The 288,358-nt window shown below is 39.7% G+C and overlaps 4 protein-coding genes and 1 non-coding gene across 11 annotated transcripts; 1 reads left to right on the top strand and 4 right to left on the bottom strand.

Moving 5' to 3' along the window:
* Positions 1–12,480: 12,480 nt before the first annotated feature.
* Positions 12,481–30,473, bottom strand: TMEM19 (transmembrane protein 19). Its single transcript, NM_001101184.1, has 6 exons — positions 30,119–30,473; positions 27,860–27,973; positions 18,727–18,864; positions 18,083–18,337; positions 16,298–16,507; positions 12,481–14,483 (listed from the first exon to the last, which is right to left on the bottom strand). The coding sequence occupies exons 1-6, from the start codon at positions 30,246–30,248 to the stop codon at positions 14,320–14,322; spliced, it is 1,011 nt and encodes a 336-aa protein (NP_001094654.1). The 5' UTR covers positions 30,249–30,473; the 3' UTR covers positions 12,481–14,319.
* An 8,497-nt stretch (positions 30,474–38,970) lies between these two features.
* Positions 38,971–55,335, bottom strand: THAP2 (THAP domain containing 2). The gene is made up of 3 exons (XM_003586032.6): positions 55,031–55,335; positions 47,569–47,764; positions 38,971–42,951 (listed from the first exon to the last, which is right to left on the bottom strand). Exons 1-3 carry the CDS (start codon positions 55,099–55,101, stop codon positions 42,568–42,570), a joined length of 651 nt encoding a protein of 216 aa, XP_003586080.2. The 5' UTR covers positions 55,102–55,335; the 3' UTR covers positions 38,971–42,567.
* A 444-nt stretch (positions 55,336–55,779) lies between these two features.
* Positions 55,780–106,235, top strand: ZFC3H1 (zinc finger C3H1-type containing). Of its 7 annotated transcripts, none has more exons than XM_010804736.4 (35): positions 55,780–56,599; positions 61,348–61,764; positions 71,434–71,498; positions 73,938–74,133; positions 74,358–74,581; positions 75,934–76,057; positions 77,867–77,964; positions 79,302–79,511; positions 79,703–79,867; positions 81,064–81,201; positions 81,803–81,924; positions 82,316–82,465; positions 83,841–84,015; positions 84,250–84,381; positions 84,743–85,285; positions 85,371–85,480; positions 86,374–86,505; positions 86,612–86,733; positions 87,629–87,730; positions 87,926–88,045; positions 88,864–89,047; positions 90,337–90,523; positions 91,803–91,991; positions 92,567–92,804; positions 95,490–95,595; positions 95,677–95,875; positions 96,430–96,524; positions 100,679–100,789; positions 101,051–101,155; positions 101,272–101,437; positions 102,558–102,658; positions 104,222–104,323; positions 104,863–104,902; positions 105,164–105,226; positions 105,356–106,235. In XM_010804736.4, the coding sequence occupies exons 1-35, from the start codon at positions 56,005–56,007 to the stop codon at positions 105,491–105,493; spliced, it is 5,964 nt and encodes a 1,987-aa protein (XP_010803038.1). In that variant the 5' UTR covers positions 55,780–56,004; the 3' UTR covers positions 105,494–106,235. The 7 variants fall into 7 exon arrangements, with proteins under 7 accessions (XP_010803038.1, XP_059742791.1, XP_003586079.1 ...); XM_059886808.1 differs by having other exon boundaries at positions 85,371–85,498; XM_003586031.6 differs by having other exon boundaries at positions 73,935–74,133.
* Positions 106,236–130,180: 23,945 nt separating this feature from the next.
* LGR5 (leucine rich repeat containing G protein-coupled receptor 5) lies at positions 130,181–255,415 on the bottom strand. Its single transcript, NM_001192520.3, has 18 exons — positions 255,204–255,415; positions 200,160–200,231; positions 185,464–185,535; positions 174,760–174,831; positions 158,833–159,048; positions 157,051–157,122; positions 153,911–153,979; positions 152,465–152,536; positions 149,394–149,465; positions 149,177–149,245; positions 148,964–149,035; positions 145,443–145,508; positions 144,226–144,297; positions 136,540–136,611; positions 135,501–135,626; positions 134,305–134,450; positions 132,521–132,604; positions 130,181–131,301 (listed from the first exon to the last, which is right to left on the bottom strand). The coding sequence occupies exons 1-18, from the start codon at positions 255,413–255,415 to the stop codon at positions 130,214–130,216; spliced, it is 2,724 nt and encodes a 907-aa protein (NP_001179449.3). The 3' UTR covers positions 130,181–130,213.
* Positions 175,326–175,432, bottom strand: LOC112446921 (U6 spliceosomal RNA). The gene has a single exon (XR_003034994.1). It is a non-coding gene; the product is annotated as a U6 spliceosomal RNA (small nuclear RNA).
* Positions 255,416–288,358: the final 32,943 nt, after the last annotated feature.

Here is a 288,358-nt window from a genome sequence, read left to right as displayed (position 1 = left end):
TGGCCTTGGGCAAATCATTCACACTCTATGCTTCAATTTCCTTATTTAGCCAATGGGGAAATGGTGAGTATTATTATGGGTTGATTGTGAGAGTTATGAGTCTACTTTTGTGAAGTACTACTTTTTCAAAGTCTACGTTTGTGAGAATGGTGCCTGGCAAACATATGGGCTGTTTAAAAGAAAAAAAAAAAACTCGTGCTGAAATTAGATGCATATGTGGTGAACACAAATTGCTAAAACTGAGCTTTCTAGCTTTCCCTCCAAATTGTTCTTAATTTTGGCTGCACATTAGAATCACAGAGAATCTTTTAGAAACTCTCTTGCTATGTACTTCAGGCTGCTGCTGCTGCTGCTGCTAAGTCACTTCAGTCATGTTTGACTCTGTGTGATCCCATAGACGGCAGCCCACCAGGCTCCCCTATCCCTGGGATTCTCCAGGCAAGAACACTGAAGTGGGTAGCCATTTCCTTCTCCAATGCATGAAAGTGAAAAGTGAAAGTGAATCTGCTCAGTCATGTCCGACTCTCAGCGACCCCATGACTGCTGCTGCTGCTGCTAAGTTGCTTCAGTCGTGTCTGACTCTGTGTGACCCCATAGACGGCAGCCAACCAGGCTCCCCAGTCCCTGGGATTCTCCAGGCAGGAACACTGGAGTGGGTTGCCATTTCCTTCTCTAATGCATGAAAGTGAAAAGTGAAAGTGAAGTTGCTCAGTCGTGTCGGACTCTTAGCAACCCCATGGCTAGTTAGATCAAATTTCCCCCAAGGAGAAACAAAGCAATGGAAATTATCAAAACTTCCCAGGTGATTTCATTCTGCAGCCAACACTGAAAACATTGCCTTAACTCCTTCATACACCAAAGAAAATTGAGCATTTGTAGATTGAGTTTCTTTTCTATTATTCTTTTGATTTGTAGAATGCAGATCTTACAGACAGGAATAGAGTGAGGCTAAATCTCAGATTCAAGGAAATTTGGAAAAACTTGGCAGTTGTTCTCTGTGGCACTGAGATAGAACCCGGAGTCTGAGAAGGCAAAGCTCTGTCAGGGGCTCCGTCCACACTCTTTGAATGACTCTCCCCCTTGTTCACTATGCTCCAGCCTGACAGCCACCTTTGCCTTCCTTTAACAGGCCAAGCTCTTTTCTGCTTCAAGGTTTTTCTGCTGACTGTTTCTTATTCCAGGAATGCTCTCTACTCCCTACCCACCCACCCCCCTTTTTAAAAACAAACAAACAAAACCTGGCCATTGCCTACTATTGTTTCCTCAGAAAAAAAATATTTCTTGACTTTCCAACACAATTAGCCCTTCCAGGTCCCACTATTGTAATCATCCACCAACATTATATTTGCCTTCACAAGTCCTATCATGTCCTTCACAATGTGTCATTATGTGTTTAGTCATGGGATCATTGGCTTAATGCCTAACTCTTGGCTAGAGTATAACATTTATGTTTATTTTGTCTGACTCCCAGTGTTTCATGCCTAATAGTGTATACTACAGATACTCCCTACTTATAGTGGTTTGCCTTATGATTTTTTGACTTTACAATGGTGTGAAAGTGAAACGCATTCAGTAGAAATCATACTTCAGATTTTGAGTTTTGATCCTTTCCCAGCCTAGTGATATTTACTGGGATGCTCTTTCATGTCGCCAGGCAGTAGCAGGGAGCTGGATTTCCCAGGGAGCTACGTGACTGTGAGTGTAAATAACTGATACACATCCTGCACCCAGATAACCATTCTGCTTTCACTTTCAGTATAGTATTCAATAAACTACATGAGCTATTCAACATTTTATTATAATATAGGCTTTGTGTTATATGATTTCGCCCAACTATAGGCAATGTTAGTCTTCTGAGACCTTTTAAGCTAGGCTAGGCTAAGCTATGATATTCAGTAGGTGTATTAAATGCATTTTAACTTAGGATATTTTCAGTTTTCAATGGGTTTATCAGGATGAACACCATCATAAGTCAAAGAAGATCTGTATATCTAATAGATCATAAATAAATATTGAAGAAATGAATAAATTTAGCCCTGAAAGGGGCTTTTGATTGTCTATTTCAAATAGGTTGTGGTTTGGATGAAGAAACTGATACTCAAGTATTACTGTGATTTGCCCAAAATCATTCAGCTAATTAGTGCTAGAATTAGGACTCAGTCTCATTTTTCCCATCTCTCAGTCCAGTGAACTTTCTAGTATAAATGATTTGCTGTACTGATATAAAACAAGAGGATCAAGAAAGTAATTTAGATATATGGAATGAATGAAAGTTTATCACAGTCATTACACACAAAAACAATTTTTACTATACAATAATGTAAAGTGAGTACTAGAAACACAGGAAACTGAACTGAGCTTCAGTTTCCAAGTGAAAGCAGAAGTGAATAAAGGCTTAGTTTAACTTTTTTGAAAGTTAATGTTTAGTTCAGATTGCATTACTATTTGGAACATATCCAGTTCCTTAGAAAGTGTGCCATCAATCAATAATAAACCTACCCGTCATTAAGTTCCCCTACAAGTGATTATTTTGGGCTCCAAAATCACTGCAGATGGTGACTGCAGCCATGAAATTAAAAGACACTTACTCCTTGGAAGGAAAGTTATGACCAACCTAGATAGCATATTCAAAAGCAGAGACATTACTTTGCCAACAAAGGTTTGTCTAGTCAAGGCTATGGTTTTTCCAGAGGTCATATATGGATGTGAGAGTTGGACTGTGAAGAAAGCTGAGCACCAAAGAATTGATGCTTTTGAACTGTGGTGTTGGAGAAGACTCTTGAGAGTCCCTTGGATTGCAAGGAGATCCAACAAGTCCATTCTAAAGGAGATCAGCCTTGGGTGTTCTTTGGAAGGAATGATGCTAAAGCTGAAACTCCAGTACTTTGGCCACCTCATGCGAAGAGTTGACTCATTGGAAAAGACTTTGATGCTGGGAGGGATTGGGAGCAGGAGGAGAAGGGGATGACAGAGAATGAGATGGCTGGATGGCATCACCGACTCGAGGGACATGAGTTTGAGTGAACTCCGGGAGTTGGTGATGGACAGGGAGGCCTGGCGTGCTGCGATTCATGGGGTCGCAAAGAGTTGGACACGACTGAGCGACTGAACTGAAGTGAACTGACAAGTGATTTGCATACATGAACTCCAAATCTCTGTGCAACTTCACAAAGTATATATGACTATTCACTGATAAGAAAAATAGGCTTATTATTGCACAGTTTGTAATCAGTTAACATAAGGATTAAAATCACATTGGTGAATTCAAGTTTCTCACCTGACAACAAGGCAAAAGCTGAACACACAAAGTCAACGACTCTGCTTTCCCAGAGAACTGAGGTCACAGAGCAAACTGCTTCCCCCCAGACTGGAGAGAGACAGATGGATACAGAGAATCACAGCTATTGTAACAGGGAGCAGAAGCCCAGCAGCAAAATCCAGCAGCTGGAACCAGTATGGAGCCAGTATCAGTAGAAAGACTTTAAACTATAATTGAGGAATTGCTGGAAGCTCAGTATAGAACATCTTGAGAGTTAAAAACCACTACAGGACCCCAGATTAGAGAGGTTCCACAATTTCCTGAATTTTACCTCCAAGAGTCATACCACAGAGAAGTCTCCCTCCATGAGAAGAACAAAAATAATCATTTAAAATGTGCCCAGACGGCTTCCCTGTGGGTTCCCTAGGCTCAGTGGTAAAGGATCAACCTGCTAATGCAGGAGACACAGGAAACTCGGGCTCAGTCCTTGGATCATGGAGAAAACGGCAACCCAATCTAGTATTCTTGCATGGAAAATTACATGAACAGAGTCCATGGGTTGCAAAAGTCAGACATGACTAAGCATGCACGCACGCATGCACTCAAGGAGAGGTCATCTTAACAACCCTGATCATAAGTGGGGAAACAAAAATCTGGTGGTGGGAGGTGAGGAAATCTTCCAGGAGCACCCACTAACCTGTCACTATGTAAAAATGGGTGAGACTCATTCAGCTCCTAGGGACAGTGGGACAGTGAGCGTGACACAGAGATGCCTCAAAGACATGTCCTCTCAAGCCAGATGATTTTTCTCTTCTTCCACCAGGCAGAAACCCAGTAGGGACCACGGTGATCGGGATATTTAGATAGTGCTTCCTACTTTTTGTAATGTCTCTTGTTTCTTCCCTCAAAGGCTCTAAAGATAGAGGCTTCTGCGGTAGGAATATGGGGTGGAAATTAAGTAAAAGAGTAAAGGAATTTGGAAAGTGGACACAGAAATTATTTTACTATATTCCTACCAGTCTAGGATCTAATCTATTGTGTGCAAGTACATATGTGTTCTCACAGATGCCAGTCAACTTCCTGCCAGAATAGAAGCAAAAGCCTTCTAGTAAGAATGTGTGGAATAACATGGAGATATCTGAAAGCATAGGAGATACCCTGAGAGTATTAATAGTCCAGATGGCCTGGATATGTGCAGCACGAGTAAGGAAATAACTGTTGATGAGTTTAAAGAGCATAGGGAGCCCTGTGATTACTATTCAGTTCAGTTGGTCAGTTGTGTCTGTTTGTGACCGCATGGATTGCAGCACGCCAGGCTTCCCTGTCCATCACCAACTCCCGAAGCTTGCTCAAACTCATGTCCATTGAGTTGGTGATGCCATCCAACCATCTCATCCTCTGCTGTCCCCTTCAAATCAGTGTTGTTTTAAGCCACTAAGTTTGTGATCATTTTTCCCTTTTTCAGCAGCCACAGAAAACTAATAGACCATGTGGGCTTTGAAAGGCAGCCGGATACAGCACAAGTCCTAGAGCTAGACTGCCTGGGTTCCAAGCCTAGCTCTGCCACTCATGAGCTGCATGACCCTGTTTACTTAGCCTCTCTGGCCTCAGGTTCTTCATCTGTAAAATCGGGCTATTAATAGCACCTAGCTCATGATGTTCCTGTGAGCACCACGTGAGTTCACCCTTCTAACCTACCTAGCACAGTCTCTAGTATTATAACATGCAGATAGTTAATGTTATCGTTGGACTTCCCAGGTGGCTCAGTGGTAAAGAATCTGCCTGCCAGTGTGGGAGACACAGGAGACTCAGATTCAATTTGGGTTGGGAAGATGCCCTGGAGAAGGAAATGGCAACCCACTCCAGTATTCTTGCCTGGAGAATCCCATGGAGAGAGGAGTCTGGAGGGCTACAATCCATGTGGTCACAAAGAGTCAGACACGACTGAGCAAATGAGCATGCACACATACACATGTTATCATTGCTATTTGACACATCCAAAGTGCCATGCAAAAGCAAGTTATTTCTACTTTTTCTGAATTTTTATTGATTTTCAGCAGTGCAAGTTCTCCGGTGCTGCTCTCAGGCTTTCTCTAGTTTCCGCAAGCAGGGCTACTGCTAGTGCAGGCTCTGACGGCGGTGGCTTCCCGTTGCAGGCACGGGCTCTAGGTGCGCAGGCTTCAGTGGCTGTGGCACCCAGGCTTAGCTGCCCCGCATCATGTGGAATCTTCATGGACCTGAGATGGGACCTCAGGGAAGTCACTGTTATATTTGACATTATTGGTATTATTTTGTGAAAAAGATAACCTCCAATGTTACATGAATTAACTAGGTTCATGTAATTTATTTTTCCAGAGGGAAGAAAAATATATATTTTTTATATCAAACTATATTAACTAAGGCCTTCCCAGGTAATACAGCAGTGGCCACAGGACTGGAAAAGGTTAATTTTCATTCCAATCACAAAGAAAGGCACTGCTGAAGAATGTTCAAACTACCATACAATTGCACTCATCTCACACACTAGCAAAGTAACGCTCAAAATTCTCCAAGCCAGGCTTCAACAGTACATGAACCGAGAACTTCCAGATATTCAAGCTGGATTTAGAAATGGCAGAGGAACCAGAGATCAAATTGCAAACATCCGTTAGATCATCAAAAAAGCAAGAGAATTCCAGAAAAACATCTATTTTTGCTTTATTGACTATGCCAAAGGCCTTTGACTGTGTGGATAACAACAAACTGTGGAAAATTCTTTTTTGTGTGTGGAAAATTCTGAAAGAGATGGGAATACCAGACCACCTGACCTGCCTTCTGAGAAATCTGTATGCAGATCAAGAAGCAACAGTTAGAACTGGACATGGAACAACAAACTGGTTCCAAATAGGAAAAGGAGTACGTCAAGGCTGTATATTTTCACCCTGCTTATTTAACTTATATGCAGAGTACATCATGAGAAATGCTGGGCTGGATGAAGCACAAGCTGGAATCAAGACTGCCAGGAGAAACATCAATAACCTCAGATATGCAGATGACACCACCCTTATGGAGGAAAGCAAAGAGGAACTAAAGAGCCTCTTGATGAAAGTGAGAGAGGAGAGTGAAAAAGTTGACTTAAAACTCAACATTCAGAAAACTGAGATCATGGCAGCCAGTCCCATCACTTCATGGCAAATAGATGGGGAAACAGTGGAAGCAGTGACAGACTTTATTTTCTTGGACTCCAAAATCACTGCAATAGCCTTACAGTTCTGCAGGTCAGAAGTCTTGAAGTCAAGGCATCGGTAGGGCTGCATTCTTCTGCAGACCACAGGGAAGAATGCATTTCCTCACTTCACCAGCTTCTAGAAGCTGCCCACATTCCTTGGCTCATGGCCCCCTTCAACCATCTGCAAAACCAGCATCTCTCTGACTCTTCTTCTGTTGTCACATCTCTTTCTTTGATCACAGCCTGGAACAGTTTTCCATTTTAAGGGATGCCTGTGAGGAAGTTGAATTCACCTGGGTAATCCAGGCTAATCTCCCCACCTCAAAGTTCTTAACCTTAATCTTTAAGTCTCCTTTCCCAGGTCTGGTTGTCATGGACTCCAAAGACTGGGACATGGACAGCTTCTGGGGACCATTATTCTGCCTAGAGCACATGGTTTTCCGAGAGGCATTTTACTTATATTGACTGATTTGATACCAACGATATGTTAAACTACGCATATTAACACCATTTTCCTCATAGAAAGACAACGTTTTGCCCCAAGGTCACAGGGTTAGTATTAGGGTCCTTTACAGATTCCAAACTACCAGGGCTTCCCTGATGGCTGAGATGGTAAAGAATCTGTCAGTGTAAGAGACCTGGGTTCCATCCCTGGCTGAGATGGTAAAGAAATCTGTCAATGCAAGAGACCTGGGTTCCATCCCTGGGTCAGAAAGACACCCTGGAGAAGAGAATGGCTACACACTCCAGTATTCTTGTCTGGAGAATCCCAGGGACAGAGGAACATGATAGGCTACACTCCATGGGGTGACAAAGAGTTGGACATGACTGAATGACTAATGCTTTCACTTTCAGTCTTTCGGTTCAGTTCAGCTCAGTTCAGTCGCTCAGTCGTGTCCGACTCTCTGTGATCCCATGAATTGCAGCACGCCAGGCCTCCCTGTCCATAACCAACTCCTAGAGTTCACTCAAATTCATGTCTATCGAGTCAGTGATGCCATTCAGCCATCTCATCCTCTGTCGTCCCCTTCTTCTCATGCCCCCAATCCCTCCCAGCATCAGAGTCTTTTCCAATGAGTCAACTCTTTGCATGAGGTGGCCAAAGTATTGGAGTTTCAGCTTCAGCATCATTCCTTTCAAAGAACACCCAGGACTGATCTCCTTTAGAATGGACTGGTTGGATCTCCTTGCAGTCCAAGGGACTCTCAAGAGTCTTCTCCAACACCACAGTTCAAAAGCATCAATTCTTTGGCGCTCAGGTTTATTCACAGTCCAGCTCTCACATCCATACATGACCACTGGAAAAACCATAGCCTTGACTAGATGGACTTTTGTTGGTAAAGTAATCTCTCTGCTTTTCAATATGCTATCTAGGTTGGTCATAACTTTCCTTCCAAGGAGTAAGTGTCTTTTAATTTCATGGCTGCAGTCAGTATCTGCAGTGATTTTGGAGCCCCCCAAAATAAAGTCTGATACTGTTTCCATTGTTTCCTATCTATTTCCCATAAAGTGATGGGACTTTTTCACTCTCCTCTTTTCTTTCATCAAGAGGCTTTTTAGTTCCTCTTCACTTTCTGCCATAAGGGTGGTGTCATCTTCATATCTGAGGTTATTGATATTTCTCCCGGCAATCTTGATTCCAGCTTGTGCTTCTTCCAGCCCAGCGTTTCTCATGATGTACTCTGCATATAACTTAAATTAGCAGAGTGACAATATACAGCCTTGACATACTCCTTTTCCTGTTTGACAGTGAAGCCAGAGATTGCACTGAGACTGGGTACCACTTCCAGAGGAAGTGCTTCCAGGAAACCTCCAAATAGCCCACAAAAGCACCCCGAAAGGTAATACCAAGTCTAACCTCCTATACGAGACTCATCCAGTAACACCAGCTTTTGCCATCAGCCATGCCTCAGTTTAGTCGCTCAGTCCTGTCCAACTTTTTGCGACCCCATGGACTGCAGCACGCCAGGCCTCCCTGTCCATCACCAACTCCCGGAGTTTACTCAGACTCATGTCCATTGAGTCAGTGATGCCATCCAACCATCTCATCCTCTGTGGTCCCCTTCTCCTCCCGCCTTCAATCTTTCCCAGCATCAGGGTCTTTTCAAATGAGTCTGTTCTTTACATCAGGTGGCCAAAGTATTGGAGTTTCAGCTTCAGCATCAGTCCTTCCAATGAATATTCAGGACTGATTTCTTTTAGATGGACTGGTTGGATCTCCTTGCAGTCCAAGGGACTCTCAAGAGTCTTCTCCAACACCACAGTTCAAAAGCATCAATTTTTTGGTGCTCAGCTTTCTTTCTAGTCCAACTCTCACATCCATACATGACCACTGGAAAAACCATAGCCTTGACTAGATGGACCTTTGTTGGCAAAGTAACGTCTCTACTTTTTAATATGCTGTCGAGGTTGGTCTAACTTTTCTCCCAAGGAGTAAGCGTCTTTTAATTTCATGGCTGCAGTCATCATCTGCCATGCCTAGACAACCAAAACTGTCATTGCAGACTTATTTCTTCCTGCCTCTTATCTCCCTTCCCGCTTCTACACCAGTGTCTCAGTCTGTTCCAATGGCTGTAACAAAAGTACCAGAGACTGGGTGACCTACAAGGAACAGAAATTTACTTTTCACAGTTCTAGAGGCTAGAAGTCCAAGGTCAGGGTGGCAGCAAGGTCGGATTCTGTGAGGGCCCCCTTCTGGGTTGCAGATGGCCATTTTCTCAAGTGTTCTCATGTGGTGGAGAGGACAAGAAAGCTCTCTGGCGTCTGTTTTATAAGGCACTGATCCCATTCAGGAGGATCAATGATCCAATCAACTCCCAAAGCCCCACCTCCTACCACCATCACACTGGAGGTTACAATTTCAACATGTGGGGCCATACAAACATTCAGTCAACCAGATTCAGCAAACTTGAGTTCATCAGCAGTCTCAATTCAGGATTTAGAATAGACACACCTGGGTTAAAAAATAAAAGCCAAACATACAAACAAATCTTCCCCCACCAAATCCCCACTCTCAGCTCGAACCTGCTTCAGCTGGAAGCCTGCAGTGGGGAAGGGGAATGTGTTTTTCTGCTCTCTTAGAGTTCACCCATTCTCCCACCTGTTTCTAGGAACAATTAGGAGTGATCACAGCTCGCTATTCATATGGCAAATGTCCACGTTTCTATATATGGTTATGGGAAGTTTGAAGGGCCAATAGAAGACAAAAAGTGGACTGTGATTAACACAGTCCACGTGTCCCATTTATCCAACATGCTAGTTACACGTCTGTCTTCCCCACTCTTATCAGACCCGGAGGGCACCGTCCTTATCCCAGTCATCTCTGATTCACTGGATCCGGAACACAGTGCCTGAGGCATAAAGACATCAGGTGAACATTGGGCGACTGGATTTATGTTGCTTGAAACCCCATTTTACTTTTCAAATTCATTGCTAATAAGGCTGTTGATAAAAAGAGGGAATACTATTTAAAATAACAATGGGGAAGGGTGGTAGGGAAGAGGGGTTATTCCCAGAGATTATTTTGGTTACTCTGAGCATTTTTTCATTTGCAGAAGAAACTTATTTGATTGCAGACTTTTAGAAAAGTATTTAGGGAATTCCCTGGGGGATTTGGTGCTTTCACTGCTGAGGCCCAGGTTCAATCCCTGGCCAGGGAACTGAAATCCCACAAGAAGCACGGCACAGCCAAAAACAAAAACCTCATAAAGACGTATTTAAAATTATTTTTGTATAAGTATTTTAACAGTAGCTTTATTGGTAAATAATTTATAGATCACAAACTTAAAAATTATCTCAAAAATAAACATAATCTATAACAGACAACACATTAGTATTTTGGTATATATCCTTCTAATCATTTTTCCTAAATAGTTTTTTCTTGGGTTTAAGTACCTGACTTGAAGCAGCAAAATGACAGTGCAAATTATAAGAAAATCTGACTGATTTATATATAATAAAACACATCCAAAACAAGTAATATCTAGAAAATATCTCAAATTTCTAGCAGTTGTTACCTTGAGGAAGGTGGGAGAAAGCTAGATTTGTTGAGGCGATAGTACAGGCAAGGATGTTTTAGTTTGCCTCTAGTGTTACAATTTTTTAAAAAGAAGGATAGATTCAGAGTATCAATTACGCATTAAAAAAATTGAAACATTAAAAAAAGAGTTGCCACATGTGTAAAATAAGTTTTGAAGGATGTGGTTATGATAAATGAATGGGAATTAACATGTATTCTCAGAAAAAATAAATTCAGGAACTTTGCCCTTTTAACCCACCTCAACCCCACCCTTTCTACAATCACTTCCTGATTCATCAGTTCCAAAGCCATTAGAACTGTGTCACACGATTGAGAAACACTGGCATCACGGCAGTCCTGTAAAGTTCAGGTAACCAAACTGGTATTTTAATTTTCTTCCAGAAATATGTTCCTGATCATCAACTTTTTTTTTCCTGCCTTAAATGGGAAAGCTGATTAGGCTCAAACAACTTAACTAACATATACTGAACACTTATTTTTTATATGTTCAGAACCATTTGAAGTTATAGCAATAATGCTCCATGGTGCAGTTGCACATTTGTGCATTCACGCTGAAAGCTCTTGCAAGTCCCCTGGGATCTGCTGGCCAAGCAGTCTCTCTCACTGTGGTGGCATCAGGAACACCAGAGGGTGGGGCTCCAGGACGCCCAGGTGCAGACAGGCAGCAGCTGTCTGCGCTGCAGGCACGTGGCAACGTTTACAACATGTCACCTCACATGATTTTTCTTTATACTAAGTCTATGCCTAATTGGGATGAAGTTGGCATTTCTGGACTCAGCATCCTACAGGTAAAGCAGCTAGAAAAAAGAAAGAGATACTGATTCCTGGGTCAGGAAGATCCCCTGGAGAAGGAAACGGCAACCCGCTCCAGTATTCTTGCCTGGAGAATCCCATGGACAGAGGAGCCTGGCAGGTTACAGTCCATGGGGTCACAAGAGCTGGACATGACTTAGTGACTAAACCACCACCATCCGCACTTGGGCCAAGGCATAGATAAGTTCATGATGAGAAAAGCTACGAATGGAATGCCTTGTCTTATCAGTTCACTGTTCTCTTGATGGTTCCCTTTGATGAGTCTTCAAATACTCCTCCTTGAAGTCTTCAGATCTCCTTTTGGAGCTGCCCTGAGCCACATGTACCTTGCTCTTTTCTACTGTGTGAGAGTATGGCAAGAAACAGAATGCATGCCTTTAGGCTGCCCAGGTAGGCAGCAGTACACGTATTACTTTAGTAAATGCCTCCATGGAGCTCTTCCCATGAAAAGCATTTTTTACATAAACTATTTATTGTTACAGTAAAATATCTAATACATGGAAAATTTTTTTTAAAAAAGCACATTTTTTAAAAGTCTACAATTATCATATCCAAATATGCTCTGCAAACAGAGAGTTTCTTCCTAAATTCTGTGACAAAAACTGATCTGACCTGATCTGAGGCTCTCGGCGTCTTTAGTTATCACATTTATTAGTGGTATTCATATATCCACCACAGAAATATCAATGTATTTGGTAATGGGTGCTCTTCTAGACTCTTTGCACAGTTTTAAGTAAAATATTTTATATTTACCCTATCACTTGTCTAAAATCTGAAAAATTTTGATTCCAAAACACAACTAGCCCTTGGTTTTCAAATAAAGGACTGTAAAGCATATGTCCCCAAACTGTTACCAATGTGGTGATTCCTCCAAACCACAAAATGGTTCCAATGAGTATGTCTGCCCCAAAGAATGTCATGAAGTTAAATCTCCAGGAGAAGAGAGAAGAGGAATGTTAGAACAGCTGTAGGAAAAACACAAGCTGCATATGAAAAAACAACAGAGAAATGATCTGGGAAGTCATGTAAGACTCCGTATTACCAGAAGCTATCCATCCATAAAGACAGTACCCAGTACTATTGCTAATAGCTGTCTACATAAAAATGAAAAGCCCCATTCTTTTGAGACTTTTAGGTATGGGGTATTTTTTTTTTATTTTTATTGAACTATAATTGATATATAACATTAATTTCAGGTATACAACATAATGATTTGACATTTGTATAAAGATATTCTTAATTCGGGGCTTCCCTAGTGGCTCAGTGGTAAAGAATCAGCCTGCCAATGCAGGAGACACAGAAGTGGGTTCGATCCCTGTGTTGGGAAGATCCTCTGGAGCAGGAAATGGCAACCCACTCCAGTATTCTTGCCTGGAAAAATCCCATGGACAGAGGAGGCTGGCAGGCTACAGTCCATCCACAGGGCTGTAAAGAGTCAAGCACCACTGAGTGACTGAGGACAGCATATTCTTATTTCATAGTTCTCAAACTGTTTAAACATTGGACTCTCCTAGGGAGTTTTCTAAAAATAACCCATGCATGGATCTCACTTTCAGACATTCTGATTTACTTGGTCTAAAGAGCGGCCTTGACAACAGTGTTTTTAAAAACTCCCTATTAAAATTGTGTTTAAAAACAATTCTAAGGTGCGGCCAGAGCTTTTAAAAGTCCCAATACTCAGTCTGTGTCCCAGACCACATAAATCAGAATTTTGGGGAGAAGCGCAGACGTATTTCTTTAAAAAGATGTTCAGGTGATGTCAATGTATACACAAAGCAGATAGGTTGAGACCCACTGAGTTGCTTGGCTTAAGGCTTAAGTGTGTCAACTGTTTTTTAAAAAATTCTTCCTGAACCAAGTCATTTCTAGATAATTACTGAAGCAGTCACCAATAAAGAATTCTAAGCTTTCTCTACTCTGATAGTGGCTTATTCATGAATCTCTCCTCAATTTTTCTATGAATGCGCAAGCGGCAGGGGAAGAAAAATATTGAAATCACATGAGATATTTCAAAATACTTTTAGCACAACAATCCATACTATATTAAACTCCTTTAGCACTTCCATCAAACTGAACAACGTAACTGAAAGTGGCATTCACTTTGGTTGAGGCTATAGTAGAGGAGAGCGTACCTTAACAGGAAGTCACAGCATCTTCCAGTGAATTCTAGGACAGCGAATGAAACAATAATTGCACTAATTTTCCAGTGACTCTCACTGGTCAAGATGCTAATGTAAACCACATTCATAGACAAATTTCAAAGAAAGCTACAAAGTACGTTAAAGGTATTAAATTTAAGATAACTTCTGCTCAGAGACCAACTGAAATATATAGAGAGGTGCACATTTTTTAGATCTCAGGTATCTCTTTTGCTTTTACTTAAAAATAATCTTTTTTGTGTGCCTTCTAATGGTCACATGAAAAAGACATTTACTTTTTTTTTCCATCACTAACTCTGAGGAAGGAAGAACAAATGTGGAGAAGACCTTGCAGCTCACCAGGAACCAAGCTCCACACTTCTTACAGTACTAAGTGGCAGGTAACGGGAGAAGTCCAGGATACTAAACTTACACAGGCTTCCGCACACATTCGTTTAAATACAACATCAGGGTAACTGGCAGGGAGGCATTTCTCCATCACAACTCAACCATTTAAAAATGTTATCACTTTTAGTCCCTTTGCTGATTTAAATAAACAAAACAAAATTTATATCTACCATGCAGGAACTTTCAGTTCAATATATTGGGACACTATAACTTCACTGTTCAAGTTCTATTCAGCAGAAGAAAAATAGCTAAATTGAGTCTTGTCTTTCACTGGGAAGATATTAGCTATCAGAAATGCATCACAGAGAGGAAAACTGGCATGCCATCATAATGGACTAGAGGAGGAATTGGCACTTCTGCTTTGTCATTACAGTTATTCTTCTTGGGATAAAACTTGGAATTGCAAGTTTAGCTAAATTCATCATAATTTTAACTTTGGTAAATGAAATAAAGTTCACTGTCTAGGCCAAAAACCCCAAGCAGCTGTTGGGAGCAAGAGGGCTACAAGGACAGAAGTAAACAGATTCACGGCATTGTTGTCGAGGATGGGTTTCCCGGCTATGTACTTCACCTCCTTCCCTGGGCTGTTGACCACCATGCCAGTGCTTTCATCCAAACCTGGAATGAAAAAGAAGCGAATGAAGTGGAAAATCCAAATGACTTGATTTAAAAAAAACAACAGCAAAAACCAAATTAGCTTTCTGCTCTAAAGAAGCTACCCTTGCGAAGATTCTTGGCCATTCAAAGAATGACTTTAGTGGATACCTACATGGTGAGCGACAAGGAACCCACGGTTACAAAAGGCCTCCTTGAAGAAGTGGGTCTCAGTATGCCTCAATACTGGTCTCTCAACAATGCTGGAGTTCTTTCAGAAGGAGAAGGGAGGCCTTGAACAGCAGAGGTGGCAGGAAGGCTCCTGAAAGCAGGGGTCACCTTTGCAACCTCTATGATAGACACTAAGGCCCAGCAAGGTGCTCACACAAAGGAGGCACACAGAGATGAATCCAATTTGCCCCCCAGCCCACATTTTTTTCCCAACCCACTCAACATGATCAGAAATTTCCGAGTCAGAACTCAGTTTAGAATAAAACCTAGGCGCTTTAAAATAAAAAGTGTAATGCGTTGTGTGTATGGTTACTGACCCTTTAGTATAAATTAAAATCCAACTGCTTCCTCCCAGCATCTAGATAAGACTAATGAAGCTGAGAGAGCAGATGTTTTGTTGGTGGAACCAGATTATACGGGGGTGTGAAGACAGACTGGGAGCACTGTGTTTGGGGAACTGTCTGGAGACTTCCAGCCTCTTCACTGTATGAATCAAAGGAGAAGACGTGGTTGGTCAGAGGCTGGAGCAAAGACACACCAAAGAGAACAAGTCGGTACACTGACATGACAGGAGAGCCTTAGGTGCAAAGCACAGAAAATGTTGGAGAAACGCTTATGTATCTTGATGCAGGACTAGCAGACATGACGTCACAGTAGAAAAGTACATCATCCGTGTGGCGTCAGGTTAGCAGAAGAATTATTTCTCAAATGGATTTGGAAAACAAATGGAAAGAGGGGCATAAGACTGGTCTGACTCCCAAATTCTGCTTCCCTGGGATTAAAATCCCATAAGCAAATGCATCTGTCGCCTGCATGGTCATTCCCTGTATAGCTTCTACTCATTGCTCTGCAGGAATAATTCTCTGTCAGTCAGTTTATCACAAAAGAATAAGAAATTCAAAACTGTATTACAGACTTTGCCCTATTATTCTGGCTCCCTGAACAACCTGTGTCTTTGGGATTGTTTTTATTATCTTATCTCTCTTTTTTTCTTTTCCGTATTTCTTCCCCATTTGTTTCTCTCTTTTTTTTAACATATTTATTTTGTTTTTGGCTGCACTGGGTCTCACTGTTTCGCATGGGCTCTCTCTAGCTGTGGAGAGTGGGAGCATCTCTTCGTTTCAGCGTGCGGGCTTCTCATCGTGCCGGCTCCTGTTGCAGAGCTTGGGCTCTAGCTCAGCGGGTTTCATGTGCTGGCACACAGGCCCAGCTGCTCCATGGCATGTGGAATCTTCAGACTCCTATCCACTGCACCACCAAGGAAGCCCCTGTCTCTTTTCTTTTGGTTTTAAGGACACATTTATTCAGTGTCATGATCAGACTACTACCTTTAGCAATCAACCAGCAGCATAGGTGAAAAAAAACCCTTACATTAAATATCTCTGTTGTAATGCTTTCCACTTTCCACAGAAAAGAAACTAAAATAACTTGTTTACAATTAGTCAAAAATACAGTCCTAGAATTTTTTGTCCATAAACATGACATATCTAAGATATGTCTAAAACATATCTTCTCTGAAGTGGCTAGGCACTGCTACCACTGTCTGTGGCTGAGTCCTCATTTCTTTAATACACCAATAAGTTGCAATAATAAGGTTATGTTCTTACCACTAAATTGCATGGTAGCTCCTAAATATGAATCCACAATTGATCCTAGTAATCCAGCCAGACCCCCAAATGCAATAATTGGCCACTGGGGAGCAGAAATGTCTAAATCGTTAACAAAAACCAACTGTGTGAGGAAGTAAGTGATGCCCACAAAGGTTCCACCAAGAAGACTGGAGGCCAGGCCCACCACCGTCACTCCACCGTTGGTCCCTAAAGAGAACGTGACAAAGTCAGCTGGTGAACAATCAGCCAACATATGAAGTCAAAAGAAGCAAAACATCTGGTACCTGTCTAATCAAAACCAACTCAAAGAAAGGGTTCACTCTGGTGCAATCCAAAGACCCTCCTACTTAGAAAGGAGGCTTTTCTCCTCAATAATTCCTGACATTTTCAGCAGTGAGTTTAGGAGAGCCAGGCTGCTTGGTTTCACTTTCAGTTCTGTCATTTCCAAACTTGGTGACTGTGATGAAGTTATGTAACTTCTCTATGCCTTAGTTTACTTGTTTGTGAGATATAAACAATAAAAGGACCAATTCACATGATTATTAAGACTGCTGCTGAGTTGCTTCAGTTGTGTCCGACTCTGCGCGACCCCATAGACGGCAGCCCGCCAGGCTCCCCCGTCCCTGGGATTCTCCAGGCAAGAACACTGGAGTGGGTTGCCATTTCCTTCTCCAATGCATGAAAGTGAAAAGTGAAAGTGAAGTTGCTCAGTGCTGTCCGACTCAGCAACCCCATGGACTGCAGCCCACCAGGCTCCTCCGTCCATGGGATTTTCCAGGCAAGAGTACTGGAGTGGGTCGCCATTGCCTTCTCAGATTATTAAGACTAAACAGTAATAATGGAGAGCAGTCAGAACACTGCTTTGCACATAGCAGGTACTCAAATATATTAATTGTTATGTTGCAGCTGCTGCTGATAATGAAGGGGACAAAAGGAAGGAAAAAGAAGAAGAAAGAGAGGAGGAGATGGTGATAAAGCAGCAGTAGTAGTAGTACTATTAACAGCAGTAGCAATAGTTGATAACAATAATGGGGAAATGAGATACACATCGAAGCACTAACCACGTAACAGGCTCCCAAGAGATACTTTACCATTTCTTTCCTTTTCCCTTCCTACTGATAAGCCTGCAGGTCAATCTCTCTGTTTGCATACAATTTATCTAGGAGTTATTGCTGCTGCTGCTAAGTCACTTCAGTCGTGTCCGACTCTGTGTGATCCCATAGACGGCAGCAACCAGGCTCCCCCATCCCTGGGATTCTCCAGGCAAGAACACAGGAGTGGGTTGCCATTTCCTTCTCCAATCTAGGAGTTACTAACACTTCCTCAAATATTACTTATTATCACCAGTTTAATAGCCTATAGTCATTTTCCAATTAAGGGGGAAAATTGAAATTCTCTCTTTTTAAAAAAATTATTTATTTGGCTGCGCTGGGTTTCAGTTTTGGCATGTGGGGTCCTCACTCTTCCTTGTGGCATGCAGGATCTAATTCCCTGACCAGAAATGGAACTCAGACCTCCTGCACTGGGAGCATGGAGCTTTAGCCACTGGACCACTAGGGGAGACCCCAAACTGAAATTCTTAAGAGGCTTTTAAGTAAGAAATACAATAAATCAAGAGGCTTTTTTTTTGGCCACACTGTGTGTCATAAGGGATCTTACATCCTGATCACGGATGAAACCCGGATCCCCTGCAGTGGAACCTCAGAGTCTTAACTACTGGATTGCCAGGGAAGTCCCTGTTCACTTTTTTTAAAAAAAAAAGAAACTTAAATAAAGACTCACCAACTGGAACTTTCTCCCAGGTTGTTATTAGCCTTGGCGTGCTTTTACTCAGAACAGGGCCAACTTCTGAAGCCCATGTGTCTCCAGCAGAGGAGGCCAGTGCAGCCAAGAGAGACAAACACATCCAGGAAGCAGTGTGCTGTCTGGAAAAATCTATTGGGATTTCCCCAGGGCCACTTTCTATCATGTACAGCAGGGCCAGCTCCGTGGGCACCGCGCCATTACAGAACACCTGAATCCAGTTTCTCTGCCCACCTAGGATCCAACAAGAAAATGAAGAGCACAAGGGTGTTTCCTCCTCAGGAGGAAAATCATGCAGGTACCTGTAACTGCTCCTAATTTACATTGTAGAGTTTAAGAAAAGAAAAATGACTATAATTTTTAAAATGACTACAAGTGGGATGATAACGCTGCCCACATTCTATATTGTTTCAGAATAATTAATGATAGACTTCAGTACTTCTAAAATTCTGCTGTTCTTGCTATCATGGTAAAGTAATAATAAACTATATCAGGCCACTACTTTAAGTAATTCTCATATAAAATTTATGTTTCATGAGTCTAAACAGGTTCTGATTAAAAGCTTATGTTAAGATGAAATAAAAGTTACTAATTTAAGTAACATTAAATATAATTCATTTTACCTTCCTTGTATTCTGAATCTAGATGCTTCTTTGCTTCTCCTTTCCATTTAGTAAGTTTTGAGGAAGAAAGAAAAAACGTCACCAAAGAGGTGAAAAAGCTGAAATTTGCAATGGTTAGGATAAATCCAACCACGAGCCCTGAAAGAAACACATATATACAAAATTACACTTAGTCCATACACTAATACTGTGAAAAAAAAGAATGAATTTTTTCAGTTATTTTCATATTAAAACCGGAAATGTTCATTTCTAATATATTGACATTTTTACCAACTAAGACATTACCAAACAGTATGCAATGGGAACCCACTCCAGTGCTCTTGCCTGGAAAATCCCATGGACAGAGGAGGCTGGTATGCTGCAGTCCATGGGGTAGTTAAGAGTCGGACACGACTGACTTCACTTTCACTTTTCACTCTCATGCATTGGAGAAGGAAATGGCAACCCACTCCAGTGTTCTTGCCTGGAGAATCCCAGGGACGGGGGAGCCTGGTGGGCTGCCATCTACGTGGTCGCCCAGAGTCGGACCTGACTGAAGCAACTTAGCAGCAGCACAGTCTTTCAAGTTTCTATTTTTTACATTTCCCCTCCATACCTGGGATTTTTTTTCCACTTTACAAAAAATTCAGTAAATAGACCATCCAAGAGTGAATCTGGGAGAAAGAGGCACATAGAAAACAAATTCCAACATGACAGAAGTCTCTACTTATTAATAATTATTTTAAATGTAAATGCGTTAAGTGATCCACTCAAAAAAACAGAGACGGCAAAATGGATAAAAATACTGGTCCAACTATATGCTGACTACAAGAGACTTGCTTTAAATCTAAAAACACAATGGGTTGAAAGAACTGAAAAAGATAATCCATGCAAATAAGTGACCAAAAGAGAGCAGGGGTGGGTATACCAAAATCAGACAAAACACACAAAATAGACAAGCTCAAAACTGTATTCATATGACATGATCATCTCTTTCTATATATAAAGCATTTCTTTTCTTTCTGGCATAACAGAATACTTGAGGCTCATCTTAAACCTACTTTTGCCCCAGCCCTGAAAGCAGCCATTTCTCTGAGGAGCTCTGGTTCATTCCAGTGGGGAATGGATATTAGAGGTCAAAATCTAGGCTCACGGTCTGTCCATGTCTACTGAGATATATTTGCTTTTTGTGGACAAAGCAAGTGAATACACACATAGAAATATACACTCATGCATATATATTCATGCACATACATGAGTACTTCCAGCCTGGCATTTTCCAAGAATGTGACGAGCACATCCAGGCACAGCTATCTTCTATGGCCCTATCCAGGCTACCTGCTAGTATAATATTACTAACTACAACCTCTTCCACCCCTAACTGCATGGTGGACAATCTCTGCTCTCTGTAACTCTTAAGATAAATATATTCAGTTTTGCTATATGAAGATTTTTATTAAATAATACAACAAAACACTACTAAGTAACAGAATAGATATTAAACAATTAAGTATGCTACCATGCATTTCATAATTTAAGTATTAAAGAACAGAACAAGGGCCCAGATTCCTATTTCTGAAGTAATTCCTTCCATTGGTTAGCTCAAGCTAGACTGATTCATCAGTCACTGAATTACTTGATTATTGGCATTTTACTTAAGTTCAGTACATTTTAATTGAGAGTGCAAGAAACAGGATAATGCTGTATAAAGTACTAATAAAGTAATAAAGTGCTGTACCTCTGGAGTTGAACATTCTGAAGTTAAAACCTCAACTGCTGCACTTACTATTGAATAACTAGATGTTACCTAACTTTAAGCTTCAGTTTCTCATTAGTGTATTAATAATAATAATAATTCCTACCTCACTGGCTTACTGTGGAAAGTTAAATGAGATAATTTTAATAATATGCTTACTATATAAGTCAGCACATAGGAGGTCCTTAATAAATGTTAACGAGGATCATTGGCAATAACATTAAATAGCAGTTACAGTGGCAAAACCTCAACAATCACATTATTGTTGCAATTATGATTATTATTGTAATAATAATAATAATGATGTTATTATGTTATCCAACCTTTAAGTCTTTTCAATTGTTTTTTTAATATATTACACAAGTAGTACACATGTGGGCCTCCCTGGTGGCTCAGTGATTAAGAATCCACCTGCCAATGTAGGTAACATGGCTTTGATTCCTGAGTCAGGAAGATCCCCTGGAGAAAAGAGAAAGTTGCTCAGTCATGTCCAACCCAGGCTACCCACTCCATGGCATTCTCCAGGCTACAATACTGGAGTGGGTAGTGTTCCCCATCTCCAGGGGATCTCCCCAACCCAGGGATCGAACCCAGGTATCCTGCATTGCAAGTGGATTCTTTACCAATTGAGCTATCAAGGAAGGCCTGCCCACCCCGGAGAAGGAAATAATAACCCACTCCAGTATTCTTGCCTGGAAAATCCCACTGACAGAGAAGCCTGGCGGGCTATAGTCCATGGGGTCGCAAAGAGTTGGGCACAGCTGAGCAAATGTGCACACATGCTCACAGTACACAAGCACTGGAGAGGAAAGCCAAAACATATGGAGGTATATGAAGCAACAGTCAGTGTCTTTCTCCCTCACCACCACCATGCCCCACCCTTCTCCAGGAGGCTGCCCTTTACTTCAGCCACCTCAAAATACCATGTGAAGCAATCAGTGTTTGAGTTGAGGAAAGGTTCAGAATGAGGAATAAATTGAAGGCAATGTGCTTCAAAGGAATGATTTCTTTGATGTAGTCTAAAAATCTTAGAATTTTTTGTATCTCCCAGTTATGTCTGAACTTTTAGATTAGTAACTGCTGTCTCCAGCGCATGTCTATTCCACCTCCTCAACCCACCTCTAACAACTCTAATGGTTCCTCAGTGCTAAGGACTTAATATGTGTAACAGTGGGAGGCTTTCAAAGAATGTGAAGACTCTAAGAATTACGGCTATCTTCTGAGTTTAAAACATGTTAATTCTGTAACTGGTGGATGAGATCTGGGGAAGTGAAACAACGCTGTCTATAAATAGCTCTGATAGAGGGAATCAGTCAGTTCAGTCGCTCAGTTGTGTCCAACTCTTTGCCACCCCATGGACTGCAGCACGCCAGGCCTCCCTGTCCATCACCAACTCCCGGAGTTTACTCAAACCCATGTCCATTGTGTCTGTGATGCCATCCAGCCATCTCATCCTCTGTTGTCCCTTCTCCTCCCACCTTGAATCTTTCCCAGCATCAGGGTCTTTTCAAATGAGTCAGCTCTTCACATCAAGTGGCCAAAGTATTGGAGTTTCAGCTTCAGCATCAGTCCTGCCAATGAATATTCAGGACTGATTTCTTTTAGTATGGACTGGTTGGATCTCCTTGCAGTCCAAGGCACTCTCAAGAGTCTTCTCCAACACCACAGTTCAAAAGCATCAATTCTTTGGTGCTCAGCTTTCTTTATAGTCCAACTCTCACATCCATACATGACTACTGGAAAAACCATACCTTTGACTAGATGAATCTTTGTTGTCAAAGTAATGTCTCTGCTTTTTAATAAGCTGTCTCAGTTGGGCATAACTTTTCTTCCAAGGAGCAAGCATCTTTTAATTTCATGGCTACAGTCACCATCTGCAATGATTTTGGAGCCCCCCAAAATAAAGTCTGTCACTGTTTCCACTGTTTGTTTCCTTATCTATTTGCCATGAAGTGATGGGACCAGATGCCATGATCTTAGTTTTCCGAATGTTGAGCTTTAAGCCAACTTTTTCACTCTCCACTTTCACTTTCATCAAGAGGCTCTTTAGCTCTTCTTTGCTTTCTGCCATAGGCGTAGTGTCATCTGCATACCTGAGGTTATTGATATTTCTCCCGGCAATCTTGATCCTAGCTTGTGTTTCATCCAGCCCGGCATTTCGAATGATGTACTCTGCATATAAGTTAAATAAGCAGGCTGACAATATACAGCCTTGATGTACTCCTTTCCTAATTTGGAACCAGTCTGCTAGTCCATGTCCAGTTCTAACTGATGCTTCTTGACCTGCATACAGATTTCTCAGAAGGCAGGTCAGGTGGTCTGGTATTCCCATCTCTTGAAGAATTTTCCACAGTTTGTTGTGATGCACACAGTCAAAGGCTTTGGCATAGTATTTAATAAAGCAAAAATAGATGTTTTTCTGGAACTCTCTTGCTTTTTGATGATCCAACGGATGTTGGCAATTTGATTTCTGGTTCCTCTGAGATCTAAATCCAGCTTGAACATCTGGAAGTTTTCGGTTCACAAACTGCTGAAGCCTGGCTTGGAGAATTTTGAGCATTACTTTGCTAGCGTGTGAGATGAATGCAACTGTGTGGTTGTTTGAGCATTCTTTGGCATTGCCTTTCTTTGGGATTGGAATGAAAACTGACCTTTTCCAGTCCTGTGGCCACTGCTGAGTTTTCCAAATTTGCTGGCATATTGAGTGCAGCACTTCCACAGCATCACCTTTTAGGATTTGAAATAGCTCAACTGGAATGCCATCCTCTCCACTAGCATCCTCTCCATTTGTTCATAATGATGCTTCCGAAGGCCCAATTGACATTCCAGGATGTCTCGCTCTAGGTGAGTGATCACACCATCGTGATTATCTGGGTCGTGAAGATCTTTTTTGTACAGTTCTTCTGTGTATTCTTGCCACCTCTTCTTAGTATCTTCTGCTTCTGTTAGGTCCATGCCATTTCTGTCCTTCACTGTGCCCATCTTTGCATGAAAAGTTACCTTGGTATCTCCAATTTTCTTGAAGAGATCTCTAGGCTGAAAGTTACCTAGAATTGCAACCAAAGGGGCCTGGGAATAATCTCTGGGAGGCAGAAAAGGGAAAGGTATGATTGTAATTTTTTAATCTAATAAACTTAAATCTAATCAATTATGTCATATATACTATTGCCTAGAGAAACACTGTGAGAATCAAAAGAAGGCTGGTTAGCCCAAAATATAGCATATGAAGGCCAAGAGAACCAGAGGTTGGCAGACTTGAATCCTGTATCAAGGCCAGGACTCTCTGAACTATGCATTCGCATCACTGACTGTTTCTCAGGAAGGTGTGTCTATGCCGTTGTGTCCGACTCTTTCCGACCCACGGACCACAGCCTGCCAGGCTCCTCTGTCGGTGGGATTTTTCCTGACAAGAATACTGGAGTGGGTCGCCGTTTCCTCCTCCAGGGGATCTTCCTCATCCAGGGATTGAACCCATGTCTCCCAATTCTCCTGCACTGGCGGGCAGATTCTTATACCACTGAGCCCCCTGAAAAGCAACCTTCTAAATACAAGCTGACTTCTCAGCTGGCCTGACCTGAATAGTGATGTTTGCACCCAGTTGGCCCAGGACTTCTATATTTAATCAGATTAATAAAGTATCACTCTGGCTCACTGATTAGTCCTTTGTGGCAGTAGGCAACATAAACCAGTTTTCCTTGGCTCTGATCAATTCTGGGTACCTGACTGAATGAGATTTCTATTTGAAAAGACTGAAAACTGTACCTGAACTATGATAACCAAAGAGGTAAGGCCACTTTTGTGAGACCACATGAAGCACAACCACTGGCCTTTTCTGACAACACCCCAGTGGCTCTGCACTCCCATCACCTTTACAACATCTTCTTCCTGGGCTTAAATGCCTCAAACACCTCCTGCTTCTCATCTGCTTCCCCTGACTAGAAATGCAAGCTCTTTGACGATGGAATTTTTACCTATTTTCTTCACTTCTTAGTCTTCAGTGCCCCAAACAGTGTCTGGAAAACTAAATATTTATTGCAGGAAAGAATTAAAAAAAGCAAAAATCACTAAACCCGAGAGTCTTGACAAGTGAGATTAAATTTAAACTTGTCAAGAGATTGATGACAAATTATTTACACAGACATGTTCAAAGGAACACACTGAATAACTAGACTGGAGCAGATCACTGGCACAGTGCTTTATAAGCCCTATGTGATCCTCTCCTTATTCTAGAAGTATTCTTTCTCTTGGGGGGACAAGAGCACTCCAAATACCCAGATCCTGAGGATGTTCTGAAACCCTTCTCAGTTCAAAGCACACTAAAGACATACTATGGCAAAACTGAGTAAAATCCCTATGACTATAATAGTAATTGTGGAAGGAAAACAATACTAACATTTATAGATACATATTTTAAGTGCCAGGTTCTATGCTAATCATCTTATATGTATGACTCCTCACGATGAGTCAGTGCTATAGACATTATTATTCCTTCTCATTTTACAGGTGGGTAGTCATTAAGACGAAGTTTAAGTGACTTGCAGTCACACGTTAGGACAGATTTCCCAAGTACGATGATATACTTTGAATCAACAGTACAGTTTTTTTATCCTTAAAGGGAAAAGAAGCTCCAAATAAAAAAGATACCAACTTTCTATAGAATGAGTGATTAGGTAGAGAGTGGAGGTTTTAAAATCCATCCACACGTATTTCCTAAGCACTGCTACAACAGTGCACAGCACCATTCAAACAGCACGGGGCACAGAAGCGTATGGTGCAGTCTGTCTGGGGGGAGTTTACCGTGTAAGACTTCACAGACTAAAGAGATATGGTGTCCCACACATTTTGTTGTTTGAGCCTCACCAAGAAGCCCATAGGGACCTATTTTATGAAGAAAGTGAGGCTCGGAGGAGATAGGTGCCGTGGCCAAGTTCACAGAGAGAGAGGTGGCAATGCCAGGATTCAAATGTTTATCTTCTAATTCTAAATCAAGCCAAGTAGGAGAGGAATAGAGGCCAAAGGGCTAGAAGGCAGAAAAGGAAATGGTAGCAGGAAAGAAAAGAAAGTGGAGATCAGAAAAGTAAGAGGAGAAAACAGGATAATAAACAGCATGGAAGTCAAAGGAAGACAGCACTTCAAGAACTTGATGTTTCTTCCCACAGGTCAAGAATGATAAAACCCAAAGCAAGGCTGCCCAAGAAAAAACATTTTTAGCAAAGCCTAACTCTATATTATTATATTTAATCAGAAATTGTTCAAATTGTTTGGTATAGATGAGTTAGTACTGTCAAAGTGCTAACAATAAATTTCTCAATTTCTCAACAGAACTTGAAGAGTGTATCTCAGTTTTGAAGAACGAGAATGAGCATGATTCCCCGAGGACCTGTGCCTAATAATGGTAATCACCCTATACGTGCCGGCTATGTATCTAGGCACTGAGCCAAAAACTTCACAGAAGTTATTTCATTCCCGCTGCAACTCTAAGAATGAAATGAGGGGTAGATCAGAATTTTGTGGGTCTTGAAGCTTACAAATCGGGAGCCTGCTTTTTTTTTTTTTTTTTTAAATCTTTTACCTCTGAAAAATTTACAAAACAAGAGGACCATGAGAGCACATTGCTAGGGCCCTTCCTAGGACTTTGAAAGGTACTACTGGAAATGAGGTGCCATGGAGTTTAAGCTGTTACTTTCATGGTGTTGTTCTTCTCTAGATTGGATATTTGTAACTCACAGGAAGCACTTATTCATCTTCTGAGTCCTTAAAAAGTTGAAGTATAGTTGATTTACAAAGGCATGTTAATTTCTAGGTTAGATGTTAAAAACCCTCTTCTCTGAAGAGAAAACTGAGGTACAGGGAGGTTAAGTGACTTTCTCGAAGTCCCACGACTTTCCTAGCCTTATTCAGACCCATCTTGCCTGATTCTACTGCTTGTTCTTTTACCTATCAGACTATCTCGCCTCCGTGAAGGCCCACTCTAATTCATAAAAGTTTATAAAATCTCTGCTGTATGTGAACACAGAGGAGAGCACATTTACAATACATTAGGGCTAATGATGAGCAGCCACTTGAAGGCTGGGTAGGTGGCTTTGAGACCTGCCAGTTGTAAATATCAGCATCGTGTAGTGATATCAGCCTACAGGACGTATTTGAGGGGAATCCTCATGTCTTGGGGCTTATACCATTGGCAGAATATGAAAATCCCAAAGTCATATCAGATCCCATCACTCCTCTGGTTTGAGACAGGGGGATTCTAGCTTGGGATAAAATCTTTTTTGTGCCCCACAGCCCTGTATTATCTGGCCATTGCATCTTTCTTTAATGTTTATCTCTCATGACTCTTCCAGTCGAATGAGTCTTATTCTCACTCCCAAATAAATCAGGCTTGAACATGTCAGGGCCTTTCTGCTTGTTTTGTCAAGCCTGGAACATGCTTCTTGCAGTTCTTCTCTTATCTGACTTTTTTAGGTCCCAGTTCAAAACTATCTCTTTAACACAAAAGTTAATCCTGAGCCTATTCACAGAAAAATGTCCCACATTCCCCAATATTCACACTTTATTATCTTTTTCTCATAAACTTTATCATTATATGTAAAGGTTTATGTATTTTATTATCTATCTGTACTAAAGAAAAGAAGTTCCATATAATCTGAAACCTGCCCTTGTTCACAGCTATTCCCCCAGTTTCTAGCAGAGTGGCACACAGTAAATGCTTAATAAGTATCTGCCAGAAGAATAAATCAATGGCCTGTCCTCATCGCAATTCTGAAGACTTGAGAATACTCAGCTGGGACTACTCCGCTTGAGGCTGCTAACAGTAATTTCCAAGTGCTATTCTTCCCAAAATGGGCTTCCCAGGTGGCTCAGTGGAAAATAATCTGCCTGCAGTGCAGGAGATGCAAGAGACGTGGGTTCAGTCCCTGCATAGGGAAGATCTCCTGGAGCAGGAAATGGCAACCGGCTCTAGTATGCTTGGCTGGAGAATCCCATGGACAGAGGAGCCTGGCAGGCTACAGTCCCTGGGGTCCCAAAGAGCTGGACATGACTGAGCACATTCTTCCCAATGGCTCTTCCATTTTACCTTGAGGTAAAATGCTCCAATGTGTCTGCCTGCAGAAAATTTAATCCAACTCAGGAGCTGAGTAATCAAGGTACTGAAAAGTCTATCCCACTAATTTACTTGTTATCAACTACAAAGTTCAATTTGTTAGGAAGGACATGTTAGTATCCGAAATTCTGGCAGAATAGGAATGGCAAACAATGCATAACTTTATCATTGTCTAAGTAATCACACTAAGTAACGTTGTGATTTATAGTTTCATATGTTCAGAATTTAGAAACCACATGTTTAAATTACATAAGCAAGCAATTATTATACGCCAAACGTTCAAAAGAAAAACATACCTCCTAACGCCCCACTGTGATCTAGACTTTTCTTCTTAAAGCCATTAGAGACGATCAAAACAGTAACAACAACAGAAAACAGCCAACGCCAGGGAGAAACAGGCTGAAAGTTACCTGGAAAATTATAGAAGTAGAGCATAAATTGTGTCAGGCCTACACAGGTTAGTCTTGGGTGCAAGCTTTGATAACTGTATTCTGGATTAAAATACTGTTGTAAGCAGAGAAACTGAGATGAAGCCACCAAAGTAAAATATTTACGTTGAAACTTGTTTAAGAGAGACAATCCTACTGGTGAGTGACAAAATAAGTCCTAAGTTTTAAGAACCATTTACAACTATTTATAATAATGGGTATTTGATACATATTTGAAGATGTGAAATGCATTTCTGGTTCTTTCTTTGGAAATCAGGCACGTATTCAACCCCAAGAACTGCACAGAACAAACAGGATCCAATTTTTTTTAACACGATCCAATTATTCCTCTCTCTGCCTTTCACAGAGATTTCTTAAAAAGGTAACATTCCCACAGGCTACATACACACCTCAGGATTCAAAGGTTAGCAACTGATTTTTCCAAAGGTGGCATCCTTTGTTTTGTTTCGGCTAGCATAATTTCTTTTCAGATAATTGAGTCAATAAAGATTAGGAGATTTAGTATAAAAAATCCAGACTCTTGTTTTCTGTTTTAAAACCTGGATGTTCAGGCTCACATGGCAGAACTGACTACAGGGGAAGAGAAACCACCTCCTTTAGACCATTCGTGGCGTTACCATTTAAAGTCCCCCCTTTAATATAAAGTGATTATAAATGTGAACTATTGCTTGTGCCCACATTTCTACCAAAAATTGGAAAATGTTATAGTAACTATAAATGAAGCATAACTTTTAAAAATTATGACTCACTTTATCGCACACCTGTAACATAATATCGTACATCAACTAAAACAACAAAAATTTTAAAAAATGAAGAAAAAAAAAAGGAAAATGGAAGACAAAGAGGGTGAAACATTAAAAAAAAAACTGGGACTGGGAAAATCCTATTTCTAGAAGTGCAAACTGTTCTCATGTGCTTAACATGCAAAGAAAAGCCTTGGACAGCTTCACTTACCTGCATTAGGTGCCTGGTCCCAAGGGGTCACTTACATTTACAAATCCTGGCTTATTCTATTTCGTTCAAGTCATAGTTAACACTGCCCCAAGAAAGGGCAGTGTTACTTATTTACCTCCCTCCCCAAGCCCTCATTCCCTACTGGGAACCATGAATGAACAGCCAGAAATCTGTATCTTGGAAAACATTCACTAGATTATTCACACATTTCTTTGCAAAACGACTAAGGTCTAAAATGGCAATCACTTATAACCATTTATTGGAGAGGGCAATGGCACCCCACTCCAGTACTCTTGCCTGGAAAATCCCATGGACAGAGGACCCTGGTGGGCCGCAGTCCATGGGGTCGCTAAGAGTCGGGCAGGACCAAGCAACTTCACTTTCACTTTTCACTTTTATGCATTGGAGAAGGAAATGGCAACCCACTCCAGTGTTCTTGCCTGGAGAATCCCAGGACAGGGGAGCCTGATGGGCTGCCGTCTATGGGGTCGCACAGAGTCGGACACGACTGAAGCGACTTAGCAGCAGCAGACTTAGCAGCATAAGCATTTATAAGTTTACTTTCTCTATTTTTCACTTTTCCTTTCAACTGAACAGTATTCTGTTTTTATAAAGGGGTATCAAGGAATCTGTACAAAAGCATACTTGTGCTCTACAGCAGCTTCAAAAACCTTCAAGTTCTGAGTTCAGAGTACCTCAGGCTTTAAAACAATTTTGCTCTTCGGCAGTGACCAAACAGCAGGCAAATCTTCCAAATCTCCAAATGTGAACACTGTGTCGTTTATTTTCATTTTTTTTTTAAACAGGACACATGAAACTGATGAACTTTATGCATATTCTTATTAAAAGTATCACTGCAAATGCTTTGCAAAATTATGTTTCACTTCACTTGCTTTTCATCAAGATAGATGTAACAATTACATAAAATATAAAACATATTTTAGAACAGGTATAACTAGTATGACAAGCAATATTAAAGCTTTAAAACGTTCAAGGCACTGTATATTTCCATGTTAGTTAAATCCAAGTCAGGCCACAGAAGTTAAATAAACACAACAGTTTATAACCCTTCATAGGACACGAGTTTTGACCTTCAAAATGGGACATTCTAACTTTCACCAATTAAAGACAAATTAGAACATTCATACTCACCATAATAGGTGCTTGCAGTCATAGACATAATCCAGAAAGCTGAAGAAATGCAAATGATCAGGCTCAATATAACTATATTAGTTATCATCTTTATGTATTTTCTGTACGTACTGTCGTCAAGATCTCGCATGAAAAATAAGGATATAAACACCTGGGGAAGAAACTATCTCGCGTTTCGGAGAAAAATAAAGTCAGTTAAGTGGCCAGCAAAATATTCGTATAGAGGCGAACATAAATGCTAACATTTGTCACCAGTCGAGAAAACAGTATAAACCGACACTGTTTCTAGATACTGGGCTGAGCACTGCCGCGGAAGCTTAGGCGAGGAAATCAAGCCGCAACCGTGATGGGCGCCTGCTCGCAGACCTCGGATACTTCACACCTGAACTTCACCGCCGCGAACAGGACAGGGAAGCGGGGGCAGCCAAGCAGAGGCCTGGGGCGGCGAGCTCCGCCTTCCCCGCCCACCCGTGAGAGGGAGGCCGGGCGCCCGCGGCGCGAAGGGGCGGGACGCAGGACTAGGATGCGGGGTGTCCCGGCGGCGAGTCCCGCCAAACCGCGCGTGGTCGCTCCGCACGGCCGCCCGCGCGGTTCTAGAAGCCTGGTCCAGCCGGCCGGGCGCAAGGCCCCCGGATCTCGGCCCGCGCCTGCCCTCTTCTACGCCCGAGACGTGCCTTCTGCGCGCATGCTCCGTGGCCACCGCGGGCGTGGCTTCGCTCACCAGAGCGTTTAAAGGGCGGCTCCAAGGGCAGGTAGGCCTGGAGAATCCCGCAAGCGAGTGCCGACGTTTGTGTCCTGTGCGTTTGTAGTGCTTCTTAGAATCTAGGCAGTTGGAACACCATATAAAGGTCTTGCGTTTGAGGTCATCCCCAAGCGCGGAAAAGTGAAACTGCCACCATGAGAGTAAGAGAAATGAAGGCAAGTGGATTGAGATCCAGTTAAGTCCATGTCAAGCATCAAATTCGGATGAATTGTTCATGCCATACAGTATTAACGGGCTTTTTAGGGGAAGGGGACATATTGGGCTGTAGAAAGGGAATTTTGACTGAGAACATCGTTTAAAAACAATGTCGTTCTGTAAGGTGCTGGACACTGTTGGCCACTGGAGATACACAGATAGCTCCACATAGCTCATGTTATTGAACTCTCAAACAGTTACTGTCTGGAACTGTGGGAAATCTGTTCCCATACCTCTCCAATTTGAGGTCTGAATTCAGTCAGTTCACTTAGAAAGCAGAACAGCTTGTCATCATTAAAAATCTGAATCTTGTGACTTCACATTTTATTTCAAGTTAATTTTTGTTTGCTGAGTTATCAGTAATTGATAATTACATTATATTCTGAACTTTTCCCGCTAATTGCTGACAGTGTAAGCAGCAGCAGCAACTCATTTTCAGACGTAGTACCCAAATGTGTTTTAACCTGTTAAGAGTAATTACTTTTTGAAAAAAGTGTTATATGCAAAGACTATTTAAAACGCTTTCCTTTGGAAAGTAAGTGAAAGTCGCTCAGTCCTCTCCTACTCTTGCGACCCCATGGACTATAGAGTCCATGGAATTCTCCAGGTGGGTAACCCTTCCCTTCTCCAGGGGATCTTCCCGACCCAGGTCTCCCGCATTGCAGGAGGGTTCTTTACCAGCTGAGCCATCAGGGAAGCCCAAGAGTATTGGAGTGGGTAGCCTATCCCTTCTCCAGTGGATGTTCCTGACCCAGGAATCCAAGCAGTCTCCTGAATTGTAGGCGGATTATTTGCCAGCTGAGCCACCAGGGAAGCATTTGATTAATTACCTGAGAACCACATTTGTGAAGTAGGACTAAATAGTAATGGACTTCTTTCACTACATGCATATATAGTCTTTATGCAGAGATGATGTTCCCACTTTAGTCTGGGTCTGTTCAGCACAGGTAAACAATTGGATTACTTCAGAAAGGATATTGGCCAATCATAGTGATACTAGACTACCTGGTAGTTATTATTAATAAGTGACCTTGTTTTTGTCTTTGCATAGACAAAGTTATGAACTGGTATTGCTTATGTATCCCCTTCACATCAGTATGGTTGCAGGGTCTTCTTGCCCGATCCTGTTCTATGAGATTTTTATGTGCAGTAGGAAACCTGTGTCTGACCATCTTTAGACAACACTGAGTCCAGCTGTGTCAGGCTAGTTCCTGACTGTCAGGGATGATTTTCTCTCTCATGAATATGTTAGCTAAATTTGCAGATTAAATAACAGTATCTGTGATTGACTCTTCAAATGAATAGTGCTCTTCCATTTATTCCAGAAGTCCAATTATTGCTGTTGTTCTTCATAAAATAAGTTATTCTCTCTTAAAGCTGAAACAATTTGGGGGAATTGACATAATTAAAATATTCTTTAAAAAGAAACATCATTTTACAATCTGATAATGTTTATAGACTTTGATAATCTGAAAATATTTCAACAAAGTCTTTTTCTATTTGCTTTAAAAGCCATCTCTAGCAGAATTTCTGGGTAAGCATTTTCTAAATTATGCTCAAGATATTATTACATACGCGACCCCCCCACCTTCCCTCCAAAATATTCTTAGTATTAGTTGCTCAGTTGTGTCTGACTCTTTGTGGGACCCCATGGACTGTAGCCTGCCAGGCTTCTCTGTCCATGGAATTCTCCAGGGAAGAATACTGGAGTGGGTAGTCTTTCCCTTCTCTGAAGGAATCTTCTCGACCCAGGGATCGACTGGTCTCCTGCATTGCAGGCAGATTGTTTACTGTCTGAGCCAGGAGGGAAGTCCTCCAAAATACCTCCGATAAAATTTAAGGTTCAGATATGAGGTTTGTTTCCTCAAAGGACTGGGAGAGTGCAGTAAAGGCTCTGAGAAGTTAAGAAACTGAACACTTTTGTTTAAATGTTTCCAATAGAGTTGTTTTACCACAGATTTCCTTCCCTCATAAACCCTCACAGTTTGATAATTGTTATAATAATCAGAGCAACAGCCTGAAAGTTGATTGTTGGACTAATAATCTTTAAATTTCACAATGTAAATACCTACTTATGTGGCTTTTGACATAAACATTTTCTGGGGTAAACATTTGATACATAGTACTCTAGTATTCTTGCCTGGGAAATCCCATGGACTTAGCAACTAAACAGCCACCACCAATTGTAAAAATCATCCTACTGGCAAAAACCACTCAACTGATGCTAGGAAAATATCAGTGTGTTCTGTGTACAATCACTTTGAATCTAAGCCAAAGGAGTGTTTTAGATTTTGTGAAATCTAAATGTGCTAATGGCTAAAATATACATGTCAGGCCTAAACCATCACACACATACACATTTGACTGCAGTGCAGGAGACCTGGGTTCAATCCCTGGGTCTAGAAGATCCTCTGGTGGAGGGAATGGCTACCCACTCCATTATTCTTGCCTGGACAATCCCACAGACAGAGGAGCCTGGCGACATAGTCCATGAGGTTGCAAAGAGTTGGCCAAGACGGCGCAACTAACACTTTCACTTTCACATATACATGTCAGACCCTGAAGCCTAAAACAAAACACACACAGAGCCTTGAAGAAACACAGAAAATGAAAATAGATGTGTAGACAATAATAATGAGATGATGACTTTATCCAAGTTATGCATAAAACAGGACTTAAGGAGAGAAGTGCTTTATGTCACTTTGATATGTTATAGGAAAGTATCAGAGTGGGAGCATCAGAGCTAATACTTAAAAACATGATAGCGAGTTTGCTAAATGACAAAGCTAAAGTACAGGCAATATATAAAGATTTGGTGGTTAAGAGCATGAAAATAAACATTCATGAGAATGGAGGATTTTGAGAACACAAGGTCTGAAATAACTAAAGAGCCTCTTGATGAAAGTGAAAGAGGAGAATGAAAAATTTGGCTTAAAGCTCAACATTCAAAAAACTAAGATCATGGCATCTGGTCCCATCACTTCATGGCAAATAGATGGGGAAACAGCAGAAACAGTGACAGACTTTATTTTTGGGGGCTCAAGAATCACTGCAGATGGTGACTGCAGCCATGAAATTAAAAGACGCTTACTCCTTGGAACAAAAGTTATGACCAAGCTAGATAGCATATTCAAAAGCAGAGACATTACTTTGCCAACAAAGGTCTTTCTAGTCAAAGCTATGGTTTTTCCAGTAGTCATCTATGGATATGAGAGCTAGACTATAAAGAAAGCTGAGCACCAAAGAATTGGTGCTTTTGAACTGTGGTGTTGGAGAGACTCTTGAGTCCCTTGGACTGCAAGAGGATCCAACCAGTCCATCCTAAAGGAAATCTGTCCTGAATATTCATTGGAAAGACTGATGCTGGAAGTCCAATATTTTGACCACCCGATGCGAAGAGCTGACTCATTTGAAAAGACCCTGATGCTGGGAATGATTGAAAGTGGGAGGAGAAGGGGACAACAGAGGATGAGGTAGTTGGATAGAATCACCGACTCAATGGATATGAGTCTGAGTAAACGCCAGGAGTTGGTGATGGACAGGGAGGCCTGGTGTGCTGTAGTCTATGAGGATGCAAAGAGTCGGACACAACTGAGCGACTGAACTGAACTACTTAAATAAACAGAAAAAGACAGGCACCTATCTGCTTTCTTGAAGTTGAACCCAAATTTGTTTTTTTATTTTTTTTTAACTTTTGGAGCACAAATTTTAAAAGCCTAGGCAGCTAAGACTGATATGTTGTTTTAGATTCAACTTATTGTAAAAGGACAATAGGGAGATGGTAGGGGAGAAATAAAAAAATGGAATATTCTTTTCCCTACAGACTTGAGGACAGGAATCATGTTCATTATCGTTTGCTTAATATCTTTAAGTGAATGTTTAAGATAGTGTTTTTAAAATTAAAGTATAAATAATATTTAATAATCAGAAAATTAATAAAATAATCTTATTTCCTTGTTATTCAAATAATGCTGTAGTAAGCATATCAATTGTGATCCACACAGTCAAAGGCTTTGGCACTGTCAATAAAGCAAATAGATGTTTTTCTGGAACTCTCTTCCTTTTTGCATGATCCAGTGGATGTTGACAATTTGATCTCTGGTTCCTCTGCCTTTTCTAAAATGAGCTTGAACATCTGGAAGTTCATGTATTGCTGAAGCCTGGCTTGGAGAATTTTGAGCATTACTTTATTAGTGTGTGAGATGAGTGCCAATTGTGCGGTTTGAGCATTCTTTGGCATTGCCTTTCTTTGGGATTGGAATGAAAACTGACCTTTTCCAGTCCTGTGGCCACTGCTGAGTTTTCCAAATTTGCTGGCATATTGAGTGCAGCACTTTCACAGCATCATCTTTCAGGATTTGAAATAGCTCAACTGGAATTCCATCACCTCCACTAGCTTTGTTCGTAGTGATGCTTTCTAAGGCCCACTTGACTTCACATTCCAGGATGTCTGGCTCTAGGTCAGTGATCACACCATCGTGATTATCTGGGTCATGAAGATCTTTTTTGTACAGTTCTTCTGCGTATTCTTGCCACCTCTTCTTAATATCTTCTGCTTCTATTAGGTCCATACCATTTCTGTCCTTTATCGAGCCCATCTTTGCGTGAAATGTTCCCTTGGTATCTCTAATTTTCTTGAAGAGATCTCTAGTCTTTCCCATTCTGTTGTTTTCCTCTATTTCTTTGCATTGATCGCTGAGGAACGCTTTCTTATCTCTCCTTGCTATTCTTTGGAACTCTGTATTCAGATGCTTATATCTTTCCTTTTCTCCTTTGCTTTTCTCTTCTCTTCTCTTCTTTTCACAGCTATTTGTAAGGCCTCCCCAGACAGCCATTTTGCTTTTTTGCATTTTTTTCCCATGGGGATGGTCTTGATTCCTGTCTCCTCTACAATGTCATGAACCTCTGTCCATAGTTCATCAACTCTATCTATGAGATCTAGTCCCTTAAATCTATTTCTCACTTCCACTGTATAATCATAAGGGATTTGATTTAGGTCATACCTGAATGGTTTAATGGTTTTCCCTACTTTTTTCACTTTAAGTATGAATTTGGCAATAAGGAGTTCATGATCTGAGCCACAGTCAGCTCCCAGTCTTGTTTTTGTTGACTGTATAGAGCTTCACCATCTTTGGCTGCAAAGAATATAATCGGTCTGATTTTGGTGTTGACCATCTGGTGATGTCCATGTGTAGAGTCTTGTGTTGTTGGAAGAGGGTGTTTGCTATGACCAGTGCGTTCTCTTGGAAAAACTATTAGCCTCTGCCCTGCTTCATTCTGTATTCCAAGGCCAAATTTGCCTGTTATCCCAGGTGTTTCTTGACTTCCTATTTTTGCATTGAAGTCCCCTATAATGAGAAGGACATCTTTTTTGGGCGTTAGTTCTAAAAGGTCTTGTAGGTCTTCATAGAACCGTTCAACTTCAGCTTCTTCAGCATTACTGGTTGGGGCACAGGCTTGGATTACCATGATATTGAATGGTTTGCCTTGGAAACAAATAGAGATCATTGTGTCATTTTTGAGATTGCATCCAAGTACTGCATTTCAGACTCTTGTTGACCACGATGGCTACTCCATTTCTTCGAAGGGATTCCTGCCCACAGTAGTAGATATAATGGTCATCTGAGTTAAATTCACCCATTCCAGTCCATTTTAGTTTGCTGATTCCTAGAATGTCAACATTCACTCTTGCCATCTCCTGTTTGACCACTTCCAACTTGCCTTGAATCATGGACCTAACATTCCAGGTTCCAATGCAATATTGCTCTTTACAGCATCAGACCTTGCTTCTATCACCAGTCACATCCACAACTGGGTATTTTTGCTTTGGCTCCATCCCTTCATTCTTTCTGGAGTTATTTCTTCACTGATCTCCAGTAGCATATTGGGCACCTACCGACCTGGGGAGTTCCTCTTTCAGTACCCTATCATTTTGCCTTTTCATACTGTTCATGGGGTTCTCAAGGCAAGAACACTGAAGTGGTTTGCCATTCCCTTCTCCAGTGGACCACATTCTGTCAGACCTCTCCACTGTGACCCGCCCATTTTGGGTGGCCCCACACGGTATGGCTTAGTTTCATTGACTTAGACAAGGCTGTGGTCCGTGTGATTAGACTGACTAGTCTTCTGTGATTATGGTTTCAGTGTGTCTGCCCTCTGATGCCCTCTCGCAACACCTACTGTCTTACTTGGGTTTCTCTTACCTTGGACGTGGGGTATCTCTTCACGGCTGCTCCAGCAAAGGGCAGCCGCTGCTCCTTACCTTGGACGAGGGGTTATGTCTCCTCACGGCTGCCCCTCCTGACCTTGAACGTGGAGTAGCACCTCTTGACCCTCCTGCACCCTCCTGCACAGTTGCAGCCATCGCTCCTTGGACGTGGGGTAGCTCCTCCTGGCTGCTGCCCCTGACCTTGGGTGAGGGGTAGCTCCTCTCCGCCATGCTTCTGCGTGGTCTGTCATAGCCAGCGTGCTTCTGTGGAAAATTCTGAAAGAGATGGGAATACCAGACCACCTGACCTGCCTCTTGAGGAACCTGTATGCAGGTCAGGAAGCAACAGTTAGAACTGGACATGGAACAACAGACTGGTTCCAAATAGGAAAAGGAATACGTCAAGGCTGCATATTGTCACCCTGCTTATTTAACTTATATTCAGAGTACATCATGAGAAACCCTGGGCTGGAAGAAGCACAAGCTGGAATCAAGATTGCTGGGAGAAATATCAATAACCTCAGATATGCAGATGACACCACCCTTATGGCAGAAAGTGAAGAGGAACTAAAAAGCCTCTTGATGAAAGTGAAAGAGGAGAGTGAAAAAGTTGGCTTTAAGCTCAACATTAAAAAAACTGAGATCATGGCATCTGGTCCCATCACTTCATGGGAAATAAATGGGGAAACAGTGGAAACAATGGGTGATTTTATTTTTTTGGGCTCCAGAATCACTGCAGATGGTGACTGCAGCCATGAAAAGACGCTTACTCCTTGGAAGGAAAGGTATGACCAACCTAGATTAACATATTCAAAAGCAGAGGCATTACTTTGCCAACAAAGGTCCATCTACTCAAGGCTATGGTTTTTCCAGTGGTCATGTATGGATGTGAGAGTTGGACTGTGAAGAAAGCTAAGTACCGAAGAATTGATGCTTTTGAACTGTGGTGTTGAAGGACTCTTGAGAGTCCCTTGGACTGCAAGGAGATCCAACCAGTCCATTCTAAAGGAGAGCACCCCTGGGTGTTCTTTGGAAGGACTGATGCTAAAGCTGAAACTCCAGTACTTTGGCCACCTCATGCAAATCGTTGACTCATTGGAAAAGACTCTGATGCTGGGAGGGATTGGGGGGAGGAGGAGAAGGGGACGGCAGAGGATGAGATGGCTGGATGGCATCACTGACTCGATGGACATGAGTTTGAGTGAACTCCGGGAGTTGGTGATGGAGAGGGAGGCCTGGTGTTCTGCAATTCATGGGGTCACAAAGAGTCGGTCACGACAGAGTGACTGAACTGACCTGAAGGATATCTATGGTCTTCCCTGGTTGCTCTGACGGTAAAGAATCTGCCTGCAATGCAGGAGGCTTAGGTTCAATCCCTGGGTTGTGAAGATACCCTGGAGAAGGGAATGGCTACTCACTCCAGTATTCTTGCCTGGAGAATTCCACGGACAGAGGAGCCTGGCAGGCTCCAGTCCATGGGGTCGCAAAGAGTCGGACACGACTGAGCGATTTTCACCTCAAGTGTATCTACAATCTTGAGTGTGTGAGCCTCAAATTATTGTGAGGAGAGACATAAATTTTTATAGCCCTTCATATTTCTGGTGTAGATTGTATAACCAGTATTTAAAACAGTGAAAATAAACTATAATGTATGTTTAGATATAATTTGAGCCATAAAATGAAATGATAATTCCTCTTCTAGGCTTTACATATCTTTATTTTGCTTACAGTTTGCTTCAACTTAAGGAGAGGGACTTCTATTAAAGTATTTCAGGGGTTCAATTTAAGGGAAGGATTTCCACGGAAATGTTTATGTACATATTTTAGAAATAATAGGCATGACAGTAATTTCCTTAGAAAAGTTTTAGAATCAACATACTCAGAATACATTTTTTTGTGTGTGAAAACAATACGCAGCTGTTTAATATATTATAAATTCCTTAATTTTATAGTTTTCAACGTCTAAATGCCAAAAGAATCCCATAATCTGACATAAAGAGGAACCATTTTGTATATTATACCAAAATTACAATTTACCCGTATTCTAAGATTGAGAAGTGAGATTAAAAAAACCCCCAGCATTATAAAGTCTACCTAGAAGAGATCAACAATGATCAGACTGTCGTTACTGTATATCTATGTATCTATATATATTTATACACACAATATTTTTTTAGTTTTTTGAAACACATGACCTGCCCTATTTTAATGATGTAGTTAACAGAGGGTTATAATGTAGAGGTCAGAGAATAGGATTTGGAGGCTGAAGACCAGTGTTCAACCTAGAACTTTCTTGATCACTGCATTTCTTCCCTTTGTGCCAGATACATTATAAATGTCTGAATAATTACATTAACAAAGATTTCTTCATCTATAAATTAGAGATAACACCACCTACCACACAGAATATTTGTAAAGAACAAGAGAACTAATTGTTGCCATAGTGCATTGTTAACTTGAAGACTCTGATTTAAAACTATTTTTTTTTTAAATTTGTGATAGTAGGGCTTGTTGTTTAGTAAAAATATCAAATATCAAATAAACTCCAATTTTGTCTTTGATATAATATTTCACTTAGTTATGTTTCCCTTTTAACAAGATATCATGAACAACAAATTTGTTCAGTGTTCATTTTAATGGGAGGAAAGTTTTACAATTCATTAAATAAACACTAGTAATTCACCTTAACACCCATGTTCTACAAAATCTCCTTTGGTAAGTCATTATAAGAAATCCATTTATTTCAAAAGAAAACTATTATAAAAAGGTCTAAAGTTTACATGTTCTTATTAAATTCCAATTTAATGGCATTTACCAAAGCACTTCACACACACCTCTTTCATAGCATTTATCATATTGTATTATAAATAGTATTTGTTTCTCTCAAAAGACTTTGAGCAACTTAAGGGCAGAAAAATCATGTCATATTCATCTTTATATCAAATTCCTAGCCTTTGGCTGGTTCTCTGTAAAGGTTAGTGCCTACCAGACACAGCATGAATGATGGACATAAAACAGGATATATGTGTACAGCAGAGGACAAAGAGCTACTATAATTTTGATGAGTTTCATGATATACGGGCTAAGTGATAAGTTTATCAACAAACTGAAAACAGGATTTTAAAAGATTCCTTTAATTTTTAAAGTAAAACTAAACTCCTTTGATTTTCTCTATGAATGAAAGTAGTTTTAAGGCAGACAGATACATGTTAACATAACTTGATGCAGACAGAGTTTGTAGCATGTTATCAGAACAGTGACATGAAAATGCCATGGGGAAAAAACAGCAAAAAATGTACTGAGTGGTAGTTTATTCAGTGCTCTCAAATAATAATGAAGTCAAGTTAATGTGCCAAAAGTTTGTTGTATTTTATAATGGTTCATTTTTGTGATTTAAAAAATGTTATATTAAGATATTAAGGTACTATTGTACATGGGAATCAGCCTGCATTGGTGTTTTGTTTTGTACTGGGGAGGGGTGGTGAACCACATGAGAGTTTATGTTTGGAAAACATAGTTTATGTTTAAATGATTATGTACCCAACTTATTTTGAAGTACAGAAATGGTAAGTATTGATGATTATGTTTGAAACCACATAAAGACAGTTGAAAACATGAAAGGACAATTCCAAGAAGTGAAATCCAGTATTAAAGATAACATGACTAACAAGGTTTACACTATACACAAAAGGATTTTCTTAAATATTTACTTCAAGTGCCTGATGTAAACTAAAAGAGATCTTTCCTACCACTGCTTTTGTTAACTCTAGTAGGCACTCCTAACACTCTAGTAGGAGTGCCTCTAGTAGAGTTAAAGGGTGTAAATAATCTAAAAAGACTGTTGCTAGGATTTAAGCAAATGTTATAAAAACTTTTTTATCATCAAGGAGCCATGACCTTATGGGAAAGATTTACAGTAATATGTGATTATATATATGGTACTTTCATATGTTGTTGTCAGAAACTCAAGTTAGGCCTGGTTAACCTGATTGTTCATTAATAAATTTTTATATGATTTGACCAAAGCTGTTTGAAGGGCTCTTACTAAACATTTATCTGGCAAAATAAGGCAAACCCTTTAATTGTTCAAGTGGAAACTATAAGAAGAGTTCTGATAAAATAATTCTGTTGTAAAATAATTAGCACCTGTATAGCTTTATCAGAGACACAAGAATTTTTATAGAGATCTACACTTCATTTCCCTTATGCAGTATGGTTACTCTACTTACTAAAAGAGATAAAAAGCAAACTGATATGTAAGATAAATTAATTCCATTTTAGGTTATAAGCTGTGGAGATACAATCTGGTAAGTACTTTTCCATAATTCAATTCTATTATGGGTTTATAGAAAAAAAAGAAAGCTTAAGAATTTTGGTATCAATACACGTGGTGATAGAGGGAGTATTTCTAACATGAAACTTTATAGCATGTTTGCCTATTAATGCATCAACTTTGAAACTGAAAATGTATTTTTATTTATGAGAAAAATGTGGTATATTTATCTTTGTGTTCAGTTAAAGTAAAAAGCTAGATCTCAATCTCTGTGTTATTTCATAGCATATTTTCTCAGAAGGTGACTATAACCAGCTACCAGTTTTTAGAAGCCTGAGGTACTTGGATAACTCAAAGGTACTTTACATTTGAAAATATTATTTTCAAAATATTTTACCAGATATTGCAAAAGCTAATTTTGTTATGATGGAGGCCATGATTAGCTTATTTTACAGATAAGAAGATATAGAAAGTTTAAATAAAATAATTTGCCCTGTATTTCAGGGGGTTTTTCCCTATAATTTTTCCCAATCACAGTGCCAATAACAATAATTCAATTAATAAAAAACTGAACAATTTTACAGTTATATGTCAGTTAATCCCTACTAGGCAAATTACTTAGAATGTAATATCCCAACTTTGGTACAGGAAAAAATTTTTTTATAATATAAATTAAAAACATTACTTGTAATAGACTGTTCTTTAAAGAGGTTAAAAAAACAAAAACACAAAACATTCTACAAATATTAAGTTTTCTAGCAAAAGTTTTAAGTATGTAATTCTCACGATAAGGCACTTCTATTCTCATTTAAATGTTTCATAGAAAGTTCTCCATTTTTTTGTAATCAAGTCTTCATAAATTATACAGTAATGTTGTTACTTCAAGTAAAACTTTATTAACTACTCAATTTTGGAATAATTTCTTTAATTGTCTTTACTTGTGAATAGAATGGAGTTTAAGTAACAAATCCTAAATGAACGTACTCTTGGTCTGTTTCAGATTTAGAGAACTATGATAATGTTTTACCCTGTTGATCTTGTTCAAGAATCTTGAAATCTTCCAAAGCAAGACTGTTTAAGGCTGCTGGTAAAATGTATTCTGATGTGCCCTTACGTAATGCATTATTTGTTTCCAGATTCTTCACCAAGCACGCGGCTTTAATCCATCTTCGAGTTGCTCTGCGTTCTTTCTGTAGGCAAGTTTTCATTTTCCTTCTTAAGCTTGCTATCTCCTTTTCCAGTTTAATTATCCTTTTTTTTGCTTCCATAGGATTCCTGAAGGCATAACTGTGTTCAAGTAGTACTTGCTGACTACTAATGCTTGATTTTAAATTAGATGGTCCGGTTGGTGTACAACTGTTGTTTTTCTTCAAAAGATTCCTTGACTTGAGTTTCTGAGCCAAATAAAATCAGAGGGTTGAATATAAATTACGGAATATCACAAAAAAGCAAATTCTGTCCAATTTTGGATAACAGTACTTAAACTGCTCTTTTTGGAACCAGACAATGCCCTTCCCAGGTTTCTTTCAAATAACTGAATATGATTCTATAGATTTAAAAATTTTATTTGCAATATTCTCACCAAGACCAATATAGAATGCATTTAGACATTTGTGATACTGATTTGATCTCTTTTTAAATACTATTCTCTCAATTTGATTAATATTTCAGACCTGTGATCCTACTTAATAAAGACATACCTAAGAATCAAGCTCCTGAATAGGTTTACTTATTAATTATGCACAGTTATATCATACTATCAAGGATTTAAGATCTGGCTAGAAAACTTCTGTCCAGATAAGAAACCCGAGGACCCTTTTTTCCCTTTAATTTCTTTCATTCAGGTAGTCATCAAGTCCTATTAATTCTACCTAAATATCTCATCAGGATGTTTAGAATCTTCCCATCATTCTTAATGCTACTACCCACATCAGGCCCATATCATTCATGTCTAGCTTGAATATATTAAAAACTTTATTGATCTCTGGGCTCATTTTAATCCTCACTAATCTATTTCCCTGACCAGTAATGCTGAAGAGCTGAAGTTGAACGGTTCTATGAAGACCTACAAGACCTTTTAGAACTAACACTGCAAAAAGATGTCCTTTTCATTATAGGGGGCTGCAATGCAAAAGTAGGAAGTAAAGAAACACCTAGAGTAACAGGCAAATTTGGCCTTGGAGTACAGAATGAACCAGTGCAAAGGCTAATAGTTTTGCCAAGAGAACACACTGGTCATAGCAAACACCCTCTTCCAACAACACAAGAGAAGACTCTACACATGGACATCACCAGATGGTCAACACCGACATCAGATCTATTATATTCTTTGCAGCCAAAGATGGTGAAGCTCTATACAGTCAGCAAAAACAAGACCAGGAGCTGACTGTGGCTCAGATCATGAACTCCTTATTGCCAAATTCAGACTTAAAGTGACGAAAGTAGGGAAAACCACTAGACCATTCAGGTTATGACCTAAATCAAATCCCTTATGATTATACAGTGAAAGTGAGAAATAGATTTAAGGGACTAAATCTCATAGACAGAGTGCCTGATGAACTATGGATGGAGGTTCGTGACATTGTACAGGAGGCAGGGATCAAGACCATCCCCAAGAAATGCAAAAAAGCAAAATGGCTGTCTGAGGAGGCCTTACAAATAGCTGTGAAAAGAAGAGAAGCAAAGAGCTAAGGAGAAAAGGAAAGCTATACCCATTTGAATGAAGAGTTCCAAAGAATAGCAAGGAGAGATAAGAAAGCCTTCCTCAGCAATCAATGCAAAGAAATAGAGGGAAACAGTAGAATGGGAAAGACGAGAGAGCTCTCAAGAAAATTAGAGATACCAAGGGAACATTTCGTGCAAAGATGGGCTTGATAAAGGACAGAAATGGTATGGACCTAACAGAAGCAGAAGATATTAAGAAGAGGTGGCAAGAATACACAGAAGAACTGTACAAAAAAGAGCTTCACAACCAAGATAATCAGGAATATGGTGTGATCACTCACCTAGAGCCAGGCATCCTGGAATGTGAAGTCAAGTGGGCTTTAGGAAGCATCATTACGAACAAAGCTAGTGGAGGTGATGGAATTCCAGTTTAGCTATTTCAAATCCTAAAAGATGATGCTGTGAAAGTGCTGCACTCAGTATGTCAGCAAATTTGGAAAACTCAGCAGTGGCCACAGGACTGGAAAAGGTCAGTTTTCATTCCAATCCCAAAGAAAGGCAATGCCAAAGAATGCTCAAACTACCACACAATTGCATTCATGTCACACGCTAGTAAAGTAATGCTCAAAATTCTCCAAGCCAGGCTTCAGCAATACGTGATCCGTGAACTTCTAGATGTTTAAGCTGGTTTTAGAAAAGTTAGAGGAACCAGAAATCAAATTGCCAACATCTGCTGGATCATTGAAAAAGCAAGAGAGTTCCAGAAAAACATCTATTTCTGCTTTATTGACTACGCCAAAGCCTTTGACTGTGTGGATCACAACAAACTGTGGAAAATTCTTCAAGAGATGGGAATACCAGACCACCTGACCTGCCTCTTGAGAAACCTGTATGCAGGTCAGGAAGCAACAGTTAGAACTGGACATGGAACAACAGACAGGTTCCAAATAGGAAAAGGAGTTCGTCAAGGCTGTATATTGTCACCCTGCTCATTTAACTTATATGCAGAGTACATCATGAAAAGGCCTGGGCTGGAAGAAGCACAAGTTGGAATCAAGATTACCAGGAGAAATATTAATAACCTCAGGTACGCAGATGACATCACCCTTATGGCACAAAGTGAAGAGGAACTAAAGAGCCTCTTAATGAAAGTGAAAGAGGAGAATGAAAAACTTGACTTAAAGCTCAATATTCAGAAAACTAAGATCACGGCATCCGGTCCCATCACTTCATGGGAAATAGATGGGGAAACTGTGCAAACAGTGGGTGACTTTATTTTTGGGGGCTCCAAAAGCACTGCAGATGGTGACTGCAGCCATGAAATTAAAAGACGCTTACTCCTTGGAAGGAAAGTTATGACCAACCTAGACAGCATATTAAAAAGTAAAAACGTTACTTTGTCAACAAAGGTCCGTCTAGGCAAGGCTATGGTTTTTCCAGTAGTCATATATGGATATGAGAGCTAGACTATAAAGAATGCTGAGCGTAGAAGAATTGATGCTTTTGCACTGTGGTGTTGGAGAAGACTCTTGAGAGTCCCTTGGACTGCAAGGAGATCCAACCAGTCCATCATAAGGGATATCAGTTCTGCGTGTTCATTGGAAGGACTGAGGTTGAAGCTGAAACTCCAATACTTTGGCCACCTCATGAGAAGAGCTGACTCATTTGAAAAGACCCTGATGCTGGGAAAGATTGGGGGCAGGAAGAGAAGGGGACGACAGAGGATGAGATGGCTGGATGGCATCACCGACTCGATGGACATGAGTTTGAGTGAACTCTGGGAGTTGGTGATGGACAGGGAGGCCTGGTGTGCTACGGTTCATGGGGTCACAAAGTGTCGGACACGACTAAACTGAACTGAATCTATTTTCTGCCACTAGCATAATTTTGTAACAGATTTGATGTTTTAATACTGGCTACATTCTTCTTTGCCTATTTTCTAAAGAACAAAAAAATCTTTACATGGCATACTATACCATTTAGGATCTCACCCCATTCTGCCATTCACCATCCTAATTTTTATTCCAAAAATATTAAAACACTTTTAGTTCCCACATTATGTCATCAATTTCATAACTTTGTGTCTTTCATTCATTCAACAAACATTTATTGAAACAACACAACAGTGAACAAGTAAGATAAATATGGTTCCTGTCCTCATGAAACCTAAAAACTGGCATTCTTTCTGCCTAAAACAACTGGCAGGAGCTCCATTTTCATCTTTATATTCCCAGCATCTAACTTGGATTTCGACATATGTAAAGCTTAGTAAATATCTGTTGAAAGAATAAATGATCAAAGTGTCAAAACCAAGGTATACTTCAAATTCAACAAACATCTGAGTGTGTACTATGTACCAGGCACTATTTGAGGTTGAGGATTCAGAAGTGAAATGCTTGCCATCCTGGAGCTTTTCTAATATCTGTGATGTTAACATTAATAATTAGTTTACCACAATCTCCTCTCTCTTCTCTCCCATTCAGATATTAACCATGTAGATTTACAAATTTACCCATCAAAAATAACTCAAGAAAAGCAGTTTTTTTTTTTTCCTCTTTCAGAGGAAAAGATATCTGTCCTTTTTTTCAAAGCTAAATTTTTTACATTTTTTTTGTTCATTCTACCCCTTAACATTTCAGTGACCCTGTCTTTCGCAGCTAGCTTTTCTCTTTTCTGATCAGATCTTCCTTGAGTAGATAAAACATTGTTTTAATCCATTCATACTATACCTTAAATTTCTCCTTCAAATAAATTTCCCCTTCAAATAAGATACAAATAAGTATCACTTGCTCATACTTATTTTCCACTCATCCCTCAACTCATTAGTTTTTGTTCTGTTTGTACTACTGCAGCTGCCCTGTGCAAGGTCAAGAACTCTCTCCTAAGTTCCAAACTCCAAGCTCAAACCCAATCTAAATGCTGGAGTTCTACAAAGTTTTCTGTTACGCCTCCCTCTGACCTTATATTCTTTGGTCTGACTCTGGTATTCTTTGGGTGTGCTGCCATGAAAGCACTTATCACACATTATTTGTATGTCATCCTAAAACCAGGGCAGAATGATGCTAGAGGTTTCATTAAGATTTTTCAGTTTAACCAATGGGTCAGTTATTGATAAGAATTAACAATAATGTAGAATTCCGATATGATAAAACAGTTTGGATTGGGGAAAGAATAATAGAATCAGGAGATCTGAGCACTAATTCTAGCCTGCATCTTTACTGCAATTTTCCAACTTCCTTGAGCTACAGTATTATATTTGAATTTCAATATATTCTGAATCATTCCATTTTACAAACAAAAAAGGATGGATTCTAAAAATGGAGTTAAAGAAAAGCAGCATTACCTACCATGGACTTTATATGGGTACAAAAATCAAAAATGGTTGGAACAGCATCCATTTTAAGTCGTCTAGTTTGTCCTGTTAGGTCAAAACAGGAAGCTTCAAAGTGCTTTGAACAAAGAAAAGTATGTTTTCCTGGCACAAAATTTTTGCGCCTAACCAGGCGGACCCATTCTTTTCTTCTTTTAGGATCCAAAGGAAACCTTAAAAAAAAAAAAAAAAAGAAAAAAAGGGCAACTCAAATTCCAACTATCACACACTTCTGGTTGCACTAAATAGTCAAAAGAAATTTTGAAAAATGAACAATTTAAAATGTCTTCCATTTATATAACAAATTAAAAATTTCTAATATCCAAACACTGGAACAGAAACCAATTCATGTTCATTTTTATAAGTTCTTAAAACTTAATAAAAAACTAACTTAAGTAGATCAGTTTTTCAAGGTCTTAAAAAGAGACATTTCTTCCCAAACTAGTCCTTAACAAGGGAGAAAAAATAAGTAAAACAATTCAAATTTATGTGAAACCATTGTAAGCAGGAATCATTTCACAATGATTTGATCTGCTGTTGATATACATGGTCAAGACAACTCAGATAATCCACAGATTAAATTTTATCAAGACAGATTCTGGTATTCCTCCCTCTGTGTTCATTATGATACTTACCACATGCTTTGTAATTTTTCATTTTAAAAAATTTCCAGTGAAATGAAAGATGATCAGTTTCTTGAGGACACGGATCATTATATCTTTTTATCTATCTTTACCACTTAGGTATTGCCTTGCAAATAGTTGGGACTCAACAAAAATGTGCTTAGTTACTATAAATATAGAATATATAAATTAATACTATACTATACTACTTTCATGAAGTTAAACTGCATATATTTTTGAAAAATGAACTCTTAAGCTATGTAGTACAGTTGAAAGCACAATTACTACAAGAAGTAAAACACTAATGACAAGCCAGTTGGAATGTTTTTCCTATTTATTTCAAACATAAAATACAGTGATATCACCCAGTGTACAGCTGTTAAGGAAGAGAAAAATATAAGGGACTTCTAAAAATTCTGAAGGCAGCTGTGCTGTGAAGTGAAAGTTGCTTGGTTGTGTCCCACTCTTTGTGACCCCATCGACTACAGAGTCCACGGAATTCTCCAGGCCAGAATACTGGAGTGGGTAGCTGTTCCCTTCTCCAGTGGATCTTCCCAACCCAGGGGTTCTGAACCCAGGTCTCCTGCACTGCAGGTGGATTCTTTACCAGCTGAGCCACCAGGGAAGCCCAAAAATACTGGCGTGGGTGGCCTATCCCTTCTCCAACACATCTTCCCAATCCAGGAATTGAACCAGGGTCTCCTGCATAGCAGCAGATTCCTTACCAGCTGAGCTATCAGGGAAGCCCCTGTGTTGACGGACTTGGAAATAGAAGAATCAACATTCACATGCAATAAGTTTGAACTGAACCCTTTAGTTTGACTACCTTATCCTTTAAGTATTAATTATGAACTCACTAGTGCCTAAAAAGAACCATTAAATTTATGTTAGAAGATCCTGTGGCTCCAAAGCCCCCAGCTGAAGATTCACTAGAACAGCTTTGGCTATATTAGATATACTAGGGTTGCTCAAATTACCAGCAGGGAGGGGCACAGTGATGAAAGCCCAGGTTTACCTATACACCCTGCCATCTCATGTCCCCATTCCCCACAACCTCAAATACACCCTGATCTGAAGGCAGCATTTGTATGTCACTCTACAGTTCCTGTATTGTCGTAAGGTACTTTTATTCTATTTCATTAGACACTTCTGATGGAGAAGTAATCTACTCTGTTAGCTCTCATTTCTTAACAATAATGTATTCTCACTTCAAAGCTCTGTTCCAATATTTAATGATTTGAAAATCCTCCTGAGGACTGAGCTAAAAATTAAGCTATTAATTCATTAGCACACTTCTTGCTGGGACCTCAATAAAGGCTCAGAATAAATAAGTACTATCGGAGAAGGCAATGGCACCCCACTCCAGTACTCTTGCCTGGAAAATCCCGTGGACGGAGGAGCCTGGTAGGCTGCAGTCCATGGGGTCGCTAGGAGTCAGACACAACTGAGCGACTTCACTTTGACTTTTCACTTTCATGCATTGGAGAAGGAAATGGCAACCCACTCCAGTGTTCTTGCCTGGAGAATCCCAGGGACGGGGGAGCCTGGTGGGCTGCCGTCTGTGGGGTCGCACAGAGTCGGACACGACTGAAGCGACTTAGCAGCAGCATCAGTACTATTTTTTTTTTTTTTTTATAGTAAGGGTGTTTACTGTCACTTTTTTATCACCAGTAATATTAAATACTTTACACCTTCATTCTTTTTTTTTTATTCCTTTATTTCTCATGTGTTCCCCATCCTGAACCCTCCTCCCTCTAGTACTATTGTATTAGCGTTTGTATGAGACTCTTCAGATATATGAAGACTGTCAGATATTATTTTTCATACCCACCTTTAGCTCTTTTTTAAATAATGAAATCAATGCCTCCAACTGGACCTTAACTTCATCAAATTCTACTTCGTTTAATACTCAGTTTAATAGTACTGAGTACTATTAAATAATAGTACTTACATAATAGTATTAAATAATACTCATTTTCCTAACAAGTTTTTCATGATCAGAAGACTTGGTTAGATGTTCCTGTATCATATAGTACAAATATAACTGAATTCCAACTGTTTACTATCTCCACCACTAGATCACAGGTTTCTCCTGGTTAGAAGCTGTTTATTTCACTACTTTATCCTGTTAAGTAAGCATTCAATAAACTTTTCTGAGTGAATCAATGAATACACAAGCTAGTGGAGTTTGGCATTACTAAATAATCTTCAGATTATCTGTGTTGAAATAAAATAAGAATAATCAACAATTTTATATTTTAGTTTGGATAATGTTTTATAAAGATTAACCTGAATTATGTTTTTCACATGTTGTTTGGATTTTTTCCCAGCAAACCCAAAGGGTGAGTGAAACAGCCTGTAAGCTGAATTTAAGTAATAATAAATCCTGTAAATATTAGTTTTAAATAAGTGAAGTAGTGTTAATAGATGGATATATTCTTTGCTACACAAAAATAGAAGCAGGCTTTCAGAAGCATTAGATGTTTTGGAAAATCACTCAGTATTTTAAACAGTGCTACTTTGCTAGGGTCTTTAATAAATAACTGAATGTCTCTAACATTCCAAGCACTGTCCTAGGCACTGAAGACATGGTGCTAAATAAAACTGACCTACCTTTATGATATCCCCCTTTTTTGAGGGTATACTGTAATGAGGAAGGTACAGAATCAAACAGCTTGAGGTAGCAGAAAAGAGTGGCCAAGAACAGTTTCTCTGGAATCAAACCAGGTATCAATCCTGGATCCTTCATATAATAGCTGGGTGACTTTAAGGATGTTGTTTAACCTTTTTAGGCCTCAGTTTTATCACCCATAAAGTTGAGTAATAATGAACCTAGTGGGGTTCTAGGAATTAAATGAGACAATGTGAGTAAATGCTTAGCTCAGTGCGTGTGTGTGTGTTAGTTGCTCAGTCCTACCCGACTCTGTGACCTCATGGACTACAGCTTTCCAGGCTCCTCTGTCCATGGGATTCTCCAGGCAAGAATACGGGAGTAGGTTGCCATTCCCTTCTCCAGGGAATCTTCCTAACCAAGGGATCGAACCCAAGCTTCTTGCACTGCGGGCAGTCTCTTTACCATCTGGGCCACCAGAGAAGCCCAGCCCAGTGTATAGTACATGGTAAATATTAAATAAATAGTTTTTATTATTGGGTTGGCCCAAAAAGTTCATTTGGGCTTTTCCATAGCGTCTTATGGAAAAACCTGAATGAACTTTTTGGCCAACCCAATATTACAAATGTAATTACAAGCGTAATTATATGAACTTAGAAAAGGGTAAGTACAGGATTGCATGGAACCATAATAGGAAGAGCTAATTTCACCAAGAAGCCTTAAGAGAGTATGGGAATTAGCTAGGGAAATGGTAGTAGTGAAAAAAAGAGTATCTTGGGTACAGGGAAGTGTTATGACATGAAATGATGATGGAGGGCCTGCTAAGATAAAGAGTGATTTTGAATTTTATCCAAAATGGTATTGGTAAGTCATCAAGAACCTAATTTAGAGGTGACTGTTAACAGAAAATGTTTTAACTGGTTGTTAAACACAGCCATGATTAAAAATTATGTAAGTTTGCATTTAAGTAGATTAAAAACAAAGGTAATACATATTAAAAACCCAGCACCTAGTTATTTTACTATTATCTACACTCTTAGGTTACTTATATGTATGAAACCTGTATGAAATAAATGATACAGAATAGGGTAATATTGTACATTTCTTCCCAACTCCACTATCAGTGATGTCATGTTGGTAGCTTAAAACCAGTTATGGTTGGGAGTATTTATATCCTGCAAATTGGACAAACACTACAAATCAGGGCTTTTGCCCTTCCCCGGAGATCCTGTTGTTAAACATTTAGCAACACACCATTTACTATAAAAGAGCAGTTAGAAGGACATGAATGGAAGCAGTGAACCACTTAAGAAGTTGTTTTAATACTCAATTGAGAGGGAATGGTAAGAAGTCAAGGGAGGATAACCTCTCAGCTTCTGGGTGGCTGGTGTTTCCTTTTATGAGAAAGGGAATATGGGAAATGTAGTTTTTGGGGAAGGACAAGTTCAAGAGTACAGTTTTAGTGTGCTGAATGTGAGGAACTGAAGAGATGGGGGAAATAATTGAGACACTTCATCTAAAGGTCTAAAACCCATTGGAGATTTGGACTGGAAGTACAAATTTAGGAGGCATTTAGGAGGCATCAACAAGTAAATATTAACCAAGACCATAGGAACAGCTGCAATCCTTTTGATGAGAATGGGCTAGGCGATAGAGTGGTAGAGGAGACTGAACTTAGGCCAAGGAAGTAAGATGAAAATCACAAAATTAGTGTCAAATAATTCAAAGTAGAGAGTATTTCAGGGAGGAAATGATCACATGCCATGAAAAAAGATGTAGGAGTGACAATTCATGTTAGCAAGAACAGTTTCCAAAGATTACTGGGGAGACTCAGTCTGGAATGGGCTGAGGAAGAGAGAAGAAAAATGGGGACAATAAGTTTAGGCAATGTAAGTTGTATACGGGGATAGAGTCTACCAATGGCCTAGGAAAGGAGTGAATTAAATGTTAATTATGAAATAGGAATTAATTTCATTATGAATAATGCTATTTTAAGGCCTAAACTTCTGAGGTGACACATGAATATGTTAATTTCATAGCAAGCAAATGGTCAAACGTGGAAAGGAGGTGTGTTAGTGTACCACATCTCCTAAACATTCCTTGCTGGTGCCGTGACTCCACCCTCTTCCTCATTTTCCAAATCAAATTACCATATACAATAATTTCTCCTCAAACATTTCTCAAATCTGTCCACTTCTTCCCATCCCTACTCTCAGTACTACTCTAGTCTAGGCCACTGAGTCTCCCTTATTTTATTACAGGGTCCTAACTTTTTTCTCTATCAATCTAGGGCTGATTGTGTCAGCATCAGAAGTACATTGTTTAGTTCCACTGAGCTGCATCAGGATTTCCCTGTGAAATAGTAGGTATGCTAACATTCTGTAATAAGCTCCTTTCTCATCAAATTCATCTCATGATGATGCTTAACCAGCACTTTAGGTAACACTGTAATTTGCTACACTGCAGCCTGAGGGCTTTTTAATATGGAAATCTAATCACTCCATTCTTTGTAAGCCTTCCATAGCTACTCAAGAACTCACTGGATAAAACAGAAAATCCTTAAAAGTATTGTACAGGACCAGATATATGTCATCTTTTGCTCTCATTTGAAATTTCACATCCTTTGAGAAGTGTTATTTGACTTTCCAAAGCTAAATTAGGACTCCCTGAAAGTCTCTTCTGTGGCATTTAACCATAATTATTTATGTCTGTCTTTCTTATTCCAAGTCCAGGAAGGTTAAGAATTTTCTGGATCCTTAGCACCGTGTCAGGTGCTAAGAGCTTGGCACATATTCAGTTCAGTTCAGTCACTTAGTTGTGTCCGACTCTTTGCAGCCCCATGATGCCACCATGGACTGCAGCATGCTGGGCTTCCCTGTGCATGACCAACTCCCCAAGCTTGCTCAAACTCATATCCATGAGTTGGTAACGCCATCCAACCATCTCATTCTCTGTCCTCCCCTTCTTCTCCTGCCTTCAGTCTTTCCCAGCATCAGGGTGCTTCGCATCAGGTGACCAAAGTATTGGAGCTTCATCTTCAGGGTTAGTCCTTCCAATGAATATTCAGAACTGATTTCCTTTAGAATTGATTGGTTTGATCTTGCAGTCCAAGGAACTCTCAAGTCTTCTCCAACGCACTGATGCTCCAACAGTTCAAAAGCATCAATTCTTCAGCGCTCAGTTTTCTTTATAGTCCCACTGTCACATCCATACATGACTACTGAAAAAACCATCGCTTTGACTACAGGGACTTTCGTTGGCAAAGTAATATCTTTGCTTTTTAATACATTAGATAGATCAATGAATAAAGCACTACATTTTCATGACATACATGAAAAACATAAACACCACAAGGATTTTGTTTTTTAAGTGGTAACTTTTAATAGGGGGTACATTTAGTCATAATGAGGTGGGAAGAAAGGTCAAGGATATCATTTTCTGAATTCTAAGATCTTATTAAGTTGCAAAGTATATAAATGCAGAACTGTTTGTACTTAACTTTTTGAATGCTTCTTTTCTTCAAGCATATGGCACGCACTTGCAGAGAAGGCAAATGTTCACCGAGTCATTATTTCATGTAGTATTCAACGTGCTTTCCAGTGTTCTGATTTGACAGAATTAAAGAATTTTGACTGCTTTTCAGCAAACGAACGAAGAACGTAACCTGGGTTCTTTGTATACTACTCTGTTCTAGTAAGAATAGAAATCTTATCTTTTCCATTTTCATTCACATAGCTTAATTCTACTGCTATTAATGACAATTTCTCCGCAGTTACCGTATGTGACTATCAGAAATCTTAAACGCTTCCCATGTCAATATAGCTAGTGAGAACTGACTAATTATAACGGGAACGTAGTCCGCTTTTTAGGTGATTGCTGACTTGAAAAGGAAGATCTCGCTTCCTCTTATGGCGTCATTAACATCAAGACGTGGTCGAATACATAAGAAATAAAAAAGCAGAAAATTAAGATATCCTCCTGTCGCTTTCTAGAGAAGGACTAATCACTGTACAGAACTTGAGTAAACCTTCCCCGAAGGGAGAGAAAAACTGGACAGATTTGAGAAACACAAAAGCCAAAAATGATGCGTCCCTGCTACTTAATAGCTAAGTTAGAACTAGTAGAATCCTCTTGTTCTTCTCACACAAGTGATACCCAGTGTAGGAACTCCCGTTTCCGTCAGCCCCACTCCCTGCCCAGGTTACCTGTGGAAGCTGATGTTAATGTGCTTGTTGTAGGTAGTAGCACAGCCCGCCGCGGCGCAATTGGTCGGCATTTCCCTTTACACCTCATTCGGCGCTGTCTTAAGCCTGATTTGAGGCACGGGATGCTACGCTTCCTTCGGGCGGACCCTAGGCAAAAGAAGCTGGGGAAGGGCCCACCGAGCTGAGTTGCCAGAGATGGCTGGGAAGAAGGGGTATGTGTGTGTATGCGTGTGCGTGTGTGTGTGTAGCTGGTGGGGAGCGGGAGGGGTCAACCTGCCCTTTCTCTTTATTAATATGGCGGACTTGAGCCGGCAAAGCCGACGAGCCTGGCGCTCCAGTCGCTCCCGTTTGCCTTCACCAACATGGCGGACGCAACCCGCCCTCTCCCCGGCTCCCGAAAGGGAGTGGGACTATATAGCGTCTGTTTAGCTGCAGGCCACCGAGCAATTAGACGAGGTGTGCCCCCCTATCACTATGAAACTCTCTCGAGGCCAAGATTAAAAACAGGCCCGCCTACCCCGCCACGCACCCTAAACCCCCAAAGGCCAGTCAATAATAGGTACGAGCCTCAGACTGGAAGGATAAGCTCAAAGCGAGCGGCAATAAAAAGAAAGACTACAACTCCCAGGGAGCATCGCGCTGTCCTAATTATTATCGCGTGGACTGGGAGTCTTGTTTCCGGCGTGCGGCAGGAAGTGACGGCCGAGCAGCCCAGAGCCACTTTCTCGCGAGGCGGAAGAGCCCCGATCGCGGAGGAGCAAGGGGGCGCTAGGGTAGGGAAGTGGGTTGCGACGGTCCGGCGAGAAAGAGCTGGGGTGCGGGGAAGTTGGGGAGCAGAGCCCGCTAGGTCTCCAAACAGGATAAGGCCGCACCGACCGGGTCCGTTAGGGAAGAAGGAAACCGAAGAGGAAGGCAGTAGTCGGGCGGATCCCCGGATAGAGGGCTAAGGTTGTGTGGAAAGCGCTGCTCCCGGGATGGCGACCGCAGATACTCCGGCCCTGGCTTCCAGTGGCCTCTCGCCTAAGGAAGAAGGGGAGCTTGAAGATGGGGAAATCAGCGACGACGACAATAACAGTCAGATACGGAGCCGGAGCAGCAGCAGCAGCAGTGGCGGCGGGCTGTTACCGTACCCGCGGCGAAGGCCTCTTCACCCGGCCCGGGGCGGTGGATCCGGCGGAGGCGGTGGCTCCTCCTCGTCGTCGTCCTCTTCTCAGCTGCAGCTGAGGAATTTCTCACGCTCGCGGCACGCGTCAGAGCGGGGCCACCTCAGGGGACACAGCAGCTACCGACCCAAAGAGCCGTTCCGGTCTCACCCGCCCTCTGTGAGGATGCCTTCCAGCTCACTGTCCGAAAGCAGCCCCCGGCCGTCGTTTTGGGAACGGAGCCACATCGCCTTGGACCGTTTCCGTTTTCGAGGCAGGCCTTACCGGGGTGGGAGTCGCTGGAGTCGGGGACGAGGAGGGGGTGATCGAGGAGGCAAGCCGGGGGGCAGACCTCTGGGAGGAGGAGCGGGATCCGGATTCGGCAGCAGTCAGAGCTGGCGAGAGCCCTCTCCACCTCGGAAGAGTTGTATCCTTAACGTGGCGGTCTGCCCTGGGTGTGTCACTAAAGTTCCCTTTAGCGTCATTACTAGGTATGAGATGAGTAACTTTTCTGAACCGTCAGAACCGCTTATTTGTCATTGTGTCAGAATACTTAACGTAGGTGGTTCGTTGGTAAACCTCGTGTGTCAAACTGTCGCGTTGTTTCTTAAAATTGCTTGACTGGGTATATTGCTTTTTTAATAGTAACTTGTTTTGGACGGGGGCCAAACTAGTGGAATCTAAGTGTAAAATCAGATTTGAAATACTACATCACAAGCCCAGGTTTCATTAGCCTTTGTTGTTGTTAGTAAACTTTGTTATGTGAAGTTGCCTTAGATTGTTAGAGGAAGAAAAAAGTATTAGCCATAAAAAGTCTGAGGAATACTGTTGCTTATATCGTATTGCACTGTCACTTTGAAGATTATGAAGTTTCGTTACGCCGAATCCTACTGTTTTTATTTGTGATTCTGTTTTTTTTTTGTTTTTTGTTTTTTTAACCTTTCTTGATTTATTCTTATACATTGCTGCGTTTTAAAGTTGGGGGGGAAAAATCCTGGTGTCACCAACTATTAATTCGGAGGTTTGAAATTCATGTATCTTTGGCAGAAGCTTTACCTCCTTAACTTCTCTATTTCTTATGTTCATATTTTGGGCATTTTATAACTCTTGGTGCTGACAGTTGTGGACTAGAGAGAGAATGAAACTTACCAGAATTTTAATGCATTGGAAACCATGGGTTTATGGGGAGGTGGAGCTAATGGAGAGGTTAAGGAGGAAAATAGCAAATATCTGATTCTTGTCCCCTCTAATCTTATTCTTAGTTATCTTAAACATTCCTGAGTTTATTCATCTGAGAATTTGCTATTTTAAGATGTGTTTATAGAACTATCCTTTAAAAAAAATTTTTTTAAGTTATACATATGTGTTTCAAGATACAGCAAAGTGATGCAGATGTATATATTATGGTAATTATATTAATATTCTCTTGCAGATTATTTGTAGAACTATGTCTTGACATACTCCATGATAACTGCCTAAAAATAGTTTATTGAGAATACTTATTGCTGATTGTAATTTCCATGCTGTGATGAGTTTTTAATATATTCATTATATATGAAACCTACATGTAATGACATTTGTTGGGGAGACACTCAACGTTATTTTCACAGAATACTTAAGACCAAATGGTCTTTGCCAGATATCAGGATAGAAAGAGGACCAGAAATGTAGTTTAGATAAGGAGGAGGAGCTTCTGATGCTAGTGCTCTGAAAAAACTTATGCAACCACAAGTTGGGTCAGGAGCACGCAGGACTGTTTCAGAAAAAATATCACTTAGGTGTTTAACTTTTAAAAAGAAAATGTTCTTTGAATAAAGATAGAAAACCTTAGCCCAAGATATTTTTTTTAACCAAGGATTTATTAGTTGTCAGTTCTGAGCCTAAGAACAGAAGGGCTGTTTAATTACAGACACGTAAATTATTTAAGAATACAAAAATGAGGTTTGACAGAAAACAACGAAATTCTGTAAAACAATTATCCTTCAATAAAAAATTTTAAAACATAAAAAAGGAATACAAACATGAATGAAACTTGTGTGTTGAAGAGACAAATGTTAATTATATTCAGTGTAAAAAGTTCAAATTGAGGTATGTAAAAAGTACTATGGGAGCTTAAAGTTTTTTCTTAGTTTATTTTATGTTAGAAAAGGAGGTGATGCCATGGACTTGCCTACTTCCTGCTTTTGCCTTCTTTTTGTCCATGCATTCGATATCAATTTGGCTTCTACCATATATATACCTTTGGAGCCTAGTAGGCTGCAGTCCATGGGGTCGCTGGGAGTCGGACATGACTGAGCGATTTCACTTTCACTTTTCACTTTTATGCATTGGAGAAGGAAATGGCAACCCACTCCAGTGTTCTTGCCTGGAGAATCCCAGGGACGGGGGAGCCTGGTGGCTGCTGTCTGTGGGGTCGCATAGAGTCGAACATGACTGAAGCGACTTAGCAGCAGCATATACCTTTATAACCTTAGATGTTTTTATTAATGAACAGGCATATGGTGTTGTGAAACAAGTATGGAAAGTATCCAGTCTGATTTCTGTAGTAACTTATCAGAAATGAGCTGTCTTGCTGTTTTTCTTTTCACACATCCTGCACAAGGATGATTGTTTTGATTCTCTGCTCATTGTTTTCTTTGAGGTGTATCAGTAATCCATCCTAGAGGTGGAATTCTTTATAAGAATTTATGAAGAAAAACATAGTTCCCAGCCACTTTTATGTAACGTGAGCAAATAAATTTTGTAATAAAAAAAAATTGTAATAAAAGATTTTGTTACTTTAAATTCCTTTAATACCATGATTATACTAAGTTTAATTTTTATTTCCACTGTGTGATTGTAACATTTTTATGTACAAGAATTGCATTAAGAAAGAGTAAGAGTTATTCTGTGACTTATTTCCATAATGTAGAAGTGAAGTAGCATGAGTACAGGTAGGTATTTTTTAAAACTTTTTCAGTAATAATTAAAATATGCTAGATGCAGCTTTAAAGAAATAGAATAAACCAGATTCTGTTGGAGGTAGTTATTTTCATTCTTGTTCATTTTTAATTTTCCGTATTGATAGGCACTTTGTCAGTCAGTCTTAGCATATGTCTCCTTTGGATGGCTGCTGCTTAAACTTTCAAATCTGGTCATAGCTAACATAAACCAGGTTTCAGTTAGAAACTCCATGTTGACCAATTTTATATTAAATCATTTAAGTGTTGGTTTCATTCTAACTGTTCTGTGTAGGTAGAAGTAGAACACTTCATTTAGCCTTGAAGGAGATTAATTAGTCATAGTTCAATTGATTTTCCTTTTTTTCTGTCCTTTAGTTATTTTATTTTTTGTTAGTGTATTGAATCTTTTCTCTTTCTGAATATATCCAAGGACTCTAGTCTTATTTTTTTAGTTGTTGTGACTCCTCTGAAAAAGTGAGATTTAAATGTAGATAATTACCCAAGTTTATGTACAAAGAGTATGTAATGGTGGGGTCGGGGAGCAAGTAATTATCTAGCTTCATATAGCGAGGGGGCCTTTGAATTGGGGTAAATTTGAAGACCAGAAAAACCTAGACACAAAGCTATGCATAAATTGTGATAAACCTGGATGAGATGAGATTGGAAGGGAATCATGAAAGCATTATATGCCATTGTAAGGATTTTGGACTCTATTCTTAGTGAGATTAAAACAAGGGATAAGATCTGATTTGTGTTCTAGAAAGATTAACAATAGGATGGAAGATGGCTTGTGGGAGATAGAACCCCAAATATCACCAGGCAGAACTATGGGAGTGCATTAGAATGCTCAAAATGAAAAGAGAGAGACTAAGTAGGACTCACTGGAGAGCACTGTTGTTGCAGCAGTTGGGAGACAGAGGTGTCATTAAAGACCAAAAAAAAAAAACAAACCCCAAAACCTAGAGAAACAAACGAAGAGTGGAGTTACGGAATGCTGCAGAGAAATCAGATAGAATAAGGTTTGAAAACATGATGGATAAACTCAGCCAGCAGAAGCCAGATTCCATTTGGTTGAGAAACACAGGTAATGAGAAACTAGTATTATTTCAAGAAACCCAGCTGTAAAAGGAGATCAGAAAACCAAAGACTTGCTAGAACAGTTTTGCTGCAGAACTTTTAAAGATTTTCAGTTGTAGTGATTATTTAGTTTCTAAAATACTTGGTGATAATTCCCATTCTTAAATTGGTCATTAGAGAAGTTTAAAAATCTTTGCAGATTGTCTAGTAAGTTGTTACACAGAAGAAACTATATATAGGGAAATGTGATGTTATATACTAGCCAATTTAATGATCTATTAATGCCTTATTGTGTTAAAACCAAATAAAATACTTGTCTTTTATTAATTTCTAGACTGGAGAAGTGAGGTGGAACGGTTTTTACATGTGTGAATTATTTTGAATAAAAATTTTAGTTTGGAACTTTGTAGCCACTTTCAACCATGAAGTTGTTTTATGTAGTACTATGTTAAAGAAAAAGACCAAAAATAACAGGTTTTGATATCCTTATCTTCAAGGAAAAATTAGAAGGTACATCTTGAATACAACTTAAGGTTTTTGTTTTTTTTAAACTGGTTTCATTGTCTTAGTTGTACCTATTTTGGATGTTAGTATACTTGATGAGTTCTAAGATTGCTGTGTTAGGTTTTCAATACAGTGTTTCTTATTCATAACTTAGCCTTAAATATTAATTATCAGTGTTCATTTTTTATCTCTTTTTAAAAATTTGAGACACAAGAAGAAACTAATTAAAAAAAGGAACATCTTATTATTTGAAGTGTAAATTATCAACATCTGTGACAAACCATTCAGTTTCTCCCCTCTTCCTTCAGAAACAAATCTTTAACAACCAGCTTATGGGCTTTCCTGATACCTGCAGAAACATGCTGTAAACTAACCAGGTGCTGTATCTGTGGATACTGTGGGTAATAAGTGACATTGGTGATCTTGTAAGTAGACTGTTTATATTAATACTTGTTAAATTTGAAATACGGGTACATAATGAAAGTGCTTAACACATAACAGCACATGTATTAAATGGAATTTAGTAATTTTAAAATATCAATTCATCTTTGAAAAACACAAAAAAGGGTGACAATTCATCTATAACTTAATGTGTTTTTGTTAAATTAACTGGAAAATTTTTGGCAACTGGTTTCCTTAATATGCTGTTCAGCCAAAAGTTTTGGAAGATCTCCATCAAGAAAACAGAATTATTCATCAAAAAGTGAAAACTGTGGGGAAGAAACTTTTGAAGATTTACTTTTGAAGTATAAGCAAATACAGTTGGAACTAGAGTGTATCAATAAGGATGAAAAACTGGCTTTGAGTAGCAAAGAGGAGAATGTGCAAGAAGATCCTAAAACGTTGAACTTTGAGGACCAAACAAGCACTGATAATGTCAGTATTATAAAAGACTCAAGTAAAGAAGTAGCTCCTGAGGAGAAAACACAGGTCAAAACTTTTCAGGCATTTGAGTTAAAACCACTCAGGCAAAAATTGACTTTACCAGGAGATAAGAACCGATTGAAAAAAGTTAAAGATGGAACAAAACAGCTTTCCCTGAAATCTGACGCTACTGAATCTAGTCCAGGTAATGGAATTTCACATTTCAGTTAGTGATGAGATTTCCTTTGAAGGGGTAACTGGTTATTTTGGTAGTGTACTTCATTGAAATCATTCTGATATTTTGTCTGAATTCTTTTTGCACTGTCTACGTAGACAGTCATGTTGTTGGATAATGACAAATTCTGTTTCATTTTGGCTTTAAGTGTTGATCAGGGCTAATAATACAATTTTAACATAAGTGGTAATGGGCACTTTTGTTCCCTAACTTACAGGGGATACTTTTGCCATTTACTTTTTTTTTTTATTGGAGTTTAGTTGCTTTACAGTGTTGCATTTCTGCTGTACAGCTGAGTGAGTCCGCCATACATACACGTATATCCCTTCTTTGCTGTTTACTTTTAAACATAGTGTTGGTTAAGTTTATTGTAGGAGTTCAGACCTCACCACCATTCCTTGTTTGAAATTTTCAGCATGAATGGATGTTGAAGTTTATCAGATATTTTTTCTTCATTGTGGAGAAGAGCATCTAATTTTTCTTGTTTATTAATGTAATGGATTATATTAACTGATTTTTTTTAGAGTTAAACCACTCTTGTATGATTGGGATAAACCCAGCTAGTTATGATACATTATTTTTATACATCATGGATTCAGTTTGTTAATTTTTCTTTTTCTTTTATGTGAGTGTATATTTAGATACAGTAAAAATTTATCCATTTAACTGTGTAGTTCTTTGAGTTTTGACAGATGGAAGGAGTTGGTAATCATTGCCAGCCATCACTATTCAGATACAGAACAGTTCCATTAACTCCTGCCTTTAACATGGTGCCCTCATGCCACCAACCCTACTTGGTAACCACTGGTCTGTTTTTCTGACCCTATACTTTTGCCATTTCCAGAATGTCATATAAATAGAGTCATGTAGAACATTGTTTTTTAATCCTAGCTTCTTTGATTAGTGTGTTTGAAATTGATCTATGTGGTTACATGTATCAGTAGTTCATTCTGTTTTACTGCTGAATGTCCCATTATATGGCTTTGCTGCAGTTTTTTAATTAATTTCCCACTTGAGGGACATTTGGTTCTTTCAGTTTTGGGCAGTTATAAAACCTTCATAAATAAAGGTTTGCTAATATTTGTTTAGAAATTTTCATCTATGTTCATAGCCTGTAGCTTTGTTCCTTGTTTTTCCTTACAAGTTTTAGTATAAGGTTGGTAGTGTGTCCAACTCTTTGTGACTCTATGAATTGTAGCCCGCCAGGCTCCTCTGTCTATGGGATTTTTCAGGCAACAATACTGGAGTGGGTTGCCATTTTTTCCTCCCAGGAATCTTTGCAATGCAGGGATTGAACCTGCCCCTCCTTTATTTCCTGCATTGCAGGCTGATTCTCTACTGGGTGGGGGGAGGGGAGCCTAGTATAAAATTATGATGCTCATAATGAGTTAAGGAGTGGTTTTTGCTCTTTCGAATAGGTTTAAGGTTGTACTCATTCCTGGGATATTTGGTAGATCTTGCAGGTAAAATTATCTGGGGCAGGATGGAGTTTTCCTGGGGAGGTTTTAAACTACTGACTGTTCATGTTTTCTATTTCTGGGTAAAGCAGTTTAGGGAAACTATTTTTCTAGTAATGTGTTAATTTCCCGTAAGTTGAACAGTTTATACTAAGTTATTCTTAAATGTCTTACCTTTTTATTAACTGTGGCATTTATAAATTTTATCTCCCCATACCTTTTAAAATTTCCTCAGAAATAAGTTCCCTGCTTGTTAACTCATTAATTCTTAGCCTCTCTACTATTGACATCATTTTGTGATATAAAATTCTATTAACCTTATTTTGGGCTATAAATTTTGCTTCCCTGATAGCTCAGTTGGTAAAGAATCCACCTGCAATGCAGGAGACCCCACTTCCATTCCTGTTTGGGAAGATCCCCTGGAGAAGGGAATGGCTACCCACTCCAGTATTCTGGCCTGGAGAATTCCATGGATTGTACAGTCCATGGGGTTGCAAAGAATCAGACACGACTGAGCAACTTTCACTTGGGCTATAAAATTTCTATTTTAGTTGCATCTCAGCTTATGATATGTAAATTCTTTTCATTCAGTTCTAAGTATTTTCTAATTTTTGTTGTTCTTTGGCCTGTAGGCTATTTGGAACTATTTCTTAACTTCCAAGCATGTAGGTTTTTTTAGCTGTTTTTCTGTTATCCACTTGTAAGGCAGTCACATTATCAGAGACCTATGTGGTACCAATCCTGTGAAATATTTCTAGACACTTACATTATTGTCTAGCATGTGATTTTTGTAACTTGTGTTTTTGAAAGGAATGTTTGGGTTGTTAGATCAGGCTTTTATGTTCACATCTTAGAAGGAAGATGTAAACAGTTTTTTGACCTGCTTGATCTATCAGTTAGTGAGAGGCTTGCTAAAATCTGCCAGTATGGTGGTGGATTTCTGGTTTTCAGTTTTTACTTTAAATACATTGAGGCTAGGGAATTATTATTATGTGGTGACCTCTATGTCTAGTAGTAATTTTGCCTAAAAGATTATTTTGTTTCATATTAAATAGCCAGCCACACCATCTTTCTCTTCATAGAAGTGTATGTTTTTTGTATGTCAGTACCTATCCTTTTCAGAGAGGGCAGTGGCACCCCACTCCAGTACTCCTGCCTGGAAAGTCCCATGGACGGGGGAGCCTGGTAGGCTGCAGACTGAGCGACTTCACTTTCACTTTTCACTTTCATGCATTGGAGAAGGAAATGACAACCCACTCCAGTGTTCTTGCCTGAAGAATCCCAGGGATGGGGGAGCCTGGTGGGCTGTCGTCTATGGGGTCACACAGAGTCGGACACGACTGAAGTGACTTAGCAGCTTAGCAGCAGCAGCCTATCCTTTTAATCTTTCTGTATCTTCTTGTTCCAAAGGTTATTTGCACATTGTATGGAGCCTATTTCATTTGTAATTTAACCTGATAATCTTTGTCTTTTAACAAGAACATGTAATTTGTTCACACTTTTTCATGATTACTGATCTTTGTATTTCCTTTTTTTCTTTCTTGCCTCTTTTGTTTTTTTTGTTTAAAAAATTTTTTTTTCTTAAAAACAATTTTTTTTTCTTTTACTGGTTTGAAAGTTAGATATTAAGTTTTGAGTCTCATTTTGATTCCTTTAAGAACTGTAACATGAATTCTTACCAATGTTTAAAGCTAATCAAGTTATTTACCCTCTCCCTGATACACAAGGACGGTTTTTTCCTACCTTTGGCCGTGTATTTAACTCTTTCTTGACTTACTCTTCTGTGTCTAGAATCACTTATGCTTAAAATACGTTTTTAAGAATCTCCATGTAGTAGTTAGTGTCTACCATATGAAAAAGTTATTTCTGTTTATCCCCCTTCAAAGACAGTTTTCCCAGGTTTAGAATTCTAGATTAGTAAATTAAGTATCAATATGCTGAAGATATTTTCTGGCTTCCATTGTTAACTTTGAAAAGTCATCTTAACAGTTTTATCCATCTTAACAGTTTCTCATTTGAAGGTAATCTATCATTTTTCTCTAGTTGCTTTAAAGACCCTGTTTTTGTCTTAAAACTCTACAGTTTAACTGTGATAATTATATTTTTTATTTTTATCCAGCTTGGGACCTGTTTTGCTCCTAGTTTTCATTGATTCTGAAACTTGTCATTATCTCTTATATTGTCCCATTCTCTTGTTTTGAACTCTATATTGTATCAGTATGTTTTATTAAATCATCTCACTTTATTTTCATTTCTCTTAAATTTCCATCTGTAACTGTGATACATTCTGGAAAATTTCCTCTGATGTATCTTTCAGTCCACCTAGTTCTCAAATTCTTTATCTCTTGTCTGATTGGCCTTAAGCCCACTTATTGAATTTTAAATTTCAGTTACAGTTTTTGTTTTAGTGTTTCATTTTTATTTTGTTCTTTGGTCATTTTTTAAATTTTTTCTTCTGTTTTTCAAATTTATCTTTATGTCTTTAAACATTTTAATTATGAGCTTGTTTTGATTTTCCTCTTTGCCTGCTAGTTTCTGATATCTGAGTCTAATTTCTAATTTTTACTATCCCTGCTGGTTCTCATTTTTTGGTACCTTCTTTTCTTGCATGTTTAATTTTTTTTTTTTTTTTTTTTAAGTAAGGTGTTCATTTTCCTCTGAATTATTTTGGTGGGGAGTTTTGGTAGCCTGTACAAAGGTGAATTTCCTAGAGAGGATTTGCTTTTGCTGCTGCCAAGGAGCTAAGTAGACTTTTGATTTGGGCTATGTTATATTTGACGTCTTCAGGCAACTCATGTGATGTACATTTGATTGCAAACCTGAATGGTGACTGATTCTGGTTATGCGTTTTTAGGGACATGTTTTTTCCTCCTCAGTTTAGCACCATGATTCCAGACAGGCAGTTTCAAAGATTATATATACCCCAGTGGGATAGAGAAGACACATAGATAAATATGGAATATAATGAGTTATGTATGAAAGCCTGCAGTAATGCAAAGTGAAAGTGAAGTTGCTCAGTCGTGTCGGACTCTATGCGACCCTATGGACTGCAGCCTACCAGGCTCCTCCATCCATGGGGTTTTCCAGGCAAGAGTGCTGGAGTGGATTGCCATTTCCTTCTCCAGGGGATCTTCCCAACCCAAGAATCGAACCCGGGTCTCCCGCATTGCAGGCAGATGCTTTACCGTCTGAGCCACCAGGGAAGCCCAGTAATGCAAAGGAAGGATCAAATACCTTCATTTGGATTTAGAAAGTTTTCATTGTGATGGTAATGTGTGATGGCAATGTCTTGGAGAATGTATCTTTTCCACTTGGGAATTCCCATCAGAAGGAACCAAATGAACAGTTGAAAGCATAAAGAACTTTTAAAGGATATTGAGATTGATCTAATACAGGTGCAATGTGAAATATATGTATGTTTGTTGAGTGGTTGGATATAAATTTTTAAAAGTACAGGTTGAGATGAGAATGCAAAGGGCACTGAATATCTTGCTTAAGGGATTTAGATTTTCTTTAAATCTCAGGTAAGCCATCAAATATGTTTAAACAGAAAAATGACGTGATCAGATGTCTGCTTTAGAAAAGTAACAGGCAGCAGTGTAAAAAGAGGGATTGGAAGAAAACCAAAAAAGCTAAAATTTATCTGAATCAAGAAATTCTATTGATTAGTGTTAAAACACATGTACCCCTTCTCAAGTCTTCAGCAAAACTCGGTGCTCTGCCATTAAACCTTTTGACTGCTATGGGTCAGCTTCCTCCCCGCCACCCCCATTTCTCTTTTTTTCAGGCCATTTACTCAACCTTCATCCCTATTGTCAGCCTGTGAGCTTGCCTCCTATTTCAGGTGATCTCACTCAACTTCTAACTTTTCACTTCCTAGTTGTAAGTTTATATGTATATCAATTTTCATTTCAGTTCTCTACTCTGAGAAAGTGGTGACCCTCTTTTTGTTTATGACCATTTTGTTTTAACCTGATTCCTGGCTCTGATTTCTCCCACTTTCTCTGGGATCTTACTCCAAAGGTTTTTTATTCTGTTTCCTCTTTAACCACTTTTCTCTCTTAAAGAGTACTTACTATAAACACACTGGTGTTTTCCATCCCCAGATCTGAACAATCCCCCCTGCCCCTTCTGCCTTGTTCCTTAACTTCTGTCTTTTCACCCAGACTTCCAGAAAGGCCCTGTGTTGACTCTCTTCACTTTACCTCTCATTCCTTCTTACCTCAGTGCGGTTTGCTTTTCTGCCCCTACCAGAGTACTGAAACTACTCAGGGCAAGATTACTTTAACCTAGTTGCAGATTTTACTGTCCATTTTCTTTCATTTTTTATTTCATTTATTTCATTTTTATTCCATTTATTCAAAAGTTAGTTGAGCTTTGTTCCAGGTTCTTGGGAGTACATCAATGAACAAAATAGTCATTTATTCCTTCATGGGCTTGCATTTTAAGAAGAGGAAACAATAATTATGATGACTAAATAACAGTTGTAGAGAGAGGAAAAGCATAGCAGTAAGTAAGTTAGAATGGAGGCAGTGGGTACGGGCTGCAGTATTAATGAGTGATCAGGAGAGGCCTGAATTTGAAGGTGAGATTTAAACAAAGGCTTTGAAGATGGTGGGGGAATAGCCAAATGTATACCTGTGGGAAAGAGGTTTCCAAGCAAAGAGAATAGATAGCTTAGAGTATTGGTTTTTTAAACTGTGGTTTTTAGACCTTCTTTACTTGGAAACTTAATAGAAATGCAAATTCTCAGGCCCTCCGCCAGATCTCATTGGAAAAGACCCTGCTGGGAAAGACTGAAGGCAGGAGGAGAAGGGGACGACAAAAGATGAGGTGGCTGGATGGCATTATTGACTCAATGGGCATGAGTTTGAGCAAACTCTGGGAGATAGTGAAGGACAGAGAAGCCTGATACACTGCAGTCCATGGTGTCGCAAAGAGTTGGACACAACTGAGTGACTGAACAACAGCAACCCTAGATCTACTAAAGAGGAAACTCTGCAAATGGGGCCCAGCAGTCTGTATTTAACAAACCCTCCTGTTGATTCTGATACCTGCTAAACTTTGAGACTCACTGAACTAGAGTAATGACCCTTAGGCAGAGGGGTACTGGCACATTTGAGGAATAACAGGGAAGCCAGTTATTCTTTATTCTAAAGAAGAGGGAGTGAGGGGGATAAATAGTGGGAGAGAAGAGGTCAGAAATAAAGGGTGGGACAGATCATGCAGTATCTTACAAGAACGTTAGTTTTTATTCTGAGTGAAACAGGATTTTGAGCAAAAGATTGGCATAATTTGTTTTGTATTCTCTAAGGCTCACCCTGGCTGCAATTTTGAGAGTATTCTATAGGGAGTAGATACATCTGTTACATTCAATGATACTTTTCTCATTAATCTTGAAATTTCAGTGTTTCAATGATACCATACACATCAGTAATTTCTTACAACTTCCTTCTGATTTTCCAGTTTGTTTTTTTATAATACTTTTCCTTTGTAACTCCTTATCTGTTGATATCTTTGGTGTTCTATTCTCCGTGGTGGTTCTCAGTTGTTACAGTTTTTTTTTATTTATTCATTTTTGGCTGTGCAGGCTTTCTCTGGTTGTGGCGAGCAGGGGCTAAGTTTCCAGTTGGCGTGTGGGCTTCTCATTGTGGTGGCTTCTCTTGTCGCGTGCTGTAGGGCATGCGGGCTTCAGCAGTTGTGGCTCACAGACTCTAGAGCTCAGCTCAGTAGTTGTGACGCATGGGTTTAGTTGCTCCCTTGCATGAGGAATCTTCTGGGACCAGGGATCAAACTCGTGTCCTCTGCATTGGCGGGTGGATTTGTAACCACTGAACCACCAGGAAAGTCCAGTTATTGTGGTTTCAGCTACCCCCAAATCCTGATTATCTCTTGCTCAGTTTAAAATTTCAGGTGGTAATTTTAAAAATTCTACATGGCTGCACAAGACCCATTTTCATTTTGGAAGTTTTGAGTAAGAATTGATATAATGATGTTGTAAAGACCGATGACAGTGGTAGGACAAAAGGGCCAACCACGTATTTGGTCAGTTACACCGTACCCTGCTTTTATTATTCTCTGTGTGAAGCTGGGTTTATGGTCTGAAGTTTATGGTCTGTGCTTGTTTTTCAGGTGACGTGCTCGTTAGGTATCCGCCAGCTTCGTAGATGGTTGCTTTTACTTCCCTGACAGGGAGGTGCTGCCAGCTTTTTATAGAGAGCCTCATCAACTAATAGACTTCGCCTAACTTAATGATTTCCTCTCATGTATGAGGAAAGTTCAGTTCTTTTTACATTTATTATGGAAACTCTGTCTTTTTTTTTTTTTAATTTTCCTTGTTAATTTTTATGTAATGGTTATTACTCTTCTGGTATTCTTTAAAGTACAGTCGGTTTTGCTATAAGGTGACATGCATTCCTGAAAATCACTACACTGTGGAATTACACAATAAAAACCATAGGGTTTATGGGCAGATCATGTTAGGGGAAAAAACACTCAAAAACCGTGTCAGTGGCACATAAAAAAAAAGATTGGAGTCTAATAAAAATGGTGGTTCAAGTTTACACATTAAATGGGTAAAAATGCCTGAAATACTATAATGTCACTTTACCTTGAAAAAGACCTAAAATGTGCTTGTGGAAGCAGCCTACAAGTTACAAGTGGAAGCAGCTCCACTTACGAGTTACTGTGAGTAGAGCAAGGGAGGTTATTTGAAACTGGAGAGTAAATTGTAACACCAGATGGGGATGGGTGTACAGTGAACTGAAGAGCTGGTAGATGGCTCAGAGTCTGTGGGGTTTGTACGTTCCTACATGGCTCCTACTAGGATCAGCTGGGTGTGGCTTTCTGCATTCTTGTAGTGTTTCTTGGACGAAAATTGTACGTAAGCAAATGGGAAATTTGTATTGTCCTCAAATTATTTTCTAATATGGCAATCATGTTGCAACAAATTCGTATTTCCAAAACAAGCAATGTGGCAGAACTGACATAACTCAAAGTTTGGTGGTTGCCTTCCATTTACGTTTTTAGGGTAGTTGATTAATTCTATGTATTGAATAAGTTGCCTATTCTTTTACCAGTAGATCTTGAGCAATCAAGTTAAGATATTTGGAATACTGGCAGTGGTATTATGGAAAAAAACCTAGGCTTGGCGTTTAGACTTAGTTTGAATCCTAGCTTTGCAAATCCAGTTGTGTCATCTTGAGAGATATTTTTAGTTTTTAACTTAATCTGTTTTAGTTATGAAAGAGTCTCATAACCGTTGCATAGGTACTATAACTTTATTGTGTGATTTGTAGAGCTGTCATAGAGGAGATATCGTTATTTAGTTGCTAAGTCATGTCTGACTCTTTGCAACCCCAGACTGTAGCCCCCCAGGCTCCTCTGTCTATGGGTTTTCCCAAGTAAGAATAGTGGAGTGGTTTGCCATTTCCTTCTCCAGGGGATCTTCCCAAGCCCTGCGAAGTCAAACCCACATCTCCTGCATTGGCAGGTGGATTCTTTACCACTGAGCCACCAGGGAAGCCTGGGTTAGATAATATTTAGGTAAGATTTTGTAATAACTTAATCAGAAATATGGGTCCAAGGCTAGAATTCTGGAAAATGTGTGGATGGACTTAATTTTGTTGTCATTTAATCTACTTCTGCAAATACTTTTCTGGATAAGTAGAGAACATTTCTTCTCCTTTTTTTTTTTTTTAAGTACATTTTCGCCAGCAGGGAAGTCCTGAGGACATTTCTTTAATAAATCAATACTATCTCTAAATGTTTGAATTCATTTCAGCTTCAAAGGTTTGAATTAATCATCACATATTCTTTTTTATGTGTTATCTATTTAGTAAGGAAGCTTTGTTTTTTGCCTGTCTACTCTAAATTCTGTTCTTATTTGAAATAATTGTTTTTAATTCAGAAGTCATTTTTATCATAGTGCAGTTTTAATTTGTATTTTAATGTTTTGAATTATTTTTGCCTTTCTGACTTTCAGAAATGAAGCTGATATGGAAAGTTTTTTCAGATTTTCATCTGGCAACATTCTTTCCTTTTGGTTGAGAGATTGAGAAAATGAAACCCTTTATTGAGACCTTTAAAAATAATTACTAGTATAAATATCACATAGCATTTTATTTTAAATTGATTGTAGCAGTCTTTTAAAGCATTCAAAGTATGCTGTTTTATTTTAAAGGATTAGAAGATAAGGAACAAAATTTAACCAGAAGAATTAGTGCCTCAGATATTCTATCTGAAAAGGTAAGATAATGCTTTGTGGGATTGGATATCTCTGTAAGACTGATTCTTGTTTTGCTTTACTCTGTTCTCTTGAATGGAAAGTTCTGTCTTGTTTTTTACTTTTTTTTTTTTTTATTCATTGCTATACCTCCATTTTGATATAAGCCTTAAAGATAAAATCTGGAGAGAGATCTTGGAATATCAATATCTCCACTGGATTCAATTAACATATGTAATTGAAATGCTATATGTATCGATAGATGAACTTTCTGCTTGTTTTTTGAAACTTTTAATTTTCTTCCAGACATTTTCTTTTCTTAATTTTGAAGGATTATGCTGTGTGAGGAAGCTTTGAAGTTACACCTTGACCTGGTGTCCACTTCTAGTTCCTCTTAATAGCTGGGTGATCTTGTGTTAGCTGCTTAGGCTTTACTTGCCTCTGTTTTCTTTTCTACAAAATGAGTTTAATGTCATCTGTTCTCTGGATTGTTGTGAGGTTCAGCAGGGTAAAGTGCAAGAGCATCAAGCACTGTGTTTGACGTTTAATAGGTATTCACTGGGCCAAGCCTTTGTTTGCTGAATTAGACAGCTGAAATATCTTCAGTTTCTTCTTTCTATGAGTAAATTGAAATGAAAACAGCTTAGAAGTTTTAGGAAAGAGATGATCTTGAATTTAAGGGTGATAAAATAACAGATATACCCACAGGCATGCATGTATATATGTATATATAGTTTTGAATATCCTAACAATAACTCTATAAGGTAGGTTGACATTATCTCTTACAGAAGAACTAAAGTTCACATGTGTAGATAAACTGACTTGCTTAAAGTTTTATAAGAATTAGATATCAGAGCACGGAGTCTGAATGAGCTTCAGTACTCTTACTGATCAAGTAGCTGCTTTGAGTGACAGAATCAGTGGTCTCTTTCATTCCACAAGGGCAAGTAGCAAAAGATAGTCAAAGACTTTTAAGTCTCTGTGGAACAGTAATGATAGCTTTATTTTAGTTAAACTCTGGATCAGCACTGCCCAATAGAATTTTCTATAATAATGGAACTGTTCTATATCTACACTCCAGTATGGTAGCTTTAACCACATGTGCCTATTAAATATTTGGAATGTGACTACTGTGGCTGTGAAACTAAAGTTTTCATTGAATTTTAGTTAAATAGCCACACATGACTTACTGGTTCCATTTTTTGGATAGCATGACTCTAGATCTTCAGTACCAAGCAGTAGAATTTGATGTTTAAATGATTAAATGCCTTAGAGTAAAAAAGACTAATGATAATTTTTCAGCTCATTTTTTACATATATTTCCCAAGAAAGCAAAGAGTAACTATATCCTGGTTTGGGTAAACTGAACTACCGAAATATGTGATGGTAGTTCAGTTAGGGATTTGTAATAGCCTGTAGAAGGTTAAACCACTAGATAGACTCTACTGTTTTCTCTATGTTTAAGAATTAATTTAATTTGATTTTAAAAGTATAATTACAGTTCACTTACTAAATAAGTGAGCCTTCACTTTTTTGAGTCTTAGCCTCTTTTTAGTTTCCTCTCCTTTTCTATTTATACACATAAGGGACAAACATGCACAACTTTGTGTTGAACTTCAAGGAGTGGGGATGCCAAAGGACCCCCTTATTGCCCTCCCTCCAAAGTCTCATGGACTTCTGTCTAACACTTTTGCTTAGGTTGCCTGACATTTTCTGTTACATTTTAGCTAAAATATACAGAATAGATAATTTTTAAAATTAACCTAAAAAAAAAATACAGTGAAAAAATAAAGGTTATTTCAATTGGAAAAAAGTTCTCAAACATTTATTCCTAACCTGTTTCCCTGTTTTAGCTTCTCTGAAGAAGTCTTGGGTGTTAAAAATACTGTCCGTATCAGATAAATATCTACCTTTAGAACATGGAATGCTCAAATATAAGCAAATCTTGACGTATTTTTTCCTTCAAAACTGATTTGAAGAATTATAAAATATATTTTAAAAGTTTGCGAATTTGAATCTTGACATTTCACTGTACCTGTTCTGTGTAGTACTTGTAAGGCTAGTAAACGCCCATGATTAAGGAACCACTTTGTTCTTTGGTCATTACCCGCCCTGGGTTGATTTCTTCTTGCATTCACTGCCGTCAGATTTCTTCTCTTGTTTGGGAAGCAGTTAAATGCCAGTCTCAAACTTTTTTTTCGTCAGTTGTACCCTCCCCCTCTAACCCTTCTCATGTGTACATAAACCTTCTACAGATTGATCTTCAGTTTGTATTATAGGGCCTGAATTAGAGTATAGGGCTATGGTAACTTATTCAGTTTCCTTATTTTATTTGTATTTACTATTTAAGTATTTGTCTTAAAATTAACTTTAAATTCTGATCTTATAGCAGCTTTGACTTGGTAATATGTCTAAAGTCAAATAGAATTTTTAAATGGCAACTGTTTCTTTTGTTAAAGAAGCTTGGTGAAGATGAAGAGGAGTTATCTGAACTGCAACTTCGTCTTTTGGCTCTTCAGTCAGCCAGTAAAAAATGGCAACAGAAAGAACAGCAGGTGATGAAAGAAAGTAAAGAAAAGTTGACTAAGACGAAAACTGTACAGCAAAAAGTTAAAACCAGTACAAAAACACATTCGGCCAAAAAAGTTAGCACTACAGGTGATCATTTCTATTAAACTCTTTTAATTGATTTCCTATATCAATATAGTTTCTAGATTTTAATTCAGAAAGTTTTGAGTTGGGGAATTATATAGGGCCCTGAATAAAGGACAGTCCTGTATAAATAGAACTTAATAATTAAAATAATTATTAAAGCTTTGTTTTCTCTATCTTCTTGAAAATTCTAACTCTAATAGATGCTGATGTTTCTATATTTTTTAAAGCTAAACAAGCATTGAGGAAGCAGCAGACAAAGGCGTGGAAGAAACTACAACAGCAAAAAGAACAGGAAAGACAGAAAGAAGAGGATCAGCGTAAGCAAGCTGAAGAAGAAGAGAGAAGGAAAAGAGAAGAAGAAATCAGAAAAATTCGAGATCTCTCAAATCAGGAAGAACAGTACAATCGATTTATGAAATTGGTTGGTGGAAAGAGGAGATCAAGGAGTAAAGTAAGGAGTTCAAAAATACAAAATCAAAATATTACTCAAATTTGAGTATCCTTGTATTAGCTGATAAATTCAGTCAACTAGGAAACAGTATTAAGTTCTTTTGTTTGATAGAGCTCATTATATATAAAAAATTCCTTTGGGAAGAAGGGAAGGTAGGTTATAATTGAGAATGAATTGTTTTTATAGTTATAGATGCTAGAAATAGAAGAAATAGACTAAAATTATGATTAGAAAAGCCTCCCTTTGGCTTTTGTGTCCATTTCTATTTAGAAGAAAGAAGCATTCCTGAGTTGCAGTGAGAACTTATTTTTAAAATTACTATTCCCTTTTAATTTTCCATTGTTTAGCAATGTAGAATTAGAAATGTATCATAATTAGTCGATATGGACTATTTATAAGAAAGTTAAATCATCATATCATACTAGCCTTAGTGCATGTGGCTACTTTAGTTATCAAGCATTTGTGACCTTTATTATGTAAGTCATTGATAATGGCTGGACGAGTCATTGCCTTTTATGGCTGGTGTCAGGAAGTAAACTGGAGATTTAATATTGATCTGGTGCTGTTAGCAGTGACAAATTTCAGAATTCTGAGCTTTGAGACTATACTTACAAGTGTATTATTGATATTAAAGAATAGAGGGATGTTAAAGAGTAAGAGCTCTTTAATTGTAGGGAGTCAAGGGTTAGATTTGTTTAAGTAAGGAATTTATTAACTATTCATACTTTGAGCTTCCGAAAAGTACTTTGATGAAATCTCTTTATAGAAAAGTATTGTGCATTATTTGTATCCATTTGGATAGGTTTTGCTAATTTTTAAATTCTTATAAACTGTCTCCAAGTGGAGATTGTAAGAAGTGAAAAAAAAGAAAACAACATACAAGCATATGACCAAGAGTTTCTAGTTTTCAGTTATCATTAATTTATTCGTAACTGAAATGTTAATGGATTATTTGGGCAATATTCTAAATAAAGCTTGATTACATAAAACATGAATTCATTTATCTGATTTCTTAATTTGCAGAGAGGGGCCATTAGTATTTCTGATCTTGGTGTCATCTTACTTTCTAGAGGAATAGCTGATTATTTAGTGGCTCAGCTCACTGGGGGATTTCATCTGTACATGTATTTTCTAGCTTCATTTTCTGTCTGACAGTTATAAAATGTCAGCCACAATGTACCTATCATGTATATTGAGTTTCCCAAATCAGATGTGATAGTTCTAACTGGATCATCATGATTTTTGATACTATTCTATGTAAAAGATAACTATTAATTGTTTTATAATTTCGAGCCTAAGAATAGACTAAGACAGAAAATGTTGTGAAACTAAAAATAAATCTTGTATATTAGTCTTCAGATCCTGACCTGAGACGATCCTTAGATAAGCAAGCTACTGATAGTGGAGGAGGCATTTATCAATATGATAACTATGAAGAAGTTGCTATGGATACAGATAGTGAAACCAATTCTCCAGGTATGAGCTAAAACTTAAAACATTTGTACATTCACAATTATTAAGTAGAAAATGGTCAAGAAGCTACCCAAAACATTGAAAGAAATGTAGAATGAATTTGCTGGTAGGTTGTACAACCAAAGACATTATTTGGTGGTTAAATACTTCAAAAGCAAACCTCAGACTGTAGTATTAACCTTTATTTTCTAGTATTTCTTCCTGTATAGTATTTTAATAAAAAAGGCAGTATTCTGCTGTTAACTGTTTGATCTAAGAAGTGAATATTGTGGGAAAGGTGAGAACGCTGCTTTAAAAAACAAACGAACAAATAAATCTTTCTTTATTTTTAAGTATCTTTATGTCTAAGGCATTCTTCATTTTAGTCAAAAAAAGAAATCTTTCTTTTGTTCAGGCTTCTTTTCTCCTTCTGATGATACTTTGTAGGAATAGGGAGATGGAAAGTGATCCTAGTGGTGCCTTAGGATCAGCTGATACAACTGTTATGGCTATACCTCAGTTAGAGTGCGCAGTTTAGGATGTGGCCATCCTTGAGAGTTAGAGACTTGCTTTAGTTGATTTTCAGGAGTAATGGACTGTGAGGGACCTATCCTCTTACTAATTGAAGCACATAAGAATGGGGCAGACAACAAAATGCCGTTAGCGTTCTAGAAACTAGAATACTTACTTGCAAGGTCATATGATACGTGTTTTTCTTCCAGTGGTTGTATTGTGAGACCAAATGAAACTAGAATTCCACTTTAGTGTGTCTAGAGAGAAGGCAGAATCTATATGATTTGGTAATGTTTAGCAAAAGCTCATTTTCAGGTTATAATGTTTAGCTTCATATTTAATAATCTTGTATTTTCATGTCATAATTCTCTTTGGTCAGCCTTTAATTATTTCTAAGTTCTTGAAAATGATTCTTTGTGGTTCTCAAATATTGACATTATTATTACTCTATAATAATTTTATGATTTACCCTTTAGAAGAATTTTGTAAAAAAAAAATATAAAAAAATATAATCAAATGGCATCATTTGGGTCACAAATCAGCTCCATGTAAGTCATGTGGTTAATACTCATATTGACTTGAAAGACAACAGGGGCAAAGAAGAAATATTAAGTTTCCCTAAAGGTTACATGGTTTAGAGGTAGCAAGAGTAATCTTCAAGTCTGTCAGATTTCAGTGAGTCTAAAGAAACCACTGAAGGTAAAATAAGCAGCTATTTTTATCTGCTACCAAGGAAAAAATGCTAACAATTTAACTGAGATGAATCAGTAACTATTTCAGAATTACTAAATTTGAAAAAAAATGTATACGTTAATGATTAAATGTAATAGGTAATTCTTTTCATTCTAGTCCTCTTTGCTTTCTCTTCAATTTAAATAGTCCATTTCTTCACTTTTCTTCACATTAAGGGAGGAATGGAGTCACCACATCACTGTTTTCCTTTGGTTATGATACTTTGAGAGATTCAGGGGAATTTTTTGTTTTATTATTTCTTAAAAAGTATGTTTTTTTCCAAAAAGCAATAAAAGCCTTTCCTGCTTTATTCCCTTTTACCACAAGTAGGTGAAAAGTAGAACAAGGTAGAAAAGTTTTCGAGGGACTAAATATCAGCTTAAGTGGATGGCTAACTTTATAGTGATATAAGAGCAATTATAAATAGGCAGAGGTAGTCTCATGGAGGTTAAGTATTTTATTGGAGATTAATACAATCTCACTTGTACTTTACTTAGATTTAGTTGTATGTCTTCAAAAATACTATAAATTTAATTTATTCCTGTTGAATATATGTTATTAAATTCCTATAAAAATTTTTTTTAACAGCTCCTTCACCAGTGCAACCACCATTCTTCTCTGAATGTTCATTGGGGTATTTTTCTCCAGCACCATCTATTTCTTTGCCTCCACCACCTCAGGTTTCTGTAAGTGAGGATTGGTATGATTTCTAAGAAAGTTTTGTTGCCTTGTGTCTTCTCTAATTTGTTTTGAAAAGCTGGCATGTAGTTAATAGTTAGGTTTGAGAGCATAAAGTCTGCTTGCCAGAATTAATAGCTATGAAATCTATGGTATATTAGTTACTGGCAGGCTATCGATCTGGTAGATTTTTTCATAGCTAATTTTTAGTCTCATGTTAGACTTTCTTTCAATATTTAGCATGTTTCCTTCTTTATTTTTGCTCCTCAGAAAATATATTCTTAAGCAGAATAAGAATTATCTGTTTGGATTTTTTTAGAGGGTAATTGGGATTTAAGTGTGAGTTTGAGTGAACTCCGGGAGTTGGTGATGGACAGGGAGGCCTGGCGTGCTGCAATTCATGGGGTCGCAAAGAGTCGGACACGACTGAGCGACTGAACTGAACTGAAGCTTCTTCTAGAAGCTTTTTCCTTTTTCGTCTTTTGATTATATAGTTGTTTTTAATTTGAAAATTCAGTAAAGGAAAAACATTGACTAGTTAAAGAAAAGTTCATTTCTTTTCAACCTACTTTTGAAAGAACTGCCAGTCCCCTGTTAAAAAAATAAAAAAGGAAGTGGGGGAATCACTAAGTGATTTGTAAGTTTTCTCTAGATTGAGAGAACCTGGAGCTCACACTGGTTCTCTCTTAATGGGTTAGTAGGAACTTTGCTATTTCACAGGTGCTAGGCAGACACCTGGTGTCCTCCTGGGAAGTTTAAGATGAGGGGAATATTGGAGTAGAGAGTGAGAGAGAAACATTTTTTCTTTCTTCCTTGAATCATTTTAAGTGCCAAGAGAAATATTGGAAGGTCTTTGAAGCAAAAATGTGTGCAAATGCAGGGATTTGGGTAAAATTAACTATCTTTACAGATGCTCTCTAAGAAGCCATTTCACAAGGATTTTATGAGGGTAGTGGTGGTGATTTCTCACATTTAATTCTTATACTCTAGACTGTTCCCATCCAGAATCCCTTTGGTTCCTAATTTTTAATTTTTACTTAAATATCTGTTTTCAGGTAGTCACCTAGAGAGATAGATCCTGTAAAATTTGATTTCTCTATCATGAAGTTCATAAATTAAATTACAGATGATTTTAACTTTTTGTAAAAATTATACTTTTTATTGGCTGAATATTGAATTTGGGTTAGTTTTAAGATTTCCAGTATACTTAGTTCACTTATTCTTACAGTAAAGTAATAACCTGATATTTGCCTTTTTCTAATTTGATATTGCTGTAGCAGTAAACGCTTGGAATGAGTAAAATTTGCATGGTAATTATTATTTCTTCTTTTTTTAAATTAACTAGTCTGTACCACCTTTGAGCCAGCCTTATGTGGAAGGCTTGTGTGTTTCTCTTGAACCTCTACCTCCTCTACCACCTTTACCACCTCTTCCACCTGAAGATCCAGAACAACCTCCAAAACCACCTTTTGCAGATGAGGAAGAAGAGGAGGAAATGCTGCTTCGAGAAGAGCTACTTAAATCTCTAGCGAATAAAAGAGCTTTCAAGCCAGAGGTAATTTAGGTACCTGAACCTCTAGGTGGTGCTGTTGAGCTTAGTTTTAGGTAGGACTACTCTGCTAGTTTGGGATTTATTGGGCTTTTCAGTAAAGTAGGGATAAGTCAGTTAACTAATTTGCTCAGTACCTTTAAAGATGACAGGAATTTCATTTAAAATGGCTTCATATCTGTCTCTTCCTTCTTTAGGAAACATCCAGTAATAGTGACCCACCTTCACCTCCAGTTCTAAACAATTCACAGCCTATGCCAAGAAGCAATCTGTCCATAGTCAGTATTAATACAGTGTCTCAGCCTAGGATACAAAACCCAAAGTTTCACAGAGGACCTCGTCTTCCACGAACTGTGATCTCGGTAAAAACAAAATAATTAGTCCCTACTCTTACTTAAATATCTTGTGAGAAAGTTTATGCAGTTTTGCTGTCCTGTTCCCTGCCTCTAGTTTATTATATACAAACATCAGTTCAGTTCAGTTCAGTTCCGTAGCTCAGTTGTGTCCGACTCTTTGCGACTACATGAATTGCAGCACGCCAGGCCTCCCTGTCCACTTATTTTTATTTATTAATAGTGAAATGGGAGCAGCTTTTTCTCTTGTAAACTGGTGGAATTTATGATAATATTTTGGGGAAGCATTATTTTCATCTGAGGGGTATTCTTTCCCCTGCCATTTCCTCAACTTTTGTCTTATATAAATTGGTCCTTTTAGATTTTTCATCTATTCTAAAGTCAGTTTTAGCAAATTATATACATATATATAGTTTTTTCTATCTTTGCTCATATTTTTTCAGTTAATGACTGTACTATAATGGAAGAATTTATGATTTTTTTCACTGTTTGTTAAGGAGATTGAAATGACAGTTTCTTTCTCCTTTGTTTTCCAATTACTTTGAAATAAATGTGGAGAAGCAAATGTCAACCCACTCCAGTAGTCTTGCCTAGAGAATCCCGTGGACAGAGGAGCCTGGTGGGCTACTGTCCATGGGGTCGCACAGAGTCAGACACGACTGAAACGACTTAGTATGCATGCATGTGTAAAATAAATGAAGCAAAGCCAAGTTGAAATCTTGCCTCTGTTAGGTAAACATATCCTCTGTATATCCTCTGTATACACATGAAAGCCATAAAGTTTTATTAGTAATAATGTGGAATTACTATATTTTCTCTGACTTTAAAAGGTTAGTCTAGATTGCATTATGTTTCTTTATAGAAAGTTGGTTAAAATAAAATTTAATGAAAAAGATGATGATAGTAGTATCTAGAATATTTCATTTTAGTATATAGAATATTTTAAGTTTTTGGTGTATCAGGTAAAATATAGAATCTTTTATGTTTTTGTGTATCTGTGGAGTGGGACAAAGTTGGTCAGTTAATGCAATATAAGCAGAAGGAACCATAGACTGTCTACTTGAAACCTATTATTTTTATGAATTTAAATTCATACAGATAAAGTGACTTGTTCATTGTCATGAAGCTAATTGTGTGTGGTAGAGCTAAGAAAAGGATAGTGATACATTTGTTGTCAAGAATAACAAGTATAATTGGCTTTGCAGCTTCCAAAGCATAAATCAGTGGTCGTAACACTAAATGATTCTGATGATAGTGAATCTGATGGAGAGGCGTCCAAGTCAACTAATAGTGTTTTTGGTGGATTGGAGTCTATGATTAAAGAAGCAAGACGAACTGCTGAGGTAATTAAGTGCAGTAATGAAATATCGAAAGATTTATTGACAACTACTAAAATTTGCTTGTTTTTCCTAAAAACTAGACTTTGGAGGTTTAGATTTTTTAATATATTGAATTTTTGGAAATATTTTTTGTACTTGTATGATTGAGTTTATATAATGAAGTGTGTGTAAGTTTAGATAGATTTAACTATTTAAAAACCCCCTTTGTCTCCAGACTAATCCTTCTTCCAAAATAGTAAAATAGTGTGGATAATTGTCCTCTGTACTAAGGAAATTTATTGGTTTGCAATTGTGTTATATTACCAGAAAATAGTTTTACTCAAGTGTGTGATCTAAGTACAGCTTTTGTCCCTATTTGTAATTGCAGTGTTTGTTTAGATATGAAATAGTTCAGTTATTTTTAAACCATAGGTCTTGACTGCTTAGTGGATTGTACAGTTAATTGGTGGTTGAAGGCCAGCATTGTTTTTTTTTTAAAGTAATAGAAAATAATGATGAAGATATTTATTTCTAAATATACAGATGTATACTGGATAATATAAAATTTAGATCTAAGTTGGAGTTATGAAAGTTTTTGATCTGGTTGACTTCAAACGTTTTCTAGCAAGCTTCAAAACCTAAAGTACCTCCAAAATCTGAAAAAGAGAATGATCCCATGCGAACACCTGAAGCTCTGCCTGAAGAAAAGAAGATTGAGTATCGATTGTTAAAGGAAGAGATTGCCAAGTAAGTAGCATTTTATGTAGTTTGCTTTAAAGGTGTGTGCTGTTTGCAACACTTAATCTGGATAGAGTTTATTGGCATTGGGAAATGAAAATGATGCTTTTATCCAAGATGAAGAATTAATGTTTTTATAAGTTGAACAGAAGGTGGAGCCAGATGATCATCTATAAACTTGAATGCAGTCACTAATGTGCTGAGATACAGACAGCCTAGAAATAGATAAATGCTGTTATAAGGAGAACTACACCATTAGCTTTGCATGCATATTGGTCATCATTGTTATTAGTCAGTGTTAGTCACTTAATATTTTTACATTATTTTATGAAAAAGAATACATCTTTAAAAAATAATTTCAGTTCTTCAGGGAATAATTTATCAACCTTTATTATTTTAGTCGTGAGAAACAGCGTTTAATTAAATCAGATCAACTGAAGACAAGCTCATCATCCCCAGCAAACTCTGATGTAGAAATTGATGGGATTGGCAGGATAGCATTGGTTACTAAGCAGGTTACAGATGCAGAAGCAAAGCTTAAAAAACATAGGTAAGTCTCATTATCTGGTTATACTGCATGTATCAAAATGTTCTATATCAGAAGGATGTATTTTTGTGCTGTGTGTCAATAATAAGTACACTGTATGATTACTAATCCTTTCATACTTGGTAGACCTAGAGAGGCTATCATTTTGTGGAATTGTCCATTTACAGTACATAAAGTAATAGTATTAATATTTAAACAAAAATACCAAGACTTCAAAAGAGTTTTCTTTAGATTTATGTATGGCCTATTCATTGCTAAAATGAAACTCTTTGTTTTGTAATTTTCTTTAAAACCTCTGGCATGTTTTTAGAAACACCTTTATTGGAAGCATATTTTTGTTGTTAAAGGTAGACTTAATTGTTTGGAATAAGTCATTACTTAATGTGTTCAGTAAGACACATGGTCAAATATTGTATTATTATAAAGACTATGATATGCAATAACCTTAAGATGTATCCAGAGTGTTATATGCAGTAACATTAAGACGTATTAAGACTCATAGATGAAATACTGTGGTGACCATGAATCTTTAAGGAAATGGTATGGTATGTATATTTTAAAGGAAATTAAAATAAATTCATTTAGATTCTGTTTCTTTAATAACTTTCATAAATGAAAAGATTTTTTAAAATTGTCTTTCTAGTCATCCTCTTTATCACATATTTATCACATATCCTCTGTCTTTATGATTCATTCTAGATGTCAGTTGTTGTGACTATTTGAAATATGGTGTCTTTCTGGGAAAGATGCTTTTTTTTTTTTTTAGCATAATATTCAGTAGTTGAAAAGATGGAAATCTGTATCCATAAATTTGTCTTTCTGTCCTGATTTATACTGCTTAAGTTCACACTTGTAAGTTAAAATTAAATGTGCTTATTTATGTTTATTAGATGTTTATTTGTGTGTTTATTAGGAACATTATAAATGAAACCAACATAAGGATTTTCTGTCTTAAGTCCTGGTTTTTCAGGAGTTATTTAGGGCTATGTTGAAATTTACTGTTGATAGCTTTTCAGCTATAATTCACATTACTCAGACTTGTAAATTCCCTGGTGGTCCAGTGGTTAGAACTCTGTGCTTTCATTCCTGAGGGTCCAGGTTCAATACCTGCTGTGGATGTGGAACTAAGATCCCATAAACCAAATGGTGGAGCCAGGAAAAGAGTAACCCTTAGTTGCTTTCATAAAATTTAGCAGTGTGTATCTGAATACTTTTGTGATTGATGAATATGAAAATATTTATCCTTTTAAATATTTACCTCTGTATCATGAACATAATTTTAAAAATGAGCTGTTACTTTGTAAATTTTTTATTCTGATGATTAACGTTAGTCCACTAGTTTAGAAAAACATTAATAATTTTGTTATTTCCCAATTAGGATTCTCTTGATGAAAGATGAATCTGTTTTAAAGAATCTAGTACAGCAAGAAGCTAAGAAGAAAGAATCTGTTCGAAATGCTGAAACAAAAATTACAAAACTTACAGAGCAGCTTCAGGCAACAGAGAAAATTCTCAGTGTCAACAGAATGTTTTTGAAGAAGCTTCAGGAACAGGTAGTGTTCTTTTTTAATTCAAATATTGTAGTCTTGTGTTTACTACACATTTTTATGGGCCAAATTTTTAGTAAAACCATAAAGCCATCAAAATATATAACCTATATATTGTTCTTCATTGAGACATAATGTTAACACATTTTAAATTTTCAGTTGAATACCCTAAAGCTATTATGTTTAAGAAGGTATTGCCTCTCCTAAGATTTACATTTTCAGAATTACCCTTTATTTCAGATTCACAGAGTTCAACAACGCATTACAATTAAGAAAGCTTTGACTCTGAAGTATGGAGAAGAACTTGCTCGGGCAAAGGCAGTGGCTAGTAAAGAAATAGGAAAACGTAAACTGGAACAAGATCGCCTTGGAGTAAGTTGTTGGTAGAAATATTTTATGTTTGAAAAGGAGAAGGTTTTAATAATTCTTTTGGGGGTAAAAGATGGATGAAAAATTCAAGGTTTTCCCCTGCGTATTCAAAGAGAGTAAGATTAAAGCTTTGTTTTTAAATGACAGCCACACTTTTGGAAGCTTATTTTTTTATTTTTATTGTTTGTTTTTTATACACCACAAATTAACTAGCAAATCTGTTGGAGGCTTTTGTTAAACTGTTTTATTCTTGTTATTGACTTAGTTTTATAATGTTGGCATTGTTGGGATAGCACAATTATCTTAAGAAAAATTGTTTATAAAATCATAGCAATATAAAATATTGATATCATTTTCCCCCCAGCCAAACAAAATGATGAGACTGGACAATTCTCCAATATCAAGTCCAAGAAGGCATTCAGCAGAACTAATTGCTATGGAAAAAAGACGGTTACAAAAGCTAGAATATGAATATGCCCTGAAAATTCAGAAACTAAAAGAAGCCAGGGCCCTAAAAGCAAAGGAACAACAAAACATTGCTCCACTTGTGGAAGAAGAACCTGAATTTTCTTTACCTCAACCCTCACTTCATGATCTGACTCAAGATAAATTAAGTCTGGACACTGAAGAAAATGATGTTGATGATGAGATTCTGTCTGGTTCAAACAGAGAAAGAAGAAGATCTTTCTTAGAATCCAATTCTTTTACTAAACCTAACCTTAAGCACACTGATACACCTAACAAAGAATGTATAAACAAACCTACTAAGAATACAGTAGAAAAACCAGAACTTTTTCTAGGGTTAAAAATCGGTGAATTGCAGAAATTATATTCAAAAGCTGACAGCTTAAAACAACTGATTTTAAAAACCACCACAGGCATTTCAGACAAGGTTTTGCATGGTCAGGTAACTGAACATTTCATATTCTTAATGAAATCTAGAATTCAGCCTAGCCCTATTTGCCTTTTGAAATTGCTGTTTTCTTTTGCAGGAGATTTCTGTGGATGTGGATTTTGTGACAGCACAGAGTAAAACAACAGAAGTGAAGCCATGTCCATTCAGACCCTACCACAGTCCCCTTCTAGTTTTTAAATCTTACAGGTATAGAAGAAAGATTCAGTAAGCTTGAGTTTCAGGATTGCTCCTTGTTCTTAATAATATCTTAATCTTTAATGTTTGATGACAATGAAAAAAATTGAGTCACAATCACTCAAAAAACAAGCTCGTCATTTTAGGAGATAAAAAATTTAGGTGCTTTGTTGTAGGACTTGAACCAAACAGGAACTAAGAGTTAACTCACACTTGGGTTTATTAATTCTTATCAAATACTAATTTCTGGTTACTGATGGAATTGTGAAGAATTCTGAATTACTATCTGTTAAGGATTTTAAGAAAAGTAACTGAGAGAGATTCTTATGTGAATTTTTAATTTTGCTTTTTAATTATACTATTTAAGGAATACATTAGCTAGCTTTCATAAAATTGATTTGACATTTTCAGATGATTAACTTGGCCAGGTTGTGTGTGTGTGTTTTTTTTTTTTTGAGACTCTTTAGAAGCTGTGTAACCGTTAAATTGATATGATTTTATTAGAATCTGTGAAACTGTTAAATTGGTATGATTTAATCATAAAATTGCAAAGCACCTACCAGGTAGTATAGACTTTTTCTTTGGTTTTTTGGGTGGCTGGTAATATGTAGAAGAAATACCAGTGTTATATAGCATTTTATTATGTGGTAAGAAAACACTACTTTAAAAACACTAGGATATTTTTGTTTTTTGTTTTCTATTTCAGATATTTTATGTCCTGAGTGTAGAAGTAGTTTGTCCTTATGACTTGATATTCTGGTTGTTTTCTAGAGTTAATTTTAGTATTAAGTAATTAAATAGTAAACTCAAAGTATAGACACTTTAATTGAGAAAGAAAAAAATGAAAAAATTTAAAATTTGCTGAGGACTGTTTATGGAGCATCATAATGTGCCTCTCTTCTTAGATTTAGTCCATACTATCGAACCAAGGAAAAACTTCCCCTAAGCTCAGTATCATACAGTAATATGATCGAACCGGATCAGTGTTTCTGCCGTTTTGATTTAACAGGAACATGTAATGATGATGATTGTCAGTGGTGAGTAGTTTTTATTTGTGAATATTTTATAGTTTAAAAGCCAGTCTTGGTCATTTAGCTTTGATATATACATGATTATCTTTTCTGTGTTGTTATTTTATTTTAGGCAGCATACACAAGACTATACACTTAGCCGAAAACAGCTATTCCAGGATGTTCTCTCATATAATCTGTCTTTGATTGGTTGTTCAGAAGGAAGCACTGATGAAGAAATTGCTGCTGCAGCAGGTTTTAAAGACCTCTTGTTTCCCAAATGAAAATTGAATTTAGGCAATTTAAATGTTTTATATTCAGTTGTTGATATCTTTAAATAGCTATAAAAATTCAGTACAGTTATCTGTGACACCTTATCTAGATCTGCTCTGTCGAGTACAGTAGTCACTAAAATAAAAATTCACTTCCTCAGTCACTCTAACCACATTTCAAGTGCTTAGTAGCCACTCTTGAGCTTAGTCGTGGTCAGTAGCTTACCAGTAAGACAGTGCAGATGTGGCACATTTCCATTATTGTAGGAAATTCTTCACAGAGCTCATCTAACTATTTCAGTTTAAAAAGAGTATGTTAACATGGTTGTTAGAACTTTTACTGAGATTTAAAAATAGACTCTTTTTACTCCTTTTAGAAATAGAGGGGATTGGAAGTTGAGATGACTGTAGGTTCAAATTCTACAATGAAGTAAAAAAGAAGTTTATACAGTTTGACATTGTAGAAAACGTAGATTACTGCCAGACATTGTGTGTAAATATTGTTAAGCTTTTCCCCAGATTTAGCGCCAAATAAGTCTTTTGGAAGTAAGGAAATTGATCTTTGTTAAATTCAGTATAATCACAATTCTTAGTGATTGTAACAAAACAATCTGTTTAGTCATTCCTAATTAATGACCTTAATTTTCACTTGTTTAGGTTGCTTACTTTTTTTTCAACCCAAATTGGGGTGCATGATATGGTAGGGTTTGCTGTATTAGTTGAGATAATGTAGGCCTTGCCCTTTAGAAGCCATAGATGTTTTTGACTAGTACCTTTAATTTTTAAACTATTCTTTTGTTCATACTCTTTAATTAGCCTCATCTCCGTAATCTGTGTTTTTTATACTTTTTATGAAGATAACATTGTTCTAATTTCAGAAAAATATGTTGAGAAACTTTTTGGAGTAAACAAAGATCGAATGTCAATGGACCAGATGGCTGTTCTCCTTGTGAGCAATATCAATGAAAGTAAAGGCCATAGTAAGTATATGTATCTGTGTCTCACACAAAAGGACCTTATAGTTTATGAGAACAAATTTTTGGCATTATATAAAAAATATATTTATCGTTTCTGAGTAACATGATAGAATAAATTTAGCTCTTATTGAGCACTGTTTAGTTATTTTTCAGAACTATAAAAGACTAGTTCTGTTAACAGTCTTCTATCTACTTTAGCACCTCCATTTACAACCTACAAAGATAAAAGAAAGTGGAAGCCAAAGTTTTGGAGAAAACCTATTTCAGAGAACAATTTCAGTAGTGATGAGGAACAGTCTACAGGACCAATTAAGTATGGTAAGAAGTAATGTAAGATCCAGAATCATGAAATTGTGGTGTCATTTCTTTGTCTAACACTTTGCTAATCTTTTGATATAATCTGTGAATGCATGCTCAGTTGTTCAGTTGTGTCTCGCTCTTTGCGACCCCATGGACATGGTCCCCATGGACAGAGCCCCTGCCAGGCTTTTCTGTCCATGGAATTCTCCAGGCAAGAATACTGGAGTGGGATGCCATTTCCTCTTCCAGGGGATCTTTCCGACTCAGAGATCGAACCTGTGTTTCCTGCATCTCCTGCATTGGCAGGCGGGTTCTTTACCACTAGCTCCACCTGGGAAGCCCCTTGGTATAATCTACTAGCCTTTAAAATTTTTTCATTTTTAAAAAGCAGTGATGCTGCTTGGTGTTTAAGGCAATTAGTTCTTCCTTATGCAAGACTACCCCTTATATTGCAGGAATGTTGTTCCATGACCCATGTTCAGTAAATGCAAGGATCACCCTTTGGTAAATGTGAAGGCTTTAAATATTGCTAAACCTACTTGAGTGGGGAGACTGCTCCCATTTGAGAACTACTGCCTGGCCTATGTCCTTGAGAACAGGCATCCTATTTTGTTTAATCTTTGATGAGTCTGTGTTTTCTGACATACAGTAGGCTCACAGAATGAATTAATTAAATGAGTGAACAAAGTAATGTATGAATGAGTGCTTTACTGTCAAGCACATCTTACATTATAACCTCAGATTTTCATAATTATGTACTATTTGTAGATTAGAAGATGTGCTCCTTAGATCTGTGGATTAGAGAAATTGTGAGGCTAACTTACTTTTCCTTATAGCCTTCCAGCCAGAGAACCGAATAAATGTTCCAGCTCTGGATACAGTTGTCACTCCGGATGATGTCAGATACTTTACAAATGAGACTGATGACATTGCTAATTTAGAAGCAAGTGTGCTAGAAAATCCTTCTCATGTACAACTTTGGCTCAAGCTTGCATACAAGTACTTGAACCAAAATGAGGGGTAGGTCTCCTTCTAATCTTTGTGTAAGCTGTTGCACTTTTATATTCTTATGTTTGAGGTTTATTTCCTCTCTGGTAATCAGGTTTCCCTCCTAGTATCAGTGGAGCCTTTGTTTTTTGACAAAGCGTAAAGTACTTAATTGTTTAAAAGCTGTTAGAAAAAGTTTAAGATTACATCTTGAGTTATGTGCATGGCTCAGTGTATGGATAATAATTTAGCTACAATCTTTAACTTAAGTAGGCTACTTCAAAGTAGTATCAGTTAAAACAGTAAATTCTGAGCAGTCCAAGAATTAATCATTGCATTTTTTAATAAGTCAGGTAGTCGTGGTCTCTTAATAAAATTTTGGTAAAGTCACAGTGTAACAGGTTAAATTTTAGGTTAATTATCATTTAGAGATTTAAAGGTTGTCTAAGAACCTCTAAATTCTGGTGGACTGACTTTCTGTGTCAGTGTTACATTATGTATATTCACATAAGATAAATATTAATTTATCTCAAAAATGACAACTCCTATTACATAATTATGTTTTCTGACTCCTACTTATTGATAGGATTGCAGAAATAATCTTTTATGACCAGGAGTAATATTTATTGCTATACTTTTGAAATAGGTGTATTTTTTTTAAAGGCTGCTTTATCTAAAAACTTTTTTAAGGTAGCAGTACAAAATGCTAGTATATCACACATACCTGAATATGGTGCTTTTTAACTTGCTTTGTGTGTCATTTTCATGTTAATGGTATAAGTTAAAGTGTTTTCTTTTCTGACTCATTTATTAAATGAAGGTCCAAAAACTGTACATTATTTTATGAATAGGATCATGAGAGACAATTTTCTTCTCCAAGAGACAGCAAGCCCTTGACTGTTGAAAAGAACTATTATATTGAAAGCCTTGATTATTTTGTGCTGGTAGTAGCTGGCCTTGAGAATTGTTTAACTTTTCCCATTCCCAGACCACTGTAAATCATGACATATTGCTAAATATGGACAGAAAGCACATTTGAAGTTGATGATCTAATGGCTTTACACCACCATATTTTTATCTGGTAAATGCACATTGAATATGCACTTAAAAAGAAATTGTTGGCTTTATGGGAAAATTAGGACATTTTTGGACAAATGTGATACAAAATTTTAATCTACTTCTCTTTATCATAGGTAATTCTAGCTTCTTGGTAGGTTCTAATAGAAAATGGAATTTAAAAGTTGACTTATTAGACTAGACTGATTTAAAAAGTATTTTCAGGCATTAAAAAAGATGCTCCTCCTTTTCTTTCAAATATGTAGGCTGTGTTCAGAGTCCTTGGATTCTGCTTTAAATGTTCTGGCTCGAGCTTTGGAAAACAACAAAGACAATCCAGAAATTTGGTGCCATTATCTCAGATTGTTCTCAAAAAGAGGAACCAAGGAGGAGGTACAGGAAATGTGTGAAACAGCTGTTGAATATGCTCCTGATTATCAAAGTTTTTGGACTGTGAGTAGAAACAATAAAGTTGTGTGTGTGTGTGCATTATCATATAATTCTTCAGGCCATCTTAAATATTGATGTGTAACTTCATAGATTATTTGTTTTGTCAGCATACAGATATAATAATAAGCTTACTTTCACTGTCTAGTAACCTTAAAACCACTTCTCTGGGTCCAGATTAATTTAAACTTAAAAAAAGTCAGTATTTAGTGAAGAGGTGTTTTTTTATTGTTGTTGTTTACTTTATTGGTAATGAAAAAAGATAAACATTTTAAAGCATTTCACACTTACCTATTCATAAGCAATTTTATTTGGGACAAATTAAGTAAATTTTTGCTAAGTACCTGAAAATAATTAAAAAAAACTTTTTATGCTTATGTAACATTTTCATGAAGGCCAGAAAACATTTTGGTCTTTTTATTATGTTCTCATTACTTATGAAAATAATCTGTAAATCATACTAATATCGAACCTTGCCAAATTAAAAAGATTTGGTGACAAAGTTTTTCATTCTCTGAGAAAATGGGATGTTGCCTACCTATGCTTAAAATCATAATTAATCCACTTGTAAATATTCATTGATACGTGAAGTTTTACTAGCTGAACTCAGGAATTATTAGACTCAGATAAGCCTTCATATAAGCCTATGGCTGTCAGATCTGTTATTTGCTTGCTAACTGAAGTTCAGAACAGACAGACTTGGATGACATGACACCCTTAGTGAATGAACATGCCACTTTCTTATTCCCCCAACTCAGTGAACGGATTCAGACAGTGAGAAATGCTTGAGTTTAACCTGAAGCTTTATATAAAAATTAATGCTGTTGATCAACTCAGGTTACAGTGTGTAATGTTTTTCCTGAAGTTGTTTGGTCTTTAAAGGACTTCTTAATTCTTGCAGTTATTTTGTCACGTATTTCTTATATGAATGTTATTCTCGAAATTTTTATACAGTCACACACCTGAGCAGTGCAAATTGTATGTGGTCATAAACACATGAGCTTTTGAAGATCCACTGTGGTCTTGCTGCCATCTATTTATTGATTCAATCAAAGGTGAAATGGCTTCAGTGATAATTCTAACAGTATATCTCTGTTGTTTTAGTTGTCATCCGATTCCAGTATCCAACTTAGTACTGGAAGATGGGTTTATACATATTTGTAATTATCCTTTTTGCAGAAATTGAATTTTTAATATATGACAATTTCTTAGTGAAATGTGAAAAATATGTAGTATTAGATATTCTTGTGAAGCAGGACTAATCATATGAAATCCCTTTGGACAGTTTCTGCACCTGGAAAGCACCTTTGAAGAAAAAGATTACGTATGTGAGAGAATGGTGGAGTTTCTCATGGGAGCAGCCAAGAGGGAAGCATCAGATACTCTGTCCTTTCAACTTTTAGAGGCTCTTTTGTTTAGAGTTCAGCTGCACATATTTACTGGAAGATGCCAAAGTGCACTTGCAATTTTACAGGTAAGCATTTATTACAGCATTTAATGACATTCTAAATCTTTGCCACTTTTTAGTAAGTTGTGTGAATTTGGGCAAGTTTGTGACTGTTTCCTCCTTTGCTTATTTAGTAGGGATAAAATCTTTAGAACAGTCTTTAGAATATTTATGAGGTTTAAATGAAAATAATAATTGTTGAGTACCCCCCAGAATAAACTTCAATATTCTGGAGATTCACACCATTAAGGGGATTAGTCCATAATGAAAATCTTCTATATGGGTGTGGTGGGGTTTTTTTGTTTGTCATTTTTATTCTTACTAGATTTTGAATATTAAGACACTTTAAATATATAAATAAATTTAACCTTTTCATTAATTATGTCATAAACCTTAGTATAGTGAAACCTATGTTAATCTGTTACTGATCTCTCTAAAGAGTTTTTTCATTTAAAAAATTGGTGACTATCAAAAATTGGACTTAGCTGTTTAAGAATCATGCCAAAGAAATAAAACACTTCTAATCTTCTTTGCCTTTGCAGTTGAATCTTATTAGGAATATTTTAAAAAACACCTTCAGATTATTTTTCCATTTTACCTAGAATGCATTGAAATTGGCTACTGATGGAAGAGTAGCTGAATACCTTAAAACAAGTGATCGATGTTTGGCATGGCTGGCCTACATACATCTTATTGAATTCAACATCCTTCCTTCAAAATTTTACGATCCATCTAATGCCAATCCTTCAAGAATTGTTAACATAGAACCATTTGTAATGCCGTGGCAAGCAGTTCAAGATGTAAAGACTAATCCTGACATGTTGTTTGCAGTATTTGAAGGTAAGTATAAATGTTTATAAATTATTTAGAACATCAGCTTATTGCTTATTATGATTCTTCATAATAAAGTGAAACAAATTTATGTATTGCAAATTGTAGTTTTATTTCTTTTTTTAAAATATTTACTTTATTTTTGGCTGTGGCAGGTCTTTGTTGCTGCACGCAGGCTTTCTCTAGTCGCAGTGAGTGGGGGCTACTCTTGGTTGAGGTGTGCGGCCTTCAGCAGTTGTGGCACATGGGCTTAGTTGCTCCTGCTGCATGTGGCATCTTCCTGAACCAGGGGTCAAACTGGTGTCCCTTGCATTGCCAGGTAGATTCTTAACTGCAGGACCACCAGCGAAGCCCCTGTAGTTTAATTATATAAATGCTTTAAAGATTAAATCAGATAAGGTGAGCATGGTCATGTGTGAAAACCAGAAACTGTACGACATTACATAGGTTTTCTGATTACGGCAAAGGGTTTCAGCTAAGCATGTAAATAATACAGCATGTTTACATAGGTTTAGTGAGTTGATTGAGTCACAGAACCAGGTAAATTTTGTAAAGCAATCTATCAATGTGAAAGTTAAAAGATAATACCTTATTTTTTCAAGTAGTTAGTATTTTCTCCCTCAATCAGTTGAGTTTGATTCCTCTCTGTACTAACCAAAGTATCTGCTTTGAAATAATAAGATACAAAGTCTGTTCCCTTCTAATAAGAAGTATATAGCCTAGTCAGAAGATAAAATCTATACATATAACATCAATCAACATATGAGAAGTATGACAGTCTCAGCATATAGTCTAAATTCTGTGCTTAGAAAAGAGGCTGAGATCTGTGATTTAGAGAATTACATGGTACAGGCCATAAACCTAAAGGGAAGAGGTTATTGCAGGTTGGCACGATCAAGTATGTCTTCATAGAACAGTTAGGACTTGGACCTGCACTTTGGAGCTTGATTATGATGTGACTGACATAATGAACCTCATTCTCGAAGCTGGGATTCTGTTTTATTTCTGTTTCTCAAGGGCCTGTAATGTCTGGCAGCATATTGAGTGCTTAGTAAATGTTCATTGAATAAACCAGGGAAGAAAAAAGTAAAAGAAGGACACTCCTATTAGGGGAAGTAAGTAAACAAAAAGCAACAAGTAGATAAGAATTGGTGCAATGTATTTAAAGAGAAATTAGAAGATGGAAGAGTCCTTATCAAAATGAGTTGTGATGTTTAATTGCTAAGTCGTGTCTGACTCTTTTGCAATCCCATGGACTTCAGCCTGCCAGGGTCCCTCTGTCCATGGTATTTCCCAGGCAAGAACACTGGAGTGGCTTGCCATTTCCTTCTCCAATCAAAGGGAGACTTTTGTGATAAAGAATAGTAGGAATTAAACTAGATAAGTGGAATGATACTAGGTTTCCAAGAACTTTGTGTGGTAGGTTTGATGGCAATAGAGAATCTTAAAGAAAGAATGTGCTGGAGAGAAATGATACCAAAGGTAGGAAAACCAACCAGAAGCCAATCTCCATAACTGAGGTGTTAAAAGAAAGTAACCTGGAAAAGAGTATTTATTGGAGATATCTAAGAGACAGATTAAATATCAGGGAAGAAGAGAAAAAATAGTCAAAGATGATTTCAGGGTTTTGAGACCAGGAAAAGGAAAGTATGCTGATAGAAAACCGGTGAATTGGAAAGACTGCTAGTAAGAGTGTGAATGATAATCGGTGTCACTGATAATTGGTCACCCAAGTAGAAAGTCTTGTTGCTAGAAGGAGACAAGGAAGTATACCTTACATGGACAGTTATGGAGAGAAATGGATTTAAAAGTTATCAACATAGAAATTATTGTATTATGTAGTATTTTGCAATTTTTAATGTGCTCCCACAGTAAGTTATTCAGTAGTTGAATGAGACCAAGAGAAAATACAATCTTTTAGAAGCAGAAGCAAGCAGAAATTAAGAAGAAGAACATTATCATATACTAATATAAAGATAGATTTGTTTAGATAGGATACTTACAAGCTAACTTCATAAGTGCTATTTCAGAGTGGCTTTCACTTAGCAAATCTGAGTAGTTTAGCTTAGCAAATCTGCTAAGTTTAACCTAGCAAATCTGAGAAGTCATATCACTATTGGGCAAGAAGGAAATGGTGACAGTGGTGCACAGTGAAACAATGGAGGACTATTCTCTAAGAAGCAGATCAAGTAAAGGATTCTTTATAAAGGGAAAAGTGTTCTGAAAGAATAAAGAAGAATTGTATAAATCTTAATTATGCTGAATTGGTTCATAGTGCTTTTCACGTCTTAAAAAAAAGATAAGGAAAGGGTTAACCATGATAGAAAACTGGGGGGAAAATATCAAGTTTAGGGGGATATATTTAAATGACTGTAGATTATCAGAGCAAGGCCTCTTGAAGCAGGTGAGAGAAAGATGAGAAGATAATTGATTCTTTAATTTTCTTGATATAGTTTTTCGAGACTCTAATATAAATGCAAAGATATATATTTAGATGCAAGAGCTAACAATGGATGTTTTATTCTTAACAGGAAAGTGAGGATAAGAGATCAGTTTTAGGAGTCTGGAGATAATCTGAAATATCTCCTTCAGGTGAAAGCCAGGAGCTTAATAAAGGTGAATAAGATATGGTCAAACAAAAGAAGAAAAATTGATTTTGTATTTGATTCATGTTTTTGTGATGTTTTTGGGTAGATGCGGTGAAAGCTTGCACAGATGAGAGCCTTACTGTTGAGGAAAGAGTAGAGACCTGTGTCCCACTTTACACTAACATGATTGTTCTGCACCAGCTTCTTGAGAGGTAAAACTTAATTGACAAGCAGTTAACCTCATATTAAAAATCAGTTTTTCATGTGTTAATATGTGTGTTTTTCTTGTGAAGGTATGAGGCTGCAGTGGAGCTTTGTAAATGTTTATTGGAATCATGTCCCATGAACTGCCAGTTGTTGGAATCCCTTGCTGCTTTATATTTGAAAATGAATCAGCAGGACAAAGCCAGGGCAGTGTGGGTTACTGCATTTGAAAAAAGTCCTCAGAATGCAGAGGTTTTTTATCATACATGCAAATTCTTCATCTTACAGGTAAAGAAAAAAGAAAAAATTCTTTGTTTTTCATAATTCTTAAATATGATGTTTTTGTTTCACATTCATTTGTCCTTTAAGATGTTTCAGGCATCAGGCTCTCCGGGATGTTTTACTGATTGTCTGCTCTTTGCAAACTGTGTTAGGTATTCCTTCTCTTTCTTCCAGTATACTCCATCCATAGTTCAGCCATTGTATCACATTGTGAATTTGCTTACGGCTACTTTATATACTATACTAAGAACTCCTAGAGGGGAAAGAGCTCCCCTACTCCTCACCTAGCACAGAGCCAAACATGTAATAGAGCTTAGTGGGTAATTGGTGAAATTGGTGAATGAAATTTGCTTGTGGTATATTGGATGTTAAGCTGTTTATTGGTTAGTTCAGTTTGGAAATCAAAATACAAAAGTCATCTCTACCTCCACCTACTCAAAAAACTTAATCTACTCATTATTTTGGGGGTGATGTTGATGGTGGGGCTTTTTCTCCCTTGAAAAATTTTAATTAGACATTGTAAGCCTAATGTATATCTCTCCTCCCTCTTTTAAAAATAGAATCGAGGAGATAATCTTCTTCCATTTTTGCGGAAGTTTATTGCATCCTTCTTTAAACCTGGGTTTGAGAAGTATAGTAACTTGGATCTGTTTCGGTAAGTTTGTAGAAGACTGAGAAATGGTGTAGCTTAGTGGAAAGACTACCAGTTTTTGGTGGATTGATTATATTTTAGATTAGATTTTTTTTTTTAAGATACTTGAATACCCTCTTATAGATCTGTTACAAGAGCAATAAAACTTAGTAAAAATGGACACAAAATGTAAAATGCTTTATTCTCTGTATTAAGAACACTTACAAAGGAAGTTTTGTATTAACACTATGGTGATCCATTCTGCTTTTAATTATTGTCATTGTTAACTTTAGCACTTAATACTATATCAACAAACTATCCTGAGATAATCTCAGTGATTTATGGAAAAATAAATTTCAAATTATTGGATTGGTGACTTAAAGTGAATCTAAATAATATGCCTTTTTGAAAAAAAATTCTGAAGACGACTACTTCAACTTCTGAAAGGTTGTTGAGTTAGAGCCTTTAGTGAAGTTTCTTTTCAACCATCACTCTCTCAGTAGCTTATCGAGAATTCTGTATTTACTGCCTTTATTTGCTTCCCTGTGAATTCTTGTTCTAACAACAATAAGAGGCCACAGCACATCATATGGGGTGGGTTTTTTGGAGGCTTTTAAAAAGTTCTCTTTTATTCTTCCTCCTCATCTCTCAGTAGGATCAGCAGACTTTTTTCCTTAAGGGCCAGATACTAAATATTTTAGACTTGCAAGCCATATGGCCTGTCACTACTAGTCAGCCTTGCTTTTATAACAGGAAAGCAGCCATCGACAGTATATAAATGAATGGGCATTGCTATGTTCCAATAAAAGTTTATTTATGAAAATGGATGTAGTTTGCTGAGCATAAGTAAAATAGCATTGAAAGGAAAATATCATGATACAACTTTATTATTTTACGTTAGGAAGAGCTGAGAGAAGGAAGGTCTAAGCTGAGTATCTCCTAAAAAGTATTCCTATAGAAAATACTGAGTAAAGGTAAAGTCTTGGATTTATATGTGCAAGTCTAATGCTTGCATGCAGTTTTCTTTTCTTAGGTACCCCCTTCCCTGCATCCTACCCCTCAGTATCGTAATGTTATATGAAAACATATTTTCAAAAATAACCCACATTTTGTTAAGTCAGTGGTTTATCTGCCGTAGATTTTGAAATTTGACAAAAAAAGTTTGGGGTCACTATTCTTTACCAGACTTGAGTCTTTTCTTCTGTCCTCTGAGAGTTGCCAGTTTATTGACATCATGATTTTAGTACTCTTCCTAAAGGTCTTTCTGCTTTGCTATACCTAGATTGCAATGGCACCCCACTCCAGTACTCTTGCCTGGAAAGTCCCATGAACAGAGGAACCTAGTGGGCTGCAGTCCATGGGGTCGCAAAGAGTCGGACACGACTGAGCGACTTCCCTTTCACTTTTCACTTTCATGCATTGGAGAAGGCAATGGAAACCCACTCCAGTGTTCTTGCCTGTAGAATCCCAGGGACGGGGGAGCCTGGCGGGCTGCCGTCTATGGGGTCACACAGAGTCGGACACAACTGAAGCGACTTAGCAGCAGTAGCAGCGGCATACCTAGATTAACATCTTACAGTTAATTACAAAAGAATAATTTTGTAATAGAGATTACAAAATTACAAAATAGAGATTATTCGGCTTCCCCATGCTGACTTTCTCCCTATTGGAGTTAGATTGCTTTAACATCTCAGAGAATAGGTTAACTTCAAGGCTGAACAAGACTTTTTTAAAACTTGACAATTCTGATTTTCCTTTTGGCATGAAGGTAATTATTTTAGTTTTGAAGAAAATGCTGCCAGTTTGTGCCATGGTCAAAAATGTTGATATCTTCTTGATGTCAGCTTAATAAAGCAGAAATTTATTCTGGGTCAATAAAAATTTGAAAGTGGGCTACCTCCAGATAATCTTCTCATTGTTTACTAAGTCATTTTGCTTAATTAATTTGCTACTGTAAAGGCATAATTCACAGTTCACCAAGAATTATGAGGAAAAAATATCCTGTGCTTAGTTTATGTAGACAATTTGGAGTCCTTCTTTATAGAGTGCATTTCCGTTAACTGAGGAAATCTTTTTTGAGTCAAATATTAAGAGAATGGCAGTAAGTTAGAGAGTGTTCAGCATTGCCATATTTACTGCTGCTGCTAAGTCGGGTCAGTCATGTCTGACTCTGTGTGACCCCATAGACCGCAGCCCAGCAGGCTCCCCCATCCCTGGGATTCTCCAGGCAAGAACACTGGAGTGGGGTGCCATTGCCTTCTCCGGCCATACTTACTAGTATTGATAAAACAAGTTTTTTTGACCACACCACTCGGTATGTGGGAACTTAGCCCCGGACCAGGGATTGAACCCATGCATGCCCTCTGCATTGGAAGCTCAGAGTCTTAACCACTGAACCACCAGGATAGTCCCTGATACAAATATTTTTAATTATTGTAAAAGAGCCAAAGCTTATTAATAGTTGTCAGTGCTCTTAATAGGTTTAAAATATTTTTATTTCATGAGTAGAAATTGTAAAGTACTTAGAACTGTAATATTAGAATTGGAGTCTCATTTCTCTGTGTAACATTTAGTATAAATTTTATGCTGTAAAATGTTGCGTGTCAAATTTAGTATAAAAACAGAGCTAGAAGGAGTAATTTTCATGTGTTTCAAATCATTTTGAAGGTTAGTAGATAACCATAAAAATTAACCTGGGGGTTTCATTCACCTTACTGAAGTTAGTAGGGATTATATTACATACATGAGAGTTGAAGTTATCTTCTCTTACCTCAGTTTTGATGAAAGCTGATACCCTTAGAAGTTAAGTGATTAGCTCATGGTGATACAGGTAGTTATGGCCAAGCTGGGATGATAACTTCTAGATTTACCATTTCTTCCGTGTCTTATGGCTCCCTACTCAATCTTCCCCACCCCAGACCCCATACAGCCTCTCTAATACATTAAAACGTAGCCCCTTGAAATAATTTTTTAAATCCAGTTGGTTGTCCTTGTTGAAATCAGTGTATTTCCTTTAAAAACATTGTTCCTGAAGATGTTGGTAGTGTTATACACACAGATTCAAATATATTGGGGAAAATCTGAATTAGCAAAGTCAAAAAGATAGTTTTTAGTATCCTTTAGTATTGTGGCTTTTTAAGAGCAGACTTTATTTTTCAGTATTTCTCAGTCTTATCTGCAGAAGGCAATGGCAACCCACTCCAGTACTCTTGCCTGGAAAATCCCATGGACAGAGGAGCCTGGTAGGCTGCAGTCCATGGGGTCGAGAAGAGTCGGACACGACTGAGTGACTTTACTTTCACTTTTCACTTTCCTGCATTGGAGAAGGAAATGGCAACCCACTCCAGTGTTCTTGCCTGGAGAATCCCAGGGACAGGAGAGCCTGGCGGGCTGCCGTCTATGGGGTCGCCCAGAGTCGGACACAACTGAAGTGATTTAGCAGCAGCAGCAGCAGCAGTCTGCAGATCATAGACCTCTTTTTGACAAGTGCCTTATAGGCCAATATGTTACAGAAATCACTTTGATATGTCTAAAATTAAGTATAGTGGTATTTGTCTGTATGTATGTTATTTGAGGGAGAAACAGTTTTCAGATAGCAAGTTTTATAACTCGAATTTTGTCTTTACAAGAATGTATAGATTTTGTGGGTAGTCTCATTTGTTCTCTGTTTTTAATTAGATTTCATTAGATGATTATGGTGGTTGTTTAATTTGAGCTAAAGATTTTTAAAAATTTGTTTTAGAAGAGTTAATTAAGTAGGTGGTGGTGGTGGTTTAGTCACTGAGTCATGTTCAACTCTTATTAACCCCATGGACTGTAGCCCACCAGACTCCTCTGTCCATGGGATTTCCCAGGCAAAAATACTGGACCGGGTTGCCATTTTCTTCTCCAGAGAGGTTCTTCCCGACCCAGGAATTGAATTTGGGTCTCCTGCATTGCAGGGAGATTCTTTACCGACTGAGCTACAAGGGAATCCCATTTAAATAGGTAGAAGATAATAAATACATGATGCTAGAGATGTGATCAAAATGATATGATATACACCCCAAAATAAAGTCTCATTACCTTATAAAAATTTTTCAAGGAAATTTTACTTGAAACTGAGGACTTTTTAAAAAGTATTAATAATCCATATATACATAGGCATAATTTTAAAGAGTATGATTTTTTCCCCTCAGATATCTCCTGAATATCCCAGGACCACTTGACATTCCAGCCTGTTTATGTAAAGGAAATTTTGATGATGAAATGTTTAACCACCAAGTTCCTTATTTGTGGCTGATATACTGGTGAGACATCTACTGTGGAGAGAAATGTTGCATACGAGGCTTGCACTTGTTATTTACTACTGAATTACACTATATTAAAATTAACCTGTTGTTAAAATCACTGAAGCAGAATTGAAGGGATGCTAAGGTTTATTCATTATTAAAGAAGATCAAAAGAAGGATTCCATTGTAATAATATCTGTAGTGCTTATACTTTGTCATTCCTTTATCTAATTGAATTGAGCTGTAGACATACAATGTTTTCCTTCATTTTTTAAACAGCCTTTGTCATCCTCTTCAATCAAGTATTAAAGAGACAGTGGAGGCATATGAGGCAGCATTAGGGGTGGCCATGAGATCTGATATAGTGCAGAAGATTTGGATGGAGTAAGTTTAGTTCCTCTTAATAAGAATGGGATTTGAAATAAGGGAAATTGGTTGGGTTTCTTCTTAGAGAATTGCTGACTTAATTATTCTAAATTATAATATTTTTCTTTTGGCAGTTATCTTGTCTTTGCCAATAATAGAGCCGCTGGATCCAGAAACAAAGTCCAAGAATTCAAATTTTTTACTGATTTAGTGAATAGATGTTTGGTTACAGTCCCTGCCCGATACCCCATTCCTTTTAGCAGTGCTGATTACTGGTCCAACTATGAATTTCATAATAGGGTAAGAGCTTAAAACTTTTTTTCTTTAGATATTTGTACAAAAGAAGGGAACTTAAATGATAGCAAAACTCCTGTTTAATATCAGAAGAGCTTTTCTTAGGACCACTTTGCTAGCATTTACTATTATTCTTGACCTTGTTTTCTATTTATCTCTTCAAAGTCTCAAAACAGAGCCCTTTAAAGTTCAGTTAAGATAAATGTGCATATTAATTATGTTCTACTTAAGCAAATTTAACATTGAAGCACAAGTGAAGCAATATTAAGGTTTAATACATATTAAAAAAGAGATCAAAAGAAGTAACTAATAATATCAGTAATATTTTTCTTGAGTAATTGGAAATTTTACTGAATGAAAAATTCTGTAACTTTAAAATGAATAGTAATGTCCTTACATGTTGTAGCTGCCCTTTGTATCAGTATTTTGTCAAGCAAATATAGGCATACATGGGACATAAGAAAACTGAAATCAGATGACGTTTGGAATTTTTAAAATAGAATCTGAATATTGATATATTTATAAGGTCATCATCTTACAGGCAGTGAAGCAAAGTGTTCTTTTAAAATTGTTTTATTTTCAGAGACCCCTATCATTCGGTGCAGTGTAAGCTAAAAGCTCCTGCCTAAAGCTCAGTGTAGACTAAAACATCTCTGTGTTTTATTTATTTTTTTGGTGGGTTGGTTTTGTTGCTAATCAGGATAACCAATTACTATGCTTTGTACTTCTATGCCATTCTTTATCCCAGGATCTCAAACCACTTTATGGACATTAAGTCATTTATACACGGGCATTCCATGAGCAAGATGTGGCAGGTATTATTAGCCCTATGACTTGCCCAGCTATACAGCAAGTAAAGGTAGACTCAGGGATAAAAACCCAGACTCCTGGCTTCTTGTCAGTGTTCTCAGTCCATGGCTGTCATCACTGGATCATATTTCCTAATTCATACTTGGAAAGTCACTAATATAGTTAATGATAGGAACTATAACTCACAGCATCATACATTATTATAATTTATACATTCATGTCTTAAAGACCATTTTATTTTAGTTTTCTCGTTAGAACACATAGGTAATTGGATTTCACATTTTGTCGCATTCCTTTCCCCCCTCAACCTTTACAGGTTATTTTCTTTTATTTGAGCTGTGTTCCAAAGACCCAGCATTCCAAAACCTTGGAACGGTTTTGCTCAATTATGCCAACTAATTCTGGACTTGCACTGAGGTAAGGAAAAATAAAGTTCTCAGTTCAGTTGTATCGGCTCTTCAAAAAAAATGATTCTTGAAGACTTACTAAGAATAGTCTGTTCTTTCACTATTTCCTCATTCCACTTTAATTTCAGAGCTGTTAGCAATAGTTATTCACGTAAAAGTGATTGTAAAAATCTAGTCACTTCAGAAAACTGCAAATTATAAGGGGACAAGAGTGAAAGAGAAAAGCAACCATCCATGTATATTTTAGTTACTATGACTTCATTTAGGTCAGTCATTCTCAAATATTAGCATGTTATCAGAATCTCCTGGGATACTCATTTAAAATGCAGTTTCCTGAGTTAGAGCTCTCTAATGACGTTGGAGAAACACTCATCCAGTGATTTCATACATTCAGTTAGATTTTTTTTTTAGAGCATTTGTTTGTAGTTTTTCTGCTCTGATAGAATAAAATCCATTTTAACTGTGAAGAATTGTGCTTTTTGATTCAAAAAGGTACCCTGTGTACTACTGCTCTGGCTTCTACTTGTGCCATCATTTCCACTGCATCAGTTGTGTCTTATGCTTCTAAGCTTGTTTTACGGATTATAAGGTGCCTAAGGACTTCGCAGGTGGCTCAGTGGTAAAGAATCCATCTGCTGATGCAGGAGACACAGGAGAAGCGGGTTCTATCCCTGGGTTGGGAAGTTCCCCTGGAGGAGGAAATGGCAACTCACTCCAGTATTCTTGCCTGGAAAATCCCATGGACAGAGGAGCCTGGCAGGCTGCATTCCATGGGGTCACAAAGAGTCGGGCACGACTCAGCGACTGAACACGCACTTGCACAAGGTGCCTAAAGTAGTTGGCAGATATTCCTCTATGTTTATACTCCACTTAGTGTGCATGTGGGAAACGGTGTAAGAGACTGAAAACTCAAAAGCCTCAGACTATGCCAAAAATAACAAAGTAGCACTACAGTGTTTTATAATAAAAATTCTCAGTCAGCATGCTAATCTACCGAAGTTAATTACAGAAATTTGTATTATAAATCATCACTTTTGGTAAAACATGTGAAATAGAAAATGTAGTGGTATTTGACTAGTTTCTGTAATGGTGGGTATTTTGGAATATAGGTAGTTTAATTGTTGGTTTTGTTGGTAAAGCTCCACTTTTGATCATTCTTATTTCCTTACAGTCATTCCTGTCGTATTTTTTTTAGAGTAGAGAACTTAATAATTAGTCAATGTACTTATTACATTTTAGCTTAAGGAAATTAAGTATACTCTGTTTAGTAAAGAAAGAAAAATACTAAGAAATCATATTAATATATCAGTTCATTATTTTAGAAGACTTGGGGCTTAAAGGAGGGGCATGTAGAGTGTTAATTTGGAGAGGTGCTTTGCTACCTTTTGCTAGTTTGCATGTTTCTTTCCCAGGGTAATTTTAATAAGAGGCTTTCTACAAATACTTGCTGAATAGCCTTGATGGAATTTAATGGATCAAAAATTATAACTAATCAAACATTCTGCTCATAGAGCACATTTGAGTTCCTCATACTTGGAATGCTTTTGTTCATTTCCCTGAATGTACTTTACAGGCTACTTCAACATGAATGGGAAGAAAGCAATGTTCAGATTCTGAAACTTCAAGCCAAGATGTTTACATATAATATCCCAACATGCCTGGCCACCTGGAAAATGTAATGCAACAATCTTGTACATGTTCTTATAGCAATTGCTTTTATTTATAAGGTTTGCTCCAGACAGGTAAATCTGAAATGATATCTATTTCTCCACGCGGAGAGATCTCTAATTTAGATTAATTTTCCTTGAAGGAGAACATGTGGATAACACTACTGTTATCAAACAGATCTGTTATACACATTTTAAGAGTGTCTCTTTTGAAATGCAGGGTTTTCCCCCTGTTACAATTGGATGTCTTCTTTCTTTTGTAGGTGTTAGTGCTAATTTTTTTTTTATTAGCAATTATGAATATTTTTCATGAACCTTAATTTATGTTCAGAACACTGGTCTGCTTTATTATTGTAAAGTTGATAAAAATTGTTGAATTTTTCTTTTCACTATAGGTTACCCTCCTTGGAAGTTTAGCCTGTTACTTTCAGGAAGTTTTGTTCTCAGATTCCCACAGTCAGTATTCTGCGAGTGGTAGTATTTCATTTTGTTCAAAGATATATAAATGTTTTTTTTTCCTTTTCTATATTCCTTTTTTTTTTCTTAGAGCCATTGCTGCTGAGATTGTTCTAAAGGGACAAAGAGAGGTAAGCCATGATTATCAGATGAGTTTCTTTTTTTTTTTTAAGTAGTTATTCTACCCTTTTTGTTGACTTCTCAATTTAAAAGGATTAAAATATAGAGGTTAACATCCTAAGAACTCTACATGTTTGGAAACTCCAAAACCCAATATAACCATTTTGTCTTGAATGTTATTATATTATGAAGTTACCATTCGGATGGTTAGGATTATGAAGGGGCTTTTCACCACACTTCCTGATGCAGTTGTATATATATCTATCTTATAGGTCCACCGTTTATATCAGAGAGCCTTACAGAAGTTACCTCTTTGTGCATCACTGTGGAAAGATGTAATGCTTTTTATCTTTTATTTCATCTTGAAGTTTTCCTATAAATTTTCTGCATGTGCCATATCCATTGATGTGGTAATGCTTAAAATCTAGCTAAGTCTTACTTCTATGCTTCCCTATCTTTTACAGCAACTCTTGTTTGAAGCATCAGAAGGAGGTAAAACTGATAACCTGAGAAAACTAGTTTCCAAGTGCCAAGAGATTGGAGTCAGCCTAAATGAGCTCTTAAATTTAAACAGTTACAAAACAGAAAGCAAGAATCACTGAACACTGGGTGCAGTCAGTTCTCAGTCCTTATAATAATTGCCAAAATTATTTGAATGGTCCTTCAAGATTAGGCTGATCCCTGGCTAAGGTCTGTGTAAGGCAGACAAGCATTACTGATCATATCAAGTCCCCTACAATATCCTATCCTCAAAACCGGAAGCAATGAACATGACCCTCTTCGGTTGGATAAATGAACTTCCTGTTTGGCCTGCTTCTGGGCCCTGCCAGATTCTCATAACATCATGTACGTAAGTATAGTTCCTCAAAGTGACTGACATTTATTTTCATTTTGCTTTGTTTTTGTTTTTATTTTTTACTTTTCCCCCTTCCTTTATGTTGTGCTATTCCTGATTCACTTGACACTCTCTGATGCCTGAGAGATTCTTGTTTGGGATTTAATTTCCAGGGCTGTGTTTACAGTAAAAAGCCGGCAGTCCCTTTTAGTTTTTCCTCTTTAAACCTTTTGAGATTCTTCATTTCAGGATTTAAAACTTAAGCAGTCCATCTTAAGGAAAGTGTAACTGCCATGGCCACAAGTCTGCTAGTTGCACTTGAATGCTCTAACAGGGTTGTTTATTGCCCTTTCTACGTTCTGGACTCCTTGCCGAGACTGTTTAACTTGAAGATTAAAGAAACTATTGCAAATGCCAGTGCATCAGAACCTAAGAGTGGTCAAATATTATGTGCAATTTTTTTGTAAAGAAATTTTAATTTATAATAAAGTTTAACAGTTTAAAGAACAGTTAATATTTGAACTGCTTTGTATGGCAATACTACTTTGTAGTATTAAAATTGTTTATAAAATATTTTTAATATAAGTTAACTTTTTGAAAAATGTTGCTGTCTTTATTCACTTTTCACATTCTGGTGGGAAAGGGTTGAAATAGGAGATTATGGATATTCACTGTGACTATATCAGTACCGTCTTATCCTGAACATGCTTTCCCGTAAAAACATTCCAGCGTCTTTTCACATTCATGAGAAGGGTGGGTCCTTTTCTGTTTTGAGGACCGTGAACATACAGGCTTGCACTACTGTTACATTCCTTGTTCTTAAGCCCGTAGTATTTGGAAAGTTTTTCCAACTATAGTGTCAATGCCTTACTAAATGACTGCTGTCTTATGTTGAATATCAATAGGACTCCATGCAAAGGAGACTTTTTGCTTTGTTATCAGTCTATAGTGGATTGTTTGCACTTGATAAAAAATTGTTAATGACACACACACACTGCCGCAAATGTGGTCTTACAAGTGCAATCTTATTATTGAAGGCAGAGCAGCAGTCCCGTGAAATACTGGGGAAATTTATACATCTGTACATTTTTATAATGCTTAGTTAAAATAAAGCCATGTTTGAGGCTCTACTAATGTGCCAACCTGGCAGTGCAGATTTCCCTAGTAAGTTCTGTTTGGTGAGGTCAGGAACAGAATCCATTTGACCAGTACGTTTCATTAAACCAAAAAGAGGCTATATGGTTTTTATCTAAAACCAAAGAAACTTGAGTTTAGTATCTCTGAGGGGTGTTCCTCCAATGTATTCACTTAACTGTTTAAGCTTGGAAGTTTTTCCTGCCTGATTATTTGAAAAGCAGTTAGGTGCTTGGAAAAATACGGTTTTTTCCCCCCATAGTATAATATTTTTGGTATTAATTGAATATCTCAGTTTTGAACTTTGGTTCAAAACCTATCATTTGTTGCATTAACAATTCCATCAGCAATGACTTTTGCCTCCTTTTTTTTTTTCCTTAAAAAAGAATATTTTGCATTGGTGCATGCAACTGTAACATCCAGCCATGCAGACTGTCCATTGTACCAACTCCGGAGGTCCCAGTTCACATGTGCACAGTCATGCAGGCTGTGACTTAGCATGAGGTCTTAGCATATGTTAAGCAGCTGTTTAATTTTTAATCACTTGTCATATGGCCTCTTAAAATCATGAAGCTGTTTTATAGAAATTATGTTGCCTTAAAGATAATACCACGTTTTTTCTCTACCATTTTATAAACTCACTTTGCTGCTGCTGCTAAGTCGCTTCAGTCGTGTCCGACTCTGTGCAACCCCAGAGATGGCAGCCCACCAGGCTCCCCCGTCCCCGGGATTCTCCAGGCAAGAACACTGGAGTGGGTTGCCATTTCCTTCTCCAATGCATGAAAGTGAAAAGTGAAAGGGAAGTCGCTCAGTCGTGTCTGACTCCTAGCGACCCCACGGACTGCAGCCCACCAGCCTCCTCCATCCATGGGATTTTCCAGGCAAGAGTACTGGAGTGGGGTTGCCATTGCCTTCTCCAAACTCACTTTAACCTTCCCAAAAAAATAGTAAACATTGCTTACAGGTGTGGTGTATGTTCCTGTCATCCTTCCATATTCTTTTATTGTTTGATGAAGTGTTTTCAACAAGTAATAATTAGAACATTAAACAAAACTTAGGGTTAAAGTTGGTAGAGTTATTGTAGTAACATGAATATAATATTTAACATACTGTATGACTGAAGTCTTTTCTTGGGCAAAGAATATTATACAGGGTGAAGAGATTAGTCATTGAGAACTGCAGTTCCTTACACTCTTCCACTCCTGTCATGGGGGAAAAACACAAAAGGGATTTTTTTAGGCTATGGGGTTTTATCTCTGATAAAGGAAGTGGTGTGGTAGATTGCAATGTATTTTTATGTGTTTTTCTTCATTTTAGAGAACAGCCTAATATTTCTATTTACCTTTTAACGGAAAGTGGACCTTGTAACATTGTTGTCACTGGATTATCTAAGGCGGTTTGCTTTCAATTAAAGGGCATATAAACCTACATCATAAAGCAGGCAAGAATCCAGGTGCAACATCTAAGAGCTAAAGGCACTAAGCAGACAGCAGAAGGTGATTAAGACTGACAACAAATGTAGAGGGGCTTTATTGAAGGTTGTGGTTCAAATATTTATTTTTCAAGGTTGTTGAAAAAGCAGGAGCACGTGGCTATAATACAAAGCAGGGGCGGTACCCTCACTTGAGGCTGTCGTGCACTCACAGACGAGTTATAACTGCCTTAAGTCACTTGCTTTCATATCTCTGTTAACATTAGTGCAAGGGAAGAATGGGGAATACAACTTACGTGACCTTGCAGTTTGAGGATATTGCCTGCCCATATATCATTGCCCCTTAGTACAAATTAACAGTAATTATACAGAGCATTTTGGAACAAGAGCTTTTCAAGAGAAGGTAGGCTTCTAAGGGACATTTTTTATATTCTTTTTTGTCCTTCACAGTTTTAACAATTGGGTCTCTGTCTTTCTAAGCTATGGTACTTCTTAATGCAGGTGGTATTGCTGAGCTGAAAAGGGAGGACTTCTTAATATTTTAAAAAACTTTAGGACTATATTCCACATACCACCAAACAAAAGCCACTCGCTTTCTGAGGTATCCTTCAGATGTGTGCTCGCTGTTCAGGGGCCAGTGAACAGCCACGTGAGCATGTGTGGCCCCATCCTGTGTTTCATCCCCATCTTCCACCAGCACTCACGTAGCCTTCCTCAGTAACACAGTGATGGGATGCTTCCTGAGTACTGCTTGCTGGAGGTACGTGCAATAATTGTGAAAAGAGTTTTTCATTTTTTTCTCTTGACATATTTGAGGTAGATAATAGAAAGTGGTGTCTGTCTTTTGTAGGATGGTACAATGGCTATTGAATTTGTCTCCACTTTCCTTTAGTGATCTTCACAAGAGGGACCCAACAGCATGTTTTCAGAGGACCCACAGTAAAGAGTCAGGCATTTTTTCATTTCAGAATCAATTTGAGCACTCTGCTAGACACTTGCAATACAAGGAGAAATAAAGAGGTCCTTGAGTTTTAGCAGAAGAGTATATGCCAAGAAAGCATTTCCAAAAAGCCTCCAAATTTGGGGAAGGAGATTGGGAAAGTGTTCCCAGATGGAAGTGGATTATGGGCTGAGTCACAAAACAGGAGGAGGAAAAGTTGAGGCCAGTAATACTATTTTCAAAAAGTATGTACTACTATATACCTGAGTATTGTAAGACAGTTTGCAGTGTTTAGAAAGCTGTTTTTAAAAACTTCCTAAAAAACCTCTCTGGCTTTGTGCTGATTCATGCACAGCTGACAATTTGTTAGACACGATGCAGGTAAGACATGAAACTCCATAACAACCATGTTGATCTAGAAGAGAGACCTCTTGAGACATACTGTGCTTCTAAATCCCGATGAGCAAGACTGAGTGGGAGTCAGCCATATCAAGCTCAATTTAAACAGCCTTGACAGAAAGTTAGATTGGGATTACAGCTGCCTCTGCTGGGTTTTTTTTTTTCGTTTTTTCCCCTAACTTTGGGTAATACATGAAAAAAAAAAGCTACATTGGACATTTGTTAGTATTAAAACTTGTAGAGCCCTGTTTCATTCCTACTCAAGGCTATGAGATATATTTTGTGACTCTGTTACGAATCATTTGTATAGAAAAACTACCCGGAGATGGCCCAGCCTTCAGTGCTTTAAAGTGATTTTTCCAAATGATGTATTTTAACCCAATAACAGAAATAATTCTGTTGATAGGAACTCAGTAATGCCAGGAGAAAATTAATACAGTTGGGGAGCAAAAAATTTTGCATGATCTTAAAAGGAATAGGTGCTGCTTGGTTTTTTCAACAAGAAAGCAGAAGATCTGAAATACTTGAGGCCAATTCGACTGGCCTTAAGTGATATGACTACAGTGAGTGCTGGTGGGTCTCAGTGCTTTCCTCCAGTTTAAAGACACAACTGTGTGTAGGAAACACTGAATAGAATGTTAACATGAGTCAGTCGTGTCACATGTACCATGTAGAATAATGAGTATTTTGCTTCTATGTAAGGCTCTTGAGTAAATTTTGGAGCCCACCCAAAGATAGAAACAAATATGACTCTTAAAGGCCATCTTCAATAAAGTAAAAGCCTAACTCCAAACATGAAGGCTATTTGCACAGCTGTTCTAAAAGAGAATATACTGCATTTGCCCTTTACCGGGTAATTTGAAAGCTTCAAGATTGATTATCATTTCAGCCAAAATCAAAGGTGGGTTTACAATATAGTTTGATCTTCCAAGCAAATTAAATCTTGCAAATGTTCTTACCTAGTGATGTAAGCCTTATGAAATGGAGTGATAGCCAACAGCCTAAGGGAGCTGAACCAATTAGGAAGGGTGATAGAAGAGTTGGTGAGCTGTCTGCGTTAATGGAGATAATCAGGACATCTACAGCCAAGGCCAAAACAAACACTCAACTTGGCACAACTTACAGTCCAAATTAGGAGACTGCTTGTGGATTTATTTGGCACTTCATGCTGATTGAAATGGAGCTACAGAAAGATAGTTTTAGGAAATAGAGAAGTGTGAACCAATGTAATGAAAAAAGCACGTATCTAAAAGATCTGGATATTAGATGTAGCTCCACCACAAAGTAGCTATGCAGTCATGACAGGCCATTTCACTGCTGCCTGTCTGTTCCTACATACACAACATATGGAAATACGCGTACTTAGCTCAGGGGTGTTGAGAGATCATACAGTAGAAATTATCTTAAAAATTTTCCAAAATTTTTTTTTTTTCTTCTCTAATTTTATTTTATTTTTAAACTTTACATAATTGTATTAGTTTTGCCAAATATCAAAATGAATCCGCCACAGGTATACATGTGTTCCCCATCCCGAACCCTCCTCCCTCCCCATACCATCCCTCTGGGCCGTCCCAGTGCACCAGCCCCAAGCATCCAGCATCATGCATTGAACCTTTCCAAAATTTTGAGAGCAAAGGGCCACTATAAGAGTTTGCTTCTTTTGGACATAATTTTATGAGTGTGTAACAATGAGTTAATCGTTGACTTTAATTGAAAAGCACAAGAGATCACTGCTGTCTAAATTCAGTGGCTCATTATGGGCTTAAATAACAGATAAGAATCCATGAGAAATAAGTCAGGGGTAAACACGAAGATTCTAATTCTGAGGATTCTCAGCACATTTGTTCTTTGATGTAATGGAGGATAAAGACCACTTCTTAACTTAGTACTTGTTCACTTGATGTGTCTAGACCGAGCAATCATTGCTAGTTTTTAAGTGCAAAGAGTAGTCAGTAATCCAAACACTTTGCACACTTTTATTGGAATTGCTTATGAAGGGTGTGGCAATATTGACCAAATTATGCTTCCAGGCAGGAGTAGTAAAATGACCTAATCAGGCAAGAGAACTTGCATAAAGTTTGCATGATGCGCAGCCTGAATACAGCCCTGCAGGAACATGCTTTTAAGAAAATTGCCTTGTTTTCTTTTTAACTATGATTTTACTTTTTACTGTAATAAGGCCAAATCTGGCGGGAGCTCAGGTCTCAGTGGTGGAAAGAGATAAAAATTACAGAGCACAGACAGGAGATAATTGGTAACATTTGCTTTTGGTGATTGATTAATGCAGTAGTGAGTAACAGTGTGATCTGGTGAGGGGCAGAGGAAGGAGAGTCTGAGTACAAATCGCCAAGAGTAAAACTCAGGACTTCCAGTGTGTTGTAAACGAGATGCCTGTGGTAGAACTGGCAGATGAAAATACTATCGGCTTAGATAACTAACAAGGACCTACTGTATAACTCAGAGAACTATACTTAATATTTTGTAGTAACTTTAAAAGAATCTGAAAAAGAATGTACATGTGTACATATTTAATTGAATCATTGCTATACACCTGAAACTAACACAACATCAACTTAAAAAATTACATAAGTTAAAAATTTATAAATTTTAAAAAGGAGAAGAAAGAAAATAGCAGTGGCTTAAACAAGATAGAAGTTTCTTAAGTAAAGACCCTGGTAGGTGGATTGAGGCTGACCAGTGTGGCACTGCATGTCTTGTTACTCTGTCCTCTGTGATCTCCTTTCCCAAGAGAGTTGCCACGTGTGGTTCTGCTGGTAATGTCATGTATCTGGTGGAAAGACTTGAATAGGGGCTGAAATTAAGCCAATGATCAGCTAGCTTATCAAGCATCCTAGTGCACTGGTTGAGTCGGTCTGGAGGAAGAAGGGCCTTTTTCTAATTCATACACAAGGACCCCCTGGACACCTGATTCTGTAGGGAGAAGGGGCCTTTTTCTGAATCACACGCAGTTTGGTGGTCCTGTTGATTCAAGATGGCTTTTCCAGTCCCAGGTCTTCTGTTCACATTCCAATTAGCAGGAAAGAACAAGGAGAGACAAATTTCCTCTGTTTTTTAAAAAATTTGTTAATTGGAGGAAAGTTGCTTTACAGTGTTGTTAGTTTCTGCCATACAATGTAATTCAGATATAATGATACATTTCCTGCCTCCCTCTGGCGCCTCCCCTGCCCTGACCCCTCTAGGTCATCACAGAGCACCAGGCTGGGCTCCCGGTGTTACATGACAACTTCTCATAAGCTGTCTGCTCTTCACATGGTAGTGTGTTTATTCATCCCACTCTCTCCTTCCCCCCCAAACTGCCTCTCTCAAGAGTACTTTCTAGAAGCTAAATATAACCATATCTGCTTTTGTTACATTCTTCAGACATTAGGCCACTGTGAGGGAGGCTGGGGTATGTAGTCTTTATTTAGGTGGCTATGTGGACAGCAAAAATTCAAGGATGAAGGACAGAATACAAATTGGGGCAGCTAAACATCTCTGCCACACCACCTTCAAATAGAGTTAACAGACTACGATAAGGTTTGTGGCTTTAACCTAGTTCTGATCTCTAAAACTCTTTAATGGTGAACCACTAAAAGCCCTTCCAGTTTTATAATCCTACTCTATAAATCTTTAGTTGAAAATAAGAAAACAGCACATTTCCCAGGTCTAGTGTATATCAGACACTGTTCTCAGTACTTGAGGTTTATTAAGTATGAGATATTGTTAAAGTCCCCATTTTATAGATGATAAACTGAGTCATAAGAGGTTAAGTAACTACCGAGACACAAAGGTAGTAAATGACAAACGCAGGAAGCTGACTTCTGAGTGATGCCCTTAATCGGAAACCTAGAACCTTTAAAGTGACTTTAGTTGGTTCACCCAGAAGCAGTTCTGGGGCCTTTGAGGGAATATAGAGAAGGGGGCTCTCTCTTGCTGTTGTCACTGAACTAGTAGAATGTAAGCCTGAAACCACCTCACCATGGTGCTGTGAAAGCCCGCTGAGAGGGGCCAGAGGAAACGAGCTCAGATATATCCTGGTGCTCATGCGATCCACTGTCTGAAATCCTTGGATGTTTCAGGTGTTTAAATTTTTTTATAAAAAAACTACTTCCACGTGCCCCATACCCCCCCCCCTTTTTTTTTTTTTTTAATTGGAGCTTCTGAGATTCAGTAGAGTTGTCTTCTGACAGTGCAATAGGTTAACCACGTTCAATTAAACATTTGTGGATCTATGCCTGAAGAAGATAAATTGCAACATTGATTAAGACACCAAAGACTGAAAATGGAGTAGGTCCTCAGAGCTACCTACTAGACAGACTTAAGTAGTAACTTTATGTTGAACTTGAGAGGTATGGGAGAAAGGACAGAAAGAGAGTTGCATATGTAGATATGTGGGGGGGATGGGCAGGAGGTGGCTGAAAAAGAAGACAAACTTCAGAGACAACAAAAGCAGTAATGCCTCTCTAATTTGACTTCAAGGTCTGGTTACATAACCTTGGGAAAGTTCACTCCTCCAAGTCAACATTTCTTTTGTAATAGGAGATTAAAACTAGCATTTATTTATCTTGCTTGGGGTTCTGAGGCTAGTATGGTCACATAGTTTAAGGGCTTAGACCAGTGCCTGGAACACTAAATACTCAATAGCATTAGCCTCCTACAGCAGACATGAGATTATAGAAGCAGTTTGAGGAAGGAAGCCACAGAAACGTGGGCTAGGGCAGCATTTCAGTACAAGAGAAGGCTGTGGTTGTTGCGGGGGTGGGGGGTGGGGAGGTTCTCATTACTTGATAAATGCCCAAGAGTAAATAAGACCTGCAGAACAAGAACAAGTTGGGACAAAGAGAGTGGAGTAATCAAGTAAGTTATGATATACATATATCAATCTAGTTTAAACCTATGTTTATTTTGCAAAATAAAATTCCAATGAAGGTTTGGAAACAAAATGGCGCTAATGGATGAGAATAGCACTTGCAAAGAGATGAAAACTATGGCTTTTTAAAAAGCTGGAAATTCCCTACTGTGGGGAATGTACTAAAGAGATTATGGTGATCTACGCCTTTCTCTTCAGTGTGGTTCTAGATCTACCACATCAGGAACATCTAGAAGCTTCTTAGATCCTCAGAATCTCAGGCCCAACTCCAGACCTACTGAACTGGAATCTGCATTTTAATCAGATCCTTGAATTATTTTATGCACATTAAAATTTGGGAAGCATTAGTCACCCTGCTTATTTAACTTCTATGCAGAGTACATCATGCGAAACGCTGGGCTAGAAGAAGCACAAGCTGGAATCAAGATTGCCAGGAGAAATATGAATAACCTCAGATATGCAGATGACACCACCCTTATGGCACAAAGTGAAGAGGAACTAAAAAGCCTCTTGATGAAAGTGAAAGAGGACAGTGAAAAAGTTGGCTTAAAGCTCAACATTCAGAAAACAAAGATCATGGCATCTGGTCCCATCACTTCATGGGAAATACATGGGGAAACAGTGGAAACAGTGTCAGACTTTATTCTTCTGGGCTCCAAAATCACTGCAGATGGTGACTGCAGCCATGAAATTAAAAGATGCTTACTCCTTGGAAGGAAAGTTATGACCAACCTAGATAGCATATTCAAAAGCAGAGACATTACTTTGCCAACAAAGGTTCATCTTGTCAAGGCTGAGCGCCGAAGAATTGATGCTTTTGAACTGTGGTGTTGGAGAAGACTCTTGAGAGTCCCTTGGATTGCAAGGGGATCCAACCAGTCCATCCTAAAGGAGATCAGTCCTGGGTGTTCATTGAAAGGACTGATGCTGAAGCTGAAACTCCAATACTTTGGCCACCTCATGCGAAGAGTTGACTCATTGGAAAAGACCCTGATGCTGGGAGGGTTTGGGGGCAGGAGGAGAAGGGGATGACAGAGGATGAGATGGCTGGATGGCATCACCAACTTGATGGACATGAGTTTGAGTGAACTCCGGGAGTTGGTGATGGACAGGGAGGCCTGGCATGCTGTGATTCATGGGGTCGCAAAGAGTCGGACACAACTGAGCGACTGAATGAACTGAACTGAGTCTTCAGGCTAGAGAAAAGTGCATGGATCTCATTGTTTGAAATACAAAAGAGTGCAAGAATGTGGTCCCAATGTCTATTTAAACATTGGGAATACAGTGCTACATGCCACATAATTTTCTTCAGGCTCTGTCTCATGATGAGGTTTATGCCTACCAGGTTTTGGAAATGTAGCACTAACCATCGATCTATATCCTCATCAATGTCCTTTACACTAAAACTGATGCTAAGGATTCTGGCTCTCCAAGTTTTAAACCTTCAGGTGGTTGTGAAATTTAAGTGCTAACTCCTTGTTTATTCACAGGAGAGTTGGGTTAGTTATGTATCGTTGTATAACACATTACCCCAAAACTAAAGCCACAAGCTATCCTATCACAGTGTCTGTGGGTCAGGAATCCAGGAGTGGGTTAACTATTTTCAAAATGTCTTATGGGATTGTATCAAGCTAATTTTTTAAAAATACTTATTTTCATTTTTTGGCTACTTAGGATCTTAGTTGAGGCATGTGAGATCTTTCACTGTGGCATGTGAACTTCTCTCTAGCTGTGGCACTTATGAGCTGCAGAGCATATGGGCTCTGTATTTTGTGGCACATGGGCTTAGTTGCCTTCATAGCACATGGGATCTTAGCTCCCAGAGTAGGGATGGAACCCAAGTCCCCTGCATTGGAAAGTGGATTCTTAACCACTGGACTACCAGGGAAGTCCCAGTATCAAGCTATTGACTGGGGCTGCAGTCAGTCATCTGAGGCTTAATATGGACTGAAGGATCTACCTTCAAGCTTGCTCACATAGTTGTTTGCAGGCCTCGGTTTCTCACCATCGACTGCATGAGTGGCTTCATGGAGTGGCAGCTGGTTTTACCAGAGTGAATGAGAGGGGGAAAGAGACAGAGAGGGGGCACTAAAGATGGAAGTTGCAGTCTTTTATAAGCTAACAATGGAAATGACATACCATCACTTCTGCCATATTTTGGTCACACAGACCAACCTTGATACAATATGACACAAGGGTGTAAATATCAGCAGGTGGAGATCAGTGATAGAGCATCTTAGAGCCTGGCTACTCTGGTGTGTCTTGTAGAGCTGGGAGTGTCTTTGGTCTCTGTGGCAAGAAGGGAACTGAAACAGCCGATGACTTGCAGATCTCATGTGTGTGCGTGTGTAGTTGCCCAGGCCTGTCCAACTCTTTGTGACCCTGTGGACTGTGGCCCACCAGGATCTTCTGCCCATGGGATTCTCCAGGCAAGAAAACTGGAGTGGGTTGCCATGCCGTCCTCCAGGAGATTTTCCTGACCCAGGTCTCTTATGTCTCCTGCATTGGCTGGTGGGTTCTTTACCACTAGCACCCCCTGGAAAGCCCATTCAGTTGAATTGCCCTTACATTCCAAAAATTGGATGCAGAACACTCTCAGCCATTCTTTAATTCATAATTGCATCAAAAGTAGGGAAGGTCTTTAGACAGATTCATCAAGAAAAACAGAGAGAAGAACCAAATCAACAAAAATGAAAAAAGGAGAGGTTACAACAGACAATGCAGAAATACGAAGGATTATAAGAGACTATTATGAACAACTATGTGGCAATAAAATGGATAACCTGGAAGAAATGGACAGATTCTTAGAAAAGTTCGATCTTCCAAGACTGAACCAGGAAGAAATAGAAATTATGAACAACCCAATTACAAGCACTGAAATTGAAGCTGTGATAAAAAATCTCCCAAAAAACCAACGCCCGGGACCAGACGGCTTCACAGGAGAAGGCTATCAAACATTTAGAGAAGAGCTAATGCCTATCCTAAAACTCTTCCAAAAAATTGCAGAGGAAGGAACACTTCCAAACTCATTCTACGAGGCCACCATCACCCTGACACCAAAACCAGACAAAGACAACACAAGAAAAGAAAACCGCAGGCCAATATCACTAATGAACATAGATGCAAAAATTCTCAACAAAATTTTAGGAAACAGAATTCAGCAACACATCAAAAAGCTCATATAACATGATCAAGTTGCGTTTATTCCAGGGATTCAAGGATTCTTCAATATATGGAAATCAATCAATGTGATACACCATATTAACAAATTGAAAGATAAAAACCATATGATCATCTCAATAGATGCAGAAAAAGCCTTTGACAAAATTCATCACCCATTTATGATTAAAACTCTTGAAAAAACGGGCATAGAAGGAATCTACCTCAACATAGCAAAGGCCATATATGATAAACCCACAGCAAATATTATTCTCAATGGTGAAAAAATGAAAGCATTCCCCCTAAGATCAGGAATAAGACATCAGAAATAAGGGTGTCCACTTTGACTGCTATTATTCAACATAGTTTTAGAAGTCCTAGCTACAGCAATCAGAGAAGCAAAAGAAATAAAAGGAATCCAGATCAGAAAAGAAGTAAAGTTCTCACTGTTTGCAGATTATATGATACTGTACATAGAAAACCCTAATGATAGTATCAGAAAATTACTAGAGCTAATCAGTGAATTTAGCAAAGTTTCAGGATACAAAATCAATACACAAAAAATTGCTTGCATTTCTATATACCAACAATGAAAAATCAGAAATTAAGGAATCAATCACATTCACCATTGCAACAAAAATATCTAGGAATAAACTTAACCTTACCTAAGGAGACAAAAGAATTGTACACAGAAAATTATAAGACACTAATGAAAGAAATCAAAGATAAACAGATGGAGAGATATACCATGTTCCTGGATAGGAAGAATCAATATTGTGAAAATGACTACTACCAAATGCAATCTACAGATTCAATGTGATCCCTATCAAATTACCAATGGCATTTTTCACAGAACTAGAACAAAAAATTTCACAATTCACATGGAAACACAAAAGACCCTGAATAGCCAAAGCAGTCTTAAGAAGAATGGAGGGAGCTGGAGGAATTAACCTTCCTGACTTCAGGTTATACTACAAAGCTGCAGTCATTAAGACAGTATGGTACTGGCACAAAAACAGAAATATAGACCAATGGAACAATATAGAAAGCCCACGGTAACCTTATTTTTGACAAAGGAGGCAAGAACATACAATGGGGCAAAGACAGCCTCTTCAATAAATGGTGCTTGGAAAACTGGACAGCTATATTTAAAAGAATGAAATTAGAACACTTCCTAACACCATACACAAAGATAAACTCAAAATGGATTAAAGACCTAAATGTAAGACCAGAAACTATAAAACTCTTAGAGGAAAACATAGGCAGAACACTCGATGACAGAAATCAAAGCAAGATCCTCTGTGACCCACCTCCTAGAATAACAGAAATAAAAACAAAAGTAAAGAAGTGGGACCTGATTAAACTTAAAAGCTTTTGTACAGCAAATGAACTATAAGCAAGGTGAAAAGACAACCCTCAGAATGGGAGAAAATAATAGCAAATGAAACAACTGTCAAAGGATGAATTTTCAAAATATACAAGCACCTCATACAACTCAACACCAGAAAAACAAACAACCCAGTGAGAAACTGGGAAAAAGACCTAAACAGACATTTCTCCAAAGAAGACATACAGATGGCTAACAAACACATGAAAAGATGCTCAACATCACTCATTATTAGAGAAATGCAAATCAAAACTACAATGAGATATCACCTCACACTGGTCAGAATGGCCATCATTAAAAAGTCTACAAATAATAAATGCTGAAGAGGGTATGGAGAAAAGGGAAAACTCTTGCACTGTTGGTGGGAATGTAAATTGATACAGCCACTATGGAAGATGGTATAGAGATTCCTTAAAAAACTAGGAATGAAACCACCATATGACCCAGCAATCCCACTCCTAGGCATAAACCCTGAGGAAGCCAAAATTGAAAAAGACACATGTATCCCATTGTTCACTGTAGCACTATTTACAATAGCTAGAACATGAAAGCAACCTAGATGTCCCTGGACAGATGAATGGATAAAGAAGTTGTGGTACATATACACAATGGAGTATTACTCAGCCATAAAAAGGAACACATTTGAGTCAGTTCTGATGAGGTGGATGAACCTAGAACCTATTATATGGAGTGAAGTGAGTCAGAAAGAAAAATATTGTATTCTAACACATATATATGGGATCTAGACAAATGGTACCGAAGAACTTATTTACAGGGCAGGAATAGAGAAACAGACATAGAGAATAGACTTATGGCCATGGGGAGAGGGGAGGAGAGGGTGCGATGTATGGAAAGAGTAATATGGAAACTTACATTACCATATGTAAAATAGATAGCCAATGGGAATTTGCTGTATGGCTCAGGAAACTCAAACAGGGGCTCTGCATCAACCTAGAGGGGTGGGATGGGGTGGGAGACGGGAGGGAGGTTCCAAAGGGAGGGGATATATGTATACCTACAGCTGATTCATGTTGAGGTTTGACAGAAAACAGCAAAATTCTGTAAAGCAATTATCCTTCAATAGAAAAATAAAAAATTGAAAAAGTAGGGAAGGGTGTTTTACTTGAAAATAGTCAACTGACTCCTTTAAACAGGCCATGCTTGCCAGTCTGCTAACCTTCCTACATCAAAGGTTGGCCACAATGAATGATGAATACAGCCAAATGTTGGGGAAACTTTTGCAACTCCTCTTATAAACAGACCTTCAGATAGTGAAAAGAGCTTCTGTCACTTTGGTACCACTTCCCTTTGAAATGAGACGTCATCCTTCTGCTTCACGGGACCCCATGTGCTTCAGCTCTGTGCATTTTTATGCAACCTCTCGCTCTGAACCAGGCATATGATGAGCCCAACCCATTTTACATCCCATTCTCTATATAAACTATTAAAATTGAAAAAAAAAAGTGTATAGAAGTGCTACTGTTGTCCATCTACATGGAATTTTGACTGGGACAAATACCTCCAGTTCATACATAAAAAATATTAAGGGACTTCCCTTGTGGTCCAGTGGTTAAGAGTTGGAAATTTCACAACAGGGGGCATGGGTTCATCCAGGGATCTAAGATCCTACATGCCATGCAGTGTGGCTGAAAAAAAATTTTTTTTTAATTTCTTCCTCATTACAAACGTATTCAGAGGAAAACCTCTGAATATTCCAGAGATTGTAGCTGGCAAAATCAACTACACAATCTTTTTCTAATTACTGAAACAAAGCAGCATATCAAAAACCAATTTTTCCATTTGAAAATAAAGTTATGTTAATCGGAAACAATGATATTTAGTCTACTTTTGATCAAAGACTCCTCTATATCCCAGAGGGCCGAATCTGCTGTTGTTAAGACAAAAAACTTGGGTAGAAAGTATAAGCGTTTTTGTTTTTTTTTTTTCTTTTACTTCTTGTAGACCAGTTTTTTGTCATTGTTTCCAATAAACCTGTTGGTGGTCAGCAAGTTTTGAACAAAATGTCAAGTAAGATGTTTTTTTCTACTTTGGAATGAAGATTTAAAATTTGAGGAGCTAGTCAGATAAGTATCAGTTATACATGAACTGCAAATCCTTCCAACAAAAATAAAACCTTTCCTGTAACTTGTATACCTCCATGCCCCTTTACTATTAATTTTTACATTTAATTGGAAAATGAAATTTGTTGGCAGTACATTGTGGGTATTTTATTAGCCCTATTTTATAGATGAGCACTCTGAAGAAGTAAGGAAATCTGCTCAAGGCCAGATGACTAGTAAGTGTTAGGGCTGGGATTTGAACACAGACCACCCGGTTTCAGAATCTCAGTGCTCAATCACTGTATTATATTCGTCTTCAAAGTAACCACTCAGTGCATGTTTATTGAATGATTGAATTAATCTAAATGTGTGCTACACAAATTCTTTGTAGATAAATGTAAACAAACGATGGAGATGTTCAGAGAGTTTAATAGATATTTCTCCTTGTCAATATGTTAGCCAACATTTTCACTCATTTTTCTTTAATTTGAAATAAATTTTCTCCTCCACAACTCCCCTTTTCTTTACACTCAGGATAGCTACTTTATCTATTGTTTCCTGGTGTCTTTTGCTCTAGGAGTGACAGCTCAATTCCCCCTTACGACCTAGGTCCCATGGACAGCAAAGTGCAGTCATTCTAAGCTTGAGCCTGCATTAGAGTCACCTGCAGGGCCAGTTAAAACACATTTCTGGCTACACCCCAGTTTCTGATTCAGTAGATCAGAAAGGAGGTCTGACTCAGTCGGTAAAGCAGCCGCCTGCAATGTAGGAACACCAGAGATGCGGGTTTGATCCCTGGGACGGGAAGATCCCCTGGAGAAGGAAATGGTAACCTACTCCAGTATACTTATCTGAAAATTCCCATGGACAGAAGAGCCTGGCAGGCCACAGTCCAAAGGGTCACAAAGAGTCAGACATGACTGAGTGACTGAGCACACACACAAGTTCCTGGGGACCACACTCTGAAAATTATAAAGAAATGTCCCTGAGACCCAGCTTCACTATTCATCAGGCAAGTGGTCAAACCTTTGTTTAATCACACCTTGTGCTACAGCTTCCTCATCTACAAAACAGATGATAACAGGACTGACCTCATAAACTTGTCTCCTAATTAAATCAAGTATTGTACAGAAAAGCACCTAACACTGCCAGGCATGATCAAGCCTCCAATAAAGGTTATTATTATGAGCTGGCTTTTCCAGACATGGAACCACTTAATGTATCTAACAGCAAAGTAATAGCTATTAGCAATACAAACATATTCATCAGTCTTCATACTTTCTTCTCAGCAGTGAGAGCTCCATTACTGGTGCTATTCTGGCTTCTCTGCCCACTCACTCACTTCTCCCACGGGAGTAAGAGTGATAGAGACTATTGATGAGTTTCAGAGAGACATCTGGTCTGCCTGAGTAACCCCTCTTCATCTCTCTTTTAAAATTTGGACCTAGGCTGTCCACAGAAACTAACAGTTCTACTACTCCACAGGGTAACTGTAGAAAGCCTGGCCTTCATGTGAAAAGCCTGTGGTCATCCAATGTAGCCCTTGTCTGGGAAAGAAAATATAGCTAACTTTGGAAAACTCATTTGCCGAGATATTTAAGCTACATTCTTCCCTATTGAGTTTGTTATTAGAGAATGTGACAGATTGATCCGTATCTACCTTATTTTTTTCTTGTCACTTCTTTACAACTCAGGCTGAGAGAAAGGATGCTATTTATTGGAACATTTGAAATCCAATATGAGGTAGAGCCTTCAGCTATGTAGTATTTTGACTTTGGCAGATTACTAAGGTGACAGAGGTTTGTATCCACAGACGAGTGTATGTTTTTACTCACTCTGCACTGGTCTTAACTGGGGCATTTGAAAGCTGAGAAAAGACTGGGTCTTTGTAGAATATGGCATCAGAGATCCTTTTGGAGATCAAATCTCTTTCCCCAAGTGAATCCAGAAAGATACATCTAGGAGCTGTTGATGCTTTAGGGGAGTAACTTTGTGAAGGCGGGACTAAAACTGCCCAAATACACAGCTGAGAGCCACCTCTAAAGGGACAGCAACCCTTTCAAGTGACCACAGCCCTACTGGTTAAGCCTAGCAGACTAAGTTAAAAGAATACAGCACAGTGAGGTTGCTGCTGCTGCTGCTAAGTTGCTTCAGTCATGTCCAACTCTGTGTGACCCCATAGATGGCAGCCCACTAGGCTCTGCCGTTCTTGGGATTCTCCAGGTAAGAACACTGGAGTGGGTTGCCATTTCCTTCTCCAATGCATGAAAGTGAAAAGTGAAAGTGAAGTTGCTCAGTCGTCTCCAACTCTTAGCGACCCCATGGATTGCAGCCTACCAGGCTCCTCCATCCATGGGATTTTCCAGGCAAGAGTATTGGAGTGGGGTGCCATTGCCTATTCCACACAGTGAGGTTGAGGGGTGTTATATTCACTTCCTGATTCATTCTTCCATGTGGAAGGAGCTCTTGAGAGTAACAGTCCTGGCAGTGTTGCACTCTATCACTGACTTGTCCTGTAGGGAGGATAAGGTGACATAGTTTATTAGAATGTAGGAGAAGAACTCAGCCTTTTTCTTCCCTCTGTTAGTGCCCTTAAGACATTTACATCTAGTTCTGTTCTTTTGTGCTGTGTTTCACAAAAACATACTCCTATGCGTGTGGTGGTCCATGGTGGTTCAATGTTCTCTGTGACTCAGTGGATGAGGTTGCTTAATTCTCTGGTTAAATATTAGGAATCTTATTTGCCTGCAGATGAACGTTCTGTTGTCTTTTATCAGCTTTTCAGTAATAAGGGGGATGTTTGACTTCCAGCTGCCTTACCGTTCATCCTGGTTTTTCAACAAATTCAGAATGAAGGGTAGGAAAGGAGATTCTATTTATTGGGCTTTCCCAAACAATAGTTAAACACTTATTGAGCACTTATGAAGTATTAAGCACTTTGCACATTAAAACTCAATTACACACTAATAATTTCTCAAGGTAAGTTATGAGATGGATGCCATTAGTTTATTCATTTTATAGATAAGCAAATGTCTGTTTAGAGGAACTCAGTGACATGCCTGTGCTGCATTAAAAATACACCCACCCAGAATTAAGTAATATGCCAACCCAGCTGATAAATGCTGGTGCTGGCACTCAAGCATAGAACAGTGTGACCTAGAACCCGGCCATTCTCTTTGTCCAAATGCCCTATTTGAGAACAAAAAGGGAGTTAAAAATGTAGTCTCAGATTGTAGGTAAAGCAATTATATTGTGTGTGTGTGTGTGTGTGTGTGTGTGTGTGTGTGTGTGTGTATCTCTCTCTCTCTCTCTCTCTCACTCAGCAGTGAAAACCTGAAAGCTTTTCTCTAAGATTAGGAACAAAGACATCTGCATTCACCACTGAAACATGGCAGTAGAAGCCCTAGCCTGAGCAATTAGACAACAGAAAGAAAGAGAAGACATCCAGACTGGAAGGGAAGAAGTCATTCTTTGTGGAGGACATGGTTTCATACATAGAAAATTCTAAAGACTTCACCAAAAAAATCAACCAACCAAACAAAAAAACCTGTTAGAACTAATAACTGATTCCAGTAAAGTTTCAGAGCACAAAATCAATATACAAAATCTGTTGCATTTCTATATACTTTACAATGAACTATCACAAAGAAAAACTAATAACAAGCTTGCTTACAGTGACATCAAAAATAATAAAATACCTAGAAATAAATTTAACCAGGGAGATGAAAGACCTGTATACAGAAAACTATGAGACACTGATGAAAGAAATTGAGAACACACAAATAATGGAAAGATATTCCATGCTTACAAATTGGAAAACTTAATATTGTTAAAATGTACATATTACCATACCATATCAGAGTTTCAATAGCATTTTTCACTAAAGTAGAACATAATCCTAAAATTTATAGAAAACCACAAAAGACCCCAAAATAACCAAAGCAATCTTGAGAACGAAGAACAAAGCAGGAAGCATCACACTCCCTGGTTTCAAACTGTATTCAGTGGCTACTGTAATCAAAACAGTGTGATACTAGCATAGAAATAGACATGGATAAAATGAACAGAGAGCCCAGAAATAAAACCATGCATATACAGACAGCTAATTTATGATAAAGGAGCCAAGACTAAACAGTGGGGCAAGAACCATCTCTTCAGTAAGTGGTGTTGGGACATCCACGTGCAAATGTTTGGCAGAAACCAACACAATACTGTAAAGCAATTATCCTTCAATTAAAAATAAATTTTGAAAAAAAGAAACTAGACTATCTTACACTATTATACAAAAATTAACTCAAAGTGGATTACACACTTGAATATACAACCTGAAAGCATAAAATTGCTAGAGGAGAGCACAGGTGCTGAACTCCTTGACATCAATCCTGACGATGAGCTTTCGGGCCTGACTGCAAAAGCAAAGGCGAGAAAAGCAAAAGTAAGCAGTCGGGATGATAGCTGAGATGCTTCTGGACAGCAAAGGAAATTACCCACAAAATGAAAAGGCAACCTACCGAATGGGAGGAAATATTTGCAAATTACATATCCGCTCAGGTGTTAATATCCAAAATATACTGCTAATAGCAAAACAACAACCACCACCACCACCACAACAAACAAACCCCAAGAAATCTGATTTTTAGAAATGGGCAGAGGATCTGAATAGACAGTTACAAAGAAGGCATACAGGTGGTCAACAGGCACATAAAAAGATGCTCAACATCACCAATCATCTGGGAGATACAAATTAAAACCACAATAAGAAATGACCTCACAACTTAAAAAAAATTATTTATTTATTTGGCTGTGCCAGTTCTTAGTTGTGGCACGTGGGAGCTTTCGTTGTGGAATGTAAGATGGAGTTCTCTGACCAGGGAGCAGACTGGGCCCCGCTTTGGGAGCTCAGAGTCTAAGCCACTGGACCACCAAGGAAGTCCCTCCCCTCATATCTTTACAATAAGCAAGAAATAAGTGTTGGTGAGGATGTGGACAAAAGGGAACCCTTAGGTGCTGATAATGTATCTACATAGTTAAACTGTAAAATAAGATTTCCAAACTCTGAAGAGCAAGAATGGGGCTTGTATCATCACAAGGAGCCCCCTTTATTTATCTAGGACTTACTCTCTTGTTGGTCAGTGGGCCCCTGAGCTAAATGTGATGAAACAGCAACAACAAAAAGAATTGTATTTTTTCGGATGTTAGAGATTTTCTGGTTCTAAGTAAACAAGGTGTAACTAATTTTATTACCTTTTACTACCTGGCCTTTTCTCCTTTGGCCAAAACAATAAGATGTTTCCTATTTCATGTAAGAATGATTTTCTCCAGTAACAGCTGTGAGAAAAAATTATGTGCAATAACAGCCACCTAATATATTTTATATTAAAATGTCATTCAAAACAGTTTGTAAGAAGTGATATAAGAATAGAGGAACTGAATAAGCTTTATTGACATAAGTGGTTGAACACTAAAGCAAAAGTAACTTCTAAGATTTTAGCTTAATTTTTTTTTTAATTGCACTGCACTGCATGTGGTCCCAGACCAGCTATTGAACCCTTATCCCCTGCAGTGGGAAGCGTACAGTCTTAAATGCTGGGTCCCCAGGGAAGTCCCAAGATCTTAGTTAAAATGTGCCTTTCCGAAGAGATTTCCCTTGAGTTCTGCATCTAGAGTAACTTGCCACTCTAGTCATGCTATTTAGCTTCATTCCTTTCATTCATATTCCATCATATATTTCCTTGTTTATATTTGCTTATTTTCTATCTCTCCTCCGCTGAAATACAAACTCTAGACCATGTTTTATTACCTCTGTGCCTAGAACACTGCACATAGTAAGCACACGATACTTGTTGACTGAATGAATCCGTTTTGAAAACATAAAAATGTTAACCATTTACTCTAGGTTAGCCCATCAATTTGTGTTCGTTTGTTTTTATTGTTATTCAGTCTGTCAACAGTTTATTATATCTTTTCTCCTCACTGTAGTGTTAGTTGATCAGTCATGTCCAAAGTGGTTGACTTTTGCAGCCCCATGGACTGTAGCCTGTCAGACTCCTCTGTCCATGGAATTCTCCGGGCAAGAATACTGGAGTGAGTTGCCATTCCCTTCTCCAGGGGATCTTACTGACCAAGGGTCCAAACCTGCATCTCCTGTATTGTACGCAGCTTATGTACCGTCTGAACCACCAGGGAAGTAGACTTATTTATTTGTGGATGTGATTCCAGTCATTCTGATTTACTGGATTATAGTGGAAGGCATTTTTCAGACACTTAACAGAGCAGTGTTTGGTGTGAGGTGTATTATAACTAGGTTATAATAGAGCTCATGGATTTTTGAAGAACTAAATCAGAGTAGGTTTTTTTTCCCCTTTTAAAAAACCACACCACTGACTTGTGTTTTCTGAAAGAGAAAGGGGTCTACTGCCAGGATGCTTCTAACCCTGGGCCCCCAAAAACAATTATGTTGAGAAGATAGACTGTGATTCATTGCTCTAGACTTTTGTATCTGCTGCCTGGACTAGGAGTGAGATTATGTTATGGCCCTTGTGTCAGTTGGGCTTCCCTGGTGGCTCAGATGGTAAAGAATTTGCATGCAGTACAGGAGACCCTGGTTCCATCCTGGGGTTGGGAAGATCCCCTGGAGAAAGGAATGGCAACCCACCGCCGTCTTCTTGCCTGGAGAATTGCATGGACAGAGGAGCCCGGCAGGCTAAAGTCCATAGAGTTGCAAAGAGTTGAACATGACTGAGCAACTAACACTACTACACCTCTTGTCTCAGTGGAAGAGAAATTAAGTGTAGACTGCAAGGTTAGGTTGAAGCATCCGTCACCCATGTCTGACAGATGGGTGGGAAACTCAGTGCCAGGTACGCTGGAGGGGCTCAGTTGATACGGGCTCATTTTCTTTTTTTAAAACACTTTCACACATAATTTATTGATATGGACTCATCTTGGCAATACTGCTGAAGCTCCAGCTACTACCTGATGGGTTCATTTTGCAACTTGTACAAGCAGAGCAGGACTCATTGCAGCTGGGAGTGGCTGGTACTAGGTGCTTAGAAAAATAATTTCACTCCTTATATTTTGGGGGATGGGAACAAAAGGGGAAGAGTGTATTTCTTTGTGCCCTGAGAATCACATGTTTTCTTTTGGCCTTGACATGGTCATAAAATATGTTTCCTTTAAAGGAAGAATTTATAGAAAAGCCATGTTCATGTTGAATGATTTTAGGATTGATTTGTTTTTTATACATTTCTTTCTAATTGTGTTTTTGTTTTTGTTTTTACATTGCAAAAGAAGTAGATTCTGGCTATAAAGCCCAAACTATCACTGGGGACAATGAAATTCACCAAGTCATTTGTTGTGACAAAATAGTTTATCAGTCATAGTTAAAGCTATCCAGGAGTTTGTAAAGATATTTTGACTTGTTCTTGTGAAAGATTTACTTCTTAAACAAGTCCAAAATACTTAAGATACTCAGATAGCAAATGTACTCTTATACATCAAAAGTCAAAAACATTTAGGAGATCATGTATTTAGGAGTCCATGTATGGACTCACTAAAACACTTGAAAATATTTTGTCTTATAGTCACACATTTTATTACAAATTTATTTTGTACCCAATAGAAAAGCAAGTTTGAAATCTATTTACAAGAACTATATACATTTACATATATTACATACAGTTAATGAATTTAAAGAAAAATGGGCAGAGAAACACAATATATATGAAAGAATATGCCACTGTACATGGTTTATTATCATGGCCCTTAGTGTTACTGAATCTTTATTGTAGTAATAAATACAATTCTATATTTACACATCTTATAAAACATCTCATAAATGTATTTTTTTCAATTCCAAGTTAAAACATCTGATCAAAATAAACATGCTTATATAAAAATAAATCTACCTAATAGTCTTTTGGTTTGGATTTATTGAAGCTAATGTAGTATAACAGAAGTTACAAATTAATCCTTTGACCTTTAGTATTTAATAATTTTGCCTCTTATAATACCTAACACATATTAAACATGGAATAAGCAGAGACGTCATGTTCTTGACATCAAGTGGGTTGACCCAAAGACAACATAGCTAAAACCAAGCCAAATAAACAGGAGAATATGTTACCACGTTTCTGGTGAGCCAAAACTGGTTTCAGACACTTGCCAAAGCTACTAGAGATACATGTGAGAAGCTATGTCAGTGGATTTAATTTATGTTGTGTCTGCATTTGATTATTACCTTATGATACACATCAGTGTGAATCAAGTGATAAAACCTCCTGTGAAAAATGTGTACTCAACCAAGGTAAAAAAATCCCAGGTTGCTTTCCATCTTTTCTAAATATATCCATTGCCAGCAATGGACTTTTCTTCTCATCTCGGGGCACCAAGGAGTTAAAATGAATTAGAGAAATCAGACCTTGTCTGTACCTGATTGCTTTCATGGTAATTTAAGAATTTAAGTTCATTTTCCTTTCAAAATATTTGTAAGCAATTTTATTCCACTGAGGGTAGAATCATCTAGTGCTGATTCATAAAATCTAGCATCTCTAAAAATGATGTGAACATGAATGAATGAGTAGTACCTTATGTTATCCATTCATGGCGGGATTGGTGACCTGGAAGGATCTTTTCTGGGAAAAGTGAAGCAGTACTAAAACATCTCCACACGGTCATTAAGATGAAATCCTATTGGTTACAACCATTACTTAGTAATGTAGGCTATTTAAAATTCTTTTTCTCCTGATATCTCCAGGCATATTTTAAGGGATTTTCTGGTTTAAAACCTCTTTTGTAAGCAAGTGAGTCAAAAAAAAATTCAATTGAAATCATGGAGAATTTTTTGGATATTTCAATCTGCTTTTTAAATATATACGTATTTTAGGCTTACCAGAAAAGTAGGACTATCTACCATAGCTGAACAAATTATATAAGCAGCATTTATACTGATTTTTCACTCTCTAGTATCAACAATTATCAGCTTTTTGACACAGAGATTTAAAAAAAAAATTTGAATTTCAACTCAGTTCTTTTTGGTTCCGCTCTGATGTACTCAACCTCATATTTTTGGGTTTTCAATTTTTGACAACTTTTTCTCTAATATTAATTAGAGACACGGGACAAATGCCACAGATGAAAGATGACAGCTTTCAGTCATCGGATAAGCTGGTGGTGACCCGGAACTGGAAGGCAGGTCGTAGGCTATGCTGGCACTGGTGAAGGTCACCAAGGCTTGGGTTGAGTCACAGGACTGTTTCTCCACATCGTCAGAGTTAATAGACATCAGGCTTGTGTGTTTCGATCTTGTCCAGAAGTGGGTTTGCTTTCCCAGGCTCCCCAGATCCTCCTTAAAATGTGGATTGAAGAGGATGTAGAGAAGGGGATTGAGGCAGGCAGGAAGGGGGACGATCACCAGGAGGATAAACTTAATGACTTCTGGGCTGATGAAGGTGAGGTTCAGTAAAGAGGAGAAGGACAAGAAAGCCACGGGACAGTGCAGGATGCAGTTGGTGAAGAGCAGCAGGGCCACGTGTTTCACCATGGAGCAGTCCCACATGCTCTCCAGGTCTCCCTTTTCCAAGTGACAGTAGAGCCTAGTGTAGGCGACGGTCATCACGAGGAAGCAAAGCGAATTCAGCAAGACGAGGGCCACCATGTAGCCGGTAGCACGCGGCTCCCCGAAGGGCAGCGGCAGGCAGAGCGGGGAGGCGCTGTACTCGCTGCCTCCCAGCAGGGGCACGGCGGCCACGGTCCCCGCCAGCAGCGCGCAGAGCGCGAGGGTCGCTCTCAGGCTGGGAAAGGGAGTTTGCGTTTCGAATTTTGCTGAGCATTTCACCGACCACCCACGCTCCAGGGCTGCCAGGGTGAGCAGGAAAACTGAAGATTCCGAAGCAAAAATGGACAAAAAGCCGACGACCTGGCAGCCGACCGCCTGCTCCCACCAGGCACCGTGTTGCGCAAAGCTGCCGAAAGTGAAGGCGTCCACGCCAGCCAGCACTGCACTGGACACCCCCATGAGCATGTTGACCGCGGCTATTAACCCGATTAACAGTTTTATGGAGGATATGTACACTGCGGCTCTGAACACTGTGGAGGTCACCAAGGCATTACATGTCAGTGCCAAAACCGCTATGGTCCACACTCCAATTCGGATCAGCCAGCTACCGAACAGGTATTCACAAAGTTTGAAAGGGCCTAGAAGTCCAAAGAAGAGACAGATGGGTGTCAAATGAGGGTTCACGACTTTTGCCACACTCCCCTTTTGGTTTCTCTTATCGGGACACCAAGAGATACAAGCCAGTAACAGCCCTGGGAACACACTGTTCTCTTTTCCCACTTTATTAAGTGGAAAAAAAAAGTGAAAGTGTTAGTGGCTGAGTTGAGTCTGACCCCATGGACTGTAGCCGACCAGGCTCCTCTGTCGGGGGAATCCTTCAGGCAAGAATACTGGAGTGGGTAGCCATTCCCTTCCAGGGGATCTTCCTGACCCAGGGATCGAACCAGGGTCTCCTTCATTGCGGGCAGATTCTTTGCCTTCTGAGCCACCAGGGAATCCCCTTCATTAAACCATTATTTAATGTAAAGATGAGTATACCAGATGCCCAGGTTTTCAACCTATACCCAGAAAAATGGAGCCAGAGAGTTTTTACATTACTGGATTCTGGCTCCCCAAATATAGCAGTGTGGGGGCCAGGTAACAAACCAGATCTCCTGGACTTTTTATTATTAATATATTTTTCCAGAATGTTTCAAAAAGGTTCTGTAAACAGGGAAGCAGAATCCTAGGGAAACACTTTGTGATTTTAGAAGAGGAAGTGTGAGTCGTATGCATTTCATGAGAATGTCATCTTAGGTTTAGACTGACGTTTGCTGTTTAGGAGCAAAGAACCATCAAACTGTTGAAAGTAAAATATCAACCCTCCTCTGCTGTCTTCCTCCTCCCCCCAACTGGATTATCCTATTTCAGAGAAAGGGACTAACAATGAAGTAATTAACATACATAGAAATTTTTACTTATCTCTAAAACTATTATTTGCTTTAACCAAATAGGTTCTCTTTAGAGAGAACCTAAGAAATCACTGTCAAAAATCAGTGATTACATGAAGCAAGACTGTTGCATACCAGTTCAGGCTAAAGAGCTAATATTATTTTAAAAATTACATATACCTCTAACTACATGATTGGTTCTTCAATTTCCATTAATCTGAATCAAAAGTCTCCTATAAAAATCCTGTTTATGACGAGACCAACTCCAGGAAATAAACATTTGTATTTTAAATGTCTGCATGAGGTGGGATATTGATGAGCTGCTAAGATGGCACAGATTTTGCCTGGAGGTGTAGCTGAATGTCACTGACGGCTTCAGAGTTAAGGGTGGGTACAGCTCCTGAGGCTGTTGGGACACCTTTCTCACCTGGGGAAGGTGAGCACCGCACCGGATGAAGGGCTCTCAGGTCTTCCTCAAAGTCAAGTAGGAAATCTTCAAGATCACGCTCATCTGCAGGAATGAGAAATTCTGGAATGATTAGTTCTGTCTGTCTTTAGAGGGACCAACTCCCAGGGAGGAGAGAGGCCTGGATTGCCCTGGAGACATGAAATGTCACAGAGGAAACTGAAGGGCAAACATCCCACTTCTCCCTGGGCTTTCTCTCAAGTCTATGATGTAGTTGCTTTGGGATGTTCCACTCAAGCTACTGTTTGACAACTATCCCGGCAGAACTGGGGACGAGGGATGGTAACCAACCCTGGGTTCCTTGTCATAATGTTGGAGCTCTCTCATTCTGTTCTTGTTCCCTGCAGCTCACTACGGCCCCGAATCGCTCTGACCTAAATTAGAGAGAGAGCGTGGGTCTGCATTCAGTGGAAGAACCACTTTATCCAATGTTCTAACACTCAGATGACTACAGTGCAGATGTTCTGAACTGTGTTCTCTGAATACAAGAGGGAGAATTAGTAAGTTTCCATCTTTCTGGGGTGTTCTGCTAAACAGAGGACAAATCACGTAACTGCTCGGTGCTTGGGTTAGCTACCCGTGAAACAGGAGTTTTTTTAATCTAACATGCTTTCCCCGAGACACTGATTTAATTGGTCTGGTGTGGGGTTCGGGCATCAGTGTTTTTAAAAAACTTTAGTGTGATTCCAATAGACAGCCCAGGATTGGGAATCACAGTCTCTGAAAATAAACTCCATGAAGAACCTCCTCTCTCTTGTTCATTGTGTGCCTCTAGGACCTAGAACAGTGCCTGGCACATTTTAGACATTCTAATTGTTTTTTTTTTTTTTTGAGGGGGAGAAGGGGTTGATGAATAAATATACTAGAAATTAGGGTGAACGAGGCAGGAAAAGCAAAAATGAAAGCAAGAACGAGAGCAAGACACACGCTATAGCGTGAAACAAAAAAGCCAAGGGCTGGAATACCTGCTCCTTAATCGGATACATGTGCAGGAAGCCAAGTCAACGAAATGTGCAGACAGAACAAAGCATACTTGCTTGGGAATCAACAAATCATTAACACCCAGAGGAAGAAAAGCCAGTCTGTTCAGACTCTGTGCAAACTTGCAAGGTTGGCAAGAAAAGGAAAGCACCCGCTTGTTACCACAGGTGTGGTTTGAGGTGCATTGTTGTCTAGTTAAGTCAGGTCTTACTTCAAGGAAAGCCAAGTGCTTTACAGACATTATCTCATTTCACTTTCCTGACAGATAGCCTTGTGGAGGGTAGGAGGTGAGAATGTTTTAGGATTAATTGGGTAAGAAGTTGGATTCCTAAGCTCTTCTGCTGAGATATGGAGGCACCTAAAATGTCTATATCCTCCGCTCTACTCGGGTTTAAGAATAAAAATATTTATCTTCTGGAGTAAAAAGCTCAGAAGCATGTTTGAAAAAGGTACCCACAGGGATGAGACCCTCTTAAAAGTTTATGAAAGTACTCATAATCAGTGTTAATATTTACCCCAGAGGATACTGTATGCTAAAAGGGATCTAACGATAAGCATGAAGAATTCACTTACAGAAAATATGACATTTCAGACTGAGTCCTAAAGGAGTTTTCTCTTTCTCTGAGACTCTTTAAAAAGTAGGATTGATTCTCAGCTTGCTGGGGTGATTATATGGAGGCTTGTCTGGAGTTCAGATGATATGTTTGATGACTTTTTCAGGCGCCTTTCTGACACAGATTTGTCAGTGACACAGCTGATCTTACCTTGAACTTGAAATACGCCAGCATCTTTTTTATGAAGGTCTTCTGCAGTGCTGTTGTCGCCTTTACTCCACGGGTTAGAAATTTCATAGACGTTCTCACACACTCCAAATGCACAGCACTGGTATGCATAGGGCATCTCTATAACCCTTGGAATGAACAAAACCAAACAAAAACACACACTGAAAGAAACAGATTGCCAGATATAGTGCTCTTCTTTCACTTAATACTTCTGCCTGTGGGTTTTAGCCTTAATAAATAGTCTAAATTATTAACTATGTGCATAAAGATGTTGGTTCCAGTGCTATTCATAATAACAATGGAGTTAGAAATTATTGTCATGAAATGTTGATAGTTACTGAGGTTCAATGGATATATTATTTTCTCTACTTTTGTGCTTGAAAATTTCCATAATAAAAACATGAAAAAAAAAAAAAGGATCACTGGGGAAATTGTAGCACTGTTAAGTAGTATTTATAGTATCATATAGTGTTAAGTGACAAAAATGTGATATAAATTTGTATACGTACTGTGGTCTAACAATTAAAAATACATTGGAAACCAAATCTGGAAGGAAATAGCAAAATGTTTTTAGAGGTATTTATAGACTTTTTTCCTTTCTTTTATTTATAAACTCTGTTTTGGGGTTTTAAAATTATATGAAAAGTACTATGGTTTAATATACACAGAGAATATACATGTATATTCTCTCTATATATTATATATATTCCCTTGGTGGCTCAGTGGTAAACAATATAAAATTTTTCAAGGGACTTCTTTATTGATAATAAGTGTGACAGGTTTTAAAGAGCATTACTTCTTCAAACAAATATTAATTTAATAGATTTTATGAGAACATATACATAAGCAAAATGAATTTTTAAATGTCAACAGGAGTACAATTATGTTATAATGTTATTTAATTACATGTTCTAGTTTCTATCTCATGGATCAATGGTTTTCAAACTCTTTCTATGAACTCTATGTTCCAGGAGGCATCTTAGAGAAACAAAGGAAATGTGGTCAGGAAGACACATTCTCCTACTCCAGGGTTTGTCCTAACAATGCCCCAGGGGTGGGGGACATGAAGGCATGAAATGCAATTCAAAAGAGTCCCATAAATTTTGAAAACCACTATAACACGTCTATTATTTCACATGACCACAAATGTATCTTATTAGCTTTAATGACAAACTCACTTGAGTTCTGGAAAATTTTCAGATGATATCAAGCTCTGTAAAGCATGATTTCCTGTTAATTTTAAGTGAGTTAAACCATGTAACCCAGTTACAGGAATAGACGACAGGCGGTTGGACGAGAGGTCCCTGCAAAACATCAAACAACAATTGGCTTTTAGTCTGTGTTAGCATATAACGATTACATTAAAAAAGCAACCTCAAGATTATTAAACTGCTCCATAAAACCTCTAAGCAGGGTCCTTACTCTTAATGGTAAAAGGAACCATTTTGGTTTTAGCTCCTGACAACTTTTCTATCTGCAATCAGAATTGCAGAAAGAAAAATGTTTTAATCATATCCAAATTGTAATTTCTACATTCAGCTTGATTTTGGCAGATGCGACGTGCTGCGTGCTAAGTCCTGACCGACACTTTTGTGATGCTATGGACTGTAGCCTGCCAGGCTCCCCTGTCCATGGGATTCTCCAGGCAAGGATACTGGAGTGGCTGCCATGCCTCAATTTTGCCGGGGGGCGGGGTGGGGTGCGGTGGGGGGGACATCTAAAATCTAGTGGGAGGCGCTACATCTAATTTGAAAACATCGTTTGCGTTTTATTTTCTTCCTCCTCTCTTTAACTTCTGTCTGACCCAATTCCTTCTTTCTCTCTGAGACGGGAGTGGAGAAGAGGAAGAAGCAAGGGAGGATAAAAATGGACAGGAAGATTTTCTGTTAGTATGGCAAACTGTGAAATGAAAGCCCTTTAGAAATGAACTGATGTCTTATTCCATTCCACCTGATAGCTTGCAAAAATGGAAAATTTCACCTCAATAACCAGAACCAGCTGTCACCCAGATCTTCAATTATAAGGATCCACATGGCCTTGGAGGGGCAGGGAGCAGGATTGCTCCTTTCTAGTTTGATCCAACTCTAGTGTGGAGGACACTGAGGACTCAGCATTCTGTGCCCAGGCTTTTCCAGCAAAACCAACATTCATTTTTGATTAATCAGATACTGCCCAATTATCAAAAAACATGCCATAAACAAGTCATGAAATACTCACAGCTTTCTTAGAGATGGCAAGGTGGAAAATGCATTAGGGTCAATAATTGCAATTTTGTTCCAAGCTAAATTCCTATTAAAAAAAAAAAAAAAGGCAAGTGAGAAGATTATATAAAAGAAGACCTTGTGAAGTTTTACCATATATATTCATTCTTCTAACAAAATTTAACTTCCATTCAGGACATGGACAATTAACTTTATCAAATCATCCTTCAGATGCATGTATGGATAGTATAAAATGATTAAAGAGAGAATTTGAAAGCAACCTTGTTTATTAAATCAATCCAGGAAAATCACTCAGATGGATATTTTAGTTTTTATTCTTTTCTTGATAAAAAGTTGACTTTAACATGGTTGTAAAATTTTATTAAGGCATTTCTAAGATGAGTGGGGGTTGGGGAGTTGGGAGAGACAGGAACTTCTGAAGCTCTTCTGATGGGCAAGTAAATTTTAAGTTATAAAATGTTCCCAGATACATAATGAAACCCAAAAAGAATTTGTGTATATTGTCCAGCATGTCAGACCTTAAGAGAAACAGAGATACTTTCAAAAACATTCCCAGTAAAGAGAATGGACATTTAAATTCTTAACTGGGAAATGAAGAAAAAAGGGGCTAATATATGTTAGAAGTATAATTCTTTGATAACAAAGCCTATAATTTATTGAGAAATTCACTGGCCCCTCTCCTCCACACCTATGTGTAACAACATGTAGGTAATTTACAAGAATAAGAACTTCCACATTTTTAAAAAAGAGCAAGGAACTTAAAATTTGTATTTTTAAAATTCATGACTCAAAAGGGGAGCTAAAGCGTAGGCATTTGAGGAAACTGAAAATGACCACTGTCAACTTTTCTCTAATGCAAGGTAATTTATTCATGGTGTCGGGCCCCTAAATTACCTAGGATAAATGGTATTCACAGAACATTTACATTCTTGTTTGAAAGTCCCCCCTAAGCTGGGGGAAACTGGAAAGCTTTTTTTTTTAATTGGAGGATAATTGGTTTACAATATTGCGTTAGCTTCTGCCATACATCAACATGAATCAGCCACAGGTAAGCATGTGTTCCCTTCCTCTTGAACCCTCCTCCCACCTCCCACCCTACCCCACACCTCTAGGGTGTCACAGAGCTCTGCTTTACACTCCCTACATCATACAGTAAATTCCCACTGGCTACCTATTTTACATATGCTAATGTATATGTTTCAATGTTACTCTTTCAAATTGTCCCCCATCTCCTTCCCTCACTGTGTCCATATGTCTGTTCTCTATGTCCGCATCTCCATTGCTGCCTTGCAGACAGGTACATCAGACCTGTCTTTTTAAATTCCATATATGTGAATCAATATACAATATTTGCTTTTCTTTCTGACTTACTTCATTCTGTATAATAGGCTCTAGGTTCATCCACCTCATTCAGTTCAGTCCAGTCATTCAGTTGTGTCTGACTCTTTGCAACCCCATGGACTGCAGCACACCAGGCCTCCCTGTCCATCACCAACTCTCGGAGCTTGCTCAAACTGATGCCCATCGAGTCGGTGATGCCATCCAACCATCTCATCTTCTGTTGTCCCCTTCTCCTCTCGGTTCAGCCTTTCCCAGCATCAGGATCTTTTCCAGTGAGTCAGTTCTTCACATCAGGTGGCCAAAGTACCAGAGCTTCAGCTTCAGCATCAGTCCTTCCAATGAATATTCAGGACTGATTTCCTTTAGGATGGAAAGCTTGGGTCTCCTTGCAGTCCAAGGGACTCTCAAGAGTCTTCTCCAACACCACAGTTCAAAAGCATCAATTCCTCAGTGCTCAGCTTTCTTTATAATCCAATTCTCACATCCATACATGACTACTGGAAAAACCATAGCCTTGACTAGAGGGACCTTTGTTGGCAAAGTAATGTCTCTGCTTTTTAATATGCTGTCTAGGTTGGTCATAGCTTTTCTTCCAAGGAGCAAACATCTTTTAATCTCATGGCTGCAGTCACCATCTGCAGTGATTTTGGAGCCCCCCAAAATAAAGTCTCTCACTGTTTTCCATTGTTTCCCCATCTATTTGGCATGAAGTGATGGGACCGGATGCCATGATCTTAGTTTTTGAACGTTGAGTTTTAAGCCAACTTTTTCACTCTCCTCTTTCACTTTCATCAAGAGGCTTTTTAGTTCTTCCTCGCTTTCTACCATAAGGGTGGTGTCATCTGCATATCTGAGGTTATTGATATTTCTCCCGGCAATCTTGCTTCCAGCTTGTGCTTCTTCCAGCCAAGCGTTTCTCATGATGTACTCTGCATAGAAGTTAAATAAGCAGGGTGACAATATACAGCCTTGACGTACTCCTTTTCCTATTTGGAACCAGTCTGTTGTTCCATGTCCAGTTCTAACTGTTGCTTCTTGATCTGCATACAGATTTCTCAGGAGGCATGTCAGGTGGTATTCCCATCTCTTGAAGAATTTTCCACAGTTTGCTGTGATTCACAGTCAATGAAGCAGAAGTAGATGTTTTTTTCTGGAACTCTCTTGCTTTTTTGATGATCCAACAGATGTTGGCAATTTGATCTCTGGTTCCTCTGCCTTTTCTAAATCCAGCTTGAACATCCGAAAGTTCATGGTTTACACACTGAAATCGGGCTTGGAGAATTTTGAGCATTACTTTGCTAGTATGTGAGATGAGTGCAATTGTGCGGTAGTTTGAGCATCCTTTGGCATTGCCTTTCTTTGGGATTGGAATGAAAACTGCCCTTTTCCAGTCCTGTGGCCACTGCTGAGTTTTCCAAACTTGCTGGCATATTGAGTGCAGCACTTTTATACTCAGAGGACAGTAATTCCATTCCTAGTCATGAACCTGTGCACCCAACGGGTTGCACAGGTTGCACAGGAGGTTTCCTGTTGGGAATCCTCCCAACAGGCCCAGGGGAGCCAGTTCTCCTCTCTTGCCCTGATCTCTCAGGTTGCACCTTCAAGGCTCCCTGAGGTTCTCTGTTGGATTCCCAGTGGAAGTCCCTGGAGGACAGCAGTCGGGGTCTCCTTGTGGTCTGCTCCTCGATTTTGGAATCTTGGCACAGCTGTGCACTTTCTCAACCATGGCACCCCCTGTCTGTGCCTCAGGGCTTCCTGGGTTTTGGAAACACATTTCATTCCTCCCTGTCTCTTCAGCCCCCGTCTCCATCATGCTGCTGGTTTCTACACGCGCGTCCCTTGCTTGCCAATACCTGTGTAGGTGTCCCTCCATTTGGGCCATCAGGGTGTTTGATTCTGTGAGAACTGACTCTGATTCCTGTGAGAACTCTCACTTACATAACCCTAAAAGCATATGTGCTTGTTCTAGTAATGATGACAGCAACAGCAACACTGCTGCATATTTACTATGTGCCAGGTATGGTCACCAGCTTCTTTACACATAAAATCTCATAACCCTCAACACAACTTGATAAAGTAAGTATTATCATTAGCTCCGTTTTACTGGTGAGAACTAAAACACAGAGTATTAAGTGACTTGCTCCAAGTCACAGAGTACTCAGCAGCTGAGATTCAAATCTAAGTAAACTGGCTCCAGAGTCCCCAGTATTTGGCACAGAACTTGTTTGGAATCCTTAAACTATTGGGTTGGCCAAAATGTTTGTTCGGGTTTTTCTATCAGTTCAGTTCAGTCGCTCAGTCATGTCCGACTCTTTGTGACCCCATGAATTGCAGCATGCCAGGCCTCCCTGTCCACCACCAGCTACCGGAATTTACTCAAACTCATGTGCATCGAGTCGATGATGTCATCCAGCCATCTCATCCTTTGTCGTCCCCTTATCCTCCTGCTCCTAATCCCTCCCAGCATCAGGGTCTTTTCCAATGAGTCAACTCTTTGCATGAGGTGGCCAAAGTATTGGGGTTTCAGCTTTAGCATCAGTCCTTCCAATGAACATCCAGGACTGATCTCCTTTAGAAGGGACTCCTTTAGGTTGGATCTCCTTGCAGTCCAAGGGATTCTCAAGAGTCTTCTCCAACACCACAGTTCAAAAGCATCAATTCTTTAGCACTCAGCTTTCTTCACAGTCCAACTCTCACATCCATACATGACCACTGGAAAAACCTTGGCCTTGACTAGACAGACCTTTGTTGGCAAAGTAATGTCTCTGCTTTTGAATATGCTATCTAGGTTGGTCACAACTTTCCTTCCAAGGAGTAAGCATCTTTTAATTTCATGGCTGCAATCAGTATCTGCAGTGATTTTGGAGCCCCCCAAAATAAAGTCTGACACTGTTTCCACTGTTTCCCCATCTATTTGCCACGAAGTGATGGGACCAGATGCCATGATCTTAGTTTTCTGAATAAATAATGAGAGAAACCACTGCACTAGACCATGCGGATAAGAAAATGAAAAAAATCCTTGTCATTTTCAGGTCAGGCATGGTCTATCTGATGGCAGTGCGGAGCGCGGAGTCCTGTTGCAGAGAATGTGCAAAGCACATCAGAGAGGAGCGGGTTCAAAGACAGGGGAGCTTGTGCTTATGGGACAGACAAGGGCACGTTGAGGGTGGGGAGGAATGGAATGGGTGACAGGGCCAGGAGAAACAGTGGCCCATGTGTCAGGTCCTGGGAGCTGATGGGTGAGAGCTGAAGGTATTCCAGTGGTTGGGATCAGGTTCTGAAGGGTGGTGCTGGGAAGCTTGGTTTTGGTATTAAAGACAGTAGGGGAATAACAGAAGATTGTTGAGGCAGGGAAGTGACATGAGTCAATTTCTGCTTAAGAAATATTTTCTTTGGAAAATGAGATGAATGGGTAGAGACTGATGGTAGAGAAGCTGGTTAGGAGGGTGAGGACGGTGACCCAGGAGAGTGAATCCATGGGTCTTTGGTGAAGAATATTTAAGTTCTATGCTTTTAGCAAATTTCAATTATGCAATACAGTGTTATCAAATATCTCTTTGTTATTTAGTCACTAAGTCTTATCTGACTCTTTTTTGATGCCATGGACTGTAGCCCGCCAGGCTCCTCTGTCCATAGGATTTTCCAGGCAAGAATACAGGAGTGGGTTGCCATTTCCTTTTCCAATTATTAAAACTATCAACTAAAAAAAAAGTTCTTTTTTTAAAAAAACTAACTTTTGGAAACAGCCAGAACTCCAACCTGGTGAATAAGGTGGGTAATAAAAGTAGGTAATGCACTTTTTTGTTTGACATTTATTTTAAAAAGTAAAAGAAATTCATTAGATGATTTTAGACCAAAAGTAAGGAAAGGGCAACACAATTAAATTCAGAGCAAGATGGTTTTCAAATTAAATTCTGGGGAGAAAGTGATTCTTAAAGGTGAATTTAAAATGTTTTGAGGAATGGTATTATTTTATGGGGGTATGGTCGCTTCAGTTCAGTTCAGTTCAGTTGCTCAGTCATGTCTGACTCTTTGGGATCCCATGAACTGTAGCACGCCAGACTTCCTTGTCCATCACTAACTCCCGGAGTTTACTCAAACTCATGTCCATAGAGTTGGTGAAGCCATCCAACCATTTCTCATCCTCTGTCTTCCCCTTCTCCTCCTGCCTTCAATCTTTCCCAGCATAAGGGTCTTTTCTAATGAGTCGGTTCTTCGCATCAGGTGGCCAAAGTACTGGAGTTTCAGCTTCAGCATCAGTCCTTCCAATGAATATTCAGGACTGATTTCCTTTAGGATGGACTAGATGGATCTCCTTGCTGTCCAAGGGACTCTCAAGAGTCTTCTCCAAAACCACAGTTCAAAAGCATCAATTCTTTGGCACTCAGCTTTATAGTCCAGCTCTCGAATTCATACATGACTACTGGAAAAACTATAGGTTTGTCTAGACAGACCTTTGTTGGCAAAGTAATGTTTCTGCTTTTTAATATGCTGTCTAGGTTGGTCATAGCTTTTCTTCCAAGGAGCAAACATCTTTTAATCTCATGGCTGCAGTCACCATCTGCAGTGATTTTGGAGCCCCAAAAATAAAGTCTCTCAGTGTTTTCCATTGTTTCCCCATCTATTTGGCATGAAGTGATGGGACTGGATGCCATGATCTTAGATTTTGAACGTTGAGTTTTAAGCCAACTTTTTCACTCTCCTCTTTCACTTTCATCAAGAGGCTCTTTAGTTCTTCCTCGCTTTCTGCCATAGGGTGGTTGCAGATGACTCTGCATATCTGAGGTTATTGATATATCTTCTGGCAATTTTGATTTCATCTTGTGCTTCATCCAGCATTTCTCATGATGTACTCTGCATATAAATAAGCATGGTGACAATACACAGCCTTGATATACTTCTTTCCCTATTTGGAACCAGTCTGTTGTTCCATGTCCATTTCTAACTGTTGCTTCTTGACCTGCTTACAGACTTCTCAGGAGGCAGGTAAGGGGGTCTGGTAATCCCATCTCTTTAAGAATTTTCCACAGTTTATTGTGATCCACACAGTCAAGGGCTTTGGCATAGTCAATAAAGCAGAAATAGATGTTTTTCTGAAACTCTCTTGCTTTTTTGATGATCCAGCAGATGTTGGCAATTTGATCTCTAGTTCCTCTGCCTTTTCTAAATCCAGCTTGAACATCTGGAAGTTCACAGTTCATGTACTATTGAAGCCTGGCTTGCAGAATTTTGAGCATTACTTTGCTAGTGTGTGAGATGAGTGCAATTGTGCAGTAGTTTGAACATTCTTTGGCATTGCCTTTCTTTGGGATTGGATGAAAACTGACCTTTTCCAGTCTTGTGGCCACTGCTGAGTTTTCCAAATTTGCTGGCATATTGAGTGCAGCACCTTCACAGCATCATCTTTTAGGATTTGAAAATAGCTGAACTGGAATTCCATCACCTCCACTAGCTTTGTTTGTAGTGATGCTTCCTAAGGCCCACTTGACTTCGCATTCCAGGATGTCTGTCTCTAGGTAAGTGATCACCTAGATGGTCTCTTAAATGTTAAGAAAAACTTTAGGAAAGAAAAGGTTTATGTCCTGCAGTTAAAACATTACATACTGCCATCATTCATCAAAATGACATTGAAATCCAGTTTCGGGATGGAAAAATTTAAACTTTTTTTAACTGCCTCACACACATAAAAAAATCTATTACTAAGTTTTTTTTTTTTTTTTTAAACCTATAGTTAATATATGGTCTTTTCAATCATAGAATGGAATTTAATATTTACAAATCTTAGTCATCTGAGCAACAGAAGCATTTTCTAGGACAGTTGTGCTCAAACCCTTGTGTACTTGTTAAAATGTAGATTCCCAGGCCCCACTCCAGAGGGTCTAACTCTTGAGGCAGGTGAGAGCCTGGACTCTGAATTTTTTTACAGTCATCTCCAGGTGACTCGTATGCCCTCAGAGAGACTTGCACTGAAAAACTGTTTGACCAGGAAAGAAAAACAGGCAGGAAGAACTGTGTGGTTACCCTGTTTTTGCATGCCAAATGATCTCTGCCAGTTCCTGGATGAGAATAGAATCACATTTTGCAGGCTATTTTATAGCTTGGCCTCCTTCCTCTTTATCTAAGTCTCATGTCTGCTGACCGGCAAAGAGCTGACTGCAAATTTACTACTTTTGAACTTGTTCCTAGAAATGATCATAAGCAAAATATTTGCCTTCTTATGGCAGATACACGTACAAAGGCCCAACAGTATATGCATACATTGAAAAGGAACTCTTAGAGGAAGACCCAAAGAGAGAAATACTGCTCTATGATGGGGAAAGTTCTGGGAGGCGGTACTCACAGAGATCGGAGGCTGAACAACTGCTGGAAAGTGTCAGCTTGAATTTCATAGATTTCATTATGTCGCAGGTCTCTGAAATGACAGGTTCCAGAGATTGACTTCAGAGTCATCGGTTTCAAAGATAAGTCTTCAGAGAAATTTTACAAGTGATTACCTTCCCTCAATCAAGGAACACGCGAACTACGACTGCCAAGTGACACTGAAAAAAATTTCTTTTTGTTTTAAAAAGAACGGGACAATTTATACACTTAAATAAGTATTGCCTCTCTTTCAAACAAATACTTATTATTCCTTTGGGTGAGCATGCTCAGTTGCTTCAGTCGTGTCTGACTCTGTGAGACTCTAGACTGCAGCCCACCAGGCTCCTCTGTCCATGGAATTCTCCAGGCAAGAATACTGGAGTGGCTTGCCACGATCAAACCCGAGTGTCCTGTATTGCAGGTGGATTCTTTACTACTGAGCCTAGAGCTACATTCCCAATGCAGCATCGTTCAAACAATTTGAGGATGCCTTTCCAGGTTCTGCCTTCTGAGCCTTTCTTATATTCTTTGAGGGTCTTCAGGAGGGTCAAATGTTTATCTTCCAAAGATGGCTTTTTCCCCTCCCTTAATTGCCCAAAGGCATTCAGAGAAAAATTAAGTGGCAAAGGGTAGATGGTTAATATTGTTTTGATCAAAACCAAAGCATGACTCAAAAAGGCTGATGTCTAATGCAGGAGGCAATTTTAAGAGAGGAATTCTAAAATATTTTATGCAGAAGTAGCATCCGTAGCACCTGAAATAAGACAAATATGGAATCTCCTCTGAAGGTGATTATCGTGAAGCAAACATACAAATAAACTCAAGTTTCTCAGTTTTCAAAATTAATGCCATACATATGAGTTTCACTTGTGTTCAGGAAAAAAAAGATATTAATGCCACTCATTGAAGGTATAAGTTTAGAAAAAATCCAGAGCTTAAACAAACCCAGTTCATTACTATACCAGGTTAGAGAGAAAAAACTATAATAAATGCTTTACTTATAGTGTAATGTATGGTAAAATAATATTATCTATGTTTCCCAACTTTACAGCCATCCTATGCAGTCATGTGTGTAAGAAGGACAAGCTTCACGTGTCTCCCCAGTGAACCACAGGGTAAGCAAACCAACGACCCCTGGAAATGTGAGTTTTGGCTCTTGGTTTTCACTTGGTGACTTAGAGACTCTTACAGACATACATTTTCTGAAGCTTTTGGCAGACTGAAAAACTGGGTAAATCTTCTAGCAGGTTGTAAGAAAGGTCTCTGAAAAACAGAAGGTACAAAAGGGAAAAATCTGTTACATATTAGTCGTCAGGAAATATGCTTTTCTCTCCCTTTCCCTTCACGATGATCCAGCTCCCAAAGGCAGACTGAACGTTTCCCCAGCCCTGACATGGAGCAGGTAGTCATAGGCATTATTGGATTAAGCAGGAGATTCAGATGTCAACTGAAATGTAACTGTTATACTTGTTTAATTGATTTAAATAATTTACTTAATGAATTTATTTATATTTTGTTAGTGATGATCTACAATGTTCTAGCTATTATCTTACAGAAACGAGTACAAATTAAGTTAAATAATTGTGCCTCTGTTTCTAAGAGCTGCTATATCTCTACAGCTAAGAGAATGACTGTTGGTTCTTTTCTAATCAACGGAAAAAAAAAATCCCATCAACAATTCAAAACACAGCACTAACTTTGAAATCAATCATTACAAGGGGTGGGGGTGGGAAATCTAAGAAAGTCTTCAGCCAAAACTCAACAAATTACAGAATAACAAAAACATCTGGACATATTTATAGTATAATATAGCTAATCTAAAACAAGCCATGGTAATTTGCAGAAAGCTTAAAAAAAGAAAGCTAGTAGATAAAGTAACAGATAGATATTAAAAAAATCTTGTCTCATGTTTTAAAAGTTATCTGCTAATCAGCTAACTTATTTTCATGCCTGATTCTAAATCTTAAAACAAAATCACCACTTATGCAACTTAAAAAATCCATAGTGTTTTCTGAGAGTATTTTAAATTATTTTATTCTTGTAATTGATTACTTTATCTTATATTTATTGAATACATGGAATTTAAATAGAAGTACAGTTCAACTTACTACGCATGAATAATTCAGATAAAGCTGTGTGGAAACACAAATTTGTAGTTTACACTAGAAATTTAAAAGACCAAACCAGTGAAAAAAATACTCTGCATCTATACACAAATAACACTTGATTAACAATGCCGTGTGTATTTTTGAAAAGTAGTGAATGTGATAAAGTGGACACATACAAAAGCTGATAATAATTTGGTTCGCTCACCTCCACAGACTGCAAGGGGGCCAAGCCTTCCTGTGTAACTCTACATGAAGACACAGTAACTCTACATGAAGGCTTCTACATGAAGACACAGTGTCACCTCCTACCTACCTCCTACCTAATGATTTTCATGGCTAACATTGATCAAGCACTTCTTATATACAGACACCATGTCTACAGCTTGGCCTGAATTATTTTGTTTAATCCTAGTGGTCACCTTATGAGGGAAATATTGTGTTGATTCCCATACAAAGCAAAATGACTTGACTAAGATCACCAGCTACTCAGTGGGGAAAGCCATGCATAGCCAAGTTATTCCCATGGACGAGAAGTAACTTGGAAGCAAAATCACTCATGTACAGTGACACTGCCTCATTTAGCAGGTACTCAGTGGATGATCCAGCCACAGGAAGGGAGCACTCAGACCTGTACTTCCAGAACATAAAGCAGACTGGAGTAAAGGTCAAGACCTGTGGTTGTGCTCTCAACTTTAATTCTACTTGGTTGATGTGCTGAATGCAGCATTAATGTCTTTTTCAATTCTCTCCTTAAATGAAAAGATATGGGTTGTTATAAAGAACAAATTAATACTATAGATTGACATATTTTGAAAATAGTAAGATAGGGACTTCCTTGGTTGTTCAGTGGTTAAGACGCCACACTTCCAATAAAGGGGGCTTGAGTTCTATCCTTGGCCAGGAAATCCCACATGCCACATGGCCAAAAAAAGAAAAAATGGAAAGAGCAAACAAACAAAAAAACAAAAACCAAAATAACCCAAAAAGCAAAAAAGAAAATAGCAAGATACTGCCATTCATACAACTGCATTCTTTCAGGCCTTTCAAGGTTTCCACTTAAGGAAAGAATAATGTTGTAAAGGAAGTGAGAGAGATGACGGTTAAGTGCTAACACTTGGGCAAGCTGGGGAAGTGCTAACACATGGGCACGCTGACACTTACACCAGGTGCTGGTATAAGTGTTTGACTTGTAGTAACTTACTGAATCCTCATGATGATCCCCTGAAGGAAGTAGACTTTATAGATCTTTTATAGATTGGGAAATGGAGCCCTGGAAGGAATAAATAATTCGCTCAAGATACTGTGATTGCAGTGACAGAGAGGCCAGATTTGAACCAGAAAAACAGACCTCGGAGCCTTTGTTCTTAACCAGCTTGCCAGTCAGCCTCAGTGCAGGCAGCTCTAGACTCAGGCGCTTTACCATTCTGCGTGACCTTGTGGAGACAGATGCAATTTAAATACTGCCTCCCCACTTATCAGTTATAATGGGTGAAATCCTGGTCCTGGTGCTCAGCCAGCTTCCTCAAAACTGAGTATGTGTCCAGCCTGTCTTAGGTATGGCGGGCAGAATTCCAAGATGGCTGCTGAGATTTCCACCTACTGGTGTCTAGACGCTTTCTCCCAGTTATTCAGTCCCTGAAGAAAGTTCCCATTCTTCCACTTAACATTGTAGAGCTGCGTGTTGTTTGCTACTGGACAAAGCTTGTACTAGAATCACAGCTGCCACAGAAGTCTCCTTTCTGGGAACAGAGCCCTGCAAGGGACCCAGGGTGCTTTCATGACATCCCCTCAGTGCTGGAGGGGGTGTTAACAGGGCATGGAAGGAGGAGGCTGAAAAGTGGAAGGTCAAAACCAGGCTCTCCCAATTCCTATAAACTACGTTTTGTAAAATGTGGAAAGGGCAGAGAACAGAAGTCCCAAGGCAACAGAAATAACATACGCAAGTTGTTTACCTGTTAGATGAAACATTAGAACATGGCACCCACAACTATACTGGAAGAATGTTTGGTTGCCTTTATCAAGGTTTGTGTGGGTCTGATAATTTTATTTTGGCATCCGTATTGGGTTTCTGACCCATGATTTTTTCTTTCTTGCTTTGCAGAGGATTTAGAGGGAGGTGGGAATGAAGTTATATTGGCTTGTTCATATCCATTTTCTGAAAGGAAACGTGTGCCAGTTGAAACGCTGATGGGAGACTGTTTGGGACTTGGAAACCAGGGGTCCACTGGCATTATCGTTGTTTATTTGCTAAGTTGTATCTGACACTTTGTGACCCCATGGACTGTAGCCTGCCAGACTCCTCTGTCCATGGGATTTCCCAGGCAAGAATACTGGAAAGGGTTGCCATTTCCTTCTCCAGGGGATCTTCCTGACACGGGGATCAAAGCTGCGTCTCCTGCATTGGCTTTTTTTTTTAACCACTGAGCCACCTGGAACATTCCACTGCCGTTATTACTAGGGTCATATCCAAGAGCCACTTCCCTGGACCAAGGAGGCCTGACCTCCTGAAGACCCTCAAGGAAAGAACTTTCTCCTCTTTAAAGGATTACTGAAATAATGCCTGTCATTTCAGCCCTGTTTACATAATATTATTGCCTTACTGATACGCACAGCACTTGGAGATTAGGTAACTGATCACAGACAGTTTGAGGAAGAGATGAGATCTGTGCTCCAGTTAAAGTCCTGTTGAAACACAAACCAGACATCATTCTTGTATTCAGACATCATACAGGGACATATTTTGATTCATTGATGTTAAGACTAGTCAGGCTTGAAGGGCAGTGGAGATTCTGGGCAAAGTCAAGAGGCTACTCAGGTACTTACAGACTCTCCAGGCTCGCAGTTCCAGTTAAATCAGGAAATTCAGTTATTTGTGAGGCGCCATTCAAAGTCCTAGAAGGACGAGTACCTGAGTATTACTGGGAGAAAATTCTAGGAAGGGGTCATTTTTATGGCCATTTCAAAACCCTTGAAACGTTCATTTGGTCTTCACAGCAACCTTGCAAAGAGAAAATAATCAGCAAGAGAAATAAACACTTACAGTGTTCTTAGTTCAGGTAAATGTTGAAAAGCAGATCTCCCAACAAGCTGGATGGGGTTGTCATAGAAATGTCTGAAAAAATCCAAACACCAATGTCTTATCATAGAACTTGAATGACAAATGAATATTCCTTCCAAATTTCAACAAATAAAATTACATTATTTATGTAATTTTGATTATTTGACTTTAGGTAAACTTCAAAACTATTTCACTCACATTATGAGGCTTTTGGTAAGAAATCCATACTATTGAAAATTTCTGACAAGGCAGATTTGAATGTTAGCTACTGTGGAGAAAAGCAAGTGAACTGGCTGTTTTTTAGTCACTAAGTCGTGTCTGACTCTTTTGCCACCCCATGGACCATAGCCCACCAGTCACCACTGTCATGGGATTCCCTAGGCAAGAATATGGAGTGGGTTGCCATTCCTTCCTCCAGGGGGATCTTCCTGACCCAGGGAATGAACCCCGGTCTCCTACATTACAGGTGAAATCCTTACCAAGAGCCGCTTGGGAAGCCTGAACTCACTGTGTAACACTTAAGACTCTTCCTCTACCTCCAATATCTAGAATATCCATCGAGTGGCAAAATATTATTCAAGGTGCTGGCAGTTATATCATTAGCTAAGGAAGATGAAATTCTCTATATTTACATGAGGGTCAATATCCTCTGGTCAAATCTTACAGCATACATAAAGGATTCTTCAATTATATTTGAGAAGAAATTTGCTACTCTGGGTTTTGTAACATTAGATTTTTAAAATTTAATTATTGCTCTAAAAGTTAACACATTATTAGAACTGAAAAAATATTTTGTTTTATGGGTGTTTTCAATGTAATGATATTTGAACTGCCTGGTAACTGGGAATTGAAGAGAACCTGGGGGGCTGGTCAGGAGGGTTGGCTTGAGCCATGCAGAAAGCTGAGAATATCAGTGAAACAAGTAGGTGTCTAAGTTAAATAGACAACCCTGACTGTGTTTCATAGCAAGAGAATGACAACACGGATGCTGTGCTTCCAGGGGGATCACTCTGCTAGTGGTAGAGGCAGGGAGGTGAGTCTTAGACTGGTCAAAATCTAGAGGATTTAGAGGGGGGAAATGAAGTGGCAGAGGGGATAGAAAGAAGTTACGGATAGGATGGGGTCTACAGAGGTAGAAATTAGCCTGGGTAGCCAATGCAACAAGAAAAACAAAGAAATTGAGTCAGGGTGGGGAGTGTGGGCGGGAGTGGCAGTAGCAAGAGCTAGAAATAGAGGCAGAAGCAAGGAGAAAGGTGTTTCCTGGAGAAAACATTCATGGCCACCATGTAGCGGATAGGAGTGCTAATCAATATTGGGGGCTGTTAGTCCTCTTCATGGGTCATTACCATATCAAAAGAGTGATTAAGAAAACCAGTCCTGTGGCTTCAAGAAACAAAAGGCGCAAAGAAAGGCAATACAATCTGCCAACTTCCAGTATGTAAATAGTCTCTAATGAGAACTAATGTTTGTTGGCAATAAACTTTAACCCCCTTAGTTTGCCAACAGACTGTCAGAACATTTCAGAAATGATGAATGGTATGTTTTTTTCTCAGTTGTCAGGGCTAATTGGGATTCCAGCTCATTTGTGACAAATGCTACCCGGTTCCAGAAAGCCTCTCCGTCAAGTTGGCACAGGACAACGGATTATCTGCCAAGAAGTGCCCTTAAAGTCCTGTTCAGAAGTTATCCTTACTCCCCCTCCTCCATATTTCAGACCTCTCCCTCATGACCTCAGGCCAATACTATGCCCCAAACCTGCCAGTTGTCTTTGAATTAAGAGCCAGACTAATACTTACATATTTTCACCTTCCTATATATACCTACACATGATTAATTTTCTGTTTGTGCTAAATATGAAACACAAAATTAATCATATTTTGAAGCGGTAACTCTATCTTATGCCATTATGGCATATAAATCCTCACATACACATTTCTAGAACATAGACATCTTTCTAGAATTACACCCTAGTTTGTATAAAAGTAACTCAGTGTTTGGACTTAAACATGAATGCGTATAGAGACTTAGTATAAAACGGTAGTTCTCTCATCTCCCCCTCCTTCTTGCAGTAAGGGACCTCCATTGCATGTAATAATATATATATCTACTTATATTTTAACTTATTGAGGTATAATTGACACATGCATGTATTATTGTGCATGCTCAGTTGTGTTTTACTCTTTGTGACCCCATAGACATTGCCATTTCCTTTTCCAGGGGGTGTTCCCGACCCAGAGATCGAACCTGGTCTCCTGCATCTCCTGTACTGGCAGGTAGATTTTTTTTTTTTCCCCACTGAGCCACCTGAGAAGCCCTAACTGAAGCATAAAATTGTATATTTAAAATTTACATGGTGGCGATTGGTTGAATGTATATATTGTGAGGGCTTCCCAGTTGGCACAGTGGTAAAGAATCTGCCTGCCAATGCAGGAGATGCAGGTTCAATCGCTGGATCAGGAAGACCCCCTGGAGTAGGAAATGGCAACCCACTCCAGTATTCTTGCCTGGAAAATTCCATGGGTAGAGGAGCCTGGTGGGCTACAGTCCAAGGGTCCCAAAGAGTCAGACACAACTGAGTACGCATACACACATACACTGTGAATGAATTTCCCCCATGTAGTTATTTATCACATACTTAGCTTTTTTGGTGAGAACATTTAATATAATAATCTATTTTTCTACTATACTTGGGTTCAAATTCTGAATGATCAGGTCACTTTGACATTGACATTTAAAAAATCAGTTTTACTACTTAGACAATAGAGATAAGCAAAAAAGCATTTCATAAGATGATTGTGAAGTGAGACGAAGCATTTGAAGATACCAAACATAAGGCAATGAACATTTTAGGTCCTAGAAGAAGAATCTTTAATATAACTTCAGCATTCAGCTAAAATCTAGCAAAACACCTCCACATATACTTCTCTGTATGGATTTTTACAGTGACTGAGACAAAACTTGGGCAAATAAGAACATTTATTGTATTATGCTTAAAAGTACAATGCATGCTATATTGCTGGAAAGAAAAACTGAAAAGAACTACAACCACTTACATTGTAATAAGAGAAGGGTTGCCTACAAAGGCCTTCTCCGGTATCGACTTGATATTGTTGCTATGAAATCCTCTAGAAAGAGAGGAAAAGACAGTTTATAGAAAATAACCTATGGGGTAAAATCATTTCATAGTCCCTTCCCCAAACCTGTGGCAATAATCAGCATTTTTAGTAACCAGAGGATAAGGTTAAATTCCTCCATGCATTTTGAAACTTTCACGCCCTCACTCCCTAGGAGAAAAGGAAATCACAAGCTGTCATCTTGAATGAGGAATAAGGAATCTGAAAATAATAACCGAGCTTTATGGAAACTTATAACCTAGTATTATAAAAAGAAACCATCCATCCATTACTATCCAACAGAGCATCATGGTCTAACGACTTGAGACAGAGGAAACCATCTTTGGAGAAAGGATTATGATCACTCCTCCTGACCCCATTTGCAGCCAGGAGAAGAGAAAATTGACTTAAGCTGCAGTTAAGTGGAGATTTAGATAATCTCCTTATGAGGACAAAATTTCCTGAGCTGAAGAAAGGTGCCCCAGCTCAGTGAGTCTGTAATAACAAATTGATTCTCATCTATCAGTATGATGTCATCTGATCGGCAGACGGACAGAGTCAGTGGTCTTGGTCTACATGGGTCTGTGGCTGAAGGAGGTGAGTGGCAGTTTTGGGGCTGCCTCAGCCTGACAGTGGTGACTTCTTGGGTAAGCGCCATATGGGCGTCCTGCAGCAGAACCCCGCAGAGGCTTTTCTTATAAACAAACCGTGCTGTCTGCCTCCTTTAGCTGTGTGTCTTATTTCTGTCTGCCAAGAGAAGAGACTCTGTGTTTATTTTTCTTTCCAAGTGTGAGAACATCACAAAGGTTATTCATGTATTTAGGTATTAAGAAAAGTAATTAAATTATAAATAAAAAAGATGATATATGCAACCTAATAGCTGAAAGTTAGCTTTATCATAGTAAAATGGTGGGGTTCTTTAAAAATTAAATAATATTTATGAAGCATTAAAGGAATATGGAATAATGTATAGGAAGGCATCTAACATTATACTAAGCCTGTACACTGTATTCATCTAGTCCTAGACTCATGCAACCTAGAGAAGTTTGTTGCTGGATATGCTCAGCAAATTAGTGAATTCCAATATAGTTCTCTACATACCTATAGAGCATATATAAATGTTGGAAAAATATGACTTAGGAAAAGAGAATAGCTTAGAGAAATACATACTTTTTTCCTAATAAACACAGAGAAATCCATCATAAATTTTAAAAGATTATCTGCTATTTTTGGTGATAGAATCAAATTAAAATACATTTTAGATGTAGTTAACCATCATTTATATGACCTTTCAAATTCTTCTTAGTCATATTATATACAGTAGTCAAACACATTTTAAAATACATTCACAAAGAATAGTTCTCCCACTAAATGTGTCCTACTTACAGTTCTTTAAGGTTGGAGAGTGTCCTGACTGCAGTGGGGAATTCATCAAGATTATTATAATTTAAATCTCTGAAAATAAGTAAATAGCATGTTCAGTTTTTCATTTAAAAATTCATGTACATGACATTTACAAGGAAAGTTAATACGATCTTCCAATGGATCAGTATCACTGATAGCAATTCTTTCTCTTTAAGGAGAGAGACTTTGTTGGCTCGCTGAGCACCATCATTCTACAAGTATCTGCACTGAAATGATCATTAGACTGATTCTGAGAGATTTCAAAGAGTCAAGGCTCAATGGCCCTGGGCATTAAAAAAAGGGAAGGAGTCTGGGATGGGCATGTACACACTCTATATTTAAAATGGATGACCAACAAGGACCTACTGTGGATAGCACGTGGAACTCTGCTGAAGGTCGTGTGGCAGCCTGGATGGGAGGGGAGAGCTTGGGGGAGGATGGATACATGTACATGTATGGCTGAGTCCCTTCTCTGTTCACCCAACTATCACAACATTGTTTGTTAATTGGGTATACCCTAATACAAAATAAGCACTTTTTTTTAAAGGACATGTACGGCATTGTGAATGTCCAAGTGTCTAGAGCGTGAGGCCAGGTGTTTATGGCTGGCTGATGCCGTTCTTCTCCTGAACCTGGCTCACCAAGCTGCCAACGACTGTGTGCCCTGCTCAACCGCCTCTGCTTTCCTGGCCCCGCCTCCACCCTCTGACTTTGGCCCGTCGCTTTTCAGAGGCTCTCCTGAGAGGACCTCTAGGAAGGAGGCTTCATTCCTGACTCAGGTGCAGTTCCGGCCTTTCTCCCAGCCTGAAGTCCAGGGTGATGGCCTGCATCTGCAGGTGCTGATGTGATACAGGGTGCTCTGAAGAAGGACATCAGGTCTAGAATATCCACATGGTCACAAATAAGGATTCGTTTTCCTGGTCTGTGAGGCAAAGCTCTATCGTCCTTCATGCATGGACAGGGAATGACCAGACCATCAATCTCAAGTCATTCGTCTCTCTGTTATGACACAAATGGCTTTTCAATTCCATTACTCACAAGTGCTTTATAGACTTACTCCATCTCTGATCTACATTTCCATATGAAAAAGTAATTGCCTCCTGATCTCTGGGAAAGGCAGATTTCCCAGATGACGCAGAAAAACCTTTTGGTCAGGCAATCAGATGTGGTTAGATCTTCCTCTGTGGGGAAGAATTGCTATTTAATTTTAAGAGAGAGATAATTTGACCGAGTTAAACATGAATCAAGATTCCTACTTGTCTGGCACAAACCATCCTTAAGCTATACAGCAGGCAGGAAACTTGTGTCTTTTGTGGACATAAATTTTCTTCCTGTTTGTAAGTCTCTCCAGATGCTCTGTTTTGATTAAATGAGGATTGGATCCTTATAAGTTACTCAGATTTCTAGTGACGGAAAGGAAGATGTTGGGAATAAATTGGTTATTTTACCTATCCTCTGGAGCCCTGGGCAAAGTGAGGGAAGAGGGGACATTGAGACTTACATGAATTTGCCCTGAATGTATGAATTGCCTGAATTTGCAATCCTGGGTCCTCATGTCAAACATGGGGAAAAAAAAAAAAATAAAGACTATTTATGGAAATAACCTATCAAAGCCCATCTTGTTTTCTGTTCCTATTGAGTTGAAAAGGACTGGAAGGTGCTTTCCATTGCTAAGATCCCCAGTCCAACCCTTGTGTAATTAAAGGAGAATTTCTAATTTTTCCAAGCAGCTGATGGGAACAGCTTGCCTGTGCCATTAAGCTGACTTCAAAGTCCTGCCTAGACACAGTGACCTTTGGCATCTCCACATGAGGATGGTTCCTCCCTTCTCAGAGGAAACGCAGTGACTTAGTAACCTGGAAGGACAGCTGTTAGGTCCCTCAGGAAATGAGTGAACGCAGGTCCGGTTAGACGCTGTGCTGACCAGGTACATATCGCTAAGTTCCATATGCAAATGAACAGCGGGCTCCAAGGCCGCAGGAGAGGCGTTCTTTGGTCACAGCCTTCTGCTGTCCAGGTCAGAGCTGGTGTTGTAGATTCAGTGATTCTGTGCGGCTTATTTTGTGTGCACGCTAAGTCGCTTCAATCATGTCTGACTCTTTGTGACCCTACAGACTGTAGCCCACCAATCTCCTCTGCCCATAGGATTTCCCAGGCAAGAATACTGGAGTGGGTTGCCATTTCCTTCTCCAGGGGATCTTCCTGACCCAGGGATCGAACTCTCGTCTCTTGCATTGGCAGGCAGTTTCTTTATCACTGAGCCACCTGAGAAGCCCCAAACATGGATTTTGGAGTCAAATTAGAGAAGGAAGCAAGCCTCAGTTTTGCTGCTAACTGACTATGTCATGTTGATAAATAACTGTACTGGACCCTAAAAATGGTTATCTTTTTCTCTCTCTCTCTTTCTTGCTCTCTTTTTTGGCTGTACCACTCAGAATGAAGAACTTCCCTGACCAGGGATTGAACCTGAGCCCCCCACAATTGGAAGTGTGGAGTCTTAACCACTGGACCCTTAGGGAAATCTTGGAGCCTAAAAAGGGGTCATAGTACCTGTTCCCATAGGATGGTTGTAGGACTGATTTGAAACCATGTGTGCTGAATGCTCAGTACAATATTTGGTTAGAGACACACTCAATAAAGGGTAGCTGTTATTACGTTTTAGACTTTCGAGTTGTTCCTGCAGGAACCTCCACTGTTTGCCGATGAGATGCCTGTTCCTCTCTGATTGGACAGTCTGGCACTTGCTCGTTTGCATCCTCTCATTCAGTGGGGAGGGCCTAACTCATGAATGGTGAGCCTGAGTGACAATACTCAACTGATCCCTGACAGAGAGTACACATTCCTGAGCAAACAGTCCCTGCTCAGTAGAGGACATCTCATTTAGCTTCTAACTATTCCAACTAATTTATCACCCTGGTTAGATTAAAATAAAATCTCAGTTTTATGGTTTGGCTCTGTAGAGTGTGTATAGGGGCGTAAGATAAAGCCACTGTAAATATCTGTTTAGAGCTCAGGCAAATTAACCAAACCAAATAGCAATTTTGACTTTAAGGCTATTTTGATTCCTTCCAAATAGTCATGAAAACACTGAGAAAAGGGCAACAAATAAAAGGTCAACTCACAAAGTCTCTAGGCTGTGGAGCCCATCAAAGCATTTCTTTCCCAGGGAGTGGATTCTATTGTTATGGAGATGTCTGCAGGAGAACATTACAGACAGTCAGGAAGGCGCATTGCACAGGGAAAGTGAGGCAAAACGTTTTGATTGCTGAAATCCAAAAACACTTACTCTAAAGAATGTACTAATTATATGTAAGAAATGCTTTGTTTAACATTTCTGTTTGCTTGCTTTGAAGGTTTTACGCCCCGTTCACTCTTACCAGAGATGACCCTATACCACAGAATTTAACAGTCACAGTTTTACCTTTTGGGTTTGAGATATCATGGAGTGAATAATAATTGTGGGATTAGCAACAAGGCTGGAAAAAGTAAATTCAGGTTGCTCAGTGTGGCTTTGGGATACAGAATGTTAAATAGAGATTCTGACCAACATCGACAAATGGAGGGTGGAGAGGAGGTGGTCCGAGGTGTATGCAGCAAATTTTCTACCAAAGCTGATTGCTTATCGTGGTTGCTTTGCCAGGGTGGGGCCACAGGTTAATAGGAAACAACAATTTCAGCCACAGAGAATGGGGATCAGATTTTTTGACTGCCCAAGGAGATTAGTTACCTTGTCATAGTATAAATGTGTTTGATTATCATCTTTGGCTCAATGATAAGTCGGTTACATCAGGGCCAGTGAGAACAGCTGTGTGCATAACTGAAAACTGGACCAAGTCCCAGAGGGATTTTTGGGAAATGGGCTTAAGGAGGTCGGGGGGGAGAGAAGAGCTGAATTTCTGTAAATTCATTCCCTCTAGTGGAGGGAAACATTAAAGCACCAAAAGCATCATCTTTGTATATGAACTTCAGGATAGAAATTTGTTAATGTCACCCCACATGTCCGATCCTTTCAAAGGTTGCTTTCTAATAAATGTATGCTGGTATCATGTGAGATCTATGTGGCACTTATTGGGGATCTTTTACAGCCAACACATGATGGGAACCTCAAAAGATGGATGAGATGCTGGCCCGCCCTCAAAGGAGTACACACCATAGGGCAAGAGACAGGCCCATCATCAAGAAAAGTGGAATGACTGAAGCCCGCGGTGGGCTGGGGGCAGGAATGCAGCAAAGGCAGAAACAGCGCAGCAGCCGCTTTCCTCGAAGCAAGCTCACCTTCGAGCCTTTCAAGCAGCTCCTGTTGTCCTCTGCAGCACTGACTACTGTATTATACACGTGGGGCATACTGCTGCCCTCTTGAACCGTTTATTTTTCCAACTATTACTTGAGATTATTTTAGTTTACTTAAAATAATGAAATCTAGATCTCAAAGGGAAAAAGCCTTACAAATGCACAACTTGTTGTTAAGGGTTTGTCCCTTGCTTCTGTTACCTTGGAAGGGGTTCAAGAGGTACTTATTAAATAATAAGAAGGGCGTATTTCAATGTGACCTGCATTACAAATTAGTATCAGAAATAAGGGATTTTTATTAACTTTGGTCATGGGACTAACTATACAGTGTGGTGATTACCCGTGTAATATACAATGGTTTCCCTGCGAGAGAGGTCATATTTTGTTATTTCTGAATGCCTAGCAGTGCTTAGCAGTTACCAGGTGCTCGATAAATGTTGTTTAATTCTTTTACACGATTAAATATTTAGAGTCATTTTGGGGGGTTTCCCTCCCTTAAAATGTCCCTCTTCAAAGTCTGAAGGGCTATCATTCTAAGGTCAAGGTCCCACAGAGAATTACAAGGTCTTAGTGAATTTAGAAACTGTTAGGGGGGAAAAATCAATAAAACTTACAGAACCACCAAGCTGGAGAGGTTTCCAAAGGCATAGTCTGGTATGTGGTGTATTTTGTTCAGGGCCAAGGTCATGGCCTGCAGCGCTGATAAGCTTCTAAAAGCCTGGACCGGGATCTCCGTCAGCGCGTTGTCATCCAGCCACAGGTGCCTCAGGGAATGCAGGCCGCTGAAGCAGCTGGGGGGCACGGAGCTGATGCGGTTGGCATCCAGACGCCTGGGGAAGAAAGCAAGAAAGAGTGGAAAGCAGAGAGCAGAGCGCAGGCAGAAAACAGGCTCTGCAGGAGAATCTCGACACACTGATCAACCAGAGTGAGGTGGGGCTGGGGCCGCAGGAGCCGACACCTGGGGCGTCTGCCTCCTGGTAGCCTCCTCTCCGGGTGCGAGCAGGACTGCTGCTGTGAGATCCCACATGGCTGTGAGTCTTTTCCAGGCTTGGGAGGACCATGCTTTCCAGCAAGGAGGTGGCCTCCTCTGGGCTGTAGTGTTTCAGCTGATGATCCTTTAGCTTTCCTTTCTGACACCAGGAGAAAGACAGCCCCTCTGCTCCTTCCCACATCAACCAAGTCAGACAAATGTTGTTGCCTTCCCGGACTGTTTTGAACACACAAAACATACTTATTTTGGTTCATTGAGCTGTGGGAAAAGATTATTTCAGCATTTGAAAAGGACTGAGTAATTTTTACAAGGCTAGGTCAGGGAGATTCCCTGGAGGAGGGCATGGCAACCCACTGCAGTATTCTTGCCTGGAGAATCCCACTGACAGAGGAATCTGGCGGGATGCAGTCCATGGGGTCGCAGAGTCGCATACGACTCAAGTGACTTAGACGCATGCATGAGTAACTTTTACAAGGCTGTTAGAGATATGCTTCAGGGAGGGGGAGGCACCCCTCGCCCCTTAGTACTCTGCCGCAAAGCCTAAGACAAGCCGGCTTTCTTGTTCATCCTAACCAATGGCATTGAGCAGATGTTTGCTTTCCTTGACATTTTAAATGAATAGTAAAATTAATAGCGTTCCCAGTTTTTGCTTGCTTTTTCTACACATCACTTTTTTTTTTTTAAATGGGGAAATACGTCTAAAAATAGGTCTAGTTAATAAGCTGCTGCAGCTTCAGAGCCAGTAGAGGGAGTGCGATACATTTATTTTACCCTGATCCAGCCTAGAAGTGGCTGTAACAGCAATGCCTTAACTTTTCTTATTGAAGTGACCAGACAGACACAGATTGAAGTTTTCTGTAAGGTGCATGAAACATAGGACCCTCGACATTCAGTTATGCATCCACCAGCCCCCTTTTTTTTTTTTTTTCCAATCTGTTCTTAAGACTCACACATTTATTTGCATTTTCAAAGCTAGGATTTAAAAAAAGAAGAGTTGCATTTTAAGCAGTGCATGTATTAGGAAGGATTAGAACATCACGAGTGGATTTTGAAAAATGTTTTAGGAAGCATTTAAGACTAAACAGATGCAGGAAGCACTCGAGGATCATGAAATAATCCCCTGCAGACCAAATTTAAACAGCTTAGAAGCAGCATTCTCTGTGGTAGGGAGCGCCTCTCCACGAAAAGTGGCTTCCCCACTTTCCGTCACACATGTCATTCCACTCTTGCTCTGGCCCCTGCTTCTCCCGACTGAAGGGAGAAGGCATGCCCTCCAGGCCCCGAGCCAAGCTTTTAAATTTAATTTAATTTTTTAATTGGAGGAAAATTGCTTTCCAGTGTTGTGTTGGTTTCTGCCATACAGCAATGCAAATCAGCCATAATTATACCTATAGTACCTCCTTCCTGAGCCTCCCTCCCCGCCCCCCACCCCTCTAGGTCAAGTTTTGATGCTGAGATAAGGTCACTTGGAACAAACAAGTCCGATGCCACAGTCCATTCACAATCAAATTTCCAGAAGAATAGCTATCACTGTAGGCAGCAGACTTGCACTTCCAGATATCTCAAGGTTCTGTCTACAAACAGAACAGGAAACGTTCAGGCAAACCCAACATGGTCCCTTTCCCTCAATCCAGCAACAACATGCTCCGCCCATGTTTAAATAAGGTTCACTTTCATCAGGGCATGAGGAGGTGCTTGTTTTTGTTTGACTAGGAGTAAAGCACATATGTAAACTCTCCTTAATGACTGCACTGATTAAAGCATGAAGACGTTATTTAAATACTATGAGTTTCCGAGTTTTTGTTGACATATTGTCTGATGATTGCCAGTGGCTTATGCAGTGAAACTACAAGTGGCTTCTAAGTCCTGAAAAGGACTGACCTTCAAGTTTAGTGCAAAGGGGGAGCATGTACAGAAAAGGCTCTCTCTGCATTGAGTCATGGGCTTGTCTTTTTCGATATTTAAATTACTACCAAAGTTTCTGCAGGATCTCAAGTGATTCTGGCATCAGTTCCCAAAGTTAAGAAGCCCATTTCTCTGGATAGATGTCTTTTACGAATCATTTCTCCCGCCAGTAAAAAGGATGTAATCTGGTTTTCACACCATAATCTCAGAGCAATGTACTATCTGAAATGAAATGAGTAGGACCGGGCAATTGTTCACATTCCAAATTCTAACACACCCAGACCTGTTACTTGGCATCCTGAGTGTGGCACTAAATGTTTCTCTGTCTCAGCAGTTTCTTCATCTAAGAAGCTCCCCATAAATATACTCCTTCTCACTGTAGTGTTTTGAAGTCCATGTCCATCTGGCTGCAGTGGTCCAAATCTATTTCAGAGAGTGGTATATTATTCATGCTCAGAGATAGTGTCCGATTTAATCTTAACAGAAGATCTCAAGACAAATCTAAGTGTGGAATTCATTATTCAGCCACTTGTACAGGTGGGTCTTACAGAACAAGGTTAAGAGTGTGGACACAGCAGCTGGCAGGGCACAAGTTGTGCCTATTCAGCGAGTAAACAAAGAGCTCATATTATGTCAACCTGGTCTTTAGGGGCAGCTGGACATTGTTCATTCACATGCTTGAAAAATGCAATATTGAAGTGCTAGACTTTAAGGAAAACACCACCACGCGGTAGTGGTGTTTCATTTCTACATGAGAACACATGTAGAAATGTCAGGAGCAGCAAAAATGACTATGTATATAACTCCACTTTTTCAGGCTTTCTTTGCCATCATTCCTATTTCTTGCAAGTCACAAGGATGTGTGTGTGTGTGTGTGTGTGTGTTCAGTCATCTCAGAATCTGTGAAAAAGTGAAGAGACTTGGGATGAGAAATTTTGAGTCCAAGTCAAATAACAGCTATATGATCATGGCCAAGTCAACAGACCTCAGCTTTCACATCTATAAATTGGGGGTAACTGCTCTATCTAATGGATGGCTTTATGATTAAAGAAAATAATACAATAAGACTTTGTAAACTATAAAGCCCCTTAATGATTTTACATTATTATTGCTTGAAGTGGGTTAACAGTTGGTGTTTTTGTGCTTTGACATAGAAACCAGTCAGAAAAAAAGAAGAAACTCACATTTTCCCTTAGTCAAACACTGGTCACATGAGTGCCACCTGTCAGTAAATTTCAGTTCTGAGACATGCAGACTACTCTTTCATCCCTTGTAACAGAAACAATGAAGTGGTGTCTGCAAACAGACCTAATAGAAGTCACCCTTCCTTTCCCGCCTCCAGTATTCTCATTACGTGTGTGTGTGTGTGTGTGTGTGTGTGTGAGTATCACAACGGGCAAATAGTTTTGTTCCTGTTACATTACTGAATAGTACGTCTTCACTCTGAAGGCAAAGGAGAAGTGATGACATATGGTAGATGGCACATTGTCAGAGAAAGTTTCTAGCAACGGTCTTGGCATTGAAATATCCTTTGATAATGTGGCAGAAGCAGCATAAAGCCTGCAAGCAGTTAGGTGTAGCAAAATAAAACACTTTAACATGGCCCCACATTCTTTCTGACAAACAAACCTCTTAATTATGATCTTGAAATGCAGTATGAGATGTATGGAAAGAGTAACATGGAAACTTACATCACCATGTGTAAAATAGATAGCCATTGGGAATTTGCTGTATGGCTCAGGAAACTCAAACAGGGGCTCTGTATCAACCTAGAGGGGTGGGTTGGGGCGTGAGATGGGGGGGAGGTTCAAAAGGGAGGGGAATATGTATACCTATGGCTGAGTCATGTTGAGGTTTGACAGAAAAGGGCAAAATTCTGTAAAGCAATTATCCTTCAATTAAAAAATAAATAAAAAAAAGAAAAGTAATGACTATATGGGAAATGACACACATTGTATGCACCATTTGTTCCTTATAACTTACAGAAAATGATAGATAAAATAACATTTCACTCTACTTCTTAAAGTCGCATGGAACTACCTACATAAGGAATGTATGGGAAACTGGAAAGTGCACTGAATTAGGAAATAAGACACAGATTTAACTCAAGATTGTCACTTATTAATTCTGAGATCAGGGAGCATCCTGATTAATTTCTCTGAGGGTCAATTTCCATATCTGTAAAGCAGTATCACAACAGGTCACAAAATTATTATGGGAATTAAGTGAGAAAAATGTATGTGGAAGGATTTTGTAAGTGGTAAATCACTTTACAGATGATAGGCTTTTTATGTGAGAAAAAGTTTTGCATTTAGGAAATGGCATCATTCCCCGCTTTCCCAAAGTTTCTTTTATTTTTTTTCTGAAGGCCTTAATCATTTGTAACATCAAATATCTCTATAGTAGATTGCCTTTTTTTTTTTTTTTTGTCATGTGAACCGACGGGATGACTGATTTTGCACTCTGTACATCCTTAAAGTGCATGTTTTGATTGGTGTTATAGGAAGGCTTCCCTCACAGAGAAAAGGAGATGCACAAATCTTTTGTGTTACTCAGCAAAGGTCCAAAGAGACCTCAAGGCCTAAAGTGGCTGGGAAAAAGGAGACATCATCTGATGCCAGAACACAATTTTTATTAAGTATGAGCTTTTGCAACGTCACTTAGAGGACCACAGCCGATGAGGAACGGATCTGTTCTGACTTTGGGTGTATGTTGAAACAACTTCTTCTCTGGGGGAGGACTGGAGGGCGGGGGCTCCACAGATGCCTACAGGGGTTTTATTGGACTAACTGCTGGGCCTAGGGGGCTGTTTCTCAGGGCCCTGGGTCATGTCTTCTCATCACTGGCACCTGCTCAGGACCATCCACTTCAGCCTGATGGCTTCAATAACTTTGAATATCCAAGATAAGCATTTGGAGGCGGGATAACTTCAGTCCCAGGAAGTTTCTGGGTTACTTCCCTGTGAGAAATGTCTTGCACCTGCACCCCCCTCAAGCATTCTTTAAGATCTGTGTAAAAATATTCCTCTGGGAATCGTGCTGCCTGCAGAAGACTAGATACACTAATAATGGGTGTGCTGTGGGAAGGTCACGCTGGTAGCTGAGTGCAGGAGGAGATGGGGGACAGGAAGTGACAAAGGTGGTTGTAGTCATGGGGTGAGAAAGGATGTGTGCTAGAAAGAAGTGTGGGGAGGTGGAGCAAGGCCTGGGATGAAGGACATTAATTAAATAAGTAACCTGACCAAACAGGGCGACTTGGTAGATATGACCAGAAAGGAAGACAAGGAAGCTATGGTGGCTCAGTGTTCTGGGCAGCTGGAACTGTGCAGGGGTGAACGTTAGCCAGTATTATATAAATGAAAGATAAAACAGATCTGCATTTCACTGTGAATACAGTTCTGTAATATCAATGTATCCTATGTGAGGATGAACTGAAAGGTAATGGGCAAAAAAAAAAAAAAAAAAATCAATTTTTAATGTCAGGAAAAAGCAAAAAAAAAGTTATTTTCTTACCTTCTCTCTGAAGTTCTTCCCTATTGTTTCCATGCAAAAAAGCTTAATTTTGCAATTTTTCTCTTTTAAAAGGAACATTATGTTAATCCATTCCACACTCTTGAAAGGAATTTTTGCTTTATAGATGGCATTATGGTAGGGATTAGTGAATTGATGAGGTCACTCCAGCTACTGTTTTTCTAGGAAATAGACCTTTACATGTATCTTGTATATGCTACCTTGTCCGGTGTATAACACAAACTTATATGTTTGAGAATATCTTTGATAAGCCATTAACTACAAGGAAGAAAGCGTTAGTCAAAAGATAAGCCATTGATCTTGGCTAATTCTCATCTGAGATGACTGTAGTATTGTCAATGATTAACATGGATGACTCGAGGGGAAAAAAGGGCAAAGTGTGAAGAATGTTGCGGCTGCAGGTTTAATACAGCTTATGGAGACTCTTCAATAAATGGACCTACGAAGCACAGCATTTGACATAGCTGTTTTATAGTTGGATGAGCATTTCTCTTCTTTTAAATAAATGATCAACTCTCTTGTACATTTTGTGAGGAGACCACTTTGAACAATTCCTGGGAGTCAAACTAGCACCGTGATTTAGTTCATTTATAACATTTTAAGAAATGAGAGCAGTTTCAATGATTATCTTATTTTTGCTACTAAATGAAAAGCATGTAGTTCTAAGCTTGTATAGGATACAATTTGACTAAATCCCTCAAGTTTTGTTATGGTGAAATTTTACTGCTTAGAAATTTTATTGCATTGGAACCAGTCGGTCATTGGAATTGAATTTGCCAGATCATTTTGATAATAATACTATCAAGATGGAATTTTATCCACATGAACTCTTATAGATTGTATTGATTTATATGAATTCTTCATAATCAAATGAGTCACTTTTTGTTATTTTTTTTAATATTTATGAAGTGATGACAATGTAGAATTCAACTTTCTAGTGAAATTTACCATCTATAACCTAGGAAGATATAAGCATATGAATTCATATGAACACCATGATTGCTTACATGGGAATTTCTGCTTCTATCTTTCTATTTTCCATCTTATTTACTGATAAACTTAATGTAAACCAGGAAGAAAAATTTTTGCTTTAGACTTATGTCTGAAAAGGTAAAAAGGTTTTTTCCATCTCTGCAACTTGGGGAGAGAGAAGGTGTACAGGTTTATGGAGGTATAATAATTTAGAGACTAGTCAGCTGACTTGTCTCTGAAGTGAATGAGACAAGTGATCTCACACCGGATGAAATGTCTAACAGAATCAAACTTCTGTCTCTCTGGTATCATCGGGAAGTACAAGATTCCAATGAGAAACATATTTTAAAGTCAATTTACATGAAGCTGCTCAGTTTCTCAGAGGTTACCACTGCTGTGAATTTTTTAACAGGAAGATGACCCAGAACAAAAGTGCCGTGAGTATTTTCTTTCATTTCATTTTTCTCCATAGAAAACAAAGACCTCCTTTTTGTCAGAGGCACCATTAGTCTCCCAGCTATCAACAGAGTCTGGAATCTGGGGGTCATCTCCCATTGCTTTCCAGACAATCATTCTCCAAGGTTTCTCCATTTATCTTCATCTCCAAGATTGTCCACTTCCACTGCCTAGTAAAGTGTCTTATCTCTTCACACCTGCATTATGCAACAGCCTCTAGCTGGTCCTTTGCCTTTGATCTCTTATCTCTTTGATTAATCCTGAAGGCTGCTGCCAGATGAGTCTCCCTAAAACGGGGCTCTATGTCATGCCCTTTAGGAACCCACAGCTCTTCCACATTGCCATCCCTTTCAAATCCCAATTTCTTGTTCTGACATTCAGAGTGTATGACCTTATCTAGCCAAACTTTTCTCTTATTTCTGTGTCCCATTCAAGTCCCTTCCTCAGCTCCGTCCTTATTTATTTTTGGCTGTGCTGGCTCTTCATTGCTGTGCAGGCTTCTCTCTGGTTGAGGAGAGAGATGCCTTCTCCTGTTGTGGAGCACGGGCTCCAGGGAATGTGGGCTTCGGTCGTTTCAGCACGTGAACTCAATGGTTGCAGTTCTGGGCTCAAGAGCACAGGCTCAGCAGTTGTGGGGCACAGGCTTAGTTGCTCTGTGGTAGGTGGGATCCTCCTGGTGCGTTGGCAGGTGGATTCTTCACCACTGAGCCACCAGGGAAGCCCTGCACCGTGCTTCTGAGCCTTGTCTTCAGGAACAACTTCTTACTCCTGTCTATCCAAATCTCCCCAACCCGAGACTTAATTTTATTACTCTTCTCTGAACCCTTCTCTTGAAGTGGGAAGTTCTTGCAGTGGGGTTAAAACAATGGGAAAGCTAAAGCTTGCAGAGCTAAAGCTTGTAGATCAACTTCTAAACCCTTCAAGGAAACAGTGGGATGTACAGCTCAGGAGGGCAGTAGGAAAACCAGAGTACAGAGATACAAGTTGAGAGCCAGGGAGACCAGTGAGTGCAGGCCACAGTAAAAGTGGGGGAATCAGCTGAGCCTGAGCAGCTGTTTAGAACATCACTTAGAGTTTGAGGTGTTGGCTCAGTTCAACAAATATTTCGTGGGTACTTCCTTTGTAGGTACAGTATGTGGTGCTGGAGATCTAGCAATAAACCAGGCAGACATGTTGCAATCTTTATGGAGCATATTTTCTAAAGAGTAGTCAATCAAATCACTACAATAAAGTATTAGGTAACAGGAAATGCATGGTAGAAGGACCTAACTTAAATTTCACTTTTCTTTGAGATCCAGATCTGGATTTCAAACTGCCTATGTGACGTCTCTACTGAGTTGTTCCTCTTCAGATAAGACATCTGGTCTTAAAAATGTTCAAGACCAAACTCATCTCCTCAAATATAGTCCTCTACTAGGATTTCTTATCTCAGTGATAAGCTTCATTAAGCACGTGATTATAGAAATCAGAAAGTTAGGGAACATCTCCTACACATTTTTCTTCTTCATTCCTCATAGTCAATTCATTACCAAATACTGGTAATGTTACCTAAAATTTTCTCAAATCCATTTCCCTTTCTCCATCTTTACTGCCCACATCCTGACAAACTTCCCCTTTCTCTCTTAGACTATTTCATTAACACAGATCCAATCATGCCCTTTCTGGCTCAAAATCTTCCAGTGGATTCTCACTGCTTTTATAATAAAGTCTAAAATCCACGGCATGTCCCAGTGCGCTTTCAAGGGGTCTGGACCCCTCCTGCCTCACCAGGCTCTTGCTGCACTTCTGCCTTGCTCTTTCAGCTTCAGCCATGCTAATCTTGTCTCTGATTCTCAATGGACCAGTTCCCCTCTCCCCACACCCTCACTGCAAAGTTTTGCACACGTTGTTCCCTTTGCTGGAAAGTTCTTCCCTCTTGCCTTTGTCTTTAGTATTGTCTTTAGTATCAACTTTTCCCTTCGCAGTAAGGACAAGTTTCCCTTTCTCACCTATGGTTTCCTTCATCAGGAAAGTGGAGACAAGCTCCACCTCCCAGGAAATGAGGGAACGGACAACCAAATGCTCAGGAAAATGCTGAAAAAGCTCTGACTGGCCCTCACATGAATCAATGTTGTTCTCTTCCCGTCATCAATTTATGGATTTCTTTCCTGAACCTCCACGACCACATGCCTAGAGCGACTATGTGTTCCCATCAGGCTCCTTTCCCTCCTGTTAGCACATTTTGTCGTGTGCTCATTCTCTGCAGTGGATTCTCTTAGGAAGGCAGGACAGAACAGTGATAAAATAGGAAGACTTTCGAGGTAGAAAGGCCAGAGGTCTTACCCCAGACTCCCCTCTGGCCTGACTCCGTTAAAGGACAAATGACCTTCAGGAGGCTCAGTAACACCTCTGAGCTTTCTCCTCCCTCATCACTAAGGAAGGGGTGACCTCAGATCCTGTCTCATGAGGTTGATTTTAGGGTGAAGTGAGATGATGCAGGTAAGAATTTGAATAGATATGAACGGCTTTTGAGCATTTCTGATTCTATCCTTGTCTTGTTCCTAAACTTTACTGCTTCTTTGTGTGCCTTTTCACATTTTCCAGCCCCCATTATTCCAGAAAAGGGGACGCTCCACCCTATTCACAGTGTGCCTTCCCAGAGTCGGCATCCTTTTAGCTTCTCATTAGTCCAACGTACTTTTCAAAGCTACACTTTATGTGACACCACGAGATGAAAGAGCTGATTTTACTTCTCATTTCATAACATCTGTGTTCTCTTTTAGTTATTTACCTATCTGATATGATTGTCAAATCTGTGCCTTATAGAACTGGTAGATAACCTGTGATAGCAGTTATAGTATTTCACACCTCGGGTCTTGCTTAAAGTGCTCACATTTTGATTTTGGTTTTCATTTGATTCTGAGGCTCCAATTTGAGCTCTCTCTTTCTGTGGAAAAAAGGGCTTTGCCTTTGAAAATAATTTTCTCCTAATGTCTGTTTTTCTTGACCTCGTGGCATGTGGGATCCTCGTTCCCCCAACCAGGGCTTGAACCTGCACCCTTGCCTTGAAAGCGTGCGGTCTTAATTACTGCACCACCAGGGCAGTCCCCTCTCCCGATGTTTAAATGGGAGGAGGGGGACAAGGCAAAACCCTTTCTCCTCAGAACAGTTCACTGGTGCTGGTTTGCATGTGGTGTGTGAAATGAACTCCAGATAGCTCAACAGACAAAAGTCTTAGTCTCTAGAACTTCCCAGTGCTCCTCCATCCCAAGATAGACCTAATGTATTGGCCTTGTTGTGAAAAATGAAACCAAGACCATGGTGGATTTTAATTATGTAAGCTTAAAATTTCTCTTTCTGGACACTATTTTAGTGGAAGGAATAATGTCACTAATACTAAAACCGTTGCCTTTTTTTTTTAACCCTTTTGATCTTTTAATCTTATCCCCTTGGTTACCTCCCTTTGCTTTCTTTTCATCTTTTTATACCCCGCTGTCTTCTGTTACTTCCTTTATCCTCAGGCTGAAACCCAAGAGGCTCCTGGCTGTTGACAGGGGGGATCTGCTGCTGCTTCTAGGCTTGCCTTCCTTTCTGCTCAGCACTGTGAGCCCTGCCTCTTCTTCCTCACCTCCTCCTCTTCCTGCTGACTCTTTTTGGATTATTAGTAGCAAAACCCTACTCTGAAGAGTCAAGGGGAAGTCAGTGACATTTCACAGGGTTCAAGGAGGAGGGGTGTCTATAGCCCTTAAGGCACTGTCACAGTGAGATGCTCAGGCAGCTCATATTCCAGCAAGAGTTAGATGCTCTTCTCAGGTCTTAAAATAATGTCTGTACTCTAAAGATGATTATCAGCTAATTGGAGAGTAGAGACAATACTAAAGACATGTTTAATTCTCCTTTCATTTTCTATTTACCAGCTCATGATTTTTACAATTGTGCATTTTCCACAATTAGTTTCACTATTGCAGAGTTGGCATGAAAATCAACATATATTAAATAGTATAGTACTTAATACTATTTAATATTAGCTGGACAGACATGAATATGTCATTTTCTTTGATCACCCTGAACTTCCACTAATGACAGGAAGATGCTTGAATATCATTAATGACTGTCAGCCAATGAAGCAATGATTTTATTTTTTTTCAATGATCTATTTCTTAACAATATATGTGAGGATGTGGGAGGGTTAAGTTTTGAGATTCCATCAAATCACTGTAATCTGATCCTAGTCCTCCAGTAACTATAATGCCAAACGTTTCTTGGTGAAATCCAGTTCACTGTGAATTCTGATTACATTTCCTATTCCTTTCCAAAAAACAGAAAGGAAATTAAGTTATAGTTGATTACACTACAAAAAAGTCCAACTGGTGTCTGGGCAGTCACTGCCATGTCAGAAACCTAGTGTACAAGGTACGTATTTTACAGAGGCAGGCTCCGGGCTGCTGGGCTCGGGTACACGGACTTGCCCTCTTACTCTTTAGTTGAACAGTTTGTAAGCATCAGGAGAGCTCAAAGAACACAAATGTACCTATGTGTTCTCATTGTGAACGAGGCAAACTATTTGTTGTTTACATGCAACCAGTGAAAATCACATCCCTTGAAACATGAGTACAATTTGTTTCTTCCTTGCAGTAGGTTACCAGTTTCCACGTATATCAAGTTTCTTAAGTTTGTTCCGTGAAGCCAAGTCTACATGGGAGGTGCTGATGCTGCTGTTCTATGGGCACATTTGATAGCAGGATAATACGCATGTGGCCTCCTCACTTCACCTACCCCAGACTGTCAGTAGGACTAAATAGGGAGATACGAGCTATCTCAAATAAGCACAAACAAGTCAACTTTGTGAATAAAAGGCTCTTGACTTTCATTTCACATTAGTTCATGCGGGCGTGCACGCTAAGTCGCTTCAGTAGTGTCTGACTCCTTGTGACCCAATGGACTGTAGCCCTCCAGGCTCCTCTGTCCATGGGGTTCTCCAGGCAAGAGTACTGGAGTGGGTTGCCATGCCCTCCTCCAGGAGAATCTTCGTGACCTGAAGACTGAAGTCTCTTATGTCTCCTGCACTGGCCAGCGGGTTCTTTACACTAGCACCACCGGGAAAGCCCCATGTTAGTTCCTGTGTGGTATGCGTGTAACTGTGTGTGTGCGAGTGCTAAGTCACTTCAGTCACATCCGATTCTGTGCAAACCTATGGACTGCAGCTCTCCAGACTCCTCTGTCCATGAGATTCTCCAGGCAAGAGTACTGGAGTGGGTTGCCATACCCTTCTCCATGGGATCTTCCCGATCCAGGGACCGAACCCATGTTTCTTATGTCCCCCTGAATTGGCAGGTGGGTTCTTTACTGGAATGCAAAATATGGGCTTTGTTATTATTTCAGGTTTGAAAAGAGTTCAGGAGGATATTTGCAAATCATCTCAGGACACTCCTTTTCCCCAATACTCACTTAAGAACCACTTAACTATATCATTAAACTGCTTAGAAATCACTGATGTTTGGGTCTCCTACAGAGGTTCTCATTATAATTGGTCTGGGATGAGGCCTAGGCTCTCAGACTCTCCAGATAATTCAACAATTCACTTCAGAAGTTTCAAAGCCAGGAATGCACAGGGGTGATGCATTCCCAGCCCCTGGGAAGTGCAGAGTGCTTCTTTGAGAGTGAATGAATAACAAGGAAAATAATAAAGTGGAGAAAAAGAGAGTGAATTCAAGAGAGAGAAAAAAGGAACTATTAGAAAAAGGGTGAGTAGGACTTCCCTGGTGGTCCAGTGGCTACGACTCCATGCTCCAGTGCAGAGGTGCTGCGTTCAATCTCTGGTCAGGGCACTAGAGCCCACATGCTGCAACAAAGAGTTCGACGGCCACAACGAAGACCTCACGGAGCCAAATAAATAAATAGTTTTTAAAACGTGTAAGTGCAGGTCTAAGCGTTGACGGCAGTCCAAGAAAAGCTAGACAGGTAGCTGAACAGAAGCCTTCCAGGTGTCATGGATGAGACAGGTGTCACCTCCTTTGTTGCTTGTATTGCTGTGAATGTAGCACGGAGGCTGAAGTTTGCATGGGAGGTGAATGGCCAATGGATAAGGAATGCATGTTTGTAATGACCATTTGATGCAAACCGTTTTTATTTTCTCCTGCTTGTAAGAAGCAGGAGAATATTATTAAAATCCAACAAAATTCTGTAAAGCAATTATCCTTCAATTAAAAAATAAATAAATTTAAAAAACAGCAACAACAAAAGAACATCTTGCATCTGGGATAAGAGTAAAACTTTAAAACAGCTCACAGTAGCCCAAATCTCCAAACTGGGTAAAGGATGCCTTTGGTTGGTTCAGTATTGTGTCTGTGTGGCTGGTGGTTAAAGTTTATAATGCTCTTCTGTCCAATCTTAATGCTTGTATCAAAGTATTACAAAAACTGTGAGACAAGTGTCATAGCGGCACACACTGCCAACACCCAACACCTCCATGGTCTGTTGTGTGCTGGGCAAAGGGACCCGGGACAAACAGCACATAACCAGCGATACAATCCAGGCGCACAGGGGACCCACCATCCATCTCCATGCCTCAGTTTGGATGTGGAGCATCCCACTAGAAAGTTAACCCTCGGCTTTCTCACAGGGAACACACACTTACAAGGTTTCAAATGCCATTGTTTTTGTGAACCGGACACCAAGTGCAAGAGACGCCTGTGACCAGTAAATGGCTAGATGGTAAGAAACCAAATCTGAACACCTTGATCAGAGAGGCACCGCGCAGTTCGAGTGAACAAAAGATTCATGGTTCTCACTTTCTCAAAGAGTTCACTTCGGTGTGTGTTCTGTTTGTGGTCTTCTTTCAGCTGATGGTGGCTTTTGGTTACAAACCCTTATCCTTCCATCTTCCGCCTGCCTCACAGCTGTTTAAAGTTCCTGTTGGCCTCTGCTATGATCTCGCTTTTCAATTCACCACTAGACCCTGTGCCCTGACACAGACAACCCAGCTCCAGTGCTCTGCTGCTCTGGCTGCTTCTTTCCTTCAGGAAGAGGCTTGTGCAACAAAAGAGGGGTGATGCCGTGATGCCACTACAGAGCTCCTGAAAACGCAGTCGACCCATCCCCAGCCACAAAGGGGCTCTTGTGGGCTTGTTTATCTCTAGGCTGGTGAAAACCTAGGAAGTCACTTTGTTCGACTGGAATCAAAAGCTTAAAATGGTCTCCAGCGCAGATTTACTTTCATTAAAAAAAAGAGATCAAAGGAACAGAGTGTCATCTCATGTTCCTGCTTCTCTTGAGTCACCTTGGTAAAAGGCATTAAGCAAACTATGTGTAATTATTAACCAATGGATTCTTTACCACGATGTTCAACTCAAGTCTGCAATATTTATTTGTCTTTTTTTTATATATTTATTTCCCTCATCCTTCTAGACCAGAAATCAGTATTCTGTTTGACAGATGAGGACCTTCAGTGTAAGCAAGATGAAAGCATATATTACACATGTGGATATTGGAAATCAGGCAATATGCTGTAAACACATACATTCTGATGAGATGGAGATTGACTGGTCAAGTCCTCCTGGGACAGTGTTGTCCAACAGTCACTGTAATCAACTGCTTATAACTCAAGCTCCAAAGCATCTAGCTGGTAAGAAAGTTCTATCTGTGAGGAAAAACCAATTTTCATTCATTCAGAGGGTTTAAATCAGAGGAGGGTGGAAACTCCTGATGGAAAACTTGTGGATTCCCAGTAAGGACCGCCAGCACCACTGTGGTGGGGGTTAGAGTGCCTGTGTGTGGTGTGTGAATCTGGGGTGTGTGTGGTTTTCTGTGGGACTCTCTGAATTAGTCTGTCTCCCTGTGTGGGGTGGTGAGACATACCATTAGATCATAGCTTCATGAATTGAGGTCCCCTGATGCACCTATAGAACTTGAAAAATTAAGGATGGAGATTCAAGAGTGAGGGGACAAAAGTACACCTGTGGTTAGATGTGTGACAGAAATCAAACCAATGTTGTAAAGCAATCAATCAATTAAAAATAAACTTTAAAAAAATTAAGCATTTATTTGACTCAGCAAAATTGCATTACAGGGCAGCTCTGATAATCTAAACACAGAATAAACTGATGATACCAAGAGGTCTAGATTTTGACTCTCATTTTTCTAAATAAAAGGAGAAAGTATCATTCCTGATTTGAATTCAGAAACTAAAATATTGTATAGAGGGGTGATACCAACATATATGTGTGTGTTCAGTCACTCAGTCGTGTCTGACTCTGCCATCCTACGGACTGAGCCTGCCAGGCTCCTCTGTTCATGGGGTTTTCCAGGCAAGAATACTGGAGTGGGTTGACATTTCTTCCTGCAGGAGATCTTCCTGACCCAGGGATCAAACCTGCGTCTCTTGTGTCTCCTGCACTGGCAGGCGGATTCTTTACCACTGAGCCACCTGGGAAGCCCTGATACCAACATATCCAAGAGGCTTTTCATTTCAGGTCTTCTGATTAAGTCTCTGCCCTGAAACCCCAAACTCCAACATGGGTGTTTTCCATATATATTGTTTAATGAGGGTGCAAAGAACAATTTCGTTGTTGCTCTAATGGAAACCCTCACTTGCAGCTTATTTAAGCACAGCCCCTAGCCAAGGAATTTACTAAAATGGTCAATTGGACATTTCAGTGCTCCTTCCCAAACTGACCCAGAGAACATGCTGGAATTTCAACTATACTTACAGGGACTGAAGGCTTCGCAGGTTCTGTAGCGCCTCTGTGGGCACCTGTCTTAGGTGATTGTTCTGCAGCATACTGCACATCAAAACAAATGGAGAAAAACATTAATGACAGTTAGCAATAATTAGGAGAAGGCAATGGCACCGCACTCCAGCACTCTTGCCTGGAAAATCCCATGGGCGGAGGAGCCTGGTAGGCTGCAGTCCATGGGACTAGGAGTCGGACACGACTAAGCGACTTCACTTTCCCTTTTCACTTTCATGCATTGGAGAAGGAAATGGCAACCCACTCCAGTGTTCTTGCCTTGAGAATCCCAGGGACAGGGGAGCCTGTGGGCTGCCGTCTATGGGATTGCAAAGAGTCGGACACGACTGACGTGACTTAGCAGCAGCAGCAGCAATAATTGACAATATCCAGCATAACAATGTCAGGTACTGTTCTTGGTGTCAGGGAAACAGCAAAGCATCAGACAAAACCTTGGCCTGTGGGGAGCTTAAAGTCCTATGTGGAGAGACAGATAATTAAAAATTAACAAACGAGTATACAACTTGAGGCAAGTGACAGGTACCACACACAGAGAAGAAAACATGGATTAGGGTATCATCCTTGTGCACCGGCCATGCTAATCTTCTCTGTATTGGGCCAATTTTAGTATATGTGCTGCCAAAGTGAGCACCATGGATTTGGCATAGATGGTAATAAGGAGGTGAGGGTTTAATTTGAAAGGTGGCAAGAGAAGATCTCTCTGAGGAGGTGGTTTTTCAGGAGATACCAGAATGGTGTCAGGGAGCAAAACATTTGAACATCTGGGAAGTTACTGAGGAAGCGAGAAGAGCAAGTGCAAAGGCCCTGAGGCTGGAGCTTGCTTGACTTTAGGAGCAGCAAGGATCGGTGTGACAAGGAGGGATAAGTGAGCACGAGAGACAGAGGCCAAGCTAAGGCCGTCTCGGGAAGGAGTTGCAGGGCTTATTTTAAGGTGGTGAGAAACTCTCCTTGAAGGGTTTACGTGAGTGGAAATGATGTGATCTTATTCATGTTTCTAATGGATCACCATGGTGACAAATGGATTAGACAAGATAGAAGTAAGGATAATAGTGTGCTGTGCTGCTCAGTCATGTCTGACTGTTTGTGGCCTCATGGTCTGAAGCCTGCCAGGCTCCTCTGTCCATGGGGATTCTCCAGGCAGGAGTACTGGAGTGGGTTGCCATGCCCTCCTCCAGGGGATCTTCCCAACCCAGGGACTGAACTTAGGTCTCCCTCATTGCTGGCAGATTCTTTACCATCTGAGTCACCAGGGAAGGCTGAGAATACTGGAGCGGGTAGCCTATCCCTTCTCCAGGGGAATGTCCCAATCCAGGAATCAAACTGGTTCTCCTGCACTGCAGGCGGATTCTTTACCAGCTGAGCTACCAGGGAAGGATAACAGTAGGAGACTATTAAAGATATTCCTCCTTCTCACATGTCATATTTTGATATAAACACTTTTGTGAACTATTGCAATAGTTCTTTTCAGAACATGGGGTCTACAGAATGGAAACACCTGGCAACAAGGAAGTGAAATACATCATTGCTAGCGGGAAACAGTATGGAAAAATTTTCATTAGATGCATTACCCTGTTACCTGATTCAGAAATGTTTATAACACTAATTTTGCAGGCACTCTGACTCCAAAGACTGATATACTTTCCACTGCCTCTTGCAGCATTCTCTTGAGGAATAAATGTACACATTTTCAGGTTGTATGCCTTATACAGTATGATTAAGAGCCTGGGTTCTTGGATTTGACTACCTCTTCCCTGCCAGTAGCCCCATGGCCTCAGGGAAATCATTCAATCTCTCCACATCTCAGTGATCAGTAATAATACCCACCCCCCAGGGCTTATTGTGATGATCTAATAACTGAAAGTACATAGAACAATACCTGCTGCCTGGTAAACATTCAGTAAAGGTTGGCCCTTTTTGTGTGACTTGTTAAACCTCTTCTCCAAACTAACGATATAGTGAGGCTGTACTGAATATAATGTTTTAATTAATGAGAAAATCGACCAATAAAAAAACTTCTATGCCTGTGGTTCTCAAATTTAGGGGTCATCAGAATTCATTGAAGACTTGTTAGTACAGTTTGCTGGGCCCCACCCTAAAAGTTCCTAGTTCAGTAGCTTTGGGTGGGGGCCAGGGAATTTTCATTTCCAACAAACTCCCAGATGACATTGGTGCTGTGAGGCAAGGCGCTGCACACAAAGAACCACCCTATACTCTGCTAAGTATTTCTAAGAATACGTTCACCTGAACTTGAGGCTGTCTTGAGCTTGGAGATGAGGTCTAGTTCTGAGTCTTGGCAAACAAACCATTTAACCTTCTTGATTCTTGGTGTTTGTTTGTTTGGTTTTTAATCTGTACAATGGGAATAGAATGATATCATCTGATTGATAAGGTGTTTGAAGGTTAAAATATGAAGGCATTTATTATACTTTCATATATGCTAGGGCTTCCCTGGTGGCTTGCATGATAAAGAATCTGCCTGCAATGCAGGAGACCCGGGTTCATTCCCTGGGTCAGGAAGACCCCCTGGAGAAGGGAATGGCAACCCACTCCAGTAACCTTACCTGGAAAATTCCATGGACAGAGGAACTTGGTGGGCTACAGTCCATGAGATCGCAGAGTCAGACACAACTGAGCAACTAACACTCGCTTTTTCATATATGCATGTAAGCTCATATCGAATAAGAGGTGAAAAACATTTGCTGTGCTTAGTCACTCAGTCTTGTCAGACTCTTTGAGACCCCATGGACTGTAGCCTGCCAGACTCCTCTGTCCATGGGAATTCTCCAGGCAAGAATACCAGAGTGGGTTGTCATGCCCTCCTCCAGGGGATCTTCCCAACCCAGGGATTGAACTCAGGTCTCCTGCATTGCAGGCAGATTCTTTACCATCTGAGCTATTTGGAGATCATAAAATTTATGCTTTTCTCACTGGGACTGAGATTCAGTTTTCTAAGAAATATAATTCTGTCACTTGTAATCCAGTAGTTTTAAACAAGTAATTTCATTATTTTAATCTTGCATTAAATTAACATTTCATAAATCAAAAGTCTCAAAATATATTAGTTCTTTAAGAACAAGGTCAAGATTTGGAGAGACCTCACACTTTCATTACTGGTTAGAGAATTGGGAAAATTGTAGCTCAAATGCTGTACTTTGCATAATTTACCTAAATATTAAAAGTTTACATTTCTACGTTATTTTATACCTTTCCAAGCAGTTTTAATATATGATATAATGTTAAATTGACAAAAATGTTTTCTAAATGCCTCATTAATTGTGTGCTAAATTTAAATGATAAGATATAGATAATTGAATTAAACGATGTCTAAGCTTTGTAGGTAAAATGTTACTGGCTCAAAGTATGTATTGAATTGTCCTCCTATGCTTTGCTAACCAAATACTGAAACTTTTATAATGTTGTCTTTCTAAAATATTGGAAAATTAGAGTATTTAAATAGCTTTTCTTCACTGAATAGTTGCAAACTTTCTTGGTAGTTTTATATATTTGACTTCAGAAAATGGAACTTAAACTTTACTATGATGACTTTTAAAGCTACCCTGAGTTGCTGCTGCTGCTGCTAAGTCGCTCAGTCGTGTCTGACTCTTAGCGACCCCATGGACTGCAGCCTACCAGGCTCCTCCATCCACGGGATTTTACAGGCAAGAGTACTGGAGTGGGTTGCCATTTCCTTCTCCATACCCTGAGCTACCTCCCTGCAATTTAATTTTCTACCATATCTATCAGTAAAACACCAAAAATACAATTAAAAAAAATCACTTAAGTTCTGATCTCTCCCTAAATAAATAACTTTTAATTACTTTCAAATGACAAAACAAAAATAAATTATCTTCATTATAGACTTACAAGTCTCCAGTGAGCTAATTAGAAAATTCTGTTTTTAAGATATTCCAGTGGGAGACAAAACAAAGGGTTTATAGCACTATGGAGTGCAATTAAAACACAGTGCATTCACAACACAGCTGCTGATTTCTTTTATAAATAATCCTTTATTCAGTGCAGTCAATATAAGCAGAATTTACCATGAACTGAGTAAGAGCTTAGGTACTTACAACTTCATTTTTATCATTCACATATGGGTAAGAAAAGAAAATGAAACACTTTCTCTAGAGACAAAGGATGACTTCATATTTTCTTAATTTCTTTCCCCTAGGAGTTTTAAAATATTCACAATTACATAATAGCGTCCCCAAACTACTTTAACAATAAATTATCTTTTTTTATTTTTTTTTGCCAATAGCACTAAATAAGATCAGGTACAGGTACAGTGAAGTAGGAGAGATGAAATTATATGTTGAAAGGGTACTCTGTAATACTGGCTTGATCCTCAGGTATTCTCTCTGCCTACTTGCCCCATGATTAGACATCAAGTAGTTTCCAGGCTCTTTTTCTGGAATGAGAGAACTCTGGCTAATTGTGACACTCCTATGGCTAGTTCTATCCATTCCCTCCATGTGGCTTTGGTTCTGGTGCTGGTGGCAAAGGAGGACAAGCCATTGCTTGACTGAATGGCTTACACAAGAGAATGAACCTTTGTTGAGGGGAAGCTGGTTCAGAATTCCACGTGACTGGGAATTTTGCAATACCAAACCAATAATTAATTTTTATGAAGACATATATTTACAGGAATCAGTTCAGTTCAGTTCAGTCGCTCAGTTGTGTCTGACTCTTTGCGACCCCATGAATCGCAGCACGCCAGGCCTCCCTGTCCATCACCAACACTCGGAGTTCACTCAGACTCATGTCCATCGAGTCAGTGATGCCATCCAGCCATCTTATCCTCTGTCGTCCCCTTCTCCTCCTGCCCCCAATCCCTCCCAGCATCAGAGTCTTTTCCAATGAGTCAACTCTTCGCATGAGGTGGCCAAAGTATTGGAGTTTCAGCTTTAGCATCATTCCTTCCAAAGAAATGCCAGGGCTGATCTCCTTCAGAATGGACTGGTTGGATCTCCTTGCAGTCCAAGGGACTCTCAAGAGTCTTCTCCAACACCACGGTTCAAAAGCATCAATTCTTCGGCACTCAGCCTTCTTCACAGTCCAACTCTCACATCCATACATGACCACAGGAAAAACCATAGCCTTGACTAGATGGACCTTTTTTGGCAAAGTAATGTCTCTGCTTTTGAATATACTGTCTAGGTTGGTCATAACTTTCCTTCCAAGGAATAATCATCTTTTAATTTCATGGCTGCAGTCACCATCTGCAGTGATTTTGGAGCCCAAATAGTCATCTCAAATTTTAATGATCTTCCAAGGCTCACAATAACAAGATTTCTGATATAAAACAGCTCTCACCAAGAAGGATTGTTGGGGTCTTCATTTCCCATCTTCTAGGACTGAATTACTACTATCTTTCTCCTCCTTTTACCAGCTGCCCTTCTTTTTACCTTCCTTATATTGGTCAGGGCCCAAGATGAATATTACTTGTATATTACCTTTCTCACCATGCTACAGTATAATCAATTATTTCTTTCTTCCAGTGACTTTTGGGCTTTATAAAACATTTGAGTCAGTTTCCTTAATGGTAGCACCAGGCCTGCCTTGCTCAGCATTTTACCTCTAGCACTGTGGTTTGCAACCTTATTGGACCCAATTTTCCCTTTAAAACCAAGTATTTTGTAATGCTTCATCTGTTGTGTTAAGATAAAGTTCATAAAAATAGAGCTATCTACACATATCATTTTAAAGGAAAAGACTCAACATAATATACTGCTTTAACTGCATTATAAAGGAGAAATAAAAGTAATTTATAATAAGGGAATATATGTATCATTATATATGTGATGCTCAGATGTGACTATCTTCGAAGGTCTTTCTATGAAAGAGTCAGATGCTTGCCTCTGTTTTTAATGAAGATGGTTGGATATGAGAAAAATACATGATCAGAAGGTATTCTGTCCAAAAACAGGGAAATGAGACTAGAGGTCTAAATGGATACTAGACTAAAATTTACAGTTAAGACACAACAGAATATGCTTGCTTTATATTTTATGGGAAAGAAGGAAATAACTTTTATTAAAATAAAGATAACATGCCAAGACATATTACACTCTCACAAATGAGCATGGAGGTTCTCACCAATGAATGCTTCTTATTGACAAGAGTGATATCAAAATAATCCTCTCTCTTTTACAAGATAGGACTGAACTACCACAGAGAACACCCACCCTATCTCAAAGTTCCATCACATCTGAGGTGAGCATCTGCTTTTCAGTACTTCAAGAGGCCCTAGAGGCCAAATCCCACCACAGACAACAGGAAATTGAGGCCAAATAGGAAAAAAGAAACAGTCATGATACTGCCTTCATAGAAGCTGGGTGGTAGACCCTCCTGGATAGTGGAAGAGTAAGATTAAATATGCAACAGGCCATCCTAAAATAAACCATTATATAGTCACCAAGCATACATTTTGTATGCTTGTGCTCCCAACATTTTAAAAGGCCATAATGTGAAATACTTATAAAGCAAACTTTGTTAATGAAATTCAATGAGAACCCTGTGTTTCACATTTCTCTGCAAATTTAATGATATTTTTAAGAAGATGTTTTACAACTTCACGGTTATATATCTTTAATTTGTTTTGTGATTTCTGAGGTAATTCTATTGCACTAATATAATTTTCAAACACATATGTGGGTAGAAATCACAGGATGTACAAATTATTATACATTAATTATACATAAATATTATGATGTGTTAATTATTCAATGATTTTTGAGAGACTATATTTCATTTAATTTTTCAAGTACAGATTATTACACTTATGCAGAACTTTTGGTAAAACCTCTCAGTATTATTACATATGACAGTTTTTTCTGTTGCTATTGTTTGTTTAATTTATTTCTGCCTCGAGGGCCTTTCTCTAGTTGTGGAGTGGGGGCTGCTCTCCAGTCACAGCATGTGGGCTCAGTAGGGCACAGACTCAGTAGTTCTGGCACACAGGCTTAGCTGCTCTGCGCACGTGGGATCCTCCCAGACCAGGGACTGAACCCGTGTCTCCTGAATCCGGCAGGCAGATTCTTTACCACTGAGCCACCAGGAAGCCCATGGAAGTGTTACTGACTGATGTCTGGTGTGGAGGGACGGTCAGAAGTCAAAAGGAATGCAGAGGGATTCTTTATGCTGGGCTGAGCGGCACATCGTAGGACAACTGACTACAAGCGAGTCATCCGGAAAACTGAAGATGCCTCCCCAAATTTCCAAAACATTCTGTGGCAGGTGTGATGACCATGGTTGAGAACCATTGCTCTAACACTGAATATTGGGTTGGCCAAAATGTTTGTTTGGGTTTCTTCATTACATCGTATGGGAAAATCCAAATGAATTTTTTGGCTAATCCAATCCTTTCCAAATATTTAACAACTGAGTTTGCTTGTTGTCTTTAAGTGAGTAAAATAAAGGGAAGAGCGAATACAATTCCTGGTACGGGTCTTGCTCCTTTTGAATCACCATCACATTGACAGTGACCCAGCTGTAGTGCAAAGTCTGAAGTGTCAGTCCTTTGCTTACATCTCTTTTTTGACTTCTCATCTTGCTCAGAACATAAAACTGTCCAGGCTTTTCTGACATGACATACAGGATCCCTGTGACCAGGACCCTTTCTCTTCTTCATTTCCTTCCCACTTTGTCCTGGATGCTCAAGCACCACTTGCTTAGGGCTGGCTGTCCTCAGTTCCTCCTGCCTCTGTGTCTCTGTGCATATTACCCCCTCCATCGGCCACCTAATGCGGTTGGCTAGTCCCTAGCTGTGCTTCAAGGTCTGGGTCCCAGGTCATCTCTTTGGAGAAACATCTCTTCGAGGAAGTAGCATCTGAACCATCAAACTAGATAGAGTCCTTTCCTCGCAGTTCCATAGAACCAGAGCAATCTGTTTGTCTGTCTTGGTCACACTATCTCCATCCCACAATCTACCACGAGATTGTAAGCTCTTTGAGGGCATGGCCATACTTACTGATCTTTGTATTTCCAGCAATAATTTGTTCAATGACACTTTGAGTGATATGTGTGTGAGCATGTACACACACACGCACACACACACTCTCTAGTTCAGTGTATCCAATATGTATTCTGTTAAGTGATTAAAATAATTGATTCCAATATAATTTAACAAGTCATCAAAATACTTAGTGGTACCTAGCTCAATATAGGAAAAACATCTTAGTTTTATCTAAACTTGATGTATCTAATGCATTTTGAATGGTTCCAAATATTTTGGTGGATTCATGGAAATATAGGTCCATTAGAATCAGTGCTACAGCCCTAAATTTTACCTTATGATGAATTAACATTAGGATTGGCTGTATGACAACTTAAAAATCTTCCTACACAATAGTAAAAATAATTCAAGGGTAGGAAGACCAAACCCAATCACCTAAGTAGATCAAGACTAAATAACAGTTCTACTTTTAAATTTAACTTTTAACAAGATATTAAATGTAAACAAAATTGCTTTTTAAAATAGCCTGTGTATCCCTCAGGTCAGTGAATGCAGTTTCCATTAAGCAGAAATATATCAAATGCTTCTTTAGCATTCATAACATTTATCTAAAAGAAAGGAAATAAAATCAGGTTATTTTCTCTGAAATAAAACTTTCTTGGTAGAGCTTTCAACTTGTGTTATCTATTTCCTCTAAAACATTCCCTTTTTTCCTACACAGAATAAACTGAAAAATTAAACAATGGTTACTAGAAGAAGAAGGTACCAATAATAAAGATTTTTCTCATAGAAAATTAGGAAGTTGGACATTAGGCAGTAAGAAAGCCCATTTCTTACAAGTCTCAATGAATTAACATTTTTCAATTAAAAAGCTACTCATTTTTACTATGCATTTACTATACCTTACTACTACACACTAGATTTTTCTACATCTATTCACAAGTGGAACATAAACTAGATTTTTTAGCTGATCTTTATTCAGTGATTATAAGGAAACAAATTCTGCAAATGGTTTGAGGCTGTAATCTCATTATGTCAGCATCAGTTCAGTTCAGTTCAGTCGCTCAGTCGTGTCCGACTCTTTGCGACCCCATGAATCGCAGCACGCCAGGACTCCCTGTCCCTCACCAACTCCCGGAGTTCACCCAGACTCACGTCCATCAAGTCAGTGATGCCATCCAGCCATCTCATCCTCTGTCGTCCCCTTATCCTCCTGCCCCCAATCTTTCCCAGCATCAGAGTCTTTTTCAATGAGTCAACTCTTCGCATGAGGTAGTCAAAGTATTGGAGTTTCAGCTTTAGCATCAGTCCTTCCAAAGAACACCCAGGACTGATCTTCAGAATGGACTGGTTGGATCTTGCAGTCCAAGGGACTCTCAAGAGTCTTTTCTAACACCACAGTTCAAAAGCATCATTTCTTCGGTGCTCAGCTTTCTTCACAGTCCAAATCTCATATCCATACATGACCACTGCAAAAACCATAGCCTTGACTAGACGAACCTTTGTTGGCAAAGTAATATCTCTGCTTTTGAATATGCTATCTAGGTTGGTCATAACTTTCCTTCCAAGGAGTAAGCGTCTTTTAATTTCACGGCTGCAGTCACCATCTGCAGTGATTTTGGAGCCCCCCAAAATAACTTCTGACACTGTTTCCGCAGTTTCCCCATCTATTTGCCGTGAAGTGATGGGACCAGATGCCATGATCTTATGTTGAGCTTTAATCCAACTTCTTCACTCTCTTTCACTTTCATTAAGAGGCTTTTTAGTTCCTCTTCACTTTCTGCCATAAGGCTGGTGTCATCTGCATATCTGAGGTTATTGATATTTCTCCCAGAAATCTTGATTCCAGCTTGTGCTTCTTCCAGCCCAGCGTTTCTCATGATGTACTCTGCATATAAGTTAAATAAGTAGGGTGACAATATACAGCCTTGACGTACTCCTTTTCCTATTTGGAACCAGTCTGTTGTTCCATGTCCAGTTCTAACTGTTGCTTCCTGACCTGCATACAGGTTTCTCAAGAGCCAGGTCAGGTGGTCCGGTATTCCCATCTCTTTCAGAATTGTCCACAGTTTATTGTGATCCACACAGTCAAAGGCTTTGGCATAATCAATAAAGCAGAAATAGATGTTTTTCTGGAACTCTCTTGCTTTTTCCATGATCCAGCAGATGTTGGCAATCTGATCTCTGGTTCCTCTGCCTTTTCTAAAACCAGCTTGAACATCTGGAAGTTCATGGTTCATGTATTGCTGAAGCCCGGCTTGGAGAATTTTGAGCATTACTTTACTAGCATGTGAGATGAATGCAATTGTGTGGTAGTTTGAGCATTCTTTGGCATTGCCTTTCTTTGGGATTGGAAGCATAATAGTAATTTATTCACTTGAATCAGAATGACTCAAGAAACTCTCCCCAACTTCATAGCACAAAAAAGAAAGGGAAATACTCTTTCACAAGTTGGAGTTGATAAGCTGGTTATTTAGGGGCAAATACATTTTTGATATTAAGGTAAGAAAAGGAGAGATGAGGTTTTTTTCACACATGAACCCAGCCAGATACATGGTTCTATGATATCAATGAAGACAGACTAGAATTTAGATAAATTATCCCATGGCTCTAAATGGTTTATTAGAGGAACTCGGTCTTTACAAATTAATTAGCATCCACTTGACACTAAAGTCAGAACTATAACAAAGAATACTTGGTTTACTTACAGAACTTTAAGACTGTAAAGGCCAGCAAATGCTCCCTTGGGAATGTACGTCAGAGCGTTTCCAGCAAGACGTCTGTGGGTTTCAAGCAGAGAGGATAGAGAGTAAGTATAGTTCTCTTCTTATGGAATTCATTTAGCTGTTAAAAATGCAATACAATTATGTTTAGACCATAAATGCCAAAAGCAATCTAGAGAACCTTGTTTTGTCACGTTTTGCAAAAAATTTCTGTCTCTCATCAAAAAGCAGGCAAAAGAAGAAATATAATAAATTACCTATTTTACAGTAAATCACCTAATAGCTTATACTATGTATATGCTCTACTATACTGTGTATACTACTATACGATGTATAAGCTATACTATGTATGAGCGATGTAGAAACCTCTCTATCCATTCGTCTGTCAGTGGACAGTCAGGTTGCTTCTGTGTCTTGGCTATTGTAAATACTGCTGCTGTGAACGTAGGGATGCAGGTATCTTTTTGAATTATGGTTTTCTTGGGGTATACGCCCAGAAGTGGAATTGCAGGATCATATGGTAGCTCTATTTTCAGTTTTTTAAGGAACTTCCATACTATTCAAACCAGAAACAGACTCACAGACATAGGAAACAAACATGGTTACCGAAAGGTAAAGGTAGGGGGAGGGATAAATTAGTACTACTACATATAAAACAAACAATCCACAAGAATCTACTGTATGCCACAGGGAACTCTATCACTGTTCTGTAATAACCTATATGGGAAAAGAATCTGAAGAAGAATAGATATATGTATATGCATAACTGAACCACTGTGCTGTAACGTGAAACTTACACAATGTTGTAGATCAACTATACCCCAAAATAAAATAAAAATTAAAAAAAAATTCACCTTAAAAATTTTTTAATACAAAAGCTAGACAAGGGAGTAGAGAGGGAACCATGGGCAGTGGTTGTCAGGGAGATGGGCCATCATTACAGGTCAGACAGTCAATGGCTGGGCAGACCTCTCTGCTAAGAGGGCCTTTCAGTGGAGGGCTGAGCCATGCAGGGACCTATGTGAAGGGAACAGGTGTACAGAACACCGAGGAGGGAGTGTGCCTGGCGTGGTCTGGAACCTGCCAGAAGGCTGGAGTGACTGGAGCACAACGACCCAGGGAAGGGAGACAGCAGGTGAGGCTGGAGTGCAGTGCAGGGCCCCGCCATGCAGGGCTCTGGAAGCCACAGTAGGGACTCTGAGCAGGGAACAGACGTGATCAGCTTTGTGTTTTAAAAGGGTCCTTCTGATGGGACCCTCTCGAAGGGGGAATAGACTTTGGGGACAAAGGTAGAAACACAGGAGGCGACTGAAGCAGTTCACACAGGAGCGGCTGGTGTGATGCAGCCATGTGGGGGTGGTGTGGAGGTGGGGGTGGGTGGATATGGTGGAGAAAATTAGGAAAAATCTCCCCTGACAAACCGTTAGTATCAAGGTGAAATGTAGGAGGCCAACATTTCATGTTTCTATTCTATACAATGCACATGCATTTGATTAGTTATCCAAAGTTCTATACGTAATACTGAAGGACATGATTTGTGTAAGACAGCCTCCCCAGGTGGTGCTTGTGGTAAAGAACCCGCCAGTCAATGCAAGAGACTTGAGACTAGGGTTTGATTCCTGGGTCAGGAAGATCCCTAGGAGGAAGGGAATCCCACAAGGCAACCCACTCCAGTATTCTTGCCTGGAGAATCCCGTGGACTGAGGAGCCTGGCAAGCTACAGTCCATAGTGTTGTAAAGAGCTGGATATGACTGAAGCTATTTAGCATGCATGCATGTGCTATTAAAGAGTGCTTATTGAATTAACTGACTCAGATTGGTTGATGCTCACAGGTGGCTTAACTGATCAGACTAAAATTAGCCAGGAATTGTGATTTCAGCCAAAATGTCCTTAACTATCCTGTCCACGGTCATGACTTGAATAGTACATTTTTTAAGATCTAGAACAGAGCCTGAAACTGGGGACTTATCAACTCTTACTGCTGCTCTGTGATCAAGTTCTTAGCTTGATGGTTTCTGAGTCATTTGACTTTGGAAATGAAAAGGAGAAAATAAAATTGTTCTATTTATTTATTTCATTAGTTTAAATTATTGTTAGGATAAATGCCCTTCTGTTACATTTCCTGAAATATAGCTCACTTCACATGAATTGTTTTTCTTTTCTGGGCAGGGACTTTCAGAACCTCAGACCGTATTCTGAACTAATCTGTGGAACCATTGACCTCTGTTATCAGGGGAGTCTGTCTTAAAACAAATGAATTTATGATAGGCTATTAGCTATTTGCTATGCTGGTAGGAGACATATCTCATTGTCAAAAACCACAACTTAAGAAATCATTGAATTCTTCCTCTCATTTCTTTACCATGTGGGATGGTTTTAGCAATTTAAAAATGAAATACATAAAAACTATAGGAGATCTTTTTTTATATAAATGAATACACAAATAGTGAGAACTGCACTCAATCTTTCCTGTGAAGATTTGAACTGACATATTTTTGGGCAACTATGTTCCAGTCATCGAGACCCGCATACCATTTGGTTGGAAGGTTTAATTTTTCCCTCTGTTTCTAAAATTATTTCATAGAAATGTCTCTTTCATCTCTGTTTCTATAATAGGATACAATTTAACAGGGAAAAACCTTTATATCATTTTATACAATACAAAAATGTTTTTGTCCTTAAAGATACTTTTCCATAAAGATTCACATTATCCTATGCCTCTTAGTTTTACTGACTTAACTGCCATAAAAAGGGGAAAAAATCAATACATTACAGTAGATACATTCCTCTTCAAATGTTTATTTAAAGCAGATGTTTTGAAGCAGATGTTTGGGCGCTGTAACAACCAACTAAACTAGTTTTGAGAATGTATGTTTCTTTGACCCAAACAGTCATTTGAGTCTCTGAAGGAATCTAAGTTTGTTTCTGGTAGCTTCATTTTGTAAAATGGTGGGACGAGAGCAGTGCAGTCAGACGTGGGCTGTGATTTCTTCCCTCTGGACGCTGGTCTGGAGAAAAGAGGTGTGTGTACAAACTGGGGGGAGCACCGAGAGGGGAGGGGTGCCTGAGCCCACCCTCTGATTGGGACTCTCAGGACAGCGACTGTGCAGGGAACATGGTCCAACATCAGGCCCTCGGCTGGGTAGTATTTTCAGAGGTAAGTGAATATGACGATCCTTATGATTTGAAAGAAGACATTTCAGACTACTTAGCAATTTCATTTTGGCTTTTAGGAATTATTGTTTCATTTTCCAACTTTTACAAAGTACATGAGATCTAGAAGGCATACATTCTATACATGCTGAATTAATTTGTTTCAGAAATTTGCTGAGGGCTAACATCAGGCTTGATGGCAATAGTTCCCCGCCCACTCCCCTCCCCACTTCCCCATTCTTAAGATCTACGTATTTCCAGTTTTCTGCTACTATTTTCCTTCTTTGTGATTTCCAATATAGTTTCAGTGGCTCTGTTCTTATTTCTGAATTTCTTTTCACTCTTCTGAGTTATAATTCACCTGAATAATTATAGTTCATCTATCACTTACACATAAAATTTCTGAGGTGTCAAAATATTCCCACTTGAAAAAAAGTATCCTAAAACAAAGTTAATGACTTTGGGTTTCTGCATATAGGAGCCAAGAGTCTGGGTCACTGAAGAGTTAGATACAAATAGGATGCAACCCAGTCCAATGTAATCTCATAATCTTGCCTCTGCTGGCAGAAATGCAGCATCACTGTAACTAAGTCCACCACGGTAAGTTTTCTTTTATAAGATGCCTGTGCCAGTTCGAAAGGCCCAGATACTTAGAATTTAACCCTCTGGCATTCATCTGCGGTAACATTTGCTGAAGCCTACTCAGAAAACTTGAAAACGAGGATTATGGCAATCTACCAACTGTTTTTCTTCCCATTGGAGAAAAAAGTATCATAATATGCCTCAAGAAATTGCCACTTAAAAAACCTTCTCTCCCCCAATACATTAAGCATATCTAATTGGTCAAATCCAGGCACAAATCATCCCTTCATTAACTACGTATTTATGAACTGTCCATTTTGTTTTCATTATTGTGTGTGTGCTCAGCTGTGTCTGACTCTTTGTGACCCTATGGACTGTAGCCCACCAGGCTCCTCTGCGCTTGGGATTTTCCAGGTAAGAATGCGGGAGTGGGTTTCCATTTTTTCCTGCAGGGGATCTTCCAGACCCAGGGATCGATCCTGTGTCTCCTGTGTCTTGTGCATGGCAGGCAGATTCTGTACCACTGCACCACCTGGGAAGCTCCAGTTTTCATTATTACATGAGACTAAAAAAATCAGATTTCAAGGTTTAAGGGCTGAGGCCACTGGCCTGATACATGAACTCTTCAGGTCAACAGGGATATCCATTTGTAGTTATACGGCCCTATAGTTTCTTCAGCCAGAGCATGGTGTGTGTTTAGTTGTGTCCAACTCTTTGCGACCCCATGGACTGTAGCCCACCAGGCTCCTCTGTCCATGGAATTCCCAAGGCAAAAATACTGGAGTGGATTGCCATTTCCTTCTCCTGGGCATCCTCCCAATCCAAGGACTGAAACTGCATCTTTTGGGTCTCCTGCATTGGCAGGCAGATACTTTACCACCAGCACCATCTGGCAAGCCCCCAACCAGAGTATGTGTGTGTGTGCTCCGACTCTTTGTGACCCCATGGACTGTAGCCTGCCAGGTTCCTCCGTCCACTGAAGTTCAATTTTCAACTCTGTGCAGTATTCCTTAATTACCGCAGCCAACTTTCCTGTAGGTTATATTCTGTACAACACTGTCTATAAAGATTCATTTATGTAGTCTACCTGACTTGACTCTTAAGGTCAAGAATCTTATCGCCTGTGCAGAGCAGGGAGCTGAATCAATAATTTACTGATGGATTGATCATTTGATCTTGTTTCCAAAGACAGTTGGCTACAGTGCTAGAGTTGCTTCAGGTCTGGCATAACTATTGCAAGATGGCTGGCTAGCCATTACATTACCAGATCAGAAATAGCTAAAGAATGTTCCTTCTTCATCGTGCATCAGATTTGGACTCAGCAGTGTATTTGAGCACTTTCATATGCCACATACAGTCCTTTAGGGCACACAAATAGTTCAGACCTTTTGTAAAACTATTTATGAGTTCTAGGCACAATGTAAAGTGTGTTAATATACATCATACTAATTATTAAAAATCACATTAAACAGGTGATAAGATTATTCCCCTTTTACAAGGCAACTGAGGCTATGAGAGGTTATTTGCTCATTCTTACATAGAAAACTTCACACAACTTGGCTCAACCATTGCACTGGTTCTGACATTTGAGGTTTTAAACATGACTTTGTTAAAAGTAGGTTGGTCTGGAGCTTGGGTTGACCAGGAGCAACCAGTCTAAAACAAGAGAAGCACAAGGACACAAACGGGTGCATCACTTGAGGCGCTGGCCATAGAAAACTGATGTTCACCATTTCTCATTCAAAGCTCTCCCGTTGCCCTCTGGTCCCCAGTCTGTACTCTTTCTGCTCTCACGACTATGACTGGTTGTTTCCCTCTCTTCTTGCAAACCCCTCTTTTAAATTGAAATATAGTTGATTTACAGTGTTGTGTTAATTTCAGGAGTCCAGCAAGTGATTCAGTTATACGTGTGTGTGTGTGTATATATACATATATATATATATATATATTTGTGGTGGTTTAGTCGCTAAGTCATGTCCAACTCTTGCAACCCCATGGACTATAGCCTGCCAGGCTCCTCTGTCAATGGGATTCTCCAGGCAAGAATATTGGAGTGGGTTGCCATTTCCTTCTCCTATATACATATATATATCAGTTCAGTTCAGTGGCTTAGTCATGTCCGATTCTTTGTGACCCCATGAATTGCAGCACGCCAGGCCCCTGTCCATCACCAACTCCCGGAGTTCACCCAGACTCACGTCCAATCGAGTCAGTGATGCCATCCAGCCATCTCATCCTCTGTCGTCCCCTTCTCCTCCTGCCCCCAATCCCTCCCAGCATCAGGGTCTTTTCCAGTGAGTCAACCCTTTGCATGAGGTGGCCAAAGTATTGGAGCTTCAGCTTCAGCATGAGTCCTTCCAATGAACACCCAGGACTGATCTCCTTTAGGATGGACTGGATGGATCTCCTTGCAGTCCAAGGGACTCTCAAGAGTCTTTTCCAACACCACAGTTCAAAAGCATCAATTCTTCAGTGCTCAGCTTTCTTCACAGTCCAACTCTCACATCCATACATGACCACTGGAAAAACCATAACCTTGACTAGATGGACCTTTGTCGGCAAAGTAATATCTCTGCTTTTTTAATATGCTCTCTAGGTTGGTCATAACTTTCCTTCCAAGGAGTAAGCATCTTTTAATTTCATGGCTGCAATCACCATCTGCAGTGATTTTGGAGCCCCCCAAAATAAAGTCTGACAGTTTCCACTGTTTCTCATCTGTTTCCTATGAAGTAATGGGACCAGATGCCATAATCTTCATTTTCTGAACGTTGAGCTTTAAGCCAACTTTTTTACTCTCCTCTTTCACTTTCATCAGGAGGCTTTTTAGTTCCTCTTCACTTTCTGTCATAAGGGTGGTGTCATCTGCGTATCTGAGGTTATTGATATTTCTCCCAGCAATCTTGATTCCAGCTGTGCTTCTTCCAGCCCAGCGTTTCTCATGATGTACTCTGTGTATAAGTTAAATAAGCAGGGTGACAATATACAGCCTTGACGTACTCCTTTTCCTATTTGGAACCAGTCTGTTGTTCCATGTCCAGTTCTAACTGTTGCTTCCTGACCTGCATACAGGTTTCTCAAGAGGCAGGTCAGGTGGTCTGGTATTCCCATCCCTTTCAGAATTTTCCAGTTTATTGTGATCCACACAGTCAAAGGCTTTGGCATAGTCAATAAAGCAGAAATAGATATTTTTCTGGAATTCATATATATATATATATATATTTAGGCACTAGGGGTAAAGAACCTGCCTGCCAATGCAGGAGGTATAAGAGACCTGGGTTCGGTCCCTGGGTCTAGAAGATACCCTGGAGAAGGACATGGCAACCCATTCTAGTATTCTTGCCTATGGTCAGAGGAACCTGGCAGGCTATGGTCCATAGGGTCACAAAGAGTCAGACATGACTGAAGCAACTTAGCATGCATGCATATGTGTATATAGGTAGTCTTTTCAGTTTTTTTCCCTTCTAGATTATTACAAAATATGGAATATAGTTCCCTGTGCTATACAGTAAGAGCTTGTTGTTTATCTATTTTTATATATGGTAGTATGCATCTGTTATAATCCCAGACTCCTAATTTTTATCCCTTTCTCCCCTTCTTCCCTTATGGTGACCATCAGTTTGCCTTCTATGTCTGTGAGTCTATTTCTGTTTTGCATATAAGTCCATTTGTATCACTTTTTTTAAGATTACACATATAAATGATGCAATATTATATTTGTCTTTCTCTGTGTTAGCCGCTCTTTTAATGCTCATCCTCCGAACATAGAAGCTCTTCAAGTTTGTGTCCTTGCACTTGTCTTTTCTCCTGCTGCATTACATGGGATTGCAGAGCTGGACACCAGTTAGTGACTGGACAACAATGACAATGGTGGCACTCAAAGTCTGCTGTTGCCTTAGGAGTCACCAGATATTCAGATCCCCAGGACCGAACTCAGGTTTAGTGAATCAGAGTTTCTGGAGGAAAATGACTCGGAAATCTGCATTTTAAGCAGCAGCCCGGGTTATTTTAATATGGGAGGAGACCCGCACTGGGAAACAAAGCCTCTGTCCTCTCTCTCAAGCTCCTCATCCGCCCAGCACCTTCCATGGTCACTTCTTTATAAACAACTCTCCACTCATCTTTGGAACAGACTCAGCATGCTCCAGACTCACACTCCAGCTTCGTTAGTGACATTTCCATGTGGATGCTCTGCTAGTACCTTGCACTTATATACCCAGACCAGGCAACCTCTCACCTCCAAAATATCAGTTTTTTCCCTTGCATTCCCTGTTCCATTGACAGTGCCTCACCAGTCTCCTAGCACCTAATGTTATAACCTTGCTCAGAATTATTTCTCACCTTGAAACCTCGTTTCAGTCCCTACATCCAGTCAGTGATGAGTGCCTGACTCTTCCTCTGTTGTAAAGCTTCAGCATATCCCAGTGGGTCTTAGCGCCCAAGACAGCTTTAAAAAACTGATGTCAGTGTCTCCACGGAGACCCATCAGTCTGTGGGACTATGCCCTGGTAATCAGTAGTTTTAAAAATGCTCTGGGTGTTTCTAAGGTCTATGCAAGGTGAGAAACTCTGAAATAGTCCTCACATTTTTCGATTGATAAGATCACCTAGAGACTTCCATGGTTTCCATCCTGGGAGACATGATTCACTTGTTAATTACTGGGAGAGCCAGGAGGGCTGCTGCTGCTGCTGCTGAGTCGCTTCAGTCATGTCCGACTCTGTGCAACCCCAGAGACGGCAGCCCACCAGGCTCCCCCGTCCCTGGGATTCTCTGGGCAAGAACACTGGAGTGGGTTGCCATTTCCTTCTCCATAAAATACACTAGAAGGAATCAATAATAGCACAATAACTGAGGCAGAAGATCAAATGAGTGAGCTGGAAGATAGAATGGTGGAAATAACTGCCAAGAAGTAGAATAAAAACAAAAGAATGAAAAGAACTGAGGACAGTCTCAGAGGCCTCTGGGACATTAGATGCACTAAGCCCTGGGATTTCTTTGGAAGGAACGATGCTAAAGCTGAAACTCCAGTACTTTGGCCACCTCATTCGAAGAGTTGACTCATTGGAAAAGACTCTGATGCTGGGAGGGATTGGGGGCAGGAGGAGAAGGGGATGACAGAGGATGAGATGGCTGGTGGCATCACTGACTCGACGGACGTGAGTCTGAGTGAACTCCGGGAGTTGGTGATGGACAGGGAGGCCTGGCGTGCTGCGATTCATGGGGTCACAAAGAGTCGGACATGACTGAGCGACTGAACTGAACTGAATCTTCAAATTATAGGGGTCCCAGAAGAACAGAAAGAGAAAGAGCCTGAAAAAAAATATTTGAAGACATTATACGTGAAAACTTCCTTAATATGGGGAGGGAACAGTGTCCTAATTGCCATAACAATGGTCTACATACATACACACACATATATATTTACACATGGACAGATATCTAAATGTCTATACCCATCTACATGAATAGACACTTGGAAGAGAATAAAATAATGCTAGACAAAAAAAGAGATTCAAAGAAGCAGCACTTGCTTTTTCTTTCATTAGTTATATTTTAAATCTTAAAATTTTTTAATATAATTGTTAAAGATAAAGGTAAAAAGGCAGCATTTGTAATCAATTTCTAGGAAGAGGACAGATGGAACACTCTGATAAGGTCAGGAAGATTATTTATGGGCAAGGCGGTGTTTTCACTTTACTAACACAATTCAATAGGTGAATTAGAGAGTTTACCCAATTTCTCTCATCAACCATTCATTTGATCCTCAGACAAGTATCTCAAAAGGCAGGCAGGAAGGCAGGACAGCTCTCACTATTTTCAGCAATGTGATGATAACAAGTAGAAATAACAAGCATAGATTGTGCTTTCAGGAAGTTTGGTGGTATTTCTCATTACTAATTTCATCTGAAATAATGGATATCTCCTATTTATATGGAGATTCTTCAAGGCCAACCATAATATGAGCAAACAGTTCCAGGGAACAATAGTAACTTGAAAACAAACATCCCTAGAGTATCTCAGGTTTCTTTCCTAAATTGAGTATTTGATTCCAATAGCATTCAAATCTGGGAAGATTTTAAATAGCACTTGGAAACAAAGGCCTTTAACTTAGACTGTTTAAAATGGTAACAATTCATTTTTCCTTTTGCTTTAATCAAGCTACCGATCTAAGTTTAAAGGAACGTGTACCTGTCAGCATTAGGCACAATCTATTAGTTTCTAAAATCTGAACCACACTCTGATGGACCAAATGCAGGATCTATGATTTGTCCAAAGAGCAAACATTAACATTAAGTCTTTAGAAGAACTGAAGAAACAGAAGTGGGAGAGAGACATTGGAAAGAAATGCAAGTATTGCTCAGGATGTTCAAATTTGGCAAAAAACTATCTGTTTTGATTGCCTACATCCATTAAACCTCATAGTTAGAAAGCGTTTCATTCACAAATCCTGAATCCCTGGGATTAATGCAAAAACAAGCTCATGAAATAGGAAAGAAGGAAGGGAGAATTTTCTTAAAAGTGTTTTCATTTCAGGAACATAACTCAATATGTAATTTATAGTTTACCAAAGTTCCTTCACCATCATTTCATTTGGTCCTCAGAATCTCAAAATACAGGCAAAGGCTGCTCTCAGTGTCCTCTCCTGAGGCCCAGGAGGTCAGGTGGGTTGTCAGTTAGTAAGGGGCAAAGTCAGGGCAGGAGTTCGGGGCTTGCTACTGCCTCTCAGTGCTGTCTTCTCCTCTCAACACAGCATAGGCTGGCCACACACAGATTTTTTTTTTTTAAGAAAAAGGCTCTCTCTCTTCCTTGTGCTATCATGTTGCAATATCAGGGCGTTTGGCCTTGAATGTCTAGTGAACCTTGCAGATTCATAAAACATAAATCATGATTAATAAACAAGACTTGAATGTACCAACACATGAGCCTGTGATACAGGTAGTAAGTATTCCAGAATGTCAGGAGGAAGAGAAGGAGACCACTAGTCGTGATGACTTTAACTCCTCTTAAATGTTTGCTCCACATAGTCACTTTCTCCAGAGTTACAATACTTTAAAAATATGTTGGTGATACCTCTGGGGTTTTATTGATTCTTAGAGGATTTTAAAATATGGCACCAGTGGTAGAGGAGAGATAAATCATGACTGTCTACACAGTTTATAACATAGTTAGAAGGATTATATCAGGGAGATAATAATTAGGTGGTTAGAGCTAAGGGCAAGGGTGGTAACTTGGCTATCAATAGTGATTTTTTAAAATAATTTGAGTTTTGTGGTAGGAATTTTATTCATATATTATTTATTTATTATATTATTGGGGCTTCCCTGATAGCTCAGATGGTAAAGAATCTACCTGCAATGCAGGAGACCTGGGTTTGATCCCTGGGTTGGAAAGATCCTGGAGAAGGAAATAGCAATCCACTCCAGTATTCTTGCCTGAAAATCCCATCGACAGTGGAGCCTGGTGGGTGACAGTCCATGGAGTCACAAAGAATCGGATACAACTGAGTGATAACACTTTCATTATATTGTTAATGTAATATTCTCAATTATTACTTTAGAATATCAGTAGCAGTTTTTGAATGAATCGGTAAAGAATACAGCATAGAGATGAACTGAGTAAACAGAATGAAAGAATACTTTCAGAACAGTTTAACATTTCAACAGTTTGTCACAACAAAAGATACACACACACAACCACAATGACAGATACCTAAATGTCTATGTCTAGCTGTGTGGATGGTAATTTATTAGTTCAAGCAGAATACTATATAAAACATGCTGCTTAAATATATGTATGCATATGTAAAAACAATAACTAAGGTTTTGTTCCTGTTGAGTAATGTGAAATCGGTGAAATTCTGCTCCTGAAATACTTTTTTCAAAGCCAGTATTTGAGGATATTGAATGAATAACCTGAATATCCAGTCTCTCCCTGCTGGAGAGATAGATCTTACTTGCTTTCTGTCTCATTCTTTCTTTTTCATTCCCCCATATATACCCAGACACAAACAGATGAACACACCTATCATTATGAAACTCAGTTTAACAACAGTTTAAAGTGTTCAGTTGTTTAAACCATTGTACTAAGTACTATCAGGGAAAAGAAACGCACAGATGAATCACACACAATTCCAAAGTCTCCTTCTGCTTTCCTAGTATGGCTTTGAAAGTGAGTTTGCATTTTAGTTCTGATACTTACATACTCCATTATCTAGGGTAAGTTCCTGTTTTCTCTGTACTTTAAAAAAAATCTTGAAATGAGAACAATAATGATATCTACTTTTACAGGGTTGTTAAAAGGGCTCAGTGGGATGACATGTGTAAAACATTTTGATCAGTGCCTGTCACAGAGCAAGCTATTATTGTTGTCATTATATAATTATATAAAAGATTTTACACTCCACAAGAGAATATAGACTTAACCACAGCTAAGCCTAATAGAAACAATCAGCACATAACAAAAGCATAATCAAAATGCTCTGCTCCACGGGTGTGTGTGTGTGTGTGTGTGCATGCGTGTGTGTGTGTAAACCCACAGCACCCTCAATTTAGCCTTGGGAAGAAAGGAATAAACCAAGCAGAGTTAATCATTTTTCCAGGTTCTGTAAATATTATCCCCTTTTGCTACTAAATCAATAATGATACCTTCAAAACATCATTTAACTGGAGCATGGAATTATATATGGGAAACTGATCTTGCTTTTAAATTCAGCAAGCTGGCCAGCTCAGCAAAGGGAATTTCAGAACAGGAGAAAATGGAATGAATAGTCTTTGAAGGAGCTCCTCTACTTCTGAAATTCTATGATTCCATAATCAAGATACTTGATGGAGTTTCCAGAGATATAAAAAAAGACAATTCAGAAAAACAGCCCTTTCAAATTGTAGTTCCTTCTCCCTTTTACCATACCCCCCCCCATTTTTTTCTCGACTATCTTTTGAAGAACAGGTCTTAGATGAGAAATAACATTTACTACATTAAGAAAGGGGGCTTCCCTGGTGGCTCAGCAGTAAAGAATCTGCCTGCAATGCAGGAGATGTGGATTGGATCCCCAAATCAGGAAGCTCCCCTGGAGGAGGACACGGCAACACACTCTAGTATCTTGCCTGGAGAATCCCATGGACAGAGGAGCCTGGCGGGCTAAGTCCACAGGTTTGCAAAGAGTTGGATACAACAGAAGCAACTGAGTATGTAGCATGCGTGAAGAAAGAGGAGTTATTCTGAATGAGTTGGGTCATCAAGGGAAGAACTCTATTAAATCCTCGGGGAAGTGGATTATTTACTGATTTGGCTTGTGGTCTAAAGTTGAGGTGTGTGTTGAGGGAGAATGGAAGCCTTTTGCCATTGCCTACTATAAAGAAAGAGAAAAGCACTGGGAATACATATTTTAGAAATATGGGGATAAACAAGACTAAGTATTGCATGTAAATTATGGTGATGGAGAGCAGATGAAAAGAATGTAAATAAGAAAAAAATGCTGATGTTTGAAATTTACTAAAAAAATCTAAAAATATTGGCTAATGTCAACTAAATCTGTTACTTTTTTCTAAGGTGGTGAACAAGCAGCTCCTTTTACACGTTTTGCTCTCTCGTGAGTTCATTCATTCATCAAAAATGTATTGATTATTTGTTACATACCAGCAAACGAAGAGTAGGACAGATTTGGTCCCCGTCCTGATGAGGGTTAATTTTTTAGTAACAGAAATGGCCAGAGAGAAAATAGAAGAGGAAAAAGAAGAGCCTGGACAAGCCAAAGTGAAAATCCATTTTCTGAATAATAAAAACTTGCTGTATAATCTAATAATCTGAGAGTCCCCACCATACCCCTCGATAGCACATTCAGCTGATTCCAGTAGTAAAACAATAGCATTTGTGAAAAAGGTAATGCCATCAAAAATAAATATAGATCCAGCTCTCAAGGGGAGAAATCTGAGAATACTATCCTCTTGGAAAAATAGGATCGATGTACTGTAATTTAGTTATGAGGGATGGTTCTTCAACCTCCCAAGGTGGATGGTGTGGTGCATCAACATTTTAAATTACTCCTCAAATTGGACCCTGACTAGGAATTATAAAGGAAGTATTTTCAAAAGAGGTCACTGCCTAAATAATTCCTTTAATCAACAGTCAGAGGATTTATTTAGCTGATGGTGCCAAACTTTCTTCATGAAGACTACAATGGAACATGCCCCCTAATTCCCGCCCCTCAAAAGGGCAAGAGGATCAAAAGAATTTCTAAATGCAGATTTTGGTTTACAGAGTTCTTTTTCATCTTCTGGAAAGTGATTACCAGACTTAATCAAGATTCCTCTGTGTATCATTAGCTAATTTTAACTCTCTCCTTCTTTTTTTACAAAAAAAAAAAAAAGATTTTTTTTTTTTTTTACAATGTGTTTGGCTAAGACCACTTTTAAGTCCTCTGTGTATTTCATGTTTTTCTGTTCAAGCCTTCAGGGAAGCTAAATTTAAAAGTAGAAAAATAGTAATTAAAAGTGATTAGAACAAGAAGTTTTGGTGCTATGAGTTGAGGACTCAATTCTCCCTGTCATAAGCTGAACCAAGAGGCAGTTTTTGGTTTTGATTATAGCTTCACTTGCTATTTTAATAAACATGAACCAGTATTCAAACTTTTAATATCCTGCTGCTTAACTATTTCCAAAGAGCCATCCAGCTCTTTTAAACAGCCTTTGTTTTAAAATTTTAATTTGTTTGGCTCAGTCTCACCTTAGAAAGTTGTAGCCTTATGGTAAACTCTTTTATAAGTTGATTTCCAGAATCCTAAGTGATTCTCTCTTTTCCCCTCCCAACTAAGTGTTTCCTCATGGGCCAAAACCGTGGTGCTGACAGCTTTCTTGCTTTGTTTTATCTGGTTCCCAGAGTAAATATGAGAGACAAATGTGAGAACGTGTCCAGCACTGACTGGACGCGCCACGACTCGGGAGATACTTACAGCTCCTCCAGGAAGCGCAGGCTGTGGAGAGGACTCGGGGGCAGCTGACTGATGTTGTTCATACTGAGGTCCCTGAGGGAAAAAGAGGCAGCATGTGAGGAGCCGCGTTTGCCACCACAAGGAAATCCAGCTGTTCAATTCACACATTTTCAAGCAAGACAGCCAAAGGAACTCATTCTTCTGCTTGACAAATGAATTGCTCTTTTGCATCTTAAATATATTCCTTTCCTCCCACATCCCCTCAACATCATAGGCCCTCAAATCAGAGACCCTAGGAGGAGCTTATACGGAATTCAACACGATTTAGACCATTCGTGGGCATGGTTGTAACTCTTCACATTTAAAATGACCTGAGGAGCACAGAAGAGGGGACAGACATAACTCAACCCTAGACGTAACTCAATGTTGGGTACTGCTTTAAATTTTGTGACAAAGAAAAATGGCTTCGCCATGCAACGCTGAAAGTCCTGTTTCTCTGGGACTATAAGCACCTTTTAAAAACAAATGTTTTGATTCAAAGAAACTTAAAACAAAACAAGACAAAAAGCCTATTCCCTCCTTGGAACCTGTTCCTTTTGCAGGTTCTCGGATTGCATTAAATAAGTGAAATGAACCATAAAACAAGGGTGTAATGCGATCCTGCTCTGCAGCACACTTCCTGCTGGGTCTGCACAGTAGTTCCTGGCACAGGAAACAAGAAGCCACTTTGGGCGGAACTCAATCAATTTTTGTTTTAAGTGAAACTCCGTGTAATTAGATTTTATTCCATTTTTACTTTTCTATTTCTTTACTGTCTTTCACATAATCCTACAGCATCGCTGGCATATGCCATCTGCATCTCAGAGGCCAAAAGATCAGCTGCTAGACAGAGTCTACTCAAGACAAGCTAAGACCACAGAACAGTCAGCTGAAGGTGGACTTAAACAATGATTTGCTCTAAGGAACAGATTTTGGACTCAGTGCGAGAAGGTGAGGGTGGGACGATTTGACAAGAGTCTCACTGAAACATATACATTACCATATATAAAATCGATAGCCAGTGGCACTTTGATGTTGGATGCAGGGCACCCAAAGCTGGTGCTCTGTGACAGCCAGGGGTAGGGTGGGGAGCGAAGTGGGGGGCGTTCAGGATGGAGGGGACACATGTATACCTATGGCCGATTCACACTGATGGGTGGCAAAAACCATCGCAATATGGTAGAGTGATTATCCTCCAATTAAAAATAAATAAATTGAATTAAAAAAAAAATGACTCATTCAAACCCGAAGACTCAGAACTAATGCCGTTATCGTCTCAGAGCAGGTATACAGACATAAAGTTTATCTTGAGATAAAATAAAGAGCTTCTTTTTATTATTTAAAAACTTGTTTAATTGACATATAACATTGTATTCATTTTAGTATACAACATCATGATATATGCATATATTGTGAAATGATTACAATAAGTTAGTGGACATTCATCACCACAGTTACACAAATTTTTTTCTTGTGGTGAGAATTTTTCAGATTTATTCTCTTAACAACTGTCAAATATACAAGTATATTTGTTATACAAGTTATTATAACTGCAGCCACTATGCTGTACATTATATCCCCAGGACTTATTTCTTTCATAAATGGAAATTTGTATTTTTTGAACATCTATGCCAATTTCACCCAGGAGCTTTTAAAAAAATCTGAATTATTTTTGTTATAGAAGAGACCACACCCATTGCACCTAACCAGCAGGTTTCAGTATTGATAGCTTGATGCCTTTATCAAATATTAACTTTTAATCAAGGATGCCAAGAATTAAAGAATTAATTCACTCTGTGCCTTTAAAAAATCATGAGCATGTATGGGGAATGTAAAATATTTTGCTAAATGTTTCAGAATATGGCAAAAATCCCAGAATTATTAATTTTAAAATGTTAATAACAATGCAGTAGCTGAGTGAGATGCTATATTCTCAAGCGAAACTGAACAATGCTAAAAATTTATGTTGCCCCTATATTCAGAATCTGAATATTTTTCCTGCCATTGTTTAGATAAGAGAGGCAAATAACTGCTTAGCAATTTTAGTTCCCAGCGCAGCTATTTCTCTGAAGTAGGAAGGTTGTTGAATTCACTGAACAGGCATGTATTAGCCTAACCAATACAGTTTCTGAATTCCTTACAATGACTCTATAATCTCTGCAAAGACTTGCTAGTTCTCAGGGATATTCACTTACTTTTAACTGACATCCCACTTATTTCCTAAAAGGATTGGGTCATTTGCTTTCCGAGCATGTTTATTAGTAACTTAGATCCAACCAGTCTCCAGAAGCTGGTGTGGATGGCAGTGACCTTCCTCTCCTTTCGTATTTCCTTGTGTGATGTGCAGATCGGTTAGGGACAAACGTCGAGCTTGTCTATGTGCAGAAAGCTCTAACTAGAACAAGGAAATTTACACATTAAGGAGATTCATAAGCACTCCATATCATTTTACTGTTTATTACCCTATTTCAGGCGCCTGAAAGTGAAGCTTGTATCAGTGTTCACTCTCAGGGTTCCTCCCGGAGCATTTTTTATGGCGGAGCGGCAAAGTGCAGGTGTAGTCAGAGTACAGTGTCTCGGGTTTGCATCCTGCCTTCCCTGTGCACGGTCTTGAGGAAATGAACCTCCCTGAGTAGGCTTCTTCGTATTTAAACCAGGGTGCCCCTACATTGCTTCCCAGCCGTTTTAGCGGTAAAGAATACCCCTGCCAACGCTGGAGACGCGGTTTCAATCCCTCAGTCGGGAAGATCACCTGGAAGAGGAAATGGAAACCCACTCCAGTTTTCTTGCCTGGAAAATTCCACAGACAAGAGGAGCCCGGCGGGCTGCGGCCCATGAAGTCGTAAAAGAGACAGACACGAGTGAGTACGCACTCACGTCCCTACATTAATGGTTGCATACCCAAGGATAGCTGTTTCCAGTCAGGAGGGAGAGTGACTTAATTTGCTTCTTGGAAAGGCGAGTACCCCCCGCCTCCCCAACAGGAGCTAATCACTTCTCCCTGTTACCTGACATTGTGGTTCAGAAAAGGAGCTCGTAACAGTCGGCCCTCCATATCTGTGGGTTTCGTAGGGGCAAATTCAGAGGGCCGACGGTTTTCATTGGACCAAACCCTCTAAGAGATTTGAGCATCCTCAGATTTTGGTATCTGCAGGGGCTGCTAGGACCAATCCTCTGAGCATACTGAGCAACCACTGTATTGCTAAAACAACTCTTTACCATGTGCTTTCTAATACAGGTTGTTTTCTTTTAAAGAGCCGCTAACAATGCAGATAAACCTATAGTAGAAAAAATAATAATAACGATTCAGAGTAAAATGAAATAGGTCTTTAAAATATACATTCAAAGAGGTAGGGTAAAAATGAACTTGTCAGCATTCACCTTTTCTGTGTGCACCTTTTGCCTTGATGTTCAAATGTAATTCTGGTCTAACTGAGTGCTTCCCAAGCTATCCATGGTAAAACACCGACTTAAAAAAGTTCTAGTTTACTGTGGACTTATATCTTTAGAAAATATCATAAAATTAATTACCAGAGAAGTCAAATAAAAACACAAAGATAAACAAAATATAAGCCTCAATATTTTGTGACTTGACAGAGATTATTCCATTACTGTGAACATTTCTAAACTTTTACTCTCAAATCCTTATCTGCTGCGGATTGGTAAAAAAAAAACCCGTTCTGGGTTAGGGTCTTAGACCTCTCGTTTTGGTGAGCAATGCTGTGCTTTCCTTCATGTCAAGAAGGGCAAGGCTTAAATGACTTTTAGCCTATTCAAGTTAGAGTAAAACATAATAGAATGAGGATGCTTGGCGGCTAGAGAGGGCTGGCGCTCACCAGGGTGTGGACACCTGTTTGTCAGGGAAGAAAGTGAAGATCACAGAGGTGACAGGTCTCCAAGTCACAGTGCAGAACTCAGTGGGGAAGCCCCTGGGTTGAAGATTAGATTGATACTTGCCCTAGGATTTTTGCTTTTCCTTTCTTCCTACAAACTTTCCACTCTATACAGAAATATCCTCTCTCTTACTCTTAAATTATTTTCAAACTCTTCCTTTTATTTTTCTATAGTATCTAGTTTTTCTGACTCACATGAAATACATACAACCATAGCAGAATGAAGAGTTCTTAAAAAAGTTTATATCTCTGCCCTTTATCTGTGTTTATATCTGTCTCCTTTTTAAACTATCATTAAAAAAGCCCCTATTTTATAGCACATTTGGCCCAGTTTAGTTTCCTAAAATCAGCGAAGCAATGTAATGCATTTCTTTACCTTTTTTCATCTTTTGCCAAGATGTTGGAATGAATTTTGAAGAACTGATCACTAGGTAAAAAGATTTCATCAGCAATGGAGGATTCATTGCCACAAGACGGTCAAATATGTTAAACTATTCTGCCCTGTCTCTGACCCAGGTCTTATCTATGCTGTGTTAATGACCATATCTAGAAGTCTAGAACAGGATTTGCAGAGTTCCATGAAAGTAGCTGACTTGGAATCATCACAGGAGCTTTAAAAAATATGGATGCCTGGATCCCATCCCCGAGTTTCTGAGTCAGCTGGCCCAATATGGGCATTGGAATTTTAAAAAGCTTCTCAGGTTATTTGAATATTCAGTCAAGGCTCTGAACATTGCTTAGGAGTAACTCTTTCTAAATTTCTAGATGGGTATTCTCAGTTCTACAACTTACTCAAAATTTAGTAGGCTTAATGAAGGTACTGTTTCCTCTGGGTAGAGAGTTCCACCTAAGCAGATAGTATCTTTCTCTTGAAAATGTGCTTGTTGCTTGCAACTTTATTATTTTTTCTTCATTTGACAAAATATTAATTGAGCATTGGGGCTTCCCAGGTAGCACAGTGGTAAAGAATTTACCCGCTGATGTAGGAGATGCAAGAGACTGATTTGATCCCTGGGTCAAGAAGACCCCCTGAAGTAGGAAATGGCAACCCATTCCAGTATTCTTGCCCTGAAAATTCCATGGACAGAGGAACCTGGTGGGCTACAGTCCATGGGGTTGCAAAGAGTTGGAGACGACTGAGTGACTAAGCATGCGCACACAATTGAGCATTCACTGTGGTCAGGTCTGGGAACACAGTGGAGAATAAATGTGAGCCTTTCCCCTTTTCTGCTGTCTCAACAACAAGTTTGTTGTTGTTCAGTAGCCAGGTTGTGTCCAACTCTCTGCGACCCCATGAACTGTAGCATGCCAGGCTTCCCTGTCCTTAACTCTCTCCCTGAGTTTGCTCAAACTCATTTCCACTGAGTCAGTAATGCCATCCAGCCATGGTATCTTCTGTCTTCCCCTTCACTTGCCCTCACCCAGCATCAGGATCTTTTCCAGTGAGTTGGCTCTTTGCATCAGGTGACCAAAGTATTGGAGCTTCAGCTTTAGTCCTTCCAATGAATATTCAGTGTGATTTCCTTTAGGATTGACCGGTTTGATCTCCTCACAGTCTAAGGGACTCTCAAGAGTCTTCGCCAACACCACAATTCAAAAGCATCAGTTCTTCAGCACTCAGTCTTCTTTATGGTCCAACTCTCACATCCATACATGACTACTGGAAAAACCATAGCTTTGACTATATGGACCTTTTGGTAAAATGATGTCTCTGCTTTTTAATATGCTGTCTAGGTTTATCACATTTTTTCTTCCAAGGAGCAACTGCAGTCACCATCTGCAGTGATTTTGGAGCCCAAGAAAAGAAAATCTGTCACTGTTTCCACTTTTTCCCCATCTGTTTGCCATGAAGTGTTGGGACCAGATGCCATGATCTTGGTTTACTGAATGTAGTGTTTTAAGCCAGTTTTTTCACTTTCCTCTTTCACCTTCATCAAGGGGCTCTTTAGTTTTTCTTCACTCTCTGCCATTAAAATGGTGTCATCTGCATATCTGAGGTAAGATATTGAAGGTGCTCAATGTTAATTCTGCTACAAAGCTTGCTTCTGGATCTGGCCTCACTTCTTTCTCGGCTCTATCTTTGTTCAGGTCCCTGTTCTGGTGATAACTGTTTTGTTCTCCTGTGTACTGTGTCTCCTTATTCTAGGTCATCTACACCAGGGCCAGAGAGGTCACCCTGAAAAGTCCATCCGATCATGTCACTCCATTCAGCCACTGCTAGCCAATGAGAAAGGCACCCCCTGGGATGATTTGGAGAAGTGTTTCCCCTCCAGGAGGGGAGGGTGGTAAATTAAAGAAAAGATCATTTTCCTCCTGCTGAAGCAGCCACAGAGCCGGCTGAGTGGCTTGGCAAAGAGAGCGGCTTGGAGTTTAGCCCACCTTGGACAGTCCCTGAGCTGGGCATGACCTGCACAACCATAGCCAGCTTAGACAGCCCTGTCTGAGAACTTGGACTGACTCCAGGCTTCTTAGAGTAGCCAGTGTCCCAACTTTCTTAGGCCTAAAGCACATTTCTACCTTGATCTCATGCTACTTTATGTAACATGTGTTCCAGTTATACTAAGATTATCTCTGTTCCTCTTTGCCTCTGTCTTTACACATGTGATTCTCTTTCCTTCAAATGCATTATCCTATTTCCAAATAACTACTCTTGTCTTAACAGACGCCTGTGTTTCAGACATAACCTCTTCTCTTTCCAGCTTAGTTGTTCTCTATTTCAACCTCTAGTCCTTTGATACTTCCAAGATCAAAGCTTGTCTTAGCCTAAGATCACACTTCGATCTCCTGGATCACTATCTCACCATCACTCTCAACTGTCTTTTGTTTCACACTCCTGGCAAAGCCCCAGCTCTGGGAGAACACCGTAATTCACGCTCTCTGCTACTATCTCAGTGCAATGAGTGCTACTAGAAAAGGAAGACTCACACACGTGCAGATTAGTTACTATAAATTCATGGGTTTTGTGGGCTCTCAACACTGCTGCACAGTCCTGCTATTTGCTATGGCTCAACTTACTCCTGTGGGGACTGCTGCCAACCTTCCCCGCTGGCCTCAAACCTCTTAATCAACAACCACTCCCATCACGGGCACTGTCCCTCTGACTTTGTGGAAATTACTGGCATTCTTTAGACCCAACATGAAACCGGCCAATTTTTTGTTCTCTTTTGCCCCCTGCTTATGATACCCACACCTTTCTCTGGCTCATGGATGCCACCCTCCACGCTCAGGATGCTATAGCACATTATTTCATGACTAGTTGCTTCTATTTCATGCATTTTCAGCTTCTTTCTCTTCCCTTCCAATGTATAAACATAGTCAAGTCTTTTCTATGACTAAAACAAACAAGGAAATCCAGATCTTTGGCTCTCCTGTCTTCCTCTACCTGCTACCCAATCTTGCTCATTCCTTTAGGGCTGTTTCTTGTCTCTAATTGTAGCCTCTGCCTCCTATTCCCTTTCTAGCTCACCACACTCAGGCTTCCACCCTTGCACTCCAGTGAAACTGTTACCACCATAGAAACAACGACCTCCATGTTGTTAAATCTAATGAGCACCTGACCGCCTGGACCTCTCCCCTGCACCAGACTCTCTTTCTGGAAGGTCTGTACTCTATAGCTTCCACGGCATCATTCTCTCAGGATTCTGTCCATGCTTTCCCAGCTTCCTGCTTCATAGACTGTTTGTGGCACTGTCTTCTATTTACCCTTCAGTGGCAGGGTCCCTGGAGCTCTACCCTGGGCCTAGTGCTCTGCAATTCCTACCCTTTCTTCTTGCTGACTGGTATTTACTCTCATCAGTCCTGAATATTCATTGGAAGGACTGATGCTGAAGCTGAAACTCCAATACTTTGGCCACCTGATGCAAAGAGCTGACTCATTTGAAAAGACCCTGATGCTGGGAAAGATTGAGGGCAGGAGGAGAAGAGGATGACAGAGGATGAGATGGTTGGATGGCATCACCGACTCAATGGACATGGGTTTGAGTGGACTCCAGGAGTTGGTGATGGACGGGGAGGCCTGGCGTGCAGCAGTCCATGGGGTCGCAAAGAGTCAGACACCTTGAGCAACTGAACTGAACTGAACTGAACTTACTCTCATGAGTTTAAGTATTACTTAGATGCCCACAACCCTCCAAAGCTATATTCTTCCTCTTCATCTCTCTCCTTCAGAATCATATATCTAATTTCCTTCTGGATATTTCATTTAGCAATGGAATGCACCATGTCTAAAATGGAAATAACTATTTTCTATTCCAAACTCATTTTCCCCCTGTGGGGCCAGTTTCTAGTTAATACCACCACCATATTCCTGTCAAAAGTCCAAATATTAGACACTATTCAAGCCTTGCCATTTTCTTAATCCTCTCTGACGATTCCTTTTTCTCTTTTCCAGCTCTGCCCTCAGTATCTCAGACCCAGTCATCTGAAACTGTGTCCTAACTCCATGGGAGCCTGCTTCTAGAAGATTCCTATTTCTTATCCCTTGAGACCCACCCTTCAAATGATAACTAGAGTGAACTCTCCAAGAATGCAGAATTAGCCACCCTTCTTAAAACTTTCCAATTTCCCTCCCACCTTCCAAATGATATCCACTTTTGTGGCACACCTACCCTTTGTTACTTGGGCATATTGATTATAATTTATCCTTCAAGATCTACCTCAGCTCTGAGATTAGTGTAAGTGATCTGCTCTCTGTCGTCCTGTATCACCTTCACACATTTAATGACATCATAGTGAAATGCTATGATTACGTGTTGATCTTCTGCAGTAGGCTGTATTCCTCATGATCAGCGGCCATTATTTTTATCACAGTACTTCCAATGTCTAGCCCAGGCTTTCCATGTAGAAAGCACGCAGTGACTGTTGAATTGAACCCTCTTCTATTGCATCTGTCCTATGAGTGAGCAGATGATCTTCCCCATCTATTAAAATCAAGTGTCTCATCAAAGGACTACAGGTCTCCTAAGTGTGCGCTATGTAATCCTTCTGGTATAAAACACTTTTGGAAACAAAACCTACTGTGTGATGTGCCCATCTTCCGCAATGACTTTTGCTCATAATTAGGGTTGTGGTTTCCCTTTTCAGTTGGTCCTCTCTGTTTTCTGTCCTAGGGATTCCTCAGAGACGCTCACCCACTGAAGGTCCCCTTCTACTCTCACACTCAAGCACCTTTATGCTGATGTCTCTTCCCCTCCTCTTTCTCTCCTTCTATCCTTCTGCCCGCCCCCTCCCCATATTTTTCCTCCTCCTTCCTCTTCCCCTCTTCTTCTTCCTTCAACATTTCCTTTTCTCCTGAAAAATATCTTTCTTGTCATTTCTATGGATGCATTGTGGGATGCATGACTACAGCAGGTACCTAGTCTGGCATCTTAAAATCCAGCCATACTGTCTCTATTTGAGACCTGATACATGAACCAGTGAACAGAGAAGTCATTCCCTGTAGTGCGACTATTAAACAAAGAAGAAAACTACAACACGTGGTTCTTTAATCTCTGCCACACTTGAAGACAGATATTTTCTTCTTTAGCAGAACCACACAATTCCTATTTCTTCTAATGACAGTCATATTAAATTTGTTTTGGGAGATCCAATAACATTTACCTATTTGCCAGACACCTTTGTGAACTAAGGATCCAGGCTGGAACCATTTTGGCATTTTTAAATTGATCACTTTTTAAATAGGTTTCTAGAGATAAGCCCTCCTATGAACTTTAAGAGAAAGGTGCAGGCTTGAGTAGCATTTTATGATGGCATGAATAATGTTATGTCCAGATACTTTTCCATATTATTGTGTTTAACTTTAGAACAATGTATCTTTTAAAAATACTTTTTACTGAATTATAACATATATGAGGAAAGGAATAAATCCTAGTTGTCCAGCCCACTGAATTTTCACAATGGGAACACACCCTTGTAAACCAGCTCAAATCAAGAACTAATACACTGCCACCACCTCAGAGGCTCACGTTTCCTTCCATCTCCTACTCCCCCCAAAAGTAACCAATCCGCTAACTTCTAACACTTTATATTAGTTTTCTTGATTTTTATGTTTCTACAAATGGAATCACAGAGTGCATAGTATTTTTTTTTAAAGACTTTATGTTTTACAGCATTTTTAGGCTCACAGCAAAATTGAAAGTATAGAGATTCTCTATATCTCTCCCTTCTGCCGACAGATACATAGCCTCCCCCATCGTTGTCCCCCACCAAAGTGGTACATTTGTTACAACTGATGGACCTATGCTATGCCATAATCACCCGAAGTCTGCAGCTGACATTAGGGCTCATTCTCAGTGCTTTACAGTCTATGGGTTTGACACGCAGCCGCCATTATAATATCTTGCAGAGTGTTTTCACTGCCCTAAAAATCCTGTGTGCTCTGTCTAGTCATACCCCCATCCCCCAACAACTACAGATCTTCTTACTGTCTTCATAAGGTTTGCATTTTCCAGAATGTCAGAGTTAGAATCATGGGTATGTAGCCTTTTCAGATTGGCTTCTTTTCACTAAGTATTACAGAACATAGCTTTTTGTGTTTTTCTCCTAGCATCTTTTACTCATTTATGAAATTTATTCATGTGTTGCATGTAGCAATAGTAAATTCCTTCTCAGTGCAATATAGTGTCTCATTTTATGGTTATACTACAATTTATCTGCTGAACTACTGACAAACACTTGGTTTTTCCAGTGGTCATGTATGGATGTGAGAGTTGGACTGTGAAGAAAGCTGAGCACTGAAGAATTGATGCTTTTGAACTGTGGTGTTGGAGAAGACTCTTGAGAGTCCCTTGGACTGCAAGGGGATCCAACCAGTCCATCCTAAAGGAGACCAGTCCTGGGTATTCATTGGAAGGACTGATGCTGAGGCTGAAACTCCAGTACTTTGGCCACCTCATGCGAAGAGTTGACTCATTGGAAAAGACCCTGATGCTGGGAGGGATTGGGGGCAGGAGGATAAGGGGACGACAGAGGATGAGATGGCTGGATGGCATCACCGACTTGCTGCACATGAGTTTGGGTGAACTCCTGAAGTTGGTGAGGGACAAGGAGGCCTGGTGTGCTGTGATTCATGGGGTCGCAGAGAGTTGGACACGACTGAGTGACTGAACTGAACTGGGCTCTTTTCAGCTTGTGACTATTATGAATGCTGTTGCTATAAAAATTCTTAAATATGCCTTTAGTTGAACAGATATGCATATCTGTTCAGTATAAATCTAGGAGTGGAATACCTGGGTCTTGGTGTATAGGTATGTTCAGCTTTAATAAATCCTGCCAAATTGCTTCCTAAGTTGGCTATCTTGATTCATACTCCTCCAGTAGTGTATGAGAATTCCAGTTGTTTCATATCCAATTGTTTCCATTTGTTATTGCCAAAATTGGTATCATTTTGCTTTAAATCTTAGTCATTTTGGCTAAATGTATATACGATGGTATTTCATTGTGGTTTTAATTATCATTTCCTTCATGTTTAAGAGAGTTGAGTATCTTTTCCTGTGACTCCTAACCATCAAGATACTCTTTTTTCATGAGGTACCAGAAAAATATCTTTTTTGATGACATTCAAACTGAAATTAAAACTCACTTGTTGTAACAAGTAAGACTATGCATTGATGTGTAAGGAAAAAAGCGAATCATCTCTTTACTCCTCTTCTAATAGTATTATTCTTCTGAGGCCTCAGAGTCATTCTCTGAGATAGTTGATGGTGTAAAACTTCGGAGCATCTATTTTGGAGTTATTCTGCCTTAGTCCTGGCTTTGCTGTCTTTGAACTTAGTAACCCTGAGCAAGTTATCTCTGTGCCTCAGTTACCTAATCTGTGAAATGGACCTAATTAAAGTATCTGCTTTATGGAATTTCTGTGAGAAATCATTGAGCTAATATGTATAAAGTATTTAGAACAATATCTGACATGTTATAAGCACTATATATTTGCTATCATTATTATTATAACATGGAATCCCTTTTATGTTTTTACAAATGAAAACTCTTACCTGTCCAGAAGTATTAAGAGTTGAGAAATGTTAGCTTATTGGTATTTATACTTATTTTGAAAAAATTCTCTTTAAAGTTACTGTTTAGAGACAATAAGCTTATGTTCTACTGGTCTCTTTGCTTTATTAGCATGAATTCTTAATAGAAGGTTTGAAAAGATGGAGCCTCAGAGCTCTGTCGATAATAAGAGAAGAGATACAGTTTTTTGGGTGGATCACTTACCTAAAAACCTCATGAACTCAGAACATGCCTTCCAAATAGAGAACTAAACAAACACAGAACAAAATAAAAACTAATGAACAAAGAAAAAATTACCAACAGCAAATCAAGTCATTTTAACAATCAGAAGCCCACAAAGCCAGTGAATGTTTATATACTTTTCTCAAAGGAAAAGGTACCAATCAGAAAGAAAATATTCTTTATTTGGACAATCTTGGTTTTTGTTTGTTGGTTTGGTTTGGTTTTGAAATCCATAGTAGAAAATTACCTGGGGGAAGAAGACTCTATAAGGCTGGCAGTGATATGGAAAAGCAGATTTAAGAGCTAAAATTACATCATCATCATCATCAATCACATTGATCTTTGTTCATTTAATGTAATAGTTCTAGATATTCCAAAAGCTTTCAACCAATTTGGAACCAAATTTTCCCCTTAAGCTAGTGAAGAGCTTTATATGTTCTAAAGGATGGTACAAAATCAACAGAAAAGTTTAAGAATCCAGGAATATACATAAGTTCTATCTCTTCTACTTCTCTCTATTCTCTGTGAACAATTCAGGCCTTGGACTTGCACCTGCACTACAGATGTTTGTTTCTAACAGGTTTATATTTGAACTTCTCCATGTGGTTAACTGGTCAGTCACCTGAAACTCAACGTATTGACTCCTTGTTTTCTCTTTTTCCCAAACTAGCTTTTCCCATTGTATTTTCTTATCTTTAGCTTTTCCAAGCTAACACTGGCAGTAAGTGGCAGAGCTGGGGTCTGAACCTGGTCCGCCTGACTTCAAAGCATGTGGGATCAGCCCTGTGCGGCTACACTGGGCACTGGAATCCAAGTTCTAGCTTCCGTTCTTGGCTGTCCCAGCTTCCGTCTCTGTGGTTCAGTCCTGACCCACTGGATTAGGTTTGTGTGCTGTGTAGGGGCTTCCCAGGTGGCAGAGGGGTAAAGAATCTGCCTGCCAATGCAAGACATGCAGGAGACTCGGGTTCAATCCTGAGTTAGGAAGGTCCCCTGGAGGAGGAAATGGCAACCCACTGCAGTATTTTTGCCTGGAAAATTCCATGGACAGAGTAGGCTGGCAGGTACAGTCCATGGGTTGCAGAGTCCCTCTAAATCCTTCAAACAGGCTATATTCCGGTCACACCAGATTGCCTTTTATTCTCCCAAAATGTCCTGAAGTTTTGCCCTCTAGATTGACACAAGATATATCTCCAGTAACTTTCTGTTCAAGGGAAGGGATTTGGAGGAAACTTGTCCTGTGATTTCCTATGCCCAGGCTTTGCAGGAGTCATGAAGACCAAAGAAAGTACAAGTCAAGTGCTGGGCACAAGGTTCTGTGCAGAGGAGGCTGCCATCACCCCCTCCTAGCCACGCCAGCCCGGCGGTATCCTCCCCATCTTTCGTTCCCAAGTGCTCCTCCTCTTGCTGCTTCTACTCCCAGCCGCACTAGAGACGCTCCACAAGGTGGCAAAATGGAGCTTTTCAAACCAGAAATAGAGAATTCCCTGGGACAACCTCAAGTTTCCCAGTGCATTCCAGTTTGCTCGTAGGTTAAATCCAAACCCCTCAGCCTGGCTGAAAGGCCCCGGGTGGCCTGGCCCCTGCCTCCCCATCCTGACTCACCTCATTTACCCACTTAGCTAATGCCTGTCACGGGGAGGCTCCTCCTAGACCCCGAGTACTCGCCCTACACAGGTCTTTTCCTTATATTCAGGGCCATGACACTCATCTGCACCTCACCCTCCCTTCCAAAGGCTGCTCCTCTTCATTTTGAAGCATCAGCTCAGATAAGCCTTCTTGACCTTCCAATCTAGAATAGGTCCTTTCCTGTCTCTGCTTGTTCTTTTCCCACCACCTCCTACTCCCCTCCCTCCAGAACCACTGGCGCCTCTGGCCACCTCCCACCACAATTCTTTTCACTGAAGAATAGTTGGTGGTCTTGCCTTCACTTATTTTCCTGTCCTCCTTTCTTGAATGCCATGGGGGCAGGGGGCTGCTAAATCTCCAGCTTTTTGCATTTGTTTTTCTGGGGGATGGTCTTGATCCCTGTCTCCTATACAATGTCATGAACCTCCATCCATAGTTCATCAGGCACTCTGTCTATCAGATCTAGTCCCTTAAATCTATTTCCCACTTCCACTGTGTAATCGAAAGGGATTTGATTTAGGTCATACCTAATGGTCTAATGGTTTTCCCTACTTTCTTCAATTGACTGAATTTGGCATACATTCTTCTTGTTTGCTATTGAATAGTATGTGAACCTGCATAGACACATCCCCTTCTCTCTAAATTGAAGGCTTTCTCCCATTAAATGGAACAATCTTTACTGTTCTTACCTCAGCTATACGGAGAATAAGGATGCAATGTTTATAAAATGTATTCTGAGATCCTTTGAAGTGCCTACCATATATTTAATCAACTCCTGTCATTTTTGCAATCCTTTAAAGCATTTAAAACTCATGACAAAGTAGTAAAAACAGAAATGTAATTCTCCAAAAAGCCAGAATGCTGCAAGTTTGAACTGAATTAAATTACCCACGAGTTTGATTTAAACATTCCTTTTCTTTAAACCAAAATAATCCTATACACTGGCGTGCGTTTGAAAGATGAGAAACAAAAATTTCTCCATGTGACAGTGGCACTTTTCAGTTATGCTTTGGGAATAATTTCCTAGTCTTCATTTCAATCTGAGGCTGATACACCAACTCTAAAGAGAAACTATTCAATTTCAGATAAACTTTTTCCATTCAATTTAAGCAAGATTCCAGTAGAGGGAGCAAAGTCAACAATTAGAGAAGAAAGACTTAAAACTCAGACATTCATTCAACAGGGAAAAGACCAAGGACTGCATTAACCTGAGAAATACATAAGACCTAATTTTACCTACCAATAACTTGGCTTATCCATTTACTTTCTAAAGTATTGCTGTCGTAAAAGCAATTGTCTGCCTTTCCTTAACAACTGCTACAGAACATTCGTTGATATGCTTCCAAGCTTCTCAAGAGCCAATAAGTCACTGATGAACTTTTAAAAACGACCAAAGTTGTAATCATTCATTATTATTGGTTAATAAGTTGCAAAGCTTGAGAAAATGTAAAAATAAGTGTAACAGAGTCTTTTAGATCAAGTCTGACTACATATACAATCAGAAATTCAAAATGTTAGTGTAAGCCCTATCAAATGTACAATTATGAACTGAAAAAATGGAAGAGAAAAGAATGGGGAAATCTTACAAAGGTAAAATTCATGCTTGTATCTTTACAGTACATCTTGTGAAGGGAGTTGAGTCAGATACGGAACACAATGAGCGCATACTGGTGATGAAGCCAGAAGAGCAACGTAGGTAAGAAAGTGTAGCAACTGCGAGGGAGTGCGTTCACAAGCCTGACTGCAAGCGAGACGGAAGTAGAGTGCTGATGCTCATGGAGACTTACCATCAGCTGTCACGCTGCCAGTGTCAGTTGCCCTGGATTTGGGGCATCCACAGCCTATGTGACTGTGCTTGGCAGGCTTACTTACAGGTCCCTGGCAGTTCATCGTCATGACAGGAGGCCGTTATTAAAAAGAAAAGTCCCCAGCACCGCTTGTGGAATCAATGATCAGTAACACAAGAAGGATTTTATGAATCAATACAATAGTTGCTGCTGCTGCTAAGTCGTTTCAGTCGTGTCCGACTCTGTGTGACCCCATAATGGCAGCCCACCAGGCTCCTCTGTCCCTGAGATTCTCCAGGCAAGAACACTGGAGTGGGTTGCCATTTCCTTCTCCAATGCATGAAAGTGAAAAGTGAAAGTGAAGTCGCTCAGTCGTGCCTGACTCTTCTCGACCCCATGGACTGCAGCCTACCAGGCTCCTCTGTTCATGGGATTGTCCAGGCAAGAGTACTGGAGTGGGGTGCCATTGCCTTCTCCTGTATACACACACACACACACACACACACACGTATAAAACAACTACAAGCTTTATAAAGAAAAAAACAAATACAAACATAAAACCTAAGCCCTCAGGCCCCTATGGCCCTTTCTGTTCCTGAGTCCCACTTCTCAGAAGCAACCATTTGCACCTCAGAGTCTTGAGTCTCTCAAGAGTCACTCTCTTCAAAGTGCAGCTTTCCAGTCTTGTACCACAGTTACTCCTTGAGGCGGGGGTTTGAATGGTGATGTTGCAGTTGTCTGACTGTCTGAGCTAAGACGCTGAACAGCTTATTATTAAAAATTTCAGAGAATCACCCTATTTTCAATAACCCTTGACCATAAAAAGAACCCTCTTCCGGGGATTTGCCTGCTGGTCCAGTGGTTAAAAGCCCACCTGCCCATGCAGGGGACACAGGTTCACTCCCTGGCCCAGGAAGATGCCCCATGCTGTGGAGCGAATAAGGGCGAGCTGCACCTTCTGAGTGCACACGCTGTAACCACGGAAGCCGTGCGTCTGAGCCTGTGCTCTGCAACCAGAGAAGCACCACTTTGAAAAGCCCCTGCACGGCAAGCCGAGGGCAGCTCTGGCTCACAGCAACAAAGAGCCAGCGCAGCCAAAAAACCAAAACACAAAAACCTTTTCTAGGAGTTTACACAAGAATTGACTTGCTTCTTGACTTAGTCCATGCCATTTCTCTGCTAATTCACTTCACACATTTGTTAACACATCCTTCCCATTATGATTTTCTCTCCTGTTCTGTTTATTTTTGTAGGTTTATGCTTTTTAAATTACTTTTCTGCCACTTGAAATAAACATGGATTTAATCTGCTTTGTGTTTTTGATTTTTTTTTCCCTTAAGCTGAAGCCACATACCAATTATTCAAATATTACTTGTTTCAGGTATAATATTTCACTCTTACAATCCATAACAGCCTGATTTTAAAAATAGTCATGATATATTATTTTCATGACTTTTCTCCTAGTCATACAGAGGAACTTTGGTCCCCTACAGATTTTCTTCCCAAATCATTCTAGAAGTTCCAGTCTTGGCTGGGATGACTCATCTGCATGCCAGGAACTAGTTCTTTTGACCATAGTGTGGTATCTACTGTTTACCCCTTCTTCTGCCCCGGCCTGCCATGGTGATATGTGAAAATGCTATCAATGATCACTCAGCTGTGCCCCAGATGCTCAACCCAGGTCTTTTCCACCCGAGACTAAGAAGTATCTAGGGCTCTATTGGTATCACTGGCCCACGCCACCACCGTTGACAGTGCCACTGCTCTTGACCCAGACTTTTGCAGGTGGGCACAATTCCTTTTACGTTCATCCTTCAAGGGTCTTGGGTCCTCCCTGTAAATAAGCTCTTCCTCAGTTATGCTTGAATCCCAGAGTAGAGACAACTTGGGTGCAAGTTAAGTAACTTATCCAGAGCGATCTTACTTACAAGTCTGTATGCCTCCAAAAAACAAGTCTTTTATTTCTACATGTCCATAAAGCTGTCAACATATTTTCAGTTAGTTGGGAGGGCTTCTTGAGGAAGATGAGATTTCAGTAGCTTTTTTTTAGTGTCAAAAGAAAGATAGTAAGGTAAGGTAGGCATTCAGAGGGAGTGGCTGGAGTTCCAACAGGTGGGTTTGTGTATCTCCATCGTGTAGGATCTGATCTGGGTGGCTGGACAATGTCCTATTCTTCTCTCATTAATAAGTGAGCCCCATCTGACCATCTACTCAAAGAGAACAATGTTCCTACATAGAGCAATCTTATGTTTTAATTGTTGACATATTGGTGATTTTTCTATCCTATTAGCACTTCCAAGCTAACTCTCAAGGTCCCAAGGTAGGAGTAAAATGACCAAGGAGGATGTGAGATATTCAGAATAAAAGCTTTTTTTTTTTTTTAAGTAAAATTAAAATGTTAAAAGCTTCATAGGCCTATGAATCTAACATAAACCTCCCCATAAAATCTCTCCCAGACCTTGGCTGGTTGGGAATTAATCTCTTCTTTCACCAGACTCTCTAAGAACTTTCTTGTTACTTACATTAAATAGTTAACCATGTTTTTATTATCACAGTTCTCAGAGGCATCCAATGTTTAAACTGAGTCTTAGGGAGATGTGTTGGCTGAGATGAAGGGAGGGGTGAAGAACTTTCTAGGCGAGGACAGCATGCACAAAATCATCTGGGCATAAGAGAGCAGGCTGCTCTCCAGAAACTACAAATAGGCTGGCATAGTTGAGTGGAGTGCTTGCATTGCAACATGACCCAACACAAGACCTATAAAGCTTCAAGGGCCAGGACCAGGCCAAGCTGGCCTCATATGTCATGTTGAGAGGCTCAGAGTATCCTGGAGGCTCTGAGAGCCACTGCAGGATTTTAAGCAGAGAAATGACATCATCTTTGGATTTAGTAATTCTCTTGGGTGGTATTTCTTTTTCCTTTATTTAAAGACTTTAAAAGGGAGTGATGTTTTGTTTTTAGAGATCGTGTAGTATATTTTAGTTTATTTTCACTATTTCTTGATAGCGCACATTATTGTGTTATTTTTGGTGCATATTCCATATTAATTTCAAGTTAGACACACTGACAAGCTTCATTAGAACAATTCTTCACACGTTCTTGCTTTTGTGGTCAAGAAATCTTCCTAGATGTATTTTTAAAAGCCTTACATGTCTCCTAGCTTTAGACAGTCTGTAAGACTCTTCCTGAACTTACGTGCAATTCCAATTAGTCATAGATTAAAACATTAATGTGGACAGATTAAAGCAGAAGCCCTCATGCTTTATTTTCTAATATCATTTGTCTTTGCTTTGAAAATCACACCAATGGAATCGTCTGCATCTGTACACCCCAAATGCAATTTAATCTCCCTTGGCCAACATTAAAGCTTTAAAGTAACTCTATGCGATGGTGTATTTTCCTCCTTTTCCAAAGTCAAGCATTATATAATTCACTTTTTATCAGCCTCATTCTTTAGATGCTCAGTTGCCACATTGTTTCTAGTTTTAACATCATCTAAAAGGAAACCTGAAAGTTTGAAGTTAAGTAAATTGACTTTTCCACACATTGTCATGTGGAACTGAACATAGGCAAGGACATAATCTAGAGTGCGTTAACCTATGTTGCTTTGTAGTATTTTATTAATCCACTGTTTTAAAAGATCTTGGAAGTACACCACTCATTTACAATCCTTAAATGAAAAATGAGCAATTTCTCCCCAGTTTGGATCCATTTTAGAATATATATTCTATTTAGATATGGGTTTCCCACATAAATTGAATCTCATCCTTTAAATTGCCTAACTTTTTAAAATGTTGAAATTTCAGATATAAATCTTAAATTAAAAAAAATTCTATACAGCATTCTTAAGAAGAATTAAATATTTTCTTGATATTTATGGTTGCCATCGTAATGGCAGTCCTTGTGCTGGAATATCTTTTGACTACTGAGTGATGTCTGTAGGATTCCTTGTCTGTACACCAAATGATAGAAGGTAGATTTGCTTTATTTGTGGGATCTAATAGTTTTTTTAAAGTTTGTGTGTGTGGGTGGGGGTTGCATTTTAAAGTCTTTATTGAATTTGTTACAATATTGTTTCTGTTTTCTGTTTTTGCTTTTTGGCCCTGAGGCCTGTGGGAATTTAGCTCACCAACTAGGGTTTGAACCTACATTGGAAGTTAAAGTCTTAAGCACTGGACTGCCAGGGAAGTCCCTGGGGGTCTAATTTGGGAGTCTACTTGCTGATATTGATTGGACTATCAGTTGATAAATCTTGCAGTTACCAATGAAAAGCAAAAGACATCTTGGTGTTTAGCTTTTATGTAATTGTAATTTATATTTAACATGCATTCAGAAGCTAAATAATCAAGCTTATCAAGTTTATATGTTAAAAACAACAAATAGGATATGAAAGACAGTCAAACGCTCCTTTTTAAAAGAGGCTCTAGTGTATGGGATTTGTACAGTAATATTTGACACTCAAGAGTCACATTACATTTCTTAGCTCTGTTATAAGTGGCTGAAGTTGGGCCTTATTCATCAGGTTGGTATGACACTGACTCTTGGAGATGAACGCAAGTGCATCACTTCAGGGTCTGAAGTTACATGACTATTTTATAATTACTTTGTTTCACCCAATAATACCAGTAATTTGAAAAACTGAGTAATTATGCTTTGAAAGTCAAGGGTGACTTCCATTATCATCCCTGATTTACTCTTCTTTTTAAATCAAATCTTAAAAACAGTTTAAAATGAATTTTAAATGTTTCTTAAAATAAAAAACAGTGTAAATTAGAGGAAAACTTACTGACTTTTCAGTCTCTTTCTAAAAACTCAGCTTGTCACATTAATTCATTCAAAGTTCATTCATATATCAATCGACAAATTGATAATGAACATTTTAAAAAGTATTGAATAAATGTTAATTTATAAACACTTTAGTATAATTTCTCCCCAAGTCATAATTCATTCACTCATGCATTCATTTATTGACTCAACCAACATTTATTGAGAACCTTTTATATGCCAGGACCATGAAAAGTGTGGGAATGCATTAAGACATAGACACTGTTAAAATCTTTCTGCCTAGATTGTTAATCTCTTTGAAAGCAGAGATTTAGTGAGAAAACTAAAATGTGATTATGCTCATGTATGAATTATTTATAATATAGTATATTTCATCTGAAGTCTTGACCAATGGAGTCACTGAATACTCAACAAGAGAGGGAATTTGACCTGAAGTCATAAAGTTTGCGCCCAGATGTTCCAACTGAATTCTGCTATCCACTTAGGATTAGTTTTGCATCATCCTTTTTGATCATAGGATGTGCTTTATACAATCAATTCATGCTGCGATATGCATATGCCATGTGTAACACATTTTTTGCTACTGACTACGATGATTGAAATCAGATGTTATAAGCACTGGTTTAGCCAGTATTCTTAATAGTGTCATAATGCCGGTGTTGAGAGACAAGCGTCTCGCCTGTGTGGTACAGACCCCCCAGGCTTACCTTTCTCAGGTTATATTTGTTTAGCAGCATTCTTGAGACAAAAGCTCTGCCTATTTCCATTTCAAAAGAATATTTCTTATTGTAAAATCTCAGACAAGACAGGAAGGCTTGTTGTGGCAGTTTGATGTGGGAGATGTGTTTAAATAAGGAAAGCATTGTGGAACCCGTCAAATCCATTCAGGCAGTTCTGTCTGTAGACAATTACCCTACTTGTGATGTATATATATGTGGGCACACTTGTACATGGGAGAGCTTGGTGACCTGGGGGTCAGATGCCTTCCACTCTGCTCCTTACAAGCAAGTTACCCTCGGCCATAAAAAAGAATGAAATAATGTCACTGCAGCAATATGGAAGGACCTAGAGATTGTCATACTGAGTGAAGTAAGTCAGACAGAAAGAGAAACATCATATGATATCACTTATATATGGAATCTTAAAAAAGGGTACAAATGAACTTGTCTACAAAATGGAAATAGAGTTACAGCTGTAGGAACCAAAGACTGTAGCCCACCAGGCTCCTCTGTCCATGGGATTTTCCAGACAAGAGTACCGGAGTGGGTTGCCATTCCCTTCTCCAGGGGATCTTCCTGACCCAGGGATTCAACCCAGGTCTCCCACGTTGCAGGCAGATGCTTTAACATCTGAGCCACCAGGGAAGTAATCCACAGTATAGGTGTTATCAAATGGCAACTTCCTAACCACTCAGAAAAAAATCTAAATAAAAATAATTCAGTGAAATGCCCGCAGCAAAGATGTTTTGTTGGTCTTCAACTATGACCTCTTGAAAGGCAGTAGTTACACCTGTTCTGGGCTCCTTCCCATGGCACAATGTCTAGCACACTGTTAGAACTTGATAGAATGAGATGATTTTTTATCCAGCACTGCACCTGGGAATACTGGCAGGCTGCCACCAGTGAGATGGCCGGTGTACTCGAGTGACGCCTGCGCCTTTATGTAGAAGCAGGAAGTCATGAATTACAGCACCTAGACAGACTGCTATGAGGATTCTCAGTTGAATAGAACCATTTTTTTGTTTGTATTTTTTAATGAAGACAAAATATACTGGTATAATCCTTTTGAATCAAGGGGACAGAATTGAAGGAGCAAAGAGGATTATGAATTTATGTTACTTCTGTATCATCAACTCTGAAGGGCTTAAGATTCCTTCATTTCATTCTAGCAATGTTTTTCTTTTATTAAATGGAGTTTTTAAAATTGCAGGTGTTCTTACTAAGCTTGCAGTAATTCTTCTTGCTTGGTAAAATCTTAGGTGGTGTGGAATTGAGGGTATCATGCAGAGAAAAATCATTTTGTGTTGACACCTTTAAAAGGGAAGACAATGAAGAAATGGAAAATAAATGTAGATTAAACTTTTAAATCATTTGTTTGGTTTTGGGGATAAAAATGAAGTAATACAAAGGATGTTCTGTATCTATGATTCTTCATGATGATACTATTTTTGCATTTGGGTTACCTGCCAAAAAAAAAAAAAAAGAAGTAGATTCTATATGTGATTAACAGTTTCCTCTGTCTGCCCTGGCCTTTTATGGGTTGTATCTAAGGAAGATCTGGGAAATTATAAGGAATTGAAAAGTTAAAAGGCTTTCTTGGTTATCTAAGGTCTGGTTGTCATTTTCAGATTTTCCAAATTTAAGCTGTAACTAAGGTTTTTTGGGGAGCTATTATTTAGTGAAGCTGGCAATATTTCCTCCTTGGAAATACAGAGAATACAACTAATTTTAACATTGCAGTGAATCCTGAGTGATAATGAGAGTTACCAAAATAGTTATTTGAGGCAGGGTCTGAGTACTTGGAGGATGAGGAAAGCAGAAAGTAAAATACTGTAGACCAGATTTTTTTTTAACAAAAATAGTCACCATGTATGATGTGCCAGACTGCCCCTATGTTATCTTATTTTCTCCTGATATTAAACCAGGGAGCTTTGCTATTTCTATTCCGTAAGTAAATGAATCAAAATAGTTAAAGAATTTTCTGAAGTCACAAGCCTAATAAATAGTGCAGACAGAAATTGAAAATAAGTCTGTCTGATCCCAAAGCCTATGCTTTCCCCAGGACTCCAAGAAGAATTTTCAGGTATGAATTTTGTCCTAATGATATCAGCTGTGATGACAATCTTCAGTTGCTTTCAGAAGGCTGGAGTTTTAGTTAACAAAAAAATTACTGTGAAAGGTGGTGAAGGGAACTATATTTGAGAGAGGATAGTTCAGGATTTCACTGGTGTGGCAGTGCCTTTGGAGTGAATTTGCCTGAAGAAGCGGTGGCACAATAAATACCAGGGGACTCAGAAGAGATACCGTACATTTCCCATTTGCCATCAGTTTCAACACCTGCATTAGGAATGGCTGGTTGTCATCTCAATTGATTATCATGATATTTCCTGGGGTAATCAAAGTGGTTTTGTTTGTTTGACAGTTAATGGTGCTGTTTCTTAAGTAGAGTGTTATCTGCAAGTGATGTCAGTATAATAAATAACATCAAAAAACATTTGGAATGATGATAGAAATCAAAGCTGATATTTCCCACTGGACCTGAAAAAATAGAATAATTGACACCAGTTTGGCAGGTTATGTGAAAATGATGTGCACATAAATTTTAGTTGCCATACTTCTGAATACTTGTGCCTATAAACTATTCTGTTCACGTCATTTTCATGACCACACTGTAAGTTCTAGAGATGAACCTCAAGTGAAATCCCTAATTAGGTGTACTTTGCATGCTAAGTCGCTTCAGTTGTATCTGACTCTTTGCAACCCTATGGACTCTAGCCTGCCAGGCTCCTCTGTGCATGAGATTTCCCGGGCAAGAATACAGGAGTGGGTTGCCATCACTCCTCTAGGGGATCTTCCCGACCCAGGGATCGAACCTGAATCTCTTTCATCCTCTGCATGGGCAGAAAGGTTCTTTAACACTAGCACCGCCCGGGAAGCCCCAGGTGTACTCTAACCTCATAAAAATCCAATGAAGTATTTTGTTCAAACGTGTATAGCACCACTGCATCCAAAGATCTCACAGAGCCTTATCTGAATTCTTACTAATTCTCACTGTATTTCTTTAAAATTTAGATAAATACTTTTTAAAATATTATATAAACCAAGGAACATTATGTAATAGTAATGTGTGATAAGCAGATTATTTTTCACTAGGTGTTATTCATTTTTAAAAATGATAATCAAATATTGTTCATGCTTTAGCTTTCATTTATTTTGTTTCTGTGTTTGCTCTCCAGAAGCTGTGCTATAAATGATGAACTGGTAACTGAGGCAGTACTCAGGACAGGTACACACAATTTGAGCAAGACCACCGGTGCACATGGAAAAAGAATTGTCTGTTTTAAATAGTAACAGTTGTAAAGTTGTCAATCTAAGGCTTCTATTTGAACTGATTGCACTAGATAAAAAATAACAAGCTGTGACAAATAGAAAGGCATGATTTCAGTATTCACTAAAGAATGTCTCTACTCAAAGCTTTGTGGCAAAAAGTGTCTTGTTTGGGGCACAATTGCAGAGTTGAAATAACAGCGCATGAATACCCTGGAGAAATGACTATGTACCCAAGGTGAATGCTGAAGCCTCCTGTCTTGAATGAGCCTTTTTAATCAAGGCATTATGTAGGCTCTGAAAAAGTTTTCAGTGCTCCTACCTAAAGATTAATGGGAAAAATCAAAACTGCGTAGGCCTAGTTGCAGAAACAACTTTAAAGATTTACTGATGGTTGACAAATGCCATTTAAGCCTTCAAAGTCAGCCATATGCTTTTGGAAAGGATTTAAAAAATCCTCCCATTATAGGAGGATCTCTTTGGTAGCCTCTGGTTTTTAGGTGTATGGATGTGTTGAGTTTTCTCTTTCCTGCCTTTTCCCCCCTACATCTTTGCTGAATTGCTACAACATGTGGCCCAAAAAAAGAAGACAGTAAGCCTTCTGCTAACATATTCCTGTGTCAGTAAGTACCTATTTGTTTCGTCAGTGAGAATTAGACAAACTCTTACCAGGCAATTGCGCACATACAGTATCTTTCTCGGTTACCTTTTTATTAATATAGGGCTGCGCATAGCACCCTAGTAGTGAAAGTTTAATGCAACATTGTCCCTGTACACAATTAAAGGTTCTGAAAGATGTTTAGAGTTTTTTTTCGTATTTATGTTAATACATAGATTGTTTCAGACTTCTGAAATGTCACAGACACATACATGTTATCAATCAGACTTTCATGAATAGGCTTATCATTGTTTTTCCATATTCATTCTTCTATGCATCTTGCCATTGTATTCAGCCCGAAGAGTTAGACATTTCCAAAAAGATTATATTCAAAATGTTTCCCTAACAGGGTAAAACTCTGCATACAGTTTAAAAACACTGCCCAGTCGCAATGTGGATGGGAAGCGGTTCTGCGGTGCACTGGGTTGCCCTCCTTGTGCCCACCGCAGTGAGATCTGAGGGCGGCCGCACAGCCCTCCGATCTTGCTCACGGATCCCCAGCGATCCGGGTGAGCCGCTCTGTGGCCCTACCTGCCCCGGGCACCCAAGGGTTAGAGGCAGAATTCTCTGGCCTTTTCTGCCTATTTCCCTGGGTCGCTGACAGTGATCTGACAGAAAGCAACACTGACACAAAGAAATTGAAAGGGACAGGAGACGGGAGTGAGATCAAAGCAGAGAAACTGAGAAAACCCAGTGAAGTGGAAGCTGAAAGGCTAAACATACGAAGGCTCCCCTCAGTGGGCACACCCGCCTCCCAGCCCGGTAAGAATGCTGCCAGCTAACTGCCTCAGTAACAGTTAAAGGCCCAGGGCCCTGAAGAACACTACTGCACAATTGCACTCATCTCACACACTAGCAAAGTAATGCTCAAAATTCTCCAAGCCAGGCTTCAGCAATACGTGAACCATGAACTTCCAGATGTTCAAGCTGGTTTTAGAAAAGGCAGAGGAACCAGAGGTCAAATTGCCAACATCCGCTGGATCATCAAAACAGCAAGAGAGTTCCAGAAAAATATCTATTTCTGCTTTATTGACTATGCCAAAGCCTTTGACTATGTGGATCACAATAAATTGTGGAAAATTCTGAAAGAGATGGGAATACCAGACCACCTGACCTGCCTCTTGAGAAACCTGTATGCAGGTCAGCAAGCAACAGTTAGAACTGGACACGGAACAACAGACTGGTTCCAAACAGGAAAAGGAGTACGTCAAGGCTGTATATTGGCACCCTGCTTATTTAACTTCTATGCAGAGTACATCATGAGAAACGCTGGGCTGGAGGAAGTACAAGCTGGAATCAAGATTGCCGGGAGAAATATCAATAACCTCAGATATGCAGATGATATCACCCTTATGGCAGAAAGTGAAGAGGAACTAAAGAGCCTCTTGATGAAAGTGAAAGAGGAGAGTGAAAAAGATGGCTTACAGCTCAACATCAGAAAACTAAGATCATGGCATCCGGTCCCATCACTTCATGGCAAATAGGGAAACAATGGAAACAGTGGCAGACTTTATGTTTTGGGGCTCCAAAATCACTGCAGATGGTGACTGAAGCCATGAAATTAAAAGACGCTTACTCCTTGAAAGAAAAGTTATGACCAACCTAGACAGCATATTGAAAAACAGAGACATTACTTTGTCAACAAAGATCCATCTAGTCAAGGCTATGGTTTTTCCCGTGGTCATGTATGGATGTGAGAGTTGGACTGCAAAGAAAGCTGAGCACAGAAGAATTGATGCTTTTGAACTGTGCTGTTGGAGAAGACTCTTGAGAGTCCCTTGGACTGCAAGGAGATCCAACCAGTCCATCCTAAAGGAGATCAGTCCTGGGTGTTTATTGGAAGGACTGATGTTGAAGCTGAAACTCCAATCCTTTGGCCACTTGATGCAAAGAGCTGACACATTTGAAAAGACCCCGATGCTGGGAAAGATTGAGGGCAGGAGGAGAAGGGGACGACAGAGGATAAGAAGGTTGGATGGCATTACCGACTCATAGACATGGGTTTGGGTGGACTCCAGGAGTTGGTGATGGACAGGGAGGCCTGGTGTGCTGTGGTTCACGGGGTCGCAAAGAGTTGGACATGACTGAGTGACTTCACTTTCACTTTATACTGTGGATTACAGAGACTGCTTGTTTTCTCACTTTCAATTAATCAGTTTATATTACCTGAAAAGGGGGTTCTGAGGTAAATTTCTAATCAAGGAACTGAGAAACATACTTTTGCTGAGTGTTAACTGGCAGAAGGCTTACCCAGTGGACCAGGAGAATACAAATGTAGGAAGAGAGGAAGTTTATGCAGCTGGTTGGGAGATGAAGCTAGGCTAGTCTGGTAGTATTTTGAGGCTCTTGTAACTGTCTGAGGAATCCTAGGAGACAGAGTTTTGTTTAAAAGACAGAGAAAAACCAAAGAGTATAAACATTATTTGGGACATTAGAAATGCATATATATAGGCTTCCCAGCTAACTCGGCTGGTAAACAATCCGCCTGCAATGCAGGAGACTGTGGTTTGATTCCTGGGTCAGGAAGTTCCCTTGGAGAAAGATAGGTTGGTTACCCACTCCAGTATTCTTGGGCTTCCCTGGTGCGTCAGATGGTAAAAAATCTGCCTGCCAATGCAGGAGAGGCGGGTTAAATCCCTGGATCAGGAAGATCCCCCGGAGAAGGGAATGGCTATGCACTCCAGTATTCTTGCCTGAAGAATTCCATGGACAGAGGAGCCTGGCGATCTACAGACCATTGTGTTGCAGAGAGTCAGACACGACTGAGTGACTAACATACAATACAAATGTAACTGTCTGAGGAATCCTAGGAGACAGAGTTTTGTTTAAAAGACAGAGAAAAGCCAAAGAGCATAAACATTATTTGGGACAGTAGAAATGTGTGTGTATACACACACACACACACACACACACACACACACATATATATATATGGGCTTCCTGAGTAGCTCAGCTGGTTAAGAATTGGAGACCCTGCATATATATATATGGTGAAAGTCGCTCAGTCATGTCTGACTCTTTGCAACCCCATGGACTTAGTCCATGGAATTCTCCAGGCCAGAATACTGGAGTGGGTAGCCTTTCCCTTCTCCAGGGGATCTTCCCAACTCAGGGATTGAACCGGGGTCTCTTGCATTGCAGGTGGATTCTTTACCAACTGAGCTATGAGGGAAGCATATAAGTGATACATATATGTGATTGAGACAGGAAAGGAACTGGCTGAAAAGTTAAAGGAGTCTATGCAAGAGAAGAGAAAGAAAATAAAGAAGGAAGAGAAAGAGAATTAAAGCCTAAAATAATTTCCAAGATCTTATTGAGGACTAGCCGTTCTCAGAGGAGCCCTGCCTCATTGTGGTAAGTCAACTCTAATTACTTTGCTAAGAAATATGGCAGCCTGACCTATTCCCTCCTTCTTCTAGACAAAATCCTTCTTGACCAGTTGTAGGGGATATTAAGGTGTGCAGCTCAGATGCCCCCCTTCCGGGCTGAGTTGCTCCTCCAGACAGCTAGAGCTCCCGCTGAGTCATCCTGCTGAGCAATTAAGAGACACTGACGTATAGGACAGTCTTGTGGACTCTGTGGGAGAGGGCGAGGGTGGGATGATTTGGGAGAATGGCATCGAAACATGTATAATATCATATATGAAATGAGTTGCCAGTCCAGGTTCGAGGCACTATACTGGATGCTTGGGGCTGGTGCACTGGGACGACTCAGAGGGATGGTACAGGGAGGGAGGTGGGAGGAGGGTTCAGGATGGGGAACACGTGCATACCTGAGGCGGATTCATGTTGATATATGGCAAAACCAATACCATATTGTAAAGTTAAAAAATTTAAAAAAAATTAAAAAAAAAAAAAGTGATCCTCCTTGCCCAAGGTCACAGTCTAGGGGTGAGGAAGGGTTGGAAGGAAGAAACCTACATCTGATAACTGGTTGGTGTGAGGTGTGAAGGCACACTTCTGAAGGGCTTCCTACCCCAGTGTCAGAGCTCCTGGAGGCTTGGTTAAGGGCTTGCTTACAGCCTTATCCAAGTTCAACTTCTTCCTCTGCCCAGTCCTGTCTCCATCACTTCCCTCTTTCCCTATAGGGATGGTCCTGAGGGCATGCCCCAAGAAACTTTCTGTACTCACATCTCTAGCTCTGAGCCTGCTTGCCAGCAAGTCTTTTCTTTTCTGACCTACACTCCTGTTTGAACATAGAAACTGTATGCCAATTTTTAATGCTCAGAGAATTTCAAATTAAATATCACTACTAGAATAAATCAAAACAATTATGATATTGAATGTACTTAAACAATGGACATATCCTCACGCTGCCTGGCCTGTTGAAATTCACTTTAATGTGGACTTAGGGTGGCTTCTCGTTTGTCTACTTGAGGGCTATAATTGTAACTTATGGGCTATAATTCCAATTTTCCTTAATCTGGTTGTTCATTTTTTCATCTCTTTCATTCTATCTTCTGCATCAGTCTGGAGCCTTACTTCTCCTCTATTTATGTTAACCCCTCTGGATAGTCATCATCTTCCTAACGCATTTATTAAGTATACTGGATGGTACATATTTCTGAATATGTCAGATGCCCCTAGCTAGACTGTAAAGTTTGAATACTTCACTTGCAGTTGAGTTTATTCTGTATATTGCTTCTGGTTCTGTAATAACCACTCTGTGTGGGAATATATAGACTCATGCCTCCATTTCTCTCATCTTCTTTTCTTCCTCTCAGTCAACAAGTCCTATTGACACTCCCTGTGTGGCAGGCACTGTGTTAGGCTCACAGGATATTACATAGTTCCTGTCTTTCTAGAATCTGACATTGAGATATATTTGTCATGAAACCAGACATTTATCATAATGCAAATAATATTTAATTACAATTGTAACTGTGAAGCAAAACAAAATATAAAACCATGATATAGATAATCTTTTTTAATCTAATATTTAAACTCACTATATAATAATATATTCTGGCAGAGGCATCTATATCATTTTAGCCAAAGATTCACACTTCAAAGGGCCGACGCTAAAATCTGGGTAAGGCTCTTGACTAAGGCTAAGAGAATATGAAGTCAGAACCATGCTAGGTTGTTGCCTTGTGCTCTGCAGCCATGCATGGCACAATCCTGGAGGTGTGCGGTCCAGAGGTCCTGATCCCATGAGGTCCTGTTCAAAAAAGATGCCCAGGTTCATTTTTCAGATCTACCAAACCACAGTCTTGGGGTGGCACCAGAAATGTGGACTTTAAAAAAAAAACCCATGAATGATTCTGATTTTTGCCCCAGTTATGAACTATTGAACTAGAGTATAAATGCATTCAAATATTTATGGAATTTTATCTTCTCTATTGTTCAGTGGCTTAATTATGCTACTGCCGTAACTCTGTGACCAGATTTTTAATAAAATATTACCACAGTTGCTGTCTTTTTAACCACAGTTTTGCATCTTTGCTCATTTTATACTAAGTTGTAAATGCATTATCCTAGTCTATGACACTGAAGATTAAAAATTCAAGCCCCTTACAGCACACTGGCCTCCACATACAACCTCAGCTACAGCAGCTTAAGTTTGCCCTGAAGAGTGGTTGACAGATGAGAGGTTTAAAGTTGTCTGGGACATTTTGGTGAAGTGTTTTGAAGTCTTGGATACAGATGTTGGGTTTGAGGCACTGGACAATGTTAAGGCAATGGTGCGTAAGGAGTGGCATAGACAAAACTGGCCAGAGGAAGACAGAATTGGCCAAAGCGCAAAGGTGAGACAACGGGGCAGGGGAAAGTGTGAAGAGAAAACTGCTGTGGTCCAAGCAGGACTTAACACAAATGCAGTCATGTGCTGTGCTGTGCTTGGTCGCTTCAGTCATGTCCGACTCTTTGCAACCCCTGGACTGTGGCCCTCCAGGCTCCTCTGTCCATGGAATTCTCCAGGCAAGAATACTAGAGTGGGTTGCCATGCCCTCCTCCAGGGGATCTTCCCAACCCAGGAATTGAACCCAGGTCTCCTGCCTTGCAGATTCTTTACCATCTGAGCCACCAGGAAAGCCCATGAATACTGGAGTGGGTAGCCTATCCCTTCTCCAGACCCAGGAATTGAACTGAACTGGGTCTCCTGCCTTGCAGGCAGATTCTTTACCAGCTGAGCTATGAGGGAAGGCTGCATGCATTAAAAATGCGTCATAAAAGAGAATGACTGGCATCCATCACGTGGGACAATTACTCCCGGCCATGGAATTGGAGGTGGTGCTTGAGAAGGGTCTGGAGGAAGGCTTTTCACAGTGGAGATGAAAAAAACAGCCAATCCAGCCAGAAAGACTGGTGAGAGCAGAGGTATGGAGGCAGGCAAACAAGGAGCAAGTAGCAAAAAACGGGGTCTGGTCCAACTTGCCTGAAGAACAAGAAACAACGGGAAAGTATGGAAAAATAAAGCCACACTTATTAAAGGTAAAATCAGAGAATTTAGAACTAGGAGGAGCTTTACATTAATCTTTACCTTAATAATTAATTAAGAATAATAGCTTTACATTAATATTTCAATTTGGTAAGGAAGACACTGGAGATAAAAAGATATTAAATGAAGGCCAGAAGGAGGCCAGTCTGAGTCCAGGGGACCTTCTCCCTCTGCTTGGTCCTGAAGCGTTCCTGCAGGTTCCTGCTGTTGGAGCACACGTGGGCCTGACCGAGCTGCCTGTGGAGACGTCGTGTGCAAGGCAATGGAATCGGAGCTTTCCAGTCTCTGGATGTTGCTGGAGCTTTCTGAACAGGGAAGTTTAGGACGACAAATTTGGCAGTAGCTCATGTGTGAGATGAGAGGAAAGTAAGGAGAACAATTAGGAAGCTGTCTGTGTGTGGGCCAGACAGAGATAATAGGCTTTATTAGCCCCATTTTACAGATAAGGAAACTGAGCTTTGGACTGTGGCCAAGCCCAGGCCTGGCAGATTCCAAAACACATGTATTTGGAGGTTGGAACTGTGGAGAACTTACCCTGCTGAGGGATGGCTGACAGAGTCCACTCCAGCAGAGCAGATAGGAAGATTGAAGGCTGAGAAAAGACCAGCTGGATTTGGCAGGAGGAGGTCTGTGGTGGTGTCTCAGAGGGTGCTTTCAGTTGAATGGTGGGGGTGGCAGGCTGCTTTCAAAAGGAATGAAAGCGTGAGTGGGTGGTAATGAAATGGTGGCAGTGAATATAGCCTCCTCATTCAAGAATTCTGGCAGTGAGAGGAAGCAGAAAGAAGCGAGAACAGTTTGAGGAAATAGCAGAACAAAGGGAGGAACCCCTCATTCCACCCATAGAAAATATATATTATAAAACATGTATAGGTGCCAGGTACTGTGCTAGGCAGCAGTGGGGAACATGATGATAAATAGACTGAATAGGGAGAAATAGAGGATACCCTCAGAATAACTACCTTTAAGTGGAAATCCTTTTATCAGGCAACGTGCCCGGTTACCAAATTTAATATAGTATGGAAGAAAACCAAGCTTTTTAATTTCAAACTTCCAGAAGAAAATGACCTGATATTGTCTTTATCTCTGTGTTCTTCCAAAGCACCTTGCATGGCACACTCTCAATAAATGCCTGCTTGATAAAACAACCCATGCATGGGTCCCAGGAGACAAGAGGGAAATCCAAGATGGGGGTAGCTTTGGAAGAGAGGCAGGACATGTCCCTTCTGAGACCTGAAGGAGGGGGAGGTGGAGCGGGGGGGACTCATAGGTCACCAGAAGTCTGGAGGTCTAGATAAAGCTAAACTGTGGATTGCAGCTGCAGCGCTCATGGCCACAAAAGGTGTATGAGTTGTGACTATGGCCCACAAATGAGAACTGATAAGGAGCAGTTCCTGGGGGCAGATCTGTCATCATCCTGCTTTCAGCAGAGCCAACAGTGGACTCAGAAGTGGGTGGGGTTAAGTTTCAAGACACAGCAGAGTTGAGAGCATCATTGAGAAACCATTCATTCATTTATTCTTATTTTGGAGAGTGGGAAAAATTGTGGAGAAGGAAGAAAATCATCCCTCTTTAACAACTGGAAATGGAAGCGGAGTCTAAGGCAGATTGGCATGGAAGCCACTATGTGAGGGAGGAGGGAGATGTGGAGCCGGATGACTCCTGAGGAAAGAAGCTGATACGGAGAAAGCGGCCCCTCCCCCGCCTCCCCTCATCTGATTCCACTTCTACTTTTCCACAGGTTTGTGGACCTTCAATTCCTGTGCATTGAACATGGTTGGGCATTAATTTGCAAGTCAAGAATTCCGTGCTGTACATGAAGTTAACCCAGGCTGATATTGGCACTAAAATGGACATTGGATGGATTCTCTCTTATTTGTTGTTGTACGGTCGCTCAGTCGTGTCCAACTCTTTGTGACCCCAGGAATACAGCACACCAGGCTTCCCTGTTCTTCACTATTTCCTGGAGTTTGCTCAAACTCATGTCCATTGCATCAATGATGCCATCCAACCATCTCATCCTGTGTCATCCCCTTCTCCTCCTGCCCTCAATCTTTCTCAGCATCAGGGATTTTTTCAGTGAGTTGGCTCTTTGATCAGGTGGCCAAAGTATTACAGTGTCAGCTTCAGCATCAGTCCTTCCAATGAACTTTCAGGGTTGATGTCCTTTAGGACTAATTGGTTTGATCTCCTTGCTGTCCAAGGGACTCTCAACAGTCTTCTCCAACACCACAGTTGGAAAGCATCAATTCTTCAGTGCTCAACCTTTTTTATGGTCCAACTCTCACAATTATACACGACTACTGGAAAAACCATAGCTACGACTATATGGACCCTTGTCAGCAAAATAATGTCTCTGTTTTTTAATACCCTGCCTAGTTTTATCATAGCTGTCTTTCTAAGGAGCAAGCATCTTTTAACTTCATGGCTGCAGTCACCATCCGCGGTGATTTTGGGGCCCAAGAAAATAAAGTCTGTTACTGTTTCCATTGTTTCCCATCTATTTGCCATGAAATGATGGGACCAGATACCATGATCTTCATTTTCTGAATGTTGAGTTTTAAGCCAGCATTTTCACTCTCCTCTTTCATCTTCATCAAGAGGTTAAGTTCCTCTTCGCTTTCTGTCATTAGGGAGGTATCATCTGCATATCCGAGGTTATTGACATTTCTCCTGGCAGTCTTGACTCCAGCCTGTGCTTCATTTCTAGAACGTTAGTTCTAGAAGGTCTTCATTTCACGCACTCCACCAGAGCACTTTCATAATCTTAATAAGATACATTTAAATAAGCATTTCCCTAATGTCTGTCTCCTCTGTAAAGGCAGAGATTGTGTTCATCTTGGGCACTGTGATACTCATTTTAGCACAGAATAAGCAATTGATAAACATTATGTTGTGAGTGAATGAATGAATATGGAGGAACATGTGTGCGTGCTAAATTGCTTAAGTCGAGTCTAGCTCTTTGCAACCCGATGGACCATAGCCTGCCAGGCTCCTCTGTCCACAGGATTCTCCAGGCAGGAACACTGGAGTGCATTGCTGTGCCCTCCTCCGGGGGATCTTCCTGACCTGGGGGCTGGTTCTTACCCTTAGCGCCACCTGAGAAGCCCCATGGGGGGAACATGAGCCTGACACTATTAAGATCTCCTCCACACCATAGATTGACTTCTTAGTCCTAACGATCACCCTCTTTTCTAGATCTTGTGATATTTAGCCACAAAGTAAAACAGACTTGTTTGCATTTTTAAACAATGCTATTATTAAGAGCTCTTGTGACAGTGATGGAGAGTTAAAAGGTTTGCTGGCTGTAGCTGTCCAAACTAAGGGGAAGACATGAGAAAGTAAATCAAATGATTTTGAGTAATTTAGAATAGTGCTCTTGTTTTTCAGTTTCCTTTGGAATTGTTCTATAACAATCGTTTCCATATAACTTTGAAACTTGGTGAGCTCCAACCTCACCTAGAGATCCTTTGAAAAAAAGATCTACTTATTTTATAAGACACAATGAGCCTGACATGAAATGCATACTGTGGTATCTAAGAACCCTAGCAAAGGAGATTAGTAACCAAAAAAGCAATTAAGTTTACAGTAAGGTTACAGATACCGTATCTAGTACAACAGCTTGGAAAAGGAAGTAATGCAAAGGTCACATCAACAAGAGAAAAAGTAACACTAAGTAGCGGATTTTTTTAAAGAAACTAAATCCTATATTCCAAAATCTTTCCTTCTCATCTAATAACTACACGTGTTTGGGTGTTTAGAAAAAAACAGGAGAGGAGGACACGGCGTTACTGAAGCTGGTAACTGGTGCAAAAACCAGTGAACCAGCCTGTGAAATTTAAGCATCTGGGGAGTCAGGTTCCCGAGTAGCTTTTTCAGTTTGATCTCAGATCTCACTCTAGTATATCCAGGATTGTAGGATCCCAAGTAGGTTGTACCTGCATGCTTTAGAGGAGCAGAGCTTTACAGTTCAAATAAACACATCCAACTACTCCAACCACTTAAACAACTTAAATACAGAGCTTTTGGAAAAAATCAACAGTGTTTTCAGGACGAGGCAATAATCCTACCTTTTCACGTGAAGGTAAAGGTCTCTGCACAAAAGGACAGGGCTATATGACAGATACCAATTATAAATCACCCTTTGTAATTCTGTTTAGTTACATAGCACTGTAGGCCCCAGGATTTACAATGGTTGTGCAGTCCATGAAACTATCTTTAGCCAGAGTTCCTCTTCTGTGTCAGTATTCTATTTTGAACTAACAATGCTCTCAGATGAACCGAAAAGATGTATTTAGCTCCCACCATTACAATTTCTGATCCTCTTTACTTTAGCTCTTTTGAAATAACATGAAAGCTTTGGCTTGCTAATTACTTTTATCCAGCCCATAGAAAAATTAGTTTATCTTCCTGATCAAAGCAAATTAGGCAGATCATGGCTGATTAGAATGCAACAGTAAAATCGCCATACTTTCTCTTCCATCCGTTTTCTCTCAGAAATAGGGCCTGTGTCAAATATGTAGGTATTTCCCACGGCCAGGCCGGGCTCTGTTACCAACAGGGACTGCAGCTTGGACAATGGTTCTTACACAGACACTAAAGTTCTTTAGTTCAGTCATTGTGTTTGAAAAGAACTAGTCACCCCTTAGCTAGCATTTGATGAAACATCTAGATTTACATATTTCCTTAATTGCATTTTTGAATGTGAGTGAGATTTATCTGACCAGAGTTAAATGCCTCCTTTATTCCCCTTCCTACTCAAGCCAAAATTCAACTCCACGCTCTTAAAGAAAAGTGAGGTGGGGGTGTGTGCATAGGGAATCTTACTCAATTCTGATCTGAATGAATTTTAGGGTTTCCATGAAGTAGGACGAAGGAGTTACATGACCAAAGACAGGAAAGGGAAACTTTTACCTCTCAAAGTGGAGATGTCAATTTCTAAAAGTTTGGCTCTTTCCAAAAACCTATTTTGATTTTTTATAATGAATGTGATTCCTTGTTGCCAAATTCCTCCAGTCAGTAGCTAAAATGCGCCAAAATTATCGTTTGTAATTTCTCACTAAAATTCCTATATGATCATAAAAACTTGAAAGTTGGATTTTATTTTCTTTACTATAAATTAACAGTAAATCTTGTATTTAGCTCCATTTAAACCTCCCTCTGCAGCTGCCCATTTGAAAATTAAAATGGTTGCCTTCTTTCACTTCAGTGGACACAATACAAAACATCCATTGAGCTTTCTCTTTATCGCAGCTGCCGATGCCCAGCCGACTTGTAGCAAACCAACCAAGCGGAATCACGATGCAGCTGCAACACTTTATGGTATTTCTGCTGGTTCTCCTTTGAGACTGAAGGTGTTAATTAGGAATCAAAGAACACAACCCTGCCAGCTTTCTTTCACAAACCATACCCTGGTCACTGCAGTTTTCAGAAGAAAATAAATCTAATAAAGGGATAAAAATGCTGTTTGTCACACCAGTAAAGTGTACTTAAGACCCTTTGATCAAAAGCTTTTTATGTAGTCTTGTCAGATGGGCTGGAAATATTGTATTTTTCCCTTTTCTCTCTTTTCTTCATGCAGACCTCTCTGAATTTTGAATTTAAGACTGTCTGGAAGGAAAAAAAGGGATAAGTGTGGTTGTATGGAGGATTCTTTATAGGTGATAACTGGTCTCAGAGAGTAGAATCATTTTGCTTCTTAGAAAATTATTCAGAGTCAACAGTCCATCATGTTACAGCTTCTCACAACACTGGGCCTTCTATTAGTGTATTTATGATATTCTAATTATAGGTTCTCATGTTTGCACTTTACATATGCACCTGTCAATACCCTGTTTAGTGTAATGATTATTACTTATTAGGTGAATCTCAGTGTTTTAGAAGATCTTTTTTTACATCACAGAATTGAGTATTTCATAAGCATATAAACCATGTAGCTATACACATACATATGCATGCAAACACATATAATGTTAGTTCATCAAAGTTTGTCATTTTGTATAGTTTTCCTATGCATCCTGAATATCATGCATTCACATGTAACAGCGTGAAGTCATTACCTTTAATCTTCAGTCAAAGTTAAAAGCTTAAAGTAAGTTTATGAAGTTAGCACTGCTGGGAATTAGTCAAGCCTGCTAGCTCTCTCAGCACGAGGTTTTGCTGCTAGATGCACAAATCATGCCAAAATCCATTAATCCTGCTTGAGAGAGGCAGAAAGAAGGTCTGCTTGTTGATTTAATGTTAATGAAATGAATAGGCTCCTGAGGCTACCTACAGAGGCCCTCTAAACTGTAAAACAAATAAAGTCATTTTAAGTAACGCTCACTGTGGGAGAGTAAACAATGTTCCCAGATTTGCTGCACAAAATGGGCTTGACTGTGGGTATGTAGAAACCTCCCATTTTCTTCAAGACTGGTACACCTGCCCTAGGACAATACCCTCACATGTCAAGCTGATGGACTCAGAATGATCGAACTAGGAGCAAGCTCTGAGCATGTGCGCATTTCTCTTGCTTTACAGATGTGAAAACTGAGTCAGGGAGCTTCTGCCTCTTATGGAGATTCAATGGCTCGTGAGTGGGCTAGCTAGACCTAGACCAGGGGTCCTCAAAATTGACTGCCTGTTGCATTTGCCTTGAGTGAGTAAAAGTGACTCAGTCGTGTCCAAGTCTTGCGACCAACCTCATGGACTGTACTGTACATGGACTGAACTGTACAGGCTCCCCTGTCCATGGGATTCTCTAGTCAAGAATACTGGAGTGGGTTGCCACTTCCTTCACCAGGGGATCTTCCTGACCCAGGAATCAAACCCTTGTCTCCTGCATTGCAGGCGGATTCTTTATGGACTGAGCTATGAGGGAAGCCTAGATTTGCTGCACAAAATGGCTTTGACTGTGGGTGTGTAGAAACCTCCCATTTGCCTTGGGGAGTGAAAAATCATTCCGATGCCTAGCTTCTTCCCTCAGAGATTCTGATTTAGTTTAGCTTGGTGTGTGATCTGGGCCTGGAGATAGTTCCCACGAGGTCTCATGTGAAGCTGAGCTGTTGACAAGCTTGAGAACCATGGATCTAGACTTCTAATCTAGAGCACTGCTCCTCTGCATGTTTCAGGGTTTTTTTTCCTTATTTTTAATTGAAGGATAATTACAATATCATGTTGGTTTCTGCCATACATCATGGATAAGCCATAGATATACATATGTCCCCTCCCTCCATAGCCTCCCTCCCAGCTCCCAACCCACCCAACCCCTCTAGGTTGTCACAGAACCTGGTTTGGGTTCCCTGAGTCATATAGCACATTCCCACTGGCTCTCTATTTTGCACGCATTAGTGCGTGTGTTTCTGCGCTGCTCTCTCCATGCATCCTACCCTCCCCCCCACCCCCTCGTTTTCCGTGCGTCTGTCCCCTGTCTGTGTCTTCACTGCTGCACTGCAATAGGCTCATGAGTACCATCTTTTGAGATTTCATCTGTACGCATGAATATGTGATATTTGTTTTCCACTTTCTGACTTACTTCCCTCTGTATAATAGGCTTTAGGTTCATCTACCTCATTAACACTGACTCAAATGAGTTCCTTTTTTATGGCCGAGTAATATTCCTCTGTATATATGTACCATGGCCTCTTTATCTGTTCATGTGTTGATGGATATCTAGGTTGCTTCCATGTCCTAGCTATTTTAAATAGTGCTCCAATGAACATTGGGGTACATGGGTTTTTTCCAATTATGGTTGGCTTTCTTTGGTTTTGCTGCATTGTGATGTTATGATTTCTCAGCTCCTAGCAGTGTGTCAGTTGCCTTCTAGATAGAGTAGATACATGTATTTTGAGATTTGGAGGTTGTTTTCAAAATGAGTGTCCACTGTATAAATGCAGAGATGCGCCCGTGTACGTGTGTGTGTATAGACCTTGAAGGACTGAACGCTACCCTTTGGCTGAGTCAACCTCACAGTAGAGACAGTAGCCAGGGTCTCTGCAACACTGGGCAGCTCGTCCTCTGGTCTCACTCTCCTTGTGGTCCTGCAATTCACCTCACCTTTGAGTCTCTCTTGCGTGAGCATGTTCAGGAGTTCAGTGGTGTCTGACTCTTTGTGATCCCATGGACTGTAGCCCACCAGGCTGCTTTGTCCATGAGATTTTCCTGGCAATAATACTGGAGTGGGTTGCCATTTCCTTCTCCAGGGGATCCTCCTGACCCAGGGATCAAACATGTGTCTCTTGTGGCTCCTGCATTAGCAGGCAGATTCTTTACCACTGAACCATTTGGGAACCTCACCACTGTAAAAACTCTTTTCTTATTTGCCACGGTTTCCTCTGGACTGTCATTTTCTTCTTATTCCCCCTCCACCTAAAGAACTTTGCTTTACCTAAGAGATAGACCCTTCTGACATTTCATTTGAAATTGTTCGACTTTTGCTGCCTTCTAATCCCCCTTGGTTTAGTGATTATTTAAACTGCTTAATGAAGCTGGGCTGACGGATCCCACTTCTTCAATCTGTGTTGCTGGATAACACATAAGGTCTGTCTGAAATTTCTTCTCATATTGGATTTGGGGCTGCAAAATACATCAGTTTCTTACTTTAGTGATTCAGTAGACACTTGAGAATTCCAGAATCGTCTTTTCACATATTGTAAGAGAGAAAAGTATTCCTACAGGGGAGATTTCCCCTTTCAGACCTGCTCTCTTAATTTCACTGGTCAGGGGTAAAGCCTTGCTCTTTCTGCAGAGGGGTGCCGAGCATCTGGAGAGATGGAGACATGGGCTCATCCAGCAGAGTTAAAGACTCTCTGGTCCAGTAACCTCCCACCCATTGCCCATCTCCCCTCTCTGCTGGGGATCACTGGGCCTAATTCCAGAGGCCTCCTGCTTAAATACAAGCTTGGTGGTGCTCTGACCCCTTATTTAACCTGAGTCCCTCCCCCACTCCCAGATTCACGTCACTGGTATCCAAGAGTCCCCAGGAAATAATTTTAGTCTCATTGTCATCACTGACTGCAAAGATCCTTCCTGTAATTAATTGCACTGAACCAATTGCTTCTTCACCAAAGACAGCTACTGAAATTCCTCATGAAAGTTCAACTCTTTCGAAGATAATTTCAGGTAGACATAAGCATATTCCTTAAATCAGCTTTTATCTCCTTAGAGTAGAATTATTTTTTCAGTTGTTAATATTAAAAAAACACATCTGTTGTGTTGACAATTTGTTTTTTCCCTGAGTGCGTCTTTGGCTCTGAAGAAAGGCTGGGCTCCCCTCTCCTCCAAGTCCCCTGCATCCATCATCTCTCCCCTTCTGCCACAGCAAGACCACTGCTGGGATGTGAGCTTCTGAATGTCCAAGAAGTTATCAAACTCAATTTTCCCCACATACTCAGGGAAAATTGTGAGGATGGGTGACAAGAAGGAAGAGGATAAAAGCAACTCAAACCCAGGACCACAAATTGTGGGCCATCCATGACATCGTGTTGGAGAAGTGCACCCCTCACACTGGGCCACGTGCTCACAGTCTGTGATGAAGCCTGCACTCAATGGCCCACCCGGAGGCTCGTGCAGGGTCTACAACACTCACACACCCGTGAAAATAGGAACACCATGCAATACACGGAATCTTTTATCTATTTGATACAAAAAATCGGAGCTGAAAGTTAGTATCTTTTTACTTGGGGACTTTCCTGGTGGTCAAGCGGCTCAGACTCAAAGCTCCCAGTGCGGGGGCGGGATTCAATCCATGGTCAGGGAACCAGATCTCACATGCTGCCAACTGAAGATGGCGAATACTGCACCTAAGACTTGGCATAGCCAAATACATAAATACATACATACATGGAAATCTTTTTACCTGAACAGGTAGTGGGTGATGTCTTACTCATTTCAAGCTTCCCCTGCTCTTGTACCTAGTAAGCATCTTGTTCTTTTGTTTTTAACATTAAAAAATATTGTTTAATGAAAACTGCAGTTACACTTGTAACATTTTAGGCCCATGGACAGCTATTTTTTTGAGGTGGATAACAGTAAGAGGTGACACTGCATATTTGAAAAAGGTGGGTTTAGTGTTATACCAACTGTACCACCATGACCAACAAAACCAACAGCACTTAATGTTTTATGCATGGGACACATGGGAGGTACGATGGAAAATTTTTTACATCTGTTAGTTTACCAGCTGTCACAACAATTCAGTGAGGTAAATGCCATTATTGTTGCCATTTTACAGATGAGAAAACTGAGATCCAGAGTAAGCTGCTCACGTTATTCAAGACGAGGCTGTGAGCTTTGTCAAAAGATGTTCTAATTTCTAAACTAGGGATATTCATAACTTTTATGAGACTCATGAAAACACAGGCAGTAAGAGTGTTAAAAAGCACTGCAAAAAACATTTTATTCATTCAGCTGTGCCAGGGCTTAGGTGCAGCACTTGGGACCTTCCATCCTCGCTGTGGCAGGTGGACTCTTTAGCTGTGACATGTGGGGTCCTGACCAGGGACCGAACCCAGGCTCCCTACACTGGGGGCCTGGAGTCCCAGCCACTGGGTCACCAGGGAAGTCTCCCCTAAAGAGCACATTCTGATTTTTTTTTTTTTTTTCTGTCTTGGGAATTTACAAACAAGGCAGTCTGCCAAGTTTAGAGGGAAGTATTTCTTGGTCACCACATTATAAGATTATACAGGAGATTCTATCAGCTCATCTCCCTGTTACACATTTGACGGCACCTTATATCTTAGGCATGGATGACAGACAAGCCTTATGCAGTGTTTAAGGGAATAGGGCGGGTCCCCTAAAGAGAGAAAACTGGGCCGACTCTCCCTCAAGTGCGCCGCAGCTGCAGCTGCTTCTGAAGCTGACCAGGTACAGGCGTGCAGGGGCAAAAGGGTTTGGAGATGTAGGTTTTCATGTTATTCAGGTATGGTGTTGCCCTTAGACCTCAAGATGACTGCTAGCAAAAGACAGCTTGTCATTCACGGTTGCCAGGCTTCCCCCCGTGGCTCAGGGGCAAAGAATCCGCCTGCAGTGTAGGAGACACAGGAGATATGTGTTTGATCCTTGGGTTGGGAAGATCCCCTGGAGGAGGACATGGCAACCCACTCCAATTCTTGCCTGGGGAATCCCATGGACAGAGGAGCCTAGCGGGCTGCAGTCCATAGCATCGCAAAGAGTCAGACACGACTGAAGCAACTTAGCATGCACGTTGCTAAGAGCAGGCAGACATATCGGGTCAGGACCACATGGGTGATAGGAGAGGGAAGAAAGCAGGGGCTAGAGCCTTTATTGTGGTTCCCATGGGAAGAATGAGCAGGATAAGCAGACTTGAAATCGGCTAGTTTGCATAATATCATCAGGCTCAAGGTGTAGCTGTGGCCCCGAGTTATCTGGTACCTGGCCCAGGGGGGATTAGCGCAGGAAATATTGACCTAGAGGGTAAAATCCCTGCAAGAGCCTGATAAAGAAGGTGATGGGGTGTGGGCTTGTGTTGCTTGGTTTGCACATGAAAGGCACACTTACAGGGGAGTTGCTGCTGCTATCTCCAGGATTAGATAGCCCTTCTGTCCCTCCTGGGTATGCAAGGGCCCAAGATAACAAAGCATCATAAAATACAGAAAATGAAAACCATGGTTGGTACCTAGAGATTCTGTGTTCTAATCCAGGGAGACTCCTTTCTTCTTTGCTCTAAGAGAATCAAGGGGTATATGGAGTCCAGTAGTGAGAACAGATCGAGCACGGTAATCATGAGAGATGTGTGCTGGGACAGGGCTGGGCTCAGCATGATGTGGAAGCACCAGGGACTGGCGGGTCATGGAAAACTCTCTAGAGGAGGTGATGTTTGAACTGAATATGGGAAGACTCACAGAAGCTGTGAAGATGAAGAAGAAGAAAGGCATTCCAAGCAGAGACAGACACATCTGAGAAGCTGGAGGCCTGAAACAGGGAAACGACAGGATGTAGTTGGATATGGCTGGAGACCGGAGGACATGGGACTGAGGAGGGGAGGGCTGACAACAGAGTCTGTCGGTGGGGGATGAGGCGCGACACGGTGATTCTGTAGGTTAAACTAAGGAGTTAAAGTTTACTGTGAAAGCCACGGGAAACCACTAAAGGACTGGAAGGGGGACATGAACAGACTTGCCTCCTGGACAAACTCATGGGGTGGCAGGGAGTGCGTGTGTGTTGTGGGGCTCTATGCAAACCAACACAGGAGACTGCAACAGTTATCCACACAAAAAATCAGGAGAACCTGAATTTCAGGGCTAGAGGAGAAAGGGAACAGGCACAACAGATACGAAGGCAACCTGAATTTGGTCAAATTAAAATCCCAAGTGAAATTTAAATGACAATAAAGACGTGTTTACTGACCATGAACTGAAACTTGGGACATTGTTTATTCCTCAATTTAACCTGATTGTTTCTCTCTGCCATACAGATTTTTAGGTGAGAGAGGACTTCATCTGTATCTGCAATGGAACAAAATCTTATTGGGTTAAGATTCAAGCACACACCTAGAAATGAACATGTATCATGCATAAACAACAGGATACTTGGCAACATCTAGAGAACTAATGGAGTATTTAGAATTCACCTGGGTATCTGGTGTTGGCGCAAAAACGTGAAAAAAAGAATCATTCAACTGAAGTTTCTGGGAGACTTGGGTTCCAATCCCATCTTCACCACCTATGTGATTTGGGGCATGTTGTTTACCTCTTATGAACATGAATTTCATCATCTGTGGAAATGAAGCTTTTGGATTAGGGACAACTCTAAGGTCCTATGGTTTTTCCAGTAGTCATGTATGGATGTGAGAGTTGGACTGTGAAGAAAGCTGAGCACCGAAGAATTGATGCTTTTGAACTGTGGTGTTGGAGAAGACTCTTTAGAGTCCCTTGGACTGCAAGGAGATCCAACCAGTCCATTCTAAAGGAGATCAGTCCTGGGTGTTCTTTGGGAGGAGTGATGCTAAAGCTGAAACTCCAGTACTTTGGCCACCTCATGCAAAGAGTTGACTCATTGGAAAAGACTCTGATGCTGGGAGGGATTGGGGGCAGGAGGAGAAGGGGACGACAGAGGATGAGATGGCTGGATGGCATCACCGACTCGATGGACGTGGATTTGAGTGAACTCTGGGAGTTGGTGATGGACAGGGAGGCCTGGCATGCTGCAATTCATGGGGTCGCAAAGAGTCAGACACAACTGAGCGAATGAACTGAACTAAACTGAAGGTCTTTTCTATTCTAAAGCCTATGGTTAGATACAGCTTTTGACTCTTCAAAAACCTCTGCAATCCATCCAAGTGATTTTAATTCTGTTTATTTGGGCAATTAGGGTAATACTCTAGCAATCATGATTAAATTTCAATTTTGCACTATGTAATGTGACCTTAGGTATACAGCTTAGTAATTCTGGTAATTTTGGATAAAAGATTAATCCTTTTAGTTCTTTACAGTAGAACTTACTCTAAATGTAGTTAGCTATTCGCTCAACCTCTGAATTAATTTTACCGTACTTAATATAAATCTCCACAAATCAGCCTTTCTTTTCCCTTTATACAGTTAACTGTGTTCTGAGGAGTTCCTACTGCTAAGGCAAAGGGGGCTTCAAATTACTATGTAATAGTTATTTGGGACCAGACTGTATCCATCTGACACTTCTCACTGTTATAAGACCCTGGGGCAGTGGACATTATGCTCAAGGCCAGCAGCTTCAGGGTGGAAGGTGGATCCTGTCAGTTAATCATGTTGCTAAAACTTGAGATCTTCAAATGAGATTGGCTTACACCCTGGGAGAATCTGGTTCAACTGGGATTTCCTTTTGTTACTCGAGCTTGAAGACTCAATGAAAAAAAGATCTTGAACTTCCTCCTGGACTCCACTGCACAGAGCCCCAGAGAACAACAGCTGCTGGGGTATGGGGGCTTCAGTGAGCTCAGGTCTCTCACCAAAGCGACAGTAATGTGGCTTCCTCAATTTAAAATCAAAGACTCCAATTTTGGTGTGCTTAGGGTTGAATACTTTAATCCCTGTGATTCTTCTTTCTAAACTTCCCTTCATCTTGTAGATTGCAGTCCTGGCAGGGGACAGTGTCTGCATTAAGGGAGACGTGTCCGTCAGTCCTCCTCTGATACTGTCTGATACAGAGGGATGGAGAAGCATCAAGAGAAACCCAAGGGAAGGGTACCATCCGAGGCTGAATGTCTGTTTAGGGCTTGCCGTCTCTCTCTGTTCTGTCTGGGTAGTTTCTTCGAGTGGCCGATTTCCCCACTTATTTTTCCATCTCACTTGCTATTTTTTTTTTTGGTTTTACTCTATTGGGCAGTTAACACCGCTAATTATAGAGTACATCTATGGTGAAATGCAGGCAGGTCTAAGGGTCCCTTCAGGACAGGAAATAAGAAGAGAAAATAAAGAGGGAGATTTCTTCTTTCAGTCTTTACTAGAAGACTCCAAACTCATCCTGTAGAGTCATTCAACACTCACAGGGAAATAATGCTTATTGTGAAAACCTTAATTAATACACATAACAGATGATTAAGGAATGTAGCTCCTTCCATGGAAATTTTTATTTGGTTTTTATAGCTAAATAATCTTTTATGTATGTAAAGAGTGAAAGCCTATTTTTATGCTGATAGATTTAAAGACCAGTGGATTATGTAACAGAGTTCCTTCAAGTAAGTGCCTCACAAGAAAATTTATAACCGAAATCCTTTAAGCGCCATGTGGTGTTTTGTGTGTCGAACCCAATAAACTCATTAAAATAACACTGGGTAAACCCAAACGTAACACAATGAAAGTTCTAACACAGCCCACATTAACCAGCCGACTTTAAAATAATATCTTTGTTATGTGCTAAGGTTAAAAATTCAGCAAATTCTTTATATTTTTTCCACTTGAGATCATGTGTGGTTTTGTACTTTCCTGAGAAGTACACTTTTGTGGCTTTTTTGATCAAAGGAAGGTTATTTTTGCAGAGACATCTTTTGTAGAGGTCCCTGTTCTACTTAATCAAGGTTTCAAAAAAAAAAAAAAAAGGAGCACAAGAATATTTACTAGTTTTTTTTTTTTTTAGTGAAACAAAAATTCTTAGATTCTCTTCTTAATGTGGACTTTGGAAAGGAAAGCATGCATGTAAGGTTAGTCATCATTTGGTGTGTATGTGTGAGAGAGAGAGACAGACAGAGAGAGGGCAGAAGAGGAGGTGGAGGAGAAAATAAAGGAATTTGGCTGCAAAATTGAGTAACAGTTTGAAACACTTGGCTTCCAGTAGTGAAAGATGAGCAACACTGGGGAAAAGGCTGGACTAACAAGGGACCACTTGAGGAAAGCTTAATCCCAGCTGGCAGGCTGATGAGCAAGGTCAGCTCGGTGCACGCGTTCTCAGCTGGAGCTGGGCTCCCAGTGCCAGGACAATTGTCTTCTGCATTTCAGCTTCTGAAGCGAACTGAAGGTGCCTTCACAGGCAGCTCCTCGTCTCTCCCCTGAAAAGGGCTGGCCCTCCACTGCCAGGCCATGTCAGTGTGTATCATTTCCACCCATTCCACCGAGCAAGTGGCACAAAGGAAACTGTTTCTTACTGGAGTGTTGCTGTGTGTGTGTGTGTGTGTGTAACATGCATGTGAGATGGCTTTCTTTCTCCTTGACCATTACAGTCTCTGTTAGAAGGTGAAGCCAAACTCCTGTAGTAAAGAAGGACAAAATGAACATGGAAAAATGTGCATATGTTAAAAATGAGACACTTGACAATTAGGGATTGCTGAATAATTTTTACATATACATTCTTTTTCATATTCTTTTCCAAGATACTGAATATAGCTCCCATTCTATTCAGTAGGATCTTGTTGCTTACCTATCTTATATATAGTAGTTTGTATCTGCTATAATTTTAAAATTATTATTGTTCATAGAAAACTGAAGTCAAGCATACTATTGTAAGAGATTGCATCTCAAAGTAACCTAAATTTTCTAAACATCAGTTCTTAGTTGAGGAGATGTTCTTTATGCTGAATATGCTTTATAATTAATTGGTCAACTATTGGTTTTTCATGTCGACTTTGTAATATAATAAATGATTAACACATAGGTTTATAGCAGCAAATGAATGGAAGGACTGAAGAAACTAAATGGATAGTTCAGTTCTTCTTTGTTTGAAGGAAGGGACTTTTCTCTGTCTTATCCAGATTTTTAATTTACACAGAAGTCTGTCTCACTGGCTTAATTGTTAAACCATGCAGAGTTTACATAGTGATCAGTAAGTAGATAAAACCTTGAAATAATTCTCTATTCTGAGCCAAATAAATGATGTGTCAATTCACCTTATCTTACCAGTTTTGAAGGTAAACACAAACTTAAATAAAATTGGCCTATTAAGAAAGTTCATGTCTCTTTTTAAAAAATTAATTTTGATTGGAGTACAGTTGCTTTGCAATATTGTGTTAGTTCCTACCGTACAGCAAAGTGAATCAGCTCTATGGATACACCTCTCTCACATCTCTCAGAATTGAGATATAGTTTCAAAGAACTTAGCTACTTTATTTGATGCACAGATCTGGTCATAGAAAAAAAGAGTTTCATTTTCAACTTGGAAGTTATTAGTCAGTTGATCACTCTTTATAATACTTGGGCACCACCACCATTTATCTTTGACTTGGAGATCAGAGAAATAGGTTCTGTGGATATAGGAAAAGGTAGCTACTAAACTTAATATATTGGCCCTAAGCTATATAATATTATTCTCATCTTATCAAAAACCAAAGACTACATTTCCTAGGATTCCTTGAAGAAATATTTCTCATATGGGGGCTTCATAAGTTATGTTCCTAAGAAGAAAAATGTGCCGAAGCATTTCAGCACTAATTATAATTACTGTGAGGCATAACTACACATTAGAAGGCTGGTTTCCTTGTTTTCTGATAAAAGACAATTTCAAAGAGGCCCTAAAACATTTTGAGCCTTGGAAACAGTCTTGCAATAAGCTAACAGGCCACTCGAGACAGGTATGAGAATAGTATCCGTGTCAGAAGGTTGTTGAGGGGCATGGGATTGAGTAAAGTAGCCCCATAATGCCGGGCACTCAGAAAGAATAATATAAATATCAGCTGTTATAATTATTGTTATTACAATAATAAAGTAATTTAGACATGTAAATTCTGGTCTGTCTGTTAAACAACTCGTAGCATCATTTAAGATAAGTACAATTTAACTATATTTCCAATGGGGCTGAGCTGTAATTGTGGGGTACCAGCAGATTTGTGTTTTTCTGTTACTTGCAGACAAGTAATTATCATCTTTCTCTGAGCCCTTTTAGCCATTAGGATTTCAGCAGCTGGTTCAGCCAATTCTATTCAATTCAACATTACAAGTATTTACTGAGCATCCCTTAATTGCCAGGTACTGGTCTGAGCACTTGGGAAATAAAGTGAAAAATTTCCTAGCCTGGAGGAGCTCACAGTCTAGGGAGGAAGATAAACCCTGAAGGAAAGAGAGCCCATCATTACCTCCTGAAGAATTAATCCATCCAATTTTAAGGAAGATGGTTTCATGGACAATGGATGGTTCTTTTGCATATGTTCAAAGTAAATTCCAGCTTCCCTGACCCATATTAAACATTGAGATTTAAATATTGAATAGATAAAACCTTGAAATAATTCTCCATTCTGAATCAAATAATGTGTCAGTTCATCTTATCAAATAAATGATGTGTCAATTCACCTTAAATATTGAGAACGAGGATATGAGAAAGGACTCCTGCTTCCAAAGCATCTTAAAAATATTTAGTTAACCCAGGGTGTGGTTAATGGATGCTAGATAGACTTACTATGGCTTAGACTTACTATAGACTTATGGCTTATGACTTACTATAGACTTACATATCATGATTGGATACAAATATTGAATCATTATGTTGTACACTTGACACTAATGTTATAGATCAATTATATCTCAATTAAAATTAAAGATTTTTTAATTAAAAGATTTAACCTTCTAATTCAAACACCCTGTTAACCATCTTTTACTATTACTACTAGATAACATTCCATTTTTTTGAAATCAAATGATTAACATTCTTCTACCTACTACTTTCAAATAAGACATTTCCACTGGACTCAGTGCAAAAAAAAAAAAAAAAATAACTTGAAGAAGTGGGAAAAAATGCCAGAGATTTCAAGAATGAACCTGCTTCCTACTATGTCATTTATGGAGAAACAAAATAATTTTGCATTATGAAGACATTTATGAAACATTCCACCGTGTAGCCTACGCAGTGTCTCCTTTTCTCATAGCTAAGGAATTCCATGGGTGAAACTGAACATGTAGTTGGTATCGATGACGACTGAATAAAACTGTGGATTGAAGCTGATAGAATCTGGGAATCAAAGAGTTGTAGTAGGTTGGAATTCATGGGTAATTTAACAAATGAAATCCTAAGATACATAAAAAATAGCAATAGGACTAAATTACCAGCTTGTTATTTTTGATAAGCAATCTATCAGCAGTGACTCTAATGCCAGTCTGATTCATCTTTCTACTACAAAATGAGACTGTATAAAGTGAAACATTGCAACAGGAGTGAGGACGTTGAATCTCAGAGGAAGGAATTTGCCTTCTCATGAACAATTCAATTTACCAGAAATACCCATTTGTGGGGGTGTTCACAAGGAAATGTTCCATTTAGCATTATTCTAAATTTATATAAATAAGTGAATAAAACCAAAAGAAATACTTGACAAAATTGCTCAATGCAGTGCTCACTACTGTTTTTCATTTCTAACTTACGGTATATGATTTGGTTTAATGGGAAACATACTTAAATTTATAGCTAAAACTACTTCCATGTATAAATTCAATAGAAGAAATATAAAAATGTTTTATTAAAGTAAGTAGATATTAGGTGCCAGTTGTAAAACTGTAAATATTCTGCAATGTCTTTAATTTTATGACCTAATTGTTTACTTGGATATTATGTCTATACCTTTGACAGTTACATGCTTTGGAAATTAAAAACTATCAAACAGTTCAAAACTTGACTTTGAGAAATTACAGACTAGTTTTGTGTTTCTAAGCTTTTTCAAGCACATCCAAGTAGGAACGGTTTCATTATTAAAATATGCTGCTCCTGCTCAGTTGCTTTAGTCGTGTCCGACTCTGTGGGACCCCATGGACTGCAGCCTACCAGGCTTCTCCGTCCATGGGATTCTCCAGGCAAGAACACTGGAGTGGGTTGCCATTTCCTTCTCCATATTAAAATATACATTTATTTAATTACAAAGGTTAGTTTTTGATTCCAGTTTTCTATTAATAACTCATTTGTGATGGCCACTTTTGTTGCTGATCAGAATTCCACCTTTACTTTGAAGAAAACATGTAAAGAGAGAAAAGATTGAAGATCTGATAGAAGATTATGCTAATTATATGTAAAAATTTATTATTGTTACACAAACTTTGTCATGTATGTGTTGAACACAGTAAAATATTTTTTGTAAATCTATACCATTAAGATTGCTTGAATTAGAAACACTATCTCAAAAAAAAAAAAAAAAATTCACTCAGACTAACTCAGTCAATTAGTTTCAATAATTATCCCCCATAACAAAAACACTACTAGGAAAACCCAGACATCCTTGAGAAAAAGAAAGAATATTAAAATGCAGAAAAGTAACTGATATCATTATATTTTAAATGAATTTTGCAAGTAGGTTGTAGAGCACACTATAGTTTGCAACTGACCTAAATTTTAAGACTGTTGTAACAATTAAGGCTTTTGCAACCATCTCTAAAGTACAAAAATTTCCTTCATTTAAAATAGTTTTCTTTGCTTGAAGGGAAGTAGAAACATATTAAACAATTTTCACGTAAGATTCTGAAAAGGTTCTTTAAATTTAAAGTGTATCTTAAATGCTTTCAGTACATGTATGACACTAGGGCCGTCGCTAATTAGTTATAACCGAGGTTTTTGATTGGTTTTTATTAAACCTAGTTTTACCAATTGTGTAAAATTAAATTTTGTTAGAAAGTTACATATAGAAAAGTAACCAAATTGATAAAATTAAAAAAAAAATTCTTTCTTCTGATAACTTTGTTTCATGTGACATGTATTTGCCTGTGGCTGAAATGTTCATGTTTTTAAGCAATTGCAGGAAAAAACCGAGTTTTCATTTAAAAATAAAATGACTGTTCTAGATGAATAAAGAAAAGTATATTTACTATATTAGGAAGTTCATTAGGATTTAGTTTTCTATTTGGATACTACACTAACTGGATGAAAGATACATCAAAGCAGCACACAGAGCTTACTTCTAAGACCCTATTAGCACAAATGTCCAATTTGATACATTAAAACAACTCATCTATAAGATTAGATGCTAGAACTACTTCATTTCTGACAGATCACTACTGGTAGGTTGAGATGTATTAAACCTCGGAAACAGTTATTGTCTGTTTTTATGTCTTAATTTTGATGTGTTCCTTATTTTCTGCTGGGTGAACATAATTAGTGGGAGAGAGAATAAGAGAGAGGTTAAGGTTGAAAATTACCAGTGCTTCTACCACGCATGTTCAGTGGTCCAATTACAGATCCACTGGAGAATGCAGTTCAGTAAGAAAAGAGAGTTACTATTAATGTTTGGACTGGCTTAACGTTTAGCTTTTCTAGGGAAGAAAGATTATAAAACTGTACAAAAATAACTCTAACCTCCTATAAAGAGGTTTAGGAAACTTTCCTTACCTACAGGTTGGACTAGCCAGTTATCAGATTGTGGCAAATCTATTTGCCAAATGTGTACAGCTGCAACTTGCCATCATCAAGCTGTTTGAAGAAAATGGAATGCTTGTTCTCTTCTAGGGAGGGGAGGAAGATTAAGAGATAACATTTGGACTCAAAGAAATGGTGATAACTTAGTACAAACAATAAGAGATAGAAGTATGGCCTCTCATTCACATTAGTCTTTGCACACAGTAACTTTCTCATCAAAGCTTCATTACTACTGGGCCCCCCGTGGAGCCGGGCTATAACTTCATGTTCCTTTTCAAGAGCAAAAAGAAGTTATCTCCTAAAATAATATAACCAGTAAAATACAAGCTTATTTATTCAGATATGAATAAATAAAGATTTCTCTTTGGGTGTGAGTGCACAAGCAAAGGAGAAATGGTTACTTAATGCTAGGTGTAACCAAGAGAGGGCACCGTCTGCCCTTCATGTCAGCAGAGTTCCTGAGGTTGTCAAAACAAACCCCTCAAACCCCAAACCCCTCAAGCCACTAAGGCAGAGCATCCAGTGGCCTCTGGCATTTTGTTTTAGATAAGGAGACCAGATTCTAAAATTGCTCATTATGGACAACATCAGTCTGGTTATTTACTTCAGGGTTGATTTCTACATTTAGCCCTCACATTCCCTGAAAAGTTAACCATTAGATACAAGTATTTGGCATACACTGTGACACTTTTCACAGACACGCTGGGTTTTAATATTATATAGAACACTGAGAAATTTCACTTTAGGCCAGATACAGGTTGTCATCAAACAGCACAAGAAAAAGCTGACAATTAACTTCCTAATGGTATCTTAACTCTGAGGGATTATCTATAATGATAGCAAGATAGGAAACAGTGGCAGTCAGATCTCCCCAGCACATGGAGGAAGCAGTTAAATGCATTTGAGGTATGTGGGAAATGACTGGAAGCAGTATTCCCTAACCCTAATGCCAGCTTTTAGTAACAGAAGCCCAACAAATGAGCGAGAGGGAAAAAAAAAGTCCTGATATTTATTTTCTCTATGCTTAAGGAGTTTTCTAACAACTGTATGATTTAAATAGTTAAGAGTTTGGGGGGATTGCACACCTCCCTTGTATTTAACCAATTTCTTCAGGGTGACGGGCAAGAGCAGTTCTAGGCTCTTGAATGCAACTGCCAACCACTAGCAGAAATGCACCATGCAGAATACGTGATTCTTGAAACACTAAACTTAGCAGTTAAATCCAGACTGGAGGTAAGTAGTACAGACTACTTTGTAGTACGGAGAGCTGTTTAGGAGGAGGAAATGTGAGTTCGTAAGAGAATGATCACTTAGGGGAGTGGATTTCCATTGCTGTGGAAATATCACTGCATCATGCAATGAGTGCCTCTGAAGGGAAACCTTGTGGGGAAATAGATTAATTCCATAATCTTTTCAGATAAGGAAAGCAGCCAAAATAGTTTTATGGTAGGTGAGGAGGGGAACTGCCATCTACTAATACTAAAATCTAGCAGGATAATCCCTCCCTTTCAACACAAAATCAAAGCAAGCAAAAAAGAATTTTTTTTTCTTCCTCACTCTGTCTCTAGAAAAAGAATCACTATCTAGTGTAAAGCGTTGTGCAAGCCTCTTCATGTTTCTTCCCTCCAGAAAACAACTAAACAGAGGAAAGACCAAGTTCACAAACATTCCAGTTTGCTCCTGCCAATGTACATCAGAGAAGCCGAAACTGGGATTGCCAGGGTTTGGGGTGGGTTCACCGGCGTGCCTGGGGTTAAAACCCAGACGTGTAACCTTGCGGTCACGAGTGCCTCTTTTCCCAAGTGGTCCCTTTTCCTTCGGGTCTCTCTGCCTGAAGGCAGCGAGCCTCAGATGGGGAGATGGACAGTTGTCGCCTCGGTTCCCAAGAATCGGGGTCCCCTTGGGTCACCTCATCCACCCAGCCACCTGTTACCCTCCAGGCCTGGATTTTCCGGAGACAAAATTAAGAAACGAGCCGCTGCCTCGTCTCCGCAACTGGGGCTTTGGATCTGTGATGGGGGGCGCGGGGGAGGGGAGACGGGGTGGTAGGATCCCCGAGGGATGACAGAGTGCTTCAAGTCTCCACTTGGGTGTGGGCGCCGCTGTTTACCCGCTCCGCCGCCTTAAACCCACTTCCCTTTCCTCCCCGGGAGGAGGAGATGGTTAAAGATTACAAAGTGGCCGCGGGCACTTCAAAGGGCGGCTCGGGCAGCCAAAGGTAAAGATAACGTTCTGGCAGCTCTAATCGGGGTTTGTGGTTGCCACATTTTAATCACTTCATTAAAAAAAGGAGGGGGGGGGGTAGAAAGAACAGAACAGAACTGAAAAAGGTTACATCACACGACCGCGCAAGGGATGAAGAATAAGTTCCTTTGGAGCTGGACAACTTGGAGTTCTCCTTTGGGGAAACTTTTTCCAGCCCATCTCTTCGCGGAACGTGACGGGACAAGGAGGCGGAGGTTGGGGCAGGGACCAATTGGGTAGCTTGGGTTCCAGGTTCAGGGGCACAGATGTGCACATTGCAGACAAATGCCTGCACTCGGAGGAATTCGCGCGGCAACGTGCCTAGATCTGGACTGCAAAGCTGCAGCGCACCAGCGCTTTCCCCGGGGTTGCACTTGGAGCCACCGTTTCTCTGCGGGGCCCGGAAAGTGTCGGCGCGCTACCCCAAGACACGTGCGTTTCCCAGGGGCCCAAACACGCCTGACCAAGACGCCCTTGGCAACCTCGTTCGCCCCCTCCAGAGCACGCGGGAGCCGAAGAGCCCCCAAAACGGGTGGAGGGCCCACCTGCCTCCCTCCCTCTGCCCGCTTTCCGAAGCACAGCCGGGGCGCACTTACAGGTAGGAGGTGAAGACACTGAGGTTGGAGGGCAGCTCCGAAAGCCCCAGGTCGGAGCAGTCCACCCTGAGCAGCATCCTGCCGTCCGGCTCGCACTGACAGTGCGCGGGGCACCCCCGCAGTAGCGTGCCGGGCCTGGGCGAGCCGCCCCCCGCCGCCAGCTGCAGCAGGACCGGCAAGGACAGAAGGACGCCGACCGAGGAGGTGTCCATGGTGCTCGGGCAGCGGGACCGTGACGGCGAGAGGGGAGAGTCGGCCGGGCTGCAGACCGTGGCGGGCCAGGAGCAGCTCGGCGGGCTTCTGCGGCTCCGCGGGCGCGGGCAGCGCGGGGCCGCCGAGGAGAAGCGCCGCGGGGCCCGGCCGGGTCCCTGCCGCAGCGCGGGTCCGGGAGCGGCCCTGGCTGCAGCCGCTGCAGGAGCCGTGAGCGCTGCTGTTGCCAGCTGCCTGCTCGGTGCGGAGCAGCATCTCCGCTCGCACGCTCCTGTTTTAAAGCGCTCCAGCCCGAATCGCGCGCCCGGTGACGTCAGCGCAGCCGGGCCGCCCGGCGGCCCCCGCCCGGCCCCGCGGCCCTCCTCCGACCTCCTCCCTCCCTCCCCGGCTCCGCGGCGGGAGGCGGCTGGCGGCGCGAGGTGCAGCAGAGTCCTCAGCGCTCCGGCTCTGCCTCCCCGGCGCGGATCCCGGCGCTCCGCACCGCGTGAGGGGCCAGGGACCCCGCTGCCTCCCGCCCCCGGCCGCCTCCATTCTCTCTCGTGTCCGGGCCGCCCGGAGCCGAGAGCCAAAAGGGACCTGCTTTAGACGGGTATAGACGGACACGCAGGGGCCGAAGGATGCTGCACGCTTCCCCAGCGCCCACTTCCGAGAATGGAGGGGCTACATAGAGTACCTAAGGGGGGAAAAGAAAAAAAAAATCCAATCCAGAAAAATAGTCACACTAACGGGGTAAGGAGGCAAGCGTCCCCAGGCAAAAAGATGGGTGACCTTTTTGATCCTTACCTCAAGCCGCCCGATCTGGCTCGCCTTTTGCCCTAAAATCGAAACGCTGGGCTAATCGCTAAATAAATACAGCTCGTGAGCAAGCACTCCAATGTTGTCTAACCCATGGGGTTAGATGTCCAAGTGACTTTTTTAGTGATTTAGGATCCTCTGGAAGTCACCTTTAGTGAAGCAATGCGGGACAGATGTTTGCTTTTTTTCGGCTGCCTTTTCATCCTAGAAGTGTCCCAGGGTTTTCTAAATAAGTGCAGTCCCACCCAGATGTGAGACCCATTATCAGTGCAAATTGCGATCTCTCATATTCTTCAAAAGCGACCTGCAGTGACCCTGCAGGAGCAAGGAGGACAAGGACGAAGGGCTTTCCTGGGAGAAGGCCTGGGTGCAGAGCCCGTAGACGTCTGCAGACCCCAGTGAGTGGCTGAAAAAAGTTACGGCCCAAGCCTGCCACTTCAACTCACAAAAATGCACAGTTTTCCCTCTGGGCACAGTGCCTGCTGGTTTCATGAAGGGGGAGAACGCTTATGGCTTTTAAGGCCTCTCAGCCTTCTTCCACTTAGTCCATCCTGCTGAGTTTCCCATATAAACTTACGAATTTTACAGCTGGAAAGATTTTTGTCGTTGTGTGTACTTACTCTCCTTTGTTTAAGAAGCAAGCCTGGCTGATGTCCTGTGGAACTTTAAAAAAATATATAGATTCCTGGACCTAAAGCAGTATTCTGAACATGCTCTTTTCTAGCATGAATCCCGTCATTAGCAAGTTCTTGAGTCCTTGGATTGGAAGGAAGGAGAGAGTGGCTAAGCTTTGTATATACCTCATCCTCTTCATTTTGCAAATAAAGATATTGCAGCCCAGAGATTTGGGAACATTTGACAGCGGCTGCTGAAAACTGTGAGTGAATTCTGGTTTCTGGATATCAATGCAGGGCCTGCTTCTTTCTTCGTCCTTCACTTGTCTCTTTGCACATCACGTCCATTACCATATCTCTGCTTATTTTTTTTAATTTTATGTTGGAGTATAGCTGATTAACAACGCTGTGATAGATCTTCTTTATCCAGTCCGCCTTTGCTAATTCTTTTATTCTTGCTTCTCCTAGCCATTCCTTTCACATTTATAGAACACCTACTGATTACTCATTTTCTTTCCCTTTAAAAAAACTTAGCCTCAGATTACTTATTTTGTAAGAAAGCAATTCAAGACTTACTCTTTCTGTAAAACCTTCTGTAACCATAGTCTATATCAGTCATCAAGCAACAAATCTTTGTAGAACAGCTACAGTTGTGATACAACAGTGGCCCAGTTACCTCTCTTCCATGGAGCTTGCAGTCTAAGGAAGATCACAGACTCTGCACAGAAATTCTAGGAATCTCATTGAAAGTTTATGTTCTAAATATCAGACAACTGAGCCCTAAAATTTTCTTGAATGCATATGTGTTTTGCTTTCCCAACTTTACTGTGATAGCTTTGGAGACAGGGACTAGGCCACTTGTCTTTATGTGGAGGACTCCTACAATGGACTCACTGTATTGATAGAATCGGTGGAAACTTAACCGATTTTTACTGACTGACGCAGGCATCCAAATATGATCATGTCCACCATCTTACTAAGGGCGTTTGTCAATAGTTTCTATGATTACAGTGTTCCAAAAAGAGTATAGCACTTTGGTCATCGAATGAATCAGGTAGAACTAGATTTGAATCTAGATTCTGACAGTTTTGGTGTATGACTGGAAGCACAGAATGAGCCTGTATAAGTCTCTGTAAAGAAGGATTGTTATTCACCTACATAGTTCTAAACATGGAAATGTCTGAAACTTGGCCTAGAGCAGAGTAAATTTCCCACATGTGTTTGTGCCTTTCCTCTTCTGTTCAGGGATTGAAGCTTGTTAACAAATTTATGTAAAGCAGAGGGATTTCTGACTCAGTTACAAGGGGGAAAGACAGCTACGCTGGATGAAACCAGTGTAATGAACCTTTTTTTCTTTTTTTCCACATGCCCAACATTTCTCCTTTCTTTTTGGTTAATGCATGCACACTTTTCCTTTGGGAAACACTTCCCAAACCTTAGGTGACTCTGGTAGAACTGTCAATCATGTGTCCCAGTTTCCTGCCCCTGGGGTAAGTGTATGACCCCAGCAGAGCAGTCTGAATCCATCTGAGGGCTTGTCACGAATCCTGGGGTGAGAGGCTCTTTTCTGGCTTCATGAGTTCAGGACAAGGAAGCCTGGAGCTCAAGGGAGCCATCATCCTGCCTTGTGGAGAGAGCTCACCACAAAGTAAACATGAGCTTTAGCATGAAGAAAAGCAAAATCCTAAGGTCCTCTTTTAAATGTCTGGTTTTAAAGCTGTTACTACACCATCACCTCCCAATTGGATGAACCAATTTTGTTTTGTCTTGTTGGTTAAGGTAATGAGTAAGGATTTTTCTGTGATCACTTGCAATCAGAGATGCTTAGTAAAAACATAAAAGTCCAGGAAGCATGAATACTTGAGTGTGACCTGATGAAATTCAAGGTCTTGCAGACCTTAAAACATATGAGTTGAAAATAAGAATAGTTCTTCTAATAGTAATTTTGTTGTCTGAATGCACATGTTAATTACTTTACCTTAGCTAATAAAATGAAAATACAGCAAAGCAGATTCCTGTGTACTGCAAATAAAAAAGAAAGTTCAAGTAAGGCCTCTGAGTAGTAGTTTCTAGGAGTGGACAGGAATACTGGAATGGGTTGCCATGCCCTTCTCCAGGGGATCTTCCCTACCCAGGGATCAAATTCAAACTTGTGTCTCTTACATCTCCTGCAGTGGCAGGTGGGTTCTTTACTGCTAGCGCCACCTGGGAAGCCCCTGTACCCGTTCTCAAATCCCTTGGAAATTCTAAACATACAGAGACTTAAGCTGCATAGAATCTTAGACTTGTTATTGTTTTATTGAGGAAAAAATTCACATATTTTGGTAAAGAAAACAACTATAGTCTTTTTGGACTGTCACTGGAACCAGTTGGAGCAGAGAATGGTGTGTTTTTATGTGAACAGTAGGGACAAGTATATATTCAACTTTTCCCCCTTAATATATATATATATTTCTAGTTTCTCTCACGCATACATACTGGTGATACATCAGAGGAAAAAAACTCCACCCCTTGAATGTAATAATGTTAGTAGGGTGAAGTAGGTCCATTTGGTGTTTTGTCTGGGTGAGCTGTTTGTATCCTTCATGATTTTGGAAGGTGTCTGGCTGTTCATGAGTCGGTGTGTCTGGGAATATCTCAAGCCAGGACTGTAATCCCTTTGTACTTCTTAGACTAAGTTCCTAAAGTCAGTTCTGGTAAAGTGCAGTCTGGTACGTGTTTCTGGGCTTGCTAAACGGATGATTTCCTAATTCTTTAATCTTTGATAAAAGCCCGCAACTAAAAACATTCGTGTACACCACATGAATTACTAATAAGCTTAGTTGAAGCATGCCAGGATAATTTAAGTTAACAGGTAAGTCAATATTTCTTTTACAAGTACAGTGAAATTGTGTTTACACAACTGGTGGGCTATTACGGACTTATTTAACTTGTTTGAAAGAGTATAGAGCCCATTATTTGTCCTGCTCATTTTACATTCATGACATAATCAGGCTTATGCTGAATTTCTTCACTTCCTTTTACCAACAAAGTCTAATTAATTGAGAAAGGAGGGGGATTTAAGAATAAAGATCTATTTTCTTTCAGAATTATTTATTTAGCAAGAAAGCATTCATTCAGCTAATTCATTACTTTAAAGCAGCCTATTATATAATATCATTCGGATCTGTCTTTGATATTATCCAACATAAAGGAAACCTTTAAATATATCCACATGTCCATAACATGCTAAAAGAAAGGACAGTGGTACATGATATTATAATTCTGTAGCTCATTCTGATTTCCTTGTTTTATTTCGATGTCACAGTGAGCATAGTCTGCTGGTGGGCCACCTACTTTCTGGGAACTTGTGTCCAAACTCATATGTAAACCAGGAGGAGGTTTTCTTTTCAAACTAAGAATAAGATTAATGAGGAAAAAAGTAATAAAACACCAATTAAATGATTTTCTTGTTTATTCCTATGCTTTTCAAATTCTGCCGAATATCCCCTTAGTATACAGACAGACTCTTCCTTATACCCATTGTGATGACTCTTTTTATGATTTCTTTAGAACTACACTTTTACAATTTTTAACCATCTGTCGTGTCCACATGCTCAGACAGAACCCGCACCTTGCTTCCAAATGATGAGAGCCTGGCAGGTTTCCATTGGCAGAGATGCCTCTCCCAAGGCCTCTTGCTAGAGTATATTCAGATCTCTGGTCTCTCAACTGCAATTCTGAAACCCAGTGAGCTCTGAAAAAGGAAAGGTTTTCCGAAACGAATTTGGTAGCACAGTGTGAATGGAATGGATGAATTTGTTTATATTTTTTTCCCCGTTTCATGTTATTATTTGCTCAGTTTGCTGCAGAAATGTTGATGTGGTTGATTGCAGGCTGCTTCCTCAGACTCGAGTGGGTTTTTATATAATACATGGGGCCATTCTAAATATTTTAGACAATGTATGGGCTATTATTCTTAAGTTTAAAATCACCCCATATTCTGCATTTACCTTGAGATTTTTGGCAAAGGGATTATATACCTATAAATCATCAATAAACTTTGCAATAGTCATCTCATAAATGATTTTTAGAAGAAAGACAGAAAAAAGGAGCATTGGATGAGGCAAAGGTAGGAAGTTCCATTGCAAATAAAACCCAAAGCCAAGTGGTCAGCTCCAGTGAGTGAGCACCTGTTGCTGGACACGTCCTGCTCTGCAGAGTACAGGGCACAGCTTCCTGTCTCTTCCTCTGGGTACGCATGTATCTGTAGAGTAGCTGGTAGAGACCATTCTATATATTACAAGCTGTCTTTCTCTCAAACACTAGAGAATTAATAATGATTGGGAAACACATTTCGGGAAAGAAAAACCAGAGGTGTTGAACAGATAGTAAAGGTAAGGAACTGTTCAGCCCACTTAGAAGAACAAATTTATGGGTTTTATTTCATGGACATGGAGAATTTATAAAGGAAAGCAAACAAATTCAGAGCACGCTATTTCCCCAAATGCTTTATTATGGAGAAGGCAATGGCAACCCACTCCAGTACTCTTGCCTGGAAAATCCCATGGATGAAGGAGCCTGGTAGGCTGCAGTCCATGGGGTTGCTAAGAGTCGGCACGACTGAGTGACTTCACTTTCACTTTTCACTTTCATGCATTGGAGAAGGAAATGGCAACCCACTCCAGTATTCTTGCCTGGAGAATCCCAGGGATGGGGGAGCCTAGTGGGCTGCCGTCTATGGGGTCGCACAGAGTCGGACACGACTGAAGCAACTTAGCAGCAGCAGCAGCAATGCATTTTAACTGAGTACATGTAGTAGCATTTCACTGCAGTTACAGTCTCATAAAGCAGGGCAAAATATATTGCACAAACTTTGTGGCTCAAGTCAATGAGTCATAATAAAACATTGCCCAGATTGCTGCAATTAAAATTTACAGAAACTTTTTGTTGACTGTTGTTAGGTTTGTGGATTAATAAAAGAGTCTGTTTATTTTAATTTTTCTTTAACAAGGACTAAGATTTTGATTGTAAGTTTCATTGACTTTTCTCCTTTTGCATAGATTTTAGATTGTACTTGGCAGAAAAAAATCTCATTGCAGCTTTAAAAATATATTAATATACTAAATACATTTTCTAAGAGGTGATCCCTATCCTTTGCTTACCCTCCCGCACTCTCCTTTGTTCACATTCTTTCTGTTTTTTCCTACTCCCTTCTTCTCTGACTTCGCATCAGGATCTCTGGGAGCAGGTGGAATGCTGGGAAGGTCATTGGCTAGGTCACCAATGAGAAGGGCTGCATGACATGGCAGCACAGCATAGGTTTTGAGTCCTCACAGGCCAGGGTTCAGATCTCTGCTCTGTCATTTACAAGCTGTGGGATTTGGAACAACTTCACCTGTGAGGCCTAGTTTCTTCATCTGCAAGATGAGGACAGTTGTACCATGTCTTCAGAGCTTGCTAGCAAATGAGACCTGATGTATTACAGGGCCTTCCATACAGTGAACACTTAATATATGGTTATAATAAGGAGCTTTCCATTCTTTTCTTGAAGTTTTCCTTGAGAAGATTTGTTCAACTCTACGGAGCTAGGAGGATTGAAACAGGCAAATAGACTTTTCACTTTTTTCTTTTGCTAATGACATTTACTGAACATAAATTGAACATTTACTGTGGTTTCACAGGAAAGTAGAGAGTTTCATAAAATTTTGAGATTACCTTGAAAGTGAAAGTGAAGTCGCTCAGTAGTGTCCGACTCTTTGCGACCCCATAGACTGTAGCCTACCAGGCTCCTCTGTCCATGGGATTTTCCAGGCAATAGTACTGGAGTGGATTGCCATTTCCCTCTCCAGGGGATCTTCCCAACCCAGGGCTCGAACCCGGGTTTCCTGCATTGTAGACAGACGCTTTACCAGGGAAGTGAGATTACCTTGATTAGGGACATTTGCTAGTGAAATAGTCTGAGTTACATTTATTAGACCTCAGTTTCTAGTTTTAATAAATCCTCAATTTCCAGTTTTAATTATAGCTGTTATTCAGTTAAGTAGTACCCAACTCTTTGCGACCCCATGAACTGTAGCAAACCAGGCTTCCCTGTCCTTCACTATCTCCCATGGTTTGCTCAAACTCATGTCCATTGAGTTGGTGGTGTTATCTAACCATCTCAACCTCTGCCATCCCCTTCTCCTCTTGCCTTCAATGTTTCCCAGCATCAGGGTCTTTTCCAATGAGTTGGCCCTTCTCATCAGGTGGCCAAGTACTGGAGCTTCAGCTTCAGCTTCAGTCCTTCCAATGAATATTCAGGGTTAATTTTCTTTAGTATTGACTTGTTTGATCTTCTTGTAGTCCAGGGAACTCTCAAGAGTCTTCTCCAGCACCCCAGTTCAAAGGCATCAGTTCTTCAGCACTGGGCCTTCCTTATGGTGCAACTCTGACATCGGTACATGACTACTGGAAAATTATTAGTTTTAATTAGAATGTATTAATCTGCAGACATCTACTGCACATTCAATAGATGCCAAGCACTGGAAACATGGGGATAAATGCATATGGTGCCTGCTTTCAAGTAATTCACCGCTGAGTTGAGAAGACAGACATGGAAAACAGATAAGTAAAATGCAGGATAATAACAGGGATAAAAAAATGCTGTTAGGGTAATAAGGGGGGAGGAACTAACTCTGCCTCACAGAAAGGCTTCATAGAAAAGGTGTTGTCTGAAGCAAGCTCTTGAAGGTTCAACAGGAGTTTTTCTTAGGGAAGAAGAGCGAAAGGCCATCCCTGGGAGTTTGATAAGGACAAAAGGTAATTCTTAGATGGTGATTAGCCTGGCTCTAGTTTAGGGTGAAGATGTGTAGGCTTGGGAAACTGGCAGAAAGAGACGCTGGAAAGATACACTAAGACAGAGAGATTGTGGAAAAGGTGTGATGTGCCATCTTATTAAGTTTGGGCTTGATCTTGGGTACAACAGGGGACCAGGGCGTCTTTAAGCAGGGGAATGATGCTGTCACACTTTATCTGGAAAGAGAGGAACTTTAAAGTCAGCACAGAGCACTGTGGGAGCAGGAGTCGGAAGCTACAACTGATTTGAGTATATGCAGATTTGAGCAAGAGGTGACAAACGCCACAATTAGCATGGAGCACTGGACAGACAAAGCAGTAGCTGTTAGATTCCTGAGATATTTCAGGGGCAGAATGGGCAGAACCTGGTGTCTGTGGAACCTAGAGGAAATGGAATGCTTGTCATGTCTTTGTTGCCTTTAGCCTCGGAGACTAGGTAGAAGATAATTATTTACCAAAAACTATTTTTTACCGTTTTTGAGTCTTTATTTGCGCCAAGTGCTGTGCTAAATTACTTAAATGCATCTCATAAAATTTATTCCTCTCAACAACTAATAAGGTAAATATAAGGATCCTCTTTTAAACAAGTAAGGAAAGTTCAGAGAGGTTCAGAGATATTAAATAACTTTCCAAAATCTCTTTGCAAGTAAGTGACATGGCCTATTGGACTCCAAAACTACCGTTTTAAGCCCTGGAAGAGGATCAGGTTTTGAAAAGAAAATAGTAAATTTAATTTTGGGGCATGTCAGGTTTGCAATTGAGAAAAATTTTCAGAAGGGTGTTGACTATAACATGAAGTTTTGCAGATTCAAATCTTTCTTGATGTAGAGTCTTTGCTTTGAGCCAGGCATAAATTCATTCTTGATCACAGGCTTGATGCAGAGGCCTCTGTGTTTGTGTTGCTCTCTTTCACTGACAGATCAGATGCGAGGCTCAAAAAACCCCAGACTTAGGAGCTGTGATAATATCCTAATCAATTGTGATGGCAAATATTTTTGGCAAGTGATTTCAAAGGTTCTCTATTCTACTTGAACCTTTCCCAGTCACATTATGGCTGAAATTCAATGCATTTTGAAGACAGATTCCTTTTCCCCCTTCTGTGAATTACCTAGGTAATTTTTTAAAAATTTCCTTTTGTAAACTGTCATTTTTCTTGATCCTTTTTGTATCATCAGGCCATAATATATTATCCTAAAGCATTCTATGGGCTTCTCTGGTGGCTCAGTGGTAGAGAATCTGCCTGCAATGCAGGAGACACAGGAGACACGGGTTCAATCCCTGGGTAGGAGGATCCCTTGGAGGAGAGAATGGCAACCTACTCCAGTATTCTTGCCGGGAAAATCCTGTGGACAGAGGAGCTTGGTGGGCTAAAGTCCATAAGTTGCAAAGTCAGACACAACTGAAGCAACTGAGCAAGAACAAGACATTCTATAAATGTTTCTCTGCTGGGTCAGTTACAAGAGAAATACAAAATAGCTGTAGAAATATTGAAAACAAACAATTATAGAACAAAATTAAAACCTGTCACTTGAAGACAAGAGCTGTTAACATTTTACTATTTCATTTCAATGTTCTAACTGCATATATACTTTTTACCAAATTATGGTAGTTTTCCACTTATAATGGGAAAATATTATCCTCCATTAATACTATTTGTTCACACTAGCTTTTTTTTGTCTTCATGATAGTTAATTCTCTCCATTCTACAGGTGATGAAATTGATACTCAAATAACTTGAAAAACTTCCCTAAGTATGACCCTGTTTGATATACACTTTGTGACCTCTCCATTTGGCAAGGAGAATTCAAGATTTAGACAAAGAACCATAATAGAATGCAGTGTATGGGAACTCTGTTAGACGTTCAGGGGTGTTAGGAGTTTGGAGGCAGGAGGGATATGTCCGGCTACTCAGAATCAGGGAAGGCTTTATGCAGCAGACTGCATCTGAGATGGGTCTTAGAGGAAGGGTAGTAATTTGACATTGGAGAAAGACATTCTAAAGCAGGGAACAGTATAAACAAAGGGATGGGGGCAGAAAATCTTTGCACCTATTTGGGAAATTGTGATTAATTCAATTTGTTTTACTTTTGGGCTTTAGAAATCTCTTTGTGGAAAGCTATAAAACTGAAAGTTAGAAGAAGACTGAAGTTCAGATGTTTTGTAGATGGATGGGTAGGAAAGGAATTATGCCTTATGAAGCTAACTTTGGCTTCAGAGCCTGGGGCCAATTGAAGGGAGAAGGTGGCAGAAAGACCACCAATTCAGTGTATACTTCAGTTCAGTTCAGTTCAGTTGCTCAGTTGTGTCCGACTCTTTGCGACCCCATGAATCGCAGCACGCCAGGCCTCCCTGTCCGTCACCAACTCCCGGAGTTCAGTCAGACTCACATCCATCGAGTCAGTGATGTCATCTAGCCATCTCATCCTCTGTTGTCCCCTTCTACTCCTGCCCCCAATCCCTCCCAGCATCAGAGTCTTTTCCAATGAGTCAACTCTTCACATGAGGTGGCCAAAGTACTGGAGTTTCAGCTTTAGCATCATTCCTTCCAAAGAAATCTTTGGATCTCCTTGCAGTCCAAGGGACTCTCAAGAGTCTTCTCCAACAACACAATTCAAAAGCATCAATTCTTCGGCGCTCAGCTTTCTTCACAGTCCAACTCTCACATCCATACATGACCACTGGAAAGACCATAGCCTTGACTAGACGGACCTTTGTTGGCAAAGTAATGTCTCTGCTTTTCAATATGCTGTCTAGTTGGTCATAACTTCTCTTCCAAGGAGTAAGCGTCTTTTAATTTCATGGCTGCAGTCACCATCTGCAGTGATTTTGGAGCCCCCCAAAATAAAGTCTGACACTGTTTCCACTGTTTCCCCAACTATTTCCCATGAAGTGACGGGATCAGATGCCATAGTGTGTACTTACTGGGCTCTATTACATGCTGGGTATTCCAGCTAGAAGAATACAACAGACCGAGTAACCGAGCTGATTGGTTGGGAGAAAGGTGGTGCTATTAAAAAAATGAGCAGATTTGGGAAAGAAGAGTCCAGATTTGTGTTTTCTGAGTTTGGGTGGCCCAGGACTTAACTGAGTATTCAGATTGGTGCTTCAGAGAGGGGAGGGCTGGATGTCCTTATATTTGAGAATTCTAGTTGATGGGATGGTCATGGCTGATACTGAAATTGAGAGGCGACGGATATCAGTATGGTAATTGGTGAAACTGTGAAGGAAGTAACGGTAGATAAATATCTTAAATTTACTGACTATCCATCAGGCAATGTTCTAAGCATTTTACAAGCTTTATCTCATTTAATCCTCAGAACAAACACTGTGAGATAGATGCTGTTTGCTTATCCACTTTGTAGATATCCCATATTACTTGGAGATGTGGGTTAAGTGCCAGATGACTGCAGTAGAGCAAGTCACACAAATTTTTTGGTTTCCCAGTATATAAAAATTATGTTATACCATACTGTATTCTATGAAGTGTGCAATAACATTATGTCTAAAAAGCTGATGTACATACCTTAATTAAAAAATACTTTATTGCTAAAAGATGGTAACCATCATCTGAATCTTCAGTGATTCATAATGTTTTTGCTGGTGGAGGATCTTGTCTCAGTGTTGATGGCTTCTGACTGATCAGGATGGTCTTGCTGAAGGTTAGCATGGCTGTGGAAATTTCTTAAAATAAGACAACAGTGAAGTTTGAAGCATCAATTGTCTCCTCCTTTCATGAACAATTTCTCTGTAGTGTGTATTGTTGTTTGCTTATAGCATTTACCCACAAGTAAAGCTTCTTTCCAGTAGTCATGTATAGATGTGAGAGTTGGGCTGTGAAGAAAGTTGAGTGCTGAAGAATTAATGCTTTTGAACTGTGGTGTTGGAAAAGACTCTTGAGAGTCCCTTGGACTGCAAGGAGATCCAACCAATCCATTCTAAAGGAGATCAGTCCTGGGTGTTCTTTGGAAGGAATGATGCTAAAGCTGAAACTCCAGTACTTTGGCCACCTCATGCAAAGAGTTGACTCATTGGAAAAGACTCTGATGCTGGGAGGGATTGGGGGCAGGTGGAGAAGGGGACGACAGAGGATGAGATGGCTGGATGGCATCACTGACTCAATGGATGTGAGTCTGAGTGAACTCTGGGAGTTGGTGATGGACAGGGAGGCCTGGCGTGCTGCGATTCATGGGGTTGCAAAGAGTCGGACATGACTGAGCGACTGAACTGAACTGAACTGAACTGAAAGCTTCTTTCAAAAACCAGAATAAATCCTCTCAGATCCTGCTGTTGCTTTGCCAACTAGGTTTATGTAATATTCTAAATTCCGTGTTGTTTAACAATCAAGTTCACCTTCTCAAATGGGCATGGTTGATACACCCAAAACAACCACAACAGTAACATCAAAGATCTCTAATTAAACATCACCATAACAAACATAACAATAGTGAAAAAGTTTGAAATATTGCAAGAATTACCAAAATGTGACACAGAAACATGACATGAGCAAATGCTGTAGGAAAACAGTGCTGATAGACTGGCTTGACATAGAGTTGCCACAGACCTTCATTTGTAAAAAAAAAAAAGAGCAATATCTGCAAAGTGTAATAAAACGAGATATGCCTGTGTAGATGGGGAGGCTGGGTCTCAAGATCACAGAGCTGGCGATTGTTCAATCTGGGATTGACCTCTAACAAGCTGACCTTGAGCCTGTGTAATGTAGCTCTCCTTCACCCCTGGCCTGGGAAGATTCCACGTGTTGTGGAGCAACTAAGCACAGCAACTAGTGAAGCCTGCATGTCCCAGAGCCTGTCAGGCTCTGCAACAGGAGAAGCTGTCTCAGTGAGAAGCGCTCACACCACAACTGGAGAAAAGCCGTCTCAGCGAGACGCCCGCGCGCACTGCAACTGGAGAGAAGCCGCCATTTGCTGCAACTGGAGAGAGCCTGCACACAGCAACGAAGACCCAGGGCATCCAAAAATAAATAAGTCTTCAAAAAAAAAAAAGAAAAAGGGCGTTGAAAGAAAGCCCAGAGAGGCTGCTACCAGTAGGCACCTGTGTTGACATTACTGTGGGTATGAAGCAGATGTCAAGGCTGCATCTCTGAATCTCTGTGATCGGAAGCATTGTTTGGTTCAGTGGCTTAGCCAGAAAGACTATTCAGGAGAAATATGGTTATTGAGCAATTTCTACCTGGTTGGTTAATCATGGTCTATGTCTACATTTACATATTCTTAGTTTTTAACATGAAGGCAATGGGAATTTAACATAACCTCACTGTCTAATAATTTTGAGTAGCTCAGGGAATAACTCATTTGCAGGAGAGAAAAGTCTGACTCATGCTTTTTGTTGAAAAGAAATATGTTTGCTAATTTAGAGTATAGACAAAAAAGAAAGCTACAACTGGAATTGGGTTTAACAAAATTGCATTGAATTAAGCACATGCCTGAAGGAAGGTTACAAACGACTTGTAATTATTGTTTCAGTGGTTTTATGGGTAAATTTGCAATTCCAAAACCACCTTCCTTAAGGCTCTCCTCTTAATCTAATTCAATAAGAATTTATTGACTATTATTACAGGTTTAAGCTGTGCCAGGCACCAAGAGTGCTATAAAAGGGATATTTACTTATTTATTGAATAAACATTTACTGAGAAGTTACTGGGTCTGGCACTGTATTTGGTGCTGAGGTTAGAATGGTGAGTAATGTGGAAACGATCCCTGACCTCCTGGAGCTTATGGTCTAGTGGAAATGACAGACATTGATTAAAAACAGACACACCACAGATAAAAATTTGTTTACAAACTGACCTGAGAGCCATGAATGATCTTTTCGGGAAACAGGATTTACCAATGAGAGAATAAGATAAAATGACAAGCAAAATTTAGCAACCTTGTCTAGAATGATTTTTATGCTATTAATTTATTTAGTAATCTCTCTTTTCATAGACAGATGAAGTAAACACTATTCCAAACACTAATAACACTATTATCCTTCTCATTTAGGAGGACAGTTTTACTTTCATTCACCTTTTTCCTTTAGGCATTTTTTATTTCTCTTTATTTTTCCTTTGCTTGTAAAGCTGTATAATTGTGGTGGCTTGTTGGCTGAAGGTTCATTCATGCTAGTGACAAACAAAAGCAGTGGAGGAGGGGGTCATATTAGTAAGGGCTTCAGCACCTCAATTTCGGGGGTGCTTTGAATGTTGTAAAACCGTGTGTGTCATGGAGACAGGTGGCTATGCTAAGTAGCTGAACTTCCTCAGATACGTACTGACGAAGACTTCAGTTGAAGTCTCTTAGAAGCAAGATCAGTGTTTTCTACAATGTTAAAAAAATGTCTTGAGTGACTGCTTCATTGCCAAGTCCCCGTGGACAGTCAATTGTTGATCGACATTAATGTTGACTTCTAATGTTGGCTGGTGCTCTTTATTTGTCCACATAAGAAACGTCAGAAGGGATTGTGCTTTTCCATGAAACTCAAACCTGTGAGAATGTGCTTTTCATTTTATTTCCAAATGCTTTTCAACCTTCCCACTGAGCTCGTGTTCATAGCCCAGAACAGAACATGTGGCAAAAATCTGGCGAGTCTTTTTCAGAGGAAGAGGTGTCTTTGTTACAAAGAAAGAAAAAGTTATTATCATGGACTTTGGAAATGGAGAAAACTATGAGAAGAGATCATTTTGAAAAGAAAAAAAAAAGAACCTAGCTTATTCTGACGTATAAATGGAAAATATGATTTCTGAAATTAACTTGTCTTTCCTTAGAAACTATCAAGATAGGCAACTTTTTTCACTAAAAGTCATTTAAAATGTAGAAGTTTTTGTTTATTTTATATAATGTGGGTAACACAAAGGAAATTTTAAAAAAGTTATAAAAAGTCTGTGGTGGAAAAGTATTAAAAAGAGTAGTTCTTTAAGTGGTACATTTAGAATAGTAAAGAAAAACATTTAGTGTGTAATAATATTTAGTTACCGTCTCTGACTGGTAGACCATCAGTCCTTTTGCCAATTGACTGGCTATTGCTCTAAGATGACTTTTTATAAGATCAGGATTTCTTGACATTCTAGAGAGTAGTGAAAAATCAAAACCAGACACTAAAACCCCTATAGTGTGATTAACAAAAAAAATTGCGAAGGAATTTCACATGTCCTGTGATTTCTTATTCTCTTGGCTATTTCACTTAGGTTCTAGATTCTAAGATGAAAAATGAATTGTTTTCATTTTATTAAAAACTCTTAGGGAAAAGGAGAACTGCTCTCTGACTTCTAATTTAAATTCTTGTGTACATTAACTATAATTCCCCAAAAGTGCTGTTAGGCAAAACACATATTATGTTGTTATGGCAAAGAGAAACAAGGATGGAAATTGTTAAAAGAAAAAGAGCAGCATATTACCAAGATTTAAGTACTGGTATGATGTGTAAACTAAACTTAGTAAGATGCTGTAAAAGGAATGTGTTTGCCTGGTGAATTATGTTTATCTATGTGTGAATATACATGTATGTGTATATATATACATGTGTGCATATATAAATTTATACACAGAGTATACACAAGCAGAGGATGTTAAGGGGCCAACTATTATATGTGCTACATCATAGATTTAGTTTCATAAACAAGCTTTTAAAATTTAAAATTGATCAACTTAAATGCCAAAAGCCTTAAGACTTCAATTATATTTAGGAGGCTAATTTGCACATTCTATCCTTGGCCTTGGAAAGCCATCCCTTCATCATTTTCATATATTCAATGAATAGTTATTGAGTGCTTGCCATGGCAAGATGGTGTTCTTGGTTCTGGAGGCACAGAAAACAAACAAAATAGACACAGATTCTTGCAACTTACATCCCAGAGTGAGTTTACATTCTGGAGAAGCAGACAATGAGCAAACTGACATATAGAGAATCAATATATATAGACTGTGTGTGCATGCACACTCAGGTGTGTCTGACTCTTTGTGACCCCATGGACTGTAGCCCTCCAGGCTCCTCTGTCCATGGAATTTTCCAGACAAGAATACTGGAGTGGGTTGCCATTTTCTTCTCTAGGGGATTTTCCTGACCCAGGGGTCGAACCTGTTTCTCTTGAGTCTCCTGCATTGGCAGGCGGATTCTTTACCAGCTGAACCACCAGGGAAAAGCAAAAAGATCGATAGAATGTCAGGTGGTAATTTTCAAAAATAAGGCAGGAGGAAAGAAGTAGGGAGCATAAGGGAAGGGAAGGTGAATCGCAGTTTTAAGTAGAATGGCCAGGGGAGGACTTACTGAGAGGGGCCATCTGGAGAAGACCTGAAGGAGATAGGAGAGTAGGTCATGCAGGCATCGGTACTTTCTGGGAAGAAGGACCTTTCTAGGAAGAAGAAACAGCATACGCAAGGCCTCTGAGTGGGCAGGGGCAGGCCCACCATGTCTGAGGGACAGAGAGAAGCCCAGCGTGGCTCAAGTGCCCTGAGGCAGAAGCAAGGCTGCTGTAATCTGAGTGATGGTTTGGGCCAGGAAGTGAGGACAAGTGGCTGGATTAGCGGCTGGATGCTGGACGTGTTCTGAAAACAGAGCCGCCAGGATCTGCTGATAGATTAGATATGGGGTTTGTGAATTCAAGGTTTTTGACCTGAGCCACTGGAAGGATTGAAGTTGCCATTAATTGAGGTGGGGAACACTGTGGGAAAGAAAAAAAGGTTGGAATTGGACATGTTCCTTTTGAGAGCATATTGCATGTCTAAATGAAACATTGAGTTTGTAGTTGAATATATATGTCTGGCATTCAGAGAAGAGTTCTAGACTGGACATTTAAAGCTGATACTTGTCAGACCGTCGGAGGTCACAAGATGTTTTGAGATAGATAGATGTTTTGAGATGTTTTGAGATAGCTGTTTTGAGATGGAATGAGTGCAGATAGAACAGGGAAGAGATCCAAAGAGTGAGCTGACATACTCTGAAACAACCTTATAAAAGCTCTACTATAGAGGTTGGGGTACTGAAGCATTACCAGCAAAGGTTAGGAAAAAGAATGGCCAGCATGGGAGGAGGAAAATCAGGAGAAAACGGTGTTCTGGAGGTCACAGAAAGAAGATATTTCAAGTGGGAATGAGTGATCAACAGTGAATATGCTCCTAATAGATTTAAGATGAAGAGGGAGAATTTGTCTATTGGGTTTGGCATTGCTCAGAACATTTGTAAATCTTAGCAAGAGCAGTTCTGATGGAGTAAATAGGAACAGTCTACTTGGGCTGCGTTCATTTATCCTATTTGAAACAGAAAAAGAAGTTATCTTATCTATGCAAGATTATCTGAGATAAAACACTCAAAACTAAAACACTCAAAAGACCTAAAACAGGCTTTCAGATCTGGAGACAAAAAATAACAACTGACATTTATTCACACCTACTTGTGCGGGGTACTGTGCCAAAGTGCTTTGGAGGAATGATTTCATCTGACTTTCACAATAAGTCTATGAATTAGATGCTATTATCTCCATTTCGTGAGTGAGGAAATTCAAGTTTGCCAAGTTTAAGGGACTTTCCTAAAGTCATGTAACACGGAAGTGATAGAGCTCAGGTATTGGAAGTATTTTCATAATGCCCTTAAACTGACCAATGATTTCATTTCTAAGTTGTATCTATTGCTTTTGGAAATTAATAGCCTCATTCTTTACAAACTATTTTGTTCATTTTGTTTCTTCCATTTATTTCATGTCTTTATTTTTCCAATATCTAGCACTTCTGCAGTACTGAAAATTTATAACCAGTTGCTTTGATAATTGTTTGATTCTTTTCTTGATGCAGAGAATTACCCAAAACATTTCTGTTTATTGAATTTGATTGATATGGCCAATCAATGTTAAATGTTAAAATACTATTGAAAGCCTATATGGAAACGAATCTGTAAAAGAATGGATATATGTGTAACGGATTCACTCTACTGTACATATGAAGCACACAATGTTGTAAATCAACTATACGCCCATAAAAATTAAGAATAAAATAAACCCAGAAATGTTGTTGAAGAGAATGTAATTTTTAGAATAATGCCCATTTTTTCTACAAAAGTTTTATTTTGAGTAACTTGATTAAATTTTTGGAAGTATACTCTTTTGTAAAATTGAAGGATAGCTATATACAATATTATATGTTACAGTTATAGAGTATAGTAATTCACATTCTAAAGGTTATATTCAACTTATAGCTATTATCAAATATTTACTATATTCCCTGTGCTGTACAATATTTCCTTGTAGCTTATTCTATACCTAGTAGTTCATATATTCTTAAAGTAATGATATGGAAAGTCGCTGAGCATTGAATTTGCTAATTTCATGTTTATGACCTCTCTGCGAGATGGATATCATTATTATCTACATTTTATACTCGGGGAACCAGAGGTTTGGGGAAGTTGAGTAAATTGCTCAAAGAAACAACCTGTAAGTGGTGGAGTAAGGATTGACCCCACGTCCTCTGAAATTACATTCCATGCTCTTTCCACTACAATATGCACGTAAATTTAGTTAATTCCAAAGCTTGGCTTGAAATATTATATCTTTCCTCATCTGTGTAAAATTGATTACCCTCATTTGATGCACCATTGTAATTCTAACAGCTGGCGCAACAAGGGCTCGCAATTGTAGGAAGCACACATACACGTTTAAATTAGACGTGTTTTTTCTGGGAAACGTGAGTACATCGATTCTTTTCCTTCGTGAAGATTGGCTCTACATTTCAGAGAGGGAGAAGCAGCATTGCTGTTTGCTTGGGTGTGCTTTTTATAGTTGCTGATTCTCAGTAAAGGTGTGGCTATGATTGGTGTTGGCAGAGAACTAGGGTACAGAGATTATGCCATGGGTTCTGGAACTTGCCATAAAATGGGCCTGAGGGTCTGCCATTGTTTTTCTAGAATGCCTCTTACAACTTCCCACCAGCCCTGAATGTCACATTCCATTCACAACAAAATGGGTGGTTTCTTTCAACTAGCATGCATCACCTGCTTCTACTTTTGAGACTCTTTAATCAAGTTTCCACTCTATGACCAGAGTGGTCTAATACAAACACAACTCTGACCACCCACTTGTGTGCTTACAATTCTTCAATGGCTCCCATTATATTTAAAGTAAAATACAACCTCCTTCCTATAGCCCACAGCCTCTTACATGGCCTGGCCCCTGCCCTCCTCTCTAACCTCTTCTAGCACCATATTCCTTTTGCTCATTAGGCTCCAGTCCAGGCCTTCTTGCTGCTAAGTCCCTTCAGTCGTGTCTGACTCTGTGCGACCCCATAGACGGCAGCCTACCAGGCTCCCCCGTCCCTGGGATTCTTCAGGCAAGAACACTGGAGTGGGTTGCCATTTCCTTCTCCAATGCATGAAAGTGAAGAGTGAAAGTGAAGTCGCTCAGTCGTATCTGACTCTTAGCGACCCCATGGACTGCAGCCTATCAGGCTCCTCCATCCATAGGATTTTCCAGGCAAGAGTACTAGAGTACTCCAGTACTCCTCCAAGTCTTTTCTTGACTCAAGATGAACATGGTATTTCCTCTGTCTAGAACACTCTTTCATCATCAGTAGAAGTACTAACTCCTCAGAGACCTCTGACCACCCAATCTAAATTAGACACTCCTGGTATCATCTTTCTAATTACCTTGTGCTTTTTCTTCAAAATACTTATTATAATTTTGGATTAAATATTACTTTTGTTGTTCAGTTGCTCAGTGGTGTCCAACTTTTTGTGGCTCCATCGACTGTAGCATGCCGGGCTTCCCTGTCCTTCACCATCTTCTGGAGCTTGCTCAGACTCCTGCTCATTGAGTCAGTGATGCCATCCAACCATCTCGTTCTATGTGATTCGCTTCTCCTTCTGCCCTCAATCTTTCCCAGCATCAGGGTCTTTTCAAATGAGTCAGCTCTTCACATCAGGTGGACAAAGTACTGGAGCTTCAGCTTTAGCATCAGTCCTTCCAATGAATATTCAGGGTTGATTTCCTTTAGTATTGCCTGGTTTGATCTCATTGCAGTCCAAGGAACTCTTAAGAGTCTTATCCGGCACCACAGTTCAAAAGCACCAATTCTTTAGCACTCAGCCTTCTTTATGGTCCAACTTTTACTGATTACTGGAAAAACCATAGCTTTGACTATACAGACCTTTGTTGGCAAAATATTACTTATATGTTTGTTTAATATTACCTTTACCCCCACCTGAACATAAGCCATGAGGACAGTTTCTATACCTGCTTTTCCCCCACCACCGCCTGGCTAATAATAGATATTCAATAAAATTTATTGAATAAATAAATGCCCTCTCAAAAGCTGTTTTTGTAGCTTAGAATACAACAAAAATAGCTAGCATCTAATTTGCACTAAAACTCTAAGCACTGTGATAATGTTAGAGATGACTAGATTCCAGGTCTGGAACAAAGACAAGATGTGCATGTAGGTAATGTGTGATGATGAACAGATTTTATGGATATGATGCTAACTCTTTGTTCTTCTGTTGGATTTCATTGGCTGCCTCGAAAGCAAATTACAGGGAAAGAAAACAGATGTACTGGGTCAAGCATCACATTCTCTCCTATTATTATCTAGATATTCTTGTGTTATGAAGAAAACTATGTAATTGAACAGCTGAGATGTGTAAAAGGATCAAAGTGGGATGGTTTTAATCAGGTGAATGTTCAACTTTTCATTCCTTTTGGTGGGGATAAATAGGCATCAAACTCAACTATCTTTTATTTTCTCTAAATTTGAAAATCTGTTCTCACAGTGATTTGTGAGTGTGAGCAGACTGGGTAAATCTATCGTTTGAGCTCCCCCTGCTGGTGGTGAGTGATGTTTTTAGCAGAAGACAGAGGGAGGAGTCCCTAGAAGCTCAGACAGTAAAGTGTCTGCCTGCAGTGCAGGAGACCCCGGTTCAGTCCCTGGGTCGAGAAGATCCCCTGGAGAAGGGATAGGCTACCCACTCCAGTATTCTTGCCTGGAAAATCCCATGGACAGAGGAGCCTGGCGGGCTACAGTCCACAGTGTACAAAGAGTCGGACACGACGAGCGACTAACACACAAGAGGAAGAGAGTGCAAGCAGTATTGCTGAAAGCTGGGGATGGAATACCTTTACCAGAGCTGCTACAGTCCCCGTGGTAAAGGTAGGAAGCACAGATGTTGAGATTTATATGCCATAAAGTTCACTTGCTTAAAATGTACAGTTCAATAGTTTTTAGTATATTTACAGAGCTTCACACCCATCACCATAGTCTAATTATAGAACATTTTCATCACCCTCCAAATAAAACTTCTGCCCATTAGCTGTCATTCCTTACATCTCACTCAGCTCTTCCTTGCCTTTCGGAGAAGGCAACGGCACCCCACTCCAGTACTCTTGCCTGGAAAATCCCATGGATGGAGGAGCCTGGTGGGCTGCAGTCCTTGGGGTCTTGAAGAGTCAGACATGACTGAGCAATTTCTCTTTCACTTTTCACTTTCATGTATTGGAGAAGGAAATGGCAACCCATTCCAGTGTTCTTGCCTGGAGAATCCCAGGGACGGGGGAGCCTGGTGGGCTGGCAATCACTAACTAATCTGTCTCTGTCAACAATTCTGGGCATTTTTATTATGGATGGGATCATACAATAGGTAGTCTTTGGTGACTGCCTTATTTCACTTAGCATAGTGTTTTTGAGGTTCATCCACATTGTGGCACATACCAATATTTCATTGTTTTTACTGGAAAACAGTATTCCATTTTATAGACAGACCACACTTCATTTACCTATTCATTGATTGATGGACATTTGGATTGTTATTTCTACTTTAAGGCATATGAACAGTGCTGCTAGGAACATTAAATATTAGTGTACATGTCTTTATGAACATGGACTTTCAATTCTCTTGGCTATATACTTAAGAGTAGAATCCTTGGTCATATCTGTTTAACATTTTGAGGAATTGTCAAATTGTTTTCCAAAATGGGTGTACCATTTTACTTTCTCACATACATGTGCTTTTGGATAGATTTGAAAAGTTTAATAAATGCCCTTTATCAATTACACACTCTTCTATTGTACTTATGTATTTTCACATTGTACCCATTTCCTTTTTGTTGCTCCATCTATTTCTTCTTCTCCATTGGTGCTGTGAAGGGTCTCTAGATTTTTCCCCCTGTAAAGATGAGTGAGATAGTGTCCAAGTTCTTGCTCAGTTCAGAAATATTAGGTCAAGATGAAAAACCCAAGTACCATCTTGACTGCTAGGTTCCTCAATGAAATTATTGTAAAACTTCCAGAGAAGCATATCACTGTGGTTTAGAGTGTTGACTCTCGAGTCAGATCATCTGGGTTTAGATTTCTTTTGAAATATAACTTTATTTATTCATGGTTGTGCTGGTGCACGGCATTTCTCTAGTTTCAGCGCGTGAGGGCTCCTCTCGGGTTGCGGGACATGTGCTTCTCATTGCGGTGGCTCCTTTCTCAGCAGAGCTCAGGTCATGGGCCACACAGACTTCCGTAGTTGCGGCACGCGGGCTTGGTCTCCCTGCTGTGCGTGGTATCCTCTCAGATCAGGGATCGAATCTGGGCCCCCTGCATTGATGGGCGGGTTCTTTACCACTGAGTTACCAGGGAAGTCTCCAGGGTTTAGATTTTGGTCTTACCACTTTCTCATTGCATAACCTTGGGCAAAGATTTACTAATACTTTGCTAATTCTCACATATGAAATGGGGATACTAACAATAGAAATCTAATGGGATTGTTATGGAGACCAAGTGAGAAGAAAATCCTTCGCAGTACATACCTCAGGATCTCTCAGTAAATGCTGGCTATCGCTGAGTCTACATTAGTCCTTGTAGCTGGCACTGGAACTACAAGTGGGTCTGTAGGTGTAGAGATTACTCCTGGAATGGACACTTCATTAAATAGGGGCTCCTTTAGAAAGCAGGAAGAGAATAGGATGAGCAATCAAGGTGGCTGTTACTGTATCAATATCTCCATCAGCAGAATCTTCAATCTATGTCTTTATCTTCAGAGGCAAAGTGCTCAACCATGGCAAATATTTTGTGGCATTGAAGGGCTGAAATATAGTATGAAATAAAAATTTGCACTCTTATTAATATAACTCCTCTAAAACTTGTTTTGGGGGGCCATCTACCATATTTAAAATTTTATAAAAGCAGTTAGTCCTGTCTACATAAAATACTAAAATGTGTATATACCCCAAATTTGCATAAATTTTCAAGGTAGCTGTGTCCTGAGGCACTGAAAGCCATAGCAGTCCATGTTAACTGTCAACACATTAGATATGAAAGATTATTTATGTAGCTTTTTTAAGGTATTTTGAGATTCTTTTTTACTTTAAAACGTTTTATTCCTGTTCTTCTCAGAAAACTTGGAAAGATGCATGCAAATCACCATGCTTGCACCATTAAAATGGTCAGTTGATTGTTTCCCCCTGTACTTTAAAAGAATTATATTCATGAAATTTAGAGAGAGATAGTATGAATCTCAAGTTCTTGGCACAATAGAGACGAAAATGATACTCAGAGAAAAATGCATGGTTTCCATGTATGTAAAAGTTTTTGAGCTTAACTGTGAGGATACTAGGCCTACGTTATGAGAGCCTTGAGCATTTTGTACATGAAAGTAAGAGAGGAGGATGAAGAAGATGATGCATTTTCTCCATGCTGGGAGGGACAGGGAGGCAGCACTGAGTGGAACCCTGTGGTCCCTTGTGAGGTTTCCAGGAGCCTGCTGCTGCTGCTGCTGCTGCTAAGTCGCTTCAGTCGTGTCCAACTCTGTGCGACCCCATAGATGGCAGTCCACCAGGCTCCCCCGTCCAGGAGCCTAGAGAGCCGTGAATAGCCCAAGATCATCTCCCAGATCTTGTTGCCCTATCAGATTCTCGGAAACTGTGAGGACAGAATGCCTAGTGCTTTGGGGTTCATTCCTTGACGGCTGAGGAGTTCCCATTTCATCTCTTGACTTGCAGTATAGGGTTGAGATTAGACACGGAATGAGGTACTTTTTTCATCTTTACATAGATACTAATACAGGAAGATGGTACCTCAATATTTTTCCTGTGTTCCACCCTCTTCTTAAACTACCATTGTGTTACTTCCTCAGTTCTTTGCTTGCTTTCCTCCTGTCCAATTCCCCTGCTTGCACCATGTAAGACTTACCCTTGCTACGCCCAGGAGCTCTCACTGGAGCCGATGTCTAATGTCTAGTCTTCAGTGATGTGGCCAAGGTTTTGCTCTTCACTCTTTTACCCATAAATCTGAGATAAAACTCTGATTTCTAAATCAAGAAGCTAAATCTCGAATATATGGGAGCTGATAGAAAAAGTTGTATGATCATTTATTAATTGGAATTTTTTATGGCTAAATATGTTACATTTACTCTCAGGAAATTGAAAGTTATAAACTGCAACTCCAATCTACTATGAATAAGATGATGACCAAAGGTTTTATTTTATTTTTCCTGAGGGCTCTTTGGACCTGTAATGCAAGAGACATTTCAAAGTTTGGATCACCCTCAAAAAGAAAATGCCAATTATGTTAAACTGTGCATTTAGTTCTCAATGCAGAGGAATGAACCCGAGAGTCAATGAACTAATGCAATTTCTCAGAGCTCTAAAGAGCATTTGCAGTTAAGACACTGTGCTTGCTGTGTATTGGCCCATTCTTTCTCCAGGAAAGCTTTGTTTTTCTGTGAAACTGAAAATCCTGCCATTGATCTGTACTCACAAAACCCTCTTGATTTAAACAGGTCTCCCAGAGGTGGAACAACAGCAAAATGAAGAGACTCAATTTACTGAGCTTGGGTTACAGGAAACATATTTAACAGCAGACAGTTCCTGTTTTCATTGTTATCCATCTAAGTTCCTACAAAATCAGATTGTCTTTAAATAGATGCTGCTGCCACTGGGACAAGGTTCGGTTTCACATCCCTAAAGAAATAAAGAGTTTTGTAAAAATTCACTCTACCTTGGCCTCACATATAATGGGCCTGCTGCTGCTAAGTCACTTCAGTCGTGTCCGACTCTGTGTGACCCCATAGATGGCAGCCCACCAGACTGCCCCGTCCCTGGGATTCTCCAGGCAAGACCACTGGAGTGGGTTGCCATTGCCTTCTCCAATAACGGGCTTAGGTCAAGCCAAAAGGATCAAGATGGACATCATACTAAAACAGCAATAGAATAATGACACCAAAGATGTGAAACACAGACTTTTAAAGACTTTTTAGTGTAGCCCTCAATAACCAAGGAATGATTGCTGGTGGAAGGAAGTGGAAAGAGATTTCATTTAGAGCAACCTCAGTTTGTGTTGTTTTACAGGTTAGTTTTGAAGATTTCTAAGGAAAGAAAGGAAGGAAAGTAGTTTGAGAAAACTGTTACTTAATGATTGATTCCATTGTTCAGAAAGATTCTGAGTTTGGCAGGATTTCTGGAGTTTTGCCTTGAAAGAGATGAACTTTGACCAAGCAGTAATAATGCTAATACTAAAGCTAATAATAATGATGATGTGCTAATATTTATTGAGAAAATACTGTGTGCCACAGGTCCAAGCATTTTCTCTCTCTACGGTCTCAGTTAATATAATAACAGTTCCTAATGTTCGGATTAACAGTCTATCCTGGATGAATGGACAGTATGATAGTTAAGGAAAGGGACAGTATTTGGGGCTTCCCTGGTGGCTCAGATGGTAAAGAATCTGCCTGCAATGCAGGAGACCTGGGTTCGATCCCTGGGTTGGGAAGATCCCCTGGAGAAGAGAATGGCAACCCACTCCAGTATTCTTGCCTGGAGAATTCCATGGCAGAGGAGCCTGGCAGGCTACAGCCCATGGGGTTGCAAAGAGTCACACATGACTGAGCAAGTAACAATTCACATCGGGTTTTAGTTCTTCTCCCCTCATGAGCTAAGTGACCTCAAGTAAGTTATCTCTGAGTCTTGATTTCTTTGTCTGTAAAATGGCACCATGAGGCCTGCCTCATTAGTTTTCAGAAGGAGTAAATAATGCAGGGCAACAGTGAAGACACAGACTGCCCTACAGTTTGAATACAGAGAGCTCCATGGGGTGTGGGCCAGCGCGCTGGGAGCAGCTGGTGGGAGGGTGTTCTGCTCTCCCAAGACTCAGGGATGCAGGACTCCTGGAGCAGCCACCCTCTAAGTGGAGCCCTGGGTTATGGATGGGAATGTCAGGAGGAGAGGGAGGGGTGTGCTAGGTTGGGGGATTAGCGTGTTCATGAGGAATTGCCTGTTGTTGAGCAGCCTTGACAGGGGAAGGGGGAAGGTTGAGAGACTAGGCAGAGGAATAAGTTCACCCAAGTCCTGGAGGGTTTTGGATGGCATTCTAGGGAGTTTGAACTTTCTCCTGAGGTCAGAGGTAGCCAGTGAAGAGTTTTAAATAGGAGAGTGACATAATTAGATTTGTTTTTTGATGACGTTCATTCTCTTCTAGATTAAAGATACTCTCTGTGAACGGAGACCCTTTCTTGACCCCGTGTTTGAGCAAGTTCATGACTTTGACCTCTTTGGTTTGGAAATTGTCATCAAGTAAAGCTAACAGGTGTTTGACTCCTGCTGCTCTGATTTCTGTTATAACCTCTTGTTGCTTTGAACTGTTTCCTTATCTGAGATGAGTGGGGTGGTTCAGAGGGTGGAAAGCAGCATCTCTGCTCTTGGATGAGGCATGGTCCATGGGGTGGGCCACCTGAATACATTTTTTTCTTGAGTTGCCTTATGGTTTCCTTGTGGTTTATGTACTCACTATATTATATACAGCCAAACTTTCATCTCAGGTTGACATTCAGCTTTCTTCCAGACTGCAGCCATTTCTAAGAGGTGGTTGGGCAGAGCACTTCATTTTCTCATGTTCATCTAAGTAAAACAATAGTAGAGAACATTTGTAGACATCCTGTCTCTTCTTACCCTCAACCTGGGTGCTTGTTATTTGAGTAAAACACATGATAAAATCCAATTGCATGAGTGAGTGTTTTTGGAGTGGGGAGGGTTATCTGTGTTTCTGCTTGCCGTGAATAAAAAATTGACCCCATTTTATGATTACAATCTTATATTCCTTGAAAAATCCAAGAAAGTCATCTTTTAAAATAAAATTAGGTAGTATTGTCTTTCTAGGTCATATTTTATTAAGTGATTGGCAATTACTATTTTTAAAAATATTTGTCAAAATATCAACTCCTGCATAGTTATAAGGTTGGATATAACAAAAATAAAAAGCCACATTAGACTGTTGGATTTCTGGTGAAGCAAGCATTTCAATATTGAAATCATATTTGAACTCCATATGTTCTAGACTTGTGGTAAAATTAGAAAGTTGTTGCTATATCCACAAATAATAATCTGTATACAAAGTATACAAAGGGCATACAGAGGGTAAGTAATTTTAATTTAATTTTAAGAGGAATTAAATATCAAAGGATTATGATAAAACTTTTATTGGAAAATTTTAGAATTTCTTAAGAAAGAAAAATATGTATAATGGAAATCAAATATATTTATTTTGAGTTGTTGGTGAAGTGACTTAGCACTCTTGGAGCATTTTGTGTTTTACTAAAGCTGTTAAATCCCATCTGGTCTTTGTAAAGTCTTTTACTATCTCCTGCTGGGACAGGCAGACTTTGGTTTGCATTACTGTGTAGTCCCAAAATATTTTTAAAAAGTATCTAGTGGATTTATACCAACTATAGCAGGATGATAGAAGACCACATTTCCATTATAATACCTTCAGAAATGGAGACAAATGTCATCAGGTCACAAAAGATCCATCAGTTTTACACTGTGTGACATTTGGAGAAGAATGTGAATGATTAGTGGTTTTCAAAAGTTGTTCGGAATTCAACATCTTGTGTAGATATTACTTGAAAAATGTTTATAGGTTCTGAGTCAGTGAGATACCGTTTATTTCTCCATGGAATTCACTCTAGAATGTGTGAAATATTGCCTTGAACCTTAGTTGTTCCAATATATTCCCTGGAAATATCAGGGAATTTTTTAGTGTTTATTTATTTAGTGTCAATAAACAGGTTGTTCTGCCTCCTTGAGTGATTTTTATGGTTTTATGACACCCTGGTGCTGCTGCTAAGTCGCTTCAGTCATGTCTGACTCTGTGCGACCCCACAGACGGCAGCCCATGAGGCTCCCCCGTCCCTGGGATTCTCCAGGCAAGAACACCGGAGTGGGTTGCCATTTCCTTCTCCAATGCATGAAAGTGAAAAGTGAAAGTGAACTCGCTGAGTCTTGTCCAACTCTTAGCGACCCCATGGACTGCGGCCCACCAGGCTCCTCCGTCCATGGGATTTTCCAGGCAAAAGTGCTGGAATGGGGTGCCATTGCCTTCTCCACCCTACATTTATGGAAATCGACAATATCGTTGTATGGAGAAAAAATAATTTAATTCAGCAAGAATTTATTGAATACCTTCCCTGATAGCTCAGTTGATAAAGAATCCATCTGCAATGTAGGAGACCCTGGTTTGATCCCTGGGTTGGGAAGATCCCCTGGAGAAGGGAAAGGCCACCCACTCCAGTATTCTGGCCTGGAGAATACAATGGACTGTGTAGTCCGTGGGATTGCAAAGAGTCAGACAAGACTGAGTGACTTTCACTTTCACTTTCTGAATTCAAGGCAGTCTGATAAGCATAGGGAGAAATGTAAAAAACTTAGACATCATCACTGTCTTCAGACAATTTTTAGTCTAGATAAAAAAAGAAGCTAGGAGTCAGTAGAACCAGATAAAAAACAAGATAAGTTTCAAAAATGAAATATAATGAAGATGTTATAGTATTACTGAGAAAGGATTGAGTAAATTTGATTGTGTGATTTATAAAAAGCACCATGGTGAAAATAAAACAAGCCTTAAAAGATAAGTATAGTTTTAATTTAAAGGAAGAGATAGGTAGAGATCAATATGGGTAAAGTAAGTAGCACATTTTCAAATTTATTATATTCCAAGATAAAGTCATTTAGAAGTCATAATGCAGTGAAAAGAATTGGTGGATAGACATCTGAGTTTTAATCTTGGCTTTGGAATTAACAATGTAAACCTAGGCAATGCTCAGCTAACCTGTACTGAGTACTTATTCTCAGGCCCTGCTTTACATCCTTTACACGCTGACAGTCAAGGTATCTAACAGTATGCATTTTAGGAGGAAATGGGAAGAAGTAGGTACAAAAATTAATGAAAAAGCTCCCAGAAGGTACTAACTAGTACTAGAATAAAATAAAATTGGATAATGTGATTAGATGATAATGGGCTGCTTTAGGTTATCATGAGAAAAGACTCATCTGAGGAGGAGGTGACATCCAGTTGAGACCTGAATGACAGTGAATTTTCCATCTGAAGGTCTATGTAATGGACTGTAGCTACCAGGTTCCTCTGTCCATGGGATTTTCCAGGCGAGAGTACTGGAGTGGGTTGCCATTTCCATCTCCAAAAGATAGTTCCAGAGCAATACTAAATATCATCTTTCTACTCCTCACTCTCTGGACTCAAGAAGAGAGAGCAGGAAGTAAATTGGAGGGAAGGCAGGATGATAGCCTGGTTCTAACGAAAGAACCAGTATTAGTAGGGCTAGGGAGTTAAACCCCAGGGCTGGACTGAGGACAGGGAAGCAGGTAGAGGACGCGTCATGGGTTGGTTAGTAAGTAAAGCACATTAAAATGGTCCCTCCATTTGTTTATATTTTTCTGTGTATCAAGGTCTGATCAATGAATTTCAGACATTATTGAGCTGGGGCTTCCCTGATAGATCAGTTGGTAAAGAATCTGCCTGCAAAGCAGGAGACCCTGGTTTGATTCCTGGGGTTGGGAAGATCCACTGGAGAAGGGATAGGCTACCCACTGCAGTATTCTTGGGCTTCCCTTGTGGCACAGTTGGTAAAGAATCTGCCTGCAATGCGGGAGACTTGGGTTTGATCTCGTGGTTGGGAAGATCCCCAGGAGAAGGGAAAGGCTACCCACCCCAGTATTCTGGCCTGGAGAATTCTGTGGACTGTATAGCTGTCCATGAGCTGGCTGTCCTTTTGCTTTCATAGTAGTTCTTCCAATATCTTTTCTTTGTAACCTTGTGGCTAATCCACTACCTGCCTTTAAAAAGTGGTTAGTTGTTGTCACATCTGGAAGATGTGTTGCAGAAATAGTTGGTATCTCTGCTCCCTCTTATTTGGACTGTGATTTGTGCAGACTTTTATGGATGGAGAATAAGAATGAGGTGAATTATATGATAAAAAGGGCACTGGACTGGGAGCCAGAAACATTGAGTTTTAGACAGTCCCAGCTCTGCCAGCTGTGTGACCTGGGATAAGACACAATCTCTTTGGGCCTTGATTTTCTCCTTTGTATAACTAGTGAGTTGGATGATTTATGTAACTGAACAGTCTGTAGAACGCTAAAATCTAGCCCATTGGAAGACTGTGGATTATAATTGAAACACTGCTTTATAACTGTTATCAGAAGGATAATGGCTGCAAATAATAGTGGCAAGCACATGCTGAAAGTGGCTTTAAGAAAAGAAAAAATAATATAAGAAAAACATTCTGAGGTAGAGTGGCTCAGATTTGATTAATAACATTTATTGCTTCCTAGGATTATTATGGGTTTCCCAGTGGTGCTAGCGGTAAAGAAGCCATCCGTCCATGTAGGAGACATAAGAGAGGCAGGTTTTATCTCCAGGGAAGATCCCCTGGAGGAGGGCATGGCAACCCACTCCAGTATTCTTACCTGATGAATTCCATGGTCAGAAGAGCCTGGTGGGCTGCTGTCCATAGGGTAACAAAGAGTCAGACACAACTGAAGTGACTTAGCACGGATGCAGGATTATTATTCCATGAGGTGATAAAGTTGTTATCCCTACTCTGTAGATGTGTCCACTGAGAAGCAAGAAGATGATTTCATTCGTGCATAATTGCAAAGTCAGCAAGTTTTACCTGCAAGGTTTACCCTCCCAGGCTGCCAGTCTCCAGACCATACTCTTGGTTGCTCTGTTGCCTCCTTTTGGTCACTAAATCAGGATGCTTTCAATTCCATTGTTTGATTTGTTTACTGATATCAAGATTGAGTGGAAAACCGTGTGGAAACTTGAAAACTAGTCACCAGGTGGACTACCAAGTATCAGCCTGTGGGCAGGGACTGCTGATCTGGTTGTGACTGAAGAAAGATCTCTGTTTGACATGCAGTGACAGCTTTTGGACGCTAGAGGACACTCTGCAGACTGTGTGCATCCTTAGGACAGCAACTGCCTAAGTTGCATCCTTAGGACAGCAACTGCCTAACTGAGGTTAAGTCTTCAGATAACTCCGTGTTTTGTGGACTCAGCAAAGAGGCTCCTTTTACATTTGGCCACTGCTGCAGTTCTGTGTCCTGAATCCTGTCTTCGTCTCAGGGCCGCCACCATGTCGGCGCTGTCTTCCAGATCTCAGTATAGCCTCCCTCTGCGCGTTAGGGCCTGCCCCTTTTCACCCAAGAGACCTATTCTGTAGGCGAGGCTCCAGATATTATATTTTCTAGTTAGGCTGAATGTACCCATCTCCCCACTGGCACATTTGTTTTCAGGTAACTGCCTGTGTTCTACATTTACTTAAATTGAATTATAGCTTTCACTCATTCCTCTGTTCTTGAGTAATTATAATTTAACTGTTAGAAAAAAAAATCCTAGCATTGGCTAGTGCTTGTTTTATTTATTTAATGAGTAAGTCTAGGCTTGTTCCTATTGATATTAATTAGTACAATTTCTAAAAAGTCTTTAAACAAAGTCTTCAACACATATGGATGCTAAAAATGCCACTAAATGATGAAGTTGACTAATATTCATAGTTAAAATTCAACCAGACAAATTATAAACAAGAAATATGAAGTTTTTTTTTCTAGATAATAGTCAATTCAGTTGATGGGTTCTTAAATATACTGGCCACAGTCATAGGGTAGAGAAAGGCAGAATGACAGTAGAAATCCTGCTGTGTCACTTCAGTGGGTAGGGCTTCCCCTGTGGCTTAGAGGTAAAGAATCTGCCTGCAGTGCAGGAGCTGTAGGAGACATGGGTTCAATCCCTGGGTCAGGAAGATCTCCTGAAGGAGGGCATGGCAACCCACTCCAGTATGCTTGCCTGGACAGAGGAGCCTGGCGGGCTACAGTCCACAGGGTCACAAAGAGTTGGACACTCCTGAAGCGTTTTGGCACACATGTACTTCAGTGGGTGCTGGTGTGAGGATCCCTGGAGGCAGGATGGAGAACAGCTATGCTTTTCTAAACTTGCAGCTGGGTCGCCCTGGAGGAAAGAAATTCTCAACTATTGATGCCAGTACTGACTCAGGTTTTTAAAATGAATCAGACCTTCCTTTTGTTAAAAATTGTTGCATAGCTTTATACCTAGGGTGCTTAAAGATATGGCATCTACAAAATTATTAACTGGAACTTTTATGAAGATAAAAGTATAGATTTTTAAATATATTTATAATTTCTAAAATCTGCAGGAACCTATTATGATAGAGTTCACAAATTTTTCTTCTAAATTCTGGCATTAAATGGGACCTTATTATACCTTAATGCTTTTTTAAAAGCAATATTTATTTATTTAGGCTGTGGCAGGTGGCATGTGGGGTCTTCCTTGTGTCTTTCGTTACAGCACGTGAACTTAGTCACCCTGTGGCGTGTGGGATCTTAGTTCCCCGTCCAGAGATCGAACCCTGTCCCCTGCATTGCAAGGTAGAATCTTCACTGAACCACCAGGGAATTTC

This window comes from Bos taurus, chromosome 5 (genome assembly GCF_002263795.3).
Source record: "Bos taurus isolate L1 Dominette 01449 registration number 42190680 breed Hereford chromosome 5, ARS-UCD2.0, whole genome shotgun sequence".
Classification (NCBI taxonomy): Eukaryota; Metazoa; Chordata; class Mammalia; order Artiodactyla; family Bovidae; genus Bos; species Bos taurus.
Note: the sequence above shows the minus strand (reverse complement) of the source record. Positions and strands in the feature narration are given on the sequence as shown.

Bases quoted from the DNA above. Each gene is read 5' to 3' on its own strand.
- TMEM19 (NM_001101184.1), bottom strand. From the start codon at position 30,248: ATGCGAGATCTTGACGACAGTACGTACAGAAAATACATAAAGATGATA. The intron at 18,865-27,859 runs GTATGTTTTTCT...TGTTTCTTTCAG, and splicing joins TCACAGTGGGGCGTTAGGAG to GGCTCGTGGTTGGATTTATC. The intron at 18,338-18,726 runs GTAAAATGAATT...GTTGGATCCTAG, and splicing joins AGATTCAGAATACAAGGAAG to GTGGGCAGAGAAACTGGATT.
- THAP2 (XM_003586032.6), bottom strand. From the start codon at position 55,101: ATGCCGACCAATTGCGCCGCGGCGGGCTGTGCTACTACCTACAACAAG. The intron at 47,765-55,030 runs GTAACCTGGGCA...TTTTTTTTTAAG, and splicing joins ATTAACATCAGCTTCCACAG to GTTTCCTTTGGATCCTAAAA. The intron at 42,952-47,568 runs GTAGGTAATGCT...TATTTGGCTCAG, and splicing joins GTACCCATATAAAGTCCATG to AAACTCAAGTCAAGGAATCT.
- ZFC3H1 (XM_059886807.1), top strand. From the start codon at position 56,005: ATGGCGACCGCAGATACTCCGGCCCTGGCTTCCAGTGGCCTCTCGCCT. The intron at 85,286-85,370 runs GTAACTGAACAT...TTTCTTTTGCAG, and splicing joins ACAAGGTTTTGCATGGTCAG to GAGATTTCTGTGGATGTGGA. The intron at 90,524-91,802 runs GTGAGTAGAAAC...CCCTTTGGACAG, and splicing joins ATTATCAAAGTTTTTGGACT to TTTCTGCACCTGGAAAGCAC.
- LGR5 (NM_001192520.3), bottom strand. From the start codon at position 255,415: ATGGACACCTCCTCGGTCGGCGTCCTTCTGTCCTTGCCGGTCCTGCTG. The intron at 185,536-200,159 runs GTAAGTATCTCC...TGAAACCCACAG, and splicing joins CTGCGCTTCCTGGAGGAGCT to ACGTCTTGCTGGAAACGCTC. The intron at 152,537-153,910 runs GTAAGTAGGACA...CTCTCTTTCTAG, and splicing joins CTCTCCAACCTTAAAGAACT to AGGATTTCATAGCAACAATA.